General features: G+C 42.8%; 10 protein-coding genes, 2 long non-coding RNA genes, 3 other non-coding genes and 1 pseudogene across 30 annotated transcripts in view; 5 read left to right on the top strand and 11 right to left on the bottom strand.

The window, feature by feature from the left end:
* The first annotated feature begins 1,563 nt into the window (after positions 1–1,563).
* Positions 1,564–7,385, top strand: si:dkey-19b23.8 (uncharacterized). The gene is made up of 4 exons (XM_014155964.3): positions 1,564–1,780; positions 1,918–1,973; positions 4,205–4,942; positions 5,179–7,385. The coding sequence occupies exons 2-4, from the start codon at positions 1,961–1,963 to the stop codon at positions 5,262–5,264; spliced, it is 837 nt and encodes a 278-aa protein (XP_014011439.2). The 5' UTR covers positions 1,564–1,780; positions 1,918–1,960; the 3' UTR covers positions 5,265–7,385.
* LOC106577652 (uncharacterized) lies at positions 5,338–29,965 on the top strand. Of its 4 annotated transcripts, none has more exons than XM_014155962.3 (16): positions 5,338–5,474; positions 16,066–16,115; positions 17,009–17,101; positions 17,866–17,990; positions 18,146–18,289; positions 18,412–18,633; positions 18,743–18,839; positions 19,002–19,219; positions 19,325–19,478; positions 19,777–19,961; positions 26,304–26,424; positions 26,600–26,811; positions 28,757–28,874; positions 28,969–29,138; positions 29,539–29,636; positions 29,734–29,965. In XM_014155962.3, the coding sequence occupies exons 3-16, from the start codon at positions 17,080–17,082 to the stop codon at positions 29,957–29,959; spliced, it is 2,112 nt and encodes a 703-aa protein (XP_014011437.1). In that variant the 5' UTR covers positions 5,338–5,474; positions 16,066–16,115; positions 17,009–17,079; the 3' UTR covers positions 29,960–29,965. The 4 variants fall into 4 exon arrangements, with proteins under 4 accessions (XP_014011437.1, XP_014011438.1, XP_014011436.1 ...); XM_014155961.3 differs by lacking the exon at positions 5,338–5,474 and adding an exon at positions 15,773–15,954 and having other exon boundaries at positions 26,606–26,811; XM_014155960.3 differs by lacking the exon at positions 5,338–5,474 and adding an exon at positions 15,774–15,954.
* Positions 29,966–35,025: 5,060 nt separating this feature from the next.
* LOC145861760 (uncharacterized) lies at positions 35,026–38,913 on the bottom strand. The gene is made up of 5 exons (XR_014381401.1): positions 38,785–38,913; positions 38,637–38,680; positions 36,815–36,984; positions 36,595–36,719; positions 35,026–36,432 (listed from the first exon to the last, which is right to left on the bottom strand). It is a non-coding gene; the product is annotated as an uncharacterized LOC145861760 (long non-coding RNA).
* Positions 38,914–41,638: 2,725 nt separating this feature from the next.
* LOC106577657 (rho guanine nucleotide exchange factor 15) lies at positions 41,639–59,354 on the bottom strand. Its single transcript, XM_014155966.3, has 16 exons — positions 59,044–59,354; positions 55,633–56,165; positions 52,116–52,892; positions 51,952–52,006; positions 51,583–51,623; positions 51,089–51,384; positions 50,157–50,317; positions 49,769–49,921; positions 49,359–49,488; positions 49,115–49,189; positions 48,561–48,653; positions 48,205–48,359; positions 47,835–48,002; positions 46,906–46,991; positions 46,596–46,700; positions 41,639–44,716 (listed from the first exon to the last, which is right to left on the bottom strand). Exons 2-16 carry the CDS (start codon positions 56,060–56,062, stop codon positions 44,541–44,543), a joined length of 2,901 nt encoding a protein of 966 aa, XP_014011441.3. The 5' UTR covers positions 56,063–56,165; positions 59,044–59,354; the 3' UTR covers positions 41,639–44,540.
* Positions 59,355–65,649: 6,295 nt separating this feature from the next.
* On the bottom strand, positions 65,650–99,792 carry LOC106577658 (neuralized-like protein 4). 7 transcript variants are annotated; one of them, XM_082965165.1, is made up of 30 exons: positions 99,609–99,792; positions 89,845–90,048; positions 89,318–89,615; positions 89,125–89,190; positions 88,599–89,026; positions 87,243–87,354; positions 86,618–86,706; positions 86,452–86,524; positions 83,719–83,992; positions 83,171–83,352; positions 79,847–79,932; positions 79,468–79,630; positions 79,053–79,260; positions 78,867–78,943; positions 78,660–78,738; positions 78,264–78,433; positions 77,807–77,935; positions 77,561–77,706; positions 77,152–77,370; positions 76,815–76,913; positions 76,411–76,554; positions 75,341–75,511; positions 75,032–75,190; positions 74,193–74,372; positions 69,685–69,778; positions 69,474–69,581; positions 69,206–69,350; positions 68,773–68,885; positions 68,342–68,534; positions 65,650–68,147 (listed from the first exon to the last, which is right to left on the bottom strand). In XM_082965165.1, exons 1-30 carry the CDS (start codon positions 99,771–99,773, stop codon positions 67,943–67,945), a joined length of 4,779 nt encoding a protein of 1,592 aa, XP_082821291.1. In that variant the 5' UTR covers positions 99,774–99,792; the 3' UTR covers positions 65,650–67,942. The 7 variants fall into 7 exon arrangements, with proteins under 7 accessions (XP_082821291.1, XP_082821290.1, XP_082821288.1 ...); XM_082965164.1 differs by having other exon boundaries at positions 78,258–78,433; XM_082965162.1 differs by having other exon boundaries at positions 78,258–78,433; positions 78,852–78,943; positions 79,053–79,263.
* A 2,218-nt stretch (positions 99,793–102,010) lies between these two features.
* On the top strand, positions 102,011–103,314 carry LOC106577660 (uncharacterized). The gene is made up of 3 exons (XR_014381402.1): positions 102,011–102,296; positions 102,425–102,685; positions 103,054–103,314. It is a non-coding gene; the product is annotated as an uncharacterized LOC106577660 (transcript).
* Positions 103,315–106,000: 2,686 nt separating this feature from the next.
* LOC123723672 (uncharacterized) lies at positions 106,001–109,997 on the top strand. Its single transcript, XR_014381403.1, has 3 exons — positions 106,001–106,268; positions 109,242–109,502; positions 109,693–109,997. It is a non-coding gene; the product is annotated as an uncharacterized LOC123723672 (transcript).
* A 4,464-nt stretch (positions 109,998–114,461) lies between these two features.
* LOC106577661 (nectin-4) lies at positions 114,462–147,659 on the bottom strand. The gene is made up of 12 exons (XM_014155978.3): positions 146,719–147,659; positions 143,213–143,334; positions 143,029–143,104; positions 142,577–142,744; positions 141,867–142,145; positions 141,051–141,168; positions 123,225–123,376; positions 122,789–122,948; positions 122,602–122,677; positions 122,154–122,216; positions 121,607–121,786; positions 114,462–121,269 (listed from the first exon to the last, which is right to left on the bottom strand). Exons 1-12 carry the CDS (start codon positions 146,771–146,773, stop codon positions 120,823–120,825), a joined length of 1,896 nt encoding a protein of 631 aa, XP_014011453.1. The 5' UTR covers positions 146,774–147,659; the 3' UTR covers positions 114,462–120,822.
* LOC106577662 (uncharacterized) lies at positions 124,023–127,829 on the top strand. Of its 3 annotated transcripts, none has more exons than XR_001322184.3 (4): positions 124,023–124,137; positions 125,335–125,524; positions 126,091–126,312; positions 126,531–127,829. It is a non-coding gene; the product is annotated as an uncharacterized LOC106577662 (long non-coding RNA). The 3 variants fall into 3 exon arrangements; XR_001322183.3 differs by lacking the exon at positions 124,023–124,137 and adding an exon at positions 124,850–124,943; XR_001322181.3 differs by lacking the exon at positions 124,023–124,137 and having other exon boundaries at positions 125,107–125,524.
* Positions 147,660–148,403: 744 nt separating the features above from the next.
* Positions 148,404–155,959, bottom strand: LOC106577663 (high affinity immunoglobulin epsilon receptor subunit gamma). 2 transcript variants are annotated; one of them, XM_014155980.3, is made up of 5 exons: positions 155,749–155,959; positions 150,017–150,108; positions 149,435–149,473; positions 149,015–149,038; positions 148,404–148,896 (listed from the first exon to the last, which is right to left on the bottom strand). In XM_014155980.3, the coding sequence occupies exons 1-5, from the start codon at positions 155,807–155,809 to the stop codon at positions 148,834–148,836; spliced, it is 279 nt and encodes a 92-aa protein (XP_014011455.1). In that variant the 5' UTR covers positions 155,810–155,959; the 3' UTR covers positions 148,404–148,833. The 2 variants fall into 2 exon arrangements, with proteins under 2 accessions (XP_014011455.1, XP_014011454.1); XM_014155979.3 differs by having other exon boundaries at positions 149,435–149,485.
* Positions 155,960–156,990: 1,031 nt separating this feature from the next.
* LOC106577664 (NADH dehydrogenase [ubiquinone] iron-sulfur protein 2, mitochondrial-like) lies at positions 156,991–169,423 on the bottom strand (annotated as a pseudogene). The gene is made up of 10 exons (XR_014381404.1): positions 167,269–169,423; positions 166,132–166,234; positions 164,647–164,829; positions 162,830–162,953; positions 162,222–162,334; positions 161,955–162,029; positions 161,610–161,771; positions 160,508–160,618; positions 158,193–158,288; positions 156,991–157,842 (listed from the first exon to the last, which is right to left on the bottom strand). The product of XR_014381404.1 is annotated as an NADH dehydrogenase [ubiquinone] iron-sulfur protein 2, mitochondrial-like (transcript).
* A 956-nt stretch (positions 169,424–170,379) lies between these two features.
* Positions 170,380–205,696, bottom strand: LOC106577665 (kin of IRRE-like protein 1). Of its 2 annotated transcripts, none has more exons than XM_014155982.3 (15): positions 205,372–205,696; positions 186,201–186,350; positions 184,711–184,860; positions 184,305–184,462; positions 183,886–184,036; positions 183,475–183,580; positions 182,781–182,929; positions 180,867–180,994; positions 177,865–177,991; positions 177,544–177,644; positions 175,700–175,916; positions 174,798–174,905; positions 173,983–174,110; positions 173,489–173,566; positions 170,380–173,377 (listed from the first exon to the last, which is right to left on the bottom strand). In XM_014155982.3, exons 1-15 carry the CDS (start codon positions 205,415–205,417, stop codon positions 172,712–172,714), a joined length of 2,463 nt encoding a protein of 820 aa, XP_014011457.2. In that variant the 5' UTR covers positions 205,418–205,696; the 3' UTR covers positions 170,380–172,711. The 2 variants fall into 2 exon arrangements, with proteins under 2 accessions (XP_014011457.2, XP_014011456.2); XM_014155981.3 differs by having other exon boundaries at positions 173,489–173,605.
* A 1,161-nt stretch (positions 205,697–206,857) lies between these two features.
* trnar-ucu (transfer RNA arginine (anticodon UCU)) lies at positions 206,858–206,931 on the bottom strand. The gene has a single exon. It is a non-coding gene; the product is annotated as a tRNA-Arg (tRNA).
* Positions 206,932–220,169: 13,238 nt separating this feature from the next.
* Positions 220,170–240,925, bottom strand: LOC106577667 (interleukin-13 receptor subunit alpha-1). 2 transcript variants are annotated; one of them, XM_045701397.2, is made up of 10 exons: positions 240,625–240,925; positions 238,953–239,036; positions 226,562–226,692; positions 225,935–226,079; positions 225,570–225,669; positions 225,147–225,319; positions 224,777–224,910; positions 224,427–224,562; positions 222,310–222,409; positions 220,170–222,174 (listed from the first exon to the last, which is right to left on the bottom strand). In XM_045701397.2, the coding sequence occupies exons 1-10, from the start codon at positions 240,692–240,694 to the stop codon at positions 222,000–222,002; spliced, it is 1,248 nt and encodes a 415-aa protein (XP_045557353.2). In that variant the 5' UTR covers positions 240,695–240,925; the 3' UTR covers positions 220,170–221,999. The 2 variants fall into 2 exon arrangements, with proteins under 2 accessions (XP_045557353.2, XP_014011459.2); XM_014155984.3 differs by lacking the exon at positions 238,953–239,036 and having other exon boundaries at positions 240,625–240,919.
* An 11,879-nt stretch (positions 240,926–252,804) lies between these two features.
* On the bottom strand, positions 252,805–264,240 carry LOC106577668 (interleukin-13 receptor subunit alpha-1). Its single transcript, XM_014155985.3, has 8 exons — positions 263,950–264,240; positions 257,439–257,538; positions 255,554–255,729; positions 255,181–255,314; positions 254,395–254,539; positions 253,480–253,582; positions 253,257–253,338; positions 252,805–253,038 (listed from the first exon to the last, which is right to left on the bottom strand). Exons 1-8 carry the CDS (start codon positions 264,038–264,040, stop codon positions 252,937–252,939), a joined length of 933 nt encoding a protein of 310 aa, XP_014011460.1. The 5' UTR covers positions 264,041–264,240; the 3' UTR covers positions 252,805–252,936.
* A 501-nt stretch (positions 264,241–264,741) lies between these two features.
* The window catches only part of LOC123728738 (dedicator of cytokinesis protein 11-like), a 145,341-nt gene continuing 121,724 nt past the window's right edge, over positions 264,742–288,358 (bottom strand). Inside the window, 8 exon segments of the mRNA XM_045701398.2 lie at positions 264,742–266,509; positions 268,875–269,013; positions 269,672–269,772; positions 270,993–271,177; positions 273,752–273,962; positions 274,596–274,742; positions 279,155–279,268; positions 281,094–281,216. Of these exon segments, the coding sequence (XP_045557354.2) occupies positions 266,420–266,509; positions 268,875–269,013; positions 269,672–269,772; positions 270,993–271,177; positions 273,752–273,962; positions 274,596–274,742; positions 279,155–279,268; positions 281,094–281,216 (1,110 nt within the window). The 3' untranslated portion in view covers positions 264,742–266,419.

Raw genomic sequence — 288,358 nt, forward strand, 5'->3', positions numbered from 1 at the left:
CCGCCAAAGGTGCTTTTACAAAGTATTGACTCAGGGGTGTGAATACTTATGAAAATGAGAGATTTCATTTTCAAGAAATGTGCCCAAAAATATTTGACCATGTTTTCACTTTGTCATTATGGTGTATTGCGTCACCAATCATTGAAATTCAGCAGATAAGTATTGCACACACCAACAAGAAGAGCATGAGTGTTTAGTTCCAAACATTCATGGGTGAGAAAAAAAATTCTTTAAACAATTTTGAATTCAGGCTGTAACACAAAATGTGGAATAAGTCAAGGGGTATGAATACTTTCATAAGGCACTGTATTCATGTCACTGAATGGTAGAGCTCCGATATTTATTATAACAAAGGGAGTAGGCAAAGGCAGGTCGGGGACAGGCGAGAGTTCATACACCAGGTCAGAGTCCAAACAGTACCAGACGATAGGCAGTCTCGAGGTCGGGCAGGGGTCAGAAACCAGACCCGAGACCAAAAACATTACAAGGGGATAGGCAGTCTGGTGGTCAGGCAGGCGGGTTCGGAGTCAGGACAGGCAAGAGTCGAAACCAGGAGAACTAGACATAAACAGAGACCGGGAAAAATAGGAGCAAGGAAAACCGCTGGTTGACTTGGCAAACAAGACGAACTGGCACAGAGAGACAGGAAACAGGGATATATACACCGGGATAATAAGCAACACCTGGAGGGGGTGGAGACAATCACAAGGACAGGTGAACCAGATCAGAGTGTGACATTATTTATACTTTTACTTTTGATACTTAAAAATATTTAAAATCAAATACTTTTACTCAAGTAGTATTTTACTGGGTGACTTTCACTTTTACTTTAGTCATTTTCTATTAAGGTATCTTTATGTATGGCAGTTGGGTACTTTTCCAACAAATGGCTAATGGCCTAATTATGTTAAGTTACCATGAATGTGTCTATACTTGTGTTAGCAGAAATTAACTTTCTATTTGTTTATAACACACAGTGACAAAGGTGTTATCCTTTCTTATCCCCCTTATCAAGTCAATGCATCCACCCTATATTAACCCCTAATGCTGCTTCCAGGCACAATGTTTTCCTGGCCTTGTATTTTCTCCTTCTCTCCTGGGCACCTTTCACTAAGTCACATACACACACACTTTATCTTCTTCTATCCTCATGGTGACCTAAAATTAAATTCCATTCAAAATCCTATTTTCCATAACCCCTAACTTAACTGGATATCATAAGGTGAATGCACCAATTTGTAAGTCGCTCTGGATAAAAGCGTCTGCTAAATGACTTAAATGTAAATGTAAACCCTTACCATAACCCTAACCCTACTAACCCATTAGAAATGTCCCCACAAGGGAGAAGTGTCCTTGTTTTACTGTCGTTGTGGGGTTTTTAGGTATGCACAACGATAGAAGAACCAACCCCCCACCTACACAAATACACCACAATGCAAAAGTCTCCCTCTTGGCCACCTTTGACTCACTCACACACACCCTACAAAACTCAAATGCTCGTTCATTTGCATCGTAGCCCGGAGGCGCGCACACGCTGTTCAGGTTCATAAGCGCAGTACGAGGAGGCGTCACCAGTCATTCAAATTCATTGGATGAGTATTGCTCACGTCAACGAGAGAAGAGTATGAGTGTTTAGTTCCGAACATTCATAGTAGCCTAAATTGTACCACGTTCTTTGCTCGTTTTAGTCCATTAACGGTATTATTGGAATTTAGCTTCAATCTTGAGTAGGCAATGTTGAACGAAGCTTCGGGTCAGAAGTACTTTGATGTTTCAAACGGTACTATTGGAATTTCTAATGTAATATCGTCAGTGATGCTGGCTGCTGAGACAAATTGAGTGTTTTGGTTGATCTTATTAATGTAATTCCAATAGTTAGAATAACTGAGAAACACCTGTTCATTTGCATCCGGTCAGTTATGAAGACGGGTACTCTTAGAAGCGCCAGGACATCATTTGCATGAAACTGCAAGGTAAAATGCGCTACTTTTTTCATTCTACTGACAAACCAGTTTCATGTGACTGTTGATGATTTTTCAGAATGAATTACAATTATTTGATATAATTCGACATTGTTAATCTATTATAGTGGCATTTCCAAAGTACATTTATTATGCGTCAACGGGTAAGCCAATTCGGTTGCAAAACGTTTCTTAAATGGAAGCTAAGGGAACGAAACCGGGGCTTACCCTTTGACGCATAGCATGTTGAATGTGATACCGAGACTGCTTTTCCACTTTTAAAATGTATATCAAACAAAAACCAATGATTGTAAATTTTAACGAACCATAAAACTCTATGCACAAGGACTACTTTTAACAATTTCCACAAAGATGGATTGTGCCGTTATCTGTTACCAAATTTTGCATCTGCACTGTTCTAGAAGTAAATGTGTTTTTGTAAAATTCTGTGGGAATTGTTAATCAAACTAAGCACAAGGACTACTTTTAACAATTCCCACTGAATTTTACAAAAACACATTTACTTCTAGAACAGTGCAGATGCAAAATTTGGTAACAGATAACGGCACAATCCATCTTTGTGGAAATTGTTAAAAGTAGTCCTTGTGCTTAGTTTGATTAACTTTGCAATTGTTTTTTTTGTTCGACATTTTTAGGTTAAAAAAAAAAGTCTCAGCATCATTCTTATCTTGCAATTGCCCAGCTGATTTCCATAAATCATCCTAGGTGCTATCTTAGAAATAAAAACGCTCCACTGAAAGGAAACCCTTATGTCCTCAATTTCCTCCCGTCTGCACTGGCACACAGACACAGACCTGACTGTCTGTGGCTAGGACAGTACATTAGTACCCTACTTCAGATAACATAATCATGGAGTTTACACATTACTCTATTTACTCATGGACATCTTTGATCCTATTAAAATGCACTCTGACCACGTTTTGAACAAAGCATTATGATGAGAGTTACTGCACGTGTTCCACTATCATTTATCTACCTGCTTGTAAACATGCCAAGAGAACTGGACTTATTTCCTGTGGAAGATTACTTCACCTTTAGCCTGGGGGAGGGGGGTTCTGTCTGCAATAACACTTAATGTGTGTTTCTGATCTGTCCCTAGGTCCGTTGAAATCTCTGATTTATGTGACGCACACACGAAAACATGCCATTGTTTTTAGGAGGAGAAATATTTTGTTGTGTGTGGGGGTGGGGGGGGTGGAAAGCAAAGCTGTTTCCTGAGAAGTGGGCTCGCCTAACAATGGGCTATCGTCTCGGAACAGTCGGCGGTTCTCGGCCCAAAGCAACATCTGAGGGGGGCAGTAGGATGTTGAGAGATTAGCTGAGAAAAGAGAAAGGGACAACACAATGGCTTGAGACATAGAGGAGAGGGGTGTTTTTGGGGCTTTCTTAAACTACAGTTATGCCCAGCCTGGAGGTGTTGTCTAACGGGGGTTAAGCAGTCATTTGTTTAGGTGACATTTTGCCCATGTAGTTTCCGCACTCTTAAGTCTCAGACAATTCGATTCAATAACATATATTCAATCCACTTCTTACCACACATGAACTTGAAATACATTTCAAGTCACTTTTTAGTTGTAATGTAAAAAAAAATGGTTTAAATGAAAGACTACAGTGTCAAATACTTTGTTGTTCACCTCGTGGTTGTCATGTTGTCTACTAAACCTACAGATCATACACTAGAGGCAAGGGTTAAGCCTATGATAACTAGGTAATGACAGGTGTTAAGCTGGACAATGACACCTCACGGGACTGAGACTTGTTTAGCTGTTTTAACAGCCGAGGTTGTAGAGTGTCTGTTAATATGCGTATAAGAGTGAGTGGGAAGGGTTTATTCCCCTTCAGGAAAAGGCACAGTAACTGTTAAATATTTGATGGCTCTGTGCTGAATCTAGTGACTGGCGGTAAATGAATATTGCATCAGACTGCGTCATTGCTGCACCTGATCCTGCACCCCTCCCGCAGTACATTGTGTCCTAACTGTCCTGTTTAACTATAACACCTGTCCACCAGCCAGTCTCCACTCTGCATAATAATGTGTTTGAAAGGGATAGTTTGCCTCAATCAAACATGTTTTAAGTAAAATGTCTGAAAGATATGAGCTGTGTCCATATTCCACATTATAATGTATCTTGTGGTGCTAATATTGGCAATTATTGTCTGCTGATTTTATGTGGTAATGTATTTAACTTTAACCCATATGTTTCTCTTTTTCTGTATTGCAGATCAAGACGGTGAGTCCAACTGTACCCGATTCAAAGAGAAACTGGGGAAAACGACTGAGGACCACGACACCTGTGCTCAGTCTACACCCCCCCCCCCCCAAAGAAACCTTAAATCCACCATGTCTCTCAACACCTTCCACCTGATGGAGACACTCAAGAACTCCCCGTCCGTTTTACGCCGCCGCTTCCGCCGTGACCGCACCGAGTCCCTCTCCCACGGCGACCCGCTCTTCAAGGTCCACTACCTGGGCACTGAGAAAATCTTCTCCCTGGATCTGCAGCAGGCCCAGGATGCCATAGCCCGGCTGCTTGACGGGGCCTCCAACGGAAAGAAACTGAGCAAAGACCACGCGTTGGTGGTTCGTCCACGATATGTTGAAGTCAAAGAGCTCAGCACAGGACGCCAGCTCACTAAGACGTACCTCCAGGACATCGCCTACTGCGCGGCCGACGCCACCAGACCCAACGTGTTTCTGTACATCTGTAAGCATCACGGGCAACAGCTGCACTGCCGGGTGTTTTGGTGTAGCCGGGCAGAGCGGGCACGGGACATGACGGCCTGCCTGGCACACTCCTTCCAGAGGGCACTGAGCGACTGGCAGGGGGACGGGGACGTTGTGTTAGGTGGAAGTACCGGCACTCTGACCTCAGAAAAGGACAGGGTGAAGGAGGGAGAGGATATGCACAGCACCACTACTAACCCCAAAAGCTCCATACAACCAGACGGCTGTGGAAGAGGTGAGAACACAGGCCTGACACGCTGAAATATTCATTTGAAATGAACAGACACCAAATTGTTAAGGGGGTTGCCTAGCAATAGGGGAAACTGTCAAAGGGATGAATTGATAGTCTTTCGTTCACACATGTGTCTGTACCTGTATTTCCACATTGCACCTGTCTGCTCTTGAGAGTTGTTTGTGATAAAACCAAGCCCAGCCTGTCTAACTCCCTCCCTCCCTCTCTTCTGTTTGCAGTCCGTTGGAAGAAGAGGAGCTCCCTGTCTCGTAGTCCACTGAGAGCCATGACCAGGAAGGGCTCTGCCTCTGACATCTGGCACTGAGACCCCGATCCCCAGCATGGGACACGGAACTGACGACATCCCCAGCATGGGACACGAAACTGACGACATCCCCAGTGGCCAGCTACAGCACGGTGGAGGGATTGAAAGAACCCACCCCTACTGGACACAACAGGATTGAAAAAAAAAAAAAGGAGTGAGGGAGATCACTGCTGGACTTTCTTTCAAATGAGACATTGCCTTGCTTACATGGTGAGTCTACAGTACCGTTCATGACCGGGGCATGAACTGTGGAAGTTAATGACTAGCTACCTTGGCTTTTGCCTCTGGATTACTAGAGAACAAGATGTTTAGTTGATAGCGTTGTACTGTACGCTGTTGGCAGCTACCAGTATTCACCTCAGTGGCCTTGACTCGCTTTCACTGTTGGAACGCTTCAAGGCTGAAGTGCTAATTTCCTATACTACTCCAAGTTACTTGTTTTCCACTGGGTGGCCTTGATACTCTGAACTGTCAGTTATGCTTAGAAGAAAGGAGCTAAAGGTCCTGTGTGCCTTTCTTAGCTAGACAAGGATATGACTACAGATTACACCAAACCTCAATTTCCTCTCCATACAATACTGAACACAGCCTGGACTGGTTGAAACTGGTCAGACAGTCCTAGCAATGACTGTGGTTTTTTAAACATTTGTATGCATTTATTTGAATAATAAGTCTTGTTTAACACACGGCTCTTCCTGAAACACTAGATTGTTTTTTTTTTTTAAAGGGAGGAGGAGCTTAAGTTTGAGCCAAACATGAGCACAGTGTTTGTCTTGGGAGAGGGGTTAAAAACGGAGGTGTGTGAGGCTTAACGGGGCATAAAGGGTTCATTTGAGCAGACCATAGAAGAACATGGGCTATGTTGTCATAGCTACACAGTAATGTGCATTCATAGGCAGGGTTTTAAGTCATTCGGTTCAGACTTCACCACATACGTAATTTAGTCCAGTGGTTCCCAAACTTTTTCGGTCACTGTACCACCAACTGAATTTTTCTCTGCCTGGAGTACCCCCTGAAGTACCCCCTCATGTGCATTATACCAGTAGGACTATGGTCTCATGAGTCTTATCAAGTACCCCCTGTGGCTAGACCAAGTACCCCCAGGGGTCCTAGTACTCTTGTTGGGAACCACTAGTCTAGTCAATGCACACTGACTGTTCGCATTATTTATATTTTTGTCGAAACATATTACTATTCATCAAGTGAAATGTAATCCTTAATTAAGTTCCATATGCTTAATTTGTTCCTATAAGGTGTTAGTGTCTGCTAAAAGTGTTTTTTTTTTTTTTTTTTAACATACTGTATGTCACAGGAGGTTGGTGTCACCTTAATTGGGGAGGACAGACTCGTAATAGCTGGTGTGGAATGGTATCCAATACATTAAACACATGGTTTCCATGCGTTTGCCATTCCATTTCCTCCGTTCCAGCGATTATTATGAGCCGTCCTCTCCTCAGCAGCCTCCACTGATGTATGTATATATTATTTGCATTTATGTGGAAAAATCGCTCACCCATGATCCTCCTTGTTCCTCATTATTCCCGTGTGGGTGAAGTATAACCCTGGGTGAGTTTTTTTGGGGGGGGCATGTGTGGGGCAGGAACTTTGTTTTGCAGTGTTCTGCACTTCGGCAGTGCACCTGCATTCCTATGGGGACATTAAAGTTCTCGTATCCTCCTTGGCCCCGCCCACTCCCTCCCCTCAGTCTGGCTTAACCTAACCTCATGACTCTGCATGTTTCATAGCATTAGTGTATTGGTGTCCTGGCCCCAAGCTGAAATACCTGTGTCTACACACAAACGCTCTCTCCTCACACACATTCTCATGCCACATCCGCTCATTCCATACAATATACTTCTGATTACTCTGACCACCACGTCAGGGTTGTGTTCATTGGGCACCTCATATCTGCATGTTTACAGTAAAAGGTGCCTCAGTTATTTGACTTGATAGTTTTAAACCATTTATTTTAAATGACTATGTATTGTGATGCATCTCAAATGGCACAACCCCATCTTGGGAGGGCAAGTGTCAGGTTTTGTGTTGTACTTGTTTTGTACATCCTTGTTTACATATTTTTAAATACATGTAAGCTATGGAATAAACTTTCATACAATGGTACTTTGTATGTTTTTGGAAATGTCTTTCTACCTCAACCGAAGATGCAACGCTTCAAAACAGCCAACCTCAAGCTAAAAACAAACGTCCCGTACCACATTACAGCCTGTACTGTCTGTTTTAGTACTGGTGCCAAGCATTTGATGGAGACTAAACAAGCAGAGGCATATCTATTTAAAATATTATGGGTGGGTCTAACTCTGACTGAAAGAAAACAACATTCCGTTGTGGGGCTGGAGATGGTTGGCAGAAGTTCATGGGATAAGTTATGAGGCTTATTTCTCAAGGTACTTTATTCTGACAGTTCCTATAGTTGTTTACACTGGCATTTACCTCAAGCTTCACTCTGACAGAGGTAAATTTGCAGTACCCCACGAGATTACGTACCATCATTCACATGTGCCCTTATGGTACTAGACCCCCCCCCCCCCCAAAAAAAAAAAAAAACTTTTCCTGAAATGGAGACTACCTTTTTGGTTGCAAAGATGTTTGCTACAGTGTGCACTAATAAGTATGACCCTGGTCACTCCTCCTCTGAGGACTCTCCTGAAGCAGGAGTGGCTGGCCTGGTGCTGCTGCCTTGTCTCTGGACCTCAGTCTGGATATGGAGATGCCTCAGACTTCACCTCTTCTATGAAGGGCGAGGAAGAGAGAATGAAAGTGAGGACAGAGCTCTAAAATGAACAGATTGCCATTGTCACATACAGTCCAACAGCGCCACCTGGCAGCTATTGACTAGAGCAACATTCATGTGTTTGAATAGTATTGGTTAGATAATGCCATTTATAAACACTTGGCGTTGCAGGTCAACAAATTCACTAAACCCCAGCACCATAGGTCTGTCTATCTTGATGATTTGGCTCTGGGTACAGAGATTAGGTGTATTTCAAAAATTGTAAATACATTTCAAGTAAGTTGTATGTCATGACCTTTGTTGTAGTACAGCTCATCCCAGTTGCCATAGACAGCATAGGTTTCCAGGACGTTGAGCAGGGCTCCAGAGACCAGGAAGTGCTCTGGGAAGGCTTTTCAGGTTAGTGCATATCCAGGGTGAAGGGGTTAGAGGGAGATGGAATGGTGCACAGCAGCTCACACGCTACATCTCATAGCCATATTCCTATAAGGAGAGGCAATGCGGGAAATGTATAGCTGATAAGATAAGTATTGCATTCTGTTTCGCTGGACTATTGCCTTGGTGGGATGCAAACTAAAACTATAAATGTAAACTGTCGGAACCTTGTGATCCCCATGTCTGTGATTGGACTTGAGTTTCATGGGCGTGTCCTTCACCATCAAATCAGTGCCACTGATGTTGATCAGGCGCTTGTGATTGGACCGTATCCAGGCTTACGGGCAGCCATTCTTGGCGTAGCCGGCCAATGGGAAAAGAGTGCAATTCACTTACAGAAGAGATTATTTTTTTATGTATATTTTTTTCTTGCAACAATATCAATATTACATATCAATACAGGGACATTCATGTGAATACAATTAAAAAAATACAACACATGGCGAACCCCCCCCCCAAAAAAAAAATGTTTTCAATAATAATTGAGGACATCAATGTGACAAGGCAATGAGACATTAAATATTAAGACATTCAGAGACATGACTTCTAATAATTTTTCCAACTAAGTTTCAAAAGTTTGAGGGATTTATAAGATTGTAACAGTTCAATGAAAAAAAACTAAATAAGTAATTTCTCACTTACATTTGTGAATATAGTATTTGGCCAAGAGAATAATAATATTAATAAAATAGTTATGATCGGAATTACAAGGATAAGCATAATGCCATTTAACATCAAAGGTAAAAAGTTAATTCTGGAGATTTTATACACAACCATTCATGAATTTCAATCCATAGTTTACTAGAATGGCGGCATGAAAAAAAAAAAATGCTTTATAGATTCTGAATCAGAGGAACAAAAAACACAAGACATATTGTCAAAATTGCATCTTTTGCGCAAGAAATCATTAACAGGGTAGATGGAAGAAAATATTTCAAAATTAGTTTCTTTAACTTTTGGAATAACTAGACAAGGTAAAAGGTAGTCACTTTTGACCATAGCATGGGTTGGTCACTTCCATTTCAATATATTGAATTATAATCACCAAAAAGTACTTTATTAACTGCCAATCGTATCCACTTATTGTTGCATTTTTTTATCCAAAAGATTCAAGACATTAATTTGGAAAAGAGAGAACAACCTCATATAACAAAGTGTTCTTAATAAATCCAAGTAAAGGAAGTGGAATTGCTTTGCAAACCTTCAAATATTCTGAGTAATATTAACCTAAAATTTACCAATGAATTCATCAAATGGCAAAAACTCAAGTGTTGTCTACCAAATCACATGCAAAATTAATACCCTTGTCAAACCAAAGGCCTTAAATGGATTTCCTATTCATTTTAATAACTCTATTCCAAATCAATGTATCGCGGGGGAAAAAAATTGTGCTTGAATATCATTTTCCAGAAAAATAACATTTGCTGGTGAAACTTAGACAATTTCACAGGTAATTTTGGAGGGTCAAAATCACATTTCATTTGGAATTCAAGTCCACCAAGTTTATTAAACAGACTGTTAGGGATATGATACCACAGAGGTAGGATTAGACAGAAATAATTTCAACCATTTAATTCTAAAAGCACCCACTAATGACTCAAACTCAATAGCCTGTAAACAAACCTCCATGATCATAGTCTTTCACTAATTGTGATTTCCGGATATAATGCGTTTTATTCCTCCAAACAAATCTAAATATAACAGAATTGACTTTTTTGTGTTTTTAGAAGAAAGAAAAAGGGACTGACTTGGATAAAAGATTCTAGATAAACCATCTGTCTTAGACAAAAGAACAGACCCAAAATTAAGAGATCACGTTGCAGCCACTGACTTAATGAAACTCTCATGGAATTAATCATATCGATGTTTAAAGATTCTTTATCTGAAACGTTTTTAGTGATAACAATTCTTAAATATTTAACTTCCTTTTTAACAGGTATGGAGGCAATGTTGACGGAGTCATAGCAATGAATTGGCATGAGATCACATTTGTTTGAGAGTCAACCCAGAGGCCATAGAAAATGTATTGATTGTCAATAGCCAAGGGAATAGATGTTCTATCCTTTAGGAAAAGGGCTGTATCATCTGCAAATTGACTTATATTATATCTTTACCAAAAATATGGATCGCTTTTAAATTCTCAGATTTGTTAAGAAATACGGCTAGTAAATCAGTGGCTAAAATAAATAAAAGTGGAGAGATTGGACAACCCTGTCTAATTCCTCTAGCAATAGAGAAACGAGGGGATGTGTCATTACTCATAGCCACCGAACTGCTAATATCATTATCAAATGTATTTATATAGCCCTTCTTACATCAGCTGATATCACAAAGTGCTGTACAGAAACCCTGCCTAAAACCCCAAACAGCAAGCAATGCAGGTGTAGAAGCACGGTGGCTAGGAAAAACTCCCTAGAAAGGCCAAAACCTAGGAAGAAACCTAGAGAGGAACCAGGCTATGAGGGGTGGCCAGTCCTCTTCTGGCTGTGCCGGGTGGAGATTATAACAGAACATGGCCAAGATGTTCAAATGTTCATAAATGACCAGCATGGTCAAATAATAATAATCACAGTAGTTGTCGAGGGTGCTATACGTCAGCACCTCAAGAGTAAATGTCAGTTGGCTTTTCATAGCCGATCATTGAGAGTATCACTACCGCTCCTGCTGTCTCTAGAGAGTTGAAAACAGCAGGTCTGGGACAGGTAGCACGTCCGGTGAACAGGTCAGGGTTCCATAGCCGCAGGCAGAACAGTTGAAACTGGAGCAGCAGCACGGCCAGGTGGACTGGGGACAGCAAGGAGTCATCATGTCAGGTAGTCCTGAGGCATGGTCCTAGGGCTCAGGTCCTCCGAGAGAGAGAAAGAGAGAATTAGAGAGAGCATACTTAAATTCACACAGGACACAGGAGAAATACTCCAGATATAACAGACTGACCCTAGCCCCCCGACACAAACTACTGCAGCATAAATACTGGAGGCTGAGACAGGAGGGGTCAGGAGACACTGTGGCCCCATCCGATGATACCCCCGGACAGGGCCAAACAGGAGGATATAACCCCACCCACTTTGCCAAAGCACAGCCCCACACCACTAGAGGGATATCTTCAACCACCAACTTACCATCCTGAGACAAGGCCGAGTATAGCCCACAAAGATCTCCGCCACGGCACAACCCAAGGGGGGGGGACGCCAACCCAGACAGGAAGACCATGTCAGTGACTCAACCCAGTCAAGTGACGCACCCCTCCTAGGGACGGCATGGAAGAACACCAATAAGCCAGTGACTCAGCCCCTGTAATAGGGTTAGAGGCAGAGAATCCCAGTGGAGAGAGGGGAACCGGCCAGGCAGAGACAGCAAGGGCAGTTCGTTGCTCCAGAGTCTTTCTGTTCACCTTCACACTCCTGGGCCAGACTACACTCAATCATAGGACCCACTGAAGAGATGAATCTTCAGTAAAGACTTAAAGGTTGAGACCGAGTCTGCATCTCTCACATGGGTAGGCAGACCATTCCATAAAAATGGAGCTCTATAGGAGAAAGCCCTGCCTCCAGCTGTTTGCTTAGAAATTCTAGGGACAATTAGGAGGCCTGCGTCTTGTGACCGTAGCGTACCCGTAGGTATGTACGGCAGGACCAAATCGGAAAGATAGGTAGGAGCAAGCCCATGTAATGCTTTGTAGGTTAGCAGTAAAACCTTGAAATCAGCCCTTGCCTTAACAGGAAGCCAGTGTAGGGTGGCTAGCACTGGAGTAATATGATCAATTTCTTTTGGTTCTAGTCAGGATTCTAGCAGCCATATTTAGCACTAACTGAAGTTTATTTAGTGCTTTATCCGGGTAGCCGGAAAGTAGACCACTTTACAGAAATTCTCCCCTAACCCAAAAGTAGAGAGAGTTCTAAATAAAAAGTTGTGTTCTAAAGTGTCAAAAGCCTTAAAAAAATCTAAAAACAATATAAAGCCATCATCTTCTATGAACTGTAGTCTAAAATATCTAAAACCAATTGTCTACGGTTAAGGATACTCCTTCCTTTAATGAAGGCTGATTGAGTTTCACTGATTATATCATCAAGGCCTTTTTTCAGCCTATTGGCATAGACATGGTGCTAGTAACTTATAGTCAGTTGCCAACAATATGATTGGTCTCCAATTGTCCAGGTAAAGAGAGTCCTTCTTTGGTTTGGGTATAAGAACTATTAGTCCCTGTTCTCAAAGAAGGAGGTAAGATAGCATTAGCAGTACCCTCTTTGTAGACCGAAAGCAATAACTCTGTCAGGCCAAAAATGTCGATAGAACTCAGGAGTCAGGCCATCCGGTCCAAGAGATTTACCTATAGGCATTTGTTGAATGGCATGGTCCAACTCAGTAATATCTATATCAGAATCACAGAGTTTCTTAAACCTTTCTTCTATAGGCTTAACAGAGATATTAACTGAATCAAAAAAGGAACCCAAGTCACCTTCTGAAAGATGAGATTGATATAGTGAACTGTAGAAAGAGTGTATTTTCTTATTAATCACTTGAAGATCATCAGATGGCGTCATTTGCATAAATGGATGTAATACTATTCCTAGTCTGCCTACTCTTCTCCAAATTAAAGAAATACGATTTTTTTTCTCACCTTTTTCAATCCATTTGGCCTTTAAACGGATGAAGGCACCCTGTGCCTTATCGTTGTATGTGTCGTCCAGATCACATTGGTATTTAGCAAACTCTGCCTTTTCTTCTTCATTTAAATCAAGTTTATTGCTCATCCTGTTAATATCAATAATAATATCCATCTGCTTGGAGAATCTTTTCTGAGCTAGTATTTTACCAGTAGAGATGGCAAGACATCGAATTCTGAATTTAATCATTTTCCATTTGTTAGTAGAAGAAAGAGCAGAATCGAGACAGGTCTCTCATAAGAACTTTAGACTGTAAACAAAATTACTCATTCTTTAAAAGAAAAAAGGTACATTTCCAGTATGCTTTAGAAAATCTTGTCATTATCAAAACAAAAGGAAAGAATAATGGAACAATGGTCTGTCAGAGCTGAGGAAATACTACATTCACTGACTTCCTGAAGAGATGACAGTCAGAATGAAATATGACTGTTTGATTCCTTATTGAAACTGAGTGGAATACAACGATGACTACTCACAGGAACTGCTATCTCCCTCACTGGGGGAGGCTGGTAGGAGATGGACCTCACTTCTGCTCCTGTGGAAAAGGATAGTTCAATTATTGTGTGTGTGCATGAGTTTAAGTGTTCGTGTTTCAAATATGCACGTGTGTATTTGTGTGTGTAGGTTTTTACTCATCTAGCCCCTACTTGTGGGTATGGTGGTTGGGCCCCTGGGATGAGTGCTGCTGCTGCTGCTGCCTTGGCATGCGTTGTGACCCCTGATGAGGCCTCTGGTGGTCCCCGGGCAGTGGGGAGATGGTGTCTAGCCAGGCTGTAGGTGCTACTGAAGGAGGAGGCTGCCGACACCATAAACACAGGGGAATGCCAACCCTGAAGGGACAGACCAGGGTCATGTTCAGTATGGCACACAATATCAACAGAAAATGTAAATCTGTGTTCTATTTGGACAAGTTAAGGTAGAATTTCCCTGTTTTAAAATGTTTTCTCATTACTGTCCTGGAATAAAAGAAGAATCATAATATAGACTTAATGTAGGCTCATTGTCGATTTCTGGATGTTTGAGAAAACAGGATAGACACAGAGTTATTAGTTATGCTCTTCATTGACTACATTGACTGAGGGGGAGAGAGGAGTAGAGGGGGAGAGAGGAGTAGCTCCTCTCTCCTCGTAGCTCCTCTCTCCCCGTCAGGAGTAGCTCCTCTCTCCCCGTCAGGAGTAGCTCCTCTCTCCCAAGTAGTCTTGGGTTTTGTGGACAGGGAAGGTGCATGGGTGTAATTCCATGATTCTAGATTTGAAGGTTGTGTGTTCAATTCCAGTTATGGACACTGTTTTTTATTTTTGTGACCCTATCCCAAACCTTAACCTTTCAGAATGAGTGCCTAAACATAACCCTTAACTTCGAAATTTTAAGTTTGGAGAAATGGAACGATACAGAGAAGCAGGAGAAACAAAAACACTTTGAAACTGTATGTTTGGAGAAACTTTTACATTTGAAATGTGGGAACATGGATGAACATCTAATTCTGCAGTGAGACTGTGAGAGCTTTTTGCATATTTCATGTTTTCTGGCCCTTTAAGTCATTTATACATTGATTGGATGGAGATTTATCTGGTTCTAGAACTATAAGAACTAACCTGCAATGATCCCAATAAGGCCAGGTCTGTCAGAAAGCGCTGCAGTTTCTTCCTCTGCTCCCTCTCTTGCTTGTGCCACACACACACTTTGTTTTTTTCTCAATCTTATACATTCATCTTATTTTGTGAGTTTCATATTTTGGCAAATGTTGTTCATCTGAAAGGAAGGACCTCAGTAGGGTGCATGGAAAATAAAATACCCCCTCATCTCCTAGCAACGCCTTTGCATCAGCATCCTTGACAAGTAGCCTAATATATGGTGCACAATAAATACATCTACTGTAATTTAGATGCATGGTGATGAATAGAAAGGAAATATAAATAAAAAGGTTATCATGAGCTGTGTTTGAATCATTCGATAACATTTCAACTGTGGGTGATTGAACAGGCCTACTTAGGCTACAGGACACGTTTCATTGTAATCAACCGATTCATAATGATTCATTTACAAAACAGAATAGAGGCCTCGTTTTAGGCTGGTTACTTACACTGCCGCTGCTCATCTTGTCACTGTAAAAATCTAAACCTAGAACTTTGTATTTTAGCACATTTGCTGTGCGTTAAGTTTCGCTTTCAAACCTACATAAAACGATGCGATTGCAAACGCGCATATTCCTTCCCTCTTTTTTTCATTCATCTTCATTTAATTTATTCTGCATCATCAATTAATGCGTCTTTCTGCGATACAAATAGAAAATGTTTTTTAAAGACAGGGATCTACATTATGGATCTTATTTCGGGAGACACTTGTTTTTCGAGCTCATCTCTCAGGTGTTGTCTAACACACGCAAGGAATCATCTATATATTCCCCTGTAACAAAGAACGTAGGATGAATGCGGGCCTTGGCGTATGTGGACCTGTTGGTTAGGTCTATACATTTAAGCCTATGGTGATTTTAGAAATACGTATGATGGCCAATTAATGAATGGGGTTTGAATATTTGCTTGAAAATGGTCTACTTTTATCATGAGTTGGCAGCCAAGTAGAAGTTATTGATTGTGCCTTGTTGACTGGTGGATCTTATGAAAGCAATCAGCTCTCTACCAATTACGGCATGGACAGGTGTGGCTGCCACTGGCAGTCAAAATGGTGCCAATCATGGATGAAGTTTGATGAATTGCAAACGAAAATAGAGAAAGATAAGGAAATAGAAATTAAGTTACTTTTCACTACACCTTTACACAATACCAAACATGACCATACCTTGTACAGTGAAAGTTAGGGTTATCAAAATCCTTCTGTGGTGAGTTTTAAGAGGTGAATGTAGTAACTGTGGTAGTATCTGGTCACATTAATAGAATATATCATCCATATATACATTTGAATTTCTCACTTCTACCAATATTTCTTCCAGCATACTGTTACTCTGTACTACTCTCAGTACTCCAACTACTGTACCAGTTGGTAAGTTTGATTTGATTTAAAGTACTGTTGTTTATTTACTAGGAACCAAACAGAACCAAAAGGGGAGGGACCTACTTGATTTTTGTCCAATATAAACTCTCGTTTTCATTGTAAAACGTTTTCTGTTGGGAGTAAACGGTTTCCGTTGCGAAACGTTTTGGACTAATGGTTACACCCCTGGGGTGTATTCATTATGCCGACTCTGAAAAACGTTTTGCAACAAATCATATACTCCAAATGGAAAATGTTTTGAAACAAGTTTCTATTGGACAAATTCAGGTTGGTCCTTCTCTGTTACATTTGTTCTGTTTGTTTAATAAATGGTAAACTGTTTCCATTGCAGGACGTACTGAATACAGCCCTGCTCTCACCATACTGATTCTCTCACTAGAACTATGTCGTATCAGTGTCGTCCTCAGTTGGCCATTTTATAGCATAAGATTTCTTAGTAGCAATACAGTAAAGGAGACTTCTGCCAAATAGATTTCTAGGAGAGATGGAGACCCGCACACTTGTCAAATGTGGACAAATCCAAAACTGAGACTCTAATGCAAAAATGGAGAGGATTTATTTGGACATCATCCAATGAAATATTCACAATAAAAGTGAATCTTAGATTCATGCATATCTAACAAATTGAAAATAACCCTGAAACAAGGACACAATAAAATACATAATCTTATTATTCATTCACCATGTTGTTATTGTGATTGAATGTGGTTAATTTCTGTGTCATAGAGAGATGGATACGCCATAAACAAACATCATCTGTTCAATAAATAGCATGCCACTGTTTAATCAGCCTCTTCGCTTTTATGGCTGATTCATACTAAACAAAACATGTTCGGTGTCAATTAATTTATGTTAATGATTCCATCTGTCTTGTGTTATAGGAACATTCCGGTCTGAGTGTCATGAGCGTCACTTCTGGCTGTTTGTCAGGTCTGGCCCCATCCTTGGCCCTATGAGCCGATTCGACGTTCAAGGTGCGAGTGTAATATTATTGGTTGAAATATGGATACAGCCATTCTTTTATCTAACTGCCACTGGTGTGCTGTACTTTTTTTAATTTTCCTTTATTTAACTAGGCAAGTCAGTTAAGAACAAATTCTTATTTTCAATGACAGCCTTGTTCAGGGGCAGAACGACAGATTTTTTTTCCTTGTCAGCTCGGGGATTCGATCTTGCAACCTTTCGGTTACTAGTCCAACGCTCTAACCACTAGGCTACCTGCCACCCCACTACTTGATCATCTTAAACTGAATTTGTCTAGAATGTGAACGTTTTGGGGAGAACAAGAATATCATCTGAATGTAGAGTACACCCATAGAGATAGTTACAGGCGTCTGAGAGCATGAGCAGCGCCATTGAGGCCATATCCATTTAGAAGTAGTCATTTTACTTCTATGAGTTCGTAAACAAACTGAAAGGGTGCATACTGCCACCTGGAGTGTGTAGGTACTAAGCACGGGTTGGGGATTTACTACCACCTGCAGTTATGGAATGTTTGCTCACAAGTATAATTCATTAGCTTATCTCTCCTGATGACCTGGATCGAATTATTTGGTCCTTCCTTAACCCATAGAAAGTCCCACCCAGTTGACTACTTCAAAATGGTGAAAGTCCTCAATGGAGCTGCCCATGCTAAAACTGGCTTTCTGGGCACTTGAGTCCTCTATCTATCTCTATGAAGACACCATAGCCAGCTGCACTGTGAATATTGACGCTTCCTCTAAACCACTGTCATCAGACCACCAGGGAGTTCACTTCCTGTCTGGCCGAAAGGCCACAGAGTGTGGCTACACCATGCTCTTCAATCACCATGGAGACCTGGTGTTCCGTGCCTCATTCCTCGCCTGCCACGTCAACAACCAGGTGAACTTGATTGACCCATAATGGATATATATTCAATATACTGGTATATGCAGTCAAATTCAGATATGATCAATATAATGAATCCAAGTTAATTAGCTTGACTTCTAGCTTGTTTTCTGATTGAACGGAATTGAATAAGAACCTCTTCTGTGCAGGGGGACTCGGAGTTCCGTCTGAAGGTGTGGTTGGTGACCCGGCAGGTGAATGGGAGGGACCTAGGGTACCCATTCCTGCTCCACTGCTCAGCCCAGTGGCCCTGGGGCTTCCGGGAGCTCGTCTGTGAGGAGAGCTACATGGAGGTGACTTACAGGTCCATCAGATCAGAAATGTACTGTCCATCTGCACATGGAACTTTGCCAAACTTACATGTTTCAAATCGGTTTTGTTTTACACTATGTCTCTTCTTTAATTGTTCTCCAAGGTCTCCATAAAGGGACCGGTCCCAGCTGCATTACACTCTGGACAGAAGAAAAAGGAGGTGGGAAAGAGAGGCATGATGTTCCACAGACCAGGCCACACCAAGGAGGAGGTTAGACCCAGGACCATGACGGAGGCCAGTGCCCTGGGCTACCACATCTCTGAGTCAGGCTCCAGGATTATACTGCGCTGTCCCTACTCCTCACCCCTCTCCTACACCATCAAGGTACTTCTGATGAGGGTGTTTACTGTGCTCTGTTTGCATGTGATATGAACATATTGGTATACACGTTATAGCAACTCTTGGTGTCTTTCACTTGACCACGCCTACACAGGAGAAAGGGGTGGAGTTGGAGGTGGTCAATGCTACCATCCTGTACCCACATCAAGGGAAGGTCCTTGCCATCGATGCCACAGTGGCCTGCTCCATGAGTATGTGGTCTATTTATTAGGGAGTACAAATGACAATGAGAATCTTAGCTTTGACTTTAATCATATTTGCAATCCTCTTTAGAACCTACAATCTCCTTTCTCTTACCACTTTCGTCCTCTCTCCACATTTCCTTCCCTCCCTGCCTCCCTTAACTCCTCCAGATGAGGCGACAGTGGATGGTGCCCACCTGCTCTGGCCTGTCCCCCATGTCCTCTCCCCGCTGGTCCATGGGAGGTTCAGGGACAGGGGCATGAGAATAGGGGTGGAGACGCTAGCCCTGAATGAGTCTGTGATCAAGGACAGGGGGTATGAGATAAGCCTGAGGGATGGAGTGGTGGAGGTCAGCGTTCCATTCGGAGCCGAAGGAACACACGTTAAGGTACACATGCCTACGCACACACACACACACACACACACACACACACACACACACACACACACACACACACACACAGAAACATTCAACTGCTCTTTCTTGTCCCAGAGTGGTGTGTTGGAGGGCCAGTACAGCCAGTCTCTGTCTGTAGACCTGTTCTACATGCACCAGTGGGAGGATGACCGGTGGCCCCTCACCCAGCATCGCTCCTTCAGGTTCCTCAAGACCGCCTACGTCCCCCGGACCCCCACACTCACAGACAGTCAGTATCCATCTACTATGAGTATTAAAGAGCTCAAGGAATGACAGGGATTGGTCACGTTGGAACTCAAATATGAATCTCTGCTTTGAATGAATTTGGCCAAAGTTGCTATATTACCACAATGGTTGGCCTCTGCTCGAAAACTGGCATAAGTTATAAAAAATGCTAGAGGCTGCATAATTATGGGATAGATTGCCACTAAAACCCACAACAGTTAACATTAATTGCAATACTTCAATAAATCTATTTGCATGCTTTGATCATGACTCCACACCCACTAACTCTGTTCCCTCCCCAGACACCATATCGTCCCAGAAGGTGTTCTCTGTCTCCCTGGGTGTGTTCCCTCCTGACGTGTCCCTCCACAACGTCACCGGGGGATGTGAGGGGGACACTTTGTCCTGGGTCCAGGTCCCCTACCCCAACGGGTCACATTCCTACCAGCTTCATGCCCCCTTCTCACACCCCTCCGTTCTTCAGAAGGTAAGACTAATTGAAGAGAGGCAGAGAAGCACCAATTGTAGAGATGTACACTGAGTATACAAAACATTAAGAACACCTGCTCTTTCCATGACATAAACTAACCAGGTGAATCTAGATGAATGCTTTGATCCTTTATTGATGTCACTTGTTAAACCCTTTACAGTCTAAGCCCTGTCTAAACCGGCGGAGGGGAGGTTCTACTAAGCTATATGGAATTGTTTTAAGAAGGTCATACCACGGATCATTTAGCTATTTGATTTAGAGTTTTAAGACCCTTTGAAGTATCCCCAAAAATAATTGAATTAACATTTTAATTTGGCCTTACTACTTTTAGCCCATTCAAACGCATCGAATTACAGCTAGTCCCCCCTAAATACATCTGAAGGACGTTTCCTATATCTGAGAGATATAGGAAAGATCAGGATTGTTTTTGTTTTTGGCACTAAACAGTATCCATATACTTCCATACATTTTTTTCAACTGGTACCGTGGGACATTCAGATGAGTCTTGTGTGATGCCTCACAAGACTCATCTGAATGTCCCACGGTACCAGTTGAAAGAAATGTATGGAAGTAATGTATGGAAGTATGTGGAGAGAGTCTCACCTTTCCACAGAGGGGTCATATTAGAAAAAACAGATGTCTCTAGCTTAAACGGACAGATTATTACGCAGATTGTTTTTATTTTTCTGCTAATTAGACTTGTGGGATAAAATCCACTTCAATCAGTGTAACCGTAGGGGAAGAGATAGGTTAAAGAAGGATTTTTAAGCCTTGAGACAATTGAGACATGGATGGTGTATGTGTGCCATTCAGAGGGTGAATGGAGACAAAATATTTAAGTGCCTTTGAACGGGCTATGGTATTAGGTGCCAAGATTGTCAAGAACTGCAACGCTGCTGGGTTTTTCACACTCAACAGTTTCCTGTGTGTGTTTCAAGAATGGTCCATCAACCGACGAGGCGGATGCGCGGACCTATAGGACGCATGGGGTGTGTTTAGCTCTGTTTTGTACCATCAGAACTGTGGTATGTTGAAACTGGACAACATAGTTTAAATTATGCCTCTAATATTCATAGCTCAATATGTCCCAAAGCAGCCAGGAGAGAGTGAGCGGTCAGTTTTATATACAACAGCGAACCAATCTGTGGGTAAAGCGACGCTGCAACTCAAACCCAACAAGCCAAGGCTTCTCTTAGAAAAGACAAAGAGCAACTTGGAGATTCAATTGAGAGCAATGAACAGCTGAAGGATATCCAGGAAACATAGCTAAAATGCTCTCAATGCTCCCCAAAACAAACTGTCACAATTTGTTTTTAAAAGTAGATTTGCTCGAAAGGAAAGTAGTCTATCGTGTTGGATATGCCATATACAGGGTGGGCGAGTGGAGGAACTGGACAACAAAATGAGCCTTCTGGAAACAAAGGTGCAAACTTTTTAGAAGATGAACTGGACCAGCAAGAAAACGGAATGAGACAAAATAATGAATGTTGTCCCTACCGGAATACGAGAAAAAGGAGACCTTTCCAGCTACGTGATCAAGCTGATATTGGAGAAGCTTGGCATGGATGCATCACCGAAGGATCTCGAGCGACTCCATCGGATCGGCGTGAAACAGAAGAAGGCTAAATGCCCTCTCATGGTAATCTTTACGCTGTGGAACTATCAGACCAAAGTTGACATTCTGAAGGCACAAGGGGGAAAGAAGATAAAAATCCATGGCCACACTACAGACCCGGATTCGATCCCAGGCTGTGTCGCAGCCGGCCGCGACCAGGAGACCCATGAGCCGGCGCACAATTGGCCCAGCATCGTCCTGGTTAGGGGAGGGTTTGGCCGGCCGGGATGTCCTTGTCCCATTGCGCTCTAGCTACTCCTTGTGGCGGGCCAGACGCATGCACGCTGACTTGTGCCTGTACAACTGAGTCGCCAGTTGTACAGCGTTTCCTCCGACACATTGGTTCGACTGGCTTCGGGGTTAAGCGAGCAGTGTGTCAAGAAGCAGTGCAGCTTGCCAGGATCGTGTTTCAGAGGACGCATGGCTCTCGACCTTCGCCTCTCCCAAGTCCGAGGGGGGAAAAGAGGAGATTGGGATAAACTAGGCCTGGGTGGGTAAGAGACGGCAAGGAAGGAAGGGAGGGTGGGACAAGCTTGGCTTGGGTGGGCAAGGGTGAGTAAATATGGGTTGGGATAAGCTTGAGTGGGGGAGAACTGGGAGGGAGTGATGGATGTGGTTTGGGAGAGGGAGAAAAGGAAGGACTTTATACTACAATGTAAATGTATTTTTTGGTGACTTGTAAAGCCATTGTAAAATGAATGAGTGCTGGACAGATTAGGAAAGGATGACGAATCATTATTCCTTGCGTGGGGCTTCCACTCATCCCATTTCAGTCTCTGTGGGCCCGGTCTCCCCAAGTAGACCCCCACCAGTCACCATACTTTAATTTATAAGGTAATACAAACCGACCACAGTACCTAAGTGGCAGTCTTTCTCCAATGTATGTATAATTAAATAATCCACAGTTTTAGTACATTAGAAGAGGAGTTGGAGCTTAAAAGCCCTAAAAAGGCACAGCTTCTCAAGTACAAAGATGCACTTTGCTTTGTTTTTTGTTAAATGTCTGCTCAGCCCACACACTCTATATATGTAATGTATACAGTAACTATGTATTTATACTATGATCCTTCCATTCTATGGAATGCCCACCACCCTCATGTCTGCTAAAATGTTTTATTTGGTTCTTCTACAATAGACGGAACAGAAGGTTAACTTTGATTTTATACAAGTAAAGACCAACAAAATCCAATTCATAATGGGCTCCATGATGGGGGAGCATATGATTCTGGAACATTTTAACCAGATTGTGGGCAGATTTGGTTCTTGCAAGAGTTGCATAAAAAAAATGGAGAAATTGAATATGTAAAGAAGAGCTGGGTTGGCGAGGCCTATGCTGCAGAATTTAGAGAATGAACAGAGGGCGTCTTCTGGACCTAAAATGTATTAAATGGGCTACGTAAATGAATTAGTTTTTACCATTATAAATGTAAACCTAGACGATAAAGAAAAGACTACTCTGATATAATCTGGGATGCCTTTATTAAGGCATACATTAGGGGAATGATAATCTCATACTTGGCAAAAGCTAAATCTGATTTAGAAATTAAAAGATTGTATTCCTGCTGAATCACTATCTTTTACTTTTTGAAGAGAGACAACAATTTACAGGTTAAACTGAAAGCCTATTACTTAATCACAAATTAACCGGGTAAATATCTTGCAGCTCTAACAAAACAAATGCATGCTAAACCCCTTATACAATACAAATGCGGTAATTAGAAATAACGTGATTTAATGACAATTTTAAAAGCGTCTATGAAAAATGTATATAAATCAGAGTGAAAAAAATAATCACTAAAAACACATCACCAAAAATAAATACTGTTAAAACATGAATGCGGCCTCCTGAGTGGCGCAGCGGTATAACAGGCTGACCACACCGCTCGCATCGCGTGCGCGAGCGTTGCAAAATAAATTTAGAAATCTATGTTATTCAATTAAGGCATCCACACTGCTCTCGCGCACCAACGAGCGTCTGCATTGCCAAGGGCTAAAATAGAAATCAGTTCTATTTCTGACGCAGATCGCGCTGCAAGTCCTGCCTCTCCCATCTCCTCAATGGGTTATAGAAGCAGGTACCCACGTGCCATCTTCTCATTGGTTATACCCACTTGGGTAACTGAAAGACGAACAACGTCAGTGGCGGTAATGCACCTAATTTATGGAAGTTGCCAATCGCAATATAAAGTCAAGAGAAGAAAAATCCTGGAAGGAAGAGAGATGACTAGAAACGATTCGGTTGACCGTTTTATGTGTGGATTAATTGGCGGAGTAGAGGACCTTGTGCATTTCAGGTAAAATAACAATATAATAATAATAAATAGGACAAATTAGCTAGAAAGTGCAAGTTAACTAGCTAAATCGCCATAAATGTTTAATGCTTTTAGACCTGTCCCCAAATTAATATAATTGGTTCAGAGTTTGTTTTGATATTTTAACCTGCGTGTTGTGATCGCGTTTGGTGTGGGGGGACAAAATACATTTATGCGCGATGGTGCACGCGCGCAGCCGGTTTGGGTTCCATGTAAGGCAGTGCTAGAGGCGTCACTACGGACCCGGGTTCGATCCCGGGCTGTATCACAACCGGCCGTGATCGGGAGTCCCATAGGGCGGCGCACAATTTGGCCCAGCGTCGTCCGGGTTAGGGGAGGGTTTGGCCGGGGGTGGGGCTTTACTTGGCTCATCGCACTCTAGCGACTCCTTGTGGCGGGCCAGGTGCCTGCAGGCTGACCTCGGTCGTCAGGTGAACGGTGTTTCCTCCGACACATTGGTGCGTCTGGCTTCGGAGTTAAGTGGGCGGGTGTTAAGAAGCACGGTTTGGTGGGTCACGTTTCGGAGGACGCTTAACTCGACCCTTGCCTCCCAATAAAATAAAAACAAACTTCTAAGCAATAGAATGGCCAAGTCGTATATTTTTATTTTATTTAACCTTTATTTAACTAGGCATTTCAGACTTGATGCATATCAAACAGAGTTTATTAAAAAGACACATACAAACAAGAACATGTTTCAGTTTAAATCAATAAACAAAGGATATAGATTTCTCAGTAATGTCTGTTGATGCTGAAAAGGCTTTTGACCATCTTGAATAGCCTTTTCTATTCAAAACTTTGGAAGCTTTCAAATTTCCAGCTGAAAAAGTAAATGTAATAAAAATATAATGTAAATGTCCTAAAGCAAAAATATACATATAGTACATTATCTGATGAAATTGCATTAGAAAGGGAAACAAGACAGGAATGGCCCCAATCCCCCCTCCCTGTTTGCACTGGCAACTGAACAGCCTTCAGAAAGAATTACACAGGACCCAAATGTAACAGGTATCAATATTGGTAAACATGAATATAAACTCAACTTATTTGAAGATCTCCTGATACACCTGACCAATATTGAAAACTCAATGCCCCCTTTGCTAAAAGTAATTTCAGAATACTTCAAAATCTCCAGATATAAAATGAACGTGGGAAAGAAAACAATAATAATGGCAATAGGAAAAAGAATAACGCACAATCTACAGCAATCCTTTAAGTGGACCACAAAATATTAAATAGCCATTTATGATGCTTAATAAGTGATAACAAACATGTATAAAGATAACTTTATCCCATTTACTGAACAATATGAAGGCACATCTAATAAAATGGAACAATCTACCCATAAATCTTACAGATAGAATAAGCAATTCCATTCTAAACCTTTTCAGAATGGCATGGCTCCCAAAGTTTTTATTTTATTTAATACCAATTACCCCACCAGACATTCTTTAAAAAAGTATACTCGGTCATAACAGATTTTTTTAAATGAGCAAATAAAATTCATAGAATAAGAAGGAAAGTTTTACATCTTCCTAAGTCTGAGGAGGGTTTTAACCTTCCAGACTTGGAGTTGTATCAACTCGCTACCCAAGGCTTTTACTTGCTACATATAGTTAAATGCACTAAAGAGGAACAATGGGTAGGCTACATATTGAAAATGTGCATGCTCATCCCCAGAATCTTTTTACATGTCTATTTTCAAAGGATAAACTAAGAACATTAATTTCATAGTTAAGAACACTATAACAATATGGACGAAAATGAAACATTCTACAAGAACCAATATCGCTCCCTAAAAACACAACCTCATTGAACAATGCTTGGATAGCTTTCAGAATTCACCGATTTTTATTTATTTTGAAAAAATTGGTCCACATGGAAAACTAAAGCCATGACGTGGTAGTAGGAAATACAGTTTTTTCCGTGGCAGAATTAAAAATAAATTTTGCACTGACCAATCTGGATATTTTCAAATAAATGCAACTTAAACGTTTTATCACGAAATGTAGCTTTGGACATCACAGCAATCTTGAGGGAATCCTATTTGAGTCAAAGGCTATTCATATGATGGGTGAACTATACCAAACCTAGCCAACTGGCAATCTCATAGAAAAAAATATCAACTATTGGAACCAAGACTTAAAAATAACTGATATTTGCACAAGATTGAGGGGTTGTTGGAACATAACTAATGAGATTACAGTTAATGAAAATGTATGCTTAATATAGTATAAATTAATGTATGGGGGGGGGGGGGGGGGGTGCGCAACTCAATATTAGGAAGGTGTAGCAATTTGCCTGGTATAGTCAGTGTACTTCAATTATGTACAGTATACATACCTCACTGGCAGTTTTTTTTACCTTCATAATGTAATGATGCAATGTAACCTGCTCTCCCTCTTATGTCAGTATGTTGATGGGGGCTATAGGAGGTACACCCTCCCTCTCACCTTTTCCCTGACAATCTCACCCAATGGAGAGGTCTTCTACCATAATGCCACCATTGTGAGTGATGTTCAAGAGCAGACAGGTGATTATATATAAATACATCTCTTGACAGAGAGAATTAATACAAAATCACTTGAACTAAACTCATGGTTGCCTGCCTACCTGTCCTGTTTAAATCCCTCATTCCTACACTCTCTCTGACTCTTTCGCCAATCTTATCCTTCTTCCCACCCTCTCCTCTCCATGCATCCTCCCAGCACCAGAACCTCCCAGGCTGGAGGGTAAGTGCACAGAGAGGGGCCTCCTGATGCTGCTGCACTATGGGGCCCAGGAGCGGAGATGGGAGCTCTTCCTTGGGGACCGCCGGCTGGACTGGGAGCTAGTGGAAATGGGGGGCTTCACCGTGGAAACAGAAGAGGACTACTTTAGTGTGGAGATCCCATTCTATAGTCCGGCCATGACCTATGAGGTGAGAAGGGCTATCTAAGTAAATTAACTGGAGATTTGGTTGTCCACTCAACTGGCACTTTTCTCATGGCTGTGTTTCTTCCACCTCAGTCATATTTAAAATGGTTCTTCAATTGTTGTGCTCTATCCTTATCTTTATCTATCTCTGAAATCTTTAAGCAAGAACATGTCTATACAGTGCATTTGGATAGTATTCAGACCACTTCCCTTTTCCACATTTTTCTACGTTACAGCCTTATTCTAAAATCTATTCAATCATTTTTTCCCTCATCAATCTACAAAAAAATAGCCCGTAATGACTAAGCGAAAAAACAGGTTTTTAAAAATTCTAGCAAATGTATTAACCCCCCCCCCCCCCCCCCCCCCCATAAATACCTTATTTGCATAAGTATTCAGACCCTTTGCAATGATACTTGAAATTGAGCTCAGATGCATCCTGTTTCCATTGATCATCCTTTTTCTACAACTTGATTAGAGTCCACCTGTGGTAAATTCAATTGATTGGACATGATTTGGAAAGGCACACACCTGTCTATATAAGGTCAGAGAAAAAACCAAGACATGATGTCGAAGGAATTGTCCAAGACAGGATTGTGTCAAGGCACAGATCTGGGGAAGGGTACCAAAACATTTCTGCAACATTGAAGGTCACCAAGAACACAGTGGCCTCCATCATTCTTAAATGGAAGACGTTTGGAACCGCCAAGACTCTTACTAGAGCTGGTCGCCCGGCCAAACTGAGCAATCGCGGGAGAAGGGCCTTGGTCAGGCAGGTGACCAAGAACCCAATGGACACTGTGACAGAGCTCCAGAGTTCCTCTGTGGAGATGGGAGAATCTTCCAGAAGGACAACCATCTCTGGAGCACTCCACCAATCAGGCCTTTGTGTTAGTGGCCAGACGGAAGCCACTCCTCAGTAAAAGGCACATGACAGCCCACTTGGAGTTTGCCAAAAGGCACCTAAAGGACTCTGACCTTGAGAAAAAAGATTATCTGGTCTGATGAAACCAAGATTGGCCGCTTTGGCCTGAATGCCAAGCGTCACGTCTGGAGGAAAGCTGGCACCATCCCTACAGTGAAGCATGGTAGTGGCAGCATCATTCTCTGGGGATGTTTGTCAGCAGCAGCGACTGGGAGACTAGTCAGGATCGAGGGAAAGATGAATGGAGCAAAATACAGAGAGATCCTTGAAAACCTGCTCTAGAGCGCTCAGGACCTCAGACTGGGGCGAAGGTTCACTTTCCAACAGGACAATGACCAAGCACAGAGCCAACACAACGCAGGAGTGGCTTTGGGGCAAGTCTCAATGTCCTTGAGTGACCCAGCCAGAGCCTTGTCGTGGCCTACCCAAGAACACTCTGCTGTAATTGCTGCAAAAGGAGTTTCAACAAAGTACTGAGTAAAGGGTCTGAATACCTATGTAAATGTAATATTAAACTTTTTTTTTTTTTTTTTTTTTTGCTAAAATGTCTAAATCAGTTTTTTGCTTTGTCATTGTGGGGTATTGTGTGGATTGATGAATTTGTATTTTATTTGATCAATTTTAGAATAAAATGGATAAAGGGAGGCAGGTAGCCTAGCGGTTAGTGTGGGCCAGTAATCTGAATAATCTGTCTGTGTCCTTAATTTAACCCTAATTGGCCCAAGGGGTGCTGTACCACTGTCTTTTGACACAAGTGATTCCTAATCTCAATCTCATTAACTCTCCAGTACAACAGATGAGCCACTTTTCATCAATGTAGGATTCATTTGTGAATTAAGGATTCGTTCACTGGGAATATAAGCCTTTTAGAGTAATTTGAGAGCCTACACTTTGAGGGTATAGTGATTTTTTTTTTTTTTTTATAAAAAAAAATCACTTAAAAAATAAAAAAAATCTGTGAGTCGACGTATTGGACACTTTCATTATCAATCTCCCCTTCCTCTCTGGCTCATCCCGCTTGTAGGAAGTGAGTTTGCAGGGTGTTGTTGGCCGGCTGGAGGTCAGTGTGGTGGACATAGACACACTCAAGATGGAGAACAGCCTCATCCATCGCTGCACCTTCCGTGTCAGAGAGTTACTGGGTAACACACCTGCGGTGTACTATTGAAAGGCTTGACCGACATGTCCTCATTCAAACACTGTTAAAACTGATCCTAGACCTCTCTTGACTTCCAGTGTGCTTACCAGAGGGGAGGATGGTTGTAGTGACTGATACGTCACGTACCATCCCGCCCACCCAACCAAAACGCACCACCCTTTTGGACCCCAGCTGTGTCCCCCAAGAGACGGACAGCGTCAGGGCCCTATTCAATTTCTCCCTGGATTCCTGTGGTACCATTGCGACCGTGAGTGTGTTAGCATGTTGATTCATCATGTTACATGCAGTGGTGGAAAAAGTACTAAATTGTCATACATGAATAAAGGTAAAGATACCTTTTTTTTAATAGCAAATGACTCAAGTGAAAGTCACCCAGTAAAATACTACTTGAGTAAAAGTATTTGGTTCTAAATATACTTAAGTAACTGGAAGTTTTGGGGGTTAGGTAAAATGTTTGGAGTAAAACTGGTTTTTTTTTCTTCAGGAATGTAGTGAAGCAGAAGTAAAAGGTGGCAAAAATATAAATAGTAAAGTACAGATACCCCCCCCAAAAATGACTTGTAGTACTTGAAAGTATTTTTACTTAGGTAAAGTACACCACTGGTTATGTGTTAATAAGTCAATCATACATGTTCTACCTCACCTAGGTTGAGGGGAATTTCCTAATATATGAGAACCAGGTGCTGTACCCCAAAGAACTTATCACCATGGATGACCCCCCCTTCCACAGAGACTCCCCTTACAGGTAAACACACACACACACACACACACACACACACACACACACACCACGTTTCACACTATTCAAATGTGAATTTCTATGTACATATATTCTTTTTTAGGCTGACCATCCAGTGCCGCTACCCTGCCATCGACACCGGCATTGTCTCTATTGAACACCCTGTAAATCCAACCTTTGCCCTCTCACCTATGCTGCCTCTTAAACACACTCGAAGGGAGGCCTCCCGCAGTGGGCAGTATGTGGCAGTGGTGTGTGTGGCGATTGTTGTGATGGGAGCTATAATTGCTGCTACAGTGAAGATGCTCTGTTGCCCAATAAAAATGTAAAACACATTTGCAAATCTGTGAAATTGTTTCATATCCCTACTAAATGTATTTCATGAAATAAGACCTTTGCCTAGTAAAAATTATAACACTTGAATCGGTTACTAAATCAATTCACCAAATCGTGAAGGATTTCTGTACCAAGAAATGACATGTATAAATTAGCCAATTAGCTAATTAAGGACGTGCACATTGACCAATTAGAAGCTTGTTGGGGTTAACAATCAAAGCACTACCCCCATATTAAAGTGGCAGAGAATGGCACACCATGTTAGTCAGAATTGGTTAGCCTCCACCCAGCAGAGTGTCTCACCTTGTTGGTCCATATAGGGGCAGTTGAGACTACGTGTCAGGATAGATACCTGTTGGTAACTACTGACCTCTCATTCACTGGGGATAAACCTCACGTTGAAGCTGTTGGTAAGTAGGCTTTTAAAGTTAATTTTGAAGCAAAATTGGCTGGAATTCAGGTTTGGTCAGCTCAAGAACTTGAGATGACATGGCATCTTAACAGGTCTTGGCCTTAGTGCTGTAGGCCAGGATTTGATAGCTGATGCTGACAGGAAGTCTCTCCCTGCAGTATCTCTGGCTCTCACTGTGCCTGTTAAACCACTCTGGAAGATAAACTTCATTTTTGTATTTAAACTTGACTCCTGATCAAATTAAAATCATTTGATTTGATACTTTCTGTGAATCCCTTTTCCCCCCTCTAGATGCTAAGCAGTATGGGTCAGAGTAGCTGAGAATGGAGCGGAAACCCCATGCACTGTAAATGAAACCTGTGGCTTGGTTCCCCAGAGAAGTCAGCTGTAAGATCTAGATGGAGGTATTGATTCACAAATCTAAAATGTGTATCTACGGATCTATTTAGTGTAGTATCTAGTAGGGCTCTATCTGGACTGTGGCTGGGTCAGTGTATCGTCATAAAGGTATAGGAGAATGATCCTTTATATTCCCCTGTAGGTGTCAGGACACATCGCTCTTCATGGTCTGGTACAACAGCAAATGACTGGACTGCTGCCCTCGCTACAGAAAGCTAAAGGCTATATTACATTTGGCAAATGCTCTTTTAGATGAGCTATACACCAGTTTGTGTTCCCAGTACCATCCTGGGTGCCCAGTTGGATTTCATGCCCTGTCTTCTGTGCCCTCATCGGGCCCATAACTTTGCCACATCTACCTTGCAGGAGGGGCAGCAGCTGACTGCCATGTTCCTCTGAGCCTCAGTGGTGTTGAAATTCTAACCAGAAAGGAAGAGCAAGATTATAGATTCCAACTTATTTTATTATAAGATTTGCAAAAATGGAGCTGGTTAACAATCACATGACAGGTGCAACAGTGAAGAGCCCAACAAACAAGAGTTGGGTCTCTTTTTGTCTGTGGCAGTTTAGCAGGTGTGTGAGGTCATAGTGGGAGCATAGAAACAAGTGATAATGGCAGTTTAGTTGCTCCTTTCTGCTGATGGAATTGTTTCTGCTGCTCAAACTAGCCTTTTCTCTTCATATCTCCACAGCTGTGCCCTTGAAAGATAGGAAAGCAACAGGATGGACCAAATAACTGGTCACTCTGACAGCCCTTTGTCTTTGGCCAGGTGATTACAGTAAGTTACTCAGAAACAAGAGGGGGGGGGGGGACACAGGCTTCTTCTTACATGAGAGAAACAGACAGTGGAAATTGACAGGTGTAAGGTTTATACAAATGATCTGCATAAGAGTTTGTAATTTTGCCACTATAGCAGCTAGGTGTTCCACCTCAGCCAGGGGAGGCTGGTGTTCCACCTCAGTCAGGGGAGGCTGGTGTTCCACCTCAGCCAGGGGAGGCTGGTGTTCCACCTCAGCCAGGGGAGGCTGGTGTTCCACCTCAGCCAGGGGAGGCTGGTGTTTCACCTCAGCCAGGGGAGGCTGGTGTTTCACTCGACCTACAGACCATGTTGAGGATTTAAATGTCCTGTTCAAATGGTTACATTTATCTTGGGTGCACCTCGTGTCTAGAGGCTTCTTTCTCAGTGCATACATTTTAACATTAAAGGTAAATATTAAACATTAAATTATATTGCTTTAATCTTTTCAAACTGTGAAGCTGGATAGGAAGCCACTAATTTAGTGATTTAACTGAAACGGACCCTTCGTACTGTTGTTGGCAGGGACACTTACTCCATTCTTTACTTCTTGGTGAACGGTGTGGCGGTGGTCCATCCAATACTGTTCTCCAGGCAGGATTGGTAGTCATGATGGTGGACTTGGTCATTTCTTGCAGCACTGGTAAGTATTTCAGTTCAATATCAGACCCTATCCATTCACAGTTCAGACCTGAAAGGACTGACTAGGCTTAAAAAGATGGCTTGATTGCCAAAATCTCACTCTTTTTCTACTTACCCAGAGTCAGATTAATTGATACCATTTTCAAAAAAAAATTGTATGGCTCTGCGTGCAATTTTAAGTTGCCAGCTAGCGTTTGCGCAATTGCTAACAGGCGTCTCTACCTTACACTTCCTTCAAAATGCACGCAGAGATCTAAAAATGGTATCCATGAGTTAATCCTCCTATTTGAGTCGTCCATGACTTCTCCTAGGCTGAGAGGGACGCAAGGAATATATTCTGATCAGTCACTGAAGGAAAAGGGGATCAAGACTCTGTTCCGGTTCCCGGCATTGCTGTAGGTATTGAAGGGAACAACGCAAAAATGGAATTCACAAGTGCCGATGAAGCCCTAATCCAGCTACAAGAAACCTTCCCAGTGCTCTGAGGAAAGGACGAAGTAGGAAAAAGCAACGAGTGCACTAGGCTACAGTGACTCTTAAGACCAGTTTATTGTAAATTGAGACAATATCCTTTCCCTCTCCCCCAAAATAAATCTACCCTACTTTCTCCAAATAACTTCTCTGACTTATCAGTAGAAGTAGCCGATGACAATGGGCTACATGGACACTGAAAATACATTTCAAAGGGGAACATATTGCATGCATGTCAACAGTTGTGTGTTTATGTATAAGAATTGGATGGTGAATACAGGTGTAGGAGCGGCTGTGGATGCATAAGGTATATGTTGGGAGAGAATGAGTAAGTGGATGTAAGGTTGGGATAAGCTTGGTGGGGTAAAAGGAGAGAACTGGGAGGTGGCGAGAGATGGGTTAGACTTGGGAAGGACGGATTTAACGAAACTACCTAATTTTATTTTGGATTTACAAACCTGCTGTGAAATTAAGGAGTTCTGGATAGATTAGGAAAGGATGCCTCATCATTATTCCTTGTCATTCTAGCTAAGATTCAATGGTGGTTATTGGTGAAAGTGGAGGGTCTGAGGGATTGGGACAGGGTGACATCAGACACAGGGGTGTGTGGGGCCTCCACTCATCTCACTTCAATCTCTGTGGACCCACTCTCAAAGTAGACCCCCACCAGCCACTATTTTAATTTACAAGGTAATAAACTGACTACATTACTTAAATGTCAGTCTCTCCAATGTACTGTATGTACAATGACATAATTCAGACTTTTGGTACGTTATGAGGTTGAGTTTAAGGGAAATTTCAACTTTAGTCAAATCAAGGCAAACAACCAGAGTCAGGCCAAGGTACAAAGGATTGCAACAATGACAAAACGGTTGATTCCAAGTGTGCAACTTTGAAGACGGGGGACATGTCCTCCCCACATTGTGAAGTTGCATTTTTGTCCCATCAATGGAAAGTGATACAAAATGAGGCAACGGTGTGCTTAAGGACCATGCAGATGCCGAGTGGTCGGGTAGGCTGTTTAGTGTTGATCCAACTAAATAATAAATACATTATGCCCCCCCACCAAGTTGTGCCCCTGAATTAAAGCATGTACTGGGCAACAATTGTAGTCAAACTCGCATGCTAGAAATATGCATTTTCCTTCGTTAATGCTATAGAGAATTGTATGAGTTGAGCTCTTGGTAGCCAGGCTCAGTTGTCAGTAGCTGCTTGTTGGGCGGTCTCACGCAGGGCCGGCTGGGTTTTAGCATTGGGTTTTCGCATTGGGTGTAGCCTCTTGCATTTGGGTCGGGGTTGTCCCCATGTCAGAAGGCAAGGAGCAGCACGAGCGGAAGTGGTCCCGGTCCCAATCACCCAGTCCCTTTTTGACTCTAGTTTTGGGGCATGTTTAGCAATTGGTGACAGTCTCAAATCAATGTCGTTAATTCCAATCCGGGGATCACAGCACAACGTGCACGCAAACGGTTCACGCAATTCAATTTTACACTTGAATGTCAGAAATTAAATGTCAAACATGCATGATATCAAATATGTCAATCTAGTTTAGTAAGCGTCACCTGTGACACTAACTCCCCATTCCATGGAATGCCCACCGTCCTCATGACATGTTAAATCTGGTTCTTTAATGATAACTTCTGTTCTAACGTTGATTTTTATTGGGGGGGGAGATATGGTTCGTGAACATCACGATTGTTAGATGTTATTTAAAAAAAGGAGCTGGGTTGAAGTGGCCTATGATGCTACCTACTGTAGTGATGGCATCCTGATAAATAAGGGGAAAATTGTGTATTATCCCAGCACATGGACCAGGAAGGCTGTTTCTAATGGTGAAACAGTTCATTGTATATCCCACCAGGGGCAAATCTGGTGTTTGAATTTAAGCTATTATACTGAAATAAATGATGCAACAATGTCAAAGATTTTACTGAGTTATACATAAGTCAATTTAAATAAATGAGGCCCTCATTGACTTCACATGACTGGGAGTACAGATACCTTAAATTTTGAAACATTTCTTAAAACCCTGTCTGGGTAATAGATTTATTTCATCCACTTTTGAAAAAGGATGTAACGTAAATGTGGTGAAGGGGTATGAATACTTCCAAATCCACTATATATATATCAGTGGGCATATCAAAGTCCCCAAAAGTGTACTAACTGCAGATTGCCCCTTTTACACAGGCTTTAAATTACAAGCATGAGTTAATGTATTTTTGCTGATCTGACAAGATTTTACTTCAAATGGCACATGGAGTCGACTGCATAACCAAACATGTTTGCTTTAGAGAAGAATGACAGGTTTTTTTATAATCCAATTACTATTTTATTTCCATGTCTTCACAATGAGCATGCTAAGGGTTTTGCTATAATGTTGGGTAACACTATTTGAATTGTCCAAGTAGCAGTCATGTAATCGCTGCACCATTTGACAGCTAATTTTAAGCCTAGAGAAAAGGGCTCAAAACAAGTAAACACATTCTTGGATGCTGTAAGTCCCTCAAATTCAAAACTGGACCTTGAAGGCAGTTCCACTGCGCCCCCGACCTGGGACACAAGGTGGGTGCAATTCATTAGCAGAACAAAACCAGCAGGCATTGGACCTCGTAGGGTATGAGTTGAATATCCCTGTGCAAAGGCTGCATTTACACAGGCAGTCATCTTTTACCCTATTATTGGACACAGTCACTGGAAAATAATTGGGCTGTGTTTACACAGGCAGCACAACTTAATATAGTATCTTTATACAGCTGCACGAAACTTGCATGAAAAATTGACTCCAATGACATCACTAAGTCTATCAGACCAACTCCTTGAAGTCTGCAGTTAAGCTTGGTATATTGCTTTTAAAAACAAAGGTACTGGATGAAGTCTTCAAGAGCCAACAATTTATTCATTTTAAATAGAAGAAAAAAAAGTATTGATTCAATGCTAGTTTAAATTGCTGGGTGTGGCCAGGGGACCCAAATTAATTTAGCAGATTGTAACAGGATACTTTGTAGTCAGTGTCATCGTCAGAGGAATCCCAACAGGAGTCTAGCCACTGGCAAAGCTAAACTGAAGAAAAAAAAAGGTTAATTTCATCAGGAACACAGCTATTTACTGAAGACTCAGTTTTCATTGGAACCTGGTCACCAAGAGTGACTGGATCTCCCTCAAAGATCCTGAGATATTGGACTTTCAAACTTCAAAAACACATTAAGATTGACTAGAACAAAAGCTAAAGCGCTCAATGACTGGTTTTGTAGTCACATTACAATTCCAGTCATTCAGAAAGTAAATGACATATCCCATCAGCATACAATGGGGTGAGTGGGACACTGCTTAGTAGCACAGCTCCTTTAGGACCAGATGCCAATGTTTCTATTGACAAATCCGATAGTGTGCACCTTAGACTCGTCAAAGGGGTGTTACAAAATGTAGAGCCATACCTATAAGATGTCTGGGTGACGACAGACCCGTCTTCGGGTGAGTATTGCTTGTAGAACACGATCCCATTCACACTGGTAGTCACATGGCCAATCAATTTAATCCAAATATACTATTGGGACAAAGCCACTACTAGCCTAGAGACTTTGAACCCTGCCATGACTTTGTTTCACAGGTGTTGAGTCCAAAGTTAGAGATCCCTGGTGGGTGTATACTGTCTCTTGGGGCCTGCAGGTGGAGTCCAGGAGGGAGGTTCTGCACCAATGATGGCCAGAGTCCTGTTTGTCATCAGTCTTCGCCTCTTCTGTGGAAGACACTGGAGAGAAGTGACATCAGATCGTACCAGATGCAATGTCATCCAATGTGCCCCAACATCATCCAATAATCAGATTGCAATGATTGGAGAAGTCAGATACTCAGCACAACTGCAATGAAGAGGACCTGAAACACGACCGACACCAATATCTAGTGCCCCCACCTAGTCTCGCAGATCAGCTCAGTAGTTGTGATGAGGCAGCATTTGGTAGAGGCATGCTGAACTTCCAGCGTCTTGGCGTCCCTCGATAGGATTTCAAATGTACCAAACTGGCTCAATGTTAAATCCTGTGATGTAAAGTTGTACCTTCATGATGGAACACTAGCATAAAACCACAGCTACAATAACCATAGTTTCCATTAAATAGTGATGACCACCTCACCTCAGATGTATCCGGTGGAGGAGAGAAACGTCCATGGTCACTGGTCTTCATAGAGCATAACGTACCTACGATGCATAGCCAGGTCAGGGCCGACGCCAACCTCCCACATGTAGTTGAACGGTTGGATCCCCGCTGGAAGCTGATGCCCTCTGTACAGATGCTTTTGAAGGCTGGTGGGAGAGAAGTAATGGTCATGAAAATACTTTGTAGCTGCCTAATATTAACTGATGGTCAAGGACTTAACATTTTTCGATATGAAGCAGGGAGACTTGGCTAGTGGTTGGGTCACTGGGCTCCAGCAGAGTTGCCATAAGGCAGTGTCAGAACCAGAAGGCTAGGAAGACCATTGTGAAAACACTTGCAGTCAAGGTCTTTCTTAATAAAGTCATTGGTTCAAGTCAACATACAAAAGTCATTGAACCAAGCCATGACCAGGCAGTAGTGGCGGAAGGTAGCCTAGCAGTTAGAGCATTGAGCCAGTAATTGAAAGGTCGCTGGTTCGAATACCGGAGCCGACAAGGCAAAGAATAGATAATTTAATGCATGTGCCCTTGAGCAAGGCACTTAACCCTCATTTTCTCCAGGGGCACCATACAACTATGGCTGACCCCGTAAAAACACATGTCACAACTTTTGTAAAGCACCTGAGGCAGGATTACCGAAGTGTAGTTGGAGTCCATCGACTGGAAACCCCCCTCAATTAAGTACTGAATGAGGGACTCGTGGCCAACAAATCTAATGAAATGCATACAAAGCATCTGGTAGCCATTGCACTCCCCAGTTTCACTAAACAATTATTTCAGGTCAATGGTGTTATTCAGTAACCTACAGTTCTTGGAACAATGGGGTCTTCGAATTAAACCTGGATGACAGCCACGTCAGTTCCGTTAGCATGGAAAAATCCTAGTGAAGGGGGTAGACATTTTGAATAGCCTCTGGTATGGAGAAGTAGTGTCCCTTGAGCTTCACAGCCGTCAGCGCATCATAGGGGGAAGTTTCCCCCGTTACACATGAGTCTCAAGGACGGCCACCCTCCTCCCACCATACGTGTCTATGGTGGGAGGAGGATGACAGTTACATCACAACCATTACCAGTACAAAGGAGGCAGATCTTATTTTCATGACACAGGGACAAGATACTTGGTGACATTGCAGGGTAACCGATTATTACATTGTAGGCTGTATACATCGACAATTAAAATGTAGGGTCCTTACACAGTCCAGTGATGCAGGATAACGCATGCTGGGCAAAGTGGAGAACTCTTTACTCTGTGACAACCTAAAATCCCAACGTGCTACTGCTCAAGGCACCAGGAGGATCAGTTGTCAGGCAAAGGAGACATTTCTGATTGGTTACTGGAGCTCCTTACGGTTAGTGGTGAAGAGTTGTTGGCACAGACTGTGCGTGGCCATGGACCTGTGAAAGGGGAGTCTGGTTTCTACACCGCCATTGTCCATAAGGGTTCATATTAGAGATTGAACCGCGAACTCATTGTGCATGTTACGTTCCAATGCGTATGGTCAAGTCTGATTTTCAAAGGTTTACACTTCCAATGTCTTGAAACAAAACCCTGTCAATAAAAAGGGTTAGAGGTCAGTGTAGGAAGCCCCATAGGATATCTTCCCCGTAGTGTTTGTCAAAGAAAGAATTCCTCCTCGGATAGTTTCACTCAACTGCCTTAGCACCTTACCAATGACAGTAAATCCCAATTGTTCAGACACCACAAGGTATCAATCCCGACAGTCAAGCTTAAAGACATTAGATTACCATTGGCCTGAAGTGCATTCTAACAAGTTATAGGTAAGAATAATTTTTACTTACCCAATGGAGGCACAACGTCAAACAATGCATCTAGTAAGGAAACTCTAGAGGGGTGAGAATGAGTCAACTGGTAACCAATTAACTGAACACATTGAAGCTCTATTACAGAAGTTAGTAATATTTTATAGAACATTTAAATGGAGCTTACCTGTGAAATCCAGCTGACATTTTTAATGAAGCTGCAGATCTTGGAATATGAATTGCAATTCTAGCAGCAAGAGACATGCAAATAGACATTATGGAAAGTCAACCAGTAAAGTCGCATAAAGATGGAGGAATTCAGATATGAAGTAATTGTTTTCAGCACTATCCACAGAGTGGTTTTATACTTTCCTATCCTAATGACATAATTGTCAACAGACTTGCAAAAGTTGCCGATCTGCAATTTCACTGATGTACTAAGTGTCTACATAGTCTTATATCATTGAAAATCGGCATAATGCATTTAGCAGTAACGTATACAGATCTACAGTATTCTTCAGAGACGATTCGGATGTCTCTGAAATGGCCAGCAGGTGGCGCCTTGGCCATTTACCAAACGCCAATGCTCATCAATTGGCTGTGACACCCTGTGGATCAATCAACAACAACTTGCTCCAAAATGTTTCAGTACCTTGAAAACCTATTGGTAATTCATTAGAAATAGGTGAAGCTTATGAAACTTACATGATTGTAATGACAGTTTTGGTAGCCTATTTTCATTGTGCACTGTTTTGTGCTTGTCCTTGCAAATGTTGTTGTAGTGAAAGATAAAAGTACTGGCAGTGATATGAGCAACAACATGGAAGTTCTTCTAAGGTCAATGTGAGTTTTCAAGCATTAAACCCTACTGATACACAGGTAACAATTTAGTAGACTGAAAATCACACTATAATTGAATTGCCAAGTCGTCGCCTACAATGAGCAACAACAGAGTAGATGGAGAAGACACAAAAACATTACAATCATCTTGACTAGTTCGAGATATTCAGCCTATACTTTTTATGTCATATTCCAATATCTGTGTTGTCTTTCCTCCAACAACAGAGCCCAAGGCAGGTGGTCCTTCCTCCATTCTCCAACCGGACCCACCACCATCCCTCCATCCTGCCCCTGTATATAGCAGCCATGGGGTTGGCCCAGTACCCCTGGAGACTCCATCAACAGCCAGGTGAGGACAGGACGGGGGCACCACCACCCCTCTCAGGTGGGTTAGTGCAATCAGGGATCCTTGGGACGCCCTTACCCTGAATCTTAACCATACCCCATACCTAACTCTAACCTTAATCTTAATCATTTAAAATGTCAACTTCAATGGGGTGATGTCAGAGTTGGGGCATCCCAAGGATCCTCTTTAGACTTTATCCTCTCAGGTGCCTACAGTACTTAGCTCTTGTACCCTCTGCTAAGCTTTGACCTTTAGCGATTTGCTACATACCAGCCTGCGTCAAATTTGACAGTGCTTTTACACAGCCAGTATTCAAATTACACATTGACTTTTGGGGGTGCCTTGAAAATAGTAGGGCTGTATGTTTGTCTTTTAAACTCTCATCCCTTTTTAATGTTAATTTCGACGATTTTGGCCCCTGATTTGACCCTAACCCTTATTGTAAACCTAACCGTAACCTTAGCAAGCAGTTGCTTAGCAACAGATAGTCATAATATCAACTATCTGTAGAGCATTTACAGATGGACTTTGCAGACTGTCCAAATGAACTGTCAGTTTTGTTTTTTGAACCATTTTTTCCCCCCATCAGTTCCAGTCATGACTCCCTCTGAGTTCTTCTACACGGACCCCACCATGCGCCAGGGACGACGGAGTTGCAGGTAAGAGCTTTATCTGATCAATTATGCAGACATCTGCCCTTTTGCACATTGAAAAGCCTTACTTGCAGATAACTATAGTGTATTAGATGTCAACGGCCCATCAGATCCAGACCGCTCGCACTCAGACCCAGAGAGAGGGCCTGAGTGCTCCATTCCTCTTTCCCTCGATCCTGACTAGTATCCCAGTCCATACCACTGAAAAACATCCCCACAGCATGATGCTGCCACCACCATGCTTCACCGTAGGGATGTTGCCAGGTTTCCTCCAGACGTGACACTTGGCACACATTATTCAATTTCTGTTAGTCGCATGTCTGTGGAACTTGTTCAGTTCATGTCTCAGTTGTTGAATCTTGTTATGTTCATACAAATATTTACACATGTTAAGTTTGCTGAAAATAAACGCAGTTGACAGTGAGAGGACGTTTCTTTTTTTGCTGAGTTTATATATGCATGCTATGATCTGAGATATTGCCTCACATGCTGGTCACAAGCAGGCGCTACCATTCTGAAACCAATTGAATCACTCCACAAACAAACACTTTAGATTTTTGGTAACAAACCAAACAGTTACCACCATTGTCACATCATTCACAAACATCATTTATTTAGTCTGGATAGCTTTAAGCAGTATGTAGATGCAAGCCTTGTCTTTAAGATCCTGCATGGTCTTGCCCCTCCACCCCTATGCCGGTATATGCTTAAGGAAAGCACCTCCAGGATAACAAGGGCAGTAACTAGAGGGGATTGTTGTCCCTTTCCGACACCGTAAACTCAGTCAGTCAACCTTCTCTGTTAGAGCCATAATATACTGGAATACACTGCCCATGGACTTGAGAAACTGCACTGATTATTGCACTTTTACATTTAAATTGAAAACATAGCTAAAATCTATCCAAACCTGTACACCTGAGTTATCTATGGTTCCTCATATGTAAGACAACAGTTGATGATATTGTTGTTGTTGTTAGAATTATATGTTATTGGATGTAATGTATTTGTATTTAGTATTTTTTGTTGTGTGAGTATTTGTGGTGTGAGTGTGTAATTGCCCTTACCTGCCCTGGGACTACGGGCGCAAATTAGCTTTTGGCTAACCCTGGCACATTTTATATGGATGTTTCATTATTGTAATATTAATGTGCATTGTTCCCTATGAATAAAACAGAAATAAATGGTTTAAACCATGACAGAGGTGGGGATGTTTGTTTCATATGGAAGTTTTAATATTTAGTGCTGTAAAACATATTTACCACTACATTTTAAACAAACAGAAGAATGGTGAAATTAGCATTATTTAGAGACCTCCCTCTCCCAGTTTGACTTCTGTTGCATTCAGGGGAGCTAATGTCTCATTCAGGGGAGCTAATGTCTCATTCAGGGGAGCTAATGTCTCATTCAGGGGAGCTAATGTCTCATTCAGGGGAGCTAATGTCTCATTCAGGGGAGCTAATGTCTCATTCAGGGGAGCTAATGTCTCATTCAAGGGAGCTAATGTCTCATTCAGGGGAGCTAATGTCTCATTCAGGGGAGCTGAGCCCCCCCCCTCTCCCAGCTCCCCTGTAATTTACACCCTGGTAGTTGGTATTCAGGTTTACCTAATGCAGGAGCGTAATGTGCTCTACAGGTGTGTGTCTACCTTGCACACACTGAATATGTTTAATGGGGGAGGCAGGTAGCCTGGCGGGTAGGAGCGTTGGGCCAGTAACAAAAAGGTTGCTGGGCCAACTTCAACCAGTAAAATGGTTCTCTGGCTATATTTTTGCTACAGCCTATAACAATGAGCATTAGCATTCTAGCTAACAACCGCTGCATCCAAAATAGTTATTTTGCAAAGCTCACAACCAAATATAATCCTAGCTACTGTTCAAGCAAGAATCAAAACATCATTGTAAGCATATGAGAACTTATATTTTGTTTAGAAGTAATACAACCTTAAATCTAGGCTTGAATGGGCGCAGATGGTGATGGCTTTCTTACTGGCGCCAAGAGTCGCGTGCATCCGGGGGGGGAAAAAGGGTCTATATGATCCACTAATGCTAGCAACCCTCAGGAACAACTCCATGGACATAACAGAGGAAAGAAAAATACATGGATTGGAACGAATCAATAGGCTACAAATAGAAGGAAAATAACACTAAAGTGACAGATGTATATGTATGCACTGACGGGTGTCTCCCGATAGTGGCCAATATTTAACATGATACAAATTGTCAAATACAACGGAGAAAAGCCCTGGCATATAACTAAAACATTCACAAGTTTGCCCTACAGAAGCGTGTAGCTTGGATCTCCATTTCATCCACGCATAATTATGAGGGCATTCGACTAACATTCTGAATAATGGCACAGCTCTTTATAACCTACTTCACTGCGGAAAAGGGGCCACAATACGTCATGTGCATGGAGAATGCTGTTATTTCTATCAGGGAAATTAAGTCGATGCTTTTCCCACTTGGAACTGAAAGGTTTGCTCGACCTTTCCTTGCAACGTAAAGGTGGTGGAATTAAGTCTAAGCCAGAATACTGTGTATCTGTAAACCTACCTCCGCCACACCTTCATTTCATTGATGTCTACCCTAAACAAATAGCAGGTGAATATCATGCTATTCTCATGCTTAAGTTCACGGTCAGAATACGCATCGAGAAAAAAATACATTAAAGGGGAATTGAGTTCCATTTACGCCTGCTTAAAGGTGGAGCAATTACCACACCTATGGAGTTTACACCTATGAGGCCTGCTGTATAATTAATGCACATATGGTATCATAATACTAGAGTAGGACTCAACTAGATGTTTCAGCTCTATCTTACCAATATTGCGACTCTACCAGCAAAATAATCACAGACAAGGTTTTGTGGTTTACAACATTATGTACAAGACTTAGCTGTTACTTTTTTGTGTCCAAACATGACGGTCAAATGTATTCAACCCTGTAGTGATTATGAAACAGCAGCAGTAGGACACACACACACACACACACACACACACACACACACACACACACACACACACACACACACACACACACACACACACACACACACACACACACACACACACACACACACACACACAGACACACACACACACACACAGACACACACACACACACACACACACACACACACACACACACACACACACAAATACCACATCTGTAAACAATAGGTGTACTTATGTCTGAGGGAAAATACTGTACCGGTTCTCCTAGTCTGCCCGTACCTCATGTATGTTGGTGTTAACTGGAGTATGTGACTAACTGTGTGTTTGTGAGCATTATGGGCTGTCAGTGCATTCCTGTGATGACTACTGTAGGCTAATCATTGTCTGTTGGCAGTGTGTTACATAATGAAGACAATTTTAGCCACCAACCTGATGGTATATGTTGTTGTTTGTTATTGTCACATACACCAGATAGGTTCAGTGAAATGTGTTTTACAAGGTTAGCCATAGTAGTACGGCGCCCCTGGAGCAAATTAGGGTTAAGTGGCACGCTCCAGGGCACATTGAAAGACTTTCACCTTGTTGGCTCGGGTATTTGATCAAGTGACTTTTCGGTTGCTGGCCCAACGCTCTAACCACTAGGGTACCTGCTGCCATGGTATACCTGACTGATATATATTGTCACAGGGGCACTTTTCAATGGAGACTTTCCTTTGGCAGTGTGGGGTTAGGTGCAGGTTCATACACACTCTCTCTCTCTCTCTCTCTCTCTCTCTCTCTCTCTCTCTCAACATTAGGCAAACTTTACAGGGATAAGTACACTAGGTTCAGAATAAGTTTCTCATCCTTTTCCTCCCGTAAGATTACATATAATTTCCTGGTTCTTAAAAGTTCCCTAAAAAAACACTATCCCATAACTTCACCAAATGAATAATTTGAACAAAACATGCCGATCAAACAATTTGATAAGATAGGGCTCCTCCAAAAGCTCCTTATGTCTCCAGCTAAGAGTTCTTCAGGGGAGCATGCATGGCAAGCACTGGTTCACTCTCCCCTATCCAGTTTAATATTCCAGCAACGTTCTAGTGACGTTATGTAAACGTTCGACTGACATTCTGCGGAGCGTCTGTCAATGTTCTCCTGATGTTCCATCAACATTGCGGGGTAGTCTTGGCCTTGTTGTTGGTGACAATGCTGGCGGCCTGAATGACCCGATAGCGTTCTCGAAGGTTCCGCCGCCGCACATGCTCGTTGGTGATCTCTATAGCGTTCTCCACAGGAAACCAGCCCTTCTGTCCGTTGGAGAGACGGATCCCCTCGTACCAACCTAGAGGGAGGTAATGGAAGGGAGGAAGAGGGAGTGGGGAGATAGGATGTTTATACACTGCTCAAAAAAATAAAGGGAACACTTAAACAACACATCCTAGATCTGAATGAAAGAAATAATCTTATTAACTACTTTTTTCTTCACATAGTTGAATGTGCTGACAACAAAATCACACAAAAATAATCAATGGAAATCGAATTTATCAACCCATGGAGGTCTGGATTTGGAGTCACACTCAAAATTAAAGTGGAAAACCACACTACAGGCTGATCCAACTTTGATGTAATGTCCTTAAAACAAGTCAAAATGAGGCTCAGTAGTGTGTGTGGCCTCCACGTGCCTGTATGACCTCCCTACAACGCCTGGGCATGCTCCTGATGAGGTGGCGGATGATCTCTTGAGGGATCTCCTCCCAGACCTGGACTAAAGCATCCGCCAACTCCTGGACAGTCTGTGGTGCAACGTGGCGTTGGTGGATGGAGCGAGACATGATGTCCCAGATGTGCTCAATTGGATTCAGGTCTGGGGAACGGGCGGGCCAGTCCATAGCATCAATGCCTTCCTCTTGCAGGAACTGCTGACACACTCCAGCCACATGAGGTCTAGCATTGTCTTGCATTAGGAGGAACCCAGGGCCAACCGCACCAGCATATGGTCTCACAAGGGGTCTGAGGATCTCATCTCGGTACCTAATGGCAGTCAGGCAACCTCTGGCGAGCACATGGAGGGCTGTGCGTCCCCCCAAAGAAATGCCACCCCACACCATGACTGACCCACCGCCAAACCGGTCCTGCTGGAGGATGTTGCAGGCAGCAGAACGTTCTCCATGGCTTCTCCAGACTCTGTCACGTCTGTCACGTGCTCAGTGTGAACCTGCTTTCATCTGTGAAGAGCACAGGGCGCCAGTGGCGAATTTGCCAATCTTGGTGTTCTCTGGCAAATGCCAAACATCTGCACGGTGTTGGGCTGTAAGCACAACCCCCACCTGTGGACGTCGGGCCCTCATACCACCCTCATGGAGTCTGTTTCTGACCGTTTGAGCAGACACATGCACATTTGTGGCCTGCTGGAGGTCATTTTGCAGGGCTCTGGCAGTGCTCCTCCCGCTCCTCCTTGCACAAAGGCGGAGGTAGCGGTCCTGCTGCTGGGTTGTTGCCCTCCTATGGCCTCCTCCACGTCTCCTGATGTACTGGCTTGTCTCCTGGTAGCGCCTCCATGCTCTGGACACTACGCTGACAGACACAGCAAACCTTCTTGCCACAGCTCGCATTGATGTGCCATCCTGGATGAGCTGCACTACCTGAGCCACTTGTGTGGGTTGTAGACTCCGTCTCATGCTACCACTAGAGTGAAAGCACCGCCAGCATTCAAAAGTGACCAAAACATCAGCCAGGAAGCATAGGAACTGAGAAGTGGTCTGTGGTCTCCACCTGCAGAACCACTCCTTTATTGGGGGTGTCTTGCTTATTGCCTATCATTTCCACCTGTTGTCTATTCCATTTGCACAACAGCATGTGAAATTTATTGTCAATCAGTGTTGCTTCCTAAGTGGACAGTTTGATTTCACAGAAGTGTGATTGACTTGGAGTTACATTGTGTTGTTTAAGTGTTCCCTTTATTTTTTTGAGCAGTATATATAAATCATGCTAAAATAACCATCACATATCAATAAACTGCTAATAGGTACAGGGTTGAATTAGAACTGTCGGGATAAAGACGTACAAAGAGGGGGATTGGGGGAAAGATGAGAGTTTAATGTATTACTGTGTTATCATTTTATCAAGTAAAACATGATTTTTTTTCTGGTTTGTAAAATAAAGTGCTACCCAGTATCCCTACTAACCACAGGTCGGGACATTAGTTTCCTGCCAGGTCTTACCCTCGTTGGTCTTGCGCACCACGTTGATGATCTCAGTGGCTTCTAGGTTGAGCTCGTCAGCCTGCTGAGCGACGTACTGCTCCACACATTGCACCTGAGGACAGTCTGAGGACAGAGACAAGACTAAATATCAACAAACCAAACAATTATCAATCACAAGTGCAAATAGCACAAAGCGTGTCCATGTAAGGTAAACTGAGGATAGATGTCGGTGTTGATGATGGAATTTGGCAACTAGCCAAGTCACTACAAGCTGCCTTACTGCAGATAATTATAGGGTGTGTGTCACCAAGCTAAGCCAGTCGCTCACCCCAGTCCTCATAGACAACCTCCTCCTTGTCCCCATCAGGTTTCATGGGGTCAGGGAATGCTGCTATCCACCGGTGCAGGTCAGACCTGAGAAGAATGGATGAGGGGAAAAGAAAGGCAAGAAGAGAGGAGGAGAGAGAATGAACATGTGAAACAGACCATAGACACACACACACAAATACCACATCTGTAAACAATAGGTGTACTTATGACTGAGGGAAAATACTGTACCGGTTCTCCTAGTCTGCCCGTACCTCAGGTATGTTGGTGTTAACTGGAGTATGTGACTAACTGTGTGTTTGTGAGCATTATGGGCTGTCAGTGCATTCCTGTGATGACTACTGTAGGCTAATCATTGTCTGTTGGCAGTGTGTTACATAATGAAGACAATTTTAGCCACCAACCTGATGGTATATGTTGTTGTTTGTTATTGTCACATACACCAGATAGGTTCAGTGAAATGTGTTTTACAAGATTAGCCATAGTAGTACGGCGCCCCTGGAGCAAATTAGGGTTAAGTGGCACGCTCCAGGTAACATTGAAAGACTTTCACCTTGTTGGCTCGGGTATTTGATCAAGTGACTTTTCAGTTACTGTCCCAATGCTCTAACCACTAGGCTACCTGCTGCCATGGTATACCTGATTGACATATACTCTTTCATTTCCTCTCGCGCTTTCCACCTCTTCTTCTGTCGCTTTCTGCCTCTCTTCAACATCTCTACGTAGCCTCTCTCTGCCTTTCTGTACTGTTTCTCTCTCATTATAGGGTATTATGTGTAACATACGCACTATACACACGTACACATGGATTTATTCACACACACACACACACACACACACACACACACACACACACACACACACACACACACACACACACACACACACACACACACACACACACACACACACACTGTGTGTACTACTCACTGTGAAGGGGCCTTCATCAGTCGCTCCATCATGCGTCCCTGGTGGTTCTCCAGTAGAGTCAGACAGAAGCAGTGTTCATAGCTAGGGTTGGAGACCTGGTCGTCTCCTATTGGCTGAACCTGGACCAGGGTGCGGTGGGCGTGGTCCAACACCACGAAACGCTCTGAACTAACAGGGATGAGAGGAGGAACCAAACACATTGAAGGCAGTCTAAGACGAGTCCTAGAATGTATGAATGTAGAGCCATCCTCTCTGTTCGAGCACAACATTTGCTTACAAATGATTTGTGAAGCATTAATGAGGAATAAAGGCCTTAGGGAGGTTTATAAAGGCTTCATAAAGCCTAATGAACACCATATGGGGGACTCACCCCTTCTTGGTGGCGATGATGAGCAGGTCATTGAAGAGGAAGAGGTAGACGGGGGTGAACTTGTGACCCAGGTTGAAAAGGGTGTTCCCTTTGGCCATCTCCTGTAACTCCCCACGCTTCTCCAAGACACGGGTTTGGGAAATGATGGGGATGGCCTGATAGAGAGTGAGGGAGAGAGAGGTGGAGAGGATAGATGGAGAGAGAGAGAGGTGGAGAAAGAAAGAGGGAGAAGGGGGATAGATTGAGAGAGGGGGGTAGAAAGAGAGAGAGAGAAATGTATAAGAATCAAGCAGAAAGGGATAGGTTTCTAGTTTAGTTGGGTGGTGTATTAACTGACTGACTGATTAATTGATTACCTTGAGCTTGTCAAACTCCAGCGTCTTGGAGAGGTGGATCAGCTCTTCCACCTGCTTCATCTTTCCGACCTGAGTGTTGCACTCCTCTATGATCTGAGAGAGAGGGATGGAAAGAGGAAGACAGAAAGAAAAAAAAGAAAGAAAGAGAAATTGTGTGAGAAAAAGAACAAGAGACTGAATGAAAGAGCTCCTTCATTTTTCCTTTCACACAGACATGAGAAACAATCCACATAACCCGTCTCTCATTTCATGAAAATCCATGTTCCTCTATTTCACAAGTGTATGAAGTTCATCTCTTTTTCAAGAGGTCCCCCCTCTACTTGAATAACATTAACTGGTACTCCAGTGACAGACAGTCTTCATCTCTCCCTCCTGTACTTGGTCATATTGTCTGCAGTGAGACAATAGGATATCCTCAATCCCACACTAAAGACCAGGGGACTGATGTCATTGTTCATATTACAGACTGGTGTGGAACACTGTTTTAGAATGGAACAGTCAGAATGTCTGTGGGCGGGTAGACAGATGGATGGAAAGAGGAAAGGTGCGGTTACCTTAGAAACAGAGTCCAAGGCCTTGGAGGCAGTCTGCTCTTCTTTCGTCCCTTCATTTGTTCTCTTCAGGATGTTCTGATAAACAACAACAACCACAAGCCATGTTATACAAGACAAACAAAAAATAAGACAAACAAAAAAAGTATAAAATCATAAGGTTTAACGCTTTTCCCTACGATCACACTCCCTTGTAGTCCACATCACAGCGGCCCACAACAACTACAGTTACCATGATGACCCTCACCTCGATAAGTATCTTGAGGCGTGTGATTCGCTGGAAGGGCAGCAGCAGGAAGGACATAAATGGCAGCCGCTGACACTGAGGAGACTCCTGCAGACGGGTGATGACCGTGGCAAAGTCCACATTGGTTTTCCTGTGGGGACAAACACATCATTCAAGACCCCCTCCTCCTCTGGTTGAATCAATTGTCAGACCAAGAGGCCTATGAGTAGGTTTGCAGAATTCTGGTAATGTTCCCAAAATTCCAAAGTTTTCCAAAAATTCCAGTTGGAAGATTCCTGGAATCAGGATGAAATACGAAGAACATCCGGGAATCTTCCAACAGGGATTTCAGGAAAATCAGGGAATTTTGGGTGAAATTACCAACATTTTGCAACCCTACCTGTTAGACCCAGTAATGAAGCCAGTCTTACATGAGGGAGGAGTAAGTCTTATCTTGGTATATTTGGTTGCGGACGTAGTCGATGTAGACCGGGAAGTTGTGCTGAGCATGGAAATGGATGATGTCACAGATGTCGGAGAACACCAGACTCTCTTCCTTACGGTTCTGCAGGGCCATCAGAAAACTAATGGGGGGGAAGAGTTAGAAAGGTCAAAGGTTATGGTTGATTTCCATTAAGGGGTTTATTAACGCAACGAAACAGTGAGGGAGGAACATTTTTATTTATATTAAATTTGGGCTACAGCAAAACCCTCCACATGCTGCTGAGTCAAGTCATCACTCCTTCCTTACTCTGACTCCCCACTGTTTTAGCCAAGTACCACTCTCTAGCCATCCCTCCATTCCTCCCTCTCTCTCACCTCTCGCTGACCTCCAGGACTCGCAGGACATTGGAGAAGAGAGTCTTCCTGTCCCGGATGATCAGCACCTCCTCCAGCTCCCGGGATTCCAGGAAGTGTTCATTGAGAACGCGTAGGGAACGCACGTACGATGCTTCCGATGTCAACACCTCAAACATACTCTGAGGGGAGAGAGACAACGGGATGGTGAACTTCTAATTCATACAGTACAATCAGCCCATCACTGAAATATCCCAACACATACAATATGGACTGATTAATATGGCCACGTTTCTGTACTGAATTTACAATTGATGGTAACTGCAGACATTCAGTCCATTGAGGTGAAATTCAGTCAACTAAAATATCAATAATTTACTTTACTTGATGACTGAAAAACCCTAGTATGGGTAACTGCATATGTGGAATGTATCTGAAAGTGGGCAGGGCAAAATAAGTGGGTGGATCATCAGCAAATGATGTAACTGATTGGTTAGATGATTTTGATTGAGCTGTGCTATTTTTTGTTTCTTCACGCATTTTCATTGTTCAGTTCCTGTGTGGTGATACTGATGCTTTTTCAGGATTGATGGTTTGTTTTTATGTAGCAGGTTACGAGAACTAACGTAGCAGGTTAGGAGAATTAAAGTAAGAGGATAATGTAACAGGTTAGGAGAATGAGGTTAAGGTTAGGAAAAGGGTTAGGGTTAGGCTTAGCTAAATTGCTCTCACAGTTGCAGCCACGCAAAACTGCCTTGAGTGGCAACAAATGCGGCAAATTAGTTGTTTGCTTTTTATATACCCACTTCTGTTGAAACGCCTGTTTATGTTGACCCACCCATGTTCCGGCAGCCATGCCGTTAACCATGAAAAACTGAGCCCTAAATTGAGTTTGCTTCTCTATCCTCATCCCCCCCTCCTATTCCCCCCCTCCCCTCCTATCCCCCCCTCACCTCCTGGTACTTGCACTGTTCAGGGCTGAGGGTCTCCAGCACCCCACTTTTCTGTACTTCTGGTAGGTCCTGCCATAGGGTGGTCTGGCCCGGGATGGGCAACGGAATAGTAGCACTGGGTGCCCCATTGCCGTTGCCCACCGCCCCCACGCCGCCCGACCCCATGCCCACTCCACCCCGGCGTGCGGTCCAGTCCATGTGGTAGTCAGCGCTGGTCTTGCTGGTGTTGCGGCACACCGTCTGGCGCCGGATCTCCTTGTGGATGACGGTAGCACGGTACGTCTGGTACAGAGGCACTGAGGGGTCAAAGGGCAAAGGTCAAACACTCTTTAAATATGTGTGGTATTACTCTATGGGTGACCCTCAAACAATGATAATGGATGAAGAATGTTCTGTTCCCTTTGGTCTAATGTTACACCTATAGTTCCATCTGTAACCTGATTCATGCGTGACTGATATTTGGGGTGCTATTTGGTTGTGTCAGGTAATCTTACCATCCAGCTGTCTGAACTCCCAGCCAATAGAGGATCCTCTCCTGAGAGGTGCACAGGGAAGAAGAAGAGCAGGGTGTTATATAACTGACTGAGCTGGACAATGAATGAGTGAGAAATAGGTCTGGTTCTAACACTTAAAAGATGCTTCCTTCCTTCCGGTAATCACTGATAAGTGATTGGATAAGTGAAAGCCTATCACCTTCACCAATCCAACCCTCTCTGATCTGTGGTCACTTACAAGAAGGAAGGAAGATTTTCAACAGGGCCTAAACAAGACATGGGAGATGAGAGTACAACAGGAAATATGGAGGTCATCAGAAGAGACATAAGAGGAAGAAATTGAAGAACATCAGGGATGAGTGAGCTTACCGGTCTTCTTCTGTGTCCTCCTCCTCTCCTTCAGCGCTTCCATCCTCCTCTTGTTCTAGAGGGAGACATAAAAGCATGAACAACATACCTTTTTCTATACTATGACCTCTCACTATAAAAGATGTCAGAAAACCGGTTTATTGCGTGTTTACTTTTATAGCGACCTTTTATAGCTTGCTTGACGGAATGGACGGAGATGCCTGTCTTGGGGGGCTGAGGTGGCGGGACTCTGTAGCCCGCCCGGTGGAGTACTATGGGACTGGCGGAAGGATTGGGGGGTGAGGGGCGCAGGGAGCGCCACTCCTCCGCGGTGGGCTGGGGCAAGGCGATACCCCCCCTGGGAATGGACATGAGGTTGTGGCCGGGTGCTTTGGACTTGTCCTGGGCGAGAGGTACCCGAGGTGGGATAGCCAAGGGGGAATCCTCAGTAGTCTGGGTTTGGGATGGGTCCGAATCGGACTGGACCGAAGTGTTGTCCTCCGAGTTGCTGGAGGACAGTTTTGGCCAATGGACAGGTTTCTGAACCTTGATAAGGGGAATGTCCAGTTCTTGACAGATCTTTCTAGGTGATGGATCAATCATTACTAGAGTAGTTTCATATATAGACTCCTCCTCCTCCTCCAAGGAAACTTTAAAATGGCTTGGGAAAGATTGGGTTTGTTTAGGGGGGGTGGGGGGGTGTTTTATGGCCAAGGAGGTCCCCTCCCCTCCACTCTCTTCCTCCTCTGTTTCCGCATCCAGCTTAACCTCCTCCTCCTTTTCATCTTCTTCCTCTTCCTCATCGATGGGCACCCATACCAGCTTCATGCCGGGCATGTGGATGTGGCAAACACAGCTGCATTCCCAGTCGAAGCATGGGTTAAGGGGCGTGTCTGAACTGTGCTCCGCCTCTGCTTCCGCTCCTCCATGCAGCTTTCGCTCTACCTCCTTTCCGCCAGGTGCTGATGGGAGAGGGAGGGACACATATCACTAACATAGCATTAACATAACATCACTTTTTACATCCACTGCCACGTGTTTGCTTAGATATTTGCAGTAATGGCAAATTAGCAAAGCATAAGAAATAATTATTTTGATTTGTTTTGTTTGGCTTTATTGTTAAAAGGAACCCCAAGAACTAGGGATCACTTTCTCTGTTGACCCTTGAACCTTGGTAGACTTAAACCCTTTATGGCGTTCACTGATCACTGTGAATGTGTTGCTTCCTGCCTAGAATGTTCCTACATCTGAAATATATGATAGCAGGGCATATCACTTTCACTGTGTGTGTGTGTGTGTGTGTGTGTGTGTGTGTGTGTGTGTGTGTGTGTGTGTGTGTGTGTGTGTGTGTGTGTGTGTGTGTGTGTGTGTGTGTGTGTGTGTGTGTGTGTGTGTGTGTGTGTGTTTCTCTTTCTGTGTCCTGATTGACCTCAGTTCTCTATGGAAAGGTAACAAATGAAAACACCACCCCAACATTTTATTTTGATATTTCTTTCATTAGTCCATTGTTGACATAGTCCCACAAGTTTTCAAGATATGTACATTTCAAAATACAGAAATCATCCCCGTATGATGTGTTTGGCATCATATGCAGCATCATTTGATGCAAAATGCATCATACAGGAATGATTTCTGTATTTTGAAAGCTACATATCTTGAGAACTTGAGTGCTGACAAGCCAAACATTTTGGAACTATATCAACAATGGACTAATGAAACAAATACCAAAAGATCGTTTTTTAAGCCTTAGGCCTCACAAAAAGAGTGCATTATAACAGAAGAGAGTGAATAAAGGAAGTCTCCGGTGCCTTTAACAGTAAAGATTGACGTGGTAGAAGCAGTCTGATGACCGTGTCATAGCATAGCATAGGCCTTCCCTGTGGCTCAGTTGGTAGAGCATGGTATTTGCAACGCCAGGGTTGTGGGTTCGATTCCCACCGGGGGCCAGTAGAAAAAAAAAGAATATGTAAAAATGTATGAAATGTATGCATTCAGTACTGTAAATCGCTCTGAATGAGAGTGTCTGCTAAATGACTAAAATGTAAATAGTTAAGAGATTAGTGAAATTATGTCACATGGTCCTGTCTGGCTCAGTTGGTAGAGCATAGTGCTTCCACCTCCAGGGTTGTGGGTTTGATTCCCGGGGCCACCCATAGGTAAAATGTATGTATGCGTGCATGACTAAGTGCGTTGGATAACAGTGTCTGCTAAATGGCATATATTATTACTTGGGAATGTGTGTGTTTTGGTTTACTATCTTTGAGGGGACCAGAAGTCCTCACAAGGATAGTAAAGCAAGGAAAAGTGGGACAAGTGGGAACATTTTGCCAGTCCCCAGAAGGAAAAAGTATATTTTAGGGGTTAGGTTTAGAGTTAGGGTTACAATTAGGGTTAGGGTTAGGTTTAGGCGTTTGGGGTTAAGGTTAGGGGTTAGGGAAAATAGGATTTTGAATGGGAATCAATGATTTGGTCCCCACAAGGATAGTAAAACAAACGTGTGTGTGTGTTTATTTTTTCAGCCAAATTAACATCTGCAACATTCTTATTTTCATAATACACAGTTCTGCTTTGTCAGATAAACTTAGGGAAGTATTATCAATTTGTTTAGCTTCAATAACAGGAAACAGCCAAAAATGTGAATCTATTTTGATGTTTGTTTGTTTTTTTCTGTAGTCAGAAATGCTATGAGCTCCTTCTTTTTTTTCCCTCTGCAACAGTAGAAACAGTGAGACCCTCTTCAAGGCTTTTAAGCAGTGCAGTCTTAGACAGGGAGCCTCTGGCCCTCTCCCTCTCTTTCATTTCCTCTCGCGCTCTCTCCTCTTCTTCTGTCGCTTTATGCCTCTCTTCGACATCTCTACGTAACCCCTCTCTCTCTCTCTCTCTCCTCTCTCTCTCTCTCTCTCTCTCTCTCTCTCTCCTCTCTCTCTCTCTCTCTCTCTCTCCTCTCTCTCTCTCTCTCTCTCTCTCTCTCTCTCTCTCTCTCACACACACACACACACTCGCTTCTCGTCCCAGAGTGTGCTGGAGTACAGCCAGTCTGTTTCAGTAGACCTGTATTACCTTTACAGAGCTGTGTTTACCTACTGTATACGGGTGCTTCTGTCTGTTAGGGTAGTTAGATCACGTGTTTTAGCCACACCTGTTTGTCCTTAGGTTAGGTGAAAACAGGTGTCACCCTCACGGCCTCAGGGACTAGGCGACACACACGAGCAGAGATTCTGCTCTCAAAGGAACATACCGCACATACTGCACTCGCAGGTGACATACGGTGACGTTTGCTGCATATGGTAAAGCTCAAACTGACAAAGAAATGTGTAGAGGTACATGAAACCTGTCAATGATTGTTCCATTCAAATTCCAAACATTGTTGTTTTGTTAACCTGCCACCCCAGGTCTAGCTTGTGGTGTTGGGCTGGGAATATTGTTAATGCTTTCGGATGATATGTTATAAAAGTCATTATGACACTGTGTTACTGTGTTGCTTTGACAACACTTGATTAATGAACACCCATGGGATAGCTCATTTGGAAAAAAATACAGTTAATTTTGTAGCTCTCTCTCTGTAATGTTTGCCTTGTGGATATCTAGGCTACATTGCTAATGCTAACAAATTATCAGTCCCTATCATAACATATTTTTGTGAGAGGATTCATACAAATGAATATTGATTCATTCATGAATTGATATACTGACTGACTCTACCTGATTGACTGACTGTGATGCCATTTCCCTCCTCTCCTCCAGGGGTCTCTCTTTTGGCCTGCCGCAGGATCCGGCTCCTATTCATGGGCAGTGGAGGAGCCTGGTCTGGACCCCCAGACTGCTGGACGGAGGGCCGGGTCGGTTTGGGTTTGACTGTGGGGGCCCTCCTGGGCCTTCGGGTCCGGAGAGTTGGATTGGTGGTTAGTGTAGCATCTCCACTGGTGGTTGGTGTAGTCTCTGGGTGGCTGAACTTACTCACAATGCTGTTGACTTTCCCCCCCGAATTGTGTGCTGTGCTGCCCATCTCTCCTAGCTGGGAGGGGGTGGAGGGGGCTCCATTGGAGGAAGGGGGTTTTCTGGAGATGGGGGGCCGGGGTTTGGCCTCTGGTCTGGGGGGTAAGGGGGACGTGAAGTGTTCCGGGAAAGACATGTTGAGGGGTTTGGACTGGTCTGTATTTTTTGGGGAATTCCAATCTGAGCCCTGACCTATCAGAGGTCAAGTCAAGGGGTCAGTTTGGGCTTGTCATTTTCACCTGGAGAGGAAAGAGAGAGAAAGTCTGAATACAGCCTATCTGAATAATGGAAGTCTGACAGAGTTTCTCATTATTAGTGTCATTATACTGTTTTATTTTGTTCTCAGGTACGATATCAAATCAGATCAAAGTTTATTGGTCACAGTTTATCAGAAGTTATAGCGGGTGCAGCGAAATGCTTGTGTTACTAGCTTCTAACGGTGCGGTAAAAACGACAAACAATTACACAGATAATAATCCAAAACTAGAAACAAGAAATATGATATGCGGCAAGACAACCATTGTATGAGTTCAATATGACAGCAATACAACTTTTCATACACACAGAGCGTCATTCTGTAATGATGTGTTAATCCTCTAATAAGTATGTCTCTGTAGCTGCAGAAGAGATCCTCAAGTGAAAGAAAGGAATGAAGACTTGGACTCGAAAGAGGCACACCTTCCGAGACACATTCACAACAGGTTGAATTCCAGAAAATTCTACACCTACCACACCCATAGGACGGAGCAATAACTATCACTCTGAGAAATCAGCTGAGGAATGATGATAAAGATATAGGACAGCTTGGCATTATAAAATGCGAAAGGAGGCAACATTGTCACGATTGTGGGGATTCGTATATCTTGCTTCCCTTGGCGGCAGGTAGCCTAGCTGTTAAGAGCGCTGGGCCAGTTCTGAAAGGTTGCTGGTTTGAATCCCTGAGCCAGCATGGTGGAACAATCTGCTGTTCTGCCCTTGAGCAAGGCAGTTACCCCCAAGAACAGCTGCTCCCTGGGTGCTGATGATGTCAATTAAGACAGGCCCCTGCACCTCTCTGATTCAGAGGGGAAAATGCAGAAGACACATTTTGGTTAAATGCATTCAGTTGTACAACTGACTAGATATCCCCTGGCCTGTAGGCCTACTTGTTGTTCCCAATTTCATCAGTTTCAGGACTGGCCCAGACATGCAGTTATTATCTTACTATCTTGTGTGTGTGTGTGTGTGTGTGTGTGTGTGTGTGTGTGTGTGTGTGTGTGTGTGTGTGTGTGTGTGTGTGTGTGTGTGTGTGTGTGTGTGTGTGTGTGTGTGTGTGTGTGTGTGTGTGTGTGTGTGTGTGTGTGTGTGTGTGTGTGTGTGTGTGTGTGTGTGTGTGTGTTAATACCTAGGGAGAGAGAGAGAGCAACCCAGCAAATTCAGTGAGTGACACCCCCCCCTTGGGAATTAATAGTTGATGACCACACCTCATATACATATAGTATACTAATACTTTGTCTACAGCCTAAACTGCAAATATGAGTTACAGTATTTCAACAGTTTTATCTTGCAAGTATGCCACCTTGAACTATAATAATTTTACGGTTTTCAACTCTCTGACAACAGAGGTTACATAAGTAGGTTTAACGATAGGCAACTCAACAATAAAATCTCCTTAATCCCGGAGTCCATTCACCCATCGAAATCATGATCTGGAACTTGGTGACTAATAAGTATTTTTTAAACCTCCCGCTTTGGGCTGGATGTGTTAATGTGTAGTTCATACATGTATAATATATGAGCAGAATTACTGTCTTACCTCAATTAGCCACGAAATCCCTAGTTTGAAAGCAACTGTTTTTCTACATGTTCCTCCATGTGAGCCTGCCTCCTAGCAATTTGAGTTCAACCAATGAGGTTCAGCCCCTCGCCATATGAGTGACAGCAAGCAAGATGCACATTTAATTTTTTATTTAACTAGGCAAGTGAGTTTCTTATTTACAATGACGGCCTACACCAGCCAAACCCGGACGACGCTGGGCCAATTGTGCGCCGCCCTATGGGACTCCCAATCACGGCCGGTTGTGATACAGCCTGGATTCAAACCAGGGTTTCTGTAGTGATGCTTCTAGCACTGAGATGCAGTGTCTTAGACCAGTGCGCCACTTGGGAGCCATGATGCATCCACAACAAAGTGAGAGAGAGTAATGACTTGGTGCACGTCAGCATATGTGTGACGCAGTAGGCAATTTTCAGGGACCACTTTTGGCTTGTGAGCACTACTGGCTAAAAAGTATACAAAAGTACTGGAGAATCTCTTTAATGAGCAACATTAAAGTGAGAGAGAGAGAGAGAGAGAGAGAGAGAGAGAGAGAGAGAGAGAGAGAGAGAGAGAGAGAGAGAGAGAGAGAGAGAGAGAGAGAGACACAGACAGACAGACAGACAGACAGACAGACAGACAGACAGACAGACAGACAGACAGACAGACAGACAGACAGACAGACAGACAGACAGACAGAGAGCAGGTGAGAAATGTAAAGAGAGGCAAAGAAAGGGAGAGCAAGTGAAAGAGGGATAGAGAGAGAGGGGAAATGGGAAAAGATTGGAAACAGGGACATTTCTGTACTGTTTTGGAATGGATCATGTGGTCATGTGCTTTGGCCAGTAAAAACACATTACAGTTCCATGCATCAATGCACTCTGAACCTAGCTCGACCACAAGTAGTCAGTTACAGTAAGAACCCCTTTGCTGCAGTGAGACATGATTTGTTACATTCACTACATTCATACAAAACAGCGGACGGGATTTATACCACCGTTTTAGTTTCCTACATTCTATAAAAAGGGAAAACGATGATGTCATGAACAAGTGATGAATTTCACTGAGAGGTCATTCAAAAGTAGACACCAAAACTGCAAAGCCTCGGTTTGTATCCAGCATATACTTCCGATGAGTTAGCCACAGATGTTGCAATATTAAACCGAAAGAGAGGTTAGGTTAGTCACCATAACAATGACTTATCATCAGCCTATGTGGTAAAGCTTCTCTTTAAGGAGGTTATTGCTTTGCTCTCTGTAACTTCAGAAATTAGATCACTTGAGAATTGAGATCAAACATTTGTAAAGATTCCAATGGCTCACCTGTATGCATGGTTGGGAGTCCATTCCAGTCAGTTTGAGGAATTAATCCAGTTGTCCATCGTTTTGTATAATGAGGCTGTAATGATATAGCTGCACTATCTGCACAAATATGCAAATACGCTGCTCAGATTACTGCACCATCCTCTATAAAGACATCAAATCCATTCAGGAAATATCTATATCGGCAACTACAACATCCTGAGTCCTAAGATTGTATTGTGTTCTGTCTTTAACAGTTTCAACAAGGCTGTATCCTCAGTGTTTCTCTCCGACTTAGTCTTTCTGTTGAAGCTTTTTGTCAAAACAGCACCGACTAGTCAGACAGGTTTGTGACGTGGTGTGGTCGTTTTACATGTATGAACAGTCACTCAGCCTTGTACAAAAGAATGGGGGTAAATCCATTTCAATTGAATCACTTTTTGACAGAATCCCTTTTTGAATTTAAACAAGACTTTACGCACCTGTTTGGAAGAAGTGGTCAGAAAGTGACTTTTTGGAACCGAATGCCAAAACACCGCCATCGGTTGACACACAACATGCTCTTGAATACAGGGTGGTGTTTCAATCATAGAAATAGAATTCATAGAATGGACCTATCCCTTCAGACCACTGCAATTGAAATGTTAACTTCAAATTACTACCACAAAGATGACCGCCGGTCCACCCACCGTCGAATGTCAAATGAAATGGCAATGTCTATTCTATTATCTACATCTCTATGATTTCAATAGGTTTCCTATGGAGGGTTGACATCTCAACTGTTTATCTTTTCCAGTGATGAAGGCATGGATGTCTCATGGTATGATGGGGTACGCAAAATGGTTCAACTTTGAGCACCTTTATCTCTTGACAGTCTTGGCTTTCAGGTCCAAAAAGTTACTTTCTGAGCACTTCTACAATGGGCAAATATGTATGGAAGGTTTCGTTCAAATCAAAATGGGTGCTGTCAAAAAGTGATTGAATTCAAATGGATTTACCCGATGTATAGGCGGTGCTGCTGCTTCCGGTCTCTTGAGAGAGGAAGAAGTGGAGGAAGAAGATGATTTTAGAGGGAAATGCTTATGACATGATGATAGCAGAAATGTCCGACATAGCTACTGCATGACCTGACATATTTGGAGTCTTTCAGTTTGACAGATTCTATAAACTTCTTACACGGTGCTGCTGCTTCCGTTCCCGTCCGGCTGCCACCAGTCCATCATCTAACACTCATCTCTTCCTTCATGTCTTCCTTCCTTCTTTCTCCTATACAAGTTTTGTGGGTACAGTCAGCACTGTAGTTGTTGACTGAGTACCCGCTGACGATCTCTAGGGCCGGGACGATACCAGTATTGCGATACTCGTTAGTATCGTGGCAAGAAAACAAAACAGGAACCGGATTGAAGTTATTTGTTGGAAACAAGCATCATTACGTTGTCATCTAGTCACATTTATTCATTTTCCAAGCTATAGCACAAAACATTTTACATACATCAAGTTTTTAAAGGACCAAAGAGTTTGGTCTGCTTCGTGTTTTCATTTTTGACATGGAAAAAAATATTGTGATACTGGTATGGTCACAGGCCTAACCATCTCATTATATGCTTGGTTAAACGTCACTTATGATTATTTCTGCCTGAACGATTGCCTGAGGCACACTGTCACACTTGAGACCTAAACCCCTTTAGCACATAACACCGACTTAGACTTGTTGATGACTTTCAACTTGATGTGCTAGACAGTGTGTGTGAATTCTGGTTCCAGCTTTAGCCTCAGGTTCTGATTAACAATGGAAGTAGGGGTAGCTGCTTGTTGCTAGTGAACATACACAAATAACTGATAGACAACACAGTATTCATTATGGCTCCTTAAATGTACACCCCTCTGCCTGTCTGTGACCAACCATCAACATGGATAACCATTGTCCGCCCTTGCTTTCTGACCTGTTTCAGTCAATAGCAGCCTTCTCCGTGTTTCAGGCAGACAGGCTACAGGCTATCAGGTCTAGGTCAGTCGGCCAGTCTTTCACTCTGTCAAAACATACAGCCATTGTATCTCTCTATCAATCCTAAAGAGCCCCAATGTGCACTGACCCACTCAGTTTTTTTGTTTGTATGTTTTGCATTGTGTTATACATCTAGTATGGGGCGGCAGGTAGCTTAGCGGTTAAGCGCGTTGGGCCAGTAACCGAAAGGTTGCTGGTTTGAATCCCGAGCCAACTATGTGAAAAATCTGTTGATGTGCCCTTGAGCAAGGCACTTAACCCTAATCGCTCTGGATAAGAGTGTCTATTTAAATGTATGACAGTCCACCTGATGATCCTGGTGAGGACAATGAGCACACAGATGAGCTTCCCTAAGATGCTTTCTGACAGTTTGTGCAGAAATTCTTCGGTTTTGCAAACCTACAGTTTCATCAGCTGTCCGGGTGGCTCGTCTCAGACGATCCCGCAGGTGAAGAAGCTGGATGCAGAGGTCCTGGGCTGGCGTGGTTACACATGGTCTGCGGTTGCGAGGCCGGTTGGATGTACTGCCAAAATCTCTAAAACGACATTGGAGGCGGCTTATGGCAGAGAAATTAACATTAAATTATTTGGCAACAGCTCTGGTGGACATTACTGCAGTCAGCATGCCAATTGCAAGCTCCCTCAAAACTTGAGATATCTATGGCATTGTGTTGTGTGACAAAACTACCTTTTATTGTCCCCAGCACAAGGTGCACCTGCATATTGATCATGCTTTTTAATCAGCTTCTTGATATGCTACACCTGTCAGGTGGATGGATTATCGTGGCAAAGGGGAAATACTCACTAACAGGGATGCTAACCAATTTTTTCTCAAATTTTGAGAGAAATAAGCTTTTTGTGCATATGGAATATTACTGGGAGCTTTTATTTCAGCTCATGAAACATGGGACCAACACTTTACATGTTGTGTTTACATTTCTGTTCAGTATATATACTGTATATTTTATGAATGGAAAGAAAATGGGGGGGGGGGCGCTGGTTTGGCTCCCTGGTTCGACTGAGTGGATATGTCCTTGTGCCCTTGGGCGGGGTGCTTGACCCTGGTTGTTCCCGTGGGTCGCTCTGTATGGGTGTCTGCTAGATGACTGAATGTAATGTAAATTTGAGTGGCTTCACTGCAGGTAGATTGTATGTTTTAAAAATCTAATAAAAATCTTTATGGATTTTGGATTGTTTTGTGTGACTGTCTTTTTTTCTGCTTCGAGTTTGCTCTAATATTTATATTTGCCTCTCTCTACTTCTCTCACTCCCTCTGCGTGTGTGGGGGAGAGGGGGGGCAGCCGAAATAGCTAACCACTGTATGAACCTACAAAACAGCAGGAGGTAGTCAGTCAGTCATAGAACTATCAACACTGATTCATTTCTTTCCGTGTGTGTGTGTGTGTGTGTGTGTGTGTGTGTGTGTGTGTGTGTGTGTGTGTGTGTGTGTGTGTGTGTGTGTGTGTGTGTGTGTGTGTGTGTGTGTGTGTGTGTGCGTGCGTGCGTGCGTGCGTGCGTGCGTGCGTGCGTGCGTGCGTGCGTGCGTGCGTGCGTGCGTGCGTGCGTGCGTGCGTGCGTGCGTGCGTGCGTACACCTGTTCGTAACCTTCCTGCCTGGGGGTGTTGTGGTTGATGCTGATGTGTATGGATTTGTGTGTGTCTGTTTGTTTCAGTCAATTTGGATGGGAATGCTCATGTTATTTTACTGCACAATTCTCACTCTAATTTTCCTTCCCCCTCCACTCCCCCTCTCCATCCTCCCGAATCAGTGGAAACTGCACTGGGGAGGACGGCTCAAAATATTGGCCGGAACGGAGCACAGGTCTATGCCAAGAAGATTGGAGGAGAAGGAGGAAGTGGGAGGGGAGAAATGATGGGTTGAGGAGTAGTTTTTTTGTTTGCTGAATAGTTTTCTGTCTGTTACAGGCCTGTATGCATATTTGGGGGTGCTGAGATTTCGTTCGCAGAACATTTTGTTTTCCCCGCGCTACAGACGACAATAACGTCCCGCTAATACAGGACTAGTAAAGCCGAGGACACTAATTTTGTGAGGAACAATTTTTTTCTTCTCTAATTTCTCTTTTTTTCCAGGGGTCCTGCAACACACCTAGCACCCCTACTTCCCGCGGCTAAGCCTGTATATGACATGTGACTGACTGACTCAGTTTAACTAGTTGTCCTGTTTTATTCAACAAGTAGTTTTATTTATTTATTTCACCTTTATTTAACCAGGTAGGCTAGTTGAGAACATGTTCTCATTTGCAACTGCGACCTGGCCAAGATAAAGCAAAGCAGTTCGACACATACAACAACACATGGAATAAACAAACATACAATCAATAATACAGTAGAAAAATCTATATACAGCATGTGCAAATGAGGTAGGATAAGAGAGGTAAGGCAATAAATAGGCCGTGGTGGCAAAGTAGTTACAATATTGCAATTAAACACTGGAATGGTAGGATGTGCAGAAGATGAATGTGCAAGTTCAGATACTGGGGTGCAAAGGAGCAAGATAAATAAATACAGTATGGGGATGAGGTAGATTGGATGGGCTATTTACAGATGAGTGCAGTGATCTGTGAGCTGCTCTGACAGCTGGTGCTTAAAGCTAGTGAGGGAGGTAAGAGGTAAGGCTATTTCGTAAATGACATCTCCGAAGTCGAGGATTGGTAGGATGGTCAGTTTTACGAGGGTATGTTTGGCAGCATGAGTGAAGGATGCTTTGTTGCGAAATAGGAAGCCGATTCTAGATTTAATTTTGGATTGGAGATGTTTAATGTGAGTCTGGAAGGAGAGTTTACAGTCTAACCAGACACCTAGGTATTTGTAGTTGTCCACATATTCTAAGTCAGAACCGTCCAGAGTAGTGATGCTGGACAGGCAGGCAGGTGTGGGCAGCAATCGGTTAATCAACCTTGTGTGTGCGCACGCGCGAGATATATATATAGATATCTATACACACACACCCACACACAGAGTGTTTGCGCATGTGTCTGATACTAATTGCCCCTCTGTCTGCAGGAGAAGAGTATGATGGTGGGGGAGGTGACAGCTCCGGCCTGGCTCCATCATCAGCAAGAAGAGACAGAACATCAGAACCATCACACAGCAGTTACCCAGGGTGAAAAATAGGGAGATGGGGTTGAAAGGAAGGAGTGGATCAGAAAGAGATTAATAATTTAATCTACATGCAATACCCAATAATGATAAGGCAAAAACAATGACATTTTTGCAAATTTACAAAAAATAAACTGAAATACCTTATTTACATAAATTATTCAGACCCTTTGCTATGAGACTCGAAAGTGAGCTCAGGTGCATCCTGTTTCCATTGATCATCTTTGAGATGTTTCTACAACTTGGAGTCCACCTGTGGTAAATTCAACTGATTGGACATGATTTGGAAAGGTCCCACAGTTGACAGTGCAAGGACTCAGACCATGAGAAACAAGATTCTCTGTTTTTATGAAACCAAGATTGAACTCTTTGTCCTGAATACCAAGCGTCACGTCTGGAGGAAACCTGGCACCATCCCTACGGTGAAGCAAGGTGGTGGCAGCATTATGCTGTGGGGTCGGTTTTCAGCGGCAGGGACTGGGAGACTAGTCAGGATCGAGGAAAAGATGAATGGCGCAACGTAGAGATCCTTGACAAAAACCTGCTCCACAGCGCTCAGGATCTCAGACTGGGGCGAAGGTTCACCTTCCAACAGGACAACGACCCTAAGTACACACGCAGGAGTGGCTCCGGGACAAGCCTCTGAATGTCCCTGAGTGGCCCAGCCAGAGCCCGGACTTGACCTAATCGAACATCTCTGGAGAGACCTGAAAATAGCTGTGCAGCGAAGCTCCCCATCCAACCTGAAAGAGTTTGAGAGGATCTGCAAAAAAGAATAGGAGAAACTCCCCAAATACAAGTGTGCCAAGCTTGTAGCGTCATACGCAAGAAGACTCGAGGCTGTAATCGCTGCTAAAGATGCTTCAACAAAGTACTGAGTAAAGGGTCTGAATACTATGTAAATATTTACAATATTTTAAAAAAATTCTAAAAACCTGTTTTTGCTTTGTCATTATGGGGTAGTGTGTAGATTGATGAGGGGGAAAAACAATCAATTTTAGAATATGGCTGTAATGTAGCAAAATGTGGAAAAGGCAAGGGGTAGGAATACTTTCCGAAGGCTCTGTATATTGACTGATGTGGGTGGGTGTGTTTTTCATGCAGTGTTCACGTGCAAGTCGGAACTGGGAAACTCAGAAATGTCCGACTTGCTAACTGGTTGTAGTTCTACACGTGCCATGTGTTTAACCAGTTAGCAAGTCGGAAATTACAGTTTCCTTTAGTTATGACCTAGGTTCCGACTAGCACTTGAACGAGTCATAAAAAAACATCCTGCAAATCAAGTGAGCCGCCAGTTTTTTGGGGAAAGCTGAAAGAACACTATTGGCGGTAAAGAATCAGTCCTATAAATATTTTTGAAAAAAGGTGTGATTGAGGAAGTATGCAACACTGCAATGACATGTCAGTGACTGGAGAAAGAAATTATACTACCCCAATTCTTTTTTTAAAGGAACCAAGAGAAAAGCCTTAAAAGGAGAAACACATGAAGCCAATCCAGAGTCATAATGTGCATACTGTCTATTGGTTTATTCAGTTTTTTTTTTTACAAATCAAGAAGATGATTTAATGTTATGTAACAGCCTGTACAATGCAACATACAGAAAAAAAAGAATACAAATTCATTATCGTAAAAAGCAGCACTGGGCTTTTAAACAACCCCATATATTTTTCACATTTTGATTGAACATTGCAAGTACATTTTTTCAAACCCCACCTTTTTTTGCAATAAGTTAGTTTACACACAGTTTTGTGTGAGGAAAGTCGACAACCTTGAATCTTGATTCAATACCACTGTTTTCCTCACCTTTTTTGTCAAAACAATGACTTGGCAAGATGGCGGGGTTATTTATGCATGTAGTGATGTATGTAATACGTAAGTATCTTAGATTATTTTGTTGCCAAACAAAACAGAATGGTTAAAAGATATGCTTTGAAGAGCTGTCCACATACAAAATGAATATTTGAATCAGGAATTAATGAACCCCTGTGTTAATCTATGTAATGTATTATGTAAAATAAAGGGAGTTTGTTTTAACGTGAAGCAGACAGGTAGAACGTAAACAGACTACAAAAAACAAAACGACAAAAACCCTAATGAATCACATTCGCAATGTAAACTCCAGCATCAGGGCCTGCATTTCGTAAAAAGACTCCATTTACCAAGAGTCTTTGCATGAACACGCCAAGGTGAAGCCACACCCATATGATGTGATTGGCTCTGAACATTCCTCCCTGGTAAACGATGACAGAATGGATGAATCAGAGAGGAAGACTTGAACGTAACCAGTGTAAACAATGATGTGAGAAAACGGGGCATGTTCAGCAGTGCACAACGTTGTGGAAAGTTCAGATAGAAATACCTTTAGAACAAACATGCCTCTCTGGTACAGAATCCTGTCAACTCCATTTATGACATTTCTATCTGTGACGATCCACAACGTTTTCCTCCTGAACTAGCTACAGAAAATGAGAGAATGAGGAGATATCTTTCGATCACTAGTTGAAATGGAATCGGGCCTGGGCCTTTATGCATCAAGGTCATGTTCAGTAGGGCACACCGTAAGAATGACTTTTTGCAACAGAACTTTTTTCTCATTGGACAAGCTCCGGTAGAACCTCCCCATTTTCAAAACGTTTTCTCCCTGCTGAACACGCCCCTGGTATTCCCTCTACAAAGCATGTGTAGAATCCCTCTAATCTCCAGTGAAGTGAATATGACACGGGGTAAAGCAGTGATAGGGAAGAATTCGGAGACGAAGCTTAACGGCCAGACTGGCCGGTTGAAAAAAACATTTAAACATTTCTCTCCCACTAGTTCTGACGGTGGTGTTAGTGTCCGATCTCTATAGTCCTTCATGGCTTCCTCTCCTCATCCGCACTGATATGAATGAACCGGAACTGAAAGGGTGAAAGTAAATGTCCATTAGGCAACAGCCACCTGATCGTTTTCACCTATCCTTTGTTTTCAGATCAGTGCAATTAGTGTTACACTTGTAAACATTTTGCGCCAGTTTTTGAGTTGCTCCCTCAACAGGTGCTCTCAGGTCCTTCAGTTCACGGTTCTTTTCCAGTCTTTTTTCCTTGTTTGATCTAATGCTCTTTTCTTCCATTTCCTTCTGACCTGCGGTTAAGTCTTTTGCTTAAAAAAAAATCCAATAGTCAGTGACCGTGATGCGGTCACCGTTGCGAGGTGGTTCAACAAACGGTCCAAGTCTTGGAATGTAACAGGACCGGTTCGGGTTGTGCACTCAGCCTTTTCACAGGAGAACTGAGGAGAACCATCCCTCCGTACTTAAGAGGAGAGTGATCAGTCTGGGGTAAAGGGGTTGATAAAAAAACAAGCTAGAGGGAGGGAACAGAGACCGGGAAGACAAAACTGCGCTAAAATAAAAATGGCTGTGACAAAAAACAAGTGTTGTATTATGACGGATAAAAAATGTAAAATACATGTTAAAATTAAAAAATAAAATCGCCCACGAAGTGTCCAAAACAAAGTGCAGGCAGTGTCTGTCTGGTTGTCCTTCTCTGAATCCACCCTAGTCCCTCCCTGTTAAAAGTATCAGAGAACAATTTTTTTTTTTTATAAACAAAACTTTGTCCAAAACAAACAAAACAATGCTGAATTGTCAATCAACAAGCCACCCAGCAACAGGAGGGAAATTCCCAAATTCCAAAGAGTCCCAAAGTCTGGAATTTGGTCGATGGAGAAGTAGTAGTTTTGGAGGCACCGCTGGGATAGAGTAGCTTCCCTTTCTCCCTCTCTCTCCATCCATCAATCTCTTCATTACTCCCGCTATCATTCCACCCGGATGAGCAGGCCGTAGAGGAGGGTACCCCCCTGATCCTTGGTGACCCACTCGATCTCTGTGTTGCTGAAGCGAGGATCCAGGGGTTCGCTGGCTCCCAGGGTCTGGGGCCCCTCCTTATAGGAGCCCGGCCGGACACACACCTGGAAACCCACCTGGGCCTGGTGACAGCGGTGAGAACGGGGGTCCCGGAATCTGGAGGGATAGAGTGAAAGGGCCGAGTGAGGAGATCAGGAGTCATGGGAAGAAGAATGAAAGCCAAGACAGTGAAAGAACAAGACAGTAATCATTTGAATAACAGCAAAAGGCAGATAAAGAGAGAAGAGGATGAGAGAGATAAAACAGAGAAAGACAGGGTAGAAAACAGTGGTAGTGAGTGACACACGTACTGCACTTTGGGGGCGAACATCTCCAGGCCGGAGTAGCGCATGGTGGGGGACAGCTGAACCCGGGGCACCTCCCGGTCCCGGTCTCGTTCCCTGTCCCTGTCAGGGAGGCTGTTGCTGCTGTTCTCCTCTGGCTCACTGTAGCCGTTAGGACCCTCCGTCTTCACCGGAGACACAGAGAAGATGGACGACGTCCCTGAAACACCAAGACAACACGGTTTAGTTCATTTACAACACCCTCAACATTCTTTAATCATGAGTGGAAATGGTTCTGGAAATCGACCACGTTTTTCAAAAGGCTAGAAATGCGGTTATTGCTTTCGGAGAGAAACAACAGTTTGAGGTGATATGCTCATCAAAATAAGCAACCTGTGGTCAATTCACAATCGTTTGTTGGTCCAAAAGTGGATAAGGAAATAAATCTTGTGCCGTACCAGAGAGCAGCTGGGCATGGTCCAGTGTGCGTCTGAGGGCCCCTACGCTGGTGCCGGCGTAGGCTATGTGCCACTTCTTAAACGAATTGGACACCTCACAGTGGGGCTTGATCCTGCAGGCAGGGAGAACACACACACCAAGATTATAGATAACCCCTCTACCTGAGTCCTATGACATTGTTCAAAGACAGTTTTCAAAGCTTTACTGTATACTATTTTTACTTTCATTCTCCCCTTCTCTCGCCAAGGTGAGAATAAGTAATTAAGTAATTTGTTAATTGAACTGGATAAAACTAATTCAGGCTGATTAATTGGACGTGAAGAGCACAGTGACTGATGTTAAGAGTGATTGGTTGAACATTGTTCACACCACAGTGTGATTGGATGAAGACAGTTTTTGAAGCCCACTGATTGGCTGTCTGTAACCTCTGACCTCAGAGCGAAGCGGCACCAGCCAAAGGGCAGGGCGTAGTCTCGGGGGGGCTCCCCTCTCTTGCAGTAGGACTCGTCCCCCCGCAGCTTGTGGCATGACTCACAGTAACACAGGTTATACTTGGCATCCTCGTTGAAGTAACCATCTGAGAGAGATGATAGGGGGAAGGGGCAGAGAGAGGGAGAAAAAATCTAAATATGGAGAAGTTATGATTAAGTCAGAGAGAGAGAGCAGCACACAAAGACAGTAGTGTGTGTGTGTTCTTCACCTGGCAGTGTCAGCAGGTCCTTGAAGCGCGAGCACAGGGCCTGGTACTCACAGGTCTTGTTGGGGTTGACCTCTGAATGGGGCGTCCAGCACACACTCTCTTTGATCCCTGGAGGTCAGATGTCAAAGGTTAGCACTGGTTCAGCCCAGAGCCACAGATTTAAAAGGGTCTGTATAGAGTTGCCAATGTCGTCATGCTCTCCTCCTCTCACCATCAACCATGTCCGCCTTCTCCATGTCGCCCTGGCAATGCGCTTCGCCGCTCTCCCCTCCCACGGTCGACACGTTGTTGGTCACTATGGTAACCTGCCACGACAACGACATCAGAGGGTGTCACTGAATTCTCTCGGCCCCTGGTGCCAGACAGATTATGTAGTCCCAGGCCAGGCAACAGATTATTAAACCGGTCTGGTGGGAGGGCTGGGATTACGCAGTTAAACACCTACCCAGGACGGAGCATCTAAATGAGATTGGGATTATGACTGTTACACTGTGTAACTTTAGCCAGATGGAGGTATTTCAGGATTAAAGGTCATAGAGCAAAAGACTAGCAGATTAGCATTTCTAGCTACTGCTCTAAAAGTGGCCCTGAGTAGGACTGAGTCCCAAATCAAACTTTGTCACATGCGCCGAATACAACAATTGTAGACCTTACAGTGAAAGGGTTACTTACAAGCCCTTAACCAACAGTGCAGTTCAAGAAGAGTTAAGAAAATATTTACCAAATAAACTAAAGCAAAAAATAAATAATAAAAAGTTACACAATAACGAGGCTATATATGGGGGTACCGGTATCGAGGCTACAGGTTAGAGGTAATTTGTACATGTTGGTGGGGGTGAAGTGACTATGCATAGATAATAAACAGCGAGTAGCAGCAGGTACAAAACAAATGGGGGGGGGGTCAATGTAATGGTCCAGTGGCCATTTGATTAATTGTTCAGCAGTGTTATGGCTTGGGGGTAGAAGCTGTTAAGGAGCCTTTTGGTCCTAGACTTGGCGCTCTGGTACCGCTTGCCATGCGGTAGCAGAGAAAACAGTCTATGACTTGGGTGATTGGAGTCCCTGGCAATTTTATGGGCTTTCCTCTGACACCGCTTATTACAGTTGAAGTCGGAGGTTTACATACACCTTAGCCAAATACATTTAAACTCAGTTTCACAATTCCTGACATGTAATCCTCGTAAAACTTCCCTGTTTTAGGTTAGTTAGGATCACCACTTTATTTTAAGAATGTGAAATGTCAGAATAATAGTAGAGAGAATGATTTATTTCAGCTTTTATTTCTTGCATCACATTCCCAGTGGGTCAGAAGTTTACATACACTCAATTAGTATTTGGTAGAATTAACTTTAAATTGTTTAACTTGGGTCAAACATTTCGGGTAGCCTTCCACAAGCTTCCCACAATAAGTTGGGTGAATTTTGGCCCATTCCTCCTGACAGAGCTGGTGTAACTGAATCAGGTTTGTAGGCCTCCTTGCTCGCACACGCTTCTTCAGTTCTGCCCACAAATTTTCTATTGGATTGAGGTCAGGGCTTTGTGATGGCCACTCCAAAACCTTGACTTTGTTGTCCTTAAGCCATTTTGCCACAATTTTGGAAGTATGCTTGGAGTCATTGTCCATTTAGAAGATCCATTTGCGACCAAGCTTTAACTTCCTGACTGATGTCTTGAGACATTGCTTCAATATATCCACATAATTGTCCTTACTCATGATGCCATCTATTTTGTATAGTGCACCAGTCCCTCTTGCAACAAAGCACCCGCACAACATGATGCTGCCACCCCCGTGCTTCACGGTTGGGATGGTGTTCTTCAGCTTGCAAGCATCCCCCTTTTTCCTCCAAACATAACGATGGTCATACAGTTCTATTTTTGTTACATCAGGCCAGAGGACATTTCTCCAAAAAGTACTATCTTTGTCCCCATGTGCAGTTGCAAACCGTAATCTGGCTTTTTTATGGCGGTTTTGGAGCAGTGGCTTCTTCCCTGCCGAGCGGCCTTTCAGGTTGTGTCGATATAGGACTTGTTTTACAGTTGTCAGAAGTTTACATTCACTAAGCTGACTGTGCCTTTTAAACAGCTTGGAAAATTTCAGAAAATTATGTCATGGCTTTAGAAGCTTCTGATAGGCTAATTGACAAAATTTAAGTCAATTGGAGGTATACCTGTGGATGTATTTCAAGGCCTACCTTCAACCTCAGTGCCACTTTGCGTGACATCATGGGAAAATCAAAAGAAAATCAGCCAAGACCTCAAAAGAAATTGTAGACCTCCACAAGTCTGGTTCATCCTTGGGAGCAATTTCCAAATGCCTGCATGTACCATGTTCATCTGTACAAACAATAGTACACAAGTATAAACACCATGGGACCACGCAGCATTCATACCGCTCAGGAAGGAGACGCATTCTGTGTCCTAGAGATAAACATACTTTGGTGCGAAAAGTGCAAATCAATCCCAGAACAATAGCAAAAGACCTTGTGAAGATGCTGGAGGAAACAGGTACAAAAGTATCTATATCCACAGTAAAACAAGTCCTACAGTGAGGGAAAAAGGTATTTGATCCCCTGCTGATTTTGTACGTTTGCCCACTGACAAAGAAATGATCAGTCTATAATTTTAATGGTAGGTTTATCTGAACAGTGAGAGACAGAATAACAACAAAAATATCCAGAAAAACGCACGTCAAAAATGTTATAAATTGATTTGCATTTTAATGAGGGAAGTAAGTATTTGTCCCCCTCTCAATCAGAAAGATTTCTGGCTCCCAGGTGTCTTTTATACAGGTAACGAGCTGAGATTAGGAGCACACTCTTATAGGGAGTGCTCCTAATCTCAGCTTGTTACCTGTATAAAAGACACCTGTCCACAGAAGCAATCAATCCATCAGATTCCAAACTCTCCACCATGGCCAAGACCAAAGAGCTCTCCAAGGATGTTAGGGACAAGATTGTAGACCTACACAAGGCTGGAATGGGCTACAAGACCAATGCCAAGCAGCTTGGTGAGAAGGTGAAAACAGTTGGTGCGATTATTCGCAAATGGAAGAAACACAAAAGAACTGTCAATCTCCCTCGGCCTGGGGCTCCATGCAAGATCTCACCTTGTGGAGTTGCAATGATCATGAGAACGGTGAGGAATCAGCCCAGAATTACACGGGAGGATCTTGTCAATGATCTCAAGGCAGCTGGGACCATAGTCACCAAGAAAACAATTGGTAACACACTACGCCGTGAAGGACTGAAATCCTGCAGCGCCCGCAAGGTCCCCCTGCTCAAGAAAGCACATATACATGCCCGTCTGAAGTTTGCCAATGAACATCTGAATGATTCAGAGGACAACTGGGTGAAAGGGTTGTGGTCAGATGAGACCAAAATGGAGTTCTTTGGCATCACCTCAACTCACCTTGTTTGGAGGAGGAGGAATGCTGCCTATCACCCCAAAAATACCATCCCCACCGTCAAACGTGGAGGTGGAAACATTATGCTTTGGGGGTGTTTTTCTGCTAAGGGGACAGGACAACTTCACCGCATCAAAGGGACGATGGACGGGGCCATGTACCGTCAAATCTTGGGTGAGAACCTCCTTCCCTCAGCCAGGGCATTGAAAATGGGTCGTGGATGGGTATTCCAGCATGACAATGACCCAAAACACATGGCCAAGGCAACAAAGGAGTGGCTCAAGAAGAAGCACATTAAGGTCCTGGAGTGGCCTAGCCAGTCTCCAGACCTTAATCCCATAGAAAATCTGTGGAGGGAGCTGAAGGTTCGAGTTGCCAAACGTCAGCCTCGAAACCTTAATGACTTGGAGAAGATCTGCAAAGAGGAGTGGGACAAAATCCCTCCTGAGATGTGTGCAAACCTGGTGGCCAACTACAAGAAATGTCTGACCTCTGATTGCCAACAAGGGTTTTGCCACCAAGTACTAAGTCATGTTTTGCAGAGGGGTCAAATACTTATTTCCCTCATTAAAATGCAAATCAATTTATAACATTTTTGACATGCGTTTTTCTGGATTTTGTTGTTGTTATTCTGTCTCTCACTGTTCAAATAAACCTACCATTAAAATTATAGACTGATCATTTCTTTCAGTGGGAAAACGTACAAAATCAGCAGGGGATCAAATACTTTTTTCCCCCACTGTATATCGACATAACCTGAAAGGCCACTCAGCAAGGAAGAAGCCACTGCTCCTAAACCACCATAAAAAAAGCCAGATTACGGTTTGCAACTGCACATGGGGACAAAGATTGTACTCTTTGGAGAAATGTCTGATGCTACAAAAATAGAACTGTTTGGCCATATTGACCATCGTTATGTTTGTAGCGCCTTACGGTCAGATGCCGAGCAGTTGCCATACCAGGCGGTGATGCAACCGGACAGGATCCAAAGTGGTACCCTATTCCCTATATAGTGTGCTACCAGAGCCCAATAGTGCACTACTTTTGACCAGGCTCTGGTAGCACACTATATAGGGAATAGGGTGCTATTTTGGATGCAAACCATGACTACCAGTCTGTTTGTGTAGAAGTAGAGAGCCCAGGCCGGATTTACAGTAGGCTCAGAGGTCTACCTGGACGGTGGGCCGGTTTTCCACTGACTTCTCATCATTAAATCATGTCAACAGCTTTCTTTTTCCAGGTAGACGTTTCTTAACTTCCTCAACCTCTAAAATGATTCTGACGGTTTGGAATGGGAGTGGGGGGTCGAGACGTACCTGTTCACACTGTCCGTATAGGTCTACGAGGGGGTAGCATGGCATAGGGATATCCTGGGCTGCTACTCCCTGGTCCATACCGTTCACATAAAGGTGCAGACAGCTGTTCCCATCCACCAGCAGACCCAGGACTGTACCCTCTGGACATGTGTCCAGGTTAGGACCATAGTTCTCACAGATCTGATGGGGAGGAGTGGAGCAGGGGATGAAGACGGGAAGAGAAGGGAGGTGAAGTGATGGAGGGAAAGAGAGAAGAGGGAGAGATCTCCATTAAGCTTTGTGTTGCGTTCGTCTTGCTATCTGTACCTTGAGAGTGTGCGTGTACCTTGAGTGCGTGCGCAGTGTTCCCCTAGAATTTAATGCAGTAGCTGTGGCAGAGAGAGCGGAGGGGACCTTCTCACAGTCGTACAACAAAACTTAAGGTGACTTTTTTTTCAACTCAAATGCATGAAAATTAAAAAATGTCTCCTTCTTTGAAACTCAAGGACAGTTGAATTGTATCTCTGGATCTCAATAACATCACCAGCCACTTCTATATTAACCGCAAAAATTATTTCACTGGCAGAAGGTTCCTGTATCTTAACAGGGTTGGTTACACTTCCAGGATTACAAGCTCGTTAGCTAGTTACCTTGGAGGTTTCTCGGATGATCTGATGAGAATCTGAGGAAGATATTTAACTTGTTGTACCTTGTAACGCTGATCTTTAAAGCTCACCTTGGCAGAATGATTTAAAGATATATTTTTGTATTTGCAGTGGCGGCAATGACTTAGCAGCGGCGGTGTGCCGCTGCAAAATGAACATGGGGAAAACACTGACGTGTGTGTGTGTGCGCAGTACCTTCAGTGAGTTGTGGAAGACAGAGTCTCTCTGCAGCAGCCACACAGAGCGTTTCAGACAGCACGCAGTGGAGGGAAAGTTGAGGCGGTCTGGGGAGTGGCCTATCACCCCTAGCGACAGGGACGACGTCCACGACGCGTTCAGGCGGTCGATCTGAAACTATGGCAACATTGATAGTCGAAATGTCATCACAAACTATGGCGACAGAATGCAGTATAAAATATTGTGTCCCTATACAACAATTAAACACCCCCTAGGCAATCAAATCCTGACACACACACCCTTAACCCCACCAGTCACACACAGTACCTGGAACAGTTGTTGTCGGGGCAGGGGTTGTGCTGTGACTAGGAGGCCCTGGTTGTAGCTGGAGACACGGGCCGCCGTCAGGTTCTGATGGGACAGCTGGATATTCTTCCCATGGTTCTCCAGGAAGGCCATGACTGTGTTGGGCGCCAGGGCCGGCTCACCACCCTCAACCTGGTGGATGGAGAGAGGAGATAGAAAGGGGGGAGGAGAGAGATGGAGAGTGAGATGGAGAGATGAAACAAACTGTATTTTTTTACTGCTGTTGCCTTAGATCAATTCACACATATACACTGAGTGTACAAAACATTAGGAACACCTGCTCTTTCCATGACATAGACTGACCAGGTGAATCCAGGTGAAAGCTATGATCCCTTATTGATGTCACCTGTTAAATCCACTTCAATCAGTGTAGATGAAGGGGAGGAGACAGGGTAAAGAAGGATTTTTAAGCCTTGAGACAATTTTGAAATGGATTATGCATGGTGCCATTCAGAGCGTGAATGGGCAAGATAAAAGAGTTAAGTGCCGTAGAACAGGCTATGGTAGTATGTGCCAGTCGCACTGGTTTCTGTTAAGAACTGTAACGCTGCTGAGTTTCACGCTCAAGAGTTTCCCGTGTCTATCAAGAATGGTCCACCACCGAAAGGACATCCAGCCAACTTGACAACTGTGGAAAGAGTTGGAGTTAACATGGGCCATCATCCCTGTGGAACGCTTTCGACACCTTGTAGAGTCCATGCCCCGACGAATTGAGGCTGTTCTGAGGGCAAAAGGGGTTGCAACTCAGTATTAGGAAGGTGTTCCTAATGTTTTGTACACAGTGTATTTAACCACCTACGGAGCAATTTCAGGTTTCCTACTGTACTTTGAGATGCTTGCATGACAAAAGCGGAGAAATAAAAATTCCACACATTTTCTTACTTTAGACACAAAGTCTAACATTGTCGTTGTCAAGCTATAATCACTAAAGATCCAGGCGAAAGCATATCATCCACCGGTCCCCTCCTTCCCTCACCTTTCTCCTATCCCCCTTCTCCCTCTATCCCTCCATCCCCACACCCGTGTCTCACCGGCGTGCGGTCCTCCTCTCCTTCGCTGCAGCTGTCTGAGGAGAGGGAGGGGGCCTTGACGCTCCCTGCGTCCTCCAGCACCGACGAACTGACGATGGACACCGCCGTCACACGACCATACAGGTCCAACACTGCATACACGTTCTATAGATAGGGGAGAGAGGTGGGGTGGTAGTAAAACAAGGAAAATTGGGACATTTCACCGGTCCCAAGGAAATAGGCTATTTTAGGCTTAGGTTTACAATTAGGGTAAGGAGTTAGGGCTAGGGGTTAAAGTAAATAGGATTTTGAATGGGAATACATTTTTTGGTCCCCACAAGGATAGGAAAACAATTGTGCGTGTGAATTGAACAAGTATGACGTGTGTATGAGAGAACTGTTGTACGTTCATGAAGTGTGTGTACCTTGGCTACAGCGGTGGCAGCTGGTCCCATGTCCTCTCCGTCGATAAGGACGTGCATGGTGTCATCGCTGCATCTCTTCACCCCGACGCGGTTACCCACCTACACACACACAATACAGAATCCAACTCAGGCACCAAATGTAGTACCTACTTATCTTTTCATCACAATCCTTCTATCCATTCCATATGCACTAATGTTTATAGTCTCCATCTTTCAATCCCAACCAGATGTTCCCTCCCACTCTTTCTTTCATTGTTTCTCTCTGTGCAACAAATGACAAAATAAGTACAGAGTATTGATTCAACAGAGCTTTGGAATCCAACGCCCTGTCTCTCACCATCAGTCTGTCCAGGGAGGCGCCGTAGTTCTGTCTCTGCAGGAGCCCGTTGCGTCTGACCTCTGACCCGGCTAGCAGCCAGGTGACCTTGGACCGGAGCTGTGTGAGGGAGGGAGACAGGCCTGACATGGGGCAGGAGGGCAGCTCTGGAGGGGCTAGGGTTGTCAGACCCATGTGGAGGGAACCAGACCACTGGTCATCCACCTCGTCTATCTTCACCTGGGTGGGTGGAGGGGACAATAATACAACGTCATTAATGAATGTTATGTGCGCACACACACACACACACACACACACACACACACACACACACACACACACACACACACACACACACACCAGATGAATCAAGTGTTACGAAAATTGAGCGGTCTGATTGCATCTGTATAGATAACAGAGCACTACTCACCTCAAACAGTTCGTCTGTTTTGAGTTCCTTGGCGCTGAAGACGATGGCGTGTGCGTATCCTCCCACCCTGACGGCCTGGCAGCCATCTCCCAGCAGAACCACATTCTTACCATGCTTACTGTGGAGCCGGTGGGCCACGCCTGCCACTACGCACGCACGGAAGGAGGAGAGATGTGAGCCTGTCTGTCGTTCAACAACTTATTTAGATTCATAGCCTGAGAGAAAAATGACACACGCGGTCAGTACCTGGGGAGTGTACGGGGAAACTCTTCTCTGTGATGTTGCTGGTACACAGACTGTTATCCTGAGGGCCAGAGGAACTGGTGATGGACACCTGGACACACTGACCATATAAGTCTATCACCGCATACACCTCTGATGAAAGGAGGGAGGGAGAGAGAGAGAGGAAAGAGGGGTTGTCCAAGTTCACCATATATTTGGAAAGTGAAGACGCTTGACAAAGAGATCTGAGTGAGACTAGCCTTGATAGATACAAGTTGAAATATTAAACAAAATAGCATTGAGATTTGAGCTGTTAGGTGGATTTATTCAGAGACACTTCTACCATCTGGCTACAAGGTGTATAGTACACACCCATCAGCTCCAATTGAAAATCAGTTCATGAGCCTTTAGTCCCCGACCCCTCGCCCATGTATGGGGTCGTAATAACAGGTTTATGATCACTGGTTCCATTCACCTTTACCTGGCGGCAGCCCGGTGCAGGCCACTCCCTGGTCCACCCCGTTGATGTAGTAGTGAAGGTCGCCGGTGGCCGAGCGCATCATGCCGATCCTACTGCCCGTGGTCAGAGTGTCCAGGTCACAGCCGTAGTTGTTACGCATAGTGTTGCCGTCCTGCATGATGGCCGTGCCACTGGGGAGGGGGGGGTGAAAGGGAGTTCAAATGAAACTTGGTTTATTTCATGCACAAGGCAGAGGAAGGTATTCCCTTAGAAGTTTCTTAGTGAGATCCACTGTAGCAGATGGATACAACAGTAGGATTCGATAACAGTAGACTGAATCTAATCTATGTTTCAAAATCATTCATTTAGAATGGTTAAGCACTGAAACAGACACAAAACAGACCCCCCCCCCCTTACCTAAGCATCCAGGTATCGTAGTCTATATCCGTCATGGTGTTGGGAAACTCCAGCTCTTCTGGCCTGATAGCAGTCACACCTGGACAGAACACACACACACACACACACGGACAAACATGTATCACTCCACTGCAGTGTGTGTGGATAGGGCTGTGTGAGAAGGTCGAGAGGGGTAAAATAAAAACGCCTTACCTGCCATTATCTTACCTGCTTCTATTGACCCCGACCAACGGTCCACCATCTTCTGAATGACTATCTCAAAGAGCTCTCCGTCTCGAAGGCACCTGACAATGGACAACACACAGTCAGGACACGCACAAACACATGTGTGTGTGGACCTTCTGACCTGTTGGAGATGACGCGTGTGTGTGTGTGGGCGCGCGTCACACTGACCTATTAGAGATGACGATGGCGTCGTTGAACTCGGATCGACAGTTCTGTCTGAGGGCGGTGCGCCCCCCGTTGGTAATTACCGCGTTAGTGCCGTGCAGCTGGTGGAAGCGCAGGTCGTTGGCACTGTTGCCCCCGGCGACCGAGCATGGGCTGCTGGGCGACATGACGGTGGGGCCCTCCGAGCTGTCCTCAGGGAGAGGGGGGAGGTCTGCTAGAGAGGGGAGAAACGGTTGAGGATGGTTGTTGAGGCAAAGCTAGTTGGATGAGGATATTCACATACCATCTACAGATACAGTCCATGTCTTCAGTATACAACGTGGTTCCAAAACCTTTCTGATCTGACGCACTTGAAACTTCTGGAATCGTCTTAGGAACCTATTTCAACCCCCCCACCCCCCCCCCCCACCCCGCTCACCCACGTCGTCCATGATGGTGGCCTGTGCGGCCTGGCCGTAGAGGTCCACCACAGCGTAGACGCTGGGTGGGACGTTCCACGCCGCCGGGCCCTGTGCCACCCCGTTCACAAAGAAGTGGAGGCTCCCGTCCTCCTTACGCACCACGCCCACTGTGTCCCCCGCCTGGAAAAAGAGAGACAGTGGTCAGAGAGAAGGAGATGAAGCACACAGCAACAGGTGATACGTGTGAGAAGTACAATAGCATGTAAGTGTTGATAGTGACTGAGAAGGAGTGAAAGACAGAGCAGGAACAGGACAGAGAGCGAGAGGGTGGGAAATAGGCAGGGGGGGTAGAGTTGAATATTTTAAGGACGACTGTAAAGTATGTCTCCCACTCACTTTGAGTCGGTCCAGGTTGTGTCCGTACTCGTCCAGTATGGTGGTTCCATTGTGCATCACCCCATTTCCTGTCATCATCCAAGTCCCTGGGACACAAAACCAGAACATCAGTCAACCTACAACAAAACTTCAGTCAACCTTCAGTCAACCTGCAGTACAAGTCAAAAGTTGACACACCTACTCATTACAATGTTTGTCTTTATTTTTACTATTTTCTACATTGTAGAATAATAGTGAAGAAATCATTACAATGATATAACACATATGGAATCATGTAGTAATCAACAACAAAAAGTGTTAAACAAATCCAATTACATTCTGTATTTGAGATTCTTCAAAGTAGCCACACTTTGCCTTGACAGCTTTGCACACTCTTGGCATTCTCTGGAATAAATTTCAATTAACAGGTGTGCCTTGTTAAAAAGTTAATTTGTGGAATTTCTTTACTTCTTAATGCGTTTGAGCTAATCAGTTGTGGTATACAGAAGATAGCCCTATTTGGTAAAAGACCAAGTCCATATTATGGCAAGAACAGCTCAAATAAGCAAAGAGACAGTCCATCATTACTTTAAGACATGAAGGTCAGTCAATACGGAAAATGTCAAGAACTTTGAACGTTTCTTCAAGTGCAGTCTCATGAGGACTGCCACAGGAAAGGAAGACCCAGAGTTACCTCTGCGGCAGAGGATAAGTTCATTAGAGTTACCAGTCTTGGAAATTGCAGCCAAATAAATGCCTAACAGAGTTCAAGTAACAGACATCTCAACATCAACTGTTCAGAGGAGACTGCGTGGTTAAGGCCTTCATGGTCAAATTGCTGCAAATAAACCACTACTAAAGGACACCAATAAGAGACTTGCTTGGGCCAAGAAACAAGAGCAATGGACATTAGACCTGTGGAAATCTGTCCTTTGGTCTAATGAGTCCAAATTTGAGATTTTTGGTTCCAACCGCTGTGTCTTTGTGAGATGCAAAGTAGGTGAACAGGTGATCTCCCCATGTGTCATTCCCACCGTGAAGCATGGAGGTGGTGTGACAGTGCTTTGCTGGTGACACTGTCAGTGATTTATTTAGAATTCAAGGCACACTTAACCTCTCTTGGGTAGGGGGCAGTATTTTGACGTCCGGATAAAGAAGGTGCCCAGAGTAAACTGCCTGCTACTCAGTCCCAGAAGCTAAGATATGCATATTATTAGTATATTTGGATAGAAAACACTCTGATGTTTCTACAACTGTTTGAATGATGTCTGTGAGTATAACAGAACTCATATGGCAGGCAAACACCAGATAAAAAATCCAACCAGGAAGTGGGAAATCTGATGTTTGTAGTTTTTCAAGTGATTCCCTATCCATTATACAGTGTCTGTGGGGTCATTTTGCACTTCCTAAGGCTTCCACTAGATGTCAACAGTCTTAAGAACATTGTTTCATGCTTCTACTGTGAATGGGGAGAGAATAAGAGCCATTGGAATCAGATGACTGAGAAAATGACATGAGCTCAATCGCGCTTACTCATGTGAGAGTTAGCTGTGTTCCTTTTCATTTCTGAAGACAAAAGGAATCGTCCGGTTGGAATATTATGGAAGATTTATGATAAAAACATCCTAAAGATTGATTATTTTCATTGTTTGACATGTTTATACGAAGTGTAATATAACTTTTTGGACTTCGTCTCAACTCACTGCGCGAGTACAGTGGATTTGGATTACTCGACTGAACGTGCGAACAAAATGGAGGTATTTGGACATAAAGGATGGACTTTATCGAACAAAACTAACATTTATTCTGGAACTGGGAGTGCATTCCGATGAAGATCATCAAAGGTAAGTGAATATTTATAATGTAATTTTTATCATTTCTGTTGACTCCAAAATAGCGGGTATCTGTATGACTTGTTTTGATATCTGAGCGCTGTACTCAGATTATTGCAAGTTTGCTTTCGCCGTAAAGCTTTTTTGAAATCTGACACGCTTCTCCTTAATGCAACCGCTGTATCTATAATTCTTTGAATAACAGTTGAATATTTTATCAACGTTTATGATGAGTATTTCTGTAAATTGATGTGCTCATTCACCGGGAGTTTTGGGAGGCAAAACATTTCTGAACATTACACGCCAATGTAAAATGGGGTTTTTGGATATAAATATGAACTTTATCGAGCAAAACATACATGTATTGTGTAACATGAAGTCCTATGAGTGCCATCTGATGAAGATCATCAAAGGTTAGTGATTAATTTTAGCTGTATTTCTGGTTTTTGTGACGCCTCTCCTTGCTTGGAAAATGGCTGTGTGGTTTTTCTTGTCTAGGCGGTGTCCTAACATAATCTAATGTTATGCTTTCCCCGTAAAGCCTTTTTGAAATCGGACAATGTGGTTGGATTAACAAGAAGTGTATCTTTAAAATGGGATATAATAGTTGTATGTTTGAGAAATTTGAATTATGAGATTTTTGTTGTTTTTAATTTTCCGCCCTGCTATTTCACTGGCTGTTGAATAGTGTGTCCCACATACCCCAGAGAGGTTAACCAGCACAGCTACCACAGCATTCTGCAGCAATACACCATCCCATCTGGTTTGTGCTTAGTGGGATTATCATTTGTTTTTCAACAGGACAATGACCCAAAACACACCTCCAGGCTGCGTAAGGGCCATTTGACCAAGAAGGAGTGATGGAGTGCTGCATCAGATGACCTGGCCTCCACAATCCCCCAACCTCAACCAAATTGAGATGGTTTGGGATTAGTTGGGCCGCAGAGTGAAGAAAAAGCAGCCAACAAGTTCTTAGCATTTGTGGGAACTCCTTCAAGACTGTTGGAAAAGCATTCCAGGTGAAGCTGGTTGACAGAATGCCAAGAGTGTGCAAAGCTGTCATCAAGGCAAAGGTTGGCTTCTTTGAAGAATCTAAAATATTTTGATTTGGTTTAACACTTTTTTGGTTACTACATGATTCCATATGTGTTATTTCATAGTTTTGATGTCTTCACTATAATTCTACAATTTAGAAAATAGTAAAAATAAACCCTTGAACGACTGTACAAACACATCAGTCAACTTACAACAAAACCAGTACATCAGTCAAACTACAACAAAATCATCAAATCAGTCAATCCACAGCCCTTTCCAAACATTGTTTGAGTATGGAAAATTAGATTAATCAAGCCCCCATCCTCTAATCCTGGGAGGATTAGAAGGGTCTGAGGTGGAAACTCAACCTAGCCTAAAATAAGGCTAGTTGGGCCTACTAGTGTATTGCTTTCAGATAAGTAACCCTGCTAGGGGGGCAGGAGTAAGAGGTTGGTATTACCTGATTGGTTGGTATTACCTGAGCGCAGGTTGGTCATGGTGGAGGGCAGCTGCAGGTAGGCGGGGTTGTGCGTGGTCACGCCAATCTCGATGGAGCCCGCCCACTTGTCCACCATCTTGTCGATGCGCACCTGGAACACCTCGTTGGAGCGCAGCGGGCGGCCGCTCAAGACCACGCCGTGATTGAAGTCGTCCGTAGCACTGCCCGAGGAAAAACACACACAATAAAATGTATCTATAATATACTGTACATTATAAACTGGGTGGTTCAAGCCCTGAATGCTGATTGGCTGAAAGCAGTGGTATATCAGACCGTATGCCATGGGTATGACCCAAAAAATATTTTTGCGTCTTTAATTATGTTGGTAACCAGTTTATAATAGCAATAAGGCACCTCAGGGTTTTGTGGTATATGGCCGACATACCACGGCTAAGGGCTGTATCCTGGTACTCCTTGCGTTGTGCCTAAGAATAGCCCTTAGGTGTGGTATATTGGCCATATATATACACCACACCCCCTCGTGCCTTATTGCATCAAAATATTAGGACCATGGTTACAATACATACTGAGGGCGAAGCGCCGTCCTGCCCTCGCTGATGATGGCTGCCTTTTGGCCACAGTTGGAGTGGAAGAGGAGGCGGTCGGGAGCGTCGGGGTCCGGCGTGAGGGAGAGGGCGGGCCGGGGGCGACCAACGTCTGGCGACAGCGCCCGCATGATGGCGTTGTTGCGACGGAGGCGGTCGCTGTGGTTGTGATTGTGGACGATGGTCACCTTGACCGCCATGCCGTAGAGGTCGACCACGCCGTAGACGACGGCGGGCGTCTGGGCTGCTGCCACGCCTAGGAGGTCAAATTGAGGTTATGGACGACTTGGATGAAATGTAATGATTTGTGATAGTACGTGTTTCTCGAACTGACATTGATATTTATACATTGTATGAGGCAAAATTCCTCTGCATGACAATTACGTAAACAGTCCATCAAATGACAACAAGAACGTAAAACATAGCAAGCATTAACGATGTGCCTTTTAATAAATAATATACTCCATGCATTTTTGCTGCATTTTCAGTATCGCCATATTAATTGCAGCATCATGGTTTGCCTGTCCTTCACACTGAAAGGTTAATAACAGCTGGTGCATGAAATCTAAGGAAGTCTCTAGATTTTGCCCACCTGAAGTAGAAAATCTTATGATAAGCTGTATACCACACTATTTGCCGAGAGAGTTTTCATCTGTACTTCTCGTGGCTGTTTATTTACCACCAGTCGAGGCAAGCAACACTGAGGCATGCATGAGAGCAAGAGCTGTTCCGGACAACTCTGTGATCACGCTCTCTGTAGCCGACGTGAGTAAGACCTTTAAACAGGTCAACATTCACAAGGCCGCGGGGCCAGACAGATTACCAGGACGTGCGCTCTGGGCATGTGCGAAAAACTGGCAGGTGTCTTCACTGACATTTTCAACATGTCCCTGATTGAGTCTGTAATACCAACATGTTTCAAGCAGACCACCATAGTCCCTGTGCCCAAGAACACAAAGGCAACCTGCCTAAATGACTACAGACCCGTAGCACTCACATCCGTAGCCATGAAGTGCTTTGAAAGGCTGGTCATGGCTCATATTAACACCATTATCCCAGAAACCCTAGACCCACTCCAATTTGCATACTGCCCAAACAGATCCACAGATGATGCAATCTCTATTGCACTCCACACTGCCCTTTCCCACCTGGACAAAAGGAACAACTACATGAGAATGCTATTCATTGACTACAGCTCAGCGTTCAACACCATAGTGCCCTCAAAGCTCAGCGCTAAGCTAAGGATCCTGGGAGTAAACACCTCCCTCTACAACTGGATTCTGGACTTCCTGACGGGCCGCCCCCAGGTGGTGAGGGTAGGTAGCAACACATCCGCCACGCTGATGCTCAACACTGGAGCCCCTCAGGGGTGCGTGCTCAGTCCCCTCCTGTACTCCCTGTTCACCCACGACTGCGTGGCCAGGCACAACTCCAACACCATCATTAAGTTTGCCGATGACACAATAGCGGTAGGCCTGACCATCGACAACGACATGGCGGCCTATAGGGAGGAGGTCAGAGACCTGGCCGCGTGGTGCCAGAATAACAACCTATCCCTCAACATAAGACAAAGGAGATGATTGTGGACTACAAGAAAAGGAGGATCGAGCACGCCCCCATTCTCATCGACAGGGCTATAGTGGAGCAGGTTGAGAGCATCAAGTTCCTTCGTGTCCAAATCACCAACAAACTAACAGGATCCAAGCACACCAAGACAGTTGTAAAGAGGGCAGGACAAAGCCTATACCCACTCAGGAAACTAAAAAGATTTGGCATGGGTCCTGAGATCCTCAAAAGGTTCTACAGCTACAACATCAAGAGCATCCTGACTGGTTGCATCACTGCCTGGTACAGCAACTGCTCGGCCTCCGACCGCAAGGCACTACAGAGAGTAGTGCGTACGGCCCAGTATATCACTGGGGATAAGCTGCCTGCCATCCAGGACCCCTACACCGGGCAGTGTCAGAAGGAGGCTCTAAAAATTGTCAAAGACCCCAGCCACCCCAGTCATAGACTGTTCTCTCTACTACCACATGGCAAGCGGTGCCGGAGCGCCAAGTCTAGGACCAAAAGGCTTCTCAACAGCTTTCACCAACAAGTCATAAGACTCATGGACAGGTAATCAAATGGCTACCCGTGCTATTTGCATTGTCCCGCTCCCCCCAACCCCTCTTTTACGCTGCTGCTACTCTCCGTTTATCATATATCCAAAGTCACTTTAACCATACCTACATTTACATACTACATCAATTAGCCCGACCAACCAGTGCCCCCGCATATAGGCTACCCGGACTATCTGCATTGTGTCCCGCCACCCCCTCTTTCACACTTCTGCTACTCGCTGTTTATCATATATGCATAGTCACTTTAACCATACCTACATGTACATACTACCTCAATTAGCCTGACTAACCGGTGCCTGTTTACAGCCTCGCTACTGTTATTTTTCACTTTCTTTTTACTTCTTTACTTATCTATTGTTCACCTAATACCTATATTTTTACTTAAAAATTGCACTGTTGGTTAGGGCTTGTAAGTAAGCATTTCACTCTAAGGTCTACACCTGTTGTATTCGGAGCACGTGACAAATAAACTTTGATTTGATTAATAGCTACTCTATCAACAAACGAGTTCTTAGCGCCTCTCTCTAACACCACGCTATAGCCATTCAATCCCCCGTTACATTTACAGATGCTCCTGGCGTGTCCCTCTCACCTTGGTCGATGCCATTGATGTAGAAGTGAAGAGCTCCGCTGGCCTTGTGCATCAAGCCTATGTGATCCCCCTCCTGGAATGGAAGTCACAGAGTGTCATGGTGAAAATGATAGGGATGTGTGTGTGTGTGTGTGTGTGTGTGTGTGTGTGTGAGAAAGACACTGACCTGCAGTTCATCCAGGCTGAACTCACAGTACTCCCGACGGGTTCCCTTGCCGTTAGTCAGGATCCCACAGCCACTCATCATGATTGTACCTGGAAGGGCAAGAGAGAAAACACACACAACAAGATGTAGCCTTGAACAGTCCCTCCAGGATTTCGCTGGGATTTATTTGTGATATTGGCGGGCAAAACAAATATTTTTTCAGCGGCAATTCTGGCATTTTGCATGGCAATATGCAACGACTCAAGTTTCTTGCGAAAATGCGCTGATGAAGGAAATGGTTCGTCGACGTGTTGCTTGATCTAACCATAGTATGCGGTAAATGTGTGGTGATTGGTTGAAAATGCAAGCCCTCTTTTTGAACTGCGTTGATGGGTCAGTTTTATGCGATAAAATTGCAATGATTTAACTGTTTTATAGCAAAAATAGTGCAGTGATTGGTAAAGTTTGCAAGCCCTCGCATAACATACGGGAAATTGTTGATTTTGCAACAAAAAAAAAAATTGTAATGCAGAATCCTGGAGGGATTGATCGAACATGCGTGCAGTTTGTTGTGGAATGAATAGATCAAGTTGTATATTGGGTTAGAGCAACACTACGCTAGTGTATGTATGTATGCGTTACGTACCTGAACGCAGATTTGTCATTGTGGCTGGGTAGTCCAAGTTGTTGGGGTTGTGTGTTGTCACGCCGATCTCGATCGACCCCGACCACTTGTCCACCAGCTTATCTATGCGGATCTGTGTCACAACAGAAACCAGGGCGCATTCAGAAACTACAGGCGCAAAAGGTTTCGCAATGGAAAACGGAAACAAGCGTTTTATTGGAGAAGTTCAGGCAGTCTTTTCCCTGCTTTGGTCTATTTGGTTTCTAGTGAATTCTCTCTCTCTCTTTTAGAATACAGAAACACTTACTATTTTTCCACTATTAATCTCAAGCTGCAGTCCATCAGTCCAATGGAAAAGTTATAATCTATTCATTCACGCCCTGTGGCTGTAACATATGAATATTCGGTAACACTTTACTTGACACCCAGCGTCAACACGATATGACACAGTCATAACCATGTCATAACAGCTGACAACCTGTCATAACACTCATGACCTATATATTTAATCCTGTTTTATGGCTGGTTATGACAACTACATCACATAAGTGTCAAAATCCACATTTATTCAAATGTATTTTTTCCCCTGACAGTTTTATTGCTTCTTTAAATCAGGACAACAGTTTTCAGCTGTGCTAACATAATTGCAAAAGAGTTTTTATAATGATCAATTAGCCTTTTAAAATGATAAACTTGGATTAGCTAACACAACGTGCCATTGGAACACAGGAGTGATAGTTTCTGATAATGGGCCTCTGTACGCCTATGTAGATATTCCATTAAAACAACAACATTAACAAAGTCTACACTATTTCTGATCAATTTCATGTTATTTTAACTGACATTTTTTGTTGTTGCTTTTCTTTCAAAAACAAGGACATTTCTAAGTGACCCCAAACTTTTGAACGGTGGTGTATGTCAAAAACAGGTCCAAATATGTCTCATGACAGTATTATGACCATATTATGACAGGCTATGTCAAGTTAGGTCAGCTGTTATGACTGACATGTAAAGTTAACGAATATTCATTGGCTAATCTGAAAGATTCAGCTCTACCATAAAGAGATTAGAGGATTAGCTTCAAACTCTGATATGTCAATTTAAATGGTGATATTTACTTGACCCCTCTGTCATTAGAGGTCATGAAAATTAACGTAACCAGTTATAACAGCTGGTGTCAGTAATGACAGCTGTTATATTATTACTTTGACAGCTGTTATGTCATTACTATGACAGTGGTGTGTAGGCCATTTCTTATGAGCATTCAAATTAAGAATTACCAGACAAATGTTATTAAACACCTTGATCTAAGCCCCTCGTTTCAACCCCTTCCTAGAATTCACATATCTCAGTATCGGAGCCAGTGATTGGCCGCACCTCAAACATCTCGTTGTGTCGAAGCGGCCGGTTGGTCATGACCACGCCGTTGTTGAACTCGTCCAGCGGCCGCCGCCTCTCCGCCGTCTTGTTGTTGTTGCTCAGCTTGATCAGTGTGCCGCACTTCTCGTGGAACAGCAGCGCATCATTGGTCAGCATCCCGCCCGTCACTGCCCCGAGTCTCGCCCCTCCGCCGCCTGCAGGGATGTTATTGACGCTTCCAGTATTGCCGGTCCCGCCCCCGCTGTCACTACTGTTACCGTTAACGGATCCTCCTCCGCTGCTGCTCCCCCTGTCCCCTCTACTTCCTGTTCCTGAGTCTATCCCTGCTCCACCCCCCCCCAGGTCTCCCCCTCCATTGTCCTCAGAGCGGTAAAGGGATACGATGGCATTGTTTAACACGTCAAAGAGCTGGTGCTCCGTCAGAACTATAGGGGAGGGAGAGGGAAAGAGAGAAAGATGGAGAGTGTGTTACATTTGGTCAATGGTGCAACTGAGATTGGGGTAGAGGTTTTGATTTTCTTACCCGTCTCAGGCTCTAGGTTGTTGAGAAACTTGTCAGGTCGGTTATGAGTAGGAGGGAGCTCAGGCACTGAGACAAAGCAGGAATGAGAAGACAAAAAAGAGAAGAGTCTTTCCCTCATTACTACACCCTTTCACACAATGACACAACAAACCCTCCATTTCAATAGATAAACAAAAACATCAACAACTCCTACCTTCCTCTAACGTCCCGTTTGTCGCCGCCGCCAGGTTCACCGCTGACGTCAGACCCCCGAACTCCCCCTCCCTGACCCCGCACACCACCTCCTCCTCTTCCTCCTCCTGCTGCTCCTCCACCGTCTCCCTCTCTGTGTCTCTCTCCGCCAAGGACGGCGGCTCGCAGCTCACCACCGTCACTTGCGTACACTTGCCATAGAGGTCCACCACTGCCCAGAGGCCCGTCGGGAGACCACTGGCAGCCGCGCCACAGTCCTGCCCGTTCACCCACAGGTGGAGCTCGCCATGGGCGCTCCGCTGTACAGTAGAACAGAAATAAGAAAAGTGATCATTTGTAAATGTCTTGCCTAGCCCATCTAAACCTCTCCAAATACACAGAATTGAGGGGGACAGGGTCAGCCATGAAGCAGCGCCCCCTGGATGGAGAGTATTGTAGAGATTGTTACCAATTTAGTGCCTGGCCCAGGGCTTGAACCGGTGACCTTCCGGCCACTAGTCTGCCTTGTTAACCCACTAGGCTACCTACCTGTATGCCCACACGGTCGCCCTCAGACAGCTGGTCCAGGTCTCGGCCGTACTCCTCGAGGACGGAGCGGCCATCACGTAGCACCGAGCAGCCAGACACGATCCAGGAGCCTCCCTTCAGACCCGTAGCGCTGCTGGGGAAGTCGAGACCAGCCGGGTCCAGAGAAGTCACCCCGATCTCTATGGAGCCACTCCAAGAGTTCACCTGTAGCAGGAAGAGAAAGGTGAGTTTACCTACATTTATTCATTCATCTATTCATTTCTGTCCATTTTTACCTTGTCAGTTATGTTCAATACATTGTATATCTTCGTAAGCCTACACGTCATTCCAAATGAGTTAATTTACTGTTTCCTCTGTGTGATGGGTTGGTTGTTTAGCAACAAAAGCATTGGGTGCGCAACTATGGGGCAAAACAAGACACGGTTGGCTTAGACTGACGACATGTAAACTATATTTAGTCTCCAAATGTTTATTGAAAACAAATACATTGCACAATGAGCACTTGTCTCAAATGCATTGTTACAGTTCTTGGATAGCTAGCGAATTTGTGCCATATTAGCATAGACATGACATCAGTCAAAACAAGACATGGTATCAATAACAAGATACAACAAGCTGAAAGGAGCCACCTATGATTCCCCACACAGCAGCTTCTTGTTATTGTTGCTAGCTATCTGTCCATTCAGAATCCTAACGCACGTCTTCCGGCCACGTCGATGCGCCCATCACCAACCCGTCTGTTCGGTCTCTCTTTTCATTTATTGAGTCCTATTTAGACATTTATTTGCACTTTATCTATTAACAGTCAACTCCTGATAAGAGCACATTCTGTGAACAACAAAGTCACATTTGACTTGAAGACCTGACCAAGAATCAAACTGAGTCCATCAAATCAAGTCAAAGCATCGCAGTAAAATCTTAGACCAACAGGAGAAGCCAGTTCAGTGAGTACAAGAGGTTGAGCTGGGTTAAAACCAGGAGTCAATACTATAATAACAAAACATGCCCGAAAAGCTGCTGTCTTGTTTAATTTTTTATTTGATCTCACCTTTATTTAACCAGGTAAGCTAGTTGAGAACAAGTTCTCATTTACAACTGCGACCTGGCCAAGATAAAGCAAAGCGATACAAACAACAGAGTTACACATGGAATAAACAAGCGTACAGTCAATAACACAATAGAAGAAAAAAAAGTCTATATACAGTGTGTGAAAATGGCGTGAGAAGGTAAGGCAATAAATAGGCCATAGTAGCAAAGTAATTACAATTTAGCAAATAACACTGGAGTGATAGATGAGCAGATGGTGATGTGCAAGTAGAAATACTGGTGTGGAAAAGAGCAGAAAAGTAAATAAAAACAATATGGGGATGAGGTAGGTAGATTGGGTGGGCCATTTACAGATGGACTATGTACAGCTGCAGCGATCAGTTAGCTGCTCAGATAGCTGGTGTTTAAAGTTAGTGAGGGAAATATAAGTCTCCAGTTTCAGCGATTTTTGAAATTCATTCCAGTCATTGGCAGCAGAGAACTGGAAGGAAAGGTGGCCAAAGGAGGTGTTGGCTTTGGTGATGACCAGTGAGAGATACCTTCTGGAGCGCGTGCTACGGGTGGGTGTTGTTATCGTGACCAGTGAGCTGAGATAAGGCGGAGCTTTACCTAGCCGAGACTTATAGATGAAATGTACATGTAACCAGGTCAAAAATCCCAAACTACGTTTTGCAATGCTCCCACGTAGGGAAATAGAGCCTGCTACAAGAGCCCTGTGGCTTCAGGCGTGGGAAATGTGGGGACCCGGTGTCCAAGTAGGATACAAAACCATCTTTACCCCTCTCTGTTTGTGGAAAACATTTCAACCCAGGTAAGACATTAAACTTGTTTAGTATAGTCTGTTTGTAAGTCCACTCACTACTTGTAGCTGTTTATAGTCCGTTTGTTTGCATTGTTGGTCTTGGCTAGCTAGTTACTCGTGTGGATGCTAGCATCGTCATGAAAAGGGGCATGTGGGAAGCCCTACATATTACGTTTTTCTAAGTAGAAAGAACCCTTGGGAGCAGGCAATGTTGAAAGTCATCTTTAGACATGTACGTAAAGAAAATTTGACAGGAATATTGCATTTGAAAAAGGTACTAGATTTTGCTGTGAGTCAATGGGGTAACCTAGGTAATCACAGGTTATTTTCCCCACAGTTGGGAAGGGAAGAAACATTCTATATAATACTGACTGGGACTATAAAGGTCAACCATTGGTCAGGGAGTTGGTCAACCATTGTTTGCCAGTGCTGTAATAATGTAAAATAATCGATTTGAAGAATTGACACTTCATGACCAAAAGTATGTGGACGCTTGCTCTTTGAACATCTAATTCCAAAATCATGGGCTTTAATATAGAGTTGGTCCGCCCATTTGCAACTACACTACCGGTCAAAAGTTTTAGAACACCTACTAATTCAAGGGTTTCTTTATTTTTTTTACATTGTAGAACAATAGTGAATACATCAAAACTATGAAATAACACAAACGGAATCATGTAGTAACCAAGAAGGTGTTAAACAAATCCAAATATATTTTATATTTGAGATTCTTCAAAATAGCCTTTGCTTTGATGACAGCTTTGCACACTCTTGGCAATCTCTCAACCAGCTTCATGAGGTAGTCACCTGGAATGCATTTCAATTAACAGGTGTGCCTTGTTAAAAAAGTTAATTTGTGGAATTTCTTTCCTTCTTAATGAGTTTGAGCAAATCAGTTGTGCTGTGACAAGGTAGGGGTGGTATACAGAAGATAGCCCTATTTGGTAAAAGACCAAGTCCATATTATGGCAAGAACAGCTCAAATAAGCAAAGAGAAACGACAGTCCATCATTATTTTAAGACATGAAGGTCAGTCAATACGGAAAATGTCAAGAACTTTGAACGTTTCTTCAAGTGCAGTCTCATGAGGACTGCCACAGGAAAGGAAGACCCAGAGTTACCTCTGCTGCAGAGGATAAGTTCATTAGAATTACCAGCCTCAGAAATTGCAGCCCAAATAAATGCTTCAGAGTTCAAGTAACTGACTCATCTCAACATCAAATGTTCAGAGGAGACTGCATGAAATCAGGCCTTCATTGTCAAATTGCTGCAAAGAAACCACTAAAGGACACCAAAAAAAAGGAGACTTGCTTGTGCCAAGAAAGACAAGCAATGGACATTAGACCGGTGGAAATCTGTCCTTCGGTCTTTTGACCAAATTGGAGATTGTTGGTTCCAACCGCCTTGTCTTTGTGAGACGGGGTGTGGGTGAACGGATGATCTCCGCATGTGTATTTCCCACAGTAAAGCATGGAGGTGGTGGTGTTATGATGTGGGGGTGCTTTGCTGGGGACACGGTCAGCGATTTATTTCGAATTTAAGGCACACTTAACCAGCATGGCTACCACAGCATTCTGCAGTGATACGCCATCCCATCTGGTTTGGGCTTAGAGGGACTATCATTTGTTTTTCAACAGGACAATGACCCAACACACCTCCAGGCTGTGTAAGGGCCATCGGATGATCTGGCCTCCACAATCCCAACCTCAACCTAATTGAGATTGTTTGGGATGAGTCGGACCGCAGAGTGAAGGAAAAGCAGCCAACAAGTGCTCAGCATACGTGGGAACTCCTTCAAGACTGTTGGAAAAGCATTCCAGGTGAAGCTGGTTGAGAGAATGCCAAGACAGTGCAAAGCTGTCATCAAGGCCAAGGGTGGCTACTTTGAAGAATCAAATAGATTTAGATTTGGTTTAACACTTTTTGGTTACTACACGATTCCATACATGTTATTTCATAGTTTTGATGTCTTCACTATTATTCTACAATGTAGAAAATAGTAAAAATAAAGAAAAACCCTTGAATGAGTAGGTGTTCTAAAACTTTTGACCGGTAGTGTAGAACAGCCTCCACTCTTCCGGGAAGGCTTTCCACTAGATGTTGGAACATTGCTTCCATTCAGCCACAAGAGCATTAGTGAGGTTGGGCACTGATGTTGAGCAATAAGGCCTGGCTCGCAGTTGAAGTTCCAATTCATCCTCAAGATATTCGATGAGTTTGAGGTCAGGGCTCTGTGCAGGCCAGTCTAGTTCATCCACAGAGATGTCGACAAACCATTTCTGTATGGAGCTCGCTTTGTGCACAGGGCATTGTCATGCTGAAACAGGAAAGTGCTTTCCCCAAACTGTTGCCACAAAATTGTAAGTACAGAATCGTATAGAACGTCATTGTACACTGTAGCGTTAAGACTTCCCTTCAATGGAACTAAGGGACCTAGCCCGAACCATGAAAAACAGCACTAGACCATTATTCCTCCTCCACCAAACCTTACAGCTGACAATATGCTTTCGGGCAGGTAGCATTCTCCTGGCATCCGCCAAACCCAGAGACATCCGTCAGACTGCCAGATGGTGAAGCGTGATTAATCACTCCAGGGAACACGTTTCAACTACTCCAGAGTCAAACAGCGGCGAGCTTTACACCACTCCAGCCGACGATTGGCATTGTGCATGGGGATCTTAGGCATGTGTGCGGCTACTCGGCCATGGGAACTCATTTCACGAAGCTTCCGACGAACAGTTATTGTGTTGGTGTTGCTTCCAGAGGAAGTTTGGAACTTGGTAGTGAGTGTTGCAACCGAGGACAGATGAGTTCTATATGTTTCAGCACTCAGTGGTCCCGTTCTGTGAGCTTGTGTGGCCTACCACTTCACGTCTGAGCCGTTGTCACTCCTAGAAGTACTCACTTCACAATAACAGCACTTACAGTTGACCAGGGCAGCTATAGCCCTATAGCAGGGAAGAATTTTAACGAACGGAGTTGTTGGAAAGATGGCATCCTATGTCGGTGCCACGTTTAAAGTCACTGAGCTCTTCAGTAAGGCCATTCTACTGCCAATGTTTGTCTATGAAGATTGCATGGCTGTGTGCTCTATTTTATACACTGTCAGCAATGGGTGTGGCTGAGCTAGCCAAATTCACTAATCTGATACAAAAGTATCTGCACTGTATGTTTGTTAGCTAGCCAGCCAGTTTTAGAGGAATTAAAATCACATACAATCTTTAACCTTTATTTAACTAGGCAAGTCAGTTAAGAACAAATTCTTATTTACAACGACAGCCTATCCCGGACGACGCTGGGCCAATTGTGTGCCACCCTATGGACTCCCAATCACGGCAGGATGTGATGCAGGCTGGATTCAAATCAGATACTGCAGTGATGCCTCTTGCACTGAGATGCAGTGTCTTAGACCACTGTGCCACTCGGGAACCCGAATGATTCCATAAATGTGTCTAAATAACTGCCAATATGCCAACATTCCATTCAAACAATGCAGTCAACACCCAGCCATACACTGGCTGAAATCAGTTGATGATATTGCATTAACAACTTAACAAGTACTTTTGTCTCATAACTAGAGGTCGACCGATTAATCGGAATGGCCGATTAATTAGGGCTGATTTCAACTTACCGATTGTTAAGAGAATCGGTATTTTTGGCCACCGATATATATATTTTTTTACACCTTTTCAATGACGGCCTAGGAACGGGGGTTAACTGCCTTGTTCAGGGGCAGAACAACATATTTTTACCTTGTCACCTCGGGATTCGTTTTTGCAACCTTCCGGTTACTAGTCCAACGCTCTAACCACCTGCCTTACATTGCACTCCACGAGGAGCCTGCGTGGCAGGCTGACTACCTGTTACGCGAGGGCAGCAAGAAGCCAAGGTAAGTTGCTAGCTAGCATTAAACTTATCTTATAAAAAAAACTATCAATCTTAACATAATCACTAGTTAACTACACATGGTTGATGATATTACTAGTTTATCTAACGTGTCCTGCATTGCATATAATCGATGCGGTGCCTGTTCATTTCTCATCGAATCACAGCCTACTTCGACAAACTTGTTAAAAGTTCATTTGTGGAATTTCTTTCCTTCTTAATATGTTTGAGCCAATCAGTTGTGTTGTGACAAGGTAGGGGTGGTATACAGAAGATAACCCTATTTGGTAAAAGTCCATATTACGGCAAGAACAGCTCAAATAATCAAAGAGAAACGACAGTCCATTACTTTAAGACATGAAGGTCAGTCAATACGGAACATTTCAAGAACTTTGAATGTTTCTTCAAGTGCAGTAGCAAAAACCATCAAGCGCTATGATGAAACTGTCTCTCATGAGGACCACCACAGGAAAGGAAGACCCAGACTCACCTCTGCTGCAGATGATAAATTCATTAGTTACCAGCCCAAATAAATGGTTCAGAGTTCAAGTAACACATCTCAACCTCAACTGTTCAGAGGTGACTACGTGAATCAGGCCTTTATGGTCAAATTGCTGCAAAGAAACCACTACTAAAGGACACCAATAAGAAGAATAGACTTGCTTGGGCCAAGAAACACAAGCAATGGACATTAGAGCAGTGGAAATCTGTCCTTTGGTTTAATGAGTCCAAATTCGAGATTTTTGGTTGCAACCGCCGTGTCTTTGAGACGCAGAGTAGGTGAACGAATGATCTCCGCCTGTGTGGTTCCCACCGTGAAGCATGGAGGAGGAGGTGTGATTCTATTCTACTGTATCTTAGTCTATGCCGCTCTGACATTGCTCGTCCATATATTTATACATTCTTAATTCCATTACTTAGATGTGTGTATTGTTGTGAAATTGTTAGATATTACTTGTTAGATATTACAGCACTGTTGGAGCTAGAAACACAAGCATTTCGCTACACCCGCAATAACATTGCTAAACATGTGTGCGAACAATAAAATTTGATTTGGGCTTTGCTGGTGACACTGTCAGTGACCAACTGAGCTACAGTCCCACTGTAGCTCAGTTGGTAGAGCATGGCGCTTGCAACGCCAGGGTTGTGGGTTCAATTCCCACGGGGGGCCAGCAAGTTAAAAAATAAAAAATAAAAAATAAAATAATGTATGCACTCTACTGTAAGTCGCTCTAGATAAGAGTGTCTGCTAAATGACTAAAATGTAAAAATGTGACATTTAGAATTCAAGGCTCTGCAGCGATACGCCATCCCATCTGGTTTGCGCTTAGTAGGACTATCGTTTGATTTTCAACAGGAACCACTAGGAAGGAGAGTGATGGAGTGCTGCATCAGATGACCTGGCCTCCACAATCACCTGACCTCAACCCAATTGAGATGGTTTGGGATGAGTCTGACCGCAGCGAAGGAATAGCAGCCAACAAGTGCTCAGCATATGTGGGAACTCCTTCATTGTTCTCTGTTGGAAAAGTATTCCAGGTGAAACTGGTTGAGAGAATGCCAAGAGTGTGCAAAGCAGTCATCAAGGCAAAGGGTGGCTACTTTGAAGAATCTGAAATATATTTTGATTTGTTTAACACTACATGATTCCCTGTGTGATATTTCATAGTTTTCATGTCTTCACTATTATTCTACAATGTAGAAAATAGTAAAAATAAAGAAAAACCCTTGATAGAGTAGGTGTGTCCAAACTTTTGACTGGTACTGTAGATGATTTGGATATGAAGCGTGAAAATGCATTGCACATATATCTACCAGCTTGGTTTTGGTGCATTTGGACAGAACACAAGAGCAAGCTCAATCAATGTGAATTCAATACAAGCATTACTGTAGCAACAATGCCATGTTTGTTGCACTAACACAGATATTGATATCCCTCATGCAATTACAGATATGGATCCATTATAGCTTCGAAACATGTGATGATACTGGCCATGAAACTATCGTCAGTGAAGACATATCGGGTCACTCAATGTTGGGAGGAAGTAAGGCCTATCTGTCTAGCTAGCTATGCGTTTCATGTGTGAGTTTGTTATCAATGTATCTAGCTGGTGATCTGTTCCATTACACATAAGAGTCATTGGATTAAAAATGTATTCTGCACGAGGGTGTTTTGTTAAGAGCCCCGACACTCAATCTGAACATTAGCTTGTGGTACGGTATTGGAATCTTTCATATCAGCAAGAAATAATTTTCAAAGAACAAAAGGTTAAATTGATACACACCTTGATAGGGTTAGTGTTCTCACACAGCCATATCTCCATGTTACAATGCTTGTTTACGAAAAACAGACGAAAGACAAGAGGCAACCACCTGCGCTAAATAGCCATCTAGCAGGCTCTGAACACCTACGTGTAAGCGTAACACGGGAAGAGTGGCAGGAGTGTAGTTTCATCGGATGGAGGCTCCATAACTGTATGGATCTGTGCAAAACAGCTACAGTAAGCGTCTCTTTTTTTATTTGAAGGATTTTTTCTCGCTGATTAAAGATAAGGACCATATGTTCTGTTGCCCTCTATGTGTTCACTGAGCTGTGTGCCACCCCAGTTGGCACCTAGGCATTGGAGGAAACGGTGCTAATGCCCTCTGCCAACAACCCACACAGGTTTGAGAGGAACACTGACTGCTGCTATGTTGTTGACACACCACCATGCCAGCAGACCAGTAATCATGGCAACAGGCCGTCTATCTGCCATTATAATTGGATAACAGGCAAACTAGTTGCTGCGGTCGGCATAGAGATAAGGAGTCTAAATGCTGCACAGGCAGGTAGACCTATAACAGTAACTAACCGTTAGCCTAAGACTACATGATGATAGATTAGGGCTCAAAACAATGTGCATCACATAGAAACAACAGCTATGTTTTTCAGGAATAAGCCTGTGCCGAATAGGGAGAGGTTTTCCCCTAGCCACTGACACAGACCGGTCAGTTGTTTTTGTCAACATTTGTAAATTATCTGACCAAAGAGCTCTGGTTAGGGGTGAATGCAACTTCTACCTCGAGATGACAATGCACCAACTAGGATAATACTGAGATCTGCTTTGCCCTTTACCTGCCGTCTTTTGCTTATCAAGACCACCGAGAATATATTAAATGGGGTTCTACTGTATGCATCTATGGTCAAGACCACAGTAGTGACATAGGGGCTACCTGACAGATAAGTTAACTTGAATCAACCAGTATGCTTCTCTCGTCTAGATGTCATTAGGTAGACGTCCTCTGACTACTAGCTGGACATGTCACTAACTGAAATGCTGCTGTCAACCAAGTGACTGTGGCTAGCTAGCTGGTTGGAGTGCTGCTGTCAAAAATGATCTACCTAGCTAACGTTAACTCTACCTTGCATGTCAACCAAGCAAACTCATGACTAACGTTAAACGAGCTAAGTTTTCTATTCAACTGAACCTATCTGGCTCAATGTTGGTCGTGCTAATAATAGGCAATTGACTAAACTAGTCTAACTAACTAGTTAACTAGTAGCAAGCCGTTGAAAACTAGTTAACGTTAACCTATCGAGTTGACAGCGATGCACCTACTGGTTCGATCAACACACCAAAAAAGCTCGCTAGTACGGCTAACGTTAGCTATAACTTAGATAACTACTGTAGAGTTAGACTTGCAATCGGTAGCAAAGATATGCTAGTTAGCCATCTAAACTAGCTAACGTAGCTAGCCACCTTCAAAAATATTAACGGGACCACACAAACACCACCCCATGCTAGCTCGCTAATTATGTTAAACACTTTCAGTTGTCAATAGACCATTACAAAATATGTTAGTGCATTTTGGACAGGATATAACTCAAATTATTGCTGTAAATCCCGTACTGCTTGATTGTCATACAGCGCACGCCCAAGCAGCACTGAATAGAAGGTACGAGCACCACTGCGGACAAGAGACCCCGTCCCCACTGGCACTAACGCGTTGGCTGCACTCTCCCCCTTCCGAAAGTGACAGTTCTATGTACCTTCTTGTCAATACGGACGGTGAATACATCACGGTCTTTCAGCGGCTCTCTGCTTAGAACCAAACCGTGGTTAAACTCCTGGACTGGTTGGTTCCGCTGAGCGGTTCGGTTCGAATTCGACAGTCCGATTAGCTTTCCGCTACACGGGTGCAGCTCAGCCGCCATCTTCACAGGGGCGGCTTGCTTCGCGACACACTGGTTTGCGACAATATAAAGCTCCGTTTTTCTTTTGCATGCAACTCGAAATACACGCCCACTTTTTTAAAAGATGAACGGCTTAAGGTCAAGCGAGCAAAATTACTATATGCAAGTGTGGTAGCGCGCTTTCTCTCCATAATCAATCCAATCAATAAACAGAACATTTATCACTGATTTCCGAGAATGGGCTTTGATTTATATGCATACTTCTACCATAAACCACAACTTACTATAAACGCTTTGAAACCTGGAATTTCCAGTGGTGGAAAAAGTAGTATATTTTCATACTTGAGTAAAAGTAAAGATACCTTAATAGAAAATGACTCAAGTAAAAGTGAAAGTCACCCAGTAAAATACTACTTGAGTAAAGGTCTAAAAGTATTTGGTTTTAAATATACTTAAGTATCAATAGTAAATGTAGTTGCTAAAATATATTTAAGTATCAAAAGTAAAAGTACAAATAATTACAAATTCCTTATATTAAGCAAACCAGAAGGCACAATTTTTAAAAAAACAATTTTATTTACGGAGAGCCAGGGTCACACTAACACTCAGACATAATTTAAAAACAAAGCATTTGTGTTTTGTGAGTCCGCCAGATCAGTGGCAATAGAGATGACCAGGAATGTTCTCTTGATAAGTGTGTGAATTGGCCCATTTTCTGTCCTGCTAAGAATTCAAAATGTAACGAGTACTTTTGGGTGTCAGGGAAAATGTATGGAGTAAAAATTACATAATTTTCTTTAGGAATTTAGTGAAGTAAAAGTAATAGTAAGTAATAAATACCCCCCAAAAATACTTAAGTAGTACTTTAAAGTATTTTTACTTAAGCAAAAATTGAAAAAAGGGGCGGATCTGTACTTTACACCACTGGGAATTTCAAGCACATAGAACTTACAGTTTCTGGTTCATTCAGCATCCAGACAGGTAGCACTATATAAGGCATGCATTATGCTACGATGATACTGTTCATTAATAATGCATAAATATTAAAAAAGAGATCAATCATTGATCGCAGTGCGTGAGTCAGCTGAATATTGCAAATCCAAGTCATTATGATGACTTGACATAAGTATGCCTTGGTCACTGAATGGGACATTATCAGTTGCTGTGTATTGAAATATCACATTATTTTATGGAAATACTTTTTCCCAAAATTGTGCTATGAAGAAAAAAAATTTACAGTGAAAGACTCCACTGTATGAGTCATATTACCTATAAAACATAGCGGTCAAACAAGGAAATAGATCCAATCATTATTCTAATAGGGGATTTTAGAAACACTTCAAATAAGGGCTGTGTTTCGTGTAAGCCTACCCTGGTGTGACGTTTTGATAACCATGTAAATCTTTCTAGGACAAGGTGACTTTTGTATTTACCCCCCAAAATTAAATGCTAATTAGCTGCTAATGTGGCTATCATAAAGAACTACAAATGCCATGATGACCTGAACGAGACTGCCGAAACGAGGCAAAGCTAAGCATATCTGCATTAGCTATATGTAGTAATAAATAAATTGGCTACATTTCATTAAATTGACAATTCTGTGAACTGTCTTGTGAAAGTTTTCAATTGACACAATACCTGTTAGCAAAGGTGTCAGCTAGAGATGATGTGCATGAGCTTGCAGGGATGATGTCTACTTTGATGCTAATTAACATTTTAGAATCTGTCAGTAAATAGAACCGAATATATTCATAAAAGTCACCTTGTCCGAGAGAGATTACATGGTTACCAAAACGTCACCCGGGGGTAAGCCTACACGAAACACAGCCCTTATTTTAAGTGTTTCTAAAATTCTCTATAGGAAAAATGAATGGTGTAAAAATTATTGGAACCATTTCCCTGTTGGACCGATAGGTGTTATATGACACCTCCACTGCTCTATTTTCTTCACTGTTAAGATGGAAAAGTTGCAGGGCTCATGTTACAAGATGGTAGCCTAGCAGTTAAGAGCGTTGGGCCGGTAACCGAAAGGTTGCTGGTTCAAATCCCTGAGCTAACGAGGTGAAAAATCTATCGATGTGACCTTGTGCAAGGCACTTAACCCTGATCGCTCTGGTTAATGGCGTCTGCTAGATTACAAAATTAAAGATTGACCACTAGAGGGCGCACGAGGCTGTTAGAGGAGGGACTAAGTTTTGACATCCAGTACAGCAGGTGGCAGTAATGCACCTTTCTATGTCATGTCAAGTAGGCAGAAGGATATATCTACGGTACTGTCTTTGATATATCCGTGTGTTCAACTTCATCAGTTTTTTTTGTTAAAAATGTAACATTAGCGGTTGATAATTAACTACCAAATACAAGATGTGGCAGCCCGATCCTTTCCACAATGAGTTGGTCTCTATTATGGATGAATTAATGACGTCGTTGGAGGAGGAAATTGACAAACGAATGGCGTTCTCGGTCTCCTCAACACAATACAGCACAGACATTGATTCAGGAGAGACAAGGGAAATTGAAAGAGAATCCAAGTTGGAGGTAAAAGTAAGTGGCCGACTTTACTTCTACAAATACGAAATGTTATCTTCCGTGTTAATCATTTGTTTCATATAACCAGCATGGATACAGCTTGTTGTTGAATGACAAATAAGTAGCCTGTTCTCTGATTGTAGGTAGAGTTGACATGTGTGATGAAACAGTTCGTGAAACAGACTATCGCCAAAATCAACCAGTTGATCTCCAAAGGCACTGCAGCACTGCGTTCAGAGATATGCCAGAGTCAAAGTGAGATGAAATCTCTGAAAATCAAGCTATTGGAGATGGCTGATAGTAAGGAAGTACCTGAAAATACAGTGGAAAGAACCCTACAGATAGAGGAAGAGGAGGAATGGACGGAAGCACCATTATCACCAGAGTTTGCTGAGGATTTTGAGGTATGTTATATTTTGGGGGTTGAAGTTATCTGTGAGAATGAGCCTACTACTTTTATTATCCGGGGCGGCAGGTAGGCTAGTGGTTACAGTGTTGGACTAGTAACCGAAAGGTTGTAAGATCGAATCCCCAAGCTGACAAGGTAAAAAAATCTGTTGTTCTGCCCCTGAACAAGGCAGTTAACCCACTGTTGCTAGGCTGTCATTGAAAATAAGAATTTATTCTTAACTGACTTGCCTAGTTAAATGAAGGTAAAATACATTTTAAAATCCTTGAATCCCAGGACTGACTGGTACTGCCGTTGTACCCTTGGGCGCTTCTCTGCGACTGAGTTACAATTCCAAAAATTACAACCCTTTTTTTTTTTCAGGTTGACGTGCCAACTCCCAGTGGTGACGCTGACAACACTACAAATGTCAAGAAGGAGACCACAATCAGAGCTAAAACCATAGTGATGGAACAGTCATTTATATCTCTAGCTAAAATACCCTCCTCCTCACTCATTGAGTCTATCAAACAGTCAGCGAGCAGGCCTACAGACAATCAGGCCACAAGTACAGACCCCCAAACTCCCAGTGGGGACTCTGTGATGTCCACCAGACCCAGGAGGAAGAAAATGAGAATAGAAGCACAACCCACAGCGGCAGAATCAGACGGAAGTGAGGAAACCGCTGATGACCAATGGGAGGAGGAGAATGCTAAAGCTGGACAAACCTCGAATGACAAATCTGTTCACAACATAAAGCCAAGGCCCAACATAAAGAAAAACACGACTACCACCACCAGGAAAGAGCACCACTGTCTGGATTGTGGTAAGGTTTTTAAGAATTCAAGTAATTTAAAACTGCATCAACAGACTCACACAGGAGAGAGACCTTATTGTTGTGAATTATGTGGGAAATGTTTCCCGACTGCTTGGAAGCTCAGAATACACCAAGCAGTTGTCCACAGAAGAGAGAAGCCGCTTGAGTGTCCAACATGTGGGAAGTGCTTTGCAACAAAGAGTTATTTGGACACTCACGCAAGCGTTCATTCAACAGAGAAACCGTTCCGATGCCTCGTGTGTCAAAAGTGTTTTAAAAGCAAAAAGGGCTTCAAGGAACACACAATGATGCACAATTCAAATTCAGATTCATATGCTTGTGACAAATGTCCAAAAACCTTCGTTAAGTTGAAATACCTCAAGAATCACCAGCTTACTCACAGTGGAGGAGGAGCTCACCGTTGTGAATTGTGTGGGAAAGGTTTCAAGACTCCTTCTCAGCTCAAACAGCACCAAGCATCAGTCCATAGGGGAGAGAAGCCATTCCAATGTCCCACATGTGGGAAGTGCTTCGCAACAAAGACAAATTTGAAAATTCACACAAGTGTTCATTCAGGAGAGAGAGCATTCCAGTGCCCTCAGTGTCAAATGTGTTTCAAAACCAAATATACTCTTAACGCTCATAAGAAGACGCACACGGACTCCAAGCCGTATTCTTGCGACAAATGCCCAATGACCTTTATTCGGTCGCATTACCTCAGAAGGCATGAAATCTCGCACATGACCAGCAAGCCGTTCGCGTGCAGCCACTGTGGGAAAGGCTTCAAAGGTGAACGTGGGCTCAAGGGACACGAACGCACCCACACCGAAGACCCACCTTATACCTGTGACGAATGTGGCAAGGGTTTCTATCAACACGAAACGTTTCAAGTCCATGCAGCCTTGCACACCGGAGAGAAGCCGTTCACCTGTGTTTACTGCAGTAAAAACTTTGCTCTGGCGTCCTACCTTAAAACCCACATTGCAAATCATCACTCTGTCACCAAACCCCACGTCTGTGGGAAATGTGGCAAGAAATATAAGGATTTCACCCATTTTAGAATCCATATGTTTCAGGGTTGTCAAGAGGCTGCAGCGTTGGCTTGACTTTTTATTGTTATTTTGGAATTGTGAAGTTGTAATATGTTATGTTTTCACTACAAACATGCGTGTTTCCTTGTACAGTACCAATAACGTTTGTTTTGAGTAGATTTTTTTATGTATACAGACTTGGCCAGTAAGGGGGATATATAACCCCCTCTTAAATTACCCCCCTGGTTGGATGCAGGTTAAAGGCACAAGCTGTAACTTTCATTCTGAAAATGCTTTGTCATTCATTGTTATTTTTGGAATTGTGATTAAAGTTGTAATGTTCTTGTTTCACTACAAACATGTATGTTTACTTGTTAATCAATATACAACCGTTAGACTTGGCTATGATAGAGCGCAGTATCACACATTTTGTTTTTAAGTCATTTTTTATACAGATGTCAGTATTGTTGAGTAGATGAACATCTAAAAAAAAAAAATACTTTGACCATGTAAAATATAAAGCTATAATGATAGTCACTACAAAACATGAATAATAGAGCCTATCACCCAGTAACTACTCAATGACGACTCAAGCCCTCAAGAAGTTTATTTCACAATAATACATTGAGCAGACTGACACCCTCCCTGAAGTAACACATCTCCATGTTTAGAAGTCATCAAGATCATGCAGGGCTGAATTCAATGATGTGAAACATTCTGACAGTTGCCTATAGAAATAGAATAAATAGAGCTGACACGATTCCTTATTCTAACAACCAACCATATCTGTTCTACACGACACGTTTCTGAATCTAACATTCTGTAACAACATCTCTCTGAACAGGTCCCAGTTGTGGCCGCTGTAGCTTGTGGTTAGAACCAGGAGTTTTCACATGACCACGTGACTTCACCAGGAAACATCGTCCACAGACCCTTTAGCAAAGTCAATGCACTATCTAGTAGTGCACAACAGGTGGCGGTATATACTTACCTCTTAGAAAGGGAAACGCGTAGAACCAGTGTCTGGTTCATTCAGCATCCAGACAGGCATCGCTATATAAGGCATGCATTATGCTTCAATGATACTGTTCGTTAATAATACGTAGACATTAAAATAGAGATCAATCAATGATTGCAGTGCGTGAGTCAGCTGAATATTGCAAATCAAAGTCATTATGATGACTCGACAGGAGTAGATGCCTTGCTCACCGAATGGGACATTATCCGTTGCGGTGCATTGAGATATCACATTATTTTATGGAAATAATTTGCCCCGAAAGTGTGCTATGAAGAAAACATTTTTACAGCGAAAGACTGAATTATTTCCTTCGTTGTTTCGGTGCAAAGTTGCAGAGAACGTGCTACAAGACCGACCACTAGACGGCGCACGGGGCTGTTGGAGGAGGGACTACGTGTTAACATCCAGCTCAGCAGGTGGCAGTAACGCGCCTTTAAATATAATATACAGCAATGTTAAGCTTCTCGTCGAAGAGTACATCCGTTGGTGCGTTGTTGTTGTCCTTAACATTTTAACGTTAGCGGTTGATAGCGAATTAACTACCAAAAACAAGATGTGGCAGCCTGATCCTTTCCATAATGAGTTGGTCTTTGTTATGGATGAATTAATGACGTCGTTGGAGGATGAAATTGACAAATGTATGGCGGTCTTAGTCTTTTCCACACAAGACAGGACAGACATTGATGCAGGGGAGACGGGGGAATTTGAAAGAGAATCCAGGTTGGAGGTTAAAGTAAGTGGCTAACTTTACTTCTCCAAATTCGAACTGTTAACATGTGTGCTAATTAGTTTGCTATTGATAGTGCAGGTTGGCATTTATTGAGAAGGCTCATGTACTGTAGTTTAAATAAATAAAAAAATACTGGAGGCAGCTCTGCAGAGTGGTCTCTAGCAGGCAGAGCAACAATGTCATCAAATCTGATTCTTAAACCAAACATTAACCACACTGCTAACCCTAATGCTGTGTTTTCATACATTTTTACGATATAGACCATTTTTACTTTGCTGCTGGCCCATCTAAAGGAAACTGCCTCCAGAGTAGGGTTGCCAGGTTGTGGTAATATTTCTCAAAACCCGCCCACAATGCCGAGAGAACTAGCCCAATTTCTTTTTCTGGCAGCAAAGAGAACTGCCACATTTGAACCAATAAACACTTTCTCCATAACTAGAAGCTGCTCTCAGATTTTTTTTCTGCCAACATCCATCAAATTCCTTAAGTTTCTATTTGTATTGTACTGTAGCCTACATGTTTTTGTGTTATGTTATGTGTCTTGTATGTACCATTCTTCACCACACATGAAGTCCCCTCCCAGGAAATAAAAGTTATTAATTGAATAACGTTATCGAGTGAATTAAGAATGATTATACAACGGGTGGGTCTAATCCTGAATGCTGATTGGTTAAAACTGCATTCCAGCCAGTGTTTATTCCACAAGTTACCACTGGCTAAATCTATTATTTTAAAATAAATGCCATAACAACCATCCATGTATATAAAAAAAAAAAGTGATAATGCCCTCGAAGCCGGTGTTTTCGGGTGGGTATGTTGGCACGGTTTGCCGGCCCGAGACGAAACAACACCCGTGCCAATATGTCCTCCAAACACCGGCTTCTCCGTCATTATTACTTAAATATCGACGTAAGATTTTTTTTAAATGGTTTTCTATCAAAATAATAGTTATTGCGAGTTAACGTGATGTAATAAAGGAATCTGAATATGTCGCAAACTCGCCAGATCATTTTCCATCAATGGATGTCGATTTAACTCATTTGACTGGAATGATTAAACATTAAGGCCAACGGGGGTTTGGTATATGGTCAATATACCACCACTAAGGGCAGTTCTTATGCACGACGCAACACAGTGCCTTATTGCTATTATAAACTGGTCACCAACATAATTAGACCAGTAAAAATAAATGTCTGATATACCACGCCTGTCAGTCAATCAGCATTCAGGGCTCAAACCCCCCAGTTTATAATTGTAAATAAATTGCCTTTGCACGTGCATAACTATAGATAAATCCGGCAGTAGAGTTTGAGTGATGAAAGTTGGACAGAGTATCTCGAAGTCTCAGCGCAAGAATCACATGGACAATTCTTTTGGCTATTCTCTGGCAATTGTGCCGTTATTATGTGCCAGATGTCAAGACTACAAACTGCTATAAATTGCCTATTTGCGAGATTGACTTGTCATTTCTAAAATCTGGGTTTATGATTGTAATTCAACTTTGCCATGGTTTGCTTAGCTAGATGCAGGTCACAAAGACAGTAGCCCCTGATAGGCCTGCGTCTCATTTCAGATGGCCAACAGTAGCGTAGGCAAGATGTAGCCTAAACTGAACTATTTAGCAGCTTGCTTAGTTCAAATTGACAGACTAATTTATTCAGCATGAATAGTGAGGCGATTCGAGGTAAGACGTATTTGTGTTGCCCAATAGCCTGCTGGAATAGGCTGGGGTCGTAATTGTAATCACTGATTCAAATGTGATTCATAAAATGGATACGGGCTGAATATGCTTGTCAACAACAGCCAGTGTTAGTTTTTTTTTACCCCTAGCCTAATCTGACTGATACCGTTAATTGCATTCTAACAGCAGTTTATTGGCAATTGTGATAGAGCAGTGACAATGATCACAGTTGATAACTTCCAATTTTAATTAACTAAACATGGCCATTAATAATTGCATAATAACACAAGGCTACAACAACAATAAGTAAAGGTATAGGCTATTTATTGAATCTGTTTGCCAGCTCTAGGTACGCTACACAAGTGGCACAAATTGATTTGCAATGACTCCAGTGATCATCATTTCAACATATTTATTGTATCAAATGGTAGGCTACATTTGACTATTAGGCTACTTGATAGCCAACAGATGCAAATGTATCATTCTCCACATTTAATGTTAGTTTCGTTGTGGACTTTTGCCCGTAACAGAAGCACGCGAGGGAGTTCCATAATTTCCATTTCAAATTTCTACTCACGTGGTGCTCGAGACCCAAGAACTGAGTGAAACCCTTCGCCTAATACGGTTTTCTATAAGTGAAGTCCAGTTTAAACCACCTCCAAGCAACAGTATCTAATGCGCTCTAGTGCTCCTAAAGTCGTTTTCCAGTGCTTTGTTGCCATTATTACTTGATACGCATCAGCGTTAATATGTTTAATGGAAAAAGCGTTGGAAATAGGTGTCTCCATAATGACGCTCTAAATAGCCTACCTACAACTGGTGAAAAGATGTCACGATGTGCCCGCGTGCTGCTCCGTCTCCTCTGTCACTCACGTGACTCTGCGATCTCTCAGGGTTTCCCAAACTAGTTCTCCCCCCATTTTAGTTTTTGCCCTTGAATTATAATAACCAACTCATTATCAGGGGGGCCCCAGGACCGAGTTTGGGAAACCCAGTCTCAACACAAACACCACTCCGATCCTCCCCACCATTCACTCAGCAACAGACTGCCTAATAGTCAGCAGCAGCAGGTCACAGCTAAATTAAATCTATATGATTTTTTAAAAAGACAAATGCTGTGTGTGGCCCAAAAACACACAACCGTAACATCATTTTCAAAATAGGCTAATTTGGCGAGAGAACCGATGACGTGGCAACCCTCCTCCAGTGCAAGACTCATGATGACAAACATCAACAGCTTGAAAAAAGGTTGTTGTGGAATGAAAAATAAGTGTATATCTGTTCTCTGATTCTAGGTCCAGTTGACATGTGTGATGAAACAGTTTGTGAAACAGACTCTCACCAAAATCAACCAGTTGATCTCCAAAGGCACTGAAGCACTGCGTTCAGAGATATGCCAGAGTCAAAGTGAGATTAAATCTCTGAAAATGAAGCTATTGGAGATGACTGATGGTAAGGAGATACCTGAAAAGACAGTAGAAAGAACCGCACAGACAGAGGAAGAGGAGGAATGGACGGAAGCACCATTATCACCAGAGTTTGCAGAGGATTTTGAGGTATGTTATATTTTACATGTTTGCAAGAATTGTGCATTCTGACCATGGGGTTGACGTTATCTGTGAGAATGAGCCTATTACTATTATTATCCTTGAATCTGAAGACTGACTGGTACTGCCGTTGTACCCTTGGGCGCTGCTCTGCGACTGAGTTACAATTCCAAAAATTACAACCCTTTTTTTCCTTCAGGTTGACGTGCCAACTCCCAGTGGTGAGGCTGACAACACTACAAATGTCAAGGAGACCACGATCAGAGCTAAAACCATAGCGATGGAACAGTCATTTATATCTCTAGCTAAAATACCTTCCTCCTCACTCATTGAGTCTATCAAACAGGTGGCTATTGCAGACAAACAGTCAGCGAGCAGGCCTACAGACAAACAGGCAGCAAGCAGGCCTACAGACAAACAGGCAGCAAGCAGGCCTACAGACAAACAGGCAGCAAGCAGGCCTACAGACAAACAGGCAGCAAGCAGGCCTACAGACAAACAGGCAGCAAGCAGGCCTACAGACAAACAGGCAGCAAGCAGGCCTACAGACAAAAAGGTAGCAAGCACGTCTACAGACAATCAGGCCCCAAGTACAGACCCCCAAACTCCCAGTGGGGACTCTGTGATGTCCACCAGACCCAGGAGGAAGAAAATGAGAATAGAAGCACAACCCACAGCGGCAGAATCAGACGGAAGTGAGGAAACCGCTGATGACCAATGGGAGGAGGAGAATGCTAAAGCTGGACAAACCTCAAATGACAAATCTGTTCACAACATAAAGCCAAGGCCCAACATAAAGAAAAACAAGACTACCACCACCAGGAAAGAGCACCACTGTCTGGATTGTGGTAAGGTTTTTAAGAATTCAAGTAATTTAAAACTGCATCAACAGACTCACACAGGAGAGAGACCTTATTGTTGTGAATTATGTGGGAAATGTTTCCCGACTGCTTGGAAGCTCAGAATACACCAAGCAGTGGTCCACAGAAGAGAGAAGCCGCTTGAGTGTCCAACATGTGGGAAGTGCTTTGCAACAAAGCATTATTTGGACACTCACGCAAGCGTTCATTCAACAGAGAAACCGTTCCAATGCCTCGTGTGTCAAAAGTGTTTTAAAAGTAAAAGTGGCCTCAAGGAACACACAATGTTGCACAATTCAAATTCAGATTCATATGCTTGTGACAAATGTCCAAAAACCTTCGTTAAGTTGAAATACCTCAAGAATCACCAGCTTACTCACAGTGGAGGAGGAGCTCACCGTTGTGAATTGTGTGGGAAAGGTTTCAAGACTCCTTCTGAGCTCAAACGGCACCAAGCATCAGTCCATAGGGGAGAGAAGCCATTCCAATGTCCCACATGTGGGAAGTGCTTCGCAGAGAATAAAAATTTGAAAATCCATGCAAGTGTTCATTCAGAAGAGAGAGCATTCCAGTGCCCTCAGTGTCAAATGTGTTTCAAAACCAAGTATACTCTTAACGACCACAAGAAGACGCACACGGACTCCAAGCCGTATTCTTGCGACAAATGCCCAATGACCTTTATTCGGTCTTATTACCTCAAGATTCATCAAGCTTCGCACCTGACCAGCAAGCCGTTCGCGTGCAGCCACTGTGGGAAAGGCTTCAAAGGTGAACGTGGGCTCAAGAGACACGAACGCACCCACACCGAAGACCCAACTTATACCTGTGATGAATGTGGCAAGGGTTTCTATCAACACGAATCATATAAAGTCCATGCGGCCTTGCACACCGGAGAGAAGCCGTTCACCTGCGATCACTGCGATAAAACCTTTGCTCTGGCGTCCTACCTTAAAACCCACATAGTGAAACTTCACTCTGTCACCGAACCCCACGTCTGTGGGAAATGTGGCAAGAAATATAAGGATTTCACCCATTTTAGAATCCATATGTTTCAGGGTTGTCAAGAGGCTGCGGCGTTGGTTTGACTATTTCAAAAAAAAAAGAAAAAAAAAAAGAATTGCATATAATTGGAAATGACAATTTCTCTTCTTTCTAATGTTGGAGGGGATCAAAATATATATTGGAAATATACGGTGGTCTATGGAGGTAGGTGGGATGGGCTGAGAGTAACTGAGGGGTGAGATTAGAAACTCATAATCTATGTAATAGTTAGGACTGAACACCATATCATGCATACTGGAAATGCCTGAGTACCATTTAAGGTGTAATGTGTATATCAAACTATTTCTGACATGTAATACCTTGTATAAAAATACTATTTCTGACATGTAATACCTTGTATAAAATAATGTGTATGAATAATGTGCATGTAAACAAAAATGGAAAACAAAGTTACTTTTTTCATGCATGGGATAGATTGGCCAGTAATAAAAAATAATAGTAAAACAAAATTTTGGAGGGGACCTACAACCCCCCCCCCCCCCCCCCCCCCCCCTTTTTAAATTACCCCCCTGGTTGGATGCAGGTTACAGGCACAACCTGTAACTTTCATTCTGACAATGATTTGTCATTCATTGTTATTTTGAAATTGTGAATAAAGTTGTAATATGTTCTTGTTTCACTACAAACATGTATGTTTACTTTGTTAATCAATATACAACCTTTAGACTTGGCTATGATTGAGCACAGTACCACACATTCGTTTTGAAAAAAATATCTATACAGATGTCAGTATTGTAGAACATTGGATCAAAACATACTTTAACCATGTAATGATAGGCTCTATTATTCATGTTTTGTAGTGACTATCACCCAGTCACTACTCAATGACTCAAGCCCTCAAGAAGTTTATCTCACAATAATACTGTGGGCAGACTTGACACCCTCCCTGAAGTAACACATCTCCATGTTTAGAAGTCATCAAGATCATGCAGGGCTGTATTCAATGACGTGAAACATTCAAGAAGGGTGTGATTGCGGCCTGTGGAAAAACTCATACTTTTATTTACCTTTTAACCCACATTTTAATCGCACGGACAATCAGGGGAAATCCAGAATATCAAACGTGTCATGTAAACACAAGCCACATGAAGGAACCAATGCTTGGGGGGGGGGGGGATTCCTGCAGAAGCCTGAAGAATGCCCACATGCAGGAACACCCTGAATTGTGGGCCTCATTCACACACACTTGCATTCTGACAGTTGCCGATTAGAAATAGAATAAGGAATCATGTCATCTACTCTACATGAGGCTGCTGAGGGGAAGACGGCTCATAATGATGGCTGGAATGGAATTGTATAACTCATGGAAACCATGTGTTTGTTATCATTCTATTTATTCTGTTCGAGCCATTCTAATGAGCCCATCTTTCCCAATGAATCTGAACATTCTGTAACAGCATCCTTGGGCGGATTCGATTATACTGAGCCGCGGGGCAGCGGGCAAAGGCCCGTCAAGTCACTGGCCGAAAGCGGGGAGGAGCGCCCTTCTTAATTGGGTCACTTTTGTTTTGGGCCGACTTCGCTGTGAGCTTTAAACAGGACACCTGGCTCGCCCGGGAGGCAGCCCCGTTCCAAATCGAATGCAATCAACTTTCAACCAATGTAAAACAGTCCTACATGGGCGCCCGGGCGAGACAAATCGAACCCCTTCCTGAACAGGCCCCAGTTGTGGCTACAGCAGCTTGTGGTTAGGGCCAGGAGTTTTCACACAGTGGGAAACCATCAGGGCCCTCTACATCCTCAGAGAGTGCCTAAGGATAGATACAAATCTGTATATATTTTTATATATTATAATTTGTAATTTTGTTTTCATTGATTTTAATATTTTTTTGTCTTAATTGTAATGATCTTCCATTTGAATTTCTTCAGTTTGTATTGGAAAAATAAGGGTTAATATCCAAGAGAGAAAATATCCAATCAGAATTTTTCTTTGGTAGTCTCTTAGTAGAAATAATCTAGCTGTGCTCAACGCTCATTGGCTAGACCCTCAGGCTTTGAATAGAAGGCAACAGCCAACGTCGTTGACATTGACTTCAATTAGAGCAGCATTTTGGAATTGACAGTAGAATCAACCCATCACAAATTGTCTTGTAATAGGTGGGACAATTGTATGATGTATACGTCACTAATTCAGAGCCAATAGCCAGCCGTATCTTGTTTTCTCACACTTGAGCCTAGCTAGCTGGCTAGCTTTTTGCGGTGAGTGTATGTAATGATGGCAACTGCAGAGAGAGTAATCAAGGACGATGTGGTGGCTAAATTGTTGGCATCGCCCTTTTCAAGACTAACTTTTAATGAAAAATTAAATCTTGTACAGACCGGGAGACCAACTCCTGCACTGCCTCATTTGGTGCAACGAGGAAAGAGTTAATAATTATGAGCGCTATCCGTGGCTGTGAGCTGACCAAAAAGCTTTACTGTTGGAATTGCCTACTTTTCAGCACCGATAATAGCTCAACCTGAACAACTGGTTTCAAAGATTTAGCCTGTTTGACAAAGTCAGCACTTCGACACCAAATTCAACTTCACACCTGCGAGCTACAATGAGTAAACATTTTTGAGAAAAATGCTGCTAGGCCACCAAGATGAGAAGAAAAAAAATATTGCTTTCTTTTAGTTTACCAGCACCTTGTGACATCACCAGATTAAGAGAGTGCGCATAGCAATGAATGAGCAGAGTTTGCGGGAAGTTTCTTTCACCTTGGCTTGTACTGCGTTTATTCCAGAGGCCATGACTGCAGCCCCATCATAACACTGTGCCACAACTTTGACCGTGCATTCACACTCCTCTAAAAAGCTGATAATTCAGATAGCAAACATTCAGAGTAATACTTTCATGAAGAAAAACATGTTAAATGTCTTCATAATTATACGAGGATCAGTGTTAATCTGTTTGCCGTCTCCAATACATGCAATAGGACAAAGATCACTGAGATCATTAGCAAAGACACCACTGGACAAGTACTTGTCAGAATTAGGTCAATCTGTCACAAACTTCGTCATCTGATGATAAGGAGAAATCACTGTCAGACCAATACGCAGAAGGTTGCGTGTTCCACATCACTTTATTAAGTTTGATGCACACGGAAAAACAATAAACTAGAACGACGGGAGACAGTTTCACAGGCTATAACTATACGTAGCAGTGCGAAATAAAACAACCTACAAAAAACAGGTGACAAACACAGTCCTAATATATGACTCCCAATCAGGAACAACGATAACCAGCTGTCCCTGATCCGGAGCCACACAGACCAACATAGAAACAGAAATACCAGAAAAACACATACAACACTACTTCTGCCACGTCCTGACCAAAAATACTAAACAACTACTCCCTCTGCTGGTCAGGACGTGACACAATCAGTGAAGAGTTGCTGGATTTTTTTTTTACATTAATCTGTGGGGGCTTTGTAATCAGTTGAGTCAGGTTAAAGTGAAGCCAAATATTATTTTCTGTAAATGGTCTGAGCCCAGGGTAAGCCTTGCAACAGACACATGTTTATTTTGGCTTATGCCCACGTCTATAACCAAAACCTAAATTCTTGGGGGGATACTGGTATTTAGTGAACATAATGTCACAAGAGTTGATTTCACAGATTGCCCCTTTTAAGACTATGAAAAGTATACGAGTTAGAGCATGTGTCCATTAGATCCTGAAAAGGGGACGTTTCTTTTTTTGCTGAGTTTATATATATAAAAAAACATTCTTCACATTTTCAAACAGTACATTTATATTTTCCAACGGGGCTATACATTTGGGTGAGGTTTTTTTATCGCCTGAGTAGCCTAGTTTCACTGCCAAAAATTACATTTAACGAAATAACAACACAATGTTAAATACAGGTAGCCTAGTCAAATAATTAACATCCAATCACATTAACCGTTACTCTCTCACGGGAAATCTTCACTCTTGCGCAGACATTTAGAAACGAAACATGACAATTTGAAAAATAAGCCACAGGAGTTTTTTTGAGTGAGTATAAAGACGACTTTCGAGTAGTAAGACATGTATAAAATCAACAGATGCTATTAATAAGAAGGGGCTAGAAGCGTCTTATATGGTGTGCTACCGATTGGCTAGGACAGGCAAGCCCCATACTATTGTGACGACTTAATTCTTCCTGCTGCTGCGGATGTGGCTGGGGGAAAAGGCAAAAAAAAACTACAGACAATGTCCTTCCTCAAACAACACTGTTTCACGAGCATCCGTGACATGGCAGGAGATGCTTTGAAACAATTACTGCTTCGCATATAAGCCAGTTAATTATATGCGTTACAGTTGGATGAGTCAACAGGCGTGGCGGGCCTGGCACAGCTCCTGGTATATGTCCGTCACGTTTATCGGGGATCAATTAAGGAAGACATCCTTTTCTGCAAACCACTGGAAACCAGGAAAACACGAGAGGATATTTTTGAAGTACTGGACAGCTTTGTGACATCAAATGGACTTTGGTGGTCAAGATGTGTTGGGTACACTGCAGCATCCACCATACTGTCCAGGGGTATCATCCGGCAGGGCCACAGTGTCTCCCGACCCCTCCTGTCTCAGCCTCCAGTATTTATGCTGCAATAGTTTATGTGTCGGGGGGCTAGGGTCAGTATGTGACATCTGGAGTATTTCTCCTGTCTTATCCGATGTCCTGTGTGAATTTAAGTATTCTCTCACTCACTCACTCACTCACTCACTCACTCACTCACTCACTCACTCACTCACTCACTCACTCTCACACACACTCAGAGGACCTGAGCCCTAGGACCATGCCTCAGGACTACCTGGCCTGATGACTCTCTGCTGTCCCCAGTCCACCTCGTCGTGCCGCTGCTCCAGTTTCAACTGTTCTGCCTGCGGCTATGGAACCCTGATCCATTTACCGGACGTGCTACCTGTCCCAGACCTGCTGTTTTTATCTCTCTAGAGACAACAGGAGTGGTAGACATACTCTGAATGATCGGCTATGAAAGGCCAACTGACATTTACTCCTGTGGTGCTGACCTGTTGCACCCTCTACAACCACTGTGATTATTATTATTTGACCCTGCTGGTCATCTATGAACATTTGAACATCTTGGACATGTTCTGTTATAATCTCCACCCGGCACAGCCAAAAAGAGGACCAGCCACCCCTCATAGCCTGGTTCCTCCGTGCTTCTACACCTGCATTGTTTGCTGTTTGGGGTTTTAGGCTGGGTTTCTGTACAGCACTTTGTGACATCAGCTGATGTAAGAAGGGCTTTATAAATACATTTGATTGATAATGTCTTATGTAAAAAGTAAAAAAATACCCAGGTTGATAAACTATACTGAACAAAAATATAAATGCAACAATTTCAAAGATTTTTCTGAGTTACAGTTCATATAAGGAAATCAGTCAATTGAAATAAATTCATTAGGCCCTAAACTATGGATTTCACATGACTAGGAATACAGTGCATCTGTTGGTCACAGATGCCTTTAAAAAAGATAGGGGTGTGGATAAGAAAAGCAGTCAGTATCTGGTGTGTGTGTGACCACCATTTGCTTTCTGCAGCACGACACATCTCCTTCACATAGAGTTGATCTGGCTGTTGATTGTGTCCTGTGGAATGTTGTCCAACTCTTCAATGTGCGAAGTTGCTGTATATTGGCGGAAACTGGAACACGCTGTCATACATGGGTGACATATCTGGTGAGTCTGCAGGCCATGGAAGAACTGGGACATTTCAGCTTCCAGGAATTGTGTCCAGATCCTTGTGACATGAGGCCGTGCATTATCATGCTGAAACATGAGGTGATGGCGGCGGATGAATGACACAATGGGCCTCAGGATTTTGGGCTTCCCATACCATAACCCCACTGCCACCATTGGGAACCGCTCGCCCACACAATGCCATACACGTGGTATGCAGTTGTGAGGTCAGTTGGACGTACTGCCAAATTCTCTAAAACAACGTTGGAGGCGGCTTATGGTAGAGAAATTAACAGTCAATTCTCTGGCAACAGCTCTGGTGAACATTCCTGCAGTTAGCATGCAAATTACACGATCCCTCAACACTTGAGACATCTGTGGCATTGTGTTGTGTGACAAAACTGCACATTTTAGAGTAGCCTTTTATTGTGCACCTGTGGAATGATCATGCTGTTTAATCAGCTTCTTTATATGCCACACCTGTCAGGTGGATGGATTATCTTGGAAAAAGAGAAATGCTCACTAACAGGAATGTGCTGGCTTCTGATTAAATTTGCTTTTTGTGCATATGGAACATTTCTGTAATCTTTTATTTCAGCTCACCCGGAAGCTTATAAGAAATCCTGCTATGCCCTCCGACGAACCATCAAACAGGAAAAGTGTCAATACAAGGCTAAGATTGAATCGTACTACACCGGCTCCGACGCTCGTCTTATGTGGCAGGGCTTGCAAACTATTACAGACTACAAAGGGAAGCACAGCCGCGAGCTGCCAATTGACACGAGCCTACCAGACGAGCTAAATCACTTCTATGCTTGCTTTGAGGCAAGCAACACTGAGGCATGCATGAGAGCATCAGCTGTTCCTGACAACTGTGTGATCACGCTCTCCGTAGTCGACGTGAGTAAGACCTTTAAACAGGTCAACATTCACAAGGCTGCAGGGCCAGACGGATTACCAGGACGTGCGCTCCGGGCATGTGCTGACCAACTGGCAGGCGTCTTCACTGACATTTTCAACATGTCCCTGATTGAGTCCGTAATACCAACATGTTTCAAGCAGACCACCATAGTCCCTGTGCCCAAGAACACGAAGGCAACCTGCCTAAATGACTACAGACCCGTAGCACTCACGTCCGTACCCATGAAGTGCTTTGAAAGGCTGGTAATGGCTCACATCAACACCATTATCCCAGAAACCCTAGACCCACTCCAATTTGTATACCGCCCAAACAGATCCCCAGATGATGCAATCTCTATTGCACTCCACACTGCTCTTTCCCACCTGGACAAAAGGAACACCTACGTAAGAATGCCATTCATTGACTACAGCTCAGTGTTCAACACCATAGTACCCTCAAAGCTCATCACTAAGCTAAGGATCCTGGGACTAAACACCTCCCTCTGCAACTAGATCCTGGACTTCCTGACGGGCCGGCCCCAGGTGGTGAAGTTAGGTAGCAACATATCTGCCACACTGATCCTCAACACTGGAGCCCCTCAGGGGTGTGTGCTCAGTCACCTCCTGTACTCCCTGTTCACCCACGACTGCATGGCCAGGCACGACTCCAACACCATCATTAAGTTTGCAGATGACACAACAGTGGTAGGCCTGATCACCGACAAGGATGAGACAGCCTACAGGGAGGAGGTCAGAGACCTGGCCGGGTGGTGCCAGAATAACAACCTATCCCTTAACGTAACCAAGACTAAAGAGATGACTGTGGACTACAGGAAAAGGAGGACTGAGCACACCCCCATTCTCATCAACAGGGCTGTAGTGGAGCAGGTTGAGTGCTTCAAGTTCCTTGGTGTCCACATCAATAAACTAGAATGGTCCAAACACACCAGGAGGCTCTTTAACAGCTTCTACCCCCAATCCATAAGACTGCTGAACAGTTAATTAAATGGCCACCCGGACTACTTACATTAAACTGTTGAGCGTGAAAAACCCAGCCACATTAAAGTTCTTAACACAAACCGGTACGCATTGGCACCAGTTTAAAGGCACTTAAATCTTTTGTCTTGCCCATTCACCCTCTGAATGGCACACAAACACAATCCATGTCTCAATTGTCTCAAGGCTTAAAAATACTTCTTTAACCTGTCTCCTCCCCTTCATCTACACTGATTGAAGTGGATTTAACAAGTGACATCAATAAGGGATGAGAGCTTTCACCTGGATTTACCTTGTCAGTCTGTGTCATGGAAAGAGCAGGTGTTCATATTTTGTACACTCAGTGCATGTAGGTAATACATTCACTCAGAGATAGCGTTACAGTATTATACAAAGGAAAATAGTTAAAAACCACGGAATAATACAACTGCTCTCCTAAAGAAGAATGTGTTTGTGAGTCCAACGTTTCATACATGGAAGCCTATGCATAAAATACAATTACAGCAGTGGAGGCTGATGAGAGGAGCTATAGGAGGACGGGCTCATTGTAATGGCTGAAATTGAATGATGGAACGTATGAAACACATCGAACATATGGAAACCACATGTTTGACTCCGTTCCATCTATACCATTCCAGCCATTACAATGAACCCATCCTCCTACAGCTCCTCCCATCAGCCTCCACTGAATTACAAGTATATGTTTACAAATCTGTGAAATACAGTAAGATGTTCCCAGGAACATGGCATGAAAGAAACACTTATGTACAGCATGAAATTACACCCTATTCCCTATCTAGTGCACTACTTTTGCCCAGGGCTCATAGGGCTCTGGTCAAAAGCAGTGCATTATGTAGGGAATAAGGTGTCATTTTGGCCACACTCAAGTCATTATAATACAGTAGATTCAAACATAATACTATTTTGGCCTACAAAGCAAAGACTATTTTTACTGTATTCATACAAACAAAGGCATATTGCAGTTATCTTGTCTAAATGTCTGTAGCGTAAGAAAATAGAAGAACAATACTTTTTCCCACTTCTAGTAGATTTACACATAGGCTCTCACTGTGCTCAGGTGTAAGATTCTTTTTTAACCTTTTGTCTAAAATGCAGTCTTCAGCTTTTGACATCTTAGACTACAGCGAGTTCAAAGTTTGTGCACACCCAAGTTTCATGGCAAGGAGGGGTATCTCCAGATAAACTCAAGTTAAAAAGATGGACTCCATCTTAGGGTGAACAGAACAGTACAGGTTGTATCCTCATCTAGAAGGAAGGAGGGTGGAAGTTCGCCAACATGGATTCCACTAGGCAGGCGCTATTGGTGCGTAGTTGATATTCTAATCTTGCACCTTAGTCCTGTCACCAAGTCGTAGTAGCAAAAAAACTATACAATAATAAAGCACGGCAGTCTTTTAGTTCCTCTCAGTTTGATGCTTCCTGGGCCTGGAGTGATCGTTATTGCTGTGATACAAAGACTACTTTGGTCTGTCTATGTCCAACCTGACATTCATGTGCTTCTACAGTGATTTATACAAGATCAATGACTACTTTGGTCTATGTCCAAACTGACATTATTTGTATCTCTACGCCAAGGAGTCTTTCTTGAATCGGAAGCTTTATTTGCTGATCATAAATGTCTGAGCGGTTGAGGTGAAGGTGGAGGTATATTTCAGAAGTGAAAAGTAGGTCAACTGGCTGCCACCGAGGTATGCCACCAACGACCTCGTATCCCAAACAGTCACAACCAATCACATACAAAACACTGTTTAGAGTGGTGTTGTATAGCAAAGTGTGCCTCATCGTATAATATGTCACCTGCCCTTACCTAGCCCTACCGCTCTATACAATCTGGGCCTTGTGGATGAAGGAGGCGTGTGGTGATGAGGTGAGGAGGATGCCATTGGGCCGGTATTTGGGGAGCGGTTTGGGTCTCAACGTTCCATTGTTCTGCTGGAAGTGAGGGTTGAGTCCACATTCTACTTCTGAGATCTGAGAACTGTTGGTCTTGCTGTCCTGGTCTTCTGACCTCCCCTGATCCAACGGACTCATCCTGGGGCACGTCTCCCACTCCCCCTCCACACCTTCATCCTCCTCGTCTTCGTCGTCTGTGATGGGAGGGTTGTTGCAACTGAGAGGGGAGTGGGTGTTCCTGCTACCGGGCCCCTGCCGTATATGTAAACCCCACTCCGTTGGGATGATGGCACTACCGTTCAGGGACCTCAGCAGCTCGATGGACTGTTCCATTGGGAAGGGAGAGGGTTGGAGAGGGGGGTGGAGATGGTTTGCCTGTGAGACAGTGGTAAATATGTGGTTAGATAAAGGAAAATACGGCTCATCAATAACTATAGATCATTTGAGTATCTCTAGCAATCTCTACTAAACCTATGAGTTTAAAAGGTTTACAAGAAATTGAGTAGGCCATTCATGATGCCTCATGTCTAGTGTTGCACCAGAAATTCCAACCATGATTTTTTGACAAAACTGAATTTATAGAAATTTCACTGATTTTTACACACACACACACACACACACACACACACCACACACACACACACACACACACACACACACACACACACACACACACACACACACACACACACACACACACACACACACTTACCAAAGACATGGTGCTATTCTGCACATTTGACTCCACCCTAAGTCTGTTCTCCTCCTCTCTGTCCATGGCTCTGCTCTCCCTCCCTCTTCGTGAAGAATTGTACAGAACAGGTCGACCCAGGTAGTCTAGCCCCCCGCCCCCTACCAGAGTAGATCGACTCTCCCTAATGCGCCCTTGCTCCTGTGTGTGAAGGAAAGGGAGAAATAGAGAACTTTAAACACATTTTCCACTGAAGAGTCTGATTTAAGATAGCATCCGAAGCAGGAGTCCCAGAAAATAAGATGGAGGGAAAGCATGAAGTTTTAATAACAAAGTATAATTAGTATAAAGTATAATGAATATACGGTATGTAAGATGCACTACTTTTCTTTTCACATAAATGTTATTTAAAGAAAATAAGCTCCTTGCATTTAATTTAATTATATAAATGTTTAAATTAGAATGAGATTTGCCTGCCCTGCGGAGCTCAGAACTTAGCGGCCATGCATCTGGAGGCTAAATCGGATGTCTCCCTCACATGCAGAGAAAGAGTGAAATGGAGACTGACCCCTACAGAGGACAGACTGGTCCGCAGTGTCCCCTCCACTCTGAGAGGGATATTCTCCTCTGTCTAAAATAACAGAAAGAGAGGGAGGGGGGAGATAATGAGACGGGGACATAGAGTGAGGGAGAGAGAGAAAAAAATGACCATATTAACTTCAGGCAAATAGATAACGCTCATGGAAGTGCTAGTATTTATTTACAGAATGACAGCATGCCTAGACCACAGACCAGTGGAGGCTAGTTGGAGGAGCTATAGGAGGACGGGCTCATTGTAATGGCTGGAATGGAATAAATAGAACGATATCAAACATATGAAAACCATAAATATGTTTGACTCTGTTCCATTTCTTTCATTCCAGCCATTATAATGAGCCCATCCTCCTATAGCTCCTCCCACCAGCCTCCACTGCCACATACTGTAAGATATGGTATATGGTGATTTAATATCTTACCTGTCCTCTAGTGTCCATACTGACTGAGTTCATTTTTCTGAAAGATGCCTGTCTGGAGAGAGTACTGATCTCCTCCCTGAGAGACAGAGGCATTGTTAGATATTCGGAATTACTATTTCGGTGTAACATTTATCATTTAGATTCTATAACGATTTTAGGGGAGTTACTGTAAAGTTTGAAAACATACTTCCTCACAGTGAGTTCCCTCGACAGTTTCTTGTTCTTGCGTTTGTGGTGACGGGTCACAGAGATGACTATGATGATCATGACTAGAAGCAGTACTCCGGCCACTCCTCCCACTATTATCATCAGGAGACTGTCGAACGACGCCTGCTCCTGAGGCAACTCTGAGGGAGAGGGACAATAGGAAGTGATGTCATATTCAAAGAGATACAGAAATACACATCATTTTGAAAATGTGAACATACTGTATGTGTGATTGTATAAACTGCCGTTGTTAGCTAAACTTCTTTGTTTAACAAAACAAAGGTATTTTACAGAATTTTGTTTTAGGATACAAAAATAAATGAAAAATAAAATACAACATATATATCCAGGACTAAAGTAAGACAATTATTACTCATTCAATATCGCTCTCTAATATGAGTGATAGCCCAACCTACCTGTCACAGTGATTTCCACCTCTGCGTTATCCGCCCCCACAGAGTTCATGGCCACACATTGGTAGATGCCAGCGTCCGTCAGGACGAGGGGCCTATTAAACAGCAAGGATCCATTCCCTGTGGTCACACCCTCTGGTAAGTCTCCGCCCTTTCTGCACATAACAGAAATACTATAGCACTTAACATTGGGTTTAACAGAACAGTACAGTTTATATCTTACAATAATGGTCTGAATGCCATGACTCTATAAACGCCCAACAACACCACAAGGTACTTAATTGAACCTGAATGCACCCCTTTAACACACCCATCAGTAACACACAAAACATCACATTCAAAACAACAACACTAACCTGAATATCATAGCAACACAGGCCAAAATACTATTGACTATGGATCACGAACAACACTTCCCTGAAATATCACAGGACCACTACAGTGATATAAAGAAAAACATGACTCAGAATTTGTGGGCGCAACAAATTCATTAAAATGGCTTATTTCTGACCACTACTCTATAGCTTTGAGCCGTGTTTTGGACCTTTTGAACATACGCCCATTTGAGCAGGAGGAACCAGAAACAGGAACCGTACAGTTTTGCATATAGATATAGATCACACAGCATGATAATGTTCCAAACAAATCCAATTCCTTACCCCCATACTTCCTCACTCCTTCTTCCCCTTTCCCAGTTCCTTGTCTTTCATCCCTCCTTTTCTTGTCCCACACTCTTCCCTTTATCTCCCTCCCTCCTTCTTGTGAAACTGTTTACCCTGTCTGACCTTGCACAAGCTGCAACACGACACTATGACAGCAGGGTTATTACTTCTGCTGCTGCTTTGCACTGACAAGTACAAAGAAGCAAACTGGTTTGCCCACTGCAACGGGCAACAACCATGGTGTGTGTGTTAGGGTGAGTACGAAAGTTTGTGATCAAGTAAGGAGAGATTGAATGTAAAAAAGAGATCTGTCTTAAGTATAAAAGTGAGATAGAGGTGAGTCATTGTGTGTGTGTGGTATATATCTGTGTTACTCACACACAAACACACCTTACTGTAGGTGTGTTCATGTGACTAACAGCTTAAGACTTGGTGACAAATGTCTCACACGATCTAGTAAACCACACATATAAAAATATAGAAAACATCATTAATCATACTCAATCATAACTTCTATAAATCTAACCAGACATACAGCCTGACACACGAGACACTTTCCCTAAAGGCCTATCTGTAATTTTATTAAGAATTATTCATTTTCAATGGATGGTTCGTTCTACCTCCACCCTCTACCACACCCTAGAATGGTTTAATCCACCTAACAGCAGGATGTCTTCCAAAAGCTGCCAGAAAAATTACTCAAGTGAAAAACCACAAGAACTTCAGTCAGCTCTCTCTGCCTTCATTGAATTACTATAGCACTGTCTGCAATCATCACCGTGAATGACAATATATCTGAGATAGATGTTCCATTTAAACTGTCCCTGAACCAAAAGTGTATTACTATTTATCTAACCTTTATTTAAAAACCTCACAGGAGGTTGGTGGCACCTTAATTGGGGAGGGCGGGATCGTGGTAATGGCTTGAGCTGACTCAATGGAATGGTCAAATACATCCAACACATTGTTTGATGCCATTCCATCCCCGCTGTTCCATCCATTATTATGAGCTGTCCTCCCCTCAGCAGCCTCCACTGTACTACATGCTCCGAGAACTTTGGTAATTATTGAAGGGGTATTTCACCCTGGCATATAGTCATTACTATATTAACAACATTAATTTTTATCATAAACATCACATGTATCCAAACTACAAGCTAGAACATTTTCATTTTACTGGTAGAATCGGGAAGTTTCGACTCCTTGTGTATTGGTCTGGTCATAGTGAACCTCAAAGTCCGGCATTCATAGTGAATACTGATACGGCGTGCACAAAAACCTGAATAATGGCGTTGTTTACTTCGAACGACCAACACACAGTAATCTCAGAACTTCTCTAGGCAAGATTGTTTTTTTTTAGAAAACGTTTATTTTTCACTGTTTGTACTCATGCCCTTGTGATGTTCTATGCCTGTCTGTCCTAATTACAAACAAGCGTCATCTTTCACCAGTCTACCTACAAGACTCACCCTGATTCTGCCAGTGGCTTGCGGCTATCAAGAATGATGCGGTGACCAAAGATTATCAAGGGGATTTTCAGGCTGAACTGATGGGGAATCCATTTCGACGACAGCTGAGAAGTGATGCGATACCATAATTTTTTTGCTCCTTCAGAACAAAACAGAAGATTCTCAATTAGAGGTAACCTAACGTTAGCTAGCTTGCTAGCCGGATAAATTAGCTAGCTAACATTACAGTCTTGTATTGAACTCTGAAAGCCATCAGCTAAATCATATGGCTATCTACAGTATCTTTCAGTATACACGCTGTCAATCAATTTCGCCTATGCCATGGTGGTCACTGCTAGACTGGCAGCTACCTTCAGCAGAGTTAACATGTTTGTTTATTCGTTCTATCTTTGACTGACGTTAGCTAACGTAAGATAGCTAATGTTACCAAATAAAGTATCTCAATTTGGTAGCCATATATTCCACCCTTGTCTGGAAAACACTCCGTTACTAAAACTCGATTTGTCCATACAGCTAACTGTTGGTAGCAATGGTGGATGTCTATGGTTGGTTCTCAGCCAGTCTCAGCTGGCTAGCAATCTTGCTGTCAATTTTGTGACACTAGTTAGATAACAGCAAGCCGACAATATTGAAATGACCATGTTAGGTATGTTTAGCTAGCCAGTCTAATAGAGATCAATACAATTAGTGGAGTGGTTAAATTGTGTATTGTTGTGTATTTTCTTGTATGTGGTACAGAACAGTGGAGGCTACTGAGGGGAGGACGGCTCATAATAATGGCTGAAACAGCGCAAATGGAATGGCATCAAACCCTGTGTTTGATGTATTTGAAACCATTCCAAAAATTCCGCTCCAGTCATTGCCACAAGCCTATCCTCCCCAATTAAGTTGCCACCAAACTCCTGTGGTGCAGAATCTCCTTCCACCAAGATGTGCTTCCAACCCCAAGCTCTGCACAAGGTGAAAGTAAATTGACCAAAATATTTACAAGCTGATGTCTAAAATAGCTCAATTTCCAGTAAGCATGGTGTAAACATTAATTGGGTAGTGTTTTGTAGGGTTTGTGTTAGTGTTATGGGGTTAGAGGTAGCATGAGGACCACAGAATACCTTCCAGACCATGTAATCAATTTAGTCTACACCTCTTCTCTTTTTACCTTTTCTTTTTGTAAAACTCAGGTTATCTGGAGTCATTTCACAGTGCCCTGCTGAAAAATACCCCAAAGCGGAGGCAAATGCTAAGACCACAACCATATCTTTCCAGGAGACGTGCAGTACCAGCAAATCTTCTTCAAGAGGACCAAACAGTTGGTGGTTAAGAAGCCCTACACCACTTTTGGCAGAGTCTTATCTAGCTGGCCGTTCACCGCAGACAGGACAAGCCCATCGCCATAAGCACAAAGAGTCAGTGTACCAAAGCCTGATAAAAAAAAATCAAATTGCATTGGTCGCATACACATATTTAGCAGATGTTATTGCAGGTGTAGCAAAATGTTTGTTTCAAGCTCCAACAGTGCAGTAATATCTAACAACACACAACAATACACACAAATCTAAAAAGTAAAAGAATGGAATTAAGAAATATTGAAATATTAGGATGAGCAATGTCGGAGTCCAGAGTATATCAGTGGAGCCTGCAGAGGGGAGGACGGCTCATAATAATGGCTGGAACGGAATAAATGGAATGGCATCAAACCATGTGTTTGATGTATTTGATACCACTCCACTAATTCCGCTCCAGCCATTACCACGAGCCCGTCCTCCCAAAATAAGGTGCCACAAACCTGTTGAACTCTTTTTCATTTTTTTTTAAATGTTTAGTTTTTTTTTTTTAGGGGTGGATCAGCTTAATATTGCGGAAAGAATATTGCTTCCATCAATGTAATTGTCTGCATCATTTCCAATCCCCCATATATTTTTGGGGTAAATATATATATATATCCATACACGCATGCATACATATACACATCTATACATACACATACCTATATAGACATACATACTTTTTTAAAGAATATCTCTTTATTATTATTCCCCGCAAACCCTACCACTGATCCCACAATTGGAGTAAACTAATAAACACTTTGGCTTTTACCTTCAATTTATTCATCTTATACACATTTTACAGACACAGTCTATTTTACAATAGTTATTTTTTGTTTGTTTTTAGTCCTTCCTCTATTTCTGATGTCCATCCAGTTTGATTTCTATTTGCAACTGTGCTATTTCACAAAAGTTCTGAACCTATATACATTTTACAGACCCTGTATGTTTTACATTGTTTATCTTGTTATTAGTCCCACCCATCAGCTCCATTCAACCCCTCCCATCTATCTCTCAACATCATCCATTTCGGATTTCTATTTGCCATATATTTTTCAACTGTGCTGTGATGCTTCACAAAACATTTGAACCTTTCTATTCTCATAGCTTCTGCAGATTGTAAATTAAAAATAAACATTTTTGCTAAAATAATAATTATTTTATTGATTAATTGACTATGGCTTTTCAAATCACCCCGTATTGCTATCTGCAGCATTAGTTCTAGGCAAATGTTGCAATTCTTCAGCCATTCCTGGACCTGTGACCAAAAACGAGCTACATATGGACAATGCCAAAATAAATGATCTAATGACTCTGCCTCCTCACAGCAGAATCTGCAGATCTGGGAAGATTATATCCCCCATATATATAACATTCTATTAGTTGCAAGAATTTTGTATAGTAATTTAAATTGAAAAATTAGAAGTTTTGAATCCGGCGTTGTTTTGCATAGCAATTCATAAACCTTGTGCCATGGAATGGGTACATCGAAAATCTCTTCCCAACTATTTTGCAATTTATATGGCACAGCTGTCAGTTTTTTGGTCCTTAAATGAAATTGGTATATGTTTTTATTTATCACACTTTTCTTTAACCATGTATGTTCTTTAATACAGGGCCGACATACAAGTTCCTTACTTTTTCCCCTTCTACTTGCCTCTTCCATTTTTGTGGTAATGCTGCAATTAATTGATTGTAATTTTGGGTAGAGCAGACATTTCCATATGTCTGTGTTAGCTGCATGTGTGATATCACTCCACCAGTCCTATTTATAATATCATTCACTAAAATTATACCTTTTATAAAAATGTATTTGAAAAATAGTTTTTTTATCGATTACTATATTTGAATTTAACCACAATATTTGTTGTATTATTTGTTCTGTCTTTTCAGGTGGATTAAACTGAAATTGCAACCAACCTTCTAAGGCTTGTTTAACAAATAAAGATATTTTGGAGATTATTTCCTTTTCAAACAACCGAAATTGGGCAGGTGTAATCTGAATAAAGGGAAAAAGGCCCTTGAACATAGGATGAGACATTCGTACCAATTTACTAGAAAAACCAGTTTGGATTTAAGTATAACTTTGGTATGACTGATGCCTTTAGTGAGAGGTCTAATGCTTTAATATTTAATCATTTCTGCCCTCCAAATTCATATTCGTTATATAAATAGGCCCTTCTAATTTTATCTGGCTTGCCGTTCCAAATAAAATTTTATCTTTTTTGTTCATATAATTTAAAAAGCAGGTCACTAGGTGTAGGCAAAACCATAAGCAAATAGGTAAACTGTGATATGACTAAAGAGTTAATCAGGGTGATTTTTCCACAAATAGACAGGTATTTTCCTTACCATGGTAGCAAGATCTTATCTATTTTTGCTAACTTTCTATAAAAATTGATTGAAGTGAGATCATTTCTTTCTTTTGGGATTTGTATACCGAGTATGTCCACATCTCCGTCAGACCATTTAAGTGGTAAACTACATGGTAATGTAAAATGTGCATTTTTTTGTGATCCAATACGTAATATAGTACACATCATTTGGTTTTAATCCAGAGAGGATAGAAAAAGTATCTAGATCCTCTATGAGGCCGTGGAGAGACTCCAATTGTGGTTTTAAAAGAAAATATGAATCATCGGCGTACAATGACACCATAGTTTTTAAACCACGGATTTCTAATCCCTTAATATTATTGGTTGATCTAATCTTAACAGCTAACATTTCGATGGCAATAATAAATAGATATGCTGATAGTGGACAACCTTGTTTTACTCCTCTAGATAGTTTAAAACTTTCTGAGATGTAGCTATTATTTACTATTTTACACCTAGGGTTACTATACATAACTTTAACCCATTTTATAAGATATTCCCCAAAATTGAAATATTCTAGGCATTTATATATAAACTCCAGTCGTACTTTATCAAAAGCCCTTTCAAAATCAGCTATGAAAACCAGGCCTGGTGTCCCCGATATTTCATAGTATTCAATTGTTTCCAGTACTTGTCTTATTATCTCCAATGTATGGTCCATGTAAAAAACCTGTCTGATTATGATGAATAATATCTGACAATACTTTTTTAATTCTATGCGCCAAGCATTTTGCTAGGATTTTGTATCACAACACTGAAGTGTAAGAGGTCTCCAATTTGTTTTAAATGGACTGGATCTTTATAACACTTGGGTCCTGTTTCAGTAATAATGATATCAGACCTTCTTGTTGTGTGTCTGATAATCTACCATTTATATAGGAGTGGTTAAAACATGCTGATAATGGTCCTTTGAGTATATAAAAAAAAAGGTTTTGTATACTTCCACTGGTATGCCATCCAGCCCTGGAGTTTTCCCATCCTTAAAGGCCCCAATTGCATCAAGCAGTTCCTCCTCTGTAATATGGCCTTCACATGAGTCTTTCTGTACAGATGTTAATTTTACATTATTATTATTAGTAAAAAAATCCATACAATTAGTTTCAGTTAGTGGAGATGGAGGAGCCTGAAACGAAAACATATTCTTAAAGTACTTTACTTCCTCTTTCAAAATATCATTTGGTGAATCATGCGTGACTTCATCATTTGTAACAAGTTTTAATAAAACATTTTTGGTAGCATTTCTATATTGAAGATTGAAAAAGAATTTGGTGCATTTTTCCCCATATTCCATCCAGTTCGCTTTATTTTTATAATATATTACACTAGATCTTTCTTGAATAAGTTCCTCCATTTCTTTTTGTTTTTCCTCTAACTTATTCTGTGCCTCTATGGTACCGTTTTTATTGCTATCTAACTGTACTGTTAGTCCTTCAATTTCCTTTGTTAATATGGACTCTTGTGATCTAAATTGCTTTTGTTTTATAGATGAGTACTGAATTGCATGGCCTCTAAAGGCACACTTAAAAGTGTCCCATACAATAAGGGGATCTGCTGTACCTATGTTATGTCTGAATAAGTCCGTTATAAATTCTTCTGTCCTAGTTCTAAACATTTTATCATCTAGTAGGCTTTGATTAAATTTCCAATATCCTCGCCCACGTGGAAATTCTGCAAGAGTAATATATATGCCAATTATGTGATGATCCGACCGCATTCTGTCCCCTATCAACACTTTTTAAACTTTTGGTGCCAGAGAGAATGGCATAAGAAAGTAGTCAAGACAAATAGCTTGATTAAGCCTCCGCCATGTATATCTCACTAGGTCAGGGTATTTAAGTCTCCATATATCCACTAATTCCAATATATCCATGACATTCATGATTTCCTTAAGTGCTTGAGGGTGATAGTTTGTAGTGTGATTTCCTTTCCGGTCCATAGAGGTATTTAAGACCGTATTAAAATCTCCCACCATAATAATAGAGTCTAGTGTTGCTTGTGGAGTTGATAAATTCTTATATATATTTTCAAAGAAGCTTGGATCATCATTATTCGGACCATATAGGTTAATAAGCCATATCTGTTTATTGTCCAATAACATATTTAAAATAATCCATCTACCTTGATAATGTGTTTGGACAATTTTCACATTTGGATCAAAATTACTGTTAATTAAAACCATCACCCCTTTTGAATTTCTTTGCCCATGGGAGAAATATATTTCGCCCCCCCAGTTCTTTTTCCACAAAACTTCATCTAAAATTGTTGAATGGATTTCCTGTAAACAATAGATATTATATTCCTTCTCTTTTAACCAGGTAAATACTGATCGTCTTTTCTTATTATCTGCTAGGCCATTACAATTGTAACTGGCTACACTTATTTCACCACTTACCACAATGAGACACAACTTTAAATTCTATTTATGAAAATATATGTTTGGAAACGTACCATTAAAAAGTAACATGATGATTGAGTGTTTATATAGCTGTACCATGATATTTGCATTGCTACTAAGTAAACCTCCAATTGGTCCCTACTATTCCACCCGCTAAAAGCCTTCCTCATCCCTAGTTGGATTGTCATCTCAATGCCCGGCAGACCACCCCGACCCCCTGTATCCCATAGCCCTGAACAGACTGGGATCCATCCTTTGAAAAGAGCACACAGTGCCATTTACAGAACAGAAGTAAATCAACCGCCAAATGCATTTCCATCGCCCTCACCTCGATTTGTATTATATATAACTGTGGATGATCCTCTATTGTCCCTAACATCTTTTACTCCTTCGCAACAGTTGTGGGATACACACATACACCCACACACACTCAACCCTTTCCCCCCACACAACCATAAGCTCACATTCTCAACAGTTGCACCATCCCAGAGCCCAACTCAAGAAAGGTCTTGATTTACAAATGCACTTACAGTTGCAGCTGCATTAGAAGGCCTGCAAGACCGTGCAAAAAATGGGCAGAAATTGAGAGATTTTATTAACCATTGTCACATCCTAGATGATGGAGGTCAAATGTACAACTTTTCCCTGAAACACCCACAATACGGTCACCCGTATTGACCATATTCCCAAGCATCTCCATGCAGTCAGACTTTTGATTTTGTGCCACCAGGGTCACAATAATATGCCCCCTCTCTGAATGTCCGAGTGTGACCCCCTCCACATGGGTTACTGCAGCTAGTGTTGCCAGCACTGCCACTGCCTGGGTGGGGGCACCCCACCGGAATCCCCACCGTCTAGGTACAAGGTCGTCAAGGTTCTCATTAGAAGCTTTGAGAATTTCCTGGTGTGGTATGCTCTCCCTTTAGGGGGCTTTGGCTTTGCAGGACCAACCCTGCCAAGCGGGCTCAGAATCTTGAGGGGGCAGTGCTGCTCTTGGTCTCTGACTGTATTTTGGCTGCATAGAGACCGCTTACAGCAGGCCCATAAAACAGTTAGGGACTTGTCCTTAGTATCTGGGTCATTCAGGTGGGTGTCCAGGGTATAGGGTTGTGGACCGTAGCATTAAATTAGGATCATAAATAAATAATGAGATATAATTTATTTAAAAAATGTAGTTCCCCATGATAGGACAATAAATCAATTAAATGTATAATTTATTTTAAAACTGTTCCACCATGATAGGACAATAAATAAATAAATAAGACGTATAATTCATTATAAAAGTATATCCATCATCTGAACAACATTGAAAGCCCTCTCATACCCCGGCTCACAGCAATACATTGGTTCTGGGATATGCAACCATTTCATTACTCACTCACTCAACTTTCCCAAACATAACAAATAAAATAAAAAGATAAACACACCCACCATCCACACATACTGCGCCTTCTGTTTACTTAGTTTTTATCTTCACCATGTTGAATTAGTGCTTGTGTGTTCCAATTAGTTATATGTGAAGATGTATACAAAAGCTATTTTTTTAATTGTATTGTTTTCCTCATCTATGAGAACTTTGTAATTTTTTAAAATAACCATGGAGTAGTCTTTGTATCTCTGAACAACTGGTTATCAATATATAGTTTATCAACGACGAGAGCTACTCGTTTCCCTTTTAATCTATTTTCTTTGAAAATTGGATACAGAACTTTACGCCGTTCTGCAATTTCCTTCGGAAACTGATCATTCATGCCAATTTTGGTCCCAGCAAGTCTTTTACCCAGGATTTTAACCATTATTTTATCGTTAAATGAAGCAAATTTGGCAACGATTGGGCGTTCATACCTTTGGGCTCTCTGTCCGAAGCGGTGTACACACGTTCAAGTTGGATTGTGTCGATAGCTTCACGTGGGATTTGAAGTGCTATAAGGAGGAACTCTCTAACTACAGATTCAGGAACTTCCCCTTCTTTCTCCTGGATACCTGTAAGTACCAGATTCTCTCTCATGGTTCTAGTTTGAATGCCAAGAGTACTGTTGAACTCTTGGCATTCTCTCAACCAGCTTCATGAGGTAGTCACCTGGAATGCATTTCAATTAACAGGTGTGCCTTGTTAAAAGTTAATTTGTGGAATTTCTTTCCTTAATGAGTTTGAGCCAATCAGTTAGGTTGTGACAAGGTAGGGTTGGTATACAGAAGATAGCCCTATTTGGTAAAAGACCAAGTCCATATTATTGCAAGAACAGCTCAAATAAGCAAAGAGAAATGACAGTCCATCATTACTTTAAGACATGAAGGTCAGTCAATATGGAACATTTCAAGAACTTAAAAAAAAAATTCAAGTGCAGTTGCAAAAACGATCAAGTGATATGATGAAACTGTCTCTCATGAGGACCGCCACAGGAAAGGAAGACCCAGATTTACCTCTGCTGCAGAGGATAAGTTCATTAGAGTTACCAGCCTCAGAAATCAAATAATTAACTGCACCTCAGATTGCAGCCCAAATACATGCTTCACAGAGTTCAAGTAACAGACACATCTCTACATCAACTGTTCAGAGGAGACTGTGAATCAGGCCTTCAAGGTCAAATTGCTGCAAAGAAACAACTACTAAAAGACACCAATAAGAAGAAGAGACTTGCTTGGGCCTAGAAACACGAGCAATGGACATTAAACCTGTGGAAATCTGTCCTTTGGTCTGATGAGTCCAAATTTGAGATTTTTGGTTCCAACCGTCGTGTCTTTGTGAGACAGAGTTGGTGAACGGATGATCTCCGCATGTGTGGTTCCCACCGTGAAGCAATGAGCAGGAGGTGTGGGGGTGCTTTGCTGATGACACTGTCAGTGATTTATTTAGAATTCAAGGCACACTTAACCAGCATGGCTACCACAGCATTCTGCAGAGTGCTCAGGATCTCAGACTGGGGCGAAGGTTTACCTTTCAACAAGACAATGACCCTAAGTACACAACCAAGACAATGCAGGATTGGCTTCGGGACAAGTTTATAAATGTCCTTGAGTGGTCCAGCCAGAGCTCAGAATTGAACCCAATGGAACATCTCTGGAGAGACCTGAAAATAGCTGTGCATCGACACTTCCCATCCAACCTGACAGAGCTTAAAAGGATCTGCAGAGAAGAATGGGAGAAACTCCCCAAATACAGGTGTGCCAAGCTTATAGCATCATAACCAAGAACACTCGAGGCTGTAGTCACTGCCAAAGGTAGTGCTGAGTAAAGGGTCTGAATGCTTATGTAAATTTCAGTTTTGTATTTTTCATATATTTGCAAATAAATCTAAAAACCTGCTTTTGCTTTGTCATTATGGAGTATTGCATGTAGATTGATGAGGGGGGAAAACAATTTAATCCATTTTAAAATAAGGCTGTAACGTAACAAAATTTGGAAAAGGTTAAGGGGTCTGAATACTTTCAGAATGGACTGTATGTACAGTATGTATGTACAGTTGAAGTCGGAAGATTACATACACCTTAGCAAAATACATTTAAACTCAGTTCTTCACAATTCCTGACATTTAATCCTAGTAAGAATTCCCTGTCTAAGGTCAGTTAGGATCACCCCTTTATTTTAGGAATGTGAAATGTCAGAATAATAGTAGAGAGAATTATTTATTTCAGCTTTTATTTCTTTCATCACATTCCCAGTGGGTCAGAAGTTTACATACACTCAATTCGTATTTGGTAGCATTGCCTTTAAATTGTTTAACTTGGGCCAAATGTTTTGGGTAGTCTTCCACAAGCTTTCCACAATAAGTTGGGTGAATTTTGGCCCATTCCTCCTGACAGAGCTGGTGTAACTGAGTCAGGTTTGTAGGCCTCCTTGATCACACATGCTTTTTCAGTTCTGCCCACAAATGTTCTATAGGATTGAGGTCAGGGCTTTGTGATGGCCACTCCAATACCTTGACTTTGTTGTCCTTAAGCCATTTTGCCACAACTTTGGAAGTATGCTTGGGGTCATTGTCCATTTGGAAGACCCATTTGCGACCAAGCTTTTACTTCCTGACTGATGTCTTGAGATGTTGCGTCAATATATCCACATCATTTTCCTCCCTCATGATGCCATCTATTTTGTGAAGTGCACCAGTCCCTCCTGCAGCAAAGCACCCCCACAACATGATGCTGCCATCCCCGTGCTTCACGGTTGGGAAGATGTTCTTCGGCTTGCAAGCTTCCACCTTTTTCCTCCAAAGATAACGATGGTCATTATGGCCAAAGAGTTCTATTTTTGTTTCATCAGACCAGAGGACATTTCTCCAAAAAGTACGATCTTTGTCCCCATGTGCAGTTGCAAACCGTAGTCCTGCTTTTTTATGGCGGTCTTGGAGCAGTGGCTTCTTCCTTGCTGAGCGTCCTTTCAGGTTATGTCGATGTAGGACTCGTTTTACTGTGGATATAGATACTTTTGTACCTGTTTCCTCCAGCATCTTCCCAAGGTTGCTGTTGTTCTGGGATTGATTTGCACTTTTCGCACCAAAGTACGTTCATCTCTGGGAGACAGAGCACGTCTCCTTCCTGAGCCGTATGACGGCTGCGTGGTCCCATGGTGTTTATACTTGTGTACTATTGTTTGTACAGATGAACGTAGTACCTTCAGGCATTTGGAAATTGCTCCCAAGGATGAACCAGACTTGTGGAGGTCTATAATGTTTTTTCTGAGGTCTTGGCTGATTTGTTTTGATTTTCCCATGATGTCAAGCAAAGAAGCACTGAGTTTGAAGGTAGGCCTTGAAATACATACACAGGTACATCTCCATTTGACTCAAATGATGTCAATTAGCCTATCAGAAGCTTCTAAAGCCATTACATTTTCTGGAATTTTCCAAGCTGTTTAAAGGCACAGTTAACTTAGTGTATGTAAACTACTGACCCACTGGAATTGTGATTCAGTGAATTATAAATTAAATAATCTGTCTAAACAGTTGTTGGAAAAATTACTTGTGTCAAGTAACACTTGTGTTGTTGTGTTAACAAGAAATTTGTGGAGTGGTTGAAAAACAAGTTTTAATGACTCCAACCTAAGTGTATGTAAACTTCCAACTTCAACTGTTTGTATGTGTATGTGTGGCGTGATGGGATGTATAGACAATATGGACAGTATATTGATAGAAAATGTAGTATATCTGAAGAATAGTGTATATATATACAGCAATAGTTAAAAAGGATAGGCCTTGACTAAAATACAGCATTTATATATGTATATGAAGTGGGTAAAACAGTATGTAAACATTATTTTAAGTGACCAGTGTTCCATAATTAAAGTGATCAGTGTTCGATGACTATGTACATAGGGAAGCAGTCTCTAAGGTGCATGGTAGAGTAACCGGGTGGTGGCCGTCTAGTGACAATGACTAAAGTTCAGGGCGGGGTACTGGGCGGGGGCCGGCTAGTGATGACTATTTAACTGTCTGATGGCCTTGAGATAGATGCGGTTTTAATCAGCTTAAAGGACTATAGCTGCGTTTACACAGGCAGCCCAACTCTGATACTTTTTCACTAATTGGTCTTTTTACCAATTAGATCAGTTCTGAAAAAGATCTGATGTGATTAAGACCAATTAGTGGAAAAAAAGATCAGAATTGGGCTGCCTGTGTAAACGCAGCTATAGTCCTTTAAGCTGATTAAAACAGCATCTACTTCAAGCAGCATCTATCTCTTTTAAAATCACGTGTGCTAGATTAGGGTTGGAGTGAAAACCTACAGGACAGTAGCTCTCCAGGAACAGGGTTGGAGAGCCCTGATGTAGAACCAACATAAAATAAATATGGATATTTTCTATCAATCTTTTAAATGTGTCTGCCCTTATGGATTCATAGAAGATAATTATATCAGCTGTACAGATGCTAGACATTCAGATATTGTTTATTTGTTTATTTGTCAAAATCTAAAATACAGGCGAGTGTACACTATTTAATGTTAACTCAAGAACTGGGTGTTCAACAACAATGTTGTATGGTAAAATAGTATTCAGTATAGTACAGTGTGTCTCAGGTGTAGAGACAGTGCAGAGAACGGTAGATACAGATTGTTACACCCTGCAACTGGAGATTGACATTTTATGAGACTCCTACTCTATTGTACAGTTTTAACAACAGTTGAACCGTGCCAGCATAACGTCAATATGAGGGTAGACTAGTTGAACATGCATACATGTGCAAAGGCACAGAAATTATATGTACAACAACATCTAGCCTAATAGAAAGAAATATGGCATAACACTCAACCTTTGCACAGTGACCAAATCATACAAATGAGCTTAAGTAAGTAGGCAGACATTATCTACCTACAGCCATGTCTATCAGGCATGCTTAGGCAAATATTATTTATTATTTTTATTGTTTTATTTTAACCTTATTTTACCAGGTAAGTTAATTGAGAACACATTCTCATTTACAGCAACGACTTGGGGAATAGTTACAGGGGAGAGGAGGGGGGATGATTAGGTGACCGTGATGGTATGAGGGCGAGTTTGGGAATTTAGCCAGGACACCGGGGTTAACACTCCTACTCTTACGATAAGTGCCATGTGATCTTTAGTGACCACAGAGAGTCAGGACACCCGTTTAATGTCCAATCCGAAAGACGGCACCCTACACAGGGCAATGTCCCCAATCACTGCCCTGGGGCATTGGGATATATTTTTAGACCAGAGGAAAGGGTGCCTCTTACTGGCCCTCCAACACCAAATATCGTAAAACCAGCTTCCGTTTTAGAGATTTACAACAGTGAATTGTTGTATTATTGTTTTTCTCTCGCTGTTTGGTAGTAAACTTAGCTATCTAGCTCGCTGGATATGCAATACTTGTTACTTACATCTGTTTGGAATCGTATCTTGCATCATGCCTATAATGTTGTTAATCATAACCAATGTGAACCCTCATCAATGATGTTACATAGCTAGCTAGTAAAATGATTTACAGTTGCTGATGTTACACGTTTGCTGACAAGTTACAAATGTGAGGCATGGCGCATAAGTTAGCTGGCGCCAGGCTAACTATCTAGCGAACTCCAGTCATGTACTAACATTTGCTGGTAAACCTAGCTTTAGGTGTCTGGTTGTAACGTTATAGCTTGTTGTTTAGTAGCTAGCCATATCTAAGACTAAAAAGAGAAGAGGTTTTACAATTGAGATACAAAAGATCTGATTGTAAAGCCTTTTCTATTTTTAATCATAGATATGGCTACCGGTAGTTGTTTAGCTAGCTAACTTAGCTAGCTACCTAGCTAAGTTGGCAAACAGAAAAATAATTTAATTTCCCCCCACTGTAACACACAGTAGTGGTGTGTGGGTAAAATCACTGTGGAAGACAAGCCAGGGGAAAAAATGCCATCTTAGAACCTATGTGTTGTGACCATTGCATTGTTTGCTCTATAACCAGTTCATATGCTTTGCCATCGTGATATATAGGCCTAAGGCTGAGACAATAAGAAGACACAGTGGCAGAATAATTTCAACCACACCTTTGTTTCATCACAAAGCCAGAGAGTAACCTCCACAAAGGATATTGCATGGAACAAGCAGTTACATGACTTACAGCATGGTCAAGCAAGTTAATGTTTCCGTCATTTTCGGACTACTAAACAACTATCGATTTAGAACCACGGAGAGTTACCGCAAGACGCTAAGAAAACAGGAGCTGCCTCCAATATTCCAGCACTATTTCAACTTCAACATTTCAACATCATCAAATCCCCTCTGCTTAGTCCAATACAGTTAGAACTAAAAGATACTAAAAAGTATTTAGTCCAATCAATGTAAGCTAAATATAATGTGGCTGTCCATGGCTCTGATTTGTGTGCGTGGGGGTGCTTTGCAAAAAAAAAAAAAAAAAACATGTTGACTCACACTACTTGTAGAGAAATGCCAATGTCATCCTCCTCTCCTCCTCTCCTCTCGTTCTACTACTCTGTCATACAGTATATGCTTAAATGTTTTGTTGTCCTAGGCTACCTGGCTAAAATGCTTGCTCGCTAGCCTAACGTCCTTTCATGGGTAACATTAACTAGTTAATATTAGGCTTCTACATCTAGCTACATATTAAACTTCCATCCTCTCAGGCCAGGGGCACAATGTATGAATTTATGGTTGGATCAGAATCGCCGTTATAATCATTGGCCAGTACAGAGAATTAAGTAAAACCACAAGTCCAAATCCTTATCTCCATCCATGGCTAATTTAGGAAAGGACCAATTTTAGCTAGCTAGCTAGCCACCAGAGGACAACAACACAACGAGATGCACAATGAGTTTCTGTCAATGACGTATGCTCTCGATTCGATGTGATTGGAGTGAAGCCAAATCCAAACTGGCTTCCCTTTACACTTTGTTTTGGTGTGCCAGGACCATTCAGAGTTGAGCTCACTTAGTTTAGCTCAATGCTGATTGGCTATTATTTCATTTAAAAAATGATCAAGGGAGGCCAAATACTCGCTGGCTTCCCTTGCATTCAATGCTACGGGCGGCAACAATTTCATACTCTTTTGGACCAGACAGCATCAGATAGTTGGCCTACACATACAGAGACAAAGGGGCGCTGTTTCGCTCGCTCAGATTTTTTCTCCGGTGAGATACTGTACATTCAGCCGCTTGTGAATTAAAGGTCAGTTTTTGGGGAAGCCTGGTTTACCTTGGCATCCATGAGTGCACACCACTGGTAACACAGTAGAATGTTAGCCAGCAATACACAATATGAGTTTCAATAGATAAACTAAAGTTAGCTAGGTGGCTTGCATAAAAATAACTGACTTAGCTAGGCACCGTATTTGTCATCTGCTCTCTTGGTGCTGGCATTGGGTGTAGCTGAGCTTCTAACGCTAACTAAATCCAAGTCTTTGTTTTGAATCCTCTTTGCTAGCTAATAGATGCTCTATCGTCAAATTCGTGTTGATGAGAGGAATCACTTGAAGCCATTGCATCTGGTCAGTCCTTAAAATGTTGCCCAAAGGATTGTTGTTAGTGTCCACCTCCTTTTCAAAAAAGCCTGCCTTGGGGAGGGACGGGTGCCAGAGCACGAAGCACCGTCCAAACACAAGTTGTAGTTTTTCAGTGACTGGAAAAAATGTGTCTGATTGTACATTTACTGATGAATCCACCGGTAGGAACATTGCTGAAAGACATCAAATCGAACAAGGACAACCATATCTACACCCACAAAAATGTATAGTGCGATCAGTGTAACATAGAGCCTTCGCGAAAGGCCACAAAGCAGGACTAGACTATATGCATTTTTAGATGCACACACAGCAGAGTGAGATAGAGAGCAATGACGTGGTGCACACATCTGCACAAATGGAACACTTTTGGCTCGTGAGCGCCACTTTCACAACTACTGGCTAAAAAGTTTACAAAAGTACTGGAGAATCTCTTTAACCATGTAAGTCAATCAAGATTCAAGTCAATCGCCTTATTATTGACAATGACCGCCTGGCAAGTAGCACAAAAAACAACTCCTGAACTCTCCGGTTGGCTCACTATAACTGACTAATAGAATTACCAGTAAATCAAACTAAAACAGATTAGCCAGACGTGATGTGAGTCAGACAGGCAGACAGGCAGGCATAGAGGGTAGGTTGGGAAGGTAAGTGTTACCTGGTCCAACTGAAACTCTGTGGTTTGGGGTTTCCTCCACTGACACAACTGAGGGCAGCTTCCTCCAGACCAGCATACCAGTTCTGATCAAACCCAGAGATCTCTGCATTGGGAGGATCTAGAACAGAGGAACATGATCAAAGTCATTCTTTTGAACTGGCAGATACACAGAAATACACAATCACATACGTTAACAATAAAGTCAGGATAAAAAATTTGCCGTAAAAGATCTTCCTGGTGAGAAAGAAGCACAGTTCGCTTACAATGAAGTTACTTTAGATTCTGAATTCTACCAGGGACTTTAAATAAAGAGGGGTGTATTAAACGGAAAAGTCACCGAAGGCATAGAAGTCTGTATAAACATGTAGTGAAGTATCACAATTAAAAATGGTATTTAATCTCACGTCTAGATTCCTAGTTAAAGGCCCAGTGCAGTCAAAAACTAGATTCCCCTGTGTTTTATATATCTTTCCACACTGAGGTTGGACTAATTCTGTGAAAAGGATGATAATGCCCTTTTAGTGTGAGAGCTGTTTTAAAAGACTGCCTGTTTTGGTGGGTTGGAGTTTTGGCCTTCCATGGTGACATCACCATGTGATAAATTAGTTAATAGACCAATAAGAAAGAGAGGTCCAAACCTCTCTGCTAATAACAGCAACAACAAAAAATCCCCTTGTAATATGTCTTGCTTGAGAAATTGCCCTTTTCTAAGACGATTTTAATTGAAAATAATCACTAGAATTGTTACCCTGAAATGATTTGATATTCGGATAAAAACGGCTGCATTGGACCTTTTAATGCAAAGTCTAAACTCACAGTGCACCACCAGGTTGTTGGTGATCCTGCGTGGTCCCTTCAGAGCCGGGTGCCTCACCAGACAGTCCAGCCTCTTCCCATCCATACTCCTCAGGGGATGCAGAGAAAAGTGGGTGGAGACTGAACCACCCTCCAAACTCCTGTTGTGTGATTGGCCTGTTAGGTCTGTGTCCCAGGAGAGGTGGGGTGGAGGGCGGGCTACAGAGCGGCAGGACGCAGCCAATCGGAAGGACTGGCCTTCGACAAGGATCACAGGGTCCAGGGAGGAGATGGGCGTGGCTGCGGGGGTCAATGGTGAAATGTCAGAGGAATCAACTATTCCTTGGTCTTAGTGCTTGGGGAGGTGATCTTAGAACTGGTCTTAGTTGTTAATTGGAGGTTAAGCTGATCCTAGAACATTGTGACATGATGCTTCAGGGGGTGGAAGTTCTTAAACGCTTAACTAGGATGAACTTTATGATCCAAGCTGAAATCTAATGTACTCTGTTAGGTAGATTAAAAAACTCAGATCAGCACTTTGAGGAAATGTTATCTTAAAAAGACAGCTGGATACACTGACAGTTGTGGCTTACATGACTACTATCACCACTAGAGCTATTGTTTTAGCTAATAATACTACAACTGACACCTGTAAACATCGTCATCAGGACATTGTACTCTGTAAATCCAAGTCATACAATGAGGAAGGGGAAGTAAGGGGAGGAACTTACTCCACACGGTGAGTGACAGCTGTCGTTCGAAGTTCCCCGAGGGGAAGGTGCTGATGTGACAGTTGTACCTGCCCTCATCTGACTCCACAGTGTTCATGATGATCAGGGATGAGTCCACCGTGGGTTTCTTGCTGCTGAACCGCACACGCCCCGAGTACTGACCAAACTCTGAGAGGGGGGAGATTGAGGAGGGGGGGGGGGTCATACGGGGAGGATAAAGAGGGGGGTGGGTGAGAGAGAGAAGAAGACAGAGTTAGAAAGAGAGAGAGAGGAAGTGAGATATGGGGGCGAGAGATGGAGTAGCTAGATTGAATGTGCATCTGTGGTTTTGTCTTCCACTCTAAATATAACTTGTGAGGCTTCGAGTGCTAGCAAAGCAGATGAACTACCAATACATAAAGAGATGGATGGTTGACACTCTTAGTACTTTAACACCTATATGTGTGTCCTACCTGTGTGTCCGTCGGTGTGGTGTACTGTGATGATCTGGTCCTTGGTGCCATCTGCTTTCTCCTTGGTCCAGGTGACCTGTGACGATGAGAGACGAGACCATTATGTTAGGGACGTCTTTTCTAAGATAAAACCAGATATGTTGAACAGAGCATTATGGGTACTGTAGTAACTCATGCTACAGACCTGAACCACCACCTGGCCCACTTCCACCTTGAACTGGCAGGGCAGCTGGGTCTCAGCCTCAGCCAGGGACTCTAAGGAGCACGAGGGAGAGGGCTCCACAAAGTCCCCCTGCACCACAGCGACTGGGGGAGAGAGAGCGTGGGAAGGAGAGATGGAAGGGGGGAGAGAGAGAAAGAGAGAGTTATTTATTTGTTGACTTTATTGTCCCCTTAGGGAAAATGTGTGTGGCATCGTTGACGTCATTTACAATAGCAATAAAACACAAGGGGAGAGAGATAATGAGAGGTTGAAAGACATTAGGAAGACTGTGCATGGAACCATGACTGAGGATTTGTAGTCTAACACTTTCCTTACTGTCCTTCATATACTTCAGGGGGTGAGCGACAGAAAGAATGAGAAGATAGGAGATATAGAGAGATGTGATTGGAACGAAGACAGAGAGGCCAAGAGATGGGGGGAGGAAGAGTACACAAAGAAGAAAGGGAGGCAGTCAGAGGGAGGACATAGAGCAAGCGATTCGATGTGTCAGTGAGGATATGTTTCTTGACTTGTTGCACTAGTGAACCTCCGAGTGTCCAGAGACACCACACACACACACACACACACACACACACACACACACACACACACACACACACACACACACACACACACACACACACACACACACACTCACGTGCACACCACACACACACACACACACACACACACACACACACACACACACACACACACTCACGTGCACACACACACAGTGACTGCAAACGCATGCACACACGTATGTACGCACCACCTGTGTGTATTTAGGTAGAACTGTAAACTCACTGACCTATTTGATGTAGACATCTTGTATCATCTACAGTGGCACACTGTTTTGCCAAGTCACAACATTGTTAATCCTTATGGAATGAAGGCCTGATTGCCATCTGCTGTTATCATTAAAACAACGCGTTCTTTTTTGGCCAAACAGCTCACTCTTAGCGTAACAGAAAAAGCATATATGCACCCTACCAAATACCAATACAAATGTTATGTAAATATGTTGTAATCTTGCTCAATGTAGACTATATTTTAGACCCATAATACATTTACTTAAAGATACCAGTTCCAGATAACATAAACTCAGCAAAAAAAGAAACGGCCCTTTTTCCAGGACCCTCTTTCAAAGATAAATTCGTAAAAATCCAAATAACTTCACAGATCTTCATTGTAAAGGGTTTATACACGGTTTCCCATGCATGTTCAATGAACCATAAACAATTAATGAACATGCATCTGGGGAATGGTCATTAAGACACTAACTGCTTACAGACGGTAGGCAATTAAGGTCACAGTTATGAAAACATAGCACACTAAAGAGGCCTTTCTACTGACTCTGAAAAACATCAAAAGAAAGATGCCCAGGATCCCTGCTCATCTGCATGAACGTGCCTTAGGCATGCTGCAAAGAGGCATGAGGAGTGCAGATGTGGCCAGGGCAATAAATTGCAATGTCCGTACTGTGAGACACCGAAGACAAAGCTACAGGGAGACAGGATGGACAGCTGATCGTCCTCGCAGTGGCAGACCACGTGTAACAACACCTGCAGAGGATCGGTACATCCGAACATCACACCTGCGGGACAGGTACAGGATGGCAACAACAACTGCCCGAGTTACACCAGGAACGCACAATCCCTCCATCAGTGCTCAGACTGTCCACAATAGGCTGAGAGAGGCTGGACTGAGGGCTTGTAGGCCTGTTGTAAGGCAGGTCCTCACCAGACATCACCGGCAACAACGTCGCCTTTGGGCACAAACCCACCGTCGCTGGACCAGACAGGACTGGCAAAAAGTGCTCTTCACTGACGAGTCGCGGTTTTGTCTCACCAGGGGTGATGGTCAGATTCGCGTTTATTGTCGAAGGAATGAGCGTCACACCGAGGCCTGTACTCTGGAGCGGGATCGTTTTGGAGGTGGAGGTTCTGTAAGGGTCTGGGGCGGTGTGTCACAACATCATCGGACTGAGCTTGTTGTCGTTGCAGGCAATCTCAATTCTGTGCGTTACAGGGAAGACATCCTCCTCCCTCATGTGGTACCCTTCCTGCAGGCTCATCCTGACATGACCCTCCAGCATGACAATGCCACCAGCCATACTGCTCGTTCTATGCGTGACTTCCTGCAAGACAGGAATGTCACATGTCTGTGGAACTTGTTCAGTTTGTCTCAGTTGTTGAATCTTGTTATGTTCATACAAATATTTCCACATGTTAAGTTTGCTGAAAATAAACGCAGTTGACAGTAAGAGAACGTTTTTTGTTGTTGCTGAGTTTATTATATGCCCATAGTAAAAGCTGTTTTGATATGGCTGTACTGATTCAACGGTGACTTTTGTTGTTGTTGAACTAGTAGTGTGTGTGTGTGTGTGTGTGTGTGTGTGTGTGTGTGTGTGTGTGTGTGTGTGTGTGTGTGTGTGTGTGTGTGTGTGTGTGTGTGTGTGTGTGTGTGTGTGTGTGTGTGTGTGTGTGTGTGTGTGTGTGTGTGTGTGTGTGTGTGTGTGTGTGTGTGTGTGTTTGTAAACAGCAGACATATTGTCTTTAGTATGATTTCTGTATTTACCAGTTCACTTTGTTGTCTACCAAGCTGACAGGTGCTGTATTTTTCCATGTGAACAGTGTGTTACTGTTGTGTCACATCAGAGTAGTGAACATTGAGTAGGGGCAGGCAAGGCTTTGAGGTTTTCTGAGGAATCTGCCTGTGCAACATTACTGCCATAACACTCCACCTATGACACAGCATCCGGTCCGTCTGTCTGACTGACTCTCTTTCATCCCCTCTGAGCAAGATTAAATACACATTGTCAAGATAAGGGACACTCTCTCTGTCTCTCTCTTGCTGTCTTGCTCTGTCACTCTATCTCTCTTTCTCTGTCTCTCTGTTGCTCTCTCTCTCTCACTCTCTCTCTCTCTCTCTCGCTCTGTCTCGCTCTCTGTTTCTCTCTGTCTCACACAAACCATGTCTTTGTTTTCCTCATTTAAAAAGTCATTATACATCAGCTTATATAAATACAGCACAGGACAATAGGCGCCTGCTGCAATCCTTCACTGATCCCGAGAGAGAGAGAGAGAGAGAGAGAGAGAGAGAGAGAGAGAAAGCGAGCACAGGAAAGGAGTCAGACTGAATCACAGACATGAAGGGGGAAATTGATCAACAGTAACCTGTTTTTCCTGAAATATCAGACAACTCCTCAAGTGTTGTTCATCGAATCCAGCAAAGACTAACCCAAGAAGCTGGACAAGAGCCAAAGTTGGCAGTAGCCTACTTATTTAAATACTTATATAAAAAACGACTTGCTAGGTCAATTACCAAAATCCATAGGGCTACAGATAAACCAAAATAAAAATGCAGAGCTTTAGTTGAATATAGTTGTCATTATTGTGTGTTATTTTGTTTATAGCGCTTTACTTAGCCCCATTGCAGTGTTATTTCTCATAGTCTAAACATTACATCATGAATAACTAACTTACTGAAACTCCAAAGGATCCACAGCAGTGGTGTCAGTCCACCCAGGTGAGATGTCATTCTCCCTGGTTCGGTGGAGTGGTCTGCCCGCCTTGATAGATCTGGAGACAGCTAGAGGTTTGTGGTCTATTCTGATGCTGGAATTTGTTGTGACATTGGTCCAATTTCCACTTAACTTCAGTTTATGATCTTATCCCAGACAGTGAACTTTCTTTCATCCAGTGTCAAATCCAAGACAGGAATGTAAAAAAGTCTAGGCTAAAAGTAGTATAGATCCTCAGATTTAGCCAACATGTATGATTCGACCATGTCTGGCTTGTTGTTGTTGGCTTATCTTCTTCCAACAAATCCTTTGGGAAGTTACTCTCTCTCAATGTAAAAAGTGCTGCCGATTCCTTTTTTTGCGTTTTGGCAAAGTAATTGATTCCTAGTGAAATGCACAAATGATGTTCTGTTTCTTTGACACTAGCACACCATATTCTGGCTTCTCAAAAGTAGGAGCGGTTACCTGTTTTCTTGGATACACCTGTTACAAGCACGCTCTCGCTCTCTCGCTCTCGCTCTCTCGCTCTCTCTGACACACACACACACACACCTGGGAAGTCACCTTTCCAGTTTAGTTAAAGCAACAGACAGTTATATTCAGGCCTTTACATGCAGCCTTTCACAAGGCTCAACAGGGAGGTGAAATGATGTAGGCATGGTACACAGGCCCTCTAGATCAAGTAGCCTAAACAGCTTGTCTCGATATCGAAGATACAAAGGTACGTCTATCTATCTACAATCTACATCATGAACTACATCTATCAATTTAGACACCGGGAAATGGTTGTCGCCATCTACGCAGGTGTGGTAACTATTAATTGCAGACTTAAAGAGTGGAAGCTGAAGGAAAACGGCTCCTTTCTGGCTCTGACAGAACGTTGTCTCTACTGAAGGGGTTAAAGAAGAAATGAAACAGGTATCTGTCTACCTCTAAAACAGTTAAGTTAAAACCCCTCAGGCACTTTCAGCTGGGTAAACTGACTACCCCTTCTTTTTCTCTCTCTCTCTCTCATAGGGCAGCGCACAATTGGCCCAGCATCGTCCGGGTTAGGGGAGGGTTTGGCCTGGGTAGGCCGTCATTGTAAATAAGAATTTGTTCTTAACTGACGTGCCTGGTTAAATACAGGTTAAATTATGTTCTCCAGTACAGTTGCCAAGACATGTTTCATAATTCGACATCTTTTTGAGTTTGCATGTTCAGGTCATGTTTAGGTCAACTGTTGTCCTGTTTTTCTACAGTGTGTAATGAATGAATGTAAGTAAGGTATGTGAATGTAGAATGTTGGAGCTAGTGTAATTACATGACATACTCTATTACACAGGTACAAGAGCAACTTAATAAACTGTTACCATGTATGTTTTGCTATGTTTTCACTTTCAGTTAAGTGAGGCCAAAGTAGCTGTTACTGCATCATTGTTTGTTAACTCCATCAGACATTGCATTAGGCTATCCAGATAAATCCCCCCCACCCCATTGTTTTTCTGTGAATGTGCAGAGACACACACCCACAAAACTTAGCAGCGCCCACAGGATGTGACTCGGACAGTGTGTGATCAGTTGTCATGGCATTGGTGTAACGGAAATCAACCTCTGAAATAGCTATGAGAAACTGTGAATAAAGAAGTGCAAGGTACCACAGACCCATCATTTTGATATTTTATTAGAATGTATTATAAAAGCGCCATAGAAGCTTTGAAAATACATAAAGTACACCCAGAACACAAATCTCAGGAGTTAAAAAGCGGAAAATAGAAACATATTTGAAAATACCAAAAACATCAATCTCAAGCTAAATCTAAGGAACTTTAGTATAAGTAGCATACAAAGAAGACATACACTGTCAAAAGTGATGCATTTTTACCCACAGCTCAACTTCCCCTTTAATCTTCTCACATTCCTCTCTCTTACGACACATACAAAGGAGGTTCACGCATACGCAAGTAAATGTTCAAAAATGGATACATTTTCTCTCAAAACGTCAAAAGCTATGTTAACAAAAACACATAAGAGGCCTGGGAAATTCTTGGAGACAAAAGTGATTTGACAGATGACTTCTTCAACTCTTCCCCCTCTGCTACTTCAATCTTTTCTTCTGACCGATGGTCTCATAGGTATCCGCAGTGTGAGGGGTCAGACCCTGAGATAGAGACAGGGAGAGAAAGAGAGAGTGAATATATCATGAAGCAAGGCCCTACAATTTAAACTCCACATATTGACTAAGATAACCTTCACCATCATCACCATCATCAACTTACCGTATAGATACCCTCCTCCGTTTTCTGTGTCAGAGTAAAAGAGGAAATCAATTAGGAAAAAAACACAAGAGAGAGAGAGAGAGAGAGAGAGAGAGAGAGAGAGAGAGAGAGAGAGAGAGAGAGAGAGAGAGACTCGGACTGTGCATGTGTTTTTTTTAGGGAGTGTGTGAGAGATTAGCTATTTGGTTTAATGTTAAATGTTAGCCTGGAAATCCCCCTCTGCCCCCAACCCACTGTAAAGCTGTAGGGCAGTAGATGTGTCTGTCTGCGTTATACAGGACTAAATAAATGGATTGCATATATCACGTTACATCGATTTTACCCCCAGCCAACTGCAGGGTCTAGTTTCTATGTATCTGGGTGTCATGGGGTCTTGTTTAATGGAGTTGGATGTAGCTCATGTTACAGTGCGTTTCTCACCGCTGGCTTTTCTGTCCCAGCCCCAGTCACCGGAACCATCTGTGGGAAAAACTGAGTGTTGAGAGATAGATGGGGTAAGAACTTGGTAGAGACAGAAAGAGGAAACTGAAACAACCCCCTAGCCTCAGGGACTTTAGGCACTTAGATCTGAGAGGATCGGATGGGTAGGATAGGATAGGTGTAAGCAATATGGTGAAATTTCCACCTAACCTTTCAGCACACAAGGTGGAGCTACTATCATATTGTTTATACCCATGGTCATACTGTATTGCACATAAGTATAAAGACTGATCTAAAAACCTATCTTTCAGATCTACACGAAATGCCAGTTACAGTTGTCGTGGCTATTCGATAGGGTATAATAATAATAATAATAATAATAATAATTAGGTGGGTGCTTATATTTGTCCTATTTCACACATGTACAAGTGAAATAATATACACGTGTGAATTGGCAATGTATTTTTTTGCACAACTCCCCCTGAGGCACCCTCTGAGAGTGGGTATAGCAAGAAAGAGATCAAAGAGAATTTAGGGAGGCAGGGAAAGAGAGGGATTGGGAAAAAGAAGGACTGAAAGTACCTTGAGCCTGCAGTAGAGCACGGTGAGGATGATACCGTACAGAAACAAGATAGCGTCCAGGATATAGCAGATCTGAGACTCACCCAGGGCCGCTGAGGACAGAGAACAACAATTTCTATTTACAGGCTGGCCCTCATAGGTTTGACCACCATTTGTCATTTAGCAAACTCTCTTATCCAGAGTGACTTAGTCTGTACATAAAACTAAGGTAGGTCAAAACGACCACATAATATCACAGTTATTGCAAGTGACTTCCAGTAACCAGGGTTGGGAGTAACGGATTACATGTAATCCGTTACATGTAAAAGGTTACAAAAAAACAGTAACTGTAATCTGTTATGTTACCAGCAAAAATATTGTAATCAGATTACAGATACTTTTGAAAACCTAGATGATTACTTCGAAGATTACTTTTAAATTCAGAAAGGATGTTTGAACAAAATATCTTTGACACTGTTTTCTCAATGACATTCAAATCAGCATTGAAAAAAGGCACAAGTTTAAGTTTGTTCCACCTGAGCGAGTCTGACCACAAGTCAGAGACCACTATGACGACACACCAAATGTGTTAGATGGATCGAGGGAAAAGAGTAGGAATAGGCTTTTGTAGACAACAGTCCAAGCTATGTCTTCCAATGGTGTGACTACTGTTGGCATTCAACGATTATCCAACTTGAATAAATGCTTGGAGGTAAGGATGACAGTGGTGGTGTAGTCTACGGCGATACGGATATCACTTATTATTGATATCTACATGGTGCATTGATGTGAATCACACTGCTGCTCTCTCATTTAGCTATTTGCGCCTTATGGATTGTGGTTGTTGTGGATGGCTGTTCACAAATCTAAATGTGTATTTGAATCCAATAATGGTTGAATTCAAGAAGTATAAACTGCCTATCAATAATTGTTTTTGAAACCAGTGGACAGTCAGTGAAAAATGTGCTCTTGCCACGGCTGCATAGTGCCAGCCTATGGAATAAAAGTGGGGCTTTTATTGCTTAATCTAATACATGCCGATAAAAAACATCCATAGGATCTAATGGACACATGCTCTAACTCGTATACTTTTCATAGTCTTTAAAGGGGCAGTCTGTAGTTGCTACATCCATTTTGGGATTTATAAATTATATATATTAATGTAAAGATATTATTTAATCGTATTGTTATATGTAGTAGAAAGCGATGCGTTAGAAGAAGCCTACAAAAAAAAATCTAAAGTAAAATTGAACATCCATCTATGGCCAGCTATGTAAACTAACATTGATTTATCCTGCAATAGATGTCGTTCAATTGGTAACATATTTTTGTCTTCTTCTAATGCCTCTTAAGGGAAAGTAATGTAAAAGTGACTGAATGTAATCAGATTACGTTACTGAGTTTGGTTAATACAAAAGTTACGTTACTGATTACAATTTTTGGACAGGTAACTAGTAACGGATTACATTTAGAAAGTAACCTACCCAACCCTGCCAGTAACCTTAGTCTATCATGCAAATCTCAAGGTTATCTTTCATTACCCGTTTGGCTGTTACCTATCTACCGTAATTTCCGGACTATTAAACGCACCTGAATATAAACCGCACCCACTGAAATTAAAAAAAAATATTATTTTGAACATAAATAAGTCGCACATGTCTATAAGCCGCAGGTGCCTACCGGTACATTGAAACAAATTAACTTTACACAGGCTTTAACGAAACACGGCTTGTAACAAAAATAAATAGGCTTTAACGAAACACGGCTTGTAACAAAAATAAATAGGCTTTAACGAAACACGGCTTGTAACAAAAAATAAAAAATTAGCAGTAAGCTTTAGTTGTCTTTTTGCACTGAGTCAATTCCTCACGCTGCTGTTTCCAACGTCTTATCGACTCATTAAGACCAAGCTCCCGTGCAGCAGCTCTATTTCCTTTTCCAACAGCCAGATCAATTGCCTTCAACTTGAAAGCTGCATCATATGCATTTCTCCGTGTCTTTGCCATGATGAGGGTGACAAAATGACTACCGTAATCAGAATGATGGGAAGTTTGAGAGCGCTCGATTTAATCTAAACAGTAAACAAAAAAGTTGTTTGACCTTAACCCGTTCGGCAATTTCATTGGTCTAATGAAAGCTTCATGCTGCCAAAAAACTGAGAACGTCACAGAATGTGTTTTTTTTGAAAAAAAATAATGTAAGTGGGAAAAATCCATATATTAGCCGCGTCATTGTTTAAGCCGCGAGGTTCAAAGCCTGGGAAAAAAGTTGCGGCTTATAGTCCGGAATTTACGGTACTCCTATCCACACCATGTCAAAAAGGATCTTGGCTAATAAACGTTGCTTTTCCAGGACCCTCTTTCAAAGATAATTCATAAAAATCCAAATAACTTCACAGATCTTTATTGTAAAGGGATTAAACACTGTTTCCCATGCTTGTTCAATGAACCATAAGCAATTAATGAACATGCACCTGTGGAGCGGTCGTTAAGACACTAACAGCTTAAGGTCAGCAATTAAGGTCACAGTTATGAAAACTTAGGACACTAAAGAGGCCTTTCTACTGACTATGAAAAACACCAAAAGAAAGATGCCCAGGGTCCCTGCTCATCTGCGTGAACGTGCCTTAGGCGTGCTGCAAGGAGGCATGAGGACTGCAGATGTGGCCAGGGCAATAAATTGCAATGTCTGTACTGTGAGACGTCTAAGACAGCACTGCTCATTCTGTGCGTGATTTTCAGTGTACTGCCATGGCCAGCGAAGAGCCTGGATCTCAATCCCATTGAGCACGTCTGGGACCTGTTGGATCGGAGGGTGAGGGCTAGGGCCATTCCCTCCATAAAAGTCCAGGAACTTGCAGGTGCCTTGGTGGAAGAGTGGGGTAACATCTCACAGCAAGAACTCGCAAATCTGGTGCAGTCCATGAGGAGATGCACTGCAGTACTTAATGCAGCTACACCAGATACTGACTGTTACTTTTGATTTTGACCCCGCCATTGTTCAGGGACACATTATTCCATTTCTGTTAGTCACATGTCTGTGGAACTTGTTCAGTTTATGTTGAGTTGTTGAATCTTATGTTCATACAAATATTTCCACATGTTAAGTTTGCTGAAAATAAATGCAGTTGACAGTGAGAGGACATTTCTTTTTTTGCTGAGTTTATGTCATTCTGTACTGACAAGTAGGCTTTGATCATCGTCATAGCACAAATTTGTCAGCAAAGCGGACGCTCTAATCTTATAGGAGTGGCTATACAGTATATGTGAAATCAACTCTTGTGACATTATGTTCACTAAATACCAGTATCCCCCCAAGAATTTAGGTTTTGGTTATAGATGTGGGCATAAGCCAATATAAACATGTGTCTGTTGCAGGGCTTACCCTGGGCTCAGACCATTTACAGAAAATAATATTTGGCTTCACTTTAACCTGACTCAACTGATTACAAAGCCACCACAGATTAATGTAAAAGAAAATCCAGCAACTCCTCACTGATTGACCTAATTCTGACAAGTACTTGTCCAGTGGTGTCTTTACTAATGATGTCAGTGATCTTTGTCCTATTGCGTGTATTGCAGACAACAAACAGATTAACACTGATCCTCGTATAATTATGAAGAGACATTTAACATGTTTTTCCTTCATGAAAGTATTACTCTGAATGTTTCTCTATCAACTGCATGCCTGACCCTGAATTAGATCTGGAATTGTTCTCATCTATTTGTATATCTCTGGCAGACAAACACACTTCCTTTAAACACCTTAGAGTAAAACATGATAAATCCTTGGTTCTCTAAAGAACTTTCAGATGTTATGAGAAATCAGGCCTTAGCCAAGGCTAGAAAAACTGGCTGTGTAGCTGATTGGCAGTTTTTCAGGCAGTTGAGAAATAGATGCACTTCCTCAATCAAGAAAGCTAAATCTAGCTACTTTCTAAATTCTTAGACTTTGCTGGTGATCTGTCTACATTTTGGAAAACGGTTAATGTACTGAAGTAAGGAAATTCCTCTCCATCCCTGCCTAAAAAAGTTGTGCCAGACCCATCATTACTGAGAAAAATTAGATAAGTGATGCTTTTAATCAGCATTTAATATCAGCAGCTTTTTTTATTTTAAGTAAATGGTGATTTAGCCGACCCAGGTCAGCCGGTAAACTGCCTGCTCCTCTCCCAGTCTCCAGTTGGCTCGATGGAAGTTCCGTCAACTTCAAATAAACCTTCTCATGTCAACATGATGTGATGTGCTAGATGGCTTGCGCAAGATTGATGTAAAAAAAATAAAAAAATAAATTAAATTAAAAAAAAATGGTGCCGATTTGCTTGATCCTTTCTTGCTGCAGATTTCGGCTCCTCTGATTTCAGAAGCTTTAACACATTTTTTTTTTTACCTTACAATTATTTCTGGTACCATCCCTAGGGTCTGGAAGGTGGCCCATGTTCTCCCCTTCACAAACGTGGTGACCCGTGTGACATAAATAATTATTACACAGCTGATTCAAATAACCAACTCATCAAGCTTTGAATCAGCTGTGTAGTGTTAGGTGCAAAAACCAAAACGTGCCCCCATGGAGGGCACCAGAACCGAGTTTGGGGAACCATGCCATATACATCATTGCATTTTGTATCAGAATGTAGGCTGGCCTTCCTTGTAGATCGGTGCATTGCGCACTTGCATAAACTTCCACCATACCTTAACCCATTGTTAAGCTATAGATGTACAGGTTACCGGACCCAGGCTCAGGGGTGGCTAAGTGTGAAAACCTCTTCGATCTCCACTGAGTTAGGTAGATCTGCTTTTAGGTTGTTTTGCACCTTATGTGGAATGATCTACACTACACTTTAAAATGGAAAGAATTGGTGCCTCTAGGGCATTTCAGACAGCTGCTAGGGGACATTTTTACTGCTTGTTGTGTATTGTGCATAACATGTATTTTAATGTGTATATGAATGTGTTGTGTAATGTCTTCATTATATTTTGATGTGTTTCGTGGGTTCATCTGGAAAAGAGATCGTGGTCTCACCATTGACTTCCTGTCAAAATAAAGCTAGATAGTTAGTGATAGCATAATGTATACCAATGTCAGCACTATTTCTTCCTCTGTCGCAAGTGTTAAAAAGAGGACCAATGTGACGATGGCTTTGCTTCTGCTTTCACAGAAATGGCCCTGAACTATACGTAGATTTTCTTTTATTTTTTCATCAGACAATGATTTTGCCCTCTAGAGAATGTTAGAATTACCTGTCCTACACTTATTTTAAAAAATACACAATTTGCATCAAACACTGATCTAAAATAAATCTATAAATAAAACCAGGTTAAAAACAATCATGAGCAAAACCATTTACAGACAGCTATTTCTACTACGATTTACTTAATTTTCGGGAAGGATAAATTAACATGTTACCCACTTCAATAACTATTGAAACATGTCGTTACAGTGTTTCTATGAACAAAAAAATGTCAATAATTCATATTACCAAATAAAAGTTCAATGAATTCCAAAGAGATTACATTTTCAAATATTTTTACTGAATACCGACATATGCTCTGGACTTGCCCATGAGATCTGATCTTAACCATAGGACTCAACCATTTACAAATATTTAGTCCAGTGGGGGACTACATGTAGTTGCAATTACACTAAACAGAAACTGTTTTGCTAATTTCTCATCATGTTAATCCCACAGACATACATTTTCATAGCCAAGGTCAACACCAATCAGCGGTTATAGTATCAAACTCCATACTCACTAGCACTGCCAAAGCTCATCCACAGAGGAAGAGCTGAAAGAACTGGGAATCTGCCTCCCATCACAGCAACAGGTATACAAAAGGACACAGCAATAGTAGGCAGCAAGATGCTTTTTGCTGGACGTCTGACTTCTCAGTCAGTAAAAAGTATGTAGGTTGAGCAGGGCTGAAGTGTTAGTGGTTTGAGGTGATGACGTAGTGTTGCAAATAAAGCCAGGGTAAAGCAGGGGGGGAAGTTGTGGTCGAGCTCAGTCCATTTAGTTTTGTGCAATAGGGCATTTCGAAAAAAAAATATCACACAGAAATATTCTGAAGTGCTTACAGTATATTTTTATTTCAAGAGACTAACCATGAGAAAATCGCACCATTTGACAGATCAGTAAAAATAGTTATGAGGTTTATCATTGATGCGTCGCACAATGATGATTACGAGTTTGTCACTACAGATCATATAAATAATACACTATGTGAGGCTACAGACAGAGCCTTCATCTGAGACAGACAGATTGTGAAGACCGAGAGGGGAGAAATCCTCTTCAGAGTGGAACCATTGTTATCAACACAACAGTCTTTTGTTTTAACTTAACGGTCAACTTCTCCAAACACAATGTCCTGAGTTCCTGTCACAAGAGGAAAAACAATACAATCATTTGTAAAACCTCAACCATACATTAACCATAAATATTTTGAACAGGAATTACACAAATAGAAATGCTGTATGAGTTATAAGTATACTGATAATGTAAGGGTCATGTTCAGCAAGGATACTTTTTGTGGAAACAGAACATGTACTTGTCCTATATAACAGATTTTGTTTTTCCATTGCAACACATTTTGCTGCGGTGTGTTCTACTGAACACCACCCAGTAGAAACATGTCTTACCAATAATGGCCACCATGTCAGCCAGCATGTGTCCTTTAGCCATCATATCCAGGGCAGCCTGGGGAAGACATCACAAAACTATTAACCAACTACAATCCAACTATCAACCCATTACTGTCTAAGCGGGGGGGGGGGGGGGGGGGGGGGGGGTTCTACTAAGCTATATGGAATTGTTTTAGAAGGTCACACCAAGGATCATTTTGCTATTTTAGTTTTAAGACCCCTTTAAGTATCAAAAGAAAATATTTAAAAAAAATATTAGATGAAAAATATGGATTTGGCCTTACTGCCTTTAGCCCATATAAACACATAGAATAACAAATTCACTACATGGAACAACAGATAGATTTTTTTTGGGGGGGGGGGGGGCTAAAGGAAGTTTGTTATGAAGTGTCTGTCCTATATCTGAGAGATATACTTTATATAAGAAAGAACACACACATACATACACATGTTTAACCCCTTATTTTTTACACTAAACAGCCTCCATTTTTTAAAACTGGTACTGGGGGACCTTCAGACAATTCTTGTTAGGCCTGTGGGTGTCCTAGAGCAAAACAATAGACATGTACATGTTGGGGAAAGTCTCATCTTTCCACAAATTAGTATGTAGCCTAAACGCAAAGGACAGAAGTTGACAGATCATCTGTACCGACTTCAGACTAGTCCCAAGACGCTTGGGGAGGGGGTTGTAGAGCAAAACTGAGAACACCATTGTGTTCGTGAGTCTCATCTTTCCATAGAGGGGTCATAATAGTTTTCTAGGCCAAAACGTTCAGACAATTTCGTGATATCCCGAAAATCGGTCCTGTCTCATGGTCTGACAAACCTTGATGTTGCTTTGCCACCTTCCACCGCAGTTGCGGAAGGCCGACACGGTGGATTAAGACGCAACTCTTGCAAAAACAGATCTCTACTTTAGACAGAATTTAACAGGGATTTGTTAAATTATGCTAATTCGATGTTAGCGGGGCAGGGACATCGACTCTAAGGGGAATGAACTATAAGTAGTCTTGAGGAAGTAGTTTAACACTTTGAATAATTAATAACTACATTGAACAATGCGGGGTGTGAATTCTGTCTGTGTGAGTGTGTGAGTGTGCATGTGTAGTTTAAACTCCCCATAACAGATGAGCGAATCCTGGAGCTTTGATTTTGCAGCGGTAGGGCCTGCTGGAGCCGTCAGACATGAGATACACACCAAACTCTCCCTGAACGAGACAGGAGATCGCATTACACAACAGCCCCACCTATAGCACATTACATTCAATGTCTTCATCTACCTACACAGGGACTACAGATTAGAATTAGCCGGCTGGTTAGATCTGGTACATTGTCCCTGGCTATCAAATACATGTAATATCTGCAATAAAGGACATGATATTGTGTTTGATCTATAGGCATCCTATGACCTACAAAATGGACCAGGTGAAGGAGAATCTCACCATTAGTAATGGTAAACTGCACTTACCAAATAGCCTCAGTATTTGAGGATAGGTGAAATACAGAGAGCGTCTCAAATCCGTTATATCCATGTTTGTCTGAGGAAGGGAGGGCTTACCTTGGGTGCTTCTACTGCCGTATATGTAGATCCGGGGGGCACCTGGTAACCCTCTGTGTACAGCTTAAAGTGATGGATCAGAGACTCCATGGACATCTAACATGGAACATAATTAAACCACCATTACAACTGACATTAATGCTTATATAATAGACTCAATGTGCAACACTCCACCGTGCACATAGAAATCAGGGCTTATTGAGTTTGACTATAGAGTAAAAGAGGATATAGTCTGAGGATGATCTAAATGTCCTAAAATAAAACATTTTTTGCTGCAGTTTCCTTGGGTTTTTCAAAAGGCGATTTAAATCCAATGCATTTTTATTCCAAATAAAATTCCAGCCATTAATTGAGTCTCACCATCTCAGATCTCTTGAGCGGGGCCACCTTGGCCCCGCTCAAGTAACCAAAAAATGTGTTAAACAAATCAAAATATATTTTATATTCTTCAAAGTAGACAACTTTTGCCTTGACAGCTTTGCACACTATCTCCACCAGCTTCACCTGGAATGCTATTCCAACAGTCTTGAAGGAGTTCCCACATATGCTGAGAACTTGTTGGCTGCTTTTCCTTCACTCTGCAGTCCAACTCAACCCAAATCATCTCAATTGGGTTGAGGTGGGGTGATTGTGGCGGCCAGGTCATCTGATGCAGTACTCCATCACTCTCCTTCTTGGTCAAATAGCCCTTACACAGACTGGAGGTGTGTTTTGGGTCATAGTCCCACTAAGCGCAAACCAGATGGGATGGCGTATCGCTGCAGAATGCTGTGGTAGCCATGCTGATTAAGTGTGCCTTGAATTCAATATATATATATTTTTAAATCAGTGTCACCAGCAAAGCACCCCCACACCATCTCCTCCATGCTTCACAGTGGGAGCCAGACATGTGGAGATCATCCGTTCACCGACTCTGCGTCTCACAAAGACAAGGCGGTTGGAACCAAAAATCTCAAATTTGGACTCATCAGACCAAAGGACAGATTTCCACCAGTCTAATGGCCATTACTCGTGTTTCTTGGCCCAAGCAAGTCTCTTCTTATTGTGTCCTTTAGTAGTGGTTTCTTTACAGCAATTTTGACCATGAAGGCCTGAGTCACACAGTCTCCTCTGAACAGTTGATGTTGAGATGTGTCTGTTACTTGAACTCTGAAGCATTTATTTGGTATGCAATCGAGGTGCAGTTAACTCTAATGAACTTAGAGGTAACTCTGGGTCTTCATTTCCTGTGGCGGTCCTCATGAGAGCCAGTTTCATCATAGCGCTTGATGGTTTTTGCAACTGCACTTGAAGAAACGTTAAAAGTTCTTGAAATTTTCCAGATTGACTGACCTTCATGTCTTAAAGTAATAATGGACTGTTGTTTCGCTTTGCTTATTTGAGCTGTTCGTGCCATAATATGGACTTGGTATTTTACCAAATCTTCTGTATACCACCCATACATTGTCACAACACAACTGATTGGCTCAAACGCATTAAGGAAAGAAATTCCACAAATTAACAAGGCACACTGTAAATTGAAATGCATTTCAGTGCCAACCTCATGAAGCTGGTTGAGAGAATGCCAAGAGTGTGCAAAGCTGTCATCAAGGCAAATGGTGGCTACTTCGAAGAATCTCAAATTTAAAATATATTTAGATTTGTTTAACAGTTTTTTGGTTACTACATGATTCCACGTGTTATTTCATAGTCACTACTATTCTATAATGTAGAAAATAGTAAAACATAAAGAAAAACCCTGGAATAAGTAGGTGTGTCCAAACTTTTGACTGGTACTGTATGTGGTCTGGGTCAGGCAGCACAAAAAAATTGAAACCAGACACTCATGTCTGCAAAGGCATACCACCCTGCATCCTACTGCTGGCTAGCTTCTGAAGCTAAGCAGGGGTTGGTCCCTGGATGGGAGTCCAGATGCTGCTGGAAGTGGTGTTAGAGGGCCAGTAGGAGGCACTCTTTCTTCTGGTCTAAAAAAATATCCCAATGCCCAAGGGCAGTGATTGGGGACATTGCCCTGTGTAGGGTGCTGTCTTTCAGATGAGATGTTAAATGGGTGTCCTGACTCTCTGTGGTCACTAAAGATCCCATGGCACTTATCGTAAGAGTAGGGGTGTTAACCCTGGTGTCCTAGCTAAATTTCCAATCTAGCTCTCATACTATCACTGTCACCTAATCATCCCCAGCTTAGAATTGGCTCATTCACCCCTCTCCCCTGTAACTATTCCCCAGGTCGTTGCTGTAAATGAGAATGTGTTCAGTCAACTTACCGGGTTAAAATAAGAGGCTGACAAATAGAGGATAATAGGAGTTCTTCTCACCTGTCATAGCAGTCTCCCTGGCTGCCAATGGGGATGTCAAACTCCACCTCGTCATAGGGCTGAGACTTCCTCAGGTCTCACTTGATGCCTGAATCCCTCAGCATCACACCACTGACAGACAAGCAGAGTTAGTCACAGATGTCATTAGGTTTTCAACTGTTTGAGAGTAAGAGTGCACATACACACACACTACCATTCAAAAGTTTGGGGGTCACTTAGAAATGTTCTTGTTTTCCATTAGCCCCTGCCAAGAAGGCAGCTTCATTAAATAGTACCCACAAAACACCAGTCTCAACGTCAACAGTGAAGAGGCGACTCCGGGATGCTGGCCTTCTAGGCAGAGTTCCTCTGTCCAGTGTCTGTGTTCTTTTGCCCATCTTCATCTTTTATTTTATTGGCCAGTCAGATATGGCTTTTTCTTTGCAACTCTGCCTAGAAGGCCAGCATCCCAGAGTCACCTCTTCACTGTTGATATTGAGACTGGTGTTTTGCGTGTACTATTTAATGAAGCTACCAGTTGAGGACTTGTAAGGCGTCTGTTTCTCAAACTATTGCTTCTTTAAAATCAGCACAACATTTTTCACCCTCCCACTCTGTCTGCCGAATTCTCCCTTTCCTTGTTTTCCTTATTAGGATGACGTTGGGCGTAGCCGGGAGGCTAAAAGGCTAATGGTCAATTAGCCTTTTAAAATGATAAACTTGGATTAGCTAACACAACGTGCCGGCTGCTGATAACGGGCCTCTGTACACCTATGTAGATATTCCATAAAAAAAAAAAAATCAGCCGTTTACAGCTACAATAGTCATTACAACAATATCTACACAGTATTTCTGATCAATTTGATGTTATTTTAATGGACAAAAAATTTGCTTTTCATTCAAAAACAAGGACATTTCTAAGTGACCCCAAACTTTTGAACGGTAGAGTGAGTGAGAGAGATAGACACACACACACACATACACACACACACACACACACACACACACACACACACACATACATACATACATACATACATACATACATACATACATACATACATACATACATACATACATACATACATACATACATACATACATACATACATACATATCTCACCTAAAGCCATATGAGTGTGTCCTCAGCAGACACAACCCCAATGTCCACAGTTCAGTTCTTCCAGATACGGTTGTTGGTCAACATCTCCTCCACCTCGTCTATTCTGATGGAGAAGTTCTTGCACCACTCGTAGATGTCGTCCATTAGCCCCAGTGGCATGTCCTGGAACAAACAGATAACACAATCTTAGTTTTATAGCCACCATTACATCACATACATTGAATCCATAGCTGTAGAGTGAAGTTGCCCCTAGATGCAGATCTTGGGTCAGTTTTGCATTACGGTTAAGGTTAGGATTGGGGGAGAGGATGCTGATCCTGGATTTGGACCTAGGGGAGCCCTCACCTGGTGTACTCCTCCAGGTCTGACATAGTCTGCATGCATCCTGGCCCCTGAGACACGCTCATAGAATTCAAACATCTAGGAGAAGGATAGAGACAAGAAGGAATATCCTTTAAAAAAACTACCTGTGAATGAGCTCAAAATGGCTTCTACAGCAAACCTGTATGTACACAAGTCAATTAATAACAAATTCTTATTAACAATGACAACCTGCACCCTATCACCTCAAAGAAAGGTCATACACTACTCTAGTCTAACCAGTGCCCTCACCTTTTCTCTCTCCTCAAACATCCAGAAGAAAGGGGTCATGGCTCCGATGTCCAGGGCGTGTGTGGTGATGACCATGATGTGGTTCATGATGCGAGTCAGCTCTCCGAAAAGAACTACAACACAGAAAAACACACTGAAAATGCATACTTACTTCACTACTGCTGTCCCTCTTCTGCCTGTGTGAAGATTGCATTCCATAACAGGCCACATTCCCTCTGTATATCCATGTTGACTGCAAACTACTGCCCCCTAGTGACCTTGTATAAAATGGCAAATTGGTCCAGATTATTTTACAAGGTTATGCTTCTCACGCTTGTTACTGTTGTGCTGGTAAAGGAGGAAGGTGCAGCACTTGTCTAACCACAAATGTTCATCCCTGATTCAAAATGTACCCTTATCTCTAAGCCTAAATTAAGGGCAAAAAGCTTATATACTTGGCTTGCTTATTAGGGACATATTCACTCGAAACCAAATAGCAGCAAACCGTCTGAAATAGGAAACCCTTTTTATGTTGCAAAACATTTTGCAACGGTGTGCACTAATGAATACACCCCAGTACCTGAGATCCTGGTATGTTTGTCCTTTCTGGCATGGTCATCTAGCAGCACTTAGCCTCACCTCTGATCCACGGTGCGGGGCCTGGATGTTGAGCAGCTTCTCCACAGCCAGAGAGTAGGCCTGCTCGTTACACATCATGGACACTTAGTCCAGCCTGTCAAAGTAGGGCAGCGCCTAAAGAGCGCGCCCCACACACACACACCACACACACACACACACACACACACACCACCACACACACACGTCAATGCAATTCATCCATTAACCTCTCTGGGCTAGGCGGGACGAAATCGTCCCACCTACGCAACAGCCAGTGTAATCCCATGGCGCGATTTTCAAATACCTTAGAAATGCTATTACTTCAATTTCTCAAACATATGACTATTTTACACCATTTTAAAGACAAGACTCTCGTTAATCTAACCACACTGTCCGATTTCAAAAAGGCTTTACAACGAAAGCAAAACATTAGATTATGTCAGCAGAGTACACAGCCAGAAATAATCAGACACCCATTTTTCAAGCTAGCATATAATGTCACAAAAACACAGAAGACAGCTAAATGCAGCACTAACCTTTGATGATCTTCATCAGATGACACACCTAGGACATTATGTTATACAATACATGCATGTTTTGTTCAATCAAGTTCATATTTATATCAAAAACCAGCTTTTTACATTAGCATGTGACGTTCAGAACTAGCATACCCCCCGCAAACCTCCGGTGAATTTACTAAATTACTCACGATAAACGTTCACAAAAAACATAACAATTATTTTAAAAATTATAGATACAGAACTCCTCTATGCACTCGATATGTCCGATTTTAAAATAGCTTTTCGGTGAAAGCACATTTTGCAATATTTTGAGTAGATAGCCCAGCCATCACGGCTAGCCATTTAGACACCCACCAAGTTTAGCCCTGACCAAACTCCGATTTACTATTACAAAAGTTTGATTACCTTTGTTGTCTTCGTCAGAATGCACTCCCAGGACTGCTACTTCAATAACAAATGTTGGTTTGGTCCAAAATAATCCATCGTTATATCCAAATAGCGGCGTTTTGTTCGTGCGTTCAAGACACTATCCCAAGTGTAAATAAGGGTCACGAGCATGGCGCAATTCGTGACAAAAAAATTCTAAATATTCCATTACCGTACTTCGAAGCATGTCAACCGCTGTTTAAAATCCATTTTTATGCCATTTTTCTCGTAAAAAAGCGATAATATTCCGACCGGGAATCTGCATTTAGGTAAACAGAGGAAAGAAAACAAAGCATTCGGTCGACACGGGCACGCGCCTGAGTCTCACAGTACTGTAACCAGCCACTATCCAAACGCGCTACTTTTTTTCAACCAGAGTCTGCAAAGCCACGATTCAGCTTTTTCCCGGGCTCTGAGAGCCTATTGGAGCCGTAGGAAGTGTCACGTTACAGCTAAGATCCTCACTCTTCAATAAACAGAGACAAGAAGAACGACACCTTGTCAGACAGGCCACTTCCTGCATGAAATCTTCTCAGGTTTTTGCCTGCCATATGAGTTCTGTTATACTCACAGACACCATTCAAACAGTTTTAGAAACTTTAGGGTGTTTTCTATCCAAAGCCAATAATTATATGCATATTCTAGTTACTGGGCAGGAGTAGTAACCAGATTAAATCGGGTACGTTTTTTTATCCAGCCGTGTCAATACTGCCCCCTAGCCCTAACAGGATAAAAACATGCCTGATACAGAAGAGTCTAAACATGCATCATGTACATTACAAGCCAGGACACTGATGCAAGTTACTTTCAGCCAATTTTCATATCCGCTGCGCATACCTTACCGTCTCTGGGTGTGCTACAACAGGGTAGCAGCTACGTACCTGCAGGTAGGTCTTGTACTCGATGAGTTTCTCTGTGCCACAGCCCCACATGGGGATCACACTTCTTCACCGACTCCCCGCTGAGCTCCAGCACCAGACGCAGCACGCCGTGGGCAGCGGGGTGCTGGGGCCCAAAGTTAATGGTCAGGTTAGACACCTTCTTCTCCATAGGAGCATCTTTATCTGTGGAGAGAAAGAGTGGTTGAGAGGAGAGTCAGCAACTCTTGGAGGACAGTGGAAGTTGATAAGAAAGCTTCTTTATTGTTAAAAGTAAAACCAATGCGTTTCAGCTCTTGGCCTTCATCAGGGATTTGCAGATGGAAATAAGTGGGAGGCTGCAGAGGGGCTAGTTGGTTTGGAATTCATGCATATGAGTCGAGATAAAGCTATATGTAGAATGACTATGATAAAGTCACAGCGTATGATGTGGAATGATTCTAAATCTATAATAAAGTGATCAAGTCATGTGGTGGTTAATTTCTGTATTACCAAATGAGGAGAAACAAACTTCACACACCAGTCAGAGTTATACTTAAACTACATCTTTAATAATAAGAGCTTTGCAATAGCATTGACTTTCAACGATTCCCTATTTCTAATGAACCGTTGAGTGACAACACAAAAGTACAAAGATCTTTTATAGCCAAGATACACCCCTCTCAACCTACATGACGAACAACAGATACATAGAATGGTCACAAGGTTAAGATTTGTATGAAAGGTATCTATAATACATAGCAGACAGCAACTGCTGTGTCAACAGTTTTCATTGTTCAGACCAGTGTCTGGCCCTCCTACTCCAAACTGGAACCGTCTCTTCCTGGTACGGTATAGAACAAAAACACCAACTCATCCAATGGCATAACTCTATTGTCAACTCTAGATACTCCCATCTCAAGTAAAACCCCTTCTTGACCCCACTCCTGGACAAGCTCACTGAGGGGAGTGAGTCTCTAGGTCATATACTATCCCAGGATAAGTGCAACATCAGAGAGGACATACAATGGTTCCATACACTGCCATACACCTCCCCCCAATGCCAAAGGAGGGAGTGACTTGCGCACAGACATTGTGAAGACAAGTAATTGGTTCCCCATTAATCACGCCATCCCTTCACATGGTTTATGAATAGGTAAAGACAAATTCACATATGAAGACATGATCCATCCTGTCCTCTTCCCTTTCTGATATTCTGCATAGCACCAGAGACATGTAAAAGATAAGTCTGACCTCTCCCCTCTCTGGGTCCCAAGTGACTGAGCCCCAGCTGAGGGACGAAGTGCAACTGCCAACACCAGAGTCCAAAGGGATACATTCTGATTCATCCGCCACAGTCACAGGCTGTGTTTTGAAACCACTGACAACCACTTTGACTAAGTCAAAATCTGGTTCAATGAAATAGGAGGCAATAAAATACAACTACCATACATATAAATATTTATAGAGGTCTCTGCCTAAATAACTAGCCTATTCATAGGGGCATACCATTCCATGGTGGGGGACCCATTTCTCAGTGATAGCGCTGGGATACATCACCGCCCCGGCATACTGCTCCGTCCACTCCACATCTGGCTGCCATTGTTTCTGTCTAGAAGAAAAGAACAAGCAACCATGATGTGTCAATAGGGAATCAGTACTGTTTCTAAGGCACAGTGTGGATGTTGGTTAGCCAGTGTTTAACCTACAAAGGCTCTTGAGGTAAGCCAACTCAGTCTTGAGCAACCACAAGTGCCAAGGAAACACCTCGCAATGATGACAGAGGTCAGGGTTGGGCATTATTACGCTCTAGTCAGCCAAAACAGACGGGTCACTAATCACATTTCACACAGCAGGGGTAGGCAGGGTCCATAGCCTAATTGTCAAGGCACAAATGTATGTCCCCCCCTTGAAAAGCCTGAACTGTTTCAAGTTACTGTCTTACACGTATTGATGTTTGACTGACGTGTTGTTGACCTCAATGATGTAAATGGCACTTCACATAACTTCAGCTAAGTAGCTAACGTTAGCTAAACGTGTTGTTGTTGAGTAACGTTAGCTAACTAGAACAAGTCAAGGTGGACAGCTAGCTAGCCTGGAATTCAAAACTGTTTGGTGCCAACATTCCAATCCTTATGCAATGTTTTTCAGACGACAGTGAAAGCTTGCATTTCATTTGCTTCTGCACATTAACAAACTGTTAGGTACTATGCTAGCTAATTAGTTCGCTAGCAAGATGACAAGCCGGTCACGAATGTGCCGATGTGAACTCAAAATCCACATGATTCGGCTAAGTAACGGACTAAACTCCACTCCATGGTGAAGGAAGCTCAAGAAGCTAACCGGTTGGCTAGATAACTACAGTAACACGCAGCCAAACTCTCAAGCTGTTTAACGTTACAGCAACTATACAACAGTCACGTTTGACATGACATAGATCTAGATGTAGGGTGGGCTGTTAAGTCTGAACGAAAAACCCAAACGCTGTTATATGGTGAGCAGGTAAGCCCTATGGACAAATTTTCTAGCTTGCTAATACTAGTGTTAGCTACAGTAGCGGTTATGTGACAGTATTTATTTATTTTTATTTGGATATCATTAACAAGTTCAATTATTATTGCATTTATCAACATTTCAACATCTCACCTATTTTGCAGGACAGTGCAACCAGGGCTGACCATATTACTATTTAAAATACATTTTGTTGAAGGACGTCCAAGTTTGCTAAGCGACCTCAATACTGTCCCCGCCATCTTGGCAGTCTTCTTCTGTGGAATGTATAGCAGACGATAACCCCAAAAGGTGCATTACCGCCACCAATTGGACAGGGTAAAAAAAACTAAACAAGGTACAAATAAAACCCATACTTGATAGGAAAAACTTAATCCACCCAAAAAAAATATAAAAAAAATAAACACATTGACAAAACCAAAACACGTACACTTCTTCCTTCAAATCTCCCCTCTCAAGCTCTATGACCTGAGAGGGAGGTACTGCTTGTGACAATACTCCATGCAACTCCTCCGCCAAGAAGTCTTTCAGTCCGCCGCATCCACAATAATATCTATTTTCTTGGATTTTCTCTCCACCTTGGCAGTGCCATTAATCACCATAGTTATAAAGGCCACAAAGTTCACCTTCTTAACCTTTAACATATCTGGGTCCTGATGTTGAATGGCAACCCCTGCAGCCTTCAGTGAAGGCCTATCCAGGACTCTTCAGGAGCATCATTCGAACCCTCAACCCTTTTAACAGGTGCTGCATAAGAAATGCTCTGGACAACCCTGACTTTGGCCACCTCATTCTCTTTCACCCGAGTCGGGCATTCCACAGACGTGGCTTCATGGTTTTAAAACACTTGATATGATGTTTTCCACAACTTTAAAATCGCAACTTCTCCCTTCTGCAAACACTTGAAACATGTCCCAAATTTTTACAATGATCAAACTGCATTGGTCACGGTGTGGTTTATATACCCCAACTGTACTTGAGTTGGTAGAGACTCCATATAAAAAAAACAGACTTCACTTTTTCTTAATTCTCCACACAATTCCTTCGACAAGCATCAATCACTGCAGGAATATTTGTCATCTCTGCAACATCTACTCCCCATGAAACTCCAGACAGTGCCCTGTTCCCGAAGAGACACACAGGACACATCAAACTCCTAAATCGGATGAGACGCAACACACGCTCCTTCTGATCCTCAGAAGAACAAAAAAATGTAAACAAGCCCGCCTCTCGTGATCCTCACACCATTCACTTTACCCAGCACTCTCCCCACCAGTTTGGATTAAATCAAATGGTTTCTTCAAAATTGGTAATCCAATCAGCTGCTCCTCATTAACAAAATGTACTCTTACAAGATAAGAAGGGACAGTCTCATCACTGTATGCTACTTTTCTCCGTTTTCTATACTTTTGGACAATATCCAAATTGTCCTTGATTCCCCCGCCATTATATTCACGCTCCATATCAGCGTCCGGGGAGTGCATCTCTTTGTTCTATCCGTGGTCCGTCTTCTTCTTCTTTAAAGTTTTATGGCAGACTAGACTTATTGGTGTATTGCCGCCACCTACTGTACGGGGTATTGAAACAAAACAAAAATAATATATTCCATTGCAAAACTATTCAACTCCTTCAGTCACGTTCAAATCACATTCCTACACAGGCTCAGGTGCCTGTGAGGACAGAGCATTCATTGACAGGATTGTTTGTAATGCCTCTTCAGAAAGGTTCCTGAATCCCAAAAAACGCTCAGCCGCAGTCACAATGATGCCTATTTCCTCAGATTTCCTCTCAGTTTGCGCGGTGCAGTTGTTAACCAAAGTAATAAATGCTACAAAGTCCACCTTCTTAACATACAACATGTCAGGATCCCTCTGTTGACAAGGAACATCATCTGGTGTCTCTACTCCTACCACCATTACCTCTTCAACTTCACGCCTTTCTTCCACTCTTCTCAATGCCTCCTGACAGGAGACGTTCTGGACAGCCCTTATTCTGACCACCGCCGTCTCCTTCACCTTAACAGTACACTTCAGAATTTCGGGTGCATGTTCACCACAACAATTGCAGAATTGAGTTTCAGCTGGCATGTAATACTCCTCCAGTCTACATACACATGACCAAATAATTTACATTTATCACAATGCATGGGTTTGGGCACGAAGGCTCTCCACCTTCCTGGAGTGCATCTTTCCCATCTTGGCAGTCGAAATAGCTGCGCCAAATATATAACAGAAAGGAGGAGATAGGAATCCCATTGGGCAATGAATGGAAAGTTAATCATCATGCAATCCCTTCTCAAAGTCAGGGTATGAGTGGAGAAATGTCCCGATTTTAAAGCTATATAATATTATATATAGCAAGTTCATTATCTCACATCGCGGAAAAGATTTGTAATGTTGTACTTCTTGTTGACGAAATTAATGCTAATGTTGGGTTTTTGAGCTAACGTCCAATTGACTCCCATTCACTCCTTGAAGAAGAGCTCTCCTCGTCCCAGAATCGCCAAGAATGCACTCCACGGCCCATTCCCTTAGCATTTGCAACGTACACAATGTGCGCTAATACTATTCCTATGAAGTTTCCCATCTCCTCCAAAGCATCTCTGGCTGTGCAGTCGGCAACAATGATTTTCTTATTTTTTGGTTTGGGAAGCAAAGATGACAGAATTATGTTACTGCCACCTATCGCACTGAAATATAATGGAAGTTGAGTTGGCGCTAGAAAAATTGTGTGACAATACTCCATAAGTATTTTTATGATAGTGGAAGAAGTTAAAATTGTTAGTTTTGAAAATTTGATGCTAGTGTATTGTAGAAGTATAACTATATTTGCAGTAGTAGGATAGAAGCCTTTAGTGGAATAGTAACAGTAGAAATAGTGAATACAGTGGTAGTGGAAATAGTCAAGTGACTGTTGCCCAGTAGAAGTATATACTGTAGCAGAGTGTTGTTGTGATTTTTCACATTTATATAATATAATTATTAGTACAATTAATGTGTACCGATAAAGACTGTCAAATGATTTAAAATCATTAATAAAGTTAATTGTATTGATTTGCTGTGATTAATTGCATTTTCAGACATTGTTCAAATTTGGCTCTAATTAAAGATGTTTCCATTTATTTTGTTTTTTATATTACATTGTGTTGTAGGTAATAATATATGTTGATTGTAGGGGAAAACAAAATAAACTGTATTCTCTGAATTGGAAGTTATCCCATTCCCCTGAAAGCATCACACAATATGGTTTATTTTATAAAAAACAGTGCTTTTTATTTCTGTAATACTGTGGAAAAATAATTACATACCATTTTTAAAAAATATTGGAGATAATGAACTTAAAAAATGAAAATGTGATTTTTGTTGTACATCTTTTGAACAGTTTTTCTCTGCTACGTTGAACAGTACAATAAGATAAACATTTTATTTCTAAATTCAAAGACACAATAATACAGGATACAGTCCTACCAGAGGTATACAAGTATTGGAACAGGATTGCGAAGAGAAATGATATGGACATATTAATGCAGCGTTTCCCAAACTCGGTCCTGGGGACCCCAAAGGGGGCACGTTTTGGTTTTTGCACCTAACACTACACAGCTGATTCAAATAATCAAAGCTTGATGATGAGTTGGTTATTTGAATCAGTTGTGTAGTACTAGGGCAAAAACCAAAACATCCACCCAGGGGGGCCCCAGGACCGAGTTTGGGAAATGCTGTATTACTGAAACACTCACACACATAAACACATACAGACATACACACACGCATACAATATTCACGCACACTCGCAGGTAGAGTACGGTATGTATATGTGTTACATACACACACAGCCATTCACACATCTATACAAACACTGTACAAATAGATGTGCACCCACACACACACACACACACACACGGACACACACACACTCTCTCTCTCCCTTTTGCTCATTCTTTCTTTCACCCATACACATTCACACAATCACACACCACTATATGTCAATACTGTAGAAAAACCTTAATTGCACCTTTCTATACACATTCTCCTCAGGCCTCGTCATCATGGCTGATTGTGTATGAGTAATGAAAGCGTTTACCACATGTTCCCTAAGGCCACTCTGTTCTAAACCTCCGTACACACCATCTCACTAGCCATGGTCCCAGGTCTGTTTGTTCGCAAGTGTGACAATGACCATAGGAGTAGGCAAGACAGCACAAACAGACCTGGGACCAGGCTACCACATCACCTCTTTCTATTTCAGCAGGGGGCACCAGGCTAAGGCTTATATCCTGGAACCAAGCTGAATTTGCTATGTTTCATCATATCAATGATGTAGTATATTCATATAAATGGTGTAACAAAGCAAATTCAGTTTGAATCCCAGGCTACCAGGCTTATGGTTCGATATGCCCGGAACTGCCTCAATACCTAAACCCTTGGTAGGCCTAGCAACACACAACACCTGCCAATATAAGGACCTCCTGTATGCTATCTACTGCATAAATGCTTGTAACCCAAGATTTACATCAAGATAAAGAGCAACATGGACACTTGGTAAAAAGGTTCCTGTATATACCCTCCCTTCCTGATTTCTGCCAGTCATCATGGCTGACAGAAACAGGTCCACAAATACTTCTTCATGTTTGTCTTTGTTTGTTGGGGTGAATATCACCCAAACAAATACTAAACCCTCTCAAGTTTGAACATTTTGGTCCACAGACACTTCCTTCACAGAAATATGACAAAAATAATTCAGTAAAATGTTAAAAAATAGAATACAAAGCTCTAGTTTGTTGGTGTGCAAATAAAAACAGACATATATATATAATACAGCTATAGATATAGATAACGGATGTCTAAGCAATGAATACTGTTTGTAATGCAGTGCAAAACGTACCATGGCCCCACTAACCAGCACCAATGGCGCCAATGAAGTAAAGCATTCTGGGATATATATGTGCTCTAAGATCACTGTATAAAACAACAACCAGATAAAACAAAATGGCGGACAGTCATTACTCCTCACTGGTTGAGGTTTCTCCTGCCCAACGAATGAGTACCATATTTGATGGTCAATTTCTCCATGATATGCCTTACTTTAATATTTGGCAATCGTATATGGAATAAATTGCCCCCCCCCCCGTCACTCATTACAGTCTAAATTCATAGCATTTCTGCTATTTATTTTGACAATTAAGATCTAAAGATCTCTTGTTCTCTCTAGTCCTATCTTCTCTGGTCTTGATTGTGACTTTCGCTTACTGCTCTTTCAGAGCGAAGAATTGAACACTGGGAGTGTTGGAATTCTGATTACAAGGAATTCCCCTCCGTCTCACTTGGATCCTCTCTATTTTCCACTGATCTGGACTTTCTCTCTTTCTCTCTTTCTCCTGTCTCATGGGCAAATCCTAACTCCTGTGTATGTGTGTGTGTGTGTCTGTGTGTGTGCCTGCATGTGTGTCTCAGTGTGTGTGTCTGTGTACGCTCAAGTGTGTTTGTGTGTGTATGTTTGAGAATGCGAATGTGTGTGTGCGTCTGAGTGACAGTGTGTATGAGAATGCACCCTCACCCTCTACGTGAGAATGTACTGTATCTCACACATGTGTCTGCATCCTCTGTGTGTGCCCTCTGTGGCCGTAGTCAGAATGCTGCGAGGTATAGGAGAAGCGGGTCGAGCTTCCATACTTCCCCAGTCCAGTCTCTGACCCTGACGGAGCTGCCCCAGGCCCCACCCCCACACCAGGCCCCACCCCTGGCACAGGGCCCACCCCCGGCCCCACCCCGTACATTTCATAGGATGGACCGGCTTCCAAGGGAGCCAGAGTGGGCGGGGCGAAGCCCATGCGGTAGGGGGTATAGGGGTGAGAGGGATAGCCGTAGTTGTCGTAGGCCAGTTGAGAGGAGTCCAACAGGCTGCAGTCCCCAGGGAAGTCGCTGGTCTGCGGCGGGGGGTTGGCAGGGGGCGGCTGGCTCTGCAGAGCCCGGGTGAATGTGTTAAACTGAGCATAGCTGTTGTGGGACAGTCTGGAGGGGGGACGGGGGTCGTAACAGCTGGGGCGGCCAGGGGTGTTGAGGGGCCCTGGGCCTGGAGGGCCTCCTCCGCTGGCTGTGGCCCCTGATCCACCAGCACTGCTGCTGACGGAGGCAGCGCCCCCTGGGGTGTTGGAGGGCCGGTAGTCGGAGTAGTGCATGGAGCGGGAGGCGGGACGGCCCTCGTCGTGGGTGGAGGCTCGCACGTTGTAGTAGCCGTTGGTGGGATCCTGGAGAGAGAGAAGAAGACATATTGTAACTAAGGTGTGTGTGGGTGTCCGTGTGAATGTGTGCGTGGGTGCGTACGTGCACGTGTGTGTGTTTGTGTGTGATGATATCACCTTAAGGTCGTACTCCTGGCGTGTGTCTAGAGTGTCGCTGCGTAGGTCCTGTTTCAGTTCTATATCGTCTTTAAAGGGCTGAGAGGAGGGAGAGAAGGGCACAGAAGAGGGCAGAAACTAAACCATCAAACAACGAAAAAACAACAAAGGTGGGGAGGAATCCAACATAAGAGGGGGACCAAAGTAGAAGAAAAAGAGAAAAAGAGAAAGTGACAGATCTAAATTAAGGTTGAAAAAGGGTCATCATAAGTGTTAAAAATGTGAGTATTGTGATTGAAAAGATAGAACAGCAAAAGTTGATACAATTGAGAGGTAAAAATAATTTTTGCATTTCTCCTAAGAGGTTGGTTGTGTAATGTGAGAGCTTCAGAGTTCAGGCATCGTTGGAATGATTGAATAAACTTTATTGATCCCCTGAGTGGAAACTTGGGTAACATAAACCAAAGGCAGGAAAGTTCAAGGCAACCTGCTGTCCCGTTGTCATGGCAACTCACCGAGTACATGGCCTTGACCATGCGTGATGCCGTGGAAACGCTGCCGGAGTCCTCCTCCAGACTGTGGGTCTCCTTGTTTATTGTCTCTACCTTGATGTCTGGCTTACCCAGCGTGACCCCGCGACGACCTGGAAGCACGGCACAACAGCACAGCACAGCACACAGTTGAATACTGCTGAATGTGTCAGGGTCTATTGATTTAGATAAATACAATATGTATACAGTATGTATACGTGCATGTGGGTTATGTGAATAATGGGTTCATAATATCAAATCAAAAATCGAATAAAATTGTATTTGACACATGCGTCTAATACAACAGATGTAGACCTTACTGTGAAATGCTTACTTACAAGGACTTAACCAACAATGCAGTTCAAGAAATAGAGTTCAGAAAATATTAACTAAATAAACAAAAGTAAAAAAATATAACAAATAGTAACACAATAAAATAACAATAACGAGGGTACAGGTTAAGATATCTGACGGCAATTTAAAGGGCTGAGAGGAGGGAGAGAAGAGGGCAGAAACTAAACCATCAAACAACGAAAAAAAAAGTGGGGAGGAATCCAACATAAGAGGGGGACCAAAGTAGAAGAAAAAGAGAAAAAGAAGAGAAAGTGGCATATCTAAATAACAAGGCTATATACAGGGGGTACCGGTACTGAGATAATGTGTGGGGGTACAGGGTAGATATCTGAAGACAATCAGGTGTATGGTGTTTTTAGGGCATGGGCATCTGAAACATGTATTGGTGTGTGATTGATACTTTCTAGATGGTTTGTCTGTGGGGAATAGATGCAGGTGTCACTCACTGCCTTTGCGCTGCCGGTAGAAGATCAGCACCAGGACTAGTAAACACAGGAACAGCAGGATGGTGCAGCCAACAGTCCCTCCTGCTATTATACCCACTGGGACCTCCTCTGAGAGAGGGAAGATAGGAGAGAGGAATGGGGAGATCGAGAGGGGGAGGGTAGAGATGAGGGAGGAAGGAAGGAAAGGGGGACGGAAAGAGACAGAGAGAATGGGGAGAGGAGAGATAGAGGAACGAAGAGAGAAGAGGGAGCGAGATAGAGGAAGGGAGAGAGAGAAGGAGAGAGAGAGAGAGAGAAACCGTATTCAACACAATACAACATGCAGATTCAGCTAAAACATTGTAATAGAGCAGGTATGAGTATATATATGGTGGTTATTGTTGTTGTTGTATCAAGTTAGGAGAATTAATATAATGGTGGTGAATATAATGGTGGTGAATATAATGGTGGTGAATATAATGGTGGTGAATATAATGGTGGTGTATATAATGGTGGTGAATATAATGGTGGTGAATATAATGGTGGTGAATATAATGGTGGTGAATATAATGCTGGTGAATATAATGGTGGTGTATATAATGCTGGTGAATATAATGGTGGTGAATATAATGGTGGTGAATATAATGCTGGTGAATATAATGGTGGTGAATATAATGGTGGTGAATATAATGGTGGTGAATATAATGGTGGTGTATATAATGGTGGTGAATATAATGGTGGTGAATATAATGGTGGTGAATATAATGGTGGTGAATATAATGGTGGTGTATATAATGGTGGTGAATATAATGGTGGTGAATATAATGGTGGTGAATATAATGGTGGTGAATATAATGGTGGTGAATATAATGGTGGTTATTGTTGTTGTTGCTGTTTTTGTTGTTGTTTGTCTCTGGTCATACCAGTCTCCTCCAGGGTGATGATCATGGTCCCGGGTCCGAAGGCGTTCCAGGCGGTACAGTTGTAGGTGGACAGGAAGTCAGCCTCCATGACGTTGTTGATGGTGAGGGTGGAGAGGACAGCCCCTCCCTCAGACAGAGGTTTACTCTGCTCCACCGTGTACCTCTCCAACAGAGTCCCCTTCTCCTTCTCCCATACGTTCTCTTTCCATGCCCACACCTGAAACACAGACAGGCAGGCAGGCAGGCAGACAGACAGACAGACAGACAGACAGACAGACAGACAGACAGACAGACAGACAGACAGACAGACAGACAGACAGACAGACAGACAGACAGACAGACAGACAGACAGACAGACAGACAGGCAGGCAGACAGACAGGCGCAAGTTAAACACCCATATGGACTCCATTGAATTATGTGTACTGACACACACATACATATGCATTAGGCATATACACACATATTTTACACATGCAGGCACACTGTACACACAACTGGGCATACAAAGATGTACACACAGACACATCCCCACTGAAGTAAACAAGCAAGCACATGCAACCATTAAAAACACATTCAGACACACTTACAACGCACACAGAATGAGATTCACACACTACCAACAGCAACTGTTCCAAGCCTAACTATCGCTCTGTCCTTGGACTATAGAGTAACACGTAGTGGTTTCAGAGCTGGTGAGAACCTTACACACTTCCCCAACTTCTAACCCACTAAAAGCTATTATTCACACTGAAGTATGAAAGAGTATTTAAAAATGCATGAGGCCACATGTTCCTGTAATCTACCATTTATTCTGAAAAACGAGAAACTCTGGCGGAGGCATTTACCGGGACAACAGTTCCAGTCCTTCATATTTTATAACTGCTTTTCTGTCCCTGCATTAAGGACGTACAGTAAGCTGGTACATCAGAGAGAATCAAACTCACAAGGCTTAGAGAGAAGAGACCAACTACACATGGACTGTGTCACAAATAGCACCTTATTCCCTGTACAGTGCACTACTTTTGACCAGGGCACATAGGGTGCACTATGTAGGGAGAAGGGTGCCATTTCAGATGCAGCCACTGCCTGAGAGCATCCGCACCAGAGAGACGAGTGGAGGAGAGGAGATATCAGCCGGTTTCAGACACTGACCGGCTGCACTAGAAGTGTCCCTCGACTAGAAATCTTGTTTACTTGGTGGGTCTCAGGACAATTCTAAAAGATTTTTGGCGGCTGCCATAAAACAGAAAACAGTTTTGAAACCGCTGCTAGAGTTTCGACCATGTCAGTCTCATGACGATAAGGTATAGGTGCAAGCTTTTTCACGACCATAATGTACAGGTGGCAATCCCACGACGATAATGCATAGGTAGTAATCTCACGACGATAACGTATAGGTAGTAATCTCATGACGATAACGTATAGGTAGTAATCTCATGACGATAACGTATAGGTAGTAATCTCATGACGATAACGCATAGGTAGTAATCTCATGACGATAACGTATAGGTAGTAATCTCATGACGATAATGCATAGGTAGTAATCTCATGACGATAACGTATAGGTAGTAATCTCACGACGATAACGTATAGGTAGTAATCTCATGACGATAACGTATAGGTAGTAATCTCATGACGATAATGCATAGGTAGTAATCTCATGACGATAACGTATAGGTAGTAATCTCATGACGATAACGTATAGGTAGTAATCTCATGACGATAATGCATAGGTAGTAATCTCATGACGATAATGTATAGGTAGTAATCTCATGACGATAACGTATAGGTGGTCATGAAAAAGCTTGCAGTAGAGTTTGTACAGTATCGACTGTCCACTTACAATCTTGTCCGGTGGAGGTGTGCTGGCGATGTAGCATTTGACCTCTCCTCTCTCCCCCCTCACCGCATACTGGACGGGCTCACTGGAGATGATGGGGGGACCTGGATAGGAAGAGATAAAGAGAGGGAGCGTGAGAACGAGTGGTGGTACATTATGCTCCATGTATAAACAAGAATAAACACTACAACAATGAATAGTTTGAAATGGAAGTTGCCCACTCCGGTCTTCATAGCAGTATTAAAACCTACATCCAATCATCACACACATTTCAACCATAAACTCAAGCTTATCTATTCTTGTGTGATGTGTGGTGTTCCTTACCGTTGACAGTGAGCGTGACCTCTGTCTCTCCCACTCCGATCCTGGGGACGATGGCCTTACACACGTACTGCCCAGCGTCCGCCTGGCTCACTGACTTCAGGAACAGCTGGTTGTTGTTACTAAGGACCTACACAAGGGATGGTGAGAGAGAGGAACAAACAGAGAGTCAGGAACAAACAGAGAGTCAGGAACAAACAGAGTCAGGAACAAACAGAGTCAGGAACAAACAGAGTCAGGAACAAACAGAGTCAGGAACAAACAGAGAGTCAGGAACAAACATAGAGTCAGGAACAAACATAGAGTCAGGAACAAACATAGAGTCAGGAACAAACAGAGAGTCAGGAACAAACATAGAGTCAGGAACAAACAGAGAGTCAGGAACAAACAGAGTCAGGAACAAACAGCGAGTCAGGAACAAACAGAGAGTCAGGAACAAACAGAGAGTCAGGAACAAACATAGAGTCAGGAACAAACAGAGAGTCAGGAACAAACAGAGAGAGAGGAACAAACAGAGAGTCAGGAACAAACAGAGAGAGAGGAACAAACATAGAGTCAGGAACAAACATAGAGTCAGGAACAAACAGAGAGTCAGGAACAAACAGAGAGTCAGGAACAAACAGAGAGTCAGGAACAAACAGAGAGTCAGGAACAAACAGAGAGTCAGGAACAAACAGAGAGTCAGGAACAAACAGAGAGTCAGGAACAAACAGAGAGAGAGGAACAAACAGAGAGTCAGGAACAAACAGAGAGTCAGGAACAAACAGAGAGTCAGGAACAAACAGAGAGTCAGGAACAAACAGAGAGAGAGGAACAAACAAAGAGAGGAACAAACAGAGAGAGAGGAACAAACAGAGAGTCAGGAACAAACAGAGAGTCAGGAACAAACAGAGAGTCAGGAACAAACATAGAGTCAGGAACAAACAGAGAGAGAGGAACAAACAGAGAGTCAGGAACAAACAGAGAGTCAGGAACAAACAGAGAGTCAGGAACAAACAGAGAGTCAGGAACAAACAGAGAGTCAGGAACAAACAGAGAGTCAGGAACAAACAGAGAGTCAGGAACAAACAGAGAGAGAGGAACAAACAGAGAGAGAGGAACAAACAGAGAGTCAGGAACAAACAGAGAGTCAGGAACAAACATAGAGTCAGGAACAAACAGAGAGTCAGGAACAAACAGAGAGTCAGGAACAAACAGAGAGTCAGGAACAAACAGAGAGTCAGGAACAAACAGAGAGTCAGGAACAAACAGAGAGTCAGGAACAAACAGAGAGTCAGGAACAAACAGAGAGTCAGGAACAAACAGAGAGTCAGGAACAAACAGAGAGAGGAACAAACAGAGAGAGAGGAACAAACAGAGAGTCAGGAACAAACAGAGAGTCAGGAACAAACAGAGAGTCAGGAACAAACAGAGAGAGAGGAACAAACAGAGAGAGGAACAAACAGAGAGTCAGGAACAAACAGAGAGTCAGGAACAAACATAGAGTCAGGAACAAACAGAGAGTCAGGAACAAACAGAGAGTCAGGAACAAACAGAGAGAGGGGAACAAACAGAGAGAGAGGAACAAACAGAGAGTCAGGAACAAACAGAGAGAGAGGAACAAACAGAGAGTCAGGAACAAACAGAGAGTCGGGAACAAACAGAGAGTCAGGAACAAACAGAGAGTCAGGAACAAACAGAGAGTCAGGAACAAACAGAGAGAGAGGAACAAACAGAGAGTCAGGAACAAACAGAGAGAGAGGAACAAACAGAGAGTCAGGAACAAACATAGAGTCAGGAACAAACAGAGTCAGGAACAAACAGAGAGTCAGGAACAAACAGAGAGTCAGGAACAAACAGAGAGTCGGGAACAAACAGAGAGTCGGGAACAAACAGAGAGAGGGGAACAAACAGAGAGAGGGGAACAAACAGAGAGTCAGGAACAAACAGAGAGTCAGGAACAAACAGAGAGTCAGGAACAAACAGAGAGTCAGGAACAAACAGAGAGAGAGGAACAAACAGAGAGTCAGGAACAAACAGAGAGTCAGGAACAAACAGAGAGAGAGGAACAAACAGAGAGTCAGGAACAAACAGAGAGAGAGGAACAAACAGAGAGTCAGGAACAAACAGAGAGTCAGGAACAAACAGAGAGTCAGGAACAAACAGAGAGTCAGGAACAAACAGAGAGTCAGGAACAAACAGAGAGTCAGGAACAAACAGAGAGAGAGGAACAAACAGAGAGAGAGGAACAAACAGAGAGTCAGGAACAAACAGAGAGTCAGGAACAAACAGAGAGTCAGGAACAAACAGAGAGTCAGGAACAAACAGAGAGTCAGGAACAAACAGAGAGTCAGGAACAAACAGAGAGAGAGGAACAAACAGAGAGTCAGGAACAAACAGAGAGTCAGGAACAAACAGAGAGTCAGGAACAAACAGAGAGTCAGGAACAAACAGAGAGTCAGGAACAAACAGAGAGTCAGGAACAAACAGAGAGTCAGGAACAAACAGAGAGAGAGGAACAAACAGAGTCAGGAACAAACAGAGAGTCAGGAACAAACAGAGAGTCAGGAACAAACAGAGAGTCAGGAACAAACAGAGAGAACGACGTGGACAGAAGGAAGGGGGAGTGCGATGATGTGGCCGGACGCCATTCTACTTTTTTAGATATTAAAAGAGAAAGACTTGAGAAAGAAAGAAATGAGAGATAAGAAGAAAGTATACAGACGGGATAGACAAGAAAGGGTGGATGACATGGTTGTAGTTACTGAGGACCTACACAACGAGAGAGAAAGAGAGAGATGGACAGAGAAGGAATGCAAAAGAGAATCAAATAGAGGTGAAGGAGTGGGAGAGACACAAATGGAGGAGAGGAGCAAGGGAGCATCAGGAAAAAGCCAGGAGAAAGAGATGGACAGAGCAGGGGGGCAAAAGAGAATAGAGAGACAGAGAGAGACAGAGGGATATAAAAGAAAGGGAGTCTATAAAGATAAAGAAAGCAACAGAAGGAAGAGAGAACTGGTCCTCACCATATTGGAGCCCTTCTTGGTCCAGGTAAGTGTTAGAGGAGGGTTGCCGGCCCATTTGCAGTTCAGATTGACATCAGAGTCTATGTCCACTGTCACTGGCCTGGGCTCCACTACCAGAATAGGACCAACTGGGGAGAGAGAGAGAGAGAGAGAGAGAGAGAGAGAGAGAGAGAGAGGAGAGAGAGAGAGAGAGAGAGAGAGAGAGAGAGAGAGAGAGAGAGAGAGAGATTTATTTAACCAGGTCAGCTACTGATAACAAAGTCAAATACAATACAAAAATGACCAGGTAAAGAGAAATGACAGACAGACAGACAGACAGACAGACAGACAGACAGACAGACAGACAGACAGACAGACAGACAGACAGACAGACAGACAGACAGACAGACAGACAGACAGACAGACAGAGACAAGAGAGACTGACAAACAGAGACAGAGCCAGACAGAAAGACACACAGACATACAGAGAGACAGACAGACAGAGACAGACAGAAAGACACACAGACATACAGAGAAACAGACAGAGAGAGACAGACAGAAAGACACACAGACATACAGAGAGACAGACAGAGAAAGAGCCAGACAAAAAGACACACAGACATACAGAGAGACTGACAGAAACAGAGAGCGAGACAGAAAGACACACAGACATACAGAGAAACAGACAGAGAGAGACAGACAGAAAGACACACAGACATACAGAGAGACAGACAGAAACAGAGAGCGAGACAGAAAGACACACAGACATACAGAGACAGAGAGACAGAGACAGAGCCAGACAAAAAGACACAGACATACAGAGAGCCAGACAGAAAGACACACAGACATACAGAAAGACACACAGACATACAGACAGACAGAGACAGACAGCAAGACACAAAGACATACAGAGAGACTGACAGACAGAGACAAAGCCAGACAGAAAGACACACAGACATACAGAGAGACAGACAGACAGAGACAGACAGAAAGACACACAGACATACAGAGAGACTGACAGACAGAGAGAGAGACAGACAGAAAGACACAGAGACATACAGAGACAGAGAGAGAGACAGAGAGAGAGAGAGACAGACAGAAACAGAGAGAGAGACAGTGACAGAGAGAGAGAGAGAAATAGAGACAGACAGACACACAGACAGCCAGACAGAGAGAGACAGAAAGAGAGAGTGAGACAGAAAGACACACAGACATACAGAGAAACAGACAGAGAGAGACAGACAGAAAGACACACAGACATACAGAGAGACTGACAGACAGAGACAGAGACAGACAAAAAGACACAGAGACATACAGAGAGACAGACAGAAACAGAGAGCGAGACAGAAAGACACACAGACATACAGAGAAACAGACAGAGAGAGACAGACAGAAAGACACACAGACATACAGAGAGACAGACAGAAACAGAGAGCGAGACAGAAAGACACACAGACATACAGAGACAGAGAGACAGAGACAGAGCCAGACAAAAAGACACAGACATACAGAGAGCCAGACAGAAAGACACACAGACATACAGAAAGACACACAGACATACAGACAGACAGAGACAGACAGCAAGACACAAAGACATACAGAGAGACTGACAGACAGAGACAAAGCCAGACAGAAAGACACACAGACATACAGAGAGACAGACAGACAGAGACAGACAGAAAGACACACAGACATACAGAGAGACTGACAGACAGAGACAGAGACAGACAGAAAGACACAGAGACATACAGAGACAGAGAGAGAGACAGAGAGAGAGAGAGACAGACAGAAACAGAGAGAGAGACAGTGACAGAGAGAGAGAGAGAAATATAGACAGACAGACACACAGACAGCCAGACAGAGAGAGACAGAAAGAGACCGACAGAGAGACAGACAGATGCTATTTGCCAGACATGGAGGTCTAGTCAGACTCACAGTGCACATCGACCAGGATGCTGACGTTGGTTTTGCCCACGGCGTTGAACACTGAGCAGGACACTGGCTCAGTGAAGAAGGAATGGTCAGCTTTGGTGGTGAACACACTCTCTCTGGCCCCCTGTAGGATCACTCCACCTTTAGCCCACCTGACAAAGAACACACATATTGTATGAATTAACATGTACTGCCAGGTTCGGTTCCCACTGGGGTAAACACTTGGTCACCTCGACTAACACATGTAGCTACACAAACACAGTACCAGTCAAAAGTTTGGACACACCTACTCATTCAAGGGTTTTTCTTTATTTTTACTATTTTCTACATTGTGGAATAATAGTGAAGACGTCAAAACTATGAAATAACACGTATGGAATCATGTAGTAACCAAAAAAGTGTTTAAAAAAATCGAAATATATTTTATATTTGAGATTCTTCAAAGTAGCCACCCTTTGCCTTGATGACAACTTTGCACACTCTTGGCATTCTCTCAACCAGCTTCATGAGGAATGCTTACAGTAAAAAATTAAGAAAAAATCTTGAAAGAGTAGGTGTGTCCAAACTTTGGACTGGTGCTGTAGATAAACACAACTATCCAGCCAGACTAATGCACAGCTAGAGAGAGAGACAGACGGACATATACTGGAGACAGACAGAAAGGTGACCAGATATTGTCGGTAGATAGAGGACATACATGTATCCCATGATAGGAGGGTTGGCAGAGGCGGCGCAGGTGAAGGTAACTCTGTCCCCCTCTAGGACGGAGCGAGGCTCGATGGACAGTGTCACTGTGGGGGGGTCTGGAAAGAGAGGACACACGGGGTTACTGAGGCCCAGCGGTAACAGAAGCAAATAACAGAGAGAAGGAGGGAGGAGGGGGGCAGAGAGAGATGGTGGAAAAAGAGAGAACCCCCCCCTCAAGGATCCTGGTCACGTGATCTAAGTGATGTCGGTTTCATTAGGAGCTGTTGTCTGTGAGTAGCATCAGATATTCAGTCCTCTCCGTCTGCCGTGAAAACTATGTCAAGCTAAGGGGACGGTTATGAACAAGTCATTAACGATGTCCTTTGAGGGTGACTTATGGTGCACGTTGAGGGTGACTTACGGTGCACGTTGAGGGTGACGGTGGTGCGTTTCCCGGCGGGGATAGCCAGGTTACTGGCCACACAGCTGTAGTTCCTCCCTGTGTCTGTGTCCACTGGGTGGATGGGCAGGAAGCTGTGGGTCGTCACCCTCTTCCTGTCTGGGAGCACCTCCTGATGTAGAGAGATGGAGGGAGGGAAAGAAGGAACGAGGATGGGAGGGACAGAAATGGTCAAGAGAGGGGTAACGATGGACTCAAGAGACGACAGCCAATACAACGATGAGAAAAGGTAGGTGTAACACAATCAAAGTCAGTGACTGTGTGTATGGATTTGAGTGTGTGTGTGCGTGCGTGCATGTGATATGTACGTGTGTGTGTGTGCATGTGTGTGTTATAATACTATGTGTTTGTATGTGCACACGATTGTTTCATTGACTCACGGTGGTGCTGACCGCTCCATCTACAGGGATCCCATCTTTCTGCCACTCTATCATGGCAGGGGGCTTGGCCCCGCGGGACACACAGCTCAGGTTATAGTGGTCCCCTGCATTCAGCAGCACCTCAGGGGCCCCGTCTATCACTGGGTCATCTGGGGGAACTGGAGATAGGACAGGGGGGTTACACACATACATGTACTGGAATACACACGCATACACACACGCATACATACACACAACCACACACACATACACACACACACACAACCACACACAAAATCACACACACACACACACACACAACCACACACACACACACACACACACACACACACACACACACACACACACACACACACACACACACACACACACACACACACACACACACGCAGTTGCTGTATCTTACTGAGGACGGTGAGTTTGGCTCTTCTAGAACGTAGTGCAGCATCAGGGGCCTGACACTCGTACAGGGAGTCATCAGACAGCTCAGCTGAGATAATCTCCAGGTTATACTGGCCCAGCTCCTGCACCCGCAACACCCGGTACCTCGGCCAGGCTGGGGGGAAGGGAGAGAGAGTCAGACATAGGGACGGTCAGTGGAGGCTGGTTAAATGATAAATGAGGAGGGCAGGCTATTTGGAATGTATTGAAGGTAATGATAAACAAAAAACACCTGTGCATAATTATTTATGCAAATGCACACCACCATGCACATATTCATATGTATGCGCTCTCTCTCTCTCCCCCTCCCTCCCTCCCGCCCTTCCTCCCCCCTTCTCTCGCTCTCTCTTCTAGCGCTCACATAGCTCATGTGGTGCTATACATTCTTACCAGCAGGTGGCAGCCATGTTTTCTTTCACCAGCAAGAGAAAAAAATGCATGCATTATGACAACAACGTTTTAGAGGACTCCAAACGGACAGAAATGCTGGTGAAGATTTCATGTCCTTTCTCTTCACAAATAAATTCCATCTGAATCATTCTGTCACAGCAGAATGTACTGTATGTATATCCATGCTTCAAATGAGCTTACCCTCCCATAACCTTGTGTGTCCTTGTACCTGACATATCATGTGTGTCTGTGTGTTGTCTATGCATGTATTTGCATGTGAAATGTCGAGAGAGCGAAAGCTTATGAAAGGGAGAGGGAAAGAGATCAAGGCAGCGAGGGAGAGAGGCAGGAAAGAGAGCGAAGGAGCGAGGGAGAGAGGCAAGGTGAGAAAGAGCGAGGGAGCGAGGGAGAGAGGCAGGGAGAGAGAGCGAAGGAGCGAGGGAGAGAGGCAGGGTGAGAGAGAGCGAGGGAGAGAGGGAGCATGTGTATGATGAAACCAGTGTTCATTCACATGTTTCTATTTAAAAGCTTTGGCTTGAAGCAGGGGGAGAGAGGAGAGGGGGAGAGAGGGAGGGATGGAGAATGAAGATGAGTGAGGGGTTGAACAGAGGCAAAGAGAGAGAGAGAGAGAGAGAAAGGGGGAGATAGAGGGAGAAAGAGGGAATGAAGAAGGAAGAGAAAGAATGTGAGAAAAGCAATGAGTTGACATTTTTTTGTGTTTTTAACAAGCCTTATTTCTTACAGATAGGGGAGATAGAACATGTGTGATAGAGATAGGTATAGGTATAGAGAAATTGATAGACAGATAGAGAGAGAGCCTGACATAGAGAAAGAAAGAGAGAGACAAAGAGGGAGAGAGACAAAGAGAAAGAGAGAGAACGAGGGGGAGGGTAGAGATAGAAAGAGGGGGAGAGGTGGTAGAGAAAAGGTAAACACCACAACACGATAGAATGACAGACAAGCGATATACAGAGAGGCCTTTTAAGCAGGGCGACTACAAATGATGGGTGTTGGGTGTTGTCGGGGGGGGGGGGGGGGGGGGTCTTAGAGTTGTTGTAGTCTCACCCCTGAGGTCCTCTCCGATGCCCAGGGCCAGTCCATCCTTGGTCCACTGCACAATGCCCGAGTAGTTAAACACAACACAGGACAGAATCACCCTCTGGCCCAGCACCACCGACTGGTCCGCTGGCTCCTGGGAGAAACGCGCTGTCCACACTGGGGTAGGACAAGGAGGGAGGGAGGGAGGGAAAGGGGGAGCGAGAGGGAGAGAGATGGGGGAGAGAGAGAGAGAGAAGGGTGCAGAAGCATCAATACAAACCTATAACATCATCATTTTGTTACAAGCCCACAGCTGTGTTGTTGTTAGATTGTTGTTACAGTACATACATACAGCGTCATTATACACAAACTGAGAATAAACTGTGTAAAGGGGCCAGGTAGGTACAGAGAGGTGCATTTCACTCATTAGAGTTTTTGTGTAAAATTAGTAGCTAGGCCTAAAAGTTAAATTCTTCTTCATCTGCTACGATCTACAATTTCTGATGGTGTGTTTGATATGGTGTCTCGTTCTCCTTCAACTGAAGACAAGGATAACTAGTTGGAGATTGAGGGAGCATTAAGACATCGAGACATAGAAAGATTAGGAAAATAGTGAGAAAAAGATTTCAACAATGGAGAGAGAGAGATAGAGGGGGAACGAGGGAGTGAGACTTGAGCTGACTCAGGAGGAGAAGAGAGGAGAAGAGAGGTAGATCAAACCCTTACGATTTAACCCATTGAGTCTCACCCCATCTCCCAGTCCCTCATGGCTTCCCTGTCTTAAACCTCTCTTTCTATCTTTGTCTCTTTCTATCTTTGTCTCTTTCTTTCTTTCTTTCTTTCTTTCTTTCTTTCTTTCTTTCTTCTTCTTTCTTTCTTTCTTTCTTTCTTTCTTTCTTTCTTTCTCTCTCTCCATTCCTCCCTACAGTATGAGTCATCTCCCAGGCTTCCTCTCTCTAACGTCTAACTACAGTACATGTCATTGTCTCTACTCCACAGGGCTGTTCCAGCTCTACTGAGAGCCACCGTAGTTCCTTCTGCAATGTAAACCTGTACTGTATTCATCTGATGAAGTGTTGTGACTGCTTGTCCAATATGAAAAAAGTTCTGTTCCATGGAACATAACGACATACGCTGTAATTAAACTGCTCATCAAGACCGCTAAACAAGAGAGAATGACAATCCAAGTCAGATTTATGTCGAGCAGTGATTTGGTTGGGTTGTTTTGTTTCTCTTGTCCGTCTCTCTCTCCTTCTCCCTCTGAATCCACAGTATACATACAGTGTAATGTACTGTGTTCTTGACTGGACTGGTAAACAATGAAAGAATGGCAATCGAATTGCATTTCTGTCTCACTTATCTGTGATGTTTCTCCCCTCCCTCTGTCTCACTCTCTCTGAATGTGTATAGTTTTTATTAATGTATACATGAAATAACACATATGAAATCATGAAGCAACCAAAAAAGTGTTAAACAAATCAAAATATATTTTAGATTTTAGATTCTTCAAAGTAGCCACCCTTTGCCTTGATGACAGATTTGCACATTCTTGGCATTCTCTCAACCAGCTTCACCTGGAATACTTTTCCAACAGCACTCTATCAATCACATTCTTGGTCAAATAGCCCATACACAGCCTGGAGGTGTATTGGGTCATTGTTATGTTGAAAAACAAATGATAGTCCCACTAAGTGCAAACCAGATGGGATGGCATATCGCTGCAGAATGCTGTGGTAGCCATGCTGGTTAAGTGTGTCTTGAATTCTAAATAAATCACTGACAGTATCACCAGCAAAGCACCCCCACATCATCACACCTCCTCCTCCATGCTTCACGGTGGGAACTACACATGCAGAGATCATCCGTTCACCTACTCTGCATCTCACAAAGACACGGCAGTTGGAACCAAAAATCTCAAATTTGGACTCATCAGACCAAAGGACAAATTTCCACCGATCTAATGCCCATTGTGCGTGTTTCTTGGCCCAAGCAAGTCTCTTCTTATTATTGGTGTCCTTTAGTAGTGTTTTTTGGCAGCAATTCGACCATGAAGGCCTGATTCACTCAGTCTCCCCTGAACAGTTGATGTTGAGATGTGTCTGTTACTTGAACTCTGTGAAGCCTTTATTTGGGCTGCAATTTCTGACTCTAATGAACTTATCCTCTGCAGCAGAGGTAACTCTGGGTCTTCCTTTCCTGTGGCGGTCCTCATGAGAGCCAGTTTCATCATAGTGCTTGATGGGTTTTGCAACTGCATTTCAGTTCTTGAAATTTTCCGTATTGACTGACCTTCATGTCTTAAAGTAATGATGGACTGCCGTTTCTCTGTGCTTATTTGAGGTGTTCTTGCCATAATATGGACTTGGACTTTTACCAAATAAGGCTATCTTCTGTATACCATCCCTACCTCGTCACAACACAACTGATTGGCTCAAACGCATTAAGAAGGATAGAAATTCCACAAATTAACAAGGCACACCTGTTAATTGAAATGCATTCCAGGTGACTACCTCATGAACAGGGATGCAAACTGGTGAGGGCCCAAAAAGGTGACACTTTTTTGTTGTTGCACTGAAACATGCAAAACATCCCTGCTAATGCAGGTTTTAAGTAATTAAACAACAAAGAATATGATCTACATGATCAGTCTCTGTGTGTAAAATAAAAAGTGGTTAATGTAAACCTAACTCACAGCTAAAACATGTAAAGAAACCAATCCAATGTTATTTGTTGCCTAGACTTTACTGCAAACGACACTCAAGTCTTGAGAAAAAACAATACACTAATATTGCAGTTAGCCATGACAGTCTTTATAATAGAACACTTGTGACCACACACATCTAAATATTGCACTTGGGAAAAAAACATCTTAAAGTAGAAATAGAATGAAACAAACAGGCATTCTATTTTTTCTCTATTATAGTGGCCACTACAGTAGACATCGATCAAGTGCACAAGGCTACATGTGTGCAAAAATAACATTCACGGAGTTAAAAAATATATAATCTCCCCTCACTCACACAAGTGTTACTGTCGAGTTCAACACAACAAATACAATATCTTTGGGCTGCAATGCACACTATTACATTGTACCCTTTCTGCCTGTGGACATCTGTTCTACAATGTGCCAGCAAAAGTGAGAAAGAGGGAAAGTGTGTGGTGCTCCTTTCACCTCTATAGTGGCATCCAGTTTAAGCCAGGCCCAGCTCCACTTGATCCCTGAATCCACTTGTTTAACAAGCAACGCCTCATTTTCACTTAATTCTCTCATTCTGAAAATTAACCACATACTGTAGAGGGAAAACATTAGTTAACAGGTAGTGGTTAGTTTGTTAGCTAGTCAACATTTCACACAGATGGCCAAGGTTCAGGAAGCAACTAACGCGTTATAACTTGAGGGACGGCACCGTTAACAGTTAATACTATAGCGAATTGGTTAGGTTACTAATGTTAGCTGTCTGACTTTATTAGCCAGCCAATTTTCACACAATAAACTCAATTATTTGATCAGATAAGTTGGCTAATGTTGCTCAACATTTCTCTGGCTAGCTACGGAGAATTCGATCCAGCTAGCAAGATACTTAACAATGCCAATACTTGTTCCACCACACTTTCTTCCTCACCTCAAACTTTCCAAATGCTAGTAGTTTTTTGGTTACAGGTCATGAAGTACGCTTCATCACCTTTTCACCCCCGTCTCCATGGTCAGGCTTCTCAACTAACGTTACTTCTTCATTATCATTCAGGGTACGCGCTGCTGTAACTGGCAAGCTGCCTTTCCAGAGCGCTCGCTGTAACTAGTAAGTTGGTTGTCTCTTCTCTCTTCAGACGCGTGCTGCGCTGCATGCTGTTGTTATTTAAACGATTGGCTGGGCCTACACGAATCACGTAGGTCACCTATTTTGGATTCAAAACGGCGAATTTCACCAAAAGGTGACTCATTTGCATCCCTGCATGAAGCTGGTTGAGAGAATGCCAAGAGTGTTCAAAGCTGTAATCAGGGCAAAGGGTGGCTACTTTGAAGAATCTCAAATATAAAATATGTTTGATTTGTTTAACACTTTTTTGGTTACTACATGATTCCATAAGTGTTCTTTCATAATTTTGATGTTTTCACTTCACTAGAAAATAGTAAAAATAAAGAAAAAACCTGGAATGAGTAGGTGTGTCCAAACTTTTGACTGGTACTGTATATACACTACCGTTCAAAAGTTTGGGGTCACTTAGAAATGTCCTTGTTTTTGAAAGAAAATCAATTTTTTTTGTCCATTAAAATAACATCTCAAATTGATCAGAAATACAGTGTAGACATTGTTAATGTTGTCAATGACTATTGTCTCTGGAAACAGCAGATTTTTATAGAAAGAGGAGTTGGAGGCCAGTTGATGACTTGTGAGGCGTCTGTTTCTCAAACTAGACACTCTAATGTACATGTCCTCTTGCTCAGTTGTCAACCGGGGCCTCCCACTCATCTTTCTATTCGGGTTAGAGCCAGTTCGCACTGTTCTGTGAAGGGAGTAGTACACAGCGTTGTACGAGGTCTTCAGTTTCTTGGCAATTTCTCGTATGGAATAGCCTTCATTTCTCAGAACAAGCATAGACTGACGAGTTTCAGAAGAAAGTTCTTTGTTTCTAGCCATTTTGAGCCTGTAATCGAACCCGCAAATGCTGATGCTCCAGATACTCAACTAGTCTAAAGACCAGTTTTATTGCTTCTTTAATCAGAACAACAGTTTTCAGCTGTGCTAACATAACTGCAAAAGGGTTTTATAATGATCAATTAGCCTTTTAAAATGATAAACTTGGATTAGCTAACACAACGTGCCATTGGAACACAGGAGTGATGGTTGCTGATAATGGGCCGCTGTACACCTTTGTAGGCAGTTTCCAGCTACAATAGTCATTTACAAAATTAACAATGTCTACACTGTATTTCGGAACAATTTGATGTTATTTTAATGGACTAAAATGTGCTTTTCTTTCAAAAACAAGGACATTTCTAAGTGACCCCAAACTTTTGAACGGTAGTGTCCATATATACAGTTGAAGTCGGAAGTTTACATACACCTTAGCCAAATACATTTAAACTCAAGTTTTTCACAATTCCTGACACACTCTATTCTAAGAATGTGAAATGTCAGAATAATAGTAGAGAGAATGATTTATATCAGCTTTTATTTCTTTCATCACATTCCCAGTGGGTCAGAAGTTTACATACACTCAATTAGTATTTGAAAGCATTGCCTTTAAATTGTTTAACTTGGATCAAACGTTACGGGTAGCCTTCCACAAGCATCCCACAATAAGTTGGGTGAATTTTGGCCCATTCCTCCCAACAGAGCTGGTGTAACTGAGTCAGGTTTGTAGGCCTCCTTGCTCGCACACCCTTTTTCAGTTCTGCCCACAAATTTTGTATAGGATTTAGGTCAGGGCTTTGTGATGGCCACTCCAATACATTGACTTTGTTGTCCTTAAGCCATTTTGTCACAATTTTAGAAGTATGCTTGGGGTCATTGTCAATTTGGAAGACCCATTTGCGACCAAGCTTTAACTTCCTGATTGATGTCTTGAGATGTTGCGTCAATATATCCACATAATTGTCCTTACTCATGATGCCATCTATTTTGTGAAGCGCACCAGTCCCTCCTGCAGTAAAGCACCCCCACAACATGTGCTTCATGGTTGGGATGGTGTTCTTCGGCTTGCAAGCCTCCACCTTTTTCCTCCAAACATAACGATGGTCATTATGGCCAAACGGTTCTATTTTGTTTCATCAGACCAGAGGACATTTCTCCAAAAAGTACGATCTTTGTCCCCATGTGCACTTGCAAACCGTAGTCTGGCTTTTTTATGGTGGTTTTGGAGCAGTAGCTTCTTCCTTGCTGAGCGGCCTTTCAGGTTATGTCGATATAGGACTCGTTTTACTGTGGATATAGATACTTTTGAACCCATTTCCTCCAGCATCTTCACAAGGTCCTTTGCTGTTGTTCTGGGATTGATTTGCACTTTTCGCACCAAAGTACGTTAATCTCTAGGAGACAGAACGCGTCTCCTTCCTGAGAGGTATGACGGCTGCGTGGTCCCATGGTGTTTATACTTGCGTACTATTGTTTGTACAGATGAACGTAGTACCTTCAGGCATTTGGAAATTGCTCCCAAGGATGAACCAGATGTGTGGAGGTCTACATTTTTTTTCTGAGGTCTTGGCTGATTTGTTTTGATTTTCCCATGATGTCAAGCAAAGAGGCACTGAGTTTGAAGGTAGGCCTTGAAATACATCCACAGGTACACCTCCAATTGACTCAAATGATGTCAATTAGCCTATCAGAAGCTTCTAAAGCCAAGACATCATTTTCTGGAATTTTCCAAGCTGTTTAAAGGCACAGTCAACTTAGTGTATGTAAACTTCTGACCCACTGGAATTGTGATACAGTGAATTATAAGTGAAATAATCTGTCTGTAAACAATTGTTGGAAAAATTACTTGTGTCATGCACAAAGTAGATGTCCTAACCGACTTGCCAAAACTATAGTTTGTGAACAAGAAATTTGTGGAGTGGTTGAAAAACGAGTTTTAATGACGCCAACCTAAGTGTATGTAAACTTACGACTTCAACTGTACATACATATATACTGTTGTACATGCCATGTTTTAATACTGCTTTCTCTCTATGTCTTTCTGAAATTACTGTATACTATACATACATAATATATGTATATAATATATGTCCTTTACCCATACTGCTTTCTATTTCGGTGGTCCTCCTCCTCTTCTGGTTGGAGGGGGTTTAGAGCCACACTGTCACAACCAATTTATCACATTAAATATCAGTCCTCTAGCACTTTCACTCGCTCTCCCCAGTTCCCCCTCTCTCTCGCTCTCTGAACCCTCCAGCGTTCCTCTGTAGGTCCTAATCTCTCTCACTTTCTTAACAACTGGCATATGCCTGCTCATCCCTCTATGACCCCAAGTCTGTCTCTCTAACTCCCTCCAATTCTCTATCTTTCTATCTCTCCCTTTCTCATGTGTGGGCATACTGTACCCCCTCAAAACCTGATTGAATGTGTGTAATTCGAGGAGGTAGCCTACAGTATGCCTGATATCATGAAAAACACAGTCGTGTAAAAAAATGTCCCGGACAATAATAGCAATGGCTTCTGACAGAAGCAGAACATAAACGATTCCAAAGAGAAAGAACAAACATCATGTTCATACAAACAATGTGCATTTGTATGTCTAGCATAGGCCTACTACAAGTAAATCACAGACGAAAATTGAAAAGAGCAGTGGTCCTAGACTTGAGCCCTGTGGCACATCACGTTAAAGAAAAGGCTGCTTTTAAAGTGACAATATCAATGTGATCCACCATTAGTCCAAATGTAAGCCATGGGATGACTACGAATACCTCTGAATTAGGCTCTTATCCAGTCAGATCAAATCAACGTAGCTCGCTAGAAATGCTATCTGATCTGTTAACCTCCTCTGACCACTGAGTATAAGGCTAGAACTAAGGACCAAACAGCCCCAGGGCAGACAAGGCATCACTCCCTCTACCTTAAACACCACTGGACAAGGTATTCCCTTCACTGTCATCTAAGAAACCACAAACAAGATCCACACTGGGACTATGGGGAGGCTATTTCAATAGCTTGACAATGAGAGCACACAATACCTTCCCAGGTAATGCTAGGCCTCCATTAGGGGCAAACTGAAAATACGGTCCATATCATACCATAAACCATATCAATATGTTATATGCTCTGTGTATGTCCATACCACTTACTCATTTAATTCTTCAATGTGTGTGTGTGTCTGAGTAGGAGACAATGAGAAAAAAGCTATAGAAAGAGAGAGAGAGAGAGGTAGATAGGAAGAAAGAAAAGACAGGAGAGAGAGAGCGAGATTGAGAGAGGGAGAGGTAGATAGGAAGAAAGAAAAGACAGAAGAGAGAGAGAGAAAGAGAGAGGTAGATAGGAAGAAAAAAAAGACAGGAGAGAGTGAGAGAGTGAGAGAGAGAGAGGTAGATAGGAAGAAAGAAAAGACAGAAGAGAGAGAGAGAGCTCTTGTATTCTTCCATTATGTGGGTTATGCTGCAGTGACAAATTTAGAGTGTCCTGATTTCCTTGAGTCAGTGATCCCCAGATACCATCGAGAGACTCCGAGTACCCTGACCGCACAAAGACATGGTCACAAAGTACCCTGAACGCACGCACACGCACACGCACACACACACACACAGTTTCACAGAGCCCTTATGAAACAGACACACATGCACGCACGAACGCACACACAACCAAACCTCTGCCACACAGACATATGATGACATACTATACCGTGGCCTCACAAACACACCCACGGTCAAACCTAACCCTGACCATTGACCACATAAAAATAGCATACCCTGTCAACACACACACATAAACACACACGTCAAACCAAACATCGACCACATTGACTGTCTATCTATAACATGTGGTCGAATAGACACATCATGGTCACCAAACCCTATCCACACAGACACAACGACAAGCCAAGCCCTGCTGTCAACAAAGCCACATTGACACACCGCAGCCTGAGCACACAGTGAAACGGTACGAAGAGCTGCAATTAACACCTCTTGTGCCTCACAATCCCTTAATCTTAACAATAACACAACATGTTACAGACTTGCCCTATTAGCTGTGTGTGAAATATTGTGTGAAAACTATTCCAGCCACCCTGCTAAGAGGAATGCCATCAGGACAGATAACATTCATCTTTAATTGCTAGAGAGGATGCCCTCGGATATCTCACCACATATATGTCATGAAGTTTTACTGTCTCCTGAGCAACAAAGGGCTACAGTATGATGTCATGACGTCAGGGCTTTGTCTGATGTGCCTGAATGAATTGAGTGCATTTCATTAATCCTTTTAAAGCAATAACGTTTTGATAAAATTACATTTGTATGGATTTACTAATCAATCAAAGTATCTCTATCTGTCTATCTATCTCTTTATTGCTCCCTATCTATCCCTCTCTCTCTCCCTCGCTCAGTCCTTCTACCTTTCTCTCCCTCTTTCCACTCTAGCCAATCCTGCTCTGTCGTTGGATCACAGACATCACCATAGCAACAGCTGACGTCTAAAGTAACTGCCCCCCAAAAAGTTTTTGTGTGTAAGTGTGTGTGCATGCATGTGTGTATGTCTGTGTGTATGTGTTTGGGTGGATACATGAATGTGTGTATGTGTGTGTGTGTGTGTGTGTGTGTGTGTGTGTGTGTGTCTGACGAAACCCTCCCTTGTGTCTGATACACCCATTTTCTGCAAACCATTAATCATGACCTCATCCCTCCACCTATCCAATTAATTGTCCAGCCCACTTTTGTCTCTCTCTCTTTCATTCTCTCTTTGTTTCTCTTTCTCTGTCTCTATTCCCTCTATTCCCTTATCCGCTTTCACTATGTTAACCATTCAATATGGAATACATCTCTCCTATATGTGGACAGCAGTTGGTGATATTTAAAATGCAGAACAAGCAAAGATGTGGAAGCGTGACAAAACTGTGATGAAGATGAGGATGATTAGAGTTTTGAGGATAAGGGCACAATGAAAAAGTTAGGAGTGCAACTGTCGCTGCCTGACGCCACCTGAGTCTAACTGACAATAACCACATGGAGGCATGGCAGACTAGACTGGGCATAACCTATCGCAATGGTAATACTGCTATATGGCTATAAGGAAAGAGGGAGAGAAAGGATAGAGGGAGAGAAAGGATAGAGGGAGAGACAGTTTAGAGGGAGAGAAAGGATAGAGGAACGAAAGGATAGAGGGAGAGAAAGGATAGAGGGAGAGAAAGGATAGATATAAAGGATAGAGGGAGAGAGGATAGAGGAATGAAAGGATAGAGTGAGAGAAAGGATAGAGGAATGAAAAGATAGAGGAGAGAAAGGATAGAGATAAAGGGTAGTGGGAGAGAAAGGATAGAGGAATGAAAGGATAGAGGGAGAGAAAGGATAGAGATAAAGGATAGAGGGAGAGAAAGGATAAAGAGAGAGAAAGAATAGAGGGAGAGAAAGGATAGAGATAAAGGATAGAGGAAGAGAAAGGATGAGACAGAAAGGATAGAGGGAGAGAAAGTATAGAGAGAGAAAGAATAGAGGGAGAGAAAGGATAGAGAAAGGATATAGATGGAGAGAAAGGATAGAGGGAGAGAAAGGATAAAGAGAAAGGATAGAGGGAGAGAAAGGATAAAGAGAAAGGATAGAGAGGGAGAAAGGATATAGAGAGAGAAAGGATAGTGATAAAGGATAGAGGGAGATAAAGTTTAGAGGGAGAGAAAGGGTAGAGGAATGAATGTTTAGAGGGAGAGAAAGGATAGAGGGAGAGAAAGGATAGAGACAGAAAGGATAGAGGAAGAGAAAGGATAGAGACAGAAAGGATAGAGGGAGAGAAAGTATAGAGAGAGAAAGAATAGAGGGAGAGAAAGGATAGAGAAAGGATATAGATGGAGAGAAAGGATAGAGACAGAAAGGATAGAGGGAGAGAAAGTTTAGAGGGAGAGAAAGGATAGAGGGAGAGAAAGGATAGAGATAAAGGATAGAGGGAGAGAAGGGATAGAGAGAGAGAAAGAATAGAGGGAGAGAAAGGATAGAGATAAAGGATAGAGGGAGAGAAAGGATAGAGGGAGAGAAAGGATAGAGGAATGAAAGGATAGAGGAATGAAAGGATAGAGATAAAGGATAGAGGGAGAGAAAGTTTAGAGGGAGAGAAAGGATAGAGAGAGAGAAAGGATAGAGGGAGAGAAAAGATAGAGGAATGAAAGGATAGAGGGAGAGAAAGGATAGAGATAAAGGATAGAGGGAGAGAAAGTTTAGAGGGAGAGAAAGGATAGAGAGAAATGATAGAGGAATGAAAGGATAGAGGGAGAGAAAAGATAGAGGAATGAAAGGATAGAGGGAGAGAAAGGATAGAGGGAGAGAAAGGATAGAGAGAGAGAAAGGATATAGAGAGAGAAAGGATATATAGAGAGAAAGGATAGTGATAAAGGATAGAGGGAGATAAAGTTTAGAGGGAGAGAAAGGATAGAGAGAGAAAGGATTGAGAGAGAAAGGATAGAGGGAGAGAAAGGATAGAGGAATGAATGTTTAGAGGGAGAGAAAGGATAGAGAGAGAAAGGATAGAGGGAGTGAAGGAGGGACCATGCTGCCATCATGTTAGTCAATACACAAAGGTGACTGGCCTGAGGTGGAGAAAGAACAGGTTTAAGAAAAGGAGAAAGAGAAAGAAGCATTGTGTCTATTTTTTCCCTTCTCTCTCATCTTACCTCTTTATCCTCCCCTTTATCACTCGTAGACCCCTCTCTTTCCCTTTCCTTTGTCACCATGTACCCCCGGTTCCTTTCCTTTCTCTCCCAGTTCTCTTGCTTTCTTTCCTTTGTCTGTCCAGTGGCACATACAAAGAAATAATCACGCCCTCCCTCCCTCAGTCTCTCTCTCCATTTTCCCTCTCTACCTCTCCATCACGCCTCCTATCTTATTTATTTCCCTTGTTCCCTCTCTTTATTTCTCGCTCCCTCTATCCATGCAGACCCTGGTAAAATGGTTGCCATAGAAACAGATTTATTTGGAAATGGAGGGAAGATAATTATTTCCTCTCTCTCTCCATTTGTCGCTCTGTGTGTATGTTTTTTCTCTCTAGCCTCTTCTCCAGGGCTAATCACCCATATTTCACATCTCAAGTGCTTTATTTGTATTGAACCACCATTACAGACATTGTTACCATGGCTACAGCCAGTGAGGACCACTGACACAATGATAGACACAGTGGCCATGGCAACCCCTTGTGATCAGTGTAGGGTAATATGATAATTCATGGTCAAAGTGTCTGACACGTTACGGGACCAGAGGAATATGCCTGGGCTTTTCACAACCCTTCTCCTTAAAATAAGCCAGCCCCGGCCCTCCATTGTGAAACGAGCACGTGAATGAGTGACAAAAGAATACTTGAGGGTAACCAAGGGTGACAACCACGGACTACCAATGACAGCTTCCAACCCTGATCAAGGGCTACGCGATCCACAAATATCAAAGTGGCTGTATTATACTAAGCTAGATCCTTGTTCTAGAATATTGTAATTCAAAATCTGAATTAGGTAGCAAAATCAATACTGTTATGAATCAATATTTCACCATAGGGGTTTCCAAACTATGTTTAGTTGTGGCCTACCCTGTGACCCACCACATAAACAAACAATATGCTGTATCCAGCCAGACCTCAGTCTATCACCGTGAACCGCCCATACCTTGACCTACCCAACCTAAGGGAAACACTGATTTAACTATTCAAATAGCCGAGGTTCTATGTTCAGTGCTTTCCATAACTCACGCTCTTCAAGGTCTACTTTAATTCAATCCAGTTCAATCTAATTGTATTAGTATGTCGCTTCTTACAATGTCATCCGTCACAAACAATCTAATAAAAGCTGGGGCCTTGACCCCTGGAGCGATGTTAGGTTATATATTCATGGGCCAGGCCACACACCCCTGGATCACTAACATCTGCAGGCTGTTGAGGAGGAGGTGTATGGCTATAGCAACACACTATGTAAGGGGCTTAATAGCAACGTGCTAACCTACAGGTGTGTATCGTTGCAAAATTGAAGGAATTCTCCATTGAAAGTCTACTGTAAGCTCAATAGTTTAACAGTTATTTGCGAAATGTTTACATGTCAACGAGCAGCCTGTATGGAATTTATGTGGATAAGCTGTATGTAACCATATCCTTCTCCCCCTAAAAGTTTATCTGGTTAACCTGACTATTTCCTCGCAGGCTAAACGGCTGTACGGATAGCAGTGTAGACCAGCCAATAAGCTTATTAGTTAGTTGGCTAGCTGTAATGTTGTTATTGTAGAGAGGGAGAGAGAGATGGATGGAGCGACACAAATCTCCCTCCCCTTCTCGAGGAGAAACTCAGCGAGGGAGAAATGAAATGACATCATCACCCGTCGGCCACATTCCTACAGGGTGAGGAGGGAGGGTTAGAGGGATGGAGGGAAGGAGGGAGGGGGATTGGGGGACAGTGGGCGAAGAGGGGGAAGGGGAAATGTCCCAAAACTTTTTAGGAGAAAAACACGACCCACAACAGCATTGAATCCCTCTCCTGTGTGTGTGTGTGTGTGTGTGTGTGTGTGTGTGTGTGTGTGTGTGTGTGTGTGTGTGTGTGTCTGTCTCTGTGTGTGTGTGTGTGTCTTCAGTACAGGGTTTTTGTACTCTTCCTTCATCATGTGCTCCCTCTTTTAATTCATGTGCTTCTTCTGACCCCTCCCCCTCTCCTTTCCTCTCCTCCACTGACTAAAGGAATGTGAGAACCACATCTGGAACTTATTAGAGAGAGAGAGAGAGGAGAGGGAGAGAGAGAGAGGAGGAGAGAGAGGAGAGAGGAGGAGAGAGAGAGAGAGAGAGAGAGAGAGAGAGAGAGAGGAGAGAGAGAGAGAGAGAGAGAGAGAGAGAGAGAGAGAGAGAGAAAGAGAAAGAGAAAGAAAGAAAGAAAGAAAGAAAGAAAGAAAGAAAGGCTGAGGGGTAAATGGAAATAGAGGGAGAGGGGAAAATATTTTAAAAAGTATGAAGGGACAGATAGAAAGACAGAGAAGGGAATCGAGCTTAGCTAGCAGAAAGAAGGAAGAGGAGAAATGGAAGGACGGAGAGCAGGGAGAGAGAAAAATGGAGGGAGGGAGAAAAATACATCTGAATTGAAGAGGGAGAAGGCGAGAAGTTTCAAAAGCGATTAATGCCAATTAATTCTAGTCTATGCCAAGGCATGTGCAGAGGCATCTTCCAAGGACCCGGAGCTCAGGGAAGGAGGGAGAGGCCTCAGATGTGGGTTAAAGAATTCTGATCTGAGCGTAGCCCTTTGAACTCGCTCTTCCATATTCTCTGTGAATGAGGTGTGTGTGTGTGTGTGTGTGTGTGTGTGTGTGTGTGGCTAGCTGTCCCCACAGAGGAGCCAGTCAGGCTTGAGTAATCGTCCCTTTCTCTCCCCCTGGTCCACCCCTCCCCTCTCTCCCTGCCTCTCTCTCGCTTTCTTTCTTTTCATCCCCCCCTTCCCCCACTACAGCCACCCACCAAAAAACTATAATCTGTCTTGTTCTGGCCCCCTTGACTTTACCCACCTGCCCCCCCCCCCCCCCCCCCCCCCCACCACGCCCCAACCACAACTTTTTGTCACCCTTCCCCCACCCCCAAAATATGCTCGGCATAATGTAGACACAGTTTAAAAACATGGCAAAGAGGCTGAGTCATATGTGATAAACTTGGCTCTTTCTCTCTCTCTTTCTCTCTCTCTTTCGGTTTCTATCGCTTTCTTTCTCTCTTGCTCTGTCTCGCTTTGTGGATTCTTACAGAGAACATATTACGAGAATGTTTCCAGAACTCCATTTGTTTGCCCAGTTAAACAGATGATACATGTAGTAGAGGCTTTAACTCCTACTGCTATATGACTTGAATTATCATAACCGAATTTTGAGCTACATAATGCATAATATAATTTGTTACAGTGGTTTAGATCATTTTATATATTAGTATAAAGTGGACAATGAGCCTCATCTAATTTGTAGCTTTTTTTCCTAGAACAAACATACTAATACAGTCATACTATTATGACAAATAGTTTTACCAAACAAACATGCACCAAAGCATCAAGTCACATGGTGTTGACAGTGAAAGTAACACTGTAGCACAGCCATAACTAACTGCCAAAAATGCTAAGCATTCCTTGATTACATTCTGGAATTGGGAGTATGGTTCAAAACCTTACAGCTAGATCCACATTATGAATAGATCCACATTATAATTAGATCCACATTATGATTAGATCCACATTATGAATTAGATCCACATTATGAATTAGATCCACATTATGATTAGATCCACATTATGAATAGATCCATTTACATTACATTTAAGTCATTTAGCAGACGCTCTTATCCAGAGCGACTTACAATATGAATAGATCCACATTATGAATAGATCCACATTATGATTAGATCCACATTATGAATTAGATCCACATTATGAATTAGATCCACATTATGAATTAGATCCACATTATGAATAGATCCACATTATGAATAGATCCACACTATGAATAGATCCACACTATGAATAGATCCACATTATGAATTAGATCCACATTATGAATAGATCCACATCATGATTAGATCCACATCATGATTAGATCCACATTATGAATTAGATTCACATTATGAATTAGATCCACACTATGAATAGATCCACACTATGAATTAGATCCACATTATGATTAGATCCACATTATGATTAGATCCACATTATGATTAGATCCACATTATGAATTAGATCCACATTATGAATTAGATCCACATTATGATTAGATCCACATTATGAATAGATCCATTTACATTACATTTAAGTCATTTAGCAGACGCTCTTATCCAGAGCGACTTACAATATGAATAGATCCACATTATGAATAGATCCACATTATGATTAGATCCACATTATGAATTAGATCCACATTATGAATTAGATCCACATTATGAATTACATCCACATTATGAATTAGATCCACATTATGAATAGATCCACACTATGAATAGATCCACACTATGAATAGATCCACACTATGAATAGATCCACATTATGAATTAGATCCACATTATGAATAGATCCACATCATGATTAGATCCACATCATGATTAGATCCACATTATGAATTAGATTCACATTATGAATTAGATCCACACTATGAATAGATCCACACTATGAATTAGATCCACATTATGATTAGATCCACATTATGATTAGATCCACATTATGAATTAGATCCACATTATGAATTAGATCCACATTATGATTAGATCCACATTATGAATTAGATCCACATTATGAATAGGTCCACATTATGAATAGATCCACATTATGCATTAGATCCACATTATGAATAGATCCACATTATGAATAGGTCCACATTATGAATAGATCCACACTATGAATAGATCCACACTATGAATAGATCCACATTATGAATAGGTCCACATTATGATTAGATCCACATTATGATTAGATCCACATTATGAATTAGATCCACATTATGAATTAGATCCACATTATGAATAGATCCACATTATGAATAGATCCACATTATGAATAGATCCACATTATGAATATATCCACATGTGATTCGAACTACACATGTTCCATTTGAAACTTTTTTTTACAAAATGTGCAAAAACATTAAAATGGGATATATAACTGATAAGGGTTGGTTTCTTTGGTCAGTAGTGTGTGTGTGTGTGTGTGTGTGTGTGTGTGTGTGTGTGTGTGTGTGTGTGTGTGTGTGTGTGTGTGTGTGTGTGTGTGTGTGTGTGTCAGTAGTTGTGGCATTGTTCACAAGGACAGAGCCTGACAAATGGACAAATGTTGCACCTGCACTGAGGCCTTTGTTATAGCCAGCACTTCAAGCAGTCTAGGTAGGAACCGTAGCAACAGCAAGTTGCAGTGTCGCAAGATTAGGAGGTGTAGGTCTACTAACAACAATAGCATTTTCATGAATTATAAAGAGTCTTTGTAGTTGAATGGTTAACAGCACATTCATTTACCTTTCAAACCATGTGAAATGTCTGTTAAGAAAACTGGAAACATAGAATAAAAACAACAGAATAGTTTGTATCTTCAAGTGTTTTGAGAACAGTGTATTGGACAGGCAGTACAAAGAGTATGGCCTACAAATGAATGATGAAATGGTGACATTGCACTTTGGCATAATGAGCACAGTGTGTGAGATAGTTCACAGCCATGCCACAAACATAACATGGAGACATGCATGCTATGTTACATAGTGTGTGTGTGTGTGTGTGTGTGCATGCGTGCGTGCGTGGCTTGTAGCAGAGCCACTTACACTATATATACAAAAGTATGTGGTGTGGCTATTTCAGCCACACCCGTTGCTGACAGGTGTATAAAATCGAGCACAATGCCATGCAATCTCCATAGACAACATTGACAGTAGAAAGGCCTTACTGAACAGCCCAGTGACTTTAAACGTGGCACCGTCATAGGATGCCACCTTTCAATAAGACAGTTTGTCAAATTTCTGCCCTGCTAGAGCTGCCCCGATCAACTGTAAGCGCTGTTATAGTGAAGTGGAAACGTCTAGGAACAACAACGGCTCAGCCGCGAAGTAGGCCACACAAGCTCACAGAACGGGACCGCTGAGTGCTGAAGCGCGTAAAAATCGTCTGTTGCAACACTCACTACCGAGTTCCAAACTGCCACTGGAAGCAACGTCAGCACAATAACTGTTCGTCGGGAGGTTCATGAAATGGGTTTCCATGGCCGAGCAGCCACACACAAGCCTAAGATCACCATGTGCAATGCTAAGTGTCGGCTGAAGTGGTGTAAAGCCCGCCACCATTGGACTCTGGAGCAGTGGAAATGTGTTCTCTGGAGTGACAATCACCCTTCACCATCTGGCAGTCCGATGGACGAATCTGGGTTTGGCGGATGCCAGGAGAACGCTACATTCCCCAATGCATAGTGCCAACTGTAAAGTTTGGTGGAGGAGTAATAATGGTCTAGGGCTGTTTTTCATGGTTTGGGCTAGGCCCCTTAGTTCCAGTGATGGGAAATCTTAACGCTTGTTGGCAATGCCCCCGTGCACAAAGTGAGGTCCATACAGAAATGGTTTGTTGAGATCGGTGTGGAAAAACTTGACTGGCCTGCACAGAGCCCTGACCTCAATCCCATCGAACACCTTTGGGATGAATTGGAACGCCGACTGCGAGCCAGGCCTAAACGCCTGATGGATTTATGAGAGAGAAAACTGGACACATCATGCATTCAGCATGTGGCAATGAGCCCAGGAGAAATATCACTGCAGAAAAAAACAACTGGAATTGGTATGATCGTGAGTGTGTGTGCGTGCGTGCGTGTGTATGTGCATGTGTTAGTGTGTGCGTGCGTGTTTAATGCGTGTGTGTGTTAGTACATGTGTGCACGTGTTAGTGTGTGTGTGTGTGTGTGTGTGGGGGCATGTGTATCAGCTTCATTCCATGTGTGAATGAGATGTATGTGTGTAATGACTATTCATAAGGAATACTGTTTATAGCAGCCACAACATAGGTCATTTGTGAGTTGTTATACAGGATTAGGCAGCGAAAAAGTCATACAACACTAACACTGAGTATGTAGTTAATAACTAGTAGCCTGATATCGTGTATGGATGTTGAGAGAAGGACAAAGGAGTAGCTCTGGCCTATAGCGACCTAAAAAGAGACACACGGATGACATCATCCTATAGACCTTTCAAACACACCCCCTACCTACAATATGATAAAGTGGTCGGATGGTCAGTACCTGCGCGCGCCTGCACATCCACAGCACACACACTCTCTTACTGTCACACGCACAAGGTAGACAATGAAAAGGGAGGGTTGCCTTGTGCCGTGCGCGTGAGCACGAGGAAGATGTAATCTAACAGGTAGCCTGAGAAATCACTTTACCCTTGAGCAATTGTCTCCTAGCAACTACGTTATAACAATAGCTATTATCGCCTAAATATTACTCAGATATGATATCTAGACGACATTAGGGGTATTATAGTTGAAGCTATGTTGGCCATACCTCGTCTCCAGTGTCCGTGGTATGTGTGTGTGTGCGTGCGTGTTATTAGGCTATACATATCAGGGCACCAATAAAATATGGCAAGCAACGTTTGAATGATTGAAGCAAGCCGTTCCCACATTGCAATATCGAGCACATTTGGTCAATCACTTTAGACGTGCACTGTCATTCAAATCACGTCCTTTCTGTCTAACATCCTATTTGAATAAAAGGCTATAGGCTACCGAATGCACAGGACTAAGGTCATATTGTGGATACTAGGTTCTTGCACCAATCAGGGCCATGATCATGTTAGACACACGCACCCTATGAAATAGCCTACCACACACTGCGGCGCATGTAATGAAAAACTCATCGCCATACACTCTGAACAATTGAGCATCTACCTCTCTCTCTCTCTCTCTCTCACACACACACACACACACGCACACACAAACACATCTGAAGCGAAACTAGAATAACTTTTGCCCTCATCAAGTTTGAAAGCCTCGGTATTGTTCGACAACATGAAACAGTGTGTCATTGATTAGGGAAGGTAACAGGGAAAACCCTAATCTTACCACGGTGAAAACTCAACGCCAAACTCAGGAGCAAAAGCCTCTGCATGGTTCAGAAGACCAGTAAGTCCGTTAGCTCAATTCTCCGTGAGGACAGCATTAAAAATCCTAGTTGGATTCCATTCACCAGTATAGGGTAATTGTAATCCTTCCAATTAATATATGTGACGATTTTCGTCGTTCTCCACCTCCCCTTTCTGCTCTTTTTTTGCGGTTTACAACATTTCTCCGTTTTTCCTCCTTTCCGTTGTCCGCTCTTTCGTGCTCGGGCGATGGTCCGTTTACTCATTAGCGACGCATTCCTCTCTCTCCCTCTCTCTCTCACACGTCAGCGCCACAGCACCCCCCCCCCCCCCCCCCTCCTCTTTTTAGTCTGAATCTCGCGTTAGATGTTACCGCTATTAGATGCGCATTTCTTTGTCACCAGAAAACAACTAAAATGTTTGTCGGATTTTTGAATCATCATTATCTCTGTATTTGTATTTGTAAGAGAGATGGAGCAATAGGTTATAGATCCAATGACGTGTCATGATTATGGACTTGGCTAGTTGAATCATACTGTAAAGCAAATCATTCTGCAATCATTCTGCGTGATACAACCAAGTTCTGCCCCAAAAGTGACAGCATATGTTGCTTCCTTTCCCTCAATTTAGTGATGAAGGCTATACAGATGTGGAGTTCACTGTTCACCGCTGAGTCTGTATAGTGGTCTATCAGGCTATTGCACTCCTGTTCCCACCCCTCGCTTTGCTTTAAAGTATAGACCAGTGTTGGAGCGCCCTCAGGTGCACTGACTCCTGAACTACTCCCCAAACAACTGGAACAACTATTAAAATACCTTCACACGGATGCACCTCATAAAAACAACAAATTCAGCTACACTAATTTGTTCACTGAAACATTTACCGCTATAATTAGGATTCCAGGCATTGTCATCATTACAGTGTTACCTTGTTTGGTCCGTTATTGCAAGTATAGCTTATTCAGTAGACTGGCATTGATATGTTTTTCCTAAATAAGTGGTTCATTTTCTACGATTACTCAGAGATGATCAACTTCAGGAAAAAAAATATATAGATGGATTGTTTGTGCGGTTAAATAAATCTGTCAATAGTAGCATGGGATTTAATATATATATATTATAATATAGGCCTAGCAAGAATTTCCTTTGATATTGTAATGCTAAATAAGTGGTCGGACATACCATTCTATCACGTAAAGAACAAATAAAACGAAGCATAAAAATATGTAAATAAGTGTTTATTTGATATTAATTAAACGCCAGATGATACATTTTTATCATTATTAGTATATATGATTTTTTTTTAAAGTTATGGTGTATAGAGATGTAGTGAAGTGCAGCCATATATTTAGAATACTTCTTAGAAGGATGTATTGAATGAAATGGTGGCTGCAGTTTATTATGGGACAGTATTCATTTTCTGTAATAAAAATCTCGCAGGTCTGCCGTGAAGCATCAAGAGTTGCACATCTCTGCCGGGACTCGAACCCGGAGCCTCTGGATTAGAAGTCCAGCGCGCTATTCCATTGCGCCACAGAGACTGCGGCAATAAACGTGATCCTGGTCAGGTTTAGATTTTCACATCCCTCTATGTCGACGCTTTCTGTATCCTTCTAGCATCAGCACCACCCTCCGTCGACATTTGAGCTCTATGAGAGAGACCGTTAGAGGGCGCTGAAAACTCTCTCTTCAATGGACTTCACACGCTCGAGCCGCTCTCTGGAGCCAAAATGGCGATGGTGTTCATTAGTGACATGCAGAAAATGCATTCTATTTAGGCTTTAATAAAATGCGCAGTGCAATAAGGAGATTGAAAAGCAATAGCCAATATACTATGTGGAATATTAGATACAGTTTGCCTCATAATATTTTCCTCAGAATAGCCTACTAACTGAGGGATTTTTTTTATTGTGGTGAATCTGCACAGAATAAAACACCCTCAATCAACTAAACTGCCTCTTTTTTACAAGGTTCCATAACCTACTCGATATATTATGATGATTGGCAACTTTTTGTCTGCTATGACTGTTCTCTCAGACAGCAGATAGTGATGTATATAAATTAAGCAATGAGGCCCGATGATGTGTGGTATATGGTCAATAAACCATGGCTAAGGGCTGGTCTTATGCATGATGCAACACAGAGTGCCTAGAATCAGCCCTTAGCTCTGGTATATGTCTTTTGTAAAAGAGCAGCCATATTGTTGTCATTCCGCTGGGGACCTGTTTTTAACGTATTAAGTGTGTATGTTTATTCTGTGGTACCATTTAATTAGCTAGTAAATAAATAATTAAACCAACTTGTGTAGTACTGAATCATAAGTAAGGCTCTGGTTTTTGCAGATGCAAGGAGGTTACGACTGTTCAGAAGGATGATATGATACGAGGTTATGATTAATACATTTACTGTTTATAGATATGATAGGTAAAGACCTTTAGTTTAATTCGGGAGATGGTAACTCTTTAAAGAACCGCTCTCCTGGTGCCCCAGATCCTAATGAGTTAATTTTTACATGATTCATTTAATCGAGTAACAATTAAATATAGTTAGTTGATTAGATAAATAACAGCCTTCAGATTAATGTTAAAGTCAAGTCATGACAATATCAAGGATAGCATCAAAAATGAATACATAAATACCATTTGAAGCTTGATGAGTTGATCATTTGAATCAGCTGTGTAGTGCTAAGGCAAAAACAAAAATGCACTCCTTTGAGTCCCCAAGAACAGGACTGAGAACCACTGCTCTTCATTGGGACCTCTTCAACTGCAGACAGGCTTCCACAGCTCTCTGTATCTGTGGACAAAAAACATCACAAGAAACAGACTTCCTAATACTCAAATTAGACAGCACTGAATATTATGTTACTCTTATCGGTTTCTTCACTTCTAGGGACTGGAACTACATGAAAGCACATGCCCTATACAGAATAGCCTACTCTCTCTCTTTGACAGTTGGGGCTGCTAAAGTTATCCTTTCACCCTCCTCCATGGCTGTTAGCTAGCTACCTACAAATGCATTGTTTTTTTTACAATGATAAATACATCACGATAGCTGGCTAATATAAAGTTAGGTAGCTGGTGATATTTCATTAACTTAGCTAGCTGGCTATACATTATGTAAAGTTAGCTAGATAGCTAGCTAGCTACGTTACCAGCTAATTCAGACTTCAGTATTATCTCTTTGTTATTCTTAAATGTTGATCATTGTTCCTTGTCCCTGATTGTCCCCTAGGCCTACATGAATAATCTAAAGAAAATGAAGTGACATGATCCATCTTAAATTGTTAAAGGAAAGTTCCACTCTATATTTTATTTTCAGTAGTCCACTGTTGATACAGTCCCAAAATGTTTTGAGAGTTATTTTCATTTAAACCCATTTCAGTTTCTCTGACTGCTTGTCAGATTGCTTGTAATTTGTGATGATAGGAATAAAATAGCCTATACAAAGGAATGTATACTATCCATGTAGCTACTTCAAATTTAGGCACATGTCAATTCTTCAGAATCCCATTCCAGTCAGTATCCCGTGACAGGGAAGTAACCTTTAGGAAGAAACCAGGAAATACATGTCAGGGAATTCCTTTCTGATAGGCTACCCTTATGACTATGTTTAGCATGAATATACCTCCATATTACCTGGATAGGCAGTAGGCTACAGCTCAACATTTTTAAGGCCAACCCCTTGTTGTATATATAGGTTTAGATATTCAGAAAAATGGGTTGGGCACTTGTCTTTTATTCAGATTGGGAGTGGAAGCCATGTTGTATAACCCTTCCTCTGTCCTGCCTCTCACATAGGTGTTGCACACAGCCTGTGTACCAGTCTCTTTAGCTAACATTCCACTCCTTGTACTCCGTGTCAAATGTCAAAGATGTTTCGCAATGACAAAGAGTACAAGGAGTGGAATGTTTGCTAAACAGACTGGTACCCAGGCTGCCTCTCACATGGACTCATATTTGATCTTTGACCTGCATGTCCTAAACACGAGGACTGGGAACGACCTTCTCGTACTCTTCTGGTTCCTCAGTTTTAATTAGGACAGACTCAACAATGCCAAGGCTCTGTTGTCGTTCACAAGGCAGTGTCCAACACTCTACTGTAGTAACTCAAATGCAGAGTAGGGATTAATATTTTCCAGAAAATCTACCAAGTTTCAATACTGGGAATAATTCATATTTATCCCGAGAAATACTACAAAAATCAGAAATGCCCATTTAAAGCATTTAAACCAAGGTCCCTATGCCAGGGTTCTCCCCCCAAAAGATTGTTGCTGCCCCATATTGCCGGCTTGGCTGCGGCACTAGTGAAACTGATATTTAGTAATGATAGAGTAACTTTGATCGTCAATGACATTGTTGTGAATTGCGAACCAGGCTGTTAATAAATTCTGAGCGTTATCATGTTCCTCAATTAATTCAGCACATTTCAGCAGTAGGCTTGGATATCTCGACACAGAAGCGCGCTCAGGACGCACAGAGCGCACCCCGAGTAGGCTATATCGTTGTCGAAACATACAAACTTTTGTAACGGCAGTCAAACAAAAGTCAAATGAACAAAGTTGCTAAGCTTGATAGATAACCTCCAACGAATGACAGAATGTTGATTACATTTTTTTCACACTGGACGCTTTAACTGGACATGGTTCTATAGGAGTTCCACCAGCTGAAAAAGCTAAGTAGTAACATGATGGCGATGCCATCAAATTGCAGTCACTGTACTCATAATATGCAGGAGAACTATTATGGAGGCAGTTCCCTGCCAAAAGGTTGTATTGTTAGGATCGTAAGACAATCCATACGTAAATTGTTAGGATCGTAAGAAAAGCCATGCGTGAAACATTAAACGTAAACGTTAAAATCGATCACTAAACGTGCAATCCCTTTGTTACGACTATGAATTAACATTTACACGTTCGGTTTTTACTTTACGTGTCCCTTTATTCGGTTACAGACATTTTTTTATGCGTACAAACTTTTGTTAGTAATGTGGCATCTGCAAAGGACATGAACTGAATTTAGCTTGTCGAACTTAGCTCGTCAATGAAGCAACTCTAGCCCAGACGTTAGTTTCTTTGCAGCTACCGGTTTCATTTCCAAAATAAAAGTATTGAGCTTGTTTCAGAACTGCATTCAATAACGACGTTATACCAGTAGAATACTTATTTTCCACCATAATTTGCAAATAAATTCATAAAAAATCATACAATGTGATTTTCTGGATTTTTCTTTTTCATTTTGTCTGTCATAGTTGAAGTGTACCTATGATGAAAATTACAGGCCTCTCTCATCTTTTTAAGTGGGAGAACTTGCACAATTGGTGGCTGACTAAATAATTTTTTGCCCCACTGTAAGACCACTGCAACATAGTAAATGTGAAGTGTGGGAAAAGCTAATGCTAGATTTAGCCTATGTTTAACCTCTCCCTTGTTCATTTCAAAGTCCATATGTTCATGACCCTATTCATATAAATCATGTCAAATTATTTAAAATTCATATGAACCCCTCCTACAGAATATGCTTTGGCAAGGTTTTGAGTGATATAAAAAATATTTTGAGTGGCAAAGACTCCAGTGGATTCAATTAATAGATCCACCCAGTGGCGATCCATCATTCAGGGCAAATTATTGTTTTGAGCCACACATTTTTTTCCAATTTTTTTGGGGGGCCTGCCTGTTTTGCATGTTATTTTGGCAATAATTCGTATCACATATCAGGTTGCAAACAACGTAAAAAAAAAATAATATATATCATTGAGTTAATAAAGCCGCATACAAACATGGTCTCTTTTTTGTTTTCTTGAGTAAGGCAGCTTCAAAATGCAGGTGTTTCAGCCTAGCTCAGTGCTTTCTGTGGTGGTGGACCAGGCAAGCCAGCACAAAATACGGAGCGTTGTGCCGTGATAGGCTCAGTGTTCTGTCACTCATGGGGAGACTACGTCATGGCCAAGTATAAGGGTTGACTTTTCCCTAAGGGTAAATTCTAGCCCCTAGTGTGCTGCCATAGTGTTACATTAGAAGTTCCCATCCAAGAAGGCTCAAGGTCATTGGCCACAGATAAAATTACGTCAAATCATGTTATATGTACAGTAGCTTCGATTGGACTGATCATGTCAACATCGTACTTTCAAAATCTTAGCTAGCAGTCATCATTATGAATCAAATCGACAATCTACTGGCAAATCCTTTTTAATCTTTGTCATATGAAGATAAATGATGAAGAGAAATTATAGATAATGCTTATCGGGGCTCATCGGCCATTGGACATAAAACAACTCGGAACTGCGAAAACTTGACTTCAGTGAGTTCAAGACAACTGAGAAGTCGGGAATAAACCAGCTCCGACTGGGAAAATACGTTTTGAACGGTCATCCAACTCGGAATTGTAAATCCGGACCTCTTTCTAGAGCTACGACCTGAAGACCTTGTTTTTTTCAGAGTTCCCAGTTGTTTTGAAAGCACCATAAATCCAGAGAATGCCAGACTTTTATGACAAAATTTGCCCACGAAGGACCGCCGTGTAACCTTCCTGTTCAAGTGGGCACAGCACAACAAGGTGAGTCCAAAAATGTATTGTATGCTGCTACATAAATTATGTAATATGCCAGGTAGATATGTATACTGTAACTAAGAAAGTAATTCTAAGTGTATGTTGTGTAGTAAGATGTCAGTAGCCCATGTGTGTCAAGGTGTGTGCGTACTGGTAGCGAAGTCAGGTGCAGGAGAGCAGAGATTTGTGGACAGGGCCACTTTATTGAGGCAAAAGTGCAAAACGCGCAAAACAGTCACAAGAATTATGTTTAACAATAAACATCTTTGTGAAAATAACACGGAAAAAACAAGCCAGTCTGGCGTGTCAACAAATACACACGTAACACAAACAATCTTACACAAAGACATGACGGGGATCAGAGGAATAAATACATGTAGATTGATTCGGGAATGAAAACCAGGTGTGCAGGGAACAAGACAAAACAAATGGATACATGAAAAATGGAGCGGCGATGGCTAGAAAGCCGGTGACGTCGACCACCGAACGCCGCCCGAACAAGGAGAGGAGCCGACTTCGGCGGAAGTCGTGACAATGTGCCTCACCCTAATAATTTATTCTATTTACGACTCTTAATTTTGCCTTCTGTTCTGATTGGTGGTGTACATGTAGCCTATAACCTGTTTTAGAGAAATGTAATCATTGAATATTGTAAGAGCTTTCATTGTCTGCTTATATGTCCCCTTTATTTATCCTATGGTTCTGACTTGGTGTACAGGGAGAACACTGTAAGAACGACACATGTTCTGAATTCTGTTGCTGTACATTTCAAAAGTGCTAAACAAATAGTTATATTGACTACATCCGTCCTAGCTCGCTCATTAATGTCTACATCGAAATTTCGGATTGCCTCTTATCCGCTTGTCGTCCCCTTATGCCATAGTTTGTACATCTCAATTGTCATTAGAAACCACATTTGTTTAAGTGTAACCGATGTGAAATGGCTAGTTAGTTAGCGGTTGTGCGCGCTAATAGCGTTTCAATCAGTGACGTCACTCGCTCTGAGACCTGAAGTGGTTGTTCCCCTTGCATTGCAAGGGCCGCGGCTTTTGTGGCGCGATGGGTAACGATGCTTCCCTGGTTCGAGCCCAGGATGGGGCGAAGAGAGGGACAGTATCTACACTGTTACACAAGCAAGTCAGCCATTTCAGGTATGTTTTTTTTAAAGGCAGTAAATGAGGCTGAATTAACTGTTTCGCTGCCAGTCAAGGCTCCGCTGATAGCCAGGTGTAGCAGTGGTAAGATGTTGGGACTGCTGTTGGGACTCTGTTGTTGGGACAGCTTTATGTAGGCCCTAACAGTTTGTGGGCACCGTTTGTCACCGTTATAGTGCAATTCAACTATTGTTCAGTGTTGTGTAGTGGCTTTGCTGGCATGCGTCCCACGTGTTTTCTTTTTTGCCCCACATTTTCATGCTAAAATCGCCACTGGATTCACCAAATATCTATTATTATTATATGTTTCATTATTCCTGGTATATAATACTGATTATGATTGCAGACAGAGCCCAGAGAATGGGATGGTGCAATACTGAATTAGTCATATTTTAATAAGGTGCATGCATGGGGATGTCCACGTCACTTAGAGATATGCCCATGCTGTAGAGATACACCTAGCAGACTGAAACTTCACTGTTGTAGGCATAATATAGCTAGTGCTATCTAGACTTGCGCTGGCAAACAAATCCATGACATTAGCTACCTAAATGTGAAGTAAACAACTGAGGAGTAATTGACAATGGACACTTTTAACTTGAAAACATGCAGGATACCTCTTTCCAGTTTCCCTGACTTCCGTATTTTTTTTATACTGTGTTACGCTTGTTTGGGTAGCACTTCTCACAGGCCGTTTGTTGTACGTTTTTTTTGTTTGTTGGTGAGATGAAACTGCCAACACTCTGTAAGGTATCATTTTAAGTCAGAATTGCAACACAATATTTGTTCAAGGCTAAAATGTTAGTCCGTAATTGTTTACATTTACGTTCATGTTTCACACGACTTTTCTTACGAGCCTAACGATACATATGTTCAACCGTTTGGCAGCTATCTGGCTCCATAAACGATCGCCTTATGGAGAGGATAGACTAGTTGCAAGTCCAGCTTCAGATGCAATCGTTAGGCAAGGGAAATTTAAGCATAGGAAAGGATGACAAAGCGTCTGTGCCACCAGTATGTACAGATAGTAATATAAATCCTCCCGTACAGTCCACGCCAGTGTTGCCAACTAATTTTCAGGGTAAAATGCTAGAAGCAGGTTGATTTGTTGCTAAAAGTTGCTAAATGACGTTATGATGTCATTGTGTGATAATGTAAAACTGCGTCATTACGTAGAATACACAATAACGTTACTCAAATTGACTGGCCAGCTCGGCCAAAAATATGATTAGACATTTGTTCAGGTACAGACTCCCACTCTTTTCTGTACTTCTGGCTGTACAATTTTGATTGAGACATGTTGATTGACGTTGTAAGTTTGTTCAAGATCAAACATTAATTGGCCAACTATAGTCATTGGGTTTGGCTCGTCGAACCCGTACTACTGCTGCTGCAGTCAGCCAACAACGAGTTGCAATTTTCTGAAATTGCTGCTGGCCTGCTGCTGCCTGTGCACGAGCTGAGCGCCTGCTGCTGACGTCACTCACAATGCACTTTTGTAACTGGGCACGTGTCTTGTGACTGAGTGTGACAGAAAATTGTTTTTGTGTCATTTAGAGGGAAAATGTGTGCATTTTAGCATTTGAGTCACTTTTCAAAAGTTGCTAAAAGTTCCAAATACATTTTTAAAAGTAGCTAAATTTGTTGCTAGGTGCTGTTTGAAAAACAAGTTGCCAGGGTAGTCTGAAAAGTTGCTAAATTTAGCAACAAAATTGCTAAATTGGCATCACTGGTCCACGCAGCCAGGTTATTTTCTCAAGGCTTCTGGAAAGAAAGGCTGTCGGCATGTTCAACTTGTGTCGCTCATTCAGCCGACAAACACTTTCAACCAGTTCTCCCCATTAAGCAACGAGCATTCTCAGATCTCTCCACCCGTTACAGGGTCTGAGTCGCCCAAGCCTTCCACCATTATCTCCATTAGCTCTTACAAATTGAAAACCCAAGTCATTGGCGTATCTATTACGCCAATGACTTAAATTAATCCAGCGATCATACATTGTTTACAAGGGGGCAGGACTACTGATGTAAAGGCTAATCTAAAAATGGTGCTGGCTGAGACTAAAACTGGCGAGTGTAGATGGTATAGGGACCAGTGGTGTAAAGTACTTAAGTAAATATACTTTAAAGCACTACTTACAGTAAGTCGTTTTTTTGAGTATCTGTACTTTACTTTACTATTTATATTTTTGACAACTTTTACTTCAATACATTCCAAAAGAAAATTATGTACTTTTTAACTGATACATTTTCCCTGACACCCCAAAAGTACTTATACATTTTGAATGCTTAGCAGGACAGGAAAATGGTCCAATTCACACACTTATCAAGAGAACATCCCTGGTCATCTCTACTGCCTCGGATCTGGCGGACTTAGTAAACACAAATGCTTATTGTAAATGGTGTCTGAGTGTTGGAGTGTGGCCCTGGCTATCCATAAATTTAAAAAACAAGAAAATGGTGCATTCTGGTTTGCTTAATATAAAGAATTTGAAAGTATTTATACTTTCACTTTTGATACTTAATTATATTTTAGCAATTACATTTACTTTTGATACTTAAGTATATTTAAAACCAAATACTTTTATACTTTCACTCATCTTGGTGGGACAAACAATGTATTTTTTATTTTTATGCATGCCAGCAAAGCCACCACACAACACAAAACAATACATTCATTGCACTATAATGGTGACAAACGGTGCCCACAAACTGTTAGGGCCTACATAAAGCTGTCCCAACAGCAGAGCTTTCTTAACAGCAGAATGGAGTGAATCCTTACCACCGCTACACCTGGCTATTAGCGGAGCCTTGTCTTGCTGTGAAACAATTAATTCAGCCTCATTTACTGCCTTTTTAAAAAACATGGCTGTTTTTTGTCTGACTTGCTTAAACAAATCTGGTTTCTACTGACAAACTATGGCATAAGGGAATGAAGAGTGGATGAGAGCCAAACCGTAATTTCGATTAAGACAATGAGTGCCCTGGTGCCCTGAATTACGTGTCGCCACTATATAGGGATATTGTTATCCACGTCGGCACCAACGACGTTAGGACGAAACATTCAGAGGTCACCAAGCGCAACATAACTTCAGCGTGTAACTTAACTAGAAAGATGTGTTGGAATCGAGTAATTGTCTCTGGCCCCCTCCCAGTTAGGGGGAATGATGAGCTCTACAGCAGACTCAAACGCAGGTTGAACACGGTTTTCTGTTCTTCCCAAAAGATAGAATTTGTAGATAACTGTCCCTCTTTCTGGGACTCCCCCACAAACAGGACCAAGCCTGGCCTGCTGAGGAGTGACGGACCCCATCCAAGCTGGAGGGGTGCTCTCATCTTATCTATCAACGTAGACAGGGCCCTAACTCCTCTAGCTCTACAATGAGATAGGTTGAAAGGCCAGGCAGCAGTGGTGTAAAGTACTTAAGTAAAAATACTGTCAAGTACAACTTAAATATTTTTGGGGGGTATCTGTACTTTACTATTTATATTTTTGCCAACTTTTACTTTTACGAAACTACATTCCTAAAGAAAATTTACTTTTTACTCCATTCATTTTCGCTGACACCCAAAAGTACTTGTTACATTTTGACAGGAAAATGGTCCAATTCACCCACTCATCAAGAGAACATCCCTGGTCATCCCTACTACCTCTGATCTGGCGAACTCACTAAACACAAATGCTTTGTTTGTAAATTATGTCTTAGTGTTGGAGTGTGCCCCTGGCTATCCGCCAATAAATAAACAAATAAAATTGTGCCGTCTGGTTTGCTTGTAAGGAATTTGAAATGGTTTAAACTTTTACTTTTGTACATTTTAGAAATTCCATTTACTTTTGATACTTTTGATATTTAAAACCAAATACTTTTAGACTTTGACTCAAGTAGTATTTTACTGAGTGGATGACTTTTATACTGGGTCACTTTTCTATTAAGGTATCTGAACGTTTACTCAAGTATGACAATTGAGTACTTTTTCCACCACTGCCAGGCAGCAGGCTGTTAGCCAGCTTAGTGGAGTCTGCCACTAACACAGTCAGTGTAGTCAGCTCAACTTTCTCCATTGAGTCTGTGTCTGTGCCTCGATCTAGGCTGGGCAAAACTAACAATCTCCCTGGAATAAAGACCTCCTCCATTCCTGCCATTATTGAAAGAGATTGTGATAATATCTCACATCTCAAAATAGGACTACTTAATTAATGTTAGATCCCTCACTTCCAAGGCAGTCATAGTCAATTAACTAATCACTGATCATACCCTTGATGCGATTGGCCTGACTGAAACATGGCTCAAGCCTGATGAATTTACAGTGTTAAATGAGGCCTTTCCTCATGGTTACACTAGTAACCATATCCCCTGCCCATCTTGCAAAGGCCGGAGGGGCTGGTAACATTTACGACAGCAAATATACCCCAAAATAATTACTGCGTTTTAGTCTTTTGAGCTTCTAGTCATGAAATCTATGCAGCCTACTCAAACACTTTTTATAGCTACTGTTTACAGGCCTCCTGGGCTGTATACAGCGTTCCTCACTGAGCTCCCTGAATTCCTATCGGACCTTGTAGTCATTGCAGATAATATTAATATTTTTGGTGACTTCAATATTCACATGGAAATGTCCACAGACCCATTCCAAAAGGCATTCGGAGCTATAATAAACTTAGTGGGTTTTGTCCAACATGTTTCTGGACCTACATTCTGCTACAGTCATACCCTGGATATAGTTTTGTCCTGCATAATAAATATTTTGGATCTGTTGTACAACAATCTTATTACGTTTTCAGACCCCAACCAAGGATTATCAAAAGCTGCGCTATAAAAACTCGAACAACCCAAAGATTCCTAGATGCCCTGCCAGACGCCCTCCACCTACCCAAGGACGTCAGAGTACAAAAATCAGTTAACCACCTAACTGAGGCTCTACATTTAACCTTGCATAATACCCTAGATGCAGTCGCATCCCTAAAAACAAAAAACAGTTGTCACAAGAAATTAGCTCGCTGGTATACAGAAAATACCCAAGCCCTGAAGCAAGCTCCCAGAAAATGGGCACGGAAATGACGCTCCATCAAACTGGAAGTCTTCCGACTAGCTTGGAAAGACAGTGCCGTGCAATATCAAAGAACCTGCTCGATCAGCCTAATTTTCCAACCTAATTGAGGAGAATAAGAATAATCCAAAATGTATTTTTGATAGTGTCGCAAAGCTAACTAAAAAGCAGCATTTCCCAAGAGAGGATGGCTTCACTTCAGCAGTGATCAATACATGAACTTCTTCGACAAAATGATCATGATCATTAAAAAGCAAATTACGGACTCCTCTTTGAATCTGTGTATTCCTCCAAAGCTCATTTGTCCTGAGTCTGCACAGAACTGCTAGGATCAATGGAGACACTCAAGTTTTTTAATTCTGTATCTCTTGACACATTCACAAAAATAGTCATGGTCTCTAAACCTTCCAGCTACATATTGGACCCAATTCCAACTAAACTACTGAAAGAGCTACTTCCTGTGCTTGGCCGTCCTATGTTGAACATAATAAACAGCTGTCTATCCTCCGGATGTGTACCAAACTCACTAAAAGTGGCAGTAATAAAGCCTTTCTTGAAAAAGCCAAACCTTGACCTGGAAAATGTAAAAAACTATCGGCCTATATCGAATCTCCCATTCCTCTCAATTTATTTTGAAAAAGCTGTGGCACAGCAACTCACTGCCTTCATGAAGACAAATAATGTATACGAAATGCTTCAGTCTGGTTTTAGACCCCATCATAGTACTGAGACTGCACTCGTGATGGTGACAAATGACCTTTTAATGGTTCAGACCAAGGCTCTACCTCTGTCCTTGTGCTCCTAGATCTTAGTGCCGCTTTTGACACCATCGATCGTCACATTCTTTTGGAGAGATTGGAAACCCTAATTGGATTACACCAGTGGCACTCATTGACAACAGGCTGCATTCATTTGCGGCTCACGGTGAATTTCCTATTTTCCATTCATAATACATAACAATGATACAATTTCAATTCAATGTGTTTAATGCAAGCCTGAATCACTTCACTGAATATATCTATTGTTCCCTGGATGGCAGATAGATGGCAGTATAGCGCAGTGCCAGGCTTTTTTGCACTATACCCGACTCGAGTGGGTTGAGTCACTGAAGTGATCTTCCTGTCCCGTCTTGCACCCCCTTGGGTTTGTGCAGTGGAAGAGATCTTCGTAGGCTATACTTAGCCTTGTCTTAGGGTAGTAAGTTAGTGGTCTGTTGATATCCCTTTAGTGGTGTGGGGGCTATGCTTTGGCGAAGTGGGTAGGGTTATATCCTGCCTGGTTGGCCCTATCCGGGGGTATTGTCGAACAGGGCCAGTGTCCCCCCCCCCCCCCCCCCCCCGCATCTATGGTGCAATAGTCTATGTATCGGAGGGCTAGGGTCAGTCTTATATCTGGTGTAATTCTCCTGTCTTATCTGGTGTCCTGTGTGAACTTATATATGCTCCCTCTAATTCTCTCTATCCCACTCCTCCCGGAGGACCATGCCTCAGGACTACCTGGCCTGATGACTCCTGGCTGTCCCCAGTCCATCTGGTCTTGCTGCTGCTCCAGTTTCAACTGTTCTGCCTGCGGCTATGGAACTCTGACCTTTTCACCGGACATGCTACCTTGTCCCGGACCTGCTGTTTTCGACTCTCTCTTTTTCGACCGCACCTGCTGTCTCGACCTCTAAATGCTCGGCTATGAAAAGCCAACTGATATTTACTCCTGAGGTGCTGGCCTGGTTCCTCTCTAGGTTTCTTCCTAGGTTCCTGCCTTTCTAGGGATTTTTTTCCTTTCCACTGTACTTCTACATCTGCATTGCTTGCTGTTTGGGATTTTAGGCTGGGTTTCTGTATAAGCACTTTGTGACATCTGGTGATGTAAAAAGGGCTTTATAAATACATTTGACTGAGTGATAATTGGCAAAATCGAGTTGATGATTTTACAGACAGCAGATCAGCTCATGAAAAACAGGGAGATGAAGAGAGGAAATGGTTTAAATATCAAGGTATTGTCGTGGAAATTCCCACTAAGGACTCCAAGTCAAAGTGAAATTAACAAATCTTTATTGATATCGGCCGGAGAGGTTACAACAAAGTCTGTCAGAAGGTCTGAAGGGCTGCTCTCACTTCAGCACTCTTTATACTGATGCACAAACTAGGTGTCTCAGCTCTCAGGGTGCAATAAGCTGATAATGACCGCGCACACATTGTTACTTTGATCCAACACCTAGAAACTATGTGTTCCCTTCTTTCTGTTCTTCTTCCATCAGTCCTCTGAGAGCAATCCCAGAACATCCTAACACAAGAACCAGGCAACAACATGCTACATGTAGTCGCACATTTGCAAGAGACACAGAGGACACTAACATTTCCACTACAGTATCTTAACAGGGACCAACTGTTCACATCGATTCATATCGTTTGTTGACCACACATTCTCTATAGAAGCTCTCATTAGGGCAGCAATACGAGACAGCGCAGAGAGGCGGGGAAAATGTTCTCGCAGTATTTTGACATGCATAGGCGAGACGTGCTCTGATAAACCAACCTATGGATTACAATGAAGGATTTTGGGTTTCAGTGGGATTGGGGCGATAGGAAAATAGCCTTGATATAAAGGCTAGTGAGTCAATAGATAAATAATACACTTGATTTAGGCTACATTATTGCATGCTACATGTTTCTGATCAGTGATAGATGAGCAAATTAATAAATGAGCTACCATTTCCACTTGTACAGCCAGAGAGCAATTAACCAAATATACAAACAGAGATTCATTGAAACAAAATCACACTGATTTATTATCAGATATGTCACAGGCTTTTGGTTGGGAGTAGGACAAGCTACTACGCGAGTGAAGAGCAAAATAAAGCAAAAAAAAAGCAAAAAAGATTATCATTAGCACACTACAACGTAGCCTAATGGTTACCAAATATCCAAACGGAGATTCAGTGAAAACAAAAATGTGACATTGATTGATTTGTCTAGACGAGTCCCCCAAGCTTGTCTCAAAGCAGCATGATGGCGCTGCCCCGATCAAAACGGTGCTGAAATTATAAATCTACGTGACCACACACAACTATTGCTTTAAATTAGTATAACGGTTGGATATGACTTTGGGAGTTTCAGTATAAGCATGAATTTGATACATGCCTTCAATTGCATTAGAATACATTTTTACAATATTTTCATCATTCAGATGATCATAATAAGGCGAGTTTTCGTCTCGCTGTGCTTTTTCTGGCCCAATGTCTTTTTCCTTGTCTCTTCACGCCGCTGCTGGCCACCTCCGCCATGTTGTTCTCAACACCAGTTTAAATCAACATAGCCTACTGTTTTTCAGAAATCTGTCTTTTTTTCACGGTCGGGCTAATTTTATTTCTGTGATGTCGGACTAGGCCTGGGCTCCGACTTCATCTCACCAGGCTCAGGTCGGACCGGGATCGAATTTTCAGTTCTGATGATAACTCTAAACTGCATTAGTTTCTCGTGTGCAGTCAGGCAGTGTCAAGTATGTGTGTGCTTTGAATTTATGGAGACTTTGTGTGAAGTAAATAAGCTAAGGTAAAGGCTTACCTGTTTGGATAATGTGCCATTTTATTTTTAGCTAATTTGCTGCTGCGCATGTGTATTTTGTGGAATTGCATTAGTGCAACATTGGTGGGAAATGTTGTAGTTTCCCGGGTCTTGTCATTTAACTTTTTTTCAGGAAATGTGAAGAGTGGTCCTGGGATCCTGGTTACCGGTGTTAATTCTCAAAGTATCCCATGTTAAGTCAAAAAGCCACCACCACACAAGGTTAAAACACTGAGTTCCTCCCAGTCTGCTGGGCCACTACCAGCTTGTCCACAGGTTCACTGTATATTCATGTTGTTTCTCACGACTCTGGCTGCTGAGGAAGAGGGTCTTGTACTAGGGTGATCTTACAGTCTACTTCCTCTTGTGCTGGGATGTAGAGGTGCTCATTAATGCTCATGTCATTGTTGTTGTTGAACATATCACTGATGAGGTTGGTTGGCTTGGGAACTTGGGGGAGGATCTTGTCCTTGTGTCTATAGGCAGAAGACACAGTCATTTGGTATAATATCTAAAAAATGACCTACAATATATTCATCACCATTCAGAGATTGCAGTATCCCATATTTTGTGGAGTGAATTCAGACGTGTATAGATTGATGTGTACTCACTTCCTTATACAAAAACAAACCACGATGGAAACTATAACCGCCATGACTGAAATGAAGATGGCTGCAACATGCAGGTGCCAATCCCGATTCCCATCTTTACCTAAACAAACAAACAAACAACAATGTCAGGATAGAGGTTTACATATAACTAGCTAATAAGATGTTAAATCCACTTCAATCAGTGTACATGAATGGGAGGAGACAGCTTAAATAAAGATGTTTACGCCTTGAGACAATTGAGACATGGATTGTGTATGTGTGCTATTCAGTGGGTGAATAGGAAAGACAAAATATTAAAGATTGAAATTCCTTTGAGGTTTCTGGGAATACATATTTAAATGTTTCTCTGATATACATGACACTGTTATAGATCCGTCTCCCCTTACAATCCTTTTTGGAGTACTGCCCATAGGTACCCCCATGTCAAGAATTCAGTTTTACACTGTTGCTTATACAACTTTTAGCTAGACGGCTAATACTACAGAACTGGAAGATGACAGCTCCCCCATGTTATAAATATTGGGTGGGAGATGTGTTGTGCTCTCTGAAACTAGAACAAATTCAATTCAATTAGAGGTCGACCGATTAATTAGGGCCGATTTCAAGTTTTCATAACAATCGGCAATCGGTATTCACGTCTGTAGCCATGAAGTGCTTTGGCTCACATCAACACCATTACCCCAGAAACTCTAGACCCAATCGAATTTGCATACCGCATCAACAGATCCACAGATGATGCAATCTCGATTGCACTCCACACTGCCCTTTCCCACCTGGACAAAAGGAACACCTATGTGAGGATGCCATTCATTGACTACAGCTCAGCGTTCAACACCATAGTGCCCTCAAAGCTCATCAGTAAGCTAAGGACCCTGGGACCAAACACCTCGCTCTGCAACTGGATCCTGGACTACCTGAAGGGCCGCCCCCAGGTGGTAAGGGTAGGTAACAACACATCCGTCATGCTGATCCTCAACACGGGGGCCCCTCGGGGGTGTGTGCTCAGGCCCCTCCTGTACTCCCTGTTCACTCATGACTGCATGGCCAGGCACGACTCCAACACCATCATTAAGTTTTCCGATGACACAACAGTGGTAGGCCTGATCACCGACAACGATGAGACAACCTATAGGGAGGAGGTGAGACCTGGCCGTGTGGTGCCAGGACAACAACCTCTCCCTCAACGTGATCAAGACAAAGGCGATGAATGTGGACTACAGGAAAAGGAGGACCGAGCACTCCCCCATTCTCATCGACATGGCTGTAGTGGAGCAGGTTGAGAGCTTCGAGTTCCTTGGTGTCCACATCAACAAACTATCATGGTCTAAACACACCAAGACAGTCGTGAAGCGGGCATGACAAAGCCTATTCCCCCTCAGGAGACTGAAAATATTTTGCATGGGTCCTCAGATCCTCAAAAAGTTCTACAGCTGCACCATCGAGAGCATCCTGACTGGTGCGTACGGCCCAGTACATAACGAGGGCCAAGCTTCCTGCCATCCAGGACCTCTATACCAGGTGGTATCAGAGGAAGGCCCTAAAAATGGTCAAAGACTCCAGCCACCCTAGTCATAGACTATTTTCCCTGCTACCGCACGGCAAGAGCTACTGGAGCGCCAAATCTAGGTCCAAAAGACTTCTTAACAGCTAATAAAATGGCTACCCATACTATTTGCATTGCCCCCCCCCCCCCCCCTCTCTTTTACGCTGCTGCTACTCTCTGTTTATTATCTATGCATAGTCACTTTAACTCTACCTACATGTACATATTACCTCAATTGCCTCAACTAACTGGTGCCCCCGCATATTAACTCTGTACCGGTACCCCCTGTATATAGCCTCGCTATTGTTATTTTACTGCTGCTCTTTAATTAACTTAAAAATAATAATAATAATTTTTACTCATTCATTTTTTACTTAACACTTGTTTTTTCTTAAAACTGCATTCTTGGTTAAGGGTTCGTAAGTAAGCATTTCATTCATTGTAAGGTCTACCTACACCTGTTGTATTCGGCGCATGTGACAAATACAATTTGATTATACCAGCTCCATTTTATTTAGCTTATAATTATGAGAGAGGATGGCCCAAGAAGAAAGAAAGAACGGGGAAACCATACCATATATTTCCTCCCGAGTCCAGTCACCCTCTCCCATACCACACCATTTTAAAAAGATGGGTTTAATGCGAACACGGTACTGACAGTGAGGGTCATAGTTCACCATGATCCAAGTCTCGCCTTTCAAGGACTTACTCTGGAACGACATTACAGCAACAGATATTTGAGTGCTTTTACTCTACTAAACCTACATACTGTAATTCAAGACAACAAAGTTGATAAATAAAAGTGTACTTTATACAGTGGCTGGTTGTAAAAGACAATAAAAATGTTGCAGACAAGTGCTAAAACGAAACAATGGCAGTATCACTGCCCATTCAGAATCACTGCCCACACTTCTCTTTCCTTACCTCTGGTGTATTACATCTGGTATAGTTGATGATGTACTCCCAACAGCGTGGATCTCTTATGTCTGGTGAAATCCAGCTAATATTGAGATTGCTCCCTTCCTCTGTGATCTTCAATTCAAGAGGTAAGGGCTGCACTGCAGAAAGCATGGACAGAGAAAGTGTTCATAAAGCAACCTTTGAGAGAAAAACTGTATACATTGATGAAATTTAGATGCAAATCAAGCCAAATCGCCACGGGATGTTGATGCAACGTGATTACGATGATGTTAATTAAATAATAAGGAAACTATGATGACTCAGACTAGTTATTATTTAGATTTTAGCCTCAGATTTAGCCTGAAGAGTGAAAATAGAATAGTTTTAGTCTTACCATGGCCCTTAGGATCCACCTCGAAGGTATTCCGTACCGATGAACCGTTGAGAGTCCCATTGACCTGGAAGAAGATCCGTATGCGGAAGTCTCCTATCAGATGACATCCTGTCCTCTGATTGTCGTTGTACAGGTACTCACTGCATTCTGATACCTTACTCATATTTTTGAATCTGAAACATCAGAAATGACGGGACTGATAGTGTATATGTGTGGTCAAAGTTACGGTCCTAAATATTTCCTAACCACATGACCCAATCAGGAAAAACATTGGGTCATAGATATAACAACTGAAAAACCAGCCAAACAAAGACTATCTTTCTAACTCTTCATCTATATTTTGTTGAATATAAACACTCTTCCACAGTTAGCCTTGTATTGGACCGTGAGTGGTGGAGAAGCAGGAAGTAGAATTGTTCTCACCCGTAGTAAAGCTGGAGGTCTTCTGGGACCTGATTGGTTAGGAGCCAGCTGCAGTTCATGGCCTTAGAGTAGAGAAAACATTTGAAGTTCTTCACCAACTCTGTTATAGGAGAGAGAGAAAGAGCGAGAGGGTAGAGAGCGAGAGAGAGATTTACACCCAAGTCAATGACATTAACTCTGTAGAATACTGTATAGGGCCAGTTCCCTCGACAGAGATTGTCTAGTACTGGCCTAAAAAGTATGTTTATGGAGATCCTCCTTAAAAATTGCATTGTTTCCAATACTAGGTTTAATCTGATTTGGAAAACTGGCCAATAGAGGGTGACAGAGTTGTTTAGGAGAACATTCTGTTGTTGATAACCAACCTGTGGGGGCAGGGATGGTGTGAACTACAGTTTGACTCATCCGTGTCCTGTTGTTACACTGAGTTTGTATGGAGAAACGCACAACTCCCATCAGAGGAAAACAATCCTTTAACCGTGTTTCCTTCTTCGTCTTGATTATGTTCTTCTGTGAGGACAAGGGGAAAATCCAAGAATTAAAGATATTACAGAGGGAATGAATTTAGGAACTTAACAGGAATAAGGGGCTATCTACCACTGTTTAATGTGCCCATAGAGCTCTGGTCAAAAGTGGTGCAGTATACAGAGCACAGAGTGGCATTTGGGATGAAGCCTTAGTCTGGGTGATGATGGGTTGTTGGTATAGTATTTTATGGAAATGTTCAGTATGAGTCTGAAAAACTATTTTGGCTTCAGAGGACAATAAATGTAATCTAATCTAAAAAAAAAAAAGTACAACATTAGCTTTTTAACTTGATCTAGTACCAGAATACAAGTACTGCTGGCAGTACGAGGAAGTGTTTATATAACTGCACATCTGTAGGCCTACAAGCCATTGGAAAACAGTGGGCAGACAGTCAATCATGTTCAACAGACAACTCTATTCGGTTGACCGATGGTAGCCAGGATGGCCTGTAACGTTTTCCTCACCTGGCCTATCTGTGACATATTGATATGGTATTTACATCTCTGACTATCAACATTCTCCGGTAGACTCCATGAAAGCTCCCAGCAGAACTCGTTCGTCCAAGAGAAAGTCACATTTGTTGGTGATGGGAGGTCTAAAGGAAAAACAACAACAACCCTTATTATGGTCATGCTCAATGGTTAAGTGGGATACATACAGGGATATAAAGGGGTTGTAAATCAAAACAAATGTTCATTGTCACATGGGCTGACTACAACATGTGTAGACCTTACCGTGAAATGCTTACTTACAAGCCCTTATCCAACAATGCAGTTTTAAGAAAGTAGAATATATTTAAAGTATGTAAACTAAAGTGAAAAAAAAAATATTTGGTCACACAATAAAATAACAACAATGAGGCTATATACAGGGGGTACCGGTACCGAGTGAATGTGCAGGGGTACAGGTTAGTTGAGGTAATTTGTACATGTAGAGGGTAAAGTGACTATGCATAGATAATAAACAGCGAGTAGCAGCAGTGTAAACCAAAAGGGGATTGGTGTCAATGCAAATAGTCCAGGTGGCCATTTGACTAATTGTTCAGCAGTCTTATAGCTTGGGGGTAGAAGCTGTTAAGGAGCATTTTGAACCTATACTTGGTGCTCCAGAGCTGCTTGCCGTGTGGTAGCAGAGAGAACAATTTATGACTTTGGTGACTGGAGTCTTTGACCATTTGTTTGGCCTTCCTATGACACCACCTGGTATAGAGGTCCTGGATGGCATGAAGCTTGGCCCCAGTTATGTACTGGGCCATACGCACTACCCTCTGTAGTGCCTTGCGATCGGAGGCTGAGCAGTTGCCATACCAGGCAGTGATGCAACCAGTCAGGATGCTCTCGATGGTGCAACTGAAAATTTGAACACTGAGCTGTAGTCAATGAACAGCATTCTCATATTGGTGTTCTTTTTGTACAGGTGGGAAAGGGTAGTGTGGAGTGCGATTTAGATTGCGTCATCTGTGGCTCTGTTGGGGCTGTATGCGAATTGGAGTGGGTCTAGGGTTTCCGGGATGATGGTGTTGATATGAGAAATGTCAAGTCTTCCAAAGCACTTCATGGCTACCGACGTGAGTGCTACGGGGAGGTAGTCATTTAGACAGGTTACCTTTGCTTTCTTGGGCACAGGGACTATGGTGGTCTGCTTGAAACATAAACCCAGCAAAAAAAGAAACGTCCCATTTTCAGGACCCTGTCTTTCAAAGATAATTCGTAAAAATCCAAATAACTTCACAGATCTTCATTGTAAAGGGTTTAAACACTGTTTCCCATGCTTGTTCAATGAACCATAAAGAATGAATGAACATGCACCTGTGAAACGGTCATTAAGACACTAACAGCTTACAGACGGTAGGCAATTAAGGTCACAGTTATGAAAACTTAGGACACTAAAGAGGCCTTTCTACTGACTCTAAAAAACACTAAAAGAAAGATGCCTAGGGCCCCTTCTCATCTGTGTGAATGTGCCTTAGGCATGCTGCAAGGAGGCATGAGGCTTGCAGATGTGGCCTGGGCAATAAATTGCAATGTCAGTACTGTGAGACGCCTAAGACAGCGCTACAGGGAGACAGGACGGACTGCTTATCATTCTCGCAGTGGCAGACCACGTGTAACAAGACCCGCACAGGATCTGTACAGCCGAACTCACACCTGCGGGAGAGGTACAGGATGGCAACAACAACTGCCCGAGTTACACCAGGAACGCAGGAATGTCAGTGTTCTGCCATGGCCAGCGAAGAGCCCAGATCTCAACCCCATTGAGCACATCTGGGACCTGTTGGATTGGAGGGTGAGGGCTAGGGCCATTCCTCCCAGAAATGTCCGGGAACTTGCAGGTGCTTTAGTGGAAGAGTGACATCTAGGTAACATCTCATAGCAAGAACTAGCAAATCTGGTGCAGCCCATGAGGAGGAGATTCACTGCAGTACTTAATGCAGCTGGTGGCCACACCAGATACTGACTGTTACTTTTGATTTTTGACCCCCCTTTGTTCAGGGACATATTATTTTTCTGTTAGTCACATGTCTGTGGAACTTGTTCAGTTTATGTCTCAGTTGTTGAATCTTGTTATGTTCATACAAATATTTACACATGTTAAGTTTGCTGAAAATAAACGCAGTTGACAGTGAGAAGATGTTTCTTTTTTTGCTGAGTTTATGTATTACAGACTCGGTCAGGGAGAGGTTGAAAATGTCAGTGAATAGTTCTTGGGCACAGTGACTATGGTTGTCTGCTAAAAACATGTAAGTATTATAGACTCGGTCAAGGAGAGTTTGAAAATGTCAGTGAATACACTTTCCAGTTGGTCCACGCATGTTCTGAGTACACGTCCTGGTAATCTGTCTGGTCACGCGGCCTTTTGAATGTTGACCTGTTTAAAGGTCTTGCTCACATCTGCTATGGAGAGCATGATCACACAGTCATCTGGAACAGCTGGTGCTCTCATGCATGCTTCAGTGTTGCTTGCCCCGAAGCGAGCATAAAAGGCATTTAGCCCATCTGGTATGCTCACGTCACTGGGCAGCTGGAGGCTGGGTTTCCCTTTGTAGTCTGAATAGTTTGCAAGCCCTGCCACATCCGACGAGCAACAGATCCGGTGTAGTAGGATTCAATCTTAGTCCTGTATTGACGCTTTGCCTGCTTGATGGTTCATCTAAGGGCATAGAAGGATTTCTTATAAGTGTCCAGATTAGTGTCCCACTCCTTGAAAGCAGCAGCTCTAGCCTTTAGCTCGGTGCAGATGTTGCCTGTAATCCATGGGTTCTGGTTGGGATATATACAGTTGAAGTCAGAAGTTTACATACACTTAGGTTGGAGTCATTAAACTCGTTTTTCAACCACTTCACAAATTTCTTGTTAACAAACTATAGTTTTGGCAAGTCGTTTAGGACATCTACTTTGTGCATGACACAATTAATTTTTCCAACAATTGTTTACAGACAGATTATTTCACTAATAATTCACTGTATCACAATTCCAGTGGGTCAGAAGTTTACATAAACTAAGTTGACTGAGCCGTTAAAAAGCTTGGAAAATTCAATAAAATTATGTCATGGCTTTAGAAGCTTCTGATAGGCTAATTGACACCATTTGAGTCAGTTGGAGGTCTACCTGTGCATGTATTTCAAGGCCTACCTTCAAACTCAGTGCCTCTTTGCTTGACATCATGGGAAAATCAAAACAACATCAGCCAAGACTTCAGAATAAAATGGTGGACCTCCACAAGTCTTGTTCATTCTTGGGAGCAATTTCCAAAGACCTGAAGGTACCACGTTCATCTGTACAAACAATTGTACGCAAGTATAAACAACATGGGAACACGCAGCCATCATACCGCTCAGGAAGGAGACGCGTTCTGTCTCCTAGAGATGAATGTACTTTGGTGCGAAAAGTGCAAATCAATCGCTGGTTGAAAACTGTTTTCTGCCCCTCCCAAAAGATAGAATTTGTAGATAATTGGCCCTCTTTCTGGGACTCACCCAAAAACAGGACCAAGCCTGGCCTGTTGAGGAGTGACGGACTCCATCCTAGCTGGAGGGGTGCTCTCATCGTATCTACGAACAAGACAGGGCTCTAACTCCTCTAGCTCCACAATGAAATAGGGTGCAGGCCAGGCAGCAGGCTGTTAGCCAGCCTGCCAGCTTAGTGGAGTCTGCCACTAGCACAGTCAGCGTAGTCAGCTCAGCTTTCCCCATTGAGACCGTGTCTGTGCCTCGATCTAGGTTGGGCAAAATTAAAAATGGCGGTGTTCGCTTTAGCAATCTCACTAGTATAAAGACCTCCTCCATTCCTGCCATTATTGAAAGAGATTGTGATACCTCACATCTCAAAATTGGGTTACTTAATGTTAGATCCCTCACTTCCAAGGCAGTTATAGTCAATGAACTAATCACTGATCATAATCTTGATGTGATTGGCCTGACTGAAACATGGCTTAAGCCTGATGAATTTACTGTGTTAAATGAGGCCTCACCCCCTGGTTACACTAGTGACCATACCCCCCGTGCATCCGGCAAAGGCGGATGTGTTGCTAACATTTACGATGGCAAATTTCAACTTACAAAAAAAAAAACAATGACGTTTTCGTCTTTTGAGCTTCTAGTCATGAAATCTATGCAGCCTACTCACTCACTTTTTATAGCTACTGTTTACAGGCCTCCTGGGCCATATGCAGTGTTCCTCACTGAGTTCCCTGAATTCCTATCGGATCTTGTAGTCATAGCAAATAATATTCAAATTTTTGGTGACTAACATTCACATGGAAAAGTCCACAGACCCACTCCAAAAGGCTTTCGGAGCCATCATCGACTCAGTGGGTTTTGTCCAACATGTCTCTGGACCTACTCACTGCCACAGTCATACTCTGGACCTAGTTTTGTCCCATGGAATAAATGTTGTGGATCTTAATGTTTTTCCTCAAAATCCTGGATTATCGGACCACCATTTTATTGCGTTTGCAATCGCAACAAATAATCTGCTCAGACCCCAACCAAGGAGCATTAAAAGTCATGCTATAAATTCTCAGACAACCCAAAGATTCCTTGATGCCCTTCCAGACTCCCTCTGCCTACCCAAGGATGTCAGAGGACAAAAATCAGTTAACCACCTAACCGAGGAACTCAATTTAACCTTGCGCAATACCCTAGATGCAGTTGCACCCCTAAAAATTAAAAACATGTCATAAGAAACTAGCTCCCTGGTATACAGAAAATACACGAGCTCTGAAGCAAGCTTCCAGAAAATTGGAACGGAAATGGCGCCACACCAAACTGGAAGTCTTCCGACTAGCTTGGAAAGACAGTACCGTGCAGTATCGAAGAGCCCTCACTGCTGCTCGATCCTCCTATTTTTCCAACTTAATTGAGGAAAATAAGAACAATCCGAAATTTCTTTTTGATACTGTCGCAAAGCTAACTAAAAAGCAGCCTTCGCAAATGGAGGATGGCTTTCACTTCAGCAGTAATACATTTATGAACTTCTTTGAGGAAAAGATCATGATCATTAGAAAGCAAATTACGGACTCCTCTTTAAATCTGGGTATTCCTCCAAAGCTCCATTGTCCTGAGTCTACACAACTCTGCCAGGACCTAGGATCAAGGGAGATACTAAAGTGTTTTAGTACTATATCTCTTGACACAATGATGAAAATAATCATGGCCTCCAAACCCTCAAGCTGCATACTGGACCCTATTCCAACTAAACTACTGAAAGAGCTGCTTCCTGTGCTTGGCCCTCCTATGTTGAACATAATAAACGGCTCTCTGTCCACCGGATGTGTACCAAGCTCACTAAAAGTGGCAGTAATAAAGCCTCTCTTGAAAAAGCCGAATCTTGACCCAGAAATTATAAAAAACTATCGGCCTATATCGAATCTTCCATTCCTCTCAAAAATGTTAGAAAAAGCTGTTGCACAGCAACTCACTGCCTTCCTGAAGACAAACAATGTATACGAAACGCTTGTCTGGTTTTAGACCCCATCATAGCACTGAGACTGCACTTGTGAAGGTGGTAAATGACCTTTTAATGACGTCAGACCGAGGCTCTGCATCTGTCCTCGTGCTCCTAGATCTTAGTGCCGCTTTTGATACCATCGATCACCACATTCTTTTGGAGAGATTGGAAACCCAAATTGGTCTACATGGACAAGTTCTGGCCTGGTTTAGATCTTATCTGTCAGAAAGATATCAGTTTGTCTCTGTGAATGGTTTGTCCTCTGACAAATCAATTGTAAATTTCGGTGTTCCTCAAGGTTCCGTTTTAGGACCACTATTGTTTTCACTATATATTTTACCTCTTGGGGATGTCATTTGAAAACATAATGTTACATTTCACTGCTATGCGGACGACACACAGCTGTACATTTCAATGAAACATGGTGAAGCCCCAAAATTGCCCTCGCTAGAAGCCTGTGTTTCAGACATAAAGAAGTGGATGGCTGCAAACTTTCTACTTTTAAACTCGGACAAAACAGAGGTCCCAAGAAACAAAGAGATCTTCTGTTGAATCTGACAATTAATCTGGATGGTTGTACAGTCGTTTCAAATAAAACTGTGAAGGACCTCGGCATTACTCTGGACCCTGATCTCTCTTTTGAAGAACATATCAAGACTGTTTCAAGGACAGCTTTTTTCCATCTACGTAACATTGCAAAAATCAGAAACATTCTGTCCAAAAATGACGCAGAAAAATTAATCCATGCTTTTGTTACTTCTAGGCTGGACTACTGCAATGCTCTACTTTCCGTCTACCCGGATAAAGCACTAAACAAACTTCAGTTATTGCTAAATACGTCTGCTAGAATCCTGACTAGAACCAAAAAATTTGATCATATTACTCCAGTGCTAGCCTCCCTACACTGGCTTCCTGTTAAGGCAAGGGCTGATTTCAAGGTTTTACTGCTAACCTACAAAGCATTACATGGGCTTGCTCCTACCTATCTTTCCGATTTGGTCCTGCCGTACATACCTACACGTACGCTACGGTCACAAGACGCAGGCCTCCTAATTGTCCCTAGAATTTCTAAGCAAACGGCTGGAGGTAGGGCTTTCTCCTATAGAGCTCCATTTTTATGGAATGGTCTGCCTACCAATGTGAGAGACGCAGACTCAGTCTCAACCTTTAAGTCTTTACTGAAGACTTATCTCTTCAGTAGGTCCTATGATTAAGTATAGTCTGGCCCAGGAGTGTGAAGGTGAACGGAAAGGCTGGAGCAACGAACCGCCCTTGCTGTCTCTGCCTTGCCGGTTCCCCTCTTTCCACTGGGATTCTCTGCCTCTAACCCTTTTACAGGGGCTGAGTCACTGGCTTACTGGTGTTCTTCCATGCCGTCCATGGGAGGGGTGCGTCACTTGAGTGGGTTGAGTCACTGACGTGGTCTTCCTGTCTGGGTTGACGCCCCCCCTTGGGTTGTGCCATGGTGGAGATCGTTGAGGGCTATACTCGGCCTTGTCTTAGGACGGTAAGTTGGTGGTTGGAGACATCCCTCTAGTGGTGTGGGGGCTGTGCTTTGGCAAAGTGGGTGGGGTTATATCCTGCCTGTTTGGCCCTGTCCGGGGGTATCATCGGATGGGGCCACAGTGTCTTCTGATCCCTCCCGTCTCAGCCTCCAGTATTTATGCTGCAGTAGTTTATGTGTCGGGGGGCTAGGGTCAGTCTGTTACATCTGGAGTATTTCTCTTGTCTTCTCCGGTGTCCTGTGTGAATTTAAATATGCTCTCTCTAATTCTCTCTTTCTGTCTTTCTCTCGGAGGACCTGAGCCCTAGGACCATGCCTCAGGACTACCTGGTATGATGACTCCTTGCTGTCCCCAGTCCACCTGGCCGTGCTGCTGCTCCAGTTTCAACTGTTCTGCCTGCGGCTATGGAACCCTGACCTGTTCACCGGACGTGCTTGTTGCACCCTTGACAACTACTATGATTATTATTATTTGACCATGCTGGTCATTTATTAACATTTTAACATCTTGACCATGTTCTGTTATAATATCCACCCTGCACAGCCAGAAGAGGACTGGCCACCCCTCATAGCCTGGTTCCTCTCTAGGTTTCTTCCTAGGTTTTTGGCCTTTCTAGGGAGTTTTTCCTAGGGAGTTTTTCCTAGCCACCGTGCTTCTTTCACATGCATTGCTTGCTGTTTGGGGTTTTAGGCTGGGTTTCTGTACAGCACTTTGAGATATCAGCTGATGTACGAAGGGCTATATAAATAAATTTGATTTGATTTTGATACACTGGCAAGACTAAAGTGCCTATAAGAACATCCAATAGTCAAAGGTATATGAAATACAAATCGTATAGAGAGAAATAGTCCTATAATTCCTATAATATCTACAACCTAAAATATCTTAACTGGGAATATTGAAGACTCATGTTAAAAGGAACCACCAGCTTTCATATGTTCTCATGTTTTGAGCAAGGAACTTAAATGTTAGCTGTTTTACATGGCACAATATTGCACTTTGACTTTCTTCTCCAACACTTTGTTTTTGCATTATTTAAACATGTTTCATTATTTATTTGAGGCTAAATTGATTTTATTTATGTATTATATTAAGTTAAAATAAGTGTTCATTCAGTATTGTTGTAATTGTCATTATTACAAATAAATAAATCCGGCCGATTAATCGGTATCGGCTTTTTTTGGCCCTCCAATAAATCGGTATCGGCGTTGAAAAATCATAATCGGTCGACCTCTACTTCTGACCCACTGAGAATGTGATGAAAGAAATAAAAGCCTAAATAAATCACTCTCTACCATTATTCTGACATTTCACATTCTTAAAATAAAGAGGTGATCTTAACTGACCTAAAACAGGGAATTGTTACTAGGATTAAATGTCAGGAATTGTGAAAAACGGAGTTTAAATCTATTTGGCTAAAGTGTATGTAAACTTCCGACTTCAACTGTACGTTCGTTCACTGTCATCGATGCAGTTATTGATAAAGCCGGTGACTGAGGTGGTATAATCCTCAATGCCATTGGATGAATCCCGGAACATATTCCAGTCTGTGCCAGCAAAACAGTCCTGGAGCATAGCATCCATGTAATCTGACCACTTCCGTATTGAGGGAGTCACTGGTATTTCCTGCTTTAGTTTTTGCTTGTAAGCAAGAATCAGGAGGATAGAATAATGGTCAGATTTGCCAAATTGAGGCCGAGGGAGAGCGTTGTATGCGTCTCTGTGTGTGGAGTAAAGGTGGTCTAGAGTTCGTTCCCTCTGGTTGCACATGTGACATGCTGTAGAAATAGGTAAAACAGATTTAGGTTTGCCTGCATTAAAGTCCCTGGGCACTAAGAGCACCACTTCTGGAGGACTATTGTATTGTTTGCTTGCTTATGGCCTTATACAGCTTGCTGAGTGCAATCTTAGTGCCAGCATCAGTTTTTGGTGGTAAATAGACAGCTACAAAAAAAATTGATGAAAACTCTCTTGGTAGATAGTGTGGTCTACAGCTTATCATGAGGTACTCTACCTCAGGCGAGCAATACCTCGAGACTACCTTAATATTAGACATTGCGCACTAGCTGTTATTGATAAATAGACACACACCCCCACCCCTCGTCTTACCGGACGTAGCTGTTCTGTCCTGCTGATGCACGGAAAACCCAGCAACTGTATATTATCCATGTCGTCGTTTAGCCACGACTCGGTGAAACTTAAACTGTAATATCTTATATGTCCCATTGGTAGGATAGTCTCAAACAGAGCTCATCCAGTTTATTCTCCAGTGATTGTATGTTGGTCAATAGAACAGATGGTAGAGGTGCGTTACCCACTCGCCGACGAATTCTCACAAGGCACCCTGATCTGCGCCTCCTGTATTTCCTTAATGTGAATGACGGGGATTTGGGCCTTGTCTGGGTGCAACACTATCCTTCGCATCAGATTCATTAAAGAAAAAATCTTTGTCCAGTTCGAGGTGTGTAATCGCTGTTCTAATATCCAGAAGCTCTTTTCGGTCATAAGAGAAAGTAGCATCAACATTATGTACAAAATAAGTTTCAAACAATGCGAAAAAACACACAAAATAGCACAATTGTTTAGGAGCCCGTAAAACAGCAGCCATCCCCTCTAGTGCCATTCTCACACAAAGCAGTATAGCTGATAATATGTGTGTAGGCCCAAAGGCGGACTGGGACTAGAATTTGGCCCAGGCATTTTATCCACCCTAGCCCACATCACTCCGTGTGCTGACAGTTAATTTGGGGTTCAACACCTGAGGAAGTGGAAACTCAAAACACATTAACTAGATAGATAACTCTAAATATAATACCCACTGCTGTATTCATTCAACAGTAAATTGTGTCCTAAAAAAAAAAACGTTGCAATTGTAGGCTACTATCCATGAGACCTATACTGTAGGTCTTTGCCCTTGCTATGGTCAGTGCACATTTTGCATGCCACTCCATATCTCAAAACCATTTTACATATCTTGGTCGTAAAATTGTTGCTATTGAGCTGAATATTAAGAGTAAAAAAATATACCTACAGAAAGCTGAGACCCTCCTCTCTTCAACAGGGACAAGGGGACAAAACTTCCCAAGCTATGTTTTTCCCGCAATTAAATGCTATACAATCAGAACACATTTTCTATCCAGCGCATGGGGGAGATGAGAGTGGCTCGCTCATCACAACAGCTGGTCCCAGCTAGAGATAATGCAATTTACTGTTTTACCAAATCATGGTTTTACAACAAACTCAACAGCGCGCGAATGTAGGCTACTCAGGGGCGAAAATCTGACATCAACTTTGGAGGGAACAATTACATTAAATTTTCTCAAGAGCAATTCTTGAGGGGGACACCAAAAGTAGTGCTGTAACACATAGCCTACGTTGTAATATGTTAAATGTATATTGAGGAACCATACTTACTACTACTGGATAATTGATAGGTACAGTAGTTAACAGAAGGGTTGTCCCAACTTGTTCAAATGTTTAAATCATCATAATACTACTACTAATAATAGTTATAGCAGTGTTCCTTATCAGTCCAGTATGTCTGCAGGTATTTGTATTTACAACCAGCAATACCAAGAAAAGCCAGTAGGTGGCAATGGTACTGTACACTGTATGGGTGCAGTTTTCGTAAATACAATGAACATGGTGTGATCTCGTCTAAAATAATCTCCATTGAGTAACATCACAAAGTTGTTCTCCGTATTGAATTGACCTTTTAATTTTACTTTTTCTGATACATTTATAAAGTCATTAAATATGTGCCACTGGCCTGAGTCTACTACAATAGCTTTACAAGAACAAAAAGCTAAAAATAAGTACAGTTCTAAAAGCAAAATAACTACTTCAATGAATAACCCAAATAAATCAACCAAAATATCCTTCAGTCTGTGTCTCAACTCTTCAAACAGCAGCTATGGACAAGTATGTCACACAAAGTATGACATTTTAAATAAAATAACATGAAATAAATAATTAGTAAGTGTACTGTCATGTACTAAAGCCTCCTGAGGACCTCTGCTGCCTCTCCACTGCTGCTACAGGGGTATTTGTTGTGAAAGAGAGGGATCTGCACTGAAAGAGAATCTATGTTTAGCTCTGGGTACTGATCTAGAGACTCATCCAACTCCCCCGTGAGAAGCGCTCTTTCCAACTTTTGCAGGACGTTTAGACTGTCCTGGTCAGAACGGTCGCCAAACTGAATCTCCACACCATCCAACACAAAAAAATTCTGCCCTATAGTGATCCACTGCTTTGCCAGCAAATCGTCTTGAGTGTGTCTCAATGGATTCAATAGAGTCAATCAATGTTGTTGCTTTCTCATACAGTGCAAGGTAGCTTTCGTCATTTCTCTTGCCCCTAAGAGATGACCGCACACACTCGACTGCAGCCTGCATACCAGACACAGTCTGAGTTTTCTTCTGCAGTGAAATGATTAGACATTCAAGCTCTCCAAGAACAGCAGAGGCAAGTGTGAGGCCCAACACAGTCTTGCCTTTGCTGAAGTGCTCGAATAAGCCACTGGCGGTTGAAGCTGTCTTGGATGCAGTTGTTGCCATCTCCTCTAGGCTGCTTAGTACCCGCTCATACTGCCCTAGCACAGCTCTAATAGCAGTATTCCGCACAGTCCACCTCGTTGGACATAGGGGTTTCAGGGTGGTCAGATTTGTATCTTTGGACGTGGCAATTGATTCAAACATGCTCTTAAACTTTCCTGACTGGCCATAGAGGACACCTAACTGATGGACCCAAGAAAGGGAATCCCGGATCAGTGGGGAGGCTGTGCAGCCAGCCTGTGTAATCAGATTACACAGTGTGCTCCACAATGCACATAGAGGGCTAATGGCTGCTGCCTCCTCACAATTGCCTGTGCACCTGTGTATTTTCCTGCCATGTTTAGAGTCACCATCGTAGCTCTGCCCACGTAAGCCAGACATGGGCAAATTGAGCCTCAACAACACATCAGTTGCCACTTTCGCAATGCCCTCGCCTGTTGTCTCCGACACCCTGTATAGCCCAATAAACTCCTTGTGAGGGACAAGGTCATGGTCAACATAACGCAGGCAGACACTCTCCTGTTCAGCACCAGAGACATCTTGAATCACCATCAACAATTACTGAAAATTGTACAATCGGAAGAGACCTAATCTCAGCAGCAATGCCTTGAATGACTGTATTGGCCATGATGTTCAGAATTTCATTCTGTACTCCTAACTACCGGTACCCAAAACTACACAATTAATCAAAACAGCAATACCATTGCCTTAAACAAATCTTAGTTCAGTCACCAGTTTAAGTTGAGTGGGGGTATCTATGGCATTTTCCAATTATGTCCCTATTTTACAAGATAACAAAAAAATTAGAACCTTTCATAATGTTGCCAAACAAAGACTCAACAAACTTACCTGAGACTCCCTGTCTCTGCCAGTCTGTCCCTGCATATCTGTCCCCAACTCTGCTGTCTGTGTGCCATCTGTTGCCTGCTCTGCCTAATGACATCAATGTGAAACATTTCTATTAGCATTTCACTTCTTTCTTATGAACATTTTATCAACTAGTCTTTGAGATATTAGGCTACTAGGGTTCTTACTTTGCGTTTTGGTGTACTGAAAAATACTCTGATGTCCGTCTTTTTTCTTTTTTCTGCCATTTTTCTACCTGGCTGGCTACACACACACACACAGTGTGTAGGTTATTTACAGTAGGAGATGGGCTTCTATCATCTTATCTTCTATCATTCTATATGGACTTCGATCTAAAAGGTAGCTAGCAAATGTGAAACGGATTAAAATGACAAGAGTTGACAGCTGTATGAGTTCACCATTTACACAACATATGCTGCAACCTTTTGTAATTTTAATAGTTTGTTTCATATTGGCTGGCTTCCAACAATAGCTGAATTTGCAAAGCTAGTGAGCGCCAATTCCGTTTCAGTGGTGTTTGCTATAATCTTTGTTACCCGAGTTAAATAAAGTTGAAATAAAATAAATAAAAGTTCCCTTGCGACAATTTAGCTTTTGCAACGAGACCATTAAATATATTTAAGACCATTGTCTTAAAATTAGAACCTGTTCAGTTTGGATTTCAGTTTATCGCTAACCTTATCACAGGGACTTTGAAGCACTAACTTACATCATCTGCATGCTGATTTCGTTATAAATTGACGATAGCAAAGATTCCATCTTTGACGAGGCCACATAAATGGAATAGGTACTAGCTAGCTTAATAGTTAATATTTGCGCGCTACCTCTGCATATTCAGCTAGTGTGTGTGCGCAATTGACTGGCTAACCTCACGTCAATTACGTTCATTGAGTGCCTTTCAGACAGTAGATACGACCTCTCTGTTACGGAGCAAGCTAAGGAACTGGCAGTGGATCAAACCATTGTGAGGCAAAGGGTGGGGGTGTCGCAATCTTTTGAAACTTAAAAACGCGCTATTAAGTGTCTATAATCAGCACAATTGCTTTCATTGCGTATTATTAATATTATTTAAATTACATAGTTATGTTTCAGTGATATATTGGGGGGGACAAATCATATTTTTCCCAGGATGGGGGGGTCGTGTCCCCCCCGTCCCCCCCGGGATTTCCGCCCCTGAGGCTACTAGGCAGAATGTGTTTTGATTGTAACAAAATACAATAAGGCTATATAGTTTTAACACCATCTGCTCTACTTTTCTCACGAAACAGTAATTGAATTGCCAGAAGATCTAAATGCCTAAAAAACAAATATATAATGTAGACTACACTGTCCAGCGAATGTTCCGCGAAATCACCAATTTGTCCTGCATTTGGGAATTTTAAATGTGGTCAACGGTATAGCATTCCCATTTTAATTAAATGGGTGTATACGTGTATCTGCCTCATTTATTACACAGTGATCTGTTCACTCTATATCATCTCAGTATGCACTTGCAAGTATGGACACATTTGGTGGTGAAAATAATTTAGCACACTGACGTCATTAATGGAAAACGTCCAGAGTGGCAAACCAAGTTTAATAAAGACATAAAGACACGACCAGATAGCTACGACCATGGTATTAAAAAAAAACAGTATACAAAATATTATATTACCTGTTTCAGGCTGTGTAGCCACGAATGAAACGAAATAGTACAAGACGAAACCTCCCCAGCATTTGTACATTGTGTCAACCTATGCGAGTGATATCTGTCAAGACCTGTCTGTCCCGTTTCGACCGTTTTCTATCCAAAATAAAGTTCTCAACAGATGTTGCACTGTTCAGTTAAAACGGACGGAGAAAACCAGAGGTCCAACAAAACCGAAACGAAACATGGAAAAGAGCTGTTTGTCGTGCTAAGAACGAAAGCTATTTATTACATTTCTCCCGATCCCACTCTAAAGTTAAAGTGGGCGGAGTTTGAGCAGCGGCCGTATAGTCAACTCAGATTATAGTTACTGTGTAGCTGTAGCCGAAACAACGCCTAATTGGGTTTTCCCCTCTAAATAAGTCAGTTGTTATGGATCCATTGACATCCATTGTTCAATATCTTCACATGGACTGGAAGTACATTATTTTACCATTAGAAATATGAAATACTTTTTCATGTCTGTATATAGGCCTACTCTATTTCTAAGATTCAACGTTAAAGTAGGATGAAAAATAGAAGATATTTCCTTCCACTTCCAGATGTTTCAAGTTCAACTTTAATTCCTTCAATTGAACTCTGGATTGCATGATAAATAAAAAAAATAAGATACTAATAGAAAACAAACAAAAATGCATACATGCAACATAGGCCTACATTTAGGAAACTGTTGTTGTGGCTGTTCTTAAGAGTTTGCTTTCAATAGGTGAGTGACGTGAGATCTTCTGTATCTACATTTAAGTCGTTTAGCAGAAACTCTTATCCAGAGCCAGAGCCCACTTACCCCAGAAGCCAGCCACACCAATGTGTAGGAGGAAACACCGTACACCTGGCGACCGTGTCAACAGAATCGCTAGTGGAGTCGCCAGTGCGCGATGGGACAAGGATACCCCTACCGGCCAAACCCTCCCCTAACCCGGACGACGCGGGCCAATTTTGCGTCGCACCATGGGTCTCCCAGGTCGCGGCCGGCTGTGACAGAGCCTGGACTCGAACTCAGAATCTCTAGTGGCAGCCTTATACCACTGCGCCACTCGGGAGACCCCATCTTTCTGTTCTTGCTTTGACAGGCCTGAAATCTTGCCAATGGCAAACAAACGGGGGTGCGAATACGATACAAGGTTTTTGTTTTATGACTGGAGGATGTGATGAAGTTCTTCAGGCAATTAAAACCGATGATGACACACAGATAGCAGTTAAAGGGCAATTCCACCACTTTTCAACCTCATTTTTATTATATCCGGCCCAATACCAATCTACATATCCCATTCATGTCCATAATTGAAATGTATAATTACCTTTAGTACATTTGTTCTCTGAGCTTACTGATGGACAAATCTGAAAACATGTTTTAAAATCGGCCAAAGCGTTTGTTTACAATGTGAAAAAAATTATATTTGGACACACCTACTCATTCCAGGGTTTTTCTTTATTTTTACTATTTTCTACATTGTAGAATAATAGTGAAGACATTAAAACTATAAAATAACACATATGGAATCATGTAGTAACCAAAAAAGTATTAAACAAATCAAAATATATTTTATATTAGAGATTTTTAAAGTAGCCACCTTTTGCCTTGATGACAGATTTGCACACTCTTGGCATTCTCTCAACCAGCTTCATGAGGTAGTCACCTGGAATGCATTTCAATTAACAGGTGTGCCTTGCTAAAAGTTAATTGGTGGAAAGAGAAACAAAGAGTAACAACAGTCCATCATTACTTTAAGACATCAAGGTCAGTCAATCTGGAAAATTTTAAGAACTTTGAAAGTTTCTTCAAGTGCAGTCGCAAAAACCATCAAGCGTTATGATGAAACTGGCTCTCATGAGGACCGCCACAGGAAAGGAAGACCCAAATAAAATTGAATAGATATATTTTCATTGGTCACATTGTCACGACTCCGCTGAAGTCGATGCCTCTCCTTGTTCGGGCGGTGTTCGGCGGTCGGCGTCGCCGGTCTTCTAGCCATCATCGATCTACTTTTCATTTTCCATTTGTTTTGTCTTGTCTTCCCACACACCTGGTTTCAATTCCATCATTACATGTTGTGTATTTAACCCTCTCTCCACATGGTGTTGGCCCACTCCAGGGCTTTCCCGGTGAGGCATGAGACGAGGGCGGACACCCTCTCACGGCCCGAAGGAGCCGGGTGGACGGTTGCCAGGTATAGGTATAGCTGTAACAGGAACCCCTGGCAGTTCGCAGCCGTCCCATCGTATTCCTGGGGAAGGGAGAGACGAATCCCACTGGGACCAGGAGAAGGAGGGGCGCATAATGGAGACCCCGGTTGTGCTGGTGGAGGCGCTGGTAGTCTGGACAACGCGGTCCATGGTGGTGCCAAGATGGTGGAGCATTGCTGCGTGCTCCCGGACGCGCTCCACCACCCCTATACCCAGGGTACCTGCTCCTGCTGACTCCATATAGTTGGTCCGGAATTCTGTAAGGGGTGCGTACTGGCGGCAGAGAAGTCAGGCGCAGGAGAGCAAAAACTGATTTACAACGGTGCAGTTTAATAAATAAAACCACCGTTAACAGTACAATAAATCCATAGGTACAAAACCCGTCACACACCAGCATAATGTGCACAAGCACTACAATAAACAATTTCGGACAAGGACATGGGGGGAACAGAGGGTTAAATATACAACATGTAATGATGGAATTGAAACCAGGTGTGTGGGAAGACAAGACAAAACAAATGGAAAATGAAAAGTAGATTGATGATGGCTAGAAGACCGGCGACGCCGACCGCCGAACGCCGCCCGAACAAGGAGAGGCATCGACTTCAGCGGAAGTCGTGACACACATACACGTGTTTAGCAGATGTTATTGTGGGTGTAGTGAATTGCTTGTGTTTCTAGCTCAGTCAGTGCAGTTATATCTAACAAGTAATATCTAACAATTTCACAACATATACATATATTAAGAATATATAAATATACAGTGCCTTGCAAAAGTATTCATCCCCCTTGGCGTTTTTCCTATTTTGTTGCATTACAACCTGTAATTTAAATGGATTTTTATTTGTATTTCATGTAATGGACATACATAAAATAGTCCAAATCAGTGAAGTGAAATAAAAAAAATGACTTGTTTAAAAAAATTCTAAAAAATAAAAACCTGAAAAGTGGCGCATGCATATGTATTCACCCCTTTTGCTATGAAGCCCCAAAATAAGATCTGGTGCAACCAATTACCTTCAGAAGTCACATTATTAGTTAAATGAAGTCCACCTGTGTGCTATCTAAGTGTCACATAATCTGTCACATGATCTCAGTATATATACACCTGTTCTGAAAGGCCCCAGAGTCTGCAACACCACTAAGCAAGAGGCACCACCAAGCAAGAGGCACCATGAAGACAAGCTGCACCATGACCAGGTCAGGGACACAGAGCACCATTAAATCAATTATTAAAAAATTTAAAGAATATGGCACCACAACAAACCTGAGAGGGCCACCCCAAGAGAGGGCCGCCCACCAAAACTCCAGGCAAGGAGGGCATTAATCAGAGAGGCAACAAAGAGACCAAAGATAATCCTGAAGGAGCTGTAAAGCTCCACAGCAGAGATTGGTTTACCTGTCCATAGGACCACTTTAAGCCATACACTACACAGAGCTGGGCTTTACAGAAGAGTGGCCAGAAAAAAAAACATTGCTTAAAGAAAAAAATAAGCAAACATGTTTGGTGTTTGCCAAAAGGCATGTGGGAGATTCCCCAAACACATGGAAGAAGGTACTCTGGTCAGATGAGACTAAAATTGAGCTTTTTGGCCATCAAGAAAAACGCTATGTCTGGCGCAAACCCAACACCTCTCATCACCCCGAGAACAGTGAAGCATGGTGGTGGCAGCATCATGCTGTGGGGATGTTTTTAAATCGGCAGGGACTGGGAAACTGGTCAGAATTGTAGGAATGATGGCGCTAATTATAGAGAAATTCTTGAGGGAAACCTGTTTCTGTCTTCCAGAGATTTGAGACTGGGACGGAGGTTCACCTTCCAGCAGGACAATGACCCTAAGCATACTGCTAAAGCAACACTCGAGTGGTTTAAGGGGAAACATTTAAATGTCTTGGAATGGCCTAGTCAAAGCCCAGACCTCAATCCAATTGAGAATCTGTGGTATGCCTTAAAGATTGCTGTACACCAGTGGAACCTATCCAAATTGAAGGAGCTGGAGAAGTTTTGCCTGGAAGAATGGGCAAAAATCCTAGTGGCTAGATGTGTCAAGCTTGTAGAGACATGTCCCAAGAGACTTGCAGCTGTAATTGCAGCGAAAGGTGGATCTACAAAGTATTGACTTGGGGGGGGGGGGGGGACAGTTATGCACGCTCAAGTTTTCTGTTTTTTGGTCTTATTGCTTGTTTGTTTCACAAAAATATTTAGCATCTTCAAAGTGGTAGGCATGTTGTGTTAATCAAATGACACAAACCCCCAAACAATCCATTTTAATTCCAGGTTGTAAGGCAACAAAATAGGAAAAATGCCAAGGGGGGGGGGGGGGGGGGGGGGGGGTGAATACTTTTGCAAGCCACTGTATAGATGAGCAATGGCAGAGCGGCATAGAATAAGATACAGTAGAATAGTATAGAATATAGTATATACATATGAGATGAGTAATGCATGATATGTTAACATTATGAAAGTGACTAGTGTTCTGTTTATTAAAGTGGCCAGTGATTTCAAGTAAATGTTGGTTGGCCCTCGCTTCATACTCGTCGCCAAACCCACTGTCTACAGGTTATCTACAAGTCTCTGCTAGGTAAAGCCCCACCTTATCTCAGCTCACTGGTCACCATAGCAGCACCCACTCGTAGCATGCGCTCCAGCAGGTATATCTCACTGGTCACCCCCAAAGCCAATTCCTCGTTTGGCCACCTTTCCTTCCAGTTATCTGCTGCAAATGACTGGAACAAACTGCAAACATCTCTGAAGCTGGAGACTCATATCTCCCTCACTAGCTTTAAGCACCAGCTGTCAGAGCAGCTCACAGATCACTGCACCTGCCCATCTGTAAACAGCCCATCTATCTACCTACCTCATCCCCATACTGTATTTATTTATTTATCTTGCTCCTTTGCACCCCAGTATCTCTACTTGCACATTCATCTTCTGCACATCTACCATTCCAGTGTTTAATTGCTATATTGTAATTACTTCGCCACCATGACCTATTTATTGCATTAACTTACCTAATTTGCACTCACTGTATATAGACTTTTTTTCTTTTGTTCTACTGTATTATTGACTGTATGTTTTGTTTATTCCATGTGCAACTCTGTTGTTGTATGTGTCGAATTGCTACGCTTTATCTTGGCCAGGTCGCAGTTGCAAATGAGAACTTGTTCTCAACTAGCCTACCTGGTTAAATAAAGGTGAAATAAAAAATAAATAAATAAATTAGGCTGGATATTTATAAGTAGTTGTGATAACTGCTTATGTAAAAAGGGCTTTATAAAATACATTTGATTGATTGATGGAATAGATTGATCAGACTCAATGTCTAAATGGTATACAGTGCTGTGAAAAGTATTTGCCCCCTTTCAGATTTTCTCTACTTATGCATATTATTTTATACTGAATGTTATCAGATCTTCAACCAAAACCTAATATTCGATAAAGGGAACATGAGTGAACAAAAAACACACCAATTACATACTTATTGTATTTATTTCATAAACAAAGTTATGTAACACCCAATACCCCTGTGTGAAAAAGTCATTTCCACCTTACACGCAATAACTGGTTGTGCCACCTTTAGCGGCAATGACTGGAACCAAACCCTTCCTGTAATTGTTGAACAGTCTCATGTTGCTGTGGAGGGGTTTTGGCTCACTCTTTCATTAGGAACTGGTTTAACTAAGCGGCATCTGTGGGTTTTCAAGCATGAACAGCTCATTTGAAGTCCTGCCACAACATCTCAATTGGGATTATGTCTGGACTTTGAATAGGCCATTACAAAACTTAAAATGTGTTGCTTTTTAACCATTGTCATATTGACTTGATTGTGTTTTTTGCGTCATTGTCTTGCTGCATGACTCAGCTGTGCTTCAGCTTCAGCTCACAGGCAGATGGCCTGCCATTCTCCCGTAGAATTCTTTGATACAGAGCAGAATTCATGGTTCCTTCTATTAAGGCAAGTCATCCAGGTCCTGAGGCAGCAAAGTATCCCCAAACCATCACACTATCACTACCATGCTTGACCGTTGGTATGAGGTTCTTACTGTGGAATGCAGTGTTTGGTTTTCACCAGACATAATGTGACCCATCTCGTCCAAAAAGTTTACTCAAGTTTGCCAAAAAGCACCTGTAAGCACCAGGATGATCACCAACACTGCTCTGAGATGAGTCAAAACTATAACTTTTTGGACGACATAGGTCCCATTATGTCTGGCAAAAACCAAACACTGTATTCCACAAGAACCTTATACCAACGGTCAAGCATGGTGGTGGTGGTAGTGTAATTGGGTGTTGCATAACTTTGTTAACTAAATAAATAAAATACTTTTTTGGGGTTATTTTTCAACTCAGGTTCCCTTTATCTAATATTAGGTTTTGGTTGAAGATCTGATAACATTCAGCACAAAAAAAATATGCAAAAATAGAGAAAATCAGAAAGGGGGCAAAATACATTTTCACGGCACTATACAACACATATTATACTGTCTAATTAAGCTGTAAGGCACAAGAGACTTGTTTACGTGCTGCTGTGCATTTTGTTGCTAACCTTACTTTGCTACCTGACAACTTTACGGTTTTTACTTTTTAATTATCGTTTATATTTGTAGTTTTTCCCTCACTCGACTTTTTTTCATTCAACTTTTTCACTACGGACGCATTATCTGGACGTGGTTCGTCAGGACCTCCACCAGCCGAAGCTAAGTAGTAACATTAACATCATGCCTTCTAATTGCAGTCGCTGTACTCATAATATACAGGAGAACGATCGCCTTACGGCGAGGATAGCTGTGCTGCAAGCCCAGCTTCAGACGCAATCGTTAGGCAAGGGTAATTTCAGTGTAGGAAAGGATGAAACAGAGTCTGTGCCACCAGTAAGTATAGATAGTAGTATAAATTCCCTCCCACAGTCCCCGCAGCCGGACAACTTTCTCATGGCTTCTGGAGGGAAATGCTGTCGGAATGCTCAACCGGTGTCGCTCATTCAGCCGACAGAAACTTTCAACCAGTTCTCCCCATTAAGCAGCAAGTTGGAGTCAGAGGCCGAGCCTTCTCTGGTCTCTACTCCTCCCGTTACGGGGTCTGAGACGCCGAAGCCTCCCACCATTAGCTCTGACAAATTGAAAACCCTAGTCATTGGCGACTCCATTACCTGCAGTATTAGACTTAAAACCAATCATCCAGCGATCATACACTGTTTACCAGGGGGCAGGGCTACCAACGTTAAGGCTAATGAAGATGGTGCTGGCTAAAGCTAAAACTGGCGAGTGTTGAGAGTATAGGGATATTGTTATCCACGATGTTTGGATGAAACAGTCAGAGGTGACCAAGCGCAACATAGCTTCAGTGTGTAAATCAGCTAGAAAGATGTGTCGGCATCGAGTAATTGTCTCTGGCCTCCTAGTTAGGGGGATTGATGAGCTCTACAGCAGTCTCACAACTCAATCGCAGGTTGAAAACTGTTTTCTGCCCCTCCCAAAAGATAGAATTTGTAGATAATTGGCCCTCTTTCTGGGACTCACCCACAAACAGGACCAAGCCTGGCCTGTTGAGGAGTGATGGACTCCATCCTAGCTGGAGGGGTGCTCTCATCTTATCTACGAACATAGATAGGGCTCTAACTCCCCTAGCTCCACAATGAGATAGGGTGCAGGCAGGCAGCAGGCTGTTAGCCAGCCTGCCAGCTTAGTGGAGTCTGCCACTAGCACAGTCAGTGTAGTCAGCTCAGCTATGCCCATTAAGACTGTGTCTGTGCCTCGACCTAGGTTGGGCAAAACTAAACATGGCGGTGTTCCCCTTAGCAGTCTCACTAGAATAAAGACCTCCTCCATTCCTGCCATTATTGAAAGAGATTGTGATACCTCACATCTCAAAATAGGGCTACTTAATGTTAGATCCCTCACTTCCAAGGCAGTTATAGTCAATGAACTAATCACCGATCATAATCTTGATGCGATTGGCCTGACTGAAACATGGCTTAAGCCTGATGAATTTACTGTGTTAAATGAGGCCTCACTTCCTGGTTACACTAGTGACCATATCCCCCGCGTATCCCGCAAAGGCGGAGTTGTTGCTAACATTTGTGATAGCATATTTCAATTTACAAAAAAAAACCAACATTTTTGTCTTTTGAGCTTCTAGTCATGAAATCTATGCAGCCTACTCAATCACTTTTTATAGCTACTGTTTACAGGCCTCCTGGGCCATATACAGCGTTCCTCACTGAGTTCCCTGAATTCCTGTAGTCATGGCAGATAATTTTCTTGGGTTTTGTCCAACATGTCTCCGGACCTAATCATACACTTACTGCTAACCTACAAAGCCTTACATGGGCTTGCTCCTACTTATCTTCACGATTTGGTCCTGCCGTACATACCTACACGTATGCTATGGTCACAAGACGCAGGCCTCCTAACTGTCCCTAGAATTTCTAAGCAAACAGCTGGAGGCAGGGCTTTCTCCTATAGAGCTCTATTTTTATGGAATGGTCTGCCTACCCATGTGAGAGACGCAGACTCGGTCTCAACCTTTAAGTCTTTATTGAAGACTCATCTCTTCAGTAGGTCCTATGATTGAGTGTAGTCTGGCCCAGGAGTGTGAAGGTGAACGGAAAAACACTGGAGCAACGAACAGCCCTTGCTGTCTCTGCCTGGCCGGTTCCCCTAACGCCACTGGGATTCTCTGCCTCTAACCCTATTACAGGGGCTGAGACACTGGCTTACTGGTGCTCTTCCATGCCGTCCCTAGGAGGGGTGCGTCACTTGAGTGGGTTGAGTCACTGACGTGGTCTTCCTGTCTGGGTTTGTGCCCCCCCTTGGGTTGTGCCGTGGCTGAGACCTTTGTGGGCTATACTCGGCCTTGTCTCAGGATGGTAAGTTGGTGGTTGAAGATATCCCTCTAGTGGTGTGGGGGCTGTGCTTTGGCAAAGTGGGTGGGGTTATATCCTGCCTGTTTGGCCCTGTCCGGGGGTATCGTCGGATGGGGCCACAGTGTCTCCCGACCCCTCCTGTCTCAGCCTCCAGTATTTATGCTGCAGTAGTTTATGTGTCGGGGGGCTAGGGTCAGTCAGTTATATCTGGAGTATTTCTCCTATCTTATACGGTGTCTTGTGTGAATTTAAGTATGCTCTCTCTCTCTCTCTCTCTCTAGCTTTCATTCTTTCTCTCTCGCGGAGGACATGATCCCTAGGACCATGCCTCAGGACTACCTGGCCTGATGACTCCTTTCTGTCCCCAGTCTACCTGGCCATGCTGCTGCTCCAGTTTCAACTGTTCTGCCTGCGGCTATGGAACCCTGACCTGTTCACCGGACGTGCTACCTGTCCCAGACCTGCAGTTTTCAACTCTCTAGAGACAGCAGGAGCAGTAGAGATACTCTGACTGATCGGCTTTGAAAAGCCAACTGACATTTACTCCTGAGGTGCTGACCTGTTGCACCCTCGACAACCACTATGATTATTATTATTTGACCCTGCTGGTCATCTATGAATATTTGCCCATGTTCTGTTATAATCTCCACCCGGCACAGCCAAAAGAGGATTGGCCATCCCTCATAGCCTGGTTCCTCTCTAGGTTTCTTCCTAGGTTCTGGCCTTTCTAGGGAGTTTTTCCTAGCCACCGTGCTTCTACACCTGCATTGCTTGCTGTTTAGGGTTTTAGGCTGGGTTTCTGTATAGCACTTTGATATGTCAGCTGATGTAAGAAGGGCTTTATAAATACATTTGATTTGAGACAGTGCTGTATCATGAATACATTCACATGTAACCTGGAATGACAGCACACTAACTGAAGTTTTGTTAATGAGATCTTTTTATTTTATCTTTTGCATCTTCTTGGATGAAAAAAAAATATATATAAACTTAATTTAACTAGTTAAGTCAGTTAATAACCAATTCTTATTTACAATGACAACCTTGGAACAGTGGGTTAACTGCCTTGTTCAGGGGCAGAACAACAGATTTTTGCCTTCATCTCGGGAATTCGATCTGGCAGCCTTTCGGTTACTGGCCCAATGCTCTAACCACTTGGCTACTTGGATATGTCCATGATAATGACTTTGCTCAGAAAAAGTTGTCTCGTCTCGGCACCGTTCACTCTATGTATGGTACTACAGAGATTGAAATTCAAATGTGAAACATTGTTTCCGAGGTCGGACAGGCAGAAATCTAGGCTTATATTAACCCCCGCTGCACCAAACTAAATGCTAGGCTGGAAGCAAGGGGAAATAATGTGTGAGTTGAGATAAATAAAAGAGCTGATTCAGAAAGCAACATGAACATGATAGTCTTACTGAGGCGCAGTGATCATTTTCAGATGGAACTGATAGCAGGCATAGATTTGTCTGTAACGGCCAATACAGCACGACTTGGAATGATGCTCGTCAAATTAGCATCCAGGATCCACATTTTATAATTATTATAATAAACTGGGTGGCTTGAGTCCTGAGTGCTGCGGTATCTCAGACTTTATACCACAGGTAAAATTACTTTTTACTGGTATAATTATGTTATTAACCAGTTTACAATAGCAACAAGGCACATTGGGGGTTTGAGGTATATGGCCAATATCCCACAGTTAATGACTGTATCCAGGCACTCCGTGTTGCATCGCACTTAAGAACAGCTCTTAGCCATTGCATATTGGCCATATACCACACCTCCTCAGGCCTTAGTGCTTAATTATATTATATGGATGAAACTACATATTCCAGGGAGCAATCCCTCTGTGAAAATTAAAAGGGGGGGCAGAACTTAGTTTATTCAGTTCTTTGTTGATTGGGATATTATTTGAACACACTAGATTGATTTTCATAAAACAGCTAAGAGTGCACTAGGCCTTTACTGACTTGCCCATTGCTTGCTCTGTCAGAATGTTTTTTAATTGCCAAGTGTACTTCAGAACAGATAAGTCTGAACTTGTTCAGGGCCTCCTAAAAGTAATTGTTTTCATTAACATTTAATGACATAACATGGTGTAATTTCTGCCAAGGAAGAGTCTCTGCATATATTTAGATTTGATGTGAATGATACCGGATGAGTGAGTGTGTGGAGATTAATTTCGACCAGGCATGTAGAAGACCAACAAGGTTCCACCTGGAAACATATAGAACATGTACAATTTTTTATTTTTTTAAACTGCACAAAATATTTCCTTGACATGCAAAACTCAAAATATACATTATACCACAGGAGGTTGTTTGCACCTTAATTGGGGAGGACGGGCTCGTGACGGGCTCGCTGGAGCGGAATAGTATAAAATACATCAAAAATGGTTTCCATGTGTTTCATGCCATTATTATGAGCCGTTCTCCCCACAGCAGCCCCCACTACATTATACTGTACATTTTACAATCTACACATCTGTACCACCTATTCTACACATAGCTATTATGTACACGGAAGCTATCCCTTTAATAGCAAGAGATGTGGTAGATAAACTGCAGTAGGTTGACAAGCTAGCTCACATTGGCATATAGCCTCTTGCCTTTGATATGTATCGTCTAGCACCTCTCACTACGAGATCATCTTTGTAGGTGTCCCCTAAATCACTACATGATGAACAGGGTTGATCACTCATAAAGCTTGCAATGCTGCCTGGGCATATCTTTGGGCACTGCCTACTAATGTTCCATTTGGTCGAGGAGTGAGGGTTATGAGCCCAGCTCCCCCTCGTTTCCTGCACTGGCTTTCTGATAACACCTGACCTATGACCCCAAGCCGTGGGATGCAAGAGGTTCATGAGAACAGTTGTTAGTATCTTCCTAAACAAACAGACACACACGTTACTCAGAACAATACAGGAGTCATCGCGTCAACGCCTCAAAACAGTCCAGGGAAAAACCCAGGAAAAGGAGTGTATTCTCCACAGTCCATACTCCACACACTGTCCGTCTGTGTCCAACTTGTTAAAGTAGTCCATCGACTGCGGAGCTCCAAGTCCTGGCATTCTTCAGCAATGCAGTTGGGGTCCACCTTAACATGGCTTGCTCTGTGTGTCGGTCAATGACACTGAAGTCATCTGGCTCCCAGGTCATATCGGATGTAGCTGTATCTATCTGTCTGTACTGCAGTAATCACAACTGGATCAGTGTGTAGTCTCTCAGGGGTCAGGCTGCATCATGAGAAGAGGAAGGTCTTTGTCTAGGATGACCTTACATTCTACCTCCTCCTCTACCGGGACATAGAGATTCCCTATGGTGCTCTGGAAGGCAGGGAATGAGGGGGAGTGTGTTAGTGTGTGTGTTAGTGTTTGTGTGTGTGAGGGTCATGGGGCAACATGGATGAATTGTAAAGAGGAAGTTCAATATGAGTATGTACTCTAAACGCTGAGCATTTCTAGTAAGTGAAGTCCTCTAACTTCAGCTAGCCCCTTACTGTTAGACCACTGCTAATAAGAAAAGAGGCTTTTGCTGTTCTTACCTTCCGTTCCTTATTGCTGTTCAGCATGTCCTTCAAAATCAAGGAGGGCTGTGGAATTTTGGGGAAAAGCTTCTCTCTGTGCCTGGAAAAGAACCAAAGAGGCCACAATGAAAACTCTAATCACCAAAATGTAAATTGCTTAAGTGAAAACACAAGATAGCATTCTCTTTAGACCCCCCCCCCCCCACTACAGAATCTTGACCCATGATGTAGGTTGACTTACTTCATGAAACAACAAAGAAACAGGATGATGAATAGGCCAACTGCAGCTGGAATGAGGATGGCAAATACAGTCATCGACCAGTCAACATGAAGATCCTCCACACCTGAAAGGAACACAAGCAAAACGTCAGTGACTGGGTCTAATTCTAATCATGTCTATTAGATTAGAAGTCTATTACATTTAACCAACAGTCAATAGTACTCAATTCTATTTTAATGTCATATACTTAAGCAATAAGGCATGAGGGGGTGTGGTACATGGCCAACATACCACAGCTAAGGGATCTTACGCACGATGCAACGCGCCAACCCCTCTTTTACGCTACTGCTACTCTCTGTTTATCATATATGCATAGTCACTTTAACCATATCTACATGTACATACTACCTCAATCAGCCCGACTAACTGGTGCCTGTATGTAGCCTCACTACTGTATATAGCCTTGCTACTGTTCATTTTTACTGTTGTTTTAATTTCTTTACTTACCTATTGTTCACCTAATACCTTTTTTGCCTTGTTGGTTAGTAAGTAAGCATTTCAATATAAGGTGCCTGTTGTATTCGGCGCACGTGACAAATAAACTTTGATTTGCCTGGATACAGCCTTTAGCATATTGGCCATATACCACAAACTCCCCAAGCTGCATTATTGTTATTATAAACTGGTTACCAACGTAATTAGAGGAATAAAAATACATGTTTTGTCATTCCCGTGGTATATGGTCTGATCAGCATTCAGGGCTCGAACCACCCAGTTTATAATATTTTCATAGACTAATGGTATAATATACACTTTTTATTCATCCTCCATTTTATTTGATACAGGGAACGTTTAAACTATTTCAATGTTAATATAATTATATCATCGACTGTGTCCTGACAGAGAGAGTGTGGAGAAAGAAAGTGGAGTATGTACCATAAAGTTCAACATCGCTCCAGTCGCTCGCTCCTGCGCCACATGACTTCTTATAGACTGCTTTAACCTGGACTCTGTATTGGCATCTCAGATCATACGGCACGTACACAGCTACATTATCATATTCGTATTGTATCTCCTTACTCTGGAGGAAACACACACAACATTGACTGGAACTCCGATAACGGTACCATTTCACTAAAACATGCAAGGATACGCACACACACACACACACACACACACACACACACACACACACACACACACACACACACACACACACACACACACACACACCACACACACACACACACACACACACACCCACCCACCCCTTTATGTCCGTAAAAGCAGTGTAAACACGTTCCAGTGACTAAAGCTGTATTTTTATTTGTGTAATTCAGATAAGTAGCCCATCTCATCGTGACAATACCAGAACGCCCAACCCTTCATCTGACCTATATACTGTCTGTAGCCAGATGAACAAATAAACTCAGGTCTCGTTATCGGTTAATAAATCATTCACCATTATTACATCCACATGTTTTGAACATCAGGTCTCTGTTGCAAAATAGATTTGATCTCAGTGAGACTAATCTGTCCAACAATGGCCGAGTGAACCATAAAGAACCAAGGTTAAATTAAATATGAAACTATTGAAAACTCTTCCGGGAAGTGCAACAGAAGAAAACATCGGCAATTACCAGGTTGTCATTGTAAATAAGAATTTGTTCAGAACTAGCTTGCTTGGATAAATAAAAGTTTATACACACATCCATGGCTTACCAGAGACTCTTGACACTTGCTGTAGTTTAAGATGTAAACCCAGCAGCGGTGAGCGGCTAAGTCCGGAGGGTCCCAGCTCAGAATGAGATCCTTCCCTTCCTCTGTGATCTTAACCCTAGGGGCCGGGGGCTTGACTGAAGAGAATCGGACATACAGTAGACCATTAGATAAATGAGAGTATTGGTAATATCAACAATATTGAATATTACTTGAGTTGGGTAGTATCAAGTAATTACTGATTAGTTGTTATACCTTGATAAATAGTTTTAGAATTCAAAGAAAATATAATTTTTTTTGAATGGTTTTCAGGTCATACTATGAGGATATATCGCAAACATGTATTTTTAACTGTTAAAAAAGTAGTTATTCTTACCATAATGTACAGGACACACCCGGAAGGTTTTCTGTACAGACAAACCATTGAGAGTCCCATTGAAGTGGAAGTAGACATCATGTTCAAGGAAGTCTCCTCTCAGGCAACATCCTGTCTTCTCACCAGCTCTGTCCTTGTAGTCACTGCATGCTGTTTTGTGGGATTCACCAGGGTACCTGAAACATTAGGGATGAGAATCTGTCACTGCTCAGCTCAACTGACACTTACATCTAGGTTGGGCTCAGTGCCATTGCTTGTCAGTTGAATTGATAGATGAACCTTTGCACTCCTGAAGCTTAATGACGTCTAAGATGATGGTAGGATGTGTAGGAGAAACAAAATATGAAGTAAATTGGTAGAAGAAGCCTTGGCAAAGGTCTCTAGGCCTATGTGACCATTGGCAATTCATGTTTCATCTGCAAATATTCAGTGTGCCAGGAGTTATTTTACCAGTTCAGTCTGCAGTGGCATGTACTAATGGATGCCAAGAGAAGCAAGGCTTCCCCCCAAAAATGTACCAATAATAAAAAAAATGGGTTTCATAATTGTCCTTCAATTCACAAGAAACTGAATGTATACTACATGACCAAAAGTATGTGTAAGCCTTCTTGTCAAACATCTAATTTCAAAATCATGTGCATTAATATGGAGATCTGGGAAGGCTTTCCACTAGATGTTGGAACATTGCTGCAGGGACTTGCTTCTATTCAGCCACAAGAGCATTAGTGAGGTAGGGCACTGATGTTGGGCGATTAGACCTGGCTCGCAGTCGGCATTCCAATTCATCCAAAAGTTGTTTGATGAGGTTAAGGTCAGGGCTCTGTGCAGGCCAGTCAAGTTCTTCAACACCTATCTCGACAAACCATTTTGTATGGACCTCGCCTTGTGCACAGGGGCATTGTCATGCTGAAACAGGAAAGGGCCTTCCCCAAACTGTTCCCACAAAGTCGGAAGCACAGACTAAGGGTGAGGGTGAGGGCCATTCCCCCCAGAAATGTCCGGGAACTTGCAGGTGCCTTAGTGAAAGAGTGGGGTAACATCTCACAGCAAGAACTGGCAAATATGGTGCAGTCCATGAGGAGGAGATGCACTGCAGTACTTAATGCAGCTGGTGGCCACACCAGATACTGACTGTTACTTTAGATTTTGACCCCCCCCCCCCCCCCCCCCTTGTTCAGGGACACATTCAATTTCTGTTAGTCACATGTCTGTGGAAGTTGTTCAGTTTTTGTCTCAGTTGTTTAATCTTGCTATGTAGGTCACGACTTCTGCCGAAGTCGATGCCTCTCCTTGTTCGGCTGGTGCTCGGCGGTCGACATCATTAATCCATTTTTCATTGGTTTTGTCTCGTCTTTCTACACACCTGATTCCAATCCCATTCATTACATGTTGTATATTTAACCCTCTGTTTCCCCTCATGTCCTTGTCGGAGATTGTTTGTGGTTATGTGTTCGTGTATTTTGTACTGGTGCGCGACAGGTTATTTTACCCATGTTATTTTTTATGTACGTTGGTTTTTGGAGTTTGTTTTATCTAAATTAAAATACTCCAGTTACACCAAGTTGGTTTCTCCTGCGCCTGACTTCCCTGCCACCTACACACACACACACACGACAATGACAATGTACATACAAATATTTACACATGCTAAGTTTGCCGAAAATAAACGCAGTTGACAGTGAGAGGACGTTTCTTTTTTTTGATGAGTTTATATAATGGTCGCAAGGCATATAAACTATCAGGTTATAGAGAACACAATTATCACAACACAAGGGTTGTAATATTTTTTTCTGGCTTCCCCAGTGATTTAACCCACACACCTTTACGGTCAGTCCGTTGCTTTGGGTAGGGAGTGATTAGGAATTTGAAGTAAAATAGTTCTCACCAGTAGTAGAGCTGGAGGTCATCTGCAGTCTGATTGGCTGGAAGCCAGCTGCAGTTCATGGCCTTAGAGGAGTAGAGGGAACACTGGAAGTTCTCCAACTCTGAGAGAGCAAAACAAAAACATTGCCATGAGTCTAGACTACAAAAATAGAATTTGACAAAGACTGATGCGGATCTGAATGTTGTCCTGATTATTCTTTCAAACATTAATCATTTCAATACTCAAATGTCCATTTGAAATTCGTAAAATAAGATTAATAGCAGCACATTGTTTGTATTGTAGACTGTGTCCTTATCGACTGCTGGATGAAGTTCAGAGGAGTTCACTAATCCCATTTCATAAAGGGGCAAATCCTAATTTCCACGGGAGAAGTGAAAACTCTAAGTTAGAATTCGCCCCACAGTGATTGTTACCTACCTGTGGGTTTAGCGATAGATGCGGACAAGTTTGCTTAAGGTTCTCTCTGCAGTTTATGGGGTTTGTTGTTTGCACCGTAACAATATTTTTGGTTAATACATTTACATTTACGTCATTTAGCAGACGCTCTTATCCAGAGCGACTTACAAATTGGTGCATTCACCTTATGATATCCAGTGGCACAACCACTTTACAATAGTACATCTAGATCTTTTTTTGGGGGGGATAGGGGGGAGGGGGGGGGGGTTAGAAGGATTAGTTTATCCTATCCCAGGTATTCCTTATAGAGGTGGGGTTTCAGGTGTCTCCGGAAGGTGGTGATTGACTCCGCTGTCCTGGCGTCGTGAGGGAGCTTGTTCCACCATTGGGGTGCCAGAGCAGCGAACAGTTTTGACTGGGCTGAGCGGGAACTGTGCTTCCGCAGAGGTAGGGAGGCGAGCAGGCCAGAGGTGGATGAATGCAGTGCCCTTCTTTGGGTGTAGGGACTGATCAGAGCCTGAAGGTACGGAGGTGCCGTTCCCCTCACAGCTCCGTAGGCAAGCACCATGGTCTTGTAGCAGATGCGAGCTTCAACTGGAAGCCAGTGGAGTGTGCGGAGGAGCGGGGTGACGTGAGAGAACTTGGGAAGGTTGAACACCAGACGGGCTGCGGCGTTCTGGATGAGTTGTAGGGATTTAATGGCACAGGCAGGGCGCCCCGCCAGCAGCGAGTTGCAGTAATCCAGACGGGAGATGACAAGTGCCTGGATTAGGACCTGCGCCGCTTCCTGTGTAAGGCAGGGTCGTACTCTGCGAATGTTGTAGAGCATGAACCTACCGGATCGGGTCACCGCCTTGATGTTAGCGTAGAATGACAGGGTGTTGTCCAGGGCTCTTAGCACTCTGGGAGGAGGACACAATTGAGTTGTCAACCGTGATGGCGAGATCATGGAACGGGCAGTCCTTCCCCGGGAGGAAGAGCAGCTCCGTCTTGCCGAGGTTCAGCTTGAGGTGGTGATCCGTCATCCACACTGATATGTCTGCCAGACATGCAGAGATGCGATTTGTTCCTCAATTAATCATGTTGTGTATTTAACCCTCTGTTTCCCCTCATGTCCTTGTCGGTGATTGATTGTGATGTTATGTTACGTGGGTTTGTGTATTGGTGTGCGACTATTATACTTTACCCATGTTATTTTGTACTTTGGTTTTGGAGTTTGTTTTTTAATTAAATACTCCAGATTAACCAATTTGGTTTATCCTGCGCCTGACTTTCCTGCCACCTACATACACGAATATGACAGAATCACCGACCCGCATATTGAAGTCAGCAGGAGAAGATACCCCGGACGGAGAGGTGGAGGAGCGCATCCAGGAGAATGCAGAGAAGCTACACCATCTATGTGCCGCCATGGATCGCGTTGTCCAGAATCTGGACCGCTGGGAGAGACAGGGAATTCATCCAGCGCCTCCACCAGCCCAACCAGGGTCTATCCGAAGCGCCCCGTGCCAACTGGAACCCGGTGGCCTCAGTCTAACCTTGCCTCAGGGTTACGACGGGAGTGCTGCCAACTGCCGGGGTTTCCTGCTCCAATTAGAACTGTATCTGGCCACGGTCCACCCAGTTCCAACTGACCGTGAGAAGAGTTTCGCCCTCGTCTCGTGTCTCACCGGGAGAGCCCTGGAATGGGCCAGCGCTGTGTGTGGAGGAGGAGATGCGGCGTTGAACCATTGAGGAGTTCACCCGCCGTTTTCGGGCAGTTTCGACCACCCACCGAGGGCAGAGCGGCGGGTGAGCGCCTCTACCATCTGAGGCAGGAGATGAGGAGCATCCAGGATTTTCCCCTAGAGTTCAGGACCCTGGCAGCCGGTACGGGATGGAATCACAGGGCCCTGATCGAGCATGAGGACGTCCGTTGGGAGCTGGCCTGCAGAGACACCACCCTCACCTTCGACCAGCTGATGGATCTGTCCATCCGGCTGGACAACCTGCTGGCTGCTCGCGGACGTCCAGATCGGGGTCTGGTGGTTCCCTCCTCCCGCACCCCCTCTCCTCTTCCCATGGAATTAGGAGGGATGGTGCACAGGGAGACTGGAGGGGGTTCCCGCTCGTGCACCATGGGTGGACGCAGAGGTCACACTGCTGGTCGGTGCCGGGTAGGTTCCTCTGGGAATCGAGGTAACAGGCAGGGCGCTCTGGCGCCACCCCAGGTGAGTAGACACCATTTTCATCCAGAGCCCTCTGTTGCACATATATTTGTCTGTTACTTTTCCAGATTTTTCCCGGCGTTCCCAGCATAAGGCGCTAGTAGATTCAGGCGCGGCTGGGAATTTCATTGATCAAGCTCTTGCTCGTAGTTTAGGGATCCCCATTGTAGCCGTGGATGTGCCTTTCCCCGTTCACACCTTAGATAGTTGACCATTAGGGTCAGGGTTGATCAAGGAGGCCACAGCTCCTTTGAGTATGGTGACGCAGGGGGGTCACAAGGGGGAAAAAAATAGTATTTTCCTTATTGACACTCCTGCGTATTCCGTGGTGCTGGGTCTACCTTGGTTAACTAGTCATAACCCCACTTTTTCTTGGCCACAGAGGGTTCTCACAGGGTGGTCGCGAGAGTGCTCAGGTAGGTATGTAGGGGTTTCCGTTGGTACTACTACGGTTGAAAGTCCAGACCAGGTCTCCACCGTGTGCATTCCCCCCGAATATGCCGATTTGGCTCTCGTCTTCTGTAAAAGGAAGGCGACTCAATTACCACCCCATCGACAGGGGGATTGTGTGATAAATCTCATAATAGACGCTGCACTTCCCAAGAGTCACATGTATCCCCTGTCGCAAGCGGAGACGGTGGCTATGGAGACATATCTCCGAATCCCTGCGTCAGGGGTACATTAGGTCCTCCATTTCACCTGTCTCCTCGAGTTTCTTTTTTGTGAAGAAGGATGGAGGTCTGCGCCCGTGCATTGATTATCGAGGTCTAAATAAATCACGGTGGGATTTGCAGCGTTTGTAGTGGTCGGCTGGGGCGGACAGGGCTTTTAGGAAACTGAAGGCTCCGTTTACCTCGGTTCCTGTGTTGGCTCATCCGGATCCGTCTTTGCAATTCATAGTGGAGGTGGACGCGTCTGAGGCTGGGATAGGAGCTGTGCTCTGTCAGCGCTCGGGTACGCCATCTAAGCTCCGCCCCTGTGCCTTCTTTTCCAAGAAGCTCAGCCCGGCAGAGCGAAACTATGATGTGGGGTACTGGGAGCTGTTGGCTGTCGTCAAGGCTTTGAAGGTGTGGAGACATTGGCTTGAGGGGGCTAAACACCCTTTTCTCATCTGGACTGACCACCGCAATCTGGAGTACATCCGGGAAGCGAGGAGACTAAATCTTCGCCAGGCAAGGTGGGCCATGTTTTTCACCCGTTTTGTGTTTACCCTCTCTTACAAACCAGGTTCCCAGAACGTTAGATGCATTGTCCCGGCTGTATGACACAGAGGAGCGGTCCATGGATCCCACTCCCATAATTCCAGCTTCGTGCTTGGTGGCGCCGGTAGTGTGGGAGCTGGACGCGGACATTGAACGGGCGTCACGTGCAGAGCCCGTTCCCCCTGAGTGTCCAGCTGGGCGTCGGTATGTTCCGTCTGCTGTCCGCGATCGATTGATCTACTGGGCCCACACGTCACCCTCCTCTGGTCATCCTGGGATTGATCGGACGATGCGCTGTCTTAGTGGGAGGTACTGGTGGCCCACTTTAGCTAAAGACGTGAGGGTTTATGTTTCCTCCTGCTCAGTGTGCGCTCAGAGCAAGGCTCCTAGACACCTACCCAGGGGTAAGTTACAACCCTTACCTGTTCCACAACGGTCGTGGTCGCACTTGTCGGTGGATTTTATAACCAATCTTCCACCTTCACAAGGTCCACGATCCTGGTTGTTGTGGATCGTTTTTCTAAGTCCTGTCGTCTCCTCCCTTTGCCCGGTCTCCCTACGGCCCTACAAACGGTGGAGGCTCTGTTTACATGTGTCTTTCGGCACTACGGGATGCCTGAGGATATAGTGTCTGATCGGGGTCCCCAGTTCACTTCTAGGGTCTGGAGAGCGTTCATGGAACATCTGGGGGGGTCTCCGTCAGCCTTACCTCGGGTTTTCACCCTGAGAGTAACGGGCAGGTGGAGAGAGTTGGGTGTGGGTAGGTTTCTGAGGTCTTATTGCCAGGACCGACCGGGGAAGTGGGCGAAGTTTGTGCCCTGGGCAGAGATGGCTCAGAACTCGCTCCGCCACTCCACCACTAACCTCTCTCCCTTTCAGTGTGTGTTTGGGTATCAGCCGGTTCTGGTCCCTTGGCATCAGAGTCAGACCGAGGCTCCTGCGGTGGACGACTGGTTCCGGCGCGCGGAGGAAACCTGGGACGCTGCTCATGTCCGCCTTCAGCGTGCCGTGCGGCACCAGAAAGTGGGCGCAGACCGTCGCCGCAGTGAGGCCCCGGTGTTCGCACCGGGGGACAGGGTCTGGCTCTCGACCAGAAACCTGCCCCTCCGCCTGCCCTGCCGGAAGCTGGGTCCGCGGTTTGTGGGGCCATTTAAAGTCCTGAGGAGAGTGAACGAGGTATGTTATAGGTTAAAGCTCCCTTCCTATTACCGCATTAACCCCTCGTTCCATGTGTCTCTCCTCAGGCCGGTGGTGGCTGGCCCGCTCCAAGAGGCGGAGGTGCGGGAGGTTCCTTTGGACATTGAGGGGGCCCCGGCGTACTCCGTTCGATCTATCCTGGATTCAAGACGTCGGGCAAGGGGTCTTCAGTACCTCGTGGACTGGGAGGGGTACGGTCCGGAGGAGAGATGCTGGGTTCCGGTGGAGGATGTGTTAGATCCTTCCCTGCTTCGAGAGTTCCATCGTCTCCATCCGGATCGCCCTGTACCTCGTCCTCCGGGTCGTCCCCGAGGCCGGTGTCAACGCGCTGCTGGGGGGGTACTGTCACGACTTCTGCCGAAGTCGATGCCCCTCCTTGCTCGGGTGGTGCTCAGCGGTCGACGTCACCGGTCTTCTAGCCATCATTGATCAGTTTTTCATTTTCCATTGGTTTTGTTTTGTCTTCCTACACATCTGTTTCCAATCCAATGAATCATGTGGTGTATTTAACCCTCTGTTTCCCCTCATGTCCTTGTCGGTGATTGTTTGTGATGTTATGTTACGTGGATTTGTGTATCGGTGTGCGACGGGTATACTTTACCCATGTTATTTTGTACTTTGGTTTTGGAGTTTTTTTAAATTAAATACTCCAGATTAACCAATTCGGTTTCTCCTGCGCCTGACTTCCCTGCCACCTACATACACGAATATGACACTTAGTGTATGTAAACTTCTGACCCACTGGAATTGTGATACAGTGAATTATAAGTGAAATAATCTGTCTGTAAACAATTGTTGGAAAAATTACTTGTGTCATGCACAAAGTAGTTTTCCTCACCGACTTGCCAAAACTATAGTTAACAAATTTGTGGAGTGGTTGAAAAACGAGTTTTAATGACTCCAACCTAAGTGTATGTAAACTTCAACTGTATATATATATATATATTAAAAACTAACTGCATTGTTGGTTAGGGGCTCGTAAGTAAGCATAGCACTGTAAGGTCTACACCTGTGACAAATAAAATAGTTGATTTGAAATTATGCATTCGTGTTCAGTGATAAGTGCTTGAAGTGGACCATTTTCTTGTCCTGCTTAGCATTCTAAATGTAATGAGTACCTTTGGGTGACAGGGAAAATGATGTGTAAAAAGTACATTATTTTCTTTAGGAATGTAGTGAAGTAAAAGTTGTACAAAAAAATTATAAAGTACAGATACCCCAAAAAACGACTTAAGTAAAAATACTTTAAAGTACTACACACCACTGGCTTTGTCCATGTCAAATGAACAAAATATATTTTAATGGATGCAGAATTTACATTGGATCCAACATGCACTTTCATTAAAACAGAGAATTAAAAAACATGAACTTCACAGTCGCTGACGTCGGTTTCAGGAAATGAACATGGAATTCTACCTTTCCAAACAAGGTTAGGCTTACCTACCGAGAATGACCAAACTGGTTACACATATGACTATTAAAGATCGGGAAAAGTAAACGCATACATACCTTTCTCAACTGCAACCTCTGGAGTGATCAAAGGAATAAAGTATTGTAGAACCAAGATAAATTCCATATGTTTCAAAATCATGTTGTCCATTGCGTAATTCTGATGGAGCGCACCTCCTCAAAACTCGCACTGAATTCCAAAGGTAAGTTTACCAGAATTGTCGAGCAGTTGTCCTAACTGAGAAAACAATACATGTGCCTCACGTTCAGATAAACATAAAACAAAAGCAAACACAGGATTTACTCCAGCGAGCGAGTTATTATTCCATGTCGTGTGACAGTGTGCGTCTATTATGCAGCGGACTGGCAAATTGGGCGGAGTTTGCATGCATGGAGTATTCAACTGTTACCCTACGAGGTCCGGAGCCTGCTGGTTTTCTATTATACCTGATAATTAATTGCACAAACCTGGTGTGCCAGGTCTGAATCAATCTCTAATTAGAGGAATTCATAAACATAAGCAGTGGAGCTGGCTTCGAGGTCCAGAGTTGAGCTTGAGGGAAAGAGAGCATACTGTAGCTCAATGTTAGGCCTACTAGAGTACAGGACAGTAGGATTTGTCGTCATCAATTTTACAGTGTGTCAGTCATTCGTTTTCTTCATTGGATAAAAACTGTTTGTAAAAAGCGCTGACAAGAAACAAAAGTCACCCTAACCCATATAATACACCACCCCTGCTTAGGCTATGAGCCCCGTGTATAATTGAAGTTAATACAACTTAATAAATCCATTAATAACGTTAATACATAAACATGAAAATAAATACAAAATAATGAGGTCAATACAACTCACTTTTTAAAATATGTTTTTATTGAAAAATGGCTTTACAAACATGCAATATGTTGAACAAGCACCTGTACTTACAGTGTAATTAAAAATGGCAAATAAGTCAGACAATCAGAGAAATAACACCTCTCTCCCAGACCTGATGCAACCATGCATTTTTCCAAAAACAGTACAAATATAAATACATACATTACATACACATTTTTCTTCTTTTACAGCATAACAATATATTATATACATCTGCAAATGATTATCAGCAGTCTACTAATTTCAGTGTAGCACTTGTGAAATACTGTACAATCAGTTTTATTATTACTTGAAATAGGACAGGAGACTTTTCTGAGGAGAGATGTAGGCACTACTAGAATACTAGAACCAGCTAGCTGATAGAGCCCTCAAATTCAAACCTGGACCACAAAGACGTTTTGAATTCTTCACCTTTAAATCAGGGACTGATTTAGATCTGGGACACCAGATGGATGCAACTAATTATCAGGTAGAAGAGAAAAACAGCAGTATTCCAGACCTTGTAGGGTAGGATTTGAATACCCCTGTGATAGAGGCATAAAATCACAACCATTAGCCTGGTCCCACAATAATTGGTCTTTTGACCAATCAGATCAGATCTTTTGTTCAGAATTGGACTGTCTGTGTCAACGCAGCCTATGAGTTCTCAAGACAGCACTAAGAGATCTGGGACCAGGCTAATCAATCTTATGGTCAAAGAGCAGGGGCACCATATCAGAACATACAACACAGCTCAACAACTAAAGTAACTGTCTGAGCATTGGCTTATTACAGAGTGACTGACAATTTGACAGAGTATACTTCAATAAATCTCCTTTCCTTACTGTACATTTTCCTTACATCTAATAGATGGGTTGGTTGTTTAGCGACAAAACCGACGCGTGCACAACTATGGGACAAAACAGACATGGTGGGCTTAGACTGTTGATAACATGTAAACGGTATTTAGTCTCTAAATGTTTATTGAAAACATAAATACATTTGCACAATGAGCACTTGTCTCTCAAATACATGGTATCAATAACAAGATTCAGCGAGCTGAAACGAGCCACCTATGATTCCCCGCACAGCAGCTTCTTGTCATTGTTGCTAGCTATCTGACTGTTCAGAATCATATCAACGCACGTCTTCCGGCCACGTCGATGCGCACACATCATTTGCGTGATGTTGTCAGCCAACCCATCTATATCTAGAACCTAAAAGGGTTTGTCGGCAGTCCCCTATTGGAGAACCCTTTGAATAACACTATTTGGTTCAGGGTACAACCATTTTGGTTCCAGGTAGAATCCTTTTGGGTTCCATGTAGAACTGTTTCCACATGGAACCCTATTGGAACCCTTTTTTCTAAGAGTGTACAGACAACAGATGGGTTGGTTACTGTTTGTTTTTTCCCATAACATAAGCAACATTAGCTACCTTAGAGCATAGCAGAATAGACTCCAGCACTTAAGTGTAATATTGTGTTTCCACTTCTCTCAAGCAACAAAGCCATTTGATGCAGTGTGCAAGGCAACTACAGCTTTGCATTGATCATAACAAAAGACAGCCATTACCAGGAAGCTGACAGATCTGATTTGGGTTCAGCTGGCGGAGAATGTATGTGTGTGTGTGGGGAAAATAGCTATACTCTGTGTGAAAAATGTGTGGTCTGTAGACTTTAGCCCAGGTCTGTAGTAGTCCCACTGATAGCACGGAATACATGTAAGGAGTTCTGGACCAGTGTCTGCATCATATCCTCCTGGAAGATCTATGGTGACAGAGTAGACAACAACATACATCGGTACCATCATTGGTCAAACTGCCACAGACACTTACAGTGCCTTCGGAAAGCTTTCAGACCCCTTGACTTTTTCCACATTTTGTTACATTAGTCTTATTCTAAAATAAATAAAACAATTTACTCAACCATCTACACACACCATGCACGCACCCTCATATAATGGAGTTTATTAAAATAGAGGCCATTGTTTCCCTCTACAATAAATCAAGTATTGTGAGCAATACAGTTGCTTAAGTAACATTTCCACACTTTATTGCTGTTAAAATGGAGCCCAGGGAATTTTGTCCACCGATACCCCTTGTATATTGTCTCGCTATTGTTTTTTTTGTTGCCCTTTAATTAGTTATTTTTCTATTTCACTTCCGTTTATTTTATACTTGTTTAATTATTTTTCTTAATCCTGCATTGTTGGTTAAGGGCTTGTAAGTAAGCATTTCACTATAAGGTTTGTATTCGGTGCATGTGACAAATACAATTTCATTTGATTTGTTGCCAGAAACAGTGCATCAAGCCAGTGACTGCTTCTCTCACTGACCGTGAAAAACGGGAGATGATAACAGGTTTGTGTTTCATCAACATGTAGAAATGAATATTCAAAGTTACACTACAGAGGGCATCACATTACCTGGCACTCCTTAAATCTAAGGCACAGCAAGGGACAGCATAGACAGAAGGGAAAAGTTATCTTATAGACACAAAAGGAAAGTAAAAGACAGAATAACACGTAATGTGCTGCCAACAGTCAGGAGAAAGAGAAAGCTTTTGTGAGAGAACAATACATTCAGTACATACCAATCGACCTTGGTCAAAGAGAACCATGATATACTCTGGTTAAAGTTAGTCTGATTTGTACATCCATTGTTGGACTTTTGAATTAATGATATATACGGCAGCCAATGATCCTTCAAGAATATAACCTACAAATGCCTCATGAGCTTAGTACCACATCATATGCCAAAATATAAAAATTATTTATTTTAACAATGTAGAGCTTCACAGTATGGTTATAACTTTCATGTGGATGCCATGGACTTTCAGTCCTTGTCTATTTGAGAGGGATTAGCCTACACTTCCCTAGCCCCATCCCTCAGCTGTATAGCTAAATAAGTGGCGGTCGTTGATGTTGTTTACATTACGGACTGCAGAGTAAAAACAGAGTAGGAAATACAGAGTAGGAAATACAGTAGATGCTGCACTTATTAGGAATGTTTGACAGGTCTTGCACAAGGAGGAGTGGTGAATCATACTGTTGCTTGGAATATGGCAGGGTAGCGTGTGTGTCGGAGAAGTTTGTCACTGGCAGCGTTTGGTACACTCACACACACTCATTGCCCCCTCCCTGCGCCGTTATCAGCTACACGTTAACAATGTGGGTCGACACACAAGTTAACTTCGCTATCTTAGTACATACATTACACACTTTATTCTTACCTCCCGTCAGTAACAGTTGATGGTATAAATAATATACAGACAAGCGTTCATGTTTAATTTAAGCAACGTTTATTGTACTTATCAATGTTATGGATGAGCGCGCTGTTTGTTTGGTTCTATTCCTCTCTCTCCGATCGGTAGCTTCTGGGTGGGATAAGGACCAGAGATACGGCATTCGGTCTGGCTTTGTAGTGTCTGTCCCGAATGGCTCGTTCACGTGAACAGGCATATTGGAAGACACCATGTCAGTAGGGATGAGATTTTGTACATTTGTTATATTGCATCATGAAAAACGGATTGCAAAGGTGCAATGTATATAATTCATGATGTTTAGCTGAGTGAAAAATGTAGGCTTTGATGATGGTAATTGCTTAATTCATTTGTGTTTGGTATGTTCTGATGGGAGGGGCTTCCCCCACAAAAGGAGCCTCTCTTTCAGATCAAAAGGGGGGGGCTATTTTGAATTGAGCTGTTGATGCAAGTATGCATGCGACCAGACATGTTGCTTCTTATCAGCAGGTTTCTGGGTAAACGTGACTCAATATCGAAACTGTCTTTTGTAGAGCCAGCTGGTTGCAACACTGGTTGACACACTCTAGCAACTCTGTCACAAAGACGTGGCTTCTTACAGTGAAAATGCAACTTCTCTGTCAGCTTTTAAGATTACACAAAGCACCCCTAAGTCTGGTGTTTGATCAAAAGAAGTAGGGGGAGGAGAGGAGGATGAGAATAGGAGGAGAAGCAAAGACGTGAGACCTCTAGAGAGAGTGTGGTCAGAAGTCATCTTGTGTGCATTGGTAAGGCTGACTGTGAATACAGCAGTTATGATTAAGGGGAGCCCCCCCACCTCACCTGTTATTGGATGATGTCTGACAGCCACCTCCCCCTCCCCCCATGTCACCTGTTCATGGATGATGTCTGACAGCTCCTTAACAATGTCTTTGAAGTTGCCCTTCAGGCCCTCATGGTACTCAAACTGGTCCTCCTTGATCAGACGCTCATTTATGTCCAGCGCCATACTACAGGCCTCCACAAACCTCCTGCATAGACAGGACACCCAGACACCCACGAAACACACACACACAAGTTAAATGGGTACAAAGGATGGTACTCAGCAGGTGTCATAAGACATACAATTCTAAATTAATGGTTATCCATCAAGACAATGACATATTTCATTTTTTGCTCCACAACTTGAGTTTGAACTTTTGGGTGTAGATGATATTTGGTAGGGTGGGTAACTATGCCCGGACCTGAATCTACAGATACCTGAACACCTCCTTCAGCTCTATGGCTTTCTACACATACCTGAACACCTCCTTCAGCTCTATGGCTTTCTACACATACCTGAACACCTCCTTCAGCTCTATGGCTTTCTACACATACCTGAACACCTCCTTCAGCTCTATGGCTTTCTACACATACCTGAACACCTCCTTCAGCTCTATGGCTTTCTGCACATACCTGAACACCTCCTTCAGCTCTATGGCTTTGTACACATACCTGAACACCTCCTTCAGCTCTATGGCTTTCTACACATACCTGAACACCTCCTTCAGCTCTATGGCTTTCTACACATACTTGAACACCTCCTTCAGCTCTATGGCTTTCTACACATACCTGAACACCTCCTTCAGCTCTATGGCTTTCTACACATACCTGAACACCTCCTTCAGCTCTATGGCTTTCTGCACATACCTGAACACTTCATTCAGCTCTATGTCTTTCTTATTGTTGGACTTGCTGGTTTTGGAGTCGTCCAGAAAGGCTCTGGCGTACGCCATAGGACCTGCATTGACCTGTGGCGCACAAGACAAGGGCATGAGTAACAATCTTTAAAAGTAATGAATATCTTAGGTGTTCAGCTTCACCCTCAGGTAGTGCATGGGAACTCCTATGCTGCCTATCCACAGGCAATGACATCTTTATCAACACGCAGCACAGAAATAACATCATTGGTTAAGCCAATTTATCAACCAACCAGCAAATTATTAGAATCAGGTGTTAGATTAGGGTTGGAGCAAAAACCTGCAGGACGGTATCTCTCCAGTAGCATGGTTGAGCAGCCCTGGACTAGCGTGGTAGAGTAACAAACAAACAGTAACATGCTTTATCTGGAATGTTATATTTCCTTTTGCGCGACACAAGACATTTCTCCTATCCAGCTGTTCTATTCTCAGTATCGCCTGCTGCTACAGGTAACTGTCAACACCAACATAAAGTGTCACTGTTCCCCGGGCGCTGAAGACGTGTATGTCGATTAAGGCAGCCCCCCGCATCTCTCTGATTCAGAGGGGAAGGGGTTAAATGCGGAAGACACATTTCAGTTGAATACATTCAGTTGGACAACTGACTAGGTATCCCCCTTTCCCTTTCTTAAGAGGGTGTATGGCCACCACGAGCTGCCAGAACAGCTTCAATGCGCCTTGGCGTAGATTCTACAAGTGTCTGGAACTTCCTGTGTGCTTTCAATATACTTTGTATCCCTCAATTGTTTATTTTGGAAGTTACCTATAGAATGGATGGAGAGGTATCGCTCGAGTTGCAACAAAATGGATGATCAAGTTCGGAATGAACCAATTTCACGTGTACAACATCTATAGACCTGCATCACTATACTGAGAGCTTTGCTGCTTCTAAAATGACCTATTTGGGTGTTTTTAGAGCCTTTGTTCATGTTTTTTTTGTGGCCCCCATATTACACAACGAGGATGAGGAAGTGATTTGCTGTTTGGGGCAAGTAAAAAAATTAAAATAGGAAAAACACAAAAAAGGTGTCTGGACCCTAATATAACATGTGATAAAAAACGGACATTTGGTTGTAAAAAACAAACTGCTCCTTTAAGGTTGTGTCATTAGATTTTGGGTGGAGTCACGAGAATTTTTGGTGGATAAAATGAGGGCCCTGCTGGCAAATGTTGAATACCACTGTCTTAAGGTCTAATGTTAGTCTGTGGTGTTAGCTGCATGCACTAGCTGCATGCACAAAGTGATGTAGCTACAGTAAGGTCTAGTCTACCTGTACAGAGACACAGCCCTGCAATTTGAGCTGCATCAGGTCCACCTCCTGGGAGGAGCAGAGTTTGGTCAGCTCGGCGGTGCACGCCCGCATCTCGTCGATGGCCACGTCCACAGGCTTCAGCTCTACCTGCTTCTCCCCCAACACCTCCACACGCTTCTTCACATACGGAAACGTGTTGGCTGCTGGACAGAAGAGATACAGCACACAGTCAGGTCTCATAGACAATTCTAAACTCCTTAGCCCAAATCACTACACCCTACCCCTACACACTAACCCATAAACCCTAATGACATTTTATAACATTGTAACAAATTATAACAAGTCATAACAGCATTGTCTGGTATTGGTCTTGGAGTAATTTTTCACAGAACCTTCTGTCTCCTTCCATTGTTCTTAAATTGTGGGAAATTATCATTTTGAAACAGCCTTTCTGAGAAGCAGACAATTGAAATGCTGAAGCTAATGTAACACTGATCTAACTGGTAGTCCTTGGTCAAATATACGAACAGGTCATGTCGTGCAACAATGTTATTGCAACAACAAAAAGTAAACAACCCTGAACAAACACGCCACACATAACAAAACTCTTGTATTGGTTTATAGCAGGGATGGGCAACTTATATATACAGTTGAAGTCGGAAGTTTACATACACTTAGGTTGGAGTCATTAAAACTCGTTTTTAAACCACTCCACAAATGTCTTGTTAACAAACTATAATTTTTGCAAGTCGGTTAGGACATCTACTTTGTGCATGACACAAGTAATCTTTCCAACAATTGTTTACAGACAGATTATTTCACTTATAATTACCTGTATCACAATTCCAGTGGGTCAGAAGTTTACATACACTAAGTTTACTGTGCCTTTAAACAGCTTGGAAAATTCCAGAAAATTCTGTCATGGCTTTAGAAGCTTCTGAGGCTAATTTATATCATTTGAGTCAATTGGAGGTGTACCTGTGGATGCTATGATGGAACTGGCTCTCATGACCACCACCACAGGAAAAGAAGACCCAGAGTTACCTCTGCTGCAGAGGATAAGTTCATTAGAATTAACTGCACCTCAGATTGCAGACCAAATAAATGCTTCACAGAGCTCAAGTAACAGACATATCTCAACATCAACTGTTCAGAGGAGACTGTGTGAATTAGGCCTTCGTGGTCGATTTGCTGCAATGAAACCACTACTAAAGGACACCAATAATAATAAGAGATTTGCTTGGGCCAAGAAACACGGACAATGGACTTTAGACCGGTGGAAATCTGTCCTTTGGTCTGATGAGTCCAAACCTCTGTGTCTTTGATCTCCACATGTGTGTTTCCCACCGTGAAGCATGGAGGAGTAGTGATGGTGTGGGGGTGCTTTGCTGGTAAAACATTTTGAATTCAAGACACACTTAACCAGTGTGGCTACCACAGCATTCTGTAGTGATACGCCATCCCATCTGGTTTGTGCTTAGTGGGACTATCATTTGTTTTTCAACAGGACAATGACCCAAAACACACCTCCAGACTGTGTAAGGGCTATTTGACAAAGAAGGAGAGTGATGGCGTGCTGCATCAGGTGACCTGGCCTCCACAATCACCCGACCTCAAATCAATTGAGATGGTTTGGGATGAGTTGGACCGCAGCGTGAAGGAAAAGCAGCCAACAAGTGCTCAGCATATGTGGGAACTCCTTCAAAACTGTTGGAAAAGCATTCCAGGTGAAGCTGGTTGAGAGAATGCCAAGAGTGTACTAAGCTGTCATCAAGGCAAAGGGTGGCTACTTTTATTTTGATTTGTTTAACACTTTTCTGCTTCCTACATGATTCCATATGTGTTATTTCATAGTTTTGATGTCTTCACTAATATTCTACAATGTAGAAAAAAGTTAAAATAAAGAAAAACCCAAGAATGAGTAGGTTTGTCCAAACTTTTGACTGGAACTGTATATATGGAGACTGTTAATTTCCAAAAATAAGGGGCTAAATACATGAATCTGTTGTTCCATTATCACGTTGGTTTAACGGGATCGGGAGACAGGCGCAGGAATGTGTAATAGGGTTTTTTATTTACCCAAATTACAGCGTGCCATGTAAAAACAAACACGTATACAAAACACAGGGTTGAAACCCAAACAAAAGAGCGAGGAGTACCTCGAATAAATACACCGGGGCCAGACCAGTAACATACACAATGATTCCACACGGGACGAGACCTGTAATCATCTACGCAATACAAGTGGCACGAAAGCCAAAACAACACAGGTACTCACACTACCAAAGGACATTGGAACAATAACCAACAGCCCAATGGAAACCAAAGGGCACATTTAAACAATTACAATCAGTGGGAATGGGGACCAGGTATGCGTAATGACACAGTTCCGGAGAGATCCGTGACATCCATGTAGTGAATCTGTTTTCAATGCGTTTGTATGGGCTAATAGTAGTAAGGCCAAATATACATTTTCATCTGTTTTATATATTTTTGGGATACTTCAAGGGGTCTTAAAATTTAAAATCAATATAGCCAAATGATCTTTAGTATGACCTTAAAACAATTCCATATAGCTTAGTAGAAGACACCCCACACATTTCTGGTTATATTATTTTCCTGCTGTGAGAAGTGGGGTCAAACTAAGATTTTACAACCTAAAGGTGCACAGAGGTTGTTAAGCTAACTAACTGGTGTAAAGTGTGTGAATGGTTGTAACAAAGTTGTAAAGCTAACTAGTGGTTTTAAAGAGGTTGTAATGAGGTCATGAAGCTAACTTATGAGCACTGTCCTCCTCTTGCACTGGTCCTCCACACCGCCATGTTTCTTCCCCATCAGCGTGTACGGCGTCTCGAACATGAAGCGGTTGATGTTGTGGCACTTCTCAAAGTCTGTCTTCTTCTCCGGACACTCCTTCTCGTCAAAGTAAGCCTTGACGAAGGTGACCTGGATGTAAGCGAACTTGATGTCCAGGTCTTTGGGGTTGACCTGTTGGAGACAGGAGGGGTGTTAGGTAGAACCTAGATAATGTATTACCTAGAAAAGGTAAATGATTTATGTCGTCTTTGAATCAGTGCTCTTGAATGCAAGACACATTCCTGTAAAAAGGCCACATGTCTAGATGGGATACAGATTGTCAAATTTAACCTTAACCTAATTCTCCTAACCTGCAGCATAAGTTCTCCTAAACCTGCTACAAAAAGTACATTTTGACAAAAACTGTATCCCTTCTGGGCAAAATCCACATGAATGGAACTAAGGCCAATAGTTTTTCCTGATCAGGTCAGATGGTCAGTAATAGCTCCTGGCTTTTGGTATAGCATCCTTTATATCAGTGGGTGACCAAACCTTGTCCTGGAGTCCTTCAGTATGTATAGTACTACAGGAATTTCTAGATTGTTCATAGTTGGACCATCCTCTCTTCTCAGGAATGAAGAAAATAAAGATGAAAATATATGTTTTTATTTCTGGCTGCAAATTAAATTCATTTGAAACTACTGGAGAGTTTCCAACTCCAATAAAGGAAACAGCCTATTTCCTTATTCTAGGAACTCGTAGACTCAAAAATAGTGCACTGCATAGGGAATATGATGCCATTTGGGACGCACCCATAGTTATTACCTTGCTGGAGTCCTGGATGATTTTGACGTTGTCAGCTCCAAATTTGTACCCGTAGAGCCATAGAAGGCGCTGTGAGATCTCCGACAGACCTGTGAGTTTGGGCTCCTTGTAAACATACTCCTTCCCATCCTCCTCCTCAAAGTAACCCTGTCAACAAGACATATTAGCAATCTTAGAAAACTGAGTGTTCCAAATTCCAACTGGCCAATGGTGGTGCGGATGTTCATGCTGCAAAACAGGTACAGACTCAGGAGGAAAATATTCAGTCATAAGTCAATTAGACTAACTCTCAAATGTGAAAAGGTTCTGTGTCGGGTATTTCAATATATTTATTGGGATTTTTGAATGTATACAAGCATAAAAAACATTACATAATCAAACATGAACTAATAATATTCTAACAATCCATCTATATAAAACAAGGTTGTCCTTTTTGTGATACTGTAAAGTACCTGAGTTAGCCGCCTTAGGAAGCTCTAAACATCTCAAAATATAAAATACACTGCCTTCAGAAAGTATTCACACTCCTTGAACCTTTCCATAGTTTGTTGTGTTACAAAGTGGGATTAAAATTGATTTAATTGTCATTTTTTGTCAACGATCTACACAAAATACTCTGTAATGTCAAAGTGGAAGAAAAATTGGAACATTTGTAAAACACACTGAACAAAAATTTAAATGCAACATGTAAAGTGTTGGTCCCATCTTTCATGAGCTGAAATAAAAGATCCCAGAAATGTTCCATATGCACAAAAACATTATTTCTCTCAAATGTTTTGCACAATTTATTTTAAATAGTGAGCATTTCTGCTTTGCCAAAATAATCCATCCACCTGACAGGTATGGCTTATCAAGAAGCTGATTAAACAGCATGATCATCACACAGGTGCACCTTGTGCTGGGGACAATAAAAAGGCACTCTAAAATGTGCAGTTTTGTCACACAGAATGCCACAGATGTCTCAAATATTGAGGGAGCATGCAATTGGCACACTGACTGCAGGAATGTCCACCAGAGCTGTTGCCAGAAAATGTAATGTTATTCTCTAAAACGACGTTGGAGAAATTTTGGGAGTACGTCCAACCGGCCTCAAAACCGCAGACCACATGAAACCACGCCAGCCCAGGACCTCCACATCCGGCTTCTTCACCTGTGGGATCATCTGAGACCAGCCACCAGGATTGCTAATGAAACTCTGGGTTTACACAACCAAAGAATTTCTGCACAAACGGTCAGAAACCGCATCATGAAAGCTCATCGGCGTGCTCGTCCTCCCCCCCAGGGTCTTGACCTGACTGCAGTTCTGCGTCGTAACCAACTACAGTGGGCAAAAATAATTTTATATATTTCTTCAGTGTATCTTGACTAGATAAGTACGGTGGCGACCCGTCATTCAGGGCAGGTGGAGAAGACCCCCACCTGTTTTGAGCCCCACCTGTTTTGCATGTTATTTTGGCATTAATACGTGTCACATATCAGTTTGCAAACAATGTAAAAAAAAAAAAAAAAAATCATTGCATTAATTAAGCCGCATACAAACATGGCCTCTTTTTGGCTTTCTTGAGTAAGGCAGCTCCAAAATGCAGGTGTTTCAGCCTAGCTCAGAGAATGACAAGACTTTGATGAAAGTTTGATGACAAAATATGCAAATCAGTCATGGTGCTGAAAAGAAAGTCTGATGTTGGTTCAGCTTTATGTAGGCCCTAACAGATTGTGCGCACCGCTTGTCACCGTTATAGTGCAATTAATGTATTGTTTAGTGTTGTGGCTTTGCTGGCATGCATCTAAAACATTTATTTTTTTGTCCCACCAAGATTTACATGCTAAAATCGCCTCTGGATAGGTATTCAACTCCGTGAGTCAATACATGTTAGAATCACCTTTGGCAGCAATTTACAGCTGTGAGTCTTTCTGGGTAAGTCCCTAAGAGCTTTCCACACCTGGATTGTACAACATTTGCCCACTATTCTTTTCAAAATTCTTCAAGCTCTGCCAAATTGGTTGTTGATCATTACTAGTCAACCATTTTCTGGTCTTGCCATAGATTTTCATGCAGATTTAAGTCAAAACTGTAACTCGGCCACTCATGGACATTTACTGTCTTCTTGGTAAGCAACTCCAGTATAGATTTGGCCTTGTGTTTTAGGTTATTGGCCTGCTGAATGGTGAATTCATCTCCCAGTGTCTGGTGGAAGGCATTTCTTTTTTTTATCCTGAAAAACTCCCCAATTCTTAATCATTACAAGCATACCCACAACATGCAGCCACCACTATGCTTGAAAGCATGGAGAGTGGTACTCAGTGATGTGTTAAATTGGGTTTGACCCAAACATAACACTTCGTATTCAGGACAATGTTAATTGCTTTGCCACATTTTTTGCAGTGTTACTTTAGTGCCTTGTTGCAAACAGGATGCAGATTTTGTAATATTTGTGTTCTGTACAGGCTTCCTTTTTTTCACTCTGTCAATTCGGTTAGTATTGTGGAGTAACTACGTTGTTGTTGATCCATCCTCAGTTTTTTTCATTGGCCTCATGGTGAAATCCCTGAGCGGTTTCCTTCCTCTCCGGCAACTGAGTTAAGAAGGACGCCTGTATCTTTTTAGTGACAGGGTGTATTGATACACCATCCAAAGTGTAACTAATAACTTCACCATGCTCAAAGGGATATTCAATGTTTTTTTTTACCCATCTACCAACATGGGCCCATCTTTGCAAGGCATTGGAAAACCTCCCTGGTCTTTGTCGTGGAATCTGTGTTTGAAATTCACTGCTCGACTGAGGGACCTTACAGATAATTGTCTGTGTGGGTTACAGTAATGAGGCAGTCATTCAAAAATCATGTTAAAACGTATTACACACAGAGTGAGTCCATGCAACTTATTATCTGACTTGTTAAGCAAATATTTACTCCTGAACCTATTTAGGCTTGCCTTAACAAAGGAGTTGAATACTTATTGACTCAATACATTTCAGATTTTCAATTTTAATGAATTTGTAAAATAAATAGAAAAAAAAAACATAATTCCAATAACATAAATGGGGTATTCTGTGTGTGTGTGTGTGTGTGTGTGTGTGTGTGTGTAGGCCAGTGACAAATCTAAATGTAATCTATTTTAAATTCAGGCTGTAATCCCTTATGCATCTGAAGACAGAAGTGAAACTTAACCTAAGCCTTAGTGTTGTAGCATTTTTAGCCCTCTCACAACTATCCTCCTCAGAGGCCACTAGTCTTTAAGGGATTGGTGTAATTTCACTTTAATCTAATATCTCTCTCTCAGTTAGGGAAGTAACCAAGAAAGAACACCATATTTTAGGGATCCCAGATGGTCGATAGATACTGATATCAAACATGGTTAAAGTAAGCTTACAAGATCCAACCACAAGTACCTCAATGACGCTACACTAGCTAGACTATGACAGATGAGCACTGTTGTTATTTTTCTATAGTAATTAACCGAGAGAGACAAGTTTATTTTCTCCCCAAACAAATGGAAGACGGAGAGGAAGATACTCTTCGGCAGTATTACTTATTTTACTTTATTTTCCATATTTTTTCAATGTTTCTGTGATAAAAAAAATACAATTAACATTTAAATGAAAATCTTTAAGAATTCTGAGTATTATTTTTATACTTTGTGCAAGGCAGTTGATAAGCATTATAAACTTTGTGGATGGAGCCTCCCCAATGGCGCAGCGGTCTAAGACACTGCGTCGCAGTGTAAACTGCGTTGCTACAGACGTGGTTCGAGACCCGTGTCGGCCGCAACCGGGAGACCAATGAGGTGACCCACAATTGGCCCAGCGTCGTCCGAGTTAGGGGAGGGTTTGGCCGGTCGGGATGTCCTTGTCCCATCGCGCTGTAGTGACTCCTGTGGCGGGCCAGGCACATGCACGCTGACACGGTCACCAGGTGTTTGGTGTTTCCTCTGACACAAAATGTTTTAGTTTTTTTTGTGGATGGGTATAATTTGTATGTATAAAATAGTAATATTTAAAATGACAAAATCTGGTAATTTTGTAGACATTTATTTAAATTTGCATCGGGCCGTTTCTGGGGGGATTCAGTTAAGATGCTGGCAAAGTCGTCTGAATTCCGGTAGACGGAAACGGCCTGATGTACTTGGGCCGACTCTGGGCATTCATTCATTATGATTCCGGGCCGAGTCCGACAACCGATTCCGGGAAAATTCAATCAGTTCCGGCCCTCCGGAACTAGCTGGGTAACATCTAAAAATAAGGATGGAGTAAGTAATGGGCACTCCATCCTTGACAGAAAGTACAATTGGTTGAGCCAGCATACTAAACAATGATTTGTTAAACATACTAGCATAGCGCTTCGAATGCATGCCCAATCCATTGTTTCCTTATAAGTGGTATGCTAGTGGGGATATTGGAAAGGAGCCATTGACTACAGTTCCTCCCCAGTGTCTGTCTGTCTGAGTCTGTGGGTACAGCGCTTCACAGGTATGCTGTCTCAAAGAGCATAAAATCTAATTAAAAAAAGACTGGGAGGCAAATAGAAGGTGATCATGTATGTTTTATTCCGTATCCACCCACCTGTCCATAGAAGGCCACTCTGAAGTAGGTCCCCAGCAGTCTCCGGCCTGTATGCATCACCTCCAGGATCTTATTGTAAGCTCTGTGCAGCGTGTCATACAGACGGCTCAGTTTCTGAAGAAAAAAAAACACACCACTGGGTATTTGGTGTGTGTGTGTTTGCGTGTATTCACTTATGATTGTGCACCCCATTGTGTGTCTGACTCTCTCTGAGTGTGTGATATTTTTGAGAACGACTACACTGCACTGTATATAGGTTGTTATCAATAAAATGTCACAATATGGTACAGAGAGTTCGGTTTGGCTTCTGGGGGGCAAGGAGACCCCAGCTCCGCTAGAACCATTGACAAATACGTGCTGTCTTCAAGGGATTGTTAAATAACTTTCATAACTATTTGGTTTTAATATCATCACCTCTTGAAGAGCATAGTCAGAATGACACATTTCTGATTATTCCACATTTAGCTCTATCATCAGTTATACAGCATGTAACTGCATGCTTTCATGTTCAGTAAACATCAATTGATCATGTAATTTCAGAAGTGAGGGTAGCCTATCCATTTGGCATGTAACTAGCTAGCTTGCTGAGAAAACATGTCATTTAACTTGCTTCATCAGATACAATATTTGATACATTATGAATATGGTATTCAGGTGAGGTTATCTATGAGATTATCGGTTTACTGTTGTGCTTTTGGAAAGATCCTGACATTAGCAAGTCCTCGTCCTGGGAAAGTTGTCACTCGTACTTCTGTCATCACCACTATAGATGGCAAGCAACTCAAACAATATTTGGATATAGCCATCTAGTTTATCCCCTGAAAGTCAGCTTGTTAATTGGCCATTATTGACGTGATCTGTTATTAGCTAGCTAGCCAATTTGACATGGTCCATCAATCAATGTAGCCTAGCTATCATGTCTGTCATCAGCAATTGTGACACTTAAAAACAATGTTGAAAAGGGGATAATGTTAGCCAACTTCACTAGGTAGGCCTTCATTGGATGGAGAAAAAAGTACATTAGGTCTACTTAACACTATGTTAAGCCAACTGTACAAAGTTTCTACCGGTAGCTTTAAAAGTAAACATTATCAGCTAACAGTACATCGGCAAATGCGCCCTTCTGCTGTTGACAGGCAGAGCCCACATAGGATGGGAAATTAACCTAAACCACTCATACTTCTCAGGTATAGTTAACTTTGATTTTACATACTCAAATATGCAATTAATGGTGGCCAATCTTGTGACATATCAGAGAGAGAACAGAGAGGCTACAGGAACATGTCACTGCCAAAAGACAACGCAGAGACTGTGTTCCTATTGGCACCCTATTCCCTATTTAATGCACTACTTTTGACCAGGGTTCTTAGTAGGGCACTATATAGGGAATAAGGTGCCATTTGAGACTCTACCAAAGAGCTTTTTAAAGCCAGAGCCAAAGCTTCTATTCAAGCTAAGAAGAGAAGAGAGTCTCAGCATGAGAAGATGGAGAGTGGGACATTCTTAGGGTAAACTTCTCATGGACAGTATTTATGTGTGAGACCTTATTCCATAAGCTGAGGAAGGACTTAATGAGCCTTGCTTATTTCTGCTTTATAAACACAGGGGACAGCGTAATGGATAGCGCAATACACGAACAAAGAGGACATAGTTAATATTGTCTGGGATATTGAATGACATTGTCTCAACCTTACAATCGAATACTCATTGTGGGATTCACGCAGTAGATATTTTCCTACAGTCAATCCTAGAATGGTTTTGAGTATTTTAAAAACGAATACAGCCACATCTGTACGTGGGTGGTTGGTTGTAAACAAGATGCTGTGTAAATATTGCTCACAAGGATTCAATTTACATTTCATTCTTGTTTGTGCGTGTGCGTGTGTGTGTGTGTGTGTGTGTGTGTGTGTGTGTGTGCGTGCATGTGTTTGGCTCGTACCTCAAAGTCATGGTGTTTCTCGTAGACAGGGATGATGAGCTTGGCGATGTGTGTGATCAGTTCGTATCGCTCTGCCTTCCACAGCCCCTCTACACACAGCTCCAGCTGTTCCACTAGGACCTCCTAGTGGAACACATAGATAATTAACAACAGTCAGCACAGTGTGAGAGAAATGACGTATTTACCTGATTTATTTGATATTAATGGTTAACAATTGATATTTAACTAATAGTAAGACATTTCTGTCCTGCTAGTGTCTGTGTTTTTATGGTCTCCACTGTAGTTTGTGGTGGATGAATCAGAATTAGTTGGGTAACATAGATAATTAAGATGTTCTATTAATATAATATGCTTATGTGAGATACTTGTCATTAGAAAGTGTCCTTTGGACTCTGGTATGTTTCAGTTGCACGTTTCCCTTAGCTGGGGCTCAGTCACTTGGGGCCCAGAGAGGGGAGAGGTCAGACTTGTCTTTTATATGTGAATGTGTCTTTACCTATTCTTAAACCATGTGAAGGGTTGGCGTGATTAATAGGGAACCAATGACTTGTCTCCACAATGTCTGTGAGCAAGTCACTCCCTCCTTTTCTTTATTGTGGGGAGGTTTATGGCAGTGTCTGGGAACATTGTATGTCTCTTAGATTTACATTTTTACATTTTTTTACATTTTAGTCATTTAGCAGACGCTCTTATCCAGAGCGACTTACAAATTGGTGCATTCACCTATAATATCCAGTGGAACAACCACTTTACAATAGTGCATCTAAATCTTTTAAGGGGGGGGGGTTAGAAGGATTACCTTATCCTATCCCAGGTATTCCTTGAAGAGGTGGGGTTTCAGGTGTCTCCGGAAGGTGGTGATTGACTCCGCTGTCCTGGCGTCGTGAGGGAGCTTGTTCCACCATTGGGGTGCCAGAGCAGCGAACAGTTTTGACTGGGCTGAGCGGGAACTGTGCTTCCTCAGAGGTAGGGAGGCGAGCAGGCCAGAGGTGGATGAACGGAGTGCCCTTGTTTGGGTGTAGGGCCTGATCAGAGCCTGAAGGTACGGAGGTGCCGTTCCCCTCACAGCTCCGTAGGCAAGCACCATGGTCTTGTAGCGGATGCGAGCTTCGACTGGAAGCCAGTGGAGAGAGCGGAGGAGCGGGGTGACGTGAGAGAACTTGGGAAGGTTGAACACCAGACGGGCTGCGGCGTTCTGGATGAGTTGTAGGGGTTTAATGGCACAGGCAGGGAGCCCAGCCAACAGCGAGTTGCAGTAATCCAGACGGGAGATGACAAGTGCCTGGATTAGGACCTGCGCCGCTTCCTGTGTGAGGCAGGGTCGTACTCTGCGAATGTTGTAGAGCATGAACCTACAGGATCGGGTCACCGCCTTGATGTTGGTGGAGAACGACAGGGTGTTGTCCAGGGTCACGCCAAGGCTCTTAGCACTCTGGGAGGAGGACACAATGGAGTTGTCAACCGTGATGGCGAGATCATGGAACGGGCAGTCCTTCCCCGGGAGGAAGAGCAGCTCCGTCTTGCCGAGGTTCAGCTTGAGGTGGTGATCCGTCATCCACACTGATATGTCTGCCAGACATGCAGAGATGCGATTCGCCACCTGGTTGTCAGAAGGGGGAAAGGAGAAGATTAATTGTGTGTCATCTGCATAGCAATGATATGAGAGACCATGTGAGGATATGACAGAGCCAAGTGACTTGGTGTATAGCGAGAATAGGAGTGGGCCAAGAACAGAGCCCTGGGGGACACCAGTGGTGAGAGCACGTGGTGCGGAGACAGATTCTCGCCACGCCACCTGGTAGGAGCGACCTGTCAGGTAGGACGCAATCCAAGCGTGCGCGGTGCCAGAGATGCCCAGCTCGGAGAGGGTGGAGAGGAGGATCTGATGGTTCACGGTGTCAAAGGCAGCAGATAGGTCTAGAAGGATGAGAGCAGAGGAGAGAGAGTTAGCTTTAGCAGTGCGGAGAGCCTCCGTGACACAGAGAAGAGCAGTCTCAGTTGAATGCCCAGTCTTGAAACCTGACTGATTAGGATCAAGAAGGTCATTCTGAGAGAGATAGCAAGAGAGCTGGCCAAGCACGGCGCGTTCAAGAGTTTTGGAGAGAAAGGAGAGAAGGGATACTGGCCTGTAGTTGTTGACATCGGAGGGATCGAGTGTAGGTTTTTTCAGAAGGGGTGCAACTCTCGCTCTCTTGAAGACGGAAGGGACGTAGCCAGCGGTCAAGGATGCGTTGATGAGCGAGGTGAGGTAGGGGAGAAGGTCTCCGGAAATGGTCTGGAGAAGAGAGGAGGGGATAGGGTCAAGTGGGCAGGTTGTTGGGCGGCCGGCCGTCACAAGTCGCGAGATTTCATCTGGAGAGAGAGGGGAGAAAGAGGTCAAAGCACAGGGTAGGGCAGTGTGAGCAGGACCAGCAGTGTCGTTTGACTTAGCAAACGAGGATCGGATGTCGTCAACCTTCTTTTCAAAATGGTTGACGAAGTCATCCGCAGAGAGGGAGGAGGGGGGGGGGGGGAGGGGGAGGAGGATTCAGGAGGGAGGAGAAGGTAGCAAAGAGCTTCCTAGGGTTAGAGGCAGATGCTTGGAGTTTAGAGTGGTAGAAAGTGGCTTTAGCAGCAGAGACAGAAGAGGAAAATGTAGAGAGGAGGGAGTGAAAGGATGCCAGGTCCGCAGGGAGGCGAGTTTTCCTCCATTTCCGCTCGGCTGCCCGGAGCCCTGTTCTGTGAGCTCGCAGTGAGTCGTCGAGCCACGGAGCAGGAGGGGAGGACCGAGCCGGCCTGGAGGATAGGGGACAGAGGAAATCAAAGGATGCAGAGAGGGAGGAGAGGAGGGTTGAGGAGGCAGAATCAGGAGATAGGTTGGAGAAGGTTTGAGCAGAGGGAAGAGATGATAGGATGGAAGAGGAGAGAGTAGCGGGAGAGAGAGAGCGAAGGTTGGGACGGCGCAATACCATCCGAGTAGGGGGAGAGTGAGAAGTGTTGGATGAGAGCGAGAGGGAAAAGGATACAAGGTAGTGGTCGGAGACTTGGAGGGGAGTTGCAATGAGATTAGTGGAAGAACAGCATCTAGTAAAGATGAGGTCAAGCGTATTGCCTGCCTTGTGAGTAGGGGGGGAAGGTGAGAGGGTGAGGTCGAAAGAGGAGAGGAGTGGAAAGAAGGAGGCAGAGAGGAATGAGTCGAAGGTAGACGTGGGGAGGTTAAAGTCACCCAGAACTGTGAGAGGTGAGCCATCCTCAGGAAAGGAACTTATCAAGGCGTCAAGCTCATTGATGAACTCTCCAAGGGAACCTGGAGGGCGATAAATGATAAGGATGTTAAGCTTGAAAGGGCTGGTAACTGTGACAGCATGGAATTCAAATGAGGAGATAGACAGATGGGTCAGGGGAGAAAGAGAGAATGTCCACTTGGGAGAGATGAGGATTCCAGTGCCACCACCCCGCTGGCTCGATGCTCTAGGGGTATGCGAGAACACGTAGTCAGACGAGGAGAGAGCAGTAGGAGTAGCAGTGTTATCTGTGGTGATCCATGTTTCCGTCAGCGCCAGGAAGTCTAGGGACTGGAGGGTAGCATAGGCTGAGATGAACTCAGCCTTGTTGGCCGCAGACCGGCAGTTCCAGAGGCTGCCGGAGACCTGGAACTCCACGTGGGTCGTGCGCGCTGGGACCACCAGGTTAGAGTGGCAGCGGCCACGCGGTGTGGAGCGTTTGTATGGCCTGTGCAGAGGAGAGAGAACAGGGATAGGCAGACACATAGTAGACAAGCTACAGAAGAGGCTACGCTAATGCAAATGAGATTGGAGTGACAAGTGGACTACACGTCTCGAATGTTCAGGAAGTTAAGCTTACGTTGCAAAAATGTTATTGACTAAAATGATACAGTACTGCTGGCTGGTGGAGTAGGCTAGCTAGCAGTGGCTGCGTTGTTGACTTTGAACGTGTAGCTGGCTAGGTAACCTCGGTAGTTTCAGTACTACACCTTGTCATGCTACAAAGCAACTTTGTAGCTAGCTAGCTAACATAACACTAATCAAGACGTTCCTTGTAGTGTATTTAGTTTCAACAATGCTGCTCGTCGGTAATAGTTGGCTAGGTTAGGAAAAAAATGGCGTCGCGGGGGACGGAAATAGCTGGCTAGCTAACCTCGATGGCTGGCTAGCTAACAATTATCAATTAACAATTATCAAGTTATGACAAAGACAACTAGGTAGCTAGCTAGGTAACACTGCACTAGTCAAATCGTTCCGTTGTTTAGTATTAGTAACTACAGCGCTGCTAGTCGGTAACGGATGGCTAGCTGGCAGTGGGTTAATGATGACTAGGTGTGTTGAGTAAGTCTGGCGCCGCGTCGCGGCTGGCTAGCACACCTCGATAATACTCAAACTCAAACTACACAATTATCTTAGATACAGAGACAGCACAGACAACTATGTAGCTGGCTAACTAACACTAACACCACACTAATCAAGTCGTTGTAATGTAATAGTTTCTGCGGTGCTGCTAGTCGGTAGAAGTTGGCTAGCTAACAGTGATGACTAGCTAGCTAGCAGTGTTGACTACGTTAGGAGGACGAAGATAGCTAGCCTCGATGATTACTCAGTTACTCTAAACTACACAAACTACACAATTATCTTTGATACAAAGACGGCTATGTAGCTAGCAGTCCTAGTAGATCTGGCACTTATCCTGTGATAGTATATGGCATAGAGGTTCACTCCCCCCAGTGAGCCTGTCCAGCAGTGGGGTCAAGAGGGGGTTTGCCTGAGATGGGAGTATCTAGAGTTGACAATTGATATATGCCACTGGATGACATGGTGTTTTTGTTCTATGAAGTACCAGGGACGAGATTAGAACCTCGTCATTAGGGATCAAACTGAACGATAATTTATAGCGAATGCTATCTAGCTGTAGATATTCCTCTCTAAAGTAAACAGTCTTTCTTTGTGAACCGTTCCTAACTATCTGTGGTTTGTCATGTCAAAAGGGGGTGGATATTTGCTATAAAATATCTCTGCAGCCATTGTGTAATCACCTTTTTCAATGGTTCATTCAAGAGAGTGCATTATTGAAGGTCAAGTGCTTTTGCAAAAGTATCTTAAATATTAAAGATGTAGTTAACTCGGACTGGTGTGTTTGTAACTATCCTCATTTGGTAATGCAGAAATTAGCCACCACAAGTTCCCTGCAGCTAATCTGGGCGTATGGTCACCAGAGATGGCTTGAGCTGACAAATGAGTTAAACACTACATTACATAGACAAGGATGTGTTTTACTAGGGATAGCTTAGGAGTTTAGAACAATCCCCCATTGACTCAAAATCATCCTTGCAACTGGGAAACTAAGCCAGGGTGGGGTTAAGACAACAACCCGTGCAGATAACAACAGGATGAACCCAGAGTGGCTTATGATGCTCCTTGGTCTGCATGGGAGGGGTTGAACCAACCATGACTGAGCATTGTCAGTGTCAGCTAAAAATATACAGTTGAAGTCGGAAGTTTACATACACTTTAGCCAAATACATTTAAACTCAGTTTCACAATTCCTGACATTTAATCCTATTATACATTCCCTGTTGTAGGTCAGTTAGGATCACCACTTTATTATAAGAATGTGAAATGTCAGATTGATAGTAGAGAGAATGATTTATTTCAGCTTTTATTTCTTTCATCACAGTCCTAGTCGGTCAGAAGTTTGCATACACTCAATTAGTATTTGGTAGCATTGCCTTTAAGTTGTTTAACTTGGCTCAAACATTTTGGGGTAGCCTTCCACAAGCCTCCCACAATAAGTTAGGTGAATTTTGACCCATTCCTCCTGACAGAGCTGGTGTAACTGAGTCAGGTTTGTAGGCCTCCTTGCTCGCACAAGCTTCTTCAATTCTGCCCACAAATTTTCTATAGAATTGAGGTCAGGGCTTTGTGATGGCCACTCCAATACCTTTACTTTGTTATCCTTAAGCCATTTTGCCACAACTTTGTTAGTATGCTTGGGGTCATTGTCCATTTGGAAGACCCATTTGGGACCAAGCTTTAACTTCTTGACTGATGTCTTGAGATGTTGCCTCAATATATCCACATAATTTCCCCCTGCCTCATGATGCCATCTATTTTGTGAAGTGCACCAGTCCCTCCTGAAGCAAAGCACCCCCACAACATGATGCTGCCAACCCTGTGCTTCACGGTTGGGATGGTGTTCTTCGGCTTGCAAGCCTCACCCTTTCCCCCCCAAACATAACGATGGTCATTATGGCCAAACAGTTCTATTTTTGTTTCATCAGACCAGAGGACATTTCTCCAAAAAGAACAATCTTTGTCCCCATGTGCAGTTGCAAACCATAGTCTGGCTTTATGGCGGTTTTGGAGCAATGGCTTCTTCTTTGCTGAGCAGCCTTTCAGGTTACGCCGATATAGGACTTGTTTTACTGTGGATATAGACACTTTTGTACCTGTTTCCTCCAGCATCTTCAAAAGGTCCTTTGCTGTTGTTCTGGGATTGATTTGCACTTGATTCGCACCAAAGTACGTTCATCTCTAGGAGACAGAATGCGTCTCTGTTAAAGGAATTCCTGCTTGAGTGTAATGATTAAATAATTCTACTCTGAATTTAGGGATATGGTCTATATAGCCTGTAGAATGAGTAACTAAAGGGTTAAACATAAGTCTCATGAGATTGACTAGGATAGGAGAGGAATGGGGGGTCTGTGTGTTTGAGTAAACACCAAGAACTGTTAAACTGTGGTTGACCTGCCCTAGCTTGAACTCTGAGGGTTTAAGATAGGAGAGGGAGTCCCCCTCAAGGTTTCCCTAATCTCAGAGGAATGAAACTGTCAGCTGGGTAATGATCTACAGTGTTAAGTGATCTGGGCCTCAATGTTAGTGTGTATGTGTGAATACGGAGCCTTGGTATATAATGATGTCTCTGTACAATGGACTTCAGAGCGGTCTCCTGAATAAACAATTCTGATTCTTGTTAGCTGGGCCTCTGTCTGTGTTATTAAACCAGAATCTTACACATTCTGGATGGCAGACTGAGTATTTTAATTGAAGTTAACATTGAGAACATAATTCTCATAACAATTGGTCCTTCGAGCTGGATCTCATATAAGTGTTGACTGTCGTTCCAGGGGACACTGAAAACCGTGCACGGGCGGATGAAACATCCGTAAAAAAACAAAGTCCTGCCCTCTAATTTTGAGGGTTAATTTCAGGCCGGTGGCGAACTGGAACACGACAGTAAACAGTGACGAGAGCTAACCAAAATTATACCTCAGC

Source organism: Salmo salar, chromosome 18 (assembly GCF_965601325.2).
Source record: "Salmo salar chromosome 18, fSalSal1, whole genome shotgun sequence".
Taxonomy (NCBI): Eukaryota; Metazoa; Chordata; class Actinopteri; order Salmoniformes; family Salmonidae; genus Salmo; species Salmo salar.

What these genes read in the sequence shown, in the direction of transcription:
- si:dkey-19b23.8 (XM_014155964.3), top strand. An exon ending in ACCAGACGGCTGTGGAAGAG is followed by an intron (nt 4,943 to 5,178) that starts GTGAGAACACAG and finishes TTCTGTTTGCAG; the next exon opens with TCCGTTGGAAGAAGAGGAGC.
- LOC106577652 (XM_014155960.3), top strand. Translation starts at nt 15,905, where the DNA reads ATGACCATACCTTGTACAGTGAAAGTTAGGGTTATCAAAATCCTTCTG. An exon ending in CCCTCTCCTACACCATCAAG is followed by an intron (nt 18,634 to 18,742) that starts GTACTTCTGATG and finishes ACGCCTACACAG; the next exon opens with GAGAAAGGGGTGGAGTTGGA. An exon ending in CCTGTGGTACCATTGCGACC is followed by an intron (nt 29,139 to 29,538) that starts GTGAGTGTGTTA and finishes TACCTCACCTAG; the next exon opens with GTTGAGGGGAATTTCCTAAT.
- LOC106577657 (XM_014155966.3), bottom strand. Translation starts at nt 56,062, where the DNA reads ATGTCTTTCCCGGAACACTTCACGTCCCCCTTACCCCCCAGACCAGAG. An exon ending in CCTTGGACTCTGTTTCTAAG is followed by an intron (nt 48,654 to 49,114) that starts GTAACCGCACCT and finishes CCTCTCTCTCAG; the next exon opens with ATCATAGAGGAGTGCAACAC. An exon ending in GGTTGTCTATGAGGACTGGG is followed by an intron (nt 46,701 to 46,905) that starts GTGAGCGACTGG and finishes CTCTGTCCTCAG; the next exon opens with ACTGTCCTCAGGTGCAATGT.
- LOC106577658 (XM_082965158.1), bottom strand. Translation starts at nt 99,773, where the DNA reads ATGGCGGCTGAGCTGCACCCGTGTAGCGGAAAGCTAATCGGACTGTCG. An exon ending in CCTCCCTGGACAGACTGATG is followed by an intron (nt 76,914 to 77,151) that starts GTGAGAGACAGG and finishes GTGTGTGTGTAG; the next exon opens with GTGGGTAACCGCGTCGGGGT. An exon ending in TATACGGACAGTGTGAACAG is followed by an intron (nt 69,779 to 74,192) that starts GTACGTCTCGAC and finishes TTGTCGTGGCAG; the next exon opens with GTTACCATAGTGACCAACAA.
- LOC106577661 (XM_014155978.3), bottom strand. Translation starts at nt 146,773, where the DNA reads ATGACATCTCACCTGGGTGGACTGACACCACTGCTGTGGATCCTTTGG. An exon ending in TGGGCCAGGTGGTGGTTCAG is followed by an intron (nt 143,105 to 143,212) that starts GTCTGTAGCATG and finishes TCATCGTCACAG; the next exon opens with GTCACCTGGACCAAGGAGAA. An exon ending in GCTGTCACTCACCGTGTGGA is followed by an intron (nt 142,146 to 142,576) that starts GTAAGTTCCTCC and finishes TGACCCCCGCAG; the next exon opens with CCACGCCCATCTCCTCCCTG.
- LOC106577663 (XM_014155979.3), bottom strand. Translation starts at nt 155,809, where the DNA reads ATGGGAGGCAGATTCCCAGTTCTTTCAGCTCTTCCTCTGTGGATGAGC. An exon ending in TGCTCTACTGCAGGCTCAAG is followed by an intron (nt 149,486 to 150,016) that starts GTACTTTCAGTC and finishes CTCAACACTCAG; the next exon opens with TTTTTCCCACAGATGGTTCC. An exon ending in CGGAGGAGGGTATCTATACG is followed by an intron (nt 148,897 to 149,014) that starts GTAAGTTGATGA and finishes TCTCTATCTCAG; the next exon opens with GGTCTGACCCCTCACACTGC.
- LOC106577665 (XM_014155981.3), bottom strand. Translation starts at nt 205,417, where the DNA reads ATGCAGAGGCTTTTGCTCCTGAGTTTGGCGTTGAGTTTTCACCGTG. An exon ending in CGTCACCCTCAACGTGCACC is followed by an intron (nt 183,581 to 183,885) that starts GTAAGTCACCCT and finishes CTCTCTTTCCAG; the next exon opens with ACCCCCCCACAGTGACACTG. An exon ending in GCCAGGAGTACGACCTTAAG is followed by an intron (nt 173,378 to 173,488) that starts GTGATATCATCA and finishes CTCTCTCTCCAG; the next exon opens with GATCCCACCAACGGCTACTA.
- LOC106577667 (XM_045701397.2), bottom strand. Translation starts at nt 240,694, where the DNA reads ATGTACAAATGCTGGGGAGGTTTCGTCTTGTACTATTTCGTTTCATTC. An exon ending in ATATGTCACAGATAGGCCAG is followed by an intron (nt 226,080 to 226,561) that starts GTGAGGAAAACG and finishes TTGTCCTCACAG; the next exon opens with AAGAACATAATCAAGACGAA. An exon ending in GACTCGGGAGGAAATATATG is followed by an intron (nt 222,410 to 224,426) that starts GTATGGTTTCCC and finishes TTGTTTGTTTAG; the next exon opens with GTAAAGATGGGAATCGGGAT.
- LOC106577668 (XM_014155985.3), bottom strand. Translation starts at nt 264,040, where the DNA reads ATGGACAACATGATTTTGAAACATATGGAATTTATCTTGGTTCTACAA. An exon ending in GACCTCCAGCTCTACTACTG is followed by an intron (nt 255,730 to 257,438) that starts GTGAGAACTATT and finishes CTAATGTTTCAG; the next exon opens with GTACCCTGGTGAATCCCACA. An exon ending in GAGCGATGTTGAACTTTATG is followed by an intron (nt 253,583 to 254,394) that starts GTACATACTCCA and finishes TGTTCCTTTCAG; the next exon opens with GTGTGGAGGATCTTCATGTT.